Source organism: Erythrolamprus reginae, chromosome 8 (assembly GCF_031021105.1).
Source record: "Erythrolamprus reginae isolate rEryReg1 chromosome 8, rEryReg1.hap1, whole genome shotgun sequence".
Lineage (NCBI taxonomy): Eukaryota > Metazoa > Chordata > Lepidosauria > Squamata > Dipsadidae > Erythrolamprus > Erythrolamprus reginae.
This window is the reverse complement of record NC_091957.1, coordinates 3255835-3486192: the sequence shown is the minus strand read 5'-3', so window position 1 is coordinate 3486192 and position 230358 is coordinate 3255835. Positions and strand designations below refer to the sequence as shown.

Here is a 230358-nt window from a genome sequence, read left to right as displayed (position 1 = left end):
GGGGCAGTTCTAATCTCCGGGGGGAGTTGATTCCAGAGGGCCGGGGCTGCCGCAGAGAAGGCTCTTCCCCTGGGGCCCGCCAAACGACATTGTTTAGTCGACGGGACCCAGAGAAGGCCAATTCTGTGGGACCTTATCGGTCGCTGGGATTCGTGCGGTAGCAGGCAGTTCTGGAGGTACTCTGGTCCAATGCCATGCAGGGCTTTAAAGGTCATAACCAACAATTGTGACCTGGTTTCAGTAGTGGTCATTGGAATGCATACACCTCTATCCAAGGTTTGACATGCCAAAGTAAAGCATCTTCGAATTCAAAGATTTTTATGTCTTGTCAATCAGCACAAATATGTTTTGTTATGCATTGGGCTCTGATTAGGCAGAATTTAATTTAATTGCATTTGACTTCCATGCTGCCTAATCCCAACAGGACTCAAAAAAATGTACTATTGTAGCAAAAAATCAAAGGCAGGGCTTGGAATCAGCCCACCTCTGCCTTAGTTTGGAAAATAATCTCTTTTTCAGCCCCATCACGCATGATCCAAAATGGGTGAAATGCATAACTTTTGGGCATATTTCTAGCCATGCCAAATGTGCTCGGTGCAAGGGATGGGGAGGGGGGAAGACAGCGCATGGGAAGATGGATGGCCAATAAATTTAATTAATCTGTTTATCCCTGCCCTGATTCTTGACAAATGTATCTTTTTCTTTTATGTATATTGCACCAAAGACAAATTCCTTGTGTGTCCAATTACACTTGGCCAATAAAGAATTCTATTCTCTATTCCAGTGTTTCCCAACCTTGGCAACTTGAAGATATTTGGACTTCAACTCCCAGAATTCCCCAGCCAGCGAATGCTGGCTGGGGAATTCTGGGAGTTGAAGTCCAGATATCTTCAAGTTGCCAAGGTTGGGAAACACTGCTCTATTCTATTGTCTAATTCTATTCTATTCTCTATTTTATTTTATTGTCTAATTCTATTCTATTCTAATTGATCCCCTACCCCAATAAAACGACCTAAATGGGAGTACAATAGCATCTCCGCGCTCTTTCCCATCTCCCCTAGCAATCGCGGGGGTTTCCAGGGCAACGGCTTTCCAGAGGACCAGGAAGTCGGCTCGCGATTGCCGTGGGTTGTCGCGAGACGAAAGGCCTCACTTTCGCCCCGGCGCCTGGGGTTACCTTAGAAACCAAAGACGCGTGTCGAGGCGACCATGTGGATGGCAGGCGGGTTCTGACCGAGCCGTGAGGGGGCGACGGTTGTTGAAGAGAGAAAATATTCCCTATTTCATAACCGCCGTTTTGCTCCTTTTCGTTGTTTCTTCAGCTCACCCGGGAGGCGGCCAGCCATGTGCAAATCCAGCAAGAGTTCCCACGTGCTGCCCATGACCACCATCGTGGGGGTGGCCCGGGTCCTGCCCAGCGGGAAGGTCTACCGGCAGATCTTCGACGACGAGGTGCAAAGAGAGCCGGCAGGGGAGGAATGGAAGGGGGCCCTTGGTCAAATAGGACACCAATAATAATAATAATAATAATAGTAATAGTAATAATAATAGGATTTGTATGCCGCCCCTCTCCGAGGACTCTAATAATAACTATATATATTATAATCATAATAGTTATTATTATTATTATTATTATTATTATTAATAGCAGTAGCAGTAGTAGTAGTAGTAATGGAATCCAGAGCATGATACCATGGTCATTCCAGACTGGACAATGCCAATGCAAAAAGTAGTAGCAATAGTAGTAATAATAGTACAGTAGTAGTAGTGGAATCCAGAGCATACCATGGTCTTTCCAGACTGAAGGATGCGAATGCAAAAAGTAGTAGTAGTAGTAGTAGTAATAACAGTAATAGTAACAATAATAATAGTAACAGCAGCAACAACAATAATAATGATGTCATTTAGAAGGATGGAAGAGGCTTGTGATTTTTTTAAAAAATTGAACATTTTACATTTTTTAAAATGGAATTGTTCCCCACCCCGCCTCAAAAAAGGAATTCGGACAACGGGGTTTGGAAGACAGTTGTTTACCCCACTTTTAAGGGGGGCAGTTGAACGGCACATTTTAGCTGGAATTCCTTCCTTCCTTCCTTCCTTCCTTCCTCCCTCCCTCCCTCCCTCCCTCCCTCCCTCCCTCCCTCCCTCCCTTCCTTTTAGAATTAAATTTCAAAAATAGACGGTTAAAATACAAAATTATGAGAAAACAATAGAAAATGGAAAAGGGGCAACAGGGAAAGTTTAAATAGTGATATACACACACAAAAGGACATTAAAAATTGCTTCCGACTCCCTTCAATACAGTTACAATCATAGAATAAAAGAATCTCTTTTATGCAAAGATGCAAACATATAAAAAATTGTTCATAGCTAAGGATCAACTAATAACATCAATACATTGTATTCTAATCTCTTACTCTAAATAAAACATGTAACTCATAAATGCATAATTAGCATTCTACAAACGCACGTAACAGTACTAGATACTTCTATAATCAAATATCTGTAATCATGTGTTTTTGAAGATAAGCAAATAAAGACATAAGCATATTAAACTCATCTTTATCAAGCAAGGTGCTCTATATCTAGAAAGAAAAATAGTCACATTTTTTATCTTTAATGAAATTGGTCAGTTTTGACATTTTACTAATCCCAATCTATTTTCCTTGCTTTCTTTTTTTTTGTTTTCTTTTTTTCTTTTTAATTTTCTTTTTACTTTTTTTTGGCTCATGGTTGGGAGCCACCTAGTATCCCCATGGCAAGATGGCTGGTAAATAAATGTAGTAGCAGCAGCAGCAGCAGCAACAACAACAACAATAATAATCTCAGCCACTTCTCTTTTTCTTCAAGATCAACCTGGTGCATGCTCTGGGGCAAGCTAGGAGCAAGATCACCCAGCACAAAGTCTTTCCAGGAAAGATCCCATTGGTGAGAGATTTGGAAAGAAGGGCCAGCTATGGATTCTTGTCCGAACGCCAGCAAACATGGATCGAGGCAATGCCCAACGATCAGCTCACGGAAAATCCAGTGAAATACAAGTAAGGAAGGTCAATATGAGCAGAATGGAGACCAGGATTTCTGCTGCGAAGCAAGGCTTAGCATATTTTCCCGACTATAAGACGCACCTTAATTTTTGGGGAGGGAGAAAAATAAGAAAAAAGCTGATGGGAGGGGGATACCTTTCCTAAATACGCTCAATCATCTGTTTCCAGAGGTGAACTTTAGCAACAGGTCCGTTGGTTGTGAGCTCTGTGCCTTGCTTTATATAAACAGTGTTATTTCTTTGTATACTACCAATACTTACTTGGCATAAATAAAAAAAATAAAATAGCGTTCCCTTTCCTGTTGCAGGGAGGCTGTGACTCTGGCCCATGCGAAGGCTAAAGAAAGCGAGAGCGTAATTGCCGCAAGGGAAGTCAGAGGCCTTGCTGATGACATCAGTAAGTATTAACACTTTTAATTGTCCACGTTGCTCCTTGTGCTGAACTGAAACCTCTGGGTTGTTTGTTTGTTTGTTTGTTTGTTTTTAAATCATTTAGTTCTATCACTGCAAAGCTCCTTTTAGGATGCTTGCCTTTCACAAACTTCTTAAAACCCACCTCTGCCGTCAGGCATGGGGAAATTGAGACATCTCCCCCAGGCTTATATAGTGTTATGTATGGCATGCTTGTGTTGTATGTTTTTTAAAATAATGGGTTTTTAGATATTTTTTAAAATATTAGATTTGTTTATTGTATACTGTTTTATTGTTGTTGTGAGCTGCCCCGAGTCTGCGGAGAGGGGCGGCATACAAATCTAATGAATGAATGAATGAATGAGTGAGTGAGTGAGTGAGTGAGTGAGTGAGTGAGTGAATGAATGAATGAATGAATGAATGAATGAATGAATGAATGCTGGAAGAAGAATCGTAGGGGTTTTTTAAAGATGTATTTTTACCCTGCCTTTATTATTTTTATAAATAACTACAGACAAGGAAAGTATCCAATTATCTTCCTCCCTCCTATTTTCCCTATTCTAGCCTAGCCTAGCCTATTTCATTCCAATATTCTATTCTATTCTATTTTACATTTCATTATTCTATTCTATTCTATTCTATTCTATTCTATTCTACTGTTCTATTTATTTTATCAAGCAAGTTTTGGTAGTATAGATAACACAATGTTTATATACATGTTACTAGTAAGAGAGAAACATTAGGACAGGGGACCTATAAAGCCCTTCATGGCATCGGACCAGAATATCTCTGGGACCGCCTTCTGCCGCACGAATCCCAGCGACCGGTTAGGACCCACAGAGTTGGCCTTCTCCGGGACCCATTGACTAAGCAATGCCGTTTGGTGGGACCCAGGAGAAGAGCCTTCTCTGTGGCAGCCCCAATCCTCTGGAACCAGCTCCCCCCAGATATCAGAGTTGCCCCCACCCTCCTTGCCCTTCGTAAGCTGCTTAAAACCCACCTCTGCCGTCAGGCATGGGGGAATTGAGATCCTCTTTCCCCCTAGGCCTTTACAATTCTATGCATGGTATGTCTGTATGTATGTTTGGTTTTTATATTAATGCCTTTCGCAAGCTCCTTAAAACCCACTGTCGTCAGGCATGGGGGAATTGAAATTTCACTTCCCCCTAGGCTTATAGAATTTATACATGGTATGCTTGTATGTATGAGTGGTTCTTTAAATTGGGGTTTTTTAGATTATTTTTTAATATTAGATTTGATTTCATTGTCTTTTCATTGTTGTTAGCCACCCCGAGTCTTCGGAGAGGGGCGGCATACAAATCTAATAAATAAATAAATAAATAAGTAGGCACCCTGGTGCATTTATGCACGCCCCTTACTGACCTCTTAGGAATCAGGTGAGGTTCTATTCTATTCTATTCTATTCTATTCTACTCTACTCTACTCTACTTTACTCTACTTTATTCCTCCATTCCCCATTCCATTCCATTCGCACAAAGGTTTTCCGGCCTAAGGCTTGAACTCACCATCTCCTGGTTTCTAGCCCGGTGCCTTGACCACTAGACCAGACTACCTCTTTTTCCTATTTTTATCCCTGTTAAGAAGTTCAGGAAACAGCCATTCCTGAAATCCAGCCTCTTTAATACCCAACAATTAAACCAGGGCTTAGCAGGACCCCGATCCCGGTCTGAAATCCATCCTTTCAGTTTCAGAGAAAACAACCAGCAATATTGTGGCGCGTATCTACAAGAACAAAAAGTTGAGTTACGAAGAAATTGTGGCCCAATTCAGGCAGGAACTAGCATCCACTGGAAAGGTGAGGCAGCTGTTTTAAGCACGAGCTAGATTTTTCCTTCTTACAGGTAAGTTCTTAACTGATGATCAGTCGTTTAAAGGTGGGAGGAAAAAAATCACATTCTGATGAGTCGGCTTGGATTTATGACGCGCGAGATTCACATCACAACTGCCATCAAAAATAGTTTATTTATTTATTATTTATTTATTGGATTAGTATGCCGCCCCTCTCCGAGGACTCGGGGCGGCTCACAACATATCAGAACAACATATATACTTATCTAAAAATCCAATTAATATGGCTAAAAAGACTTAAAAACTCTAATACAGTGTTCCCTCGATTTTCGCGGGGGATGCGTTCCGAGACCGCCCGCGGATGTCGAATTTCCGCGAAGTAGAGATGCGGAAGTAAATATACTATTTTAAACTATGAACAGTATCATAAGCCTTCCCTTAACACTTTAAGCCCCTAAATTGCAATTTCCCATTCCCTTAGCAACCCTTTAGATTATTACTCACCATGTTTATTTATTAAAGTTTATTTTAAAAAATATTTATTAAAGGCAGACGAAAGTTTGACGATGACATATGATGTCATCAGGCGGGAAAAACCGTGGTATAGGGAAAAAACCCGCGAAGTATTTTTTAATTAATATATTTGAAAAACCGTGGTATAGACTTTTCGCGAAGTTCGAACCCGCGAAAATCGAGGGAACACTGTATAATTTTAAAATACATTCATCACCATTCCCTCAACCAAACATACTAAACATTCATTAATCAGGGGACTAAGATCTAATGGCCCCAAGCCTGGTGGCATAAATGGGTCTTTAAACTTTTATGGAAGGCAAGGAGGGTGGCGGCAGTGTGAATCTCCAGGGGGGAGCTGATTCCAGAGGGTCGGGGCCCCCACAGAGAAGGCTCTTCCCCTAGGCCTCACCAAACGACATTGTCTGGTTGATGGGACCCTGAGAAGGCCGACTCTGTGGGACCTGACCGGGCGCTGGCATTCATGCAGCAGAAGGCAGTCTCGAAGGTAATGTGGCCCAATGCCATGTTGGGCTTTGTAGGTCATAACCAGCACTTTGAATTGTGTCTGGAAACTAATCGGCAACCAATGCAGTCTGCGGAGTGATGGTGAAATATGGATGTGCCTTGGAAGGCCCATAACTGCTCATGCAGCTGCATTTTGGACAATTTGAAATTTCCAAACACTCTTCAAAGGTGCCTTTGATTGCTCAAAGGTAGTTTGAGCAATCAGGCCCTTGACTCAACTTAGGACTGGAATTTTCGATTCCAATTTGAAGTCGTAAAATTGAGGAACGACCTGTAATCAGGTCAGAATCCAAGCTGGTCCTTATTCATCTGTCATGAAAAAAAAATCCAACCATCTTTGTTTTCAGGAAATGGAAGAATGTTACGTGAAGCCTGGGAAGTTATTGTTGACCCAATTACGAGAATCAGACCAAGCTTTGGAATCCTATTTTCGTGCCTCTGAAAATGACGTCACTTTAATCTCCTACACCATAGAGGTCAGTGAGTGCTTCCTTTTCCAAAAATCTCGGTTGCCTCTACTTACAAACTTTTCTAGATAAGAACTGGGTGTTTAAGATTTTTTTGCCTCTTCTCAAGAACCATTTTCCATTTACAAACCAAAGCCTCTGAAACTGTAGCCGGAAAAGGCGGGGAGGAGCCTCCGTGGGGCCTCTCTAGGAACCTCCTGGGAGGAAACAGGCCCGGAATAGGGGGGGAGAAGCCTCTGTGGGGCCTCTCTACGAATCTCCTAGGAGGAAACATGGCCGGAAGAGGGGGGGGAGAAGCCTCTGTGGGGCCTTTCTAGGAATCTCCTTGGAGGAAACTGGGCCGGAATAGGGGGGGAGAAGCCTCTGTGGGGCCTCTCTATGAATCTCCTGGGAGGAAACAGGGCCGGAAGAGGGGGGGGGAGAAACCTCTGTGGGGCCTCTCTATGAATCTCCTGGGAGGAAACAGGGCCGGAAGAGGGGGGGGAGAAACCTCTGTGGGGCCTCTCTATGAATCTCCTGGGAGGAAACAGGGCCGGAAGAGGGGGGGGGGAGAAGCCTCTGTGGGGCCTCTCTATGAATCTCCTGGGAGGAAACAGGGCCGGAAGAGGGGGGGGGGAGAAACCTCTGTGGGGCCTCTCTATGAATCTCCTGGAAGGAAACAGGGCCGGAAGAGGGGGGGAGAAACCTCTGTGGGGCCTCTCTAGGAATCTCCTGGGAGGAAACAGGGCCTTCCCCCTCCCTGTGGTTTCCCCAATCACATGCATTATTTGCTTTTATATTGATTCCTATGGGGAAAATGGCTTCTTAAGAACCTGCAACGTAGAGGTACCACTGTATGTGATTGAAGCCTCCTTCGCAAAAGAATTTGTGTCCTTATGGCGCTTGGTTACTAGACTTCCCTTGCGAATGCAGTGGTGTCACGGCCCATCCCTTCTTTCCAGGACTTCGAGAGAACTTGGACCCTTCTCTTCCAAGAGACCCAGCAAAGAAGGCAGTGGATTCGAGAACTGGACGAAGCTTTACGTCACGCCGAGGTGGACCGAGCAGAACGGGTGAGTCCCACTGGAAGTGGAGGGCTAAATTTAAAAAGAGAAGACAAAGAAGAGGAGGGAGTCAACCTCTTCTCCAAAGCACCTGAAAGACAGACAAGAAGCAATGCATGGAAACCTATCAAGGAGACGAACAACCTAGAAATAAGGACAAAATCCTAACAGACAGAACAATGAATCGTGGAACAACTTGCCTCCAGAAGTTGTGGATGCTCCATTACTGGAAGTTTTTAGATAAGACTGGATGGCCATAGCACTTAGCGTATAAAACGCATATTATAGGTGGAAATATTAGTGCATCTTGTACACTGCTGCCATTTTGGGGCCTGCAAATCCTTGCCCCCACATCCGATTTTTGCGAAGAATGGGCCCTTTTTTTCCAAAACAAGGCGTGCAGAGGGTTTGGGAAGCACCTTATAGGTGGAAATATAAGTGCTTGTACACTGAATACTGCCATTTTTTGGGCCTCCGAATCTTTGCCCCCACAACCGATTTTTGCAAAAAATGGGCCCTTTTTTTCAAAAACAGGGTGCTCAGAGGGTTTGGGGCCTAGAGGAAGGCGAAAACACCCCCCGTTTTTGCAAAAGCAGGCGAAAAATGGGCCTATGACTTATGGACTTCAACTCCCAGAATTCCTGAGCCGATCATGCTAGCTCAGGAATTCTGGGAGTGGAAGTCCCCATGTCATAGAAGAGCCAACTTTGCCTATCCCTTGGTATAGGGCATTCTGCTTGAGCAGGGGGTTGGACTAGAAGACCTCTGAGGCCCCTTCTCAACCCCGCTCTCTCCTTACCACCTTTTCCATTGCTTGCATTTCCAGATCACAGCAGTATTGAGCAAATACACCAAGATGCTTGAGGACCTTGCCTATCTGGTATCCTCGGATGTCCACAGATTCATTCACAAGGAAGCTATGGTAATAATCCTTCTCTTTTTGAAATCTCTCTCTGTGTGTGTCTACAGTAAAAATCCATTGAAACATCATAGAGGTAATCCTTGGCTTACGAGCCTTCCTTTAGTGACCTTTCCAAGTTAGGATGGCATTCTAAAAAGTGACATATGACAGGTTTTCCAAATTACGACCGTTGTGGTAACCCGTGGTAAGGTGACCAGATTCGGATGCTTGCATGAAAGCAACACTTGCATTTATAATGGTTGCAGCGTCCCTAAAACATACCAGATATTCTTCTACTTACAAGCATAATTGAGCCGAAAATCTTTGTGGCTCCTTTGTGAAGCGGGTTCTACGACCCATTTTATGACCTTTTTAGGTCCCACAGAGTTGGCCTTCTCCGGGTCCCATCAACCAAACAATGTTGTTTGGTGGGCCCCAGGGGAAGAGCCTTCTCTGTGGCGGCCCCGGCCCTCTGGAATCAACTCCCCCCGGAGATTAGAACGGCCTCCACCCTCCTTGTCTTTCGCAAGTTACTCAAGACCCACCTATATCGCCAGGCATGGGGGAACTAAGACATCTCCCCCAGGCTTATTATATTTCACGTTTGGTGTGTATGTGCTGTATGGTTTTTAATTGTTGGGGTTTTTTTATATTTTATTATTAGATTTGTCCCATTGTTATACTGTTTTTATTGCTGTTGTGAGCCGCCCCGAGTCTTCGGAGAGAGGCGGCATACAAATCTAATAAATTATTATTATTATTATTATTATTTGTTGTTGTTGTTGTTGTTGTTGTTTATATTTATCTGCCGCCCATTCCAACAGGACTCAGGCCGGCATGCAAACAAACAAACAAACAAACAAACAAACAAATAATTGCAAGTACCAAAACAATAAGAAATATAACAACAATAAAACAACAATGATATAAAATATACACTGCTTGAAAAAATAAAAGGAACACTCAAAGAACACATCCTAGATCTGAACGAATGAAATATTCTCACTGAATACTGTACAAAGTTGAATGTGCACAACAGCAGGTGAAATCGACTGTCAATCAGTGTTGTTTCCTAAGTGGACAGTTTGATTTCACAGAAGTTTGATTTACTCGGAGTTATATTGTGTTTGTTTAAATGTTTGAAGAGAGTCAGCTGTATATGATCTTACACATAACCACAGCAGTGAGAGTAGTTTTTGCGCAATTTTGGAAAAACGAAAATATACTTACAGAAGAGGGGGTCATTGAAAAAATAACATCGTGCACTAAAATGGACAAATTAACATTTGAATTAAAAAATAAAGATGACTCTGATTACTACAAATGCTGGGACAGGTTCTACTGCTGGCTGGAAAAAAAAGGAAAATCCTAAGATATACAGTCCAAAAAAACCAGAGAAAAGACTTGAAAAAAAGGAAAAAGAAAGATTAAGAGTTAAAAGTTCAGAAAGAAAAAGAGTTACTCGAGTAAGAACAATGTATAGAAAGAAACTATGAATGTTTTGTAAATATTAGTACAGTATATAACAATGAATAAGCATTGTGCTTATTCAGATCGTGCAGAATGCAGCTGCGAGAGCAGTCATGGGCTTTCCCAAAAATGCCCATGTTACACCAACACTCCGCAGTCTGCACTGGTTGCCAATCAGTTTCCGGTCACAATTCAAAGTGTTGGTCATCACCCTTCATGGCATCGGACCAGAATATCTCCGAGACCTCCTTCTGCCGCACGAATCCCAGCGACCGGTTAGGCCTCCTCCGGGTCCCGTCAACAAAACAATGTTTTGCGGGGCCCAGGGGAAAAGCCTTCTCTGTGGCGGCCCCGGCCCTCTGGAACCAACTCCCCCCAGAGATTAGAATTGCCCCCACCCTCCTTGCCTTTTGTAAGCTCCACCTCTGCCGTCAGGCATGGGGGAACTGAGATATTCTTTCCCCCTAGGCCTTTACAATTTATGCATGGTATATTTGTATGTATGGATGTTTGGTTTTACAATAAGGGTTTTTTAGTTGTTTTAGTATTGGATTTACATGCTGTTTTTTGTTACTGTTGTTAGCCACCCCAAGTCTACGGAGAGGGGCGGCATACAAATCCAATAAATAAATAAATAAATTATGAGAAATGTAACACAAATCTATCATACAGCATCCACTGTTTCTAAACATTTTTCTTATGTTGTTATGTGTGTTTATAAATAAATAAATTTTCTATTTTTAAAAAATTAAAAAAGAAAAGAAAATAAACTGTCTGTCTATCTACTCCAAGATGATCAACCAAGCTCTCCTGGCCAATCGGAGGGCGATCTCTAAGTTGTTCCTTAACCTGATGGAGGCCGATCTGGAGAGGGATTCCTTTTATCGCTATCAGATGGAAGAGAGGAAGGAGATCTGGAAAGCCGAGCAGAAGAAACACATCGTTTTCAGTTTCGAGTGAGCAATGCGACGAAGGGAGAGGGCAGGGGGCTCTCCTGTTAGGAGGCAACCTTGCCGAAGGTCTTGTGAGCCCCAGGAATGGCAGGGGGTCCAGGATGGGGGGTGATGATCTAGCGCAGGGGTCTCGCTCGGTTTCATGGAGGGCTGCAGCAGGGTTGGGTTTGAGCTCGAGAGGGAACGGGGTGGGCATGGCCCCCGAGCTCTGCTGCCTCTCTGTCTTGGCTTCCTCTAAGGGGGACCGCGGGGATAGTGGGTGGGGACTCCCTGAGCCTCTTCTTCCTTCCTGGGCCACGTGGGTTCTGCGTCTCCAGAGGCGCCCCCACCAAGGAGAGAGAGCAGCTGTCGGGTGGGGAGAAATGGCCCCTGGTTCCTGCACAGCGTTGGAAAGCGCCGCGTGGCAGATCGTTGCTGGCTGCGCGGCCGCGCAGCTGCGCACCTTAGAAGGAACAGTGCTTGCCGGGGCCTTCTCGGTGGGGGCCCTGGCCCTCTGGAATCAGCTCCCCCCAGAGATTCATACTGTCCCCACCCTCCTCGCCTTCCGCAAGAATCTGAAAACCTATTTATGCCGTCAGGCTAGGGGGCCACTATGTTTGTCGTCTGAATCTGAAAGAATGATTTTTAATGTTTGAAGGTTTTTAGAATGATTTTTAGATCAGTTATTTATATTAATTGGATTCCAGATGCTTCATTGTATATTGTTTTGTGATAGGTCCTCAGAGAGGGGCAGCATACAAATCAAACAAACAAACAAACAAACAAACAAGCAGACTTTAAAAAACGTTGACCTATTAAATAAGACTACAGTCAGCATCCCTTTTGGGGGTCTTTCGAAAGCCTTTCCTTTTTCTTTTTGAAAGAAAACCAAACCTTCCCCTGTTTATTTATTTATTTATTGGATTTGTATGCTGCCCCTCTCCGGAGACTCGGGGCGGCTAACAGCAACAATAAAACAGTGTGCAATAGTAATCTGATGTTAAAAACGATTAAAAACCCATTAATATAAAAACCAAACATACAGACAGACATACTATGCATAGAATTGTAAAGGCCTAGGGGGAAAGAGGATCTCAATTCCCCCATGCCTGACGGCAGAGGTGGGTTTTAAGCAGCTTACGAAAGGCAAGGAGGGTGGGGGCGATTTTAATCTCTGGGGGGAGTTGGTTCCAGAGGGCCGGGGCCACCACAGAGAAGGCTCTTCCCCTGGGTCCCGCCAAGCGGCATTGTTTAGTTGACGGGACCCGGAGAAGACCCACTCTGTGGGACCTAACTGGTCGCTGGGATTCGTGCGGCAGAAGGCGGTCCCTGAGATAATCTGGTCCGGTGCCATGAAGGGCTTTATAGGTCATAACCAACACTTTGAATTGTGACTGGAAACTGATCGGCAACCAATGCAGACTGCGGAGTATTGGTGTAACATGGGCATATCTTGGGGAAGCCCACGATTGCTCTCGCAGCTGCATTCTGCACGACCTGAAGTTTCCTGTTCCTCACCTGGCGCTTGCTTCTCACCTTACAGAGAGTTTATGGAAAGTGACAGAATACAGAACCCAAGTTCTGTGAAAATGGAACTGGAGAGGATGCTAGAAGAACAGCGGTCTCTGGCCCAAAAAAGAAATGAACATTTATTCTCCCTGGGGTAGGTGAACGTGAACAAATATAAATATTAAACGTATAAATATTTTAAAAATATATAAATATTAAATATACACTGCTCAAAAAATAAATCAAGGGAACACTCAACGAACGCAATCTAGATCAGAATGAATGAAATGTTCTCATGGAATACTTTGTTCTGTACAATGTTGAATGTGCACAACAGCATGTGGAATTGATTGTCAATCAGTGTTGCTTCCCAAGTGGACAGTTTGAATGTACAGAAGTTTGATTTGCTTGGAGTTGTATTGTGTTGTTTAAATGTTCCCTTTATTTTTTTTTAAGCAGTGTATATTTCTTACAAGAAAGCCTGAGACAATGCGAATGTCATAAATGCAAGTCAGTTGCCAAAAGTGTCTTGAGTTTTGATCACATGATTGCAACCATTGTTAATTGTGAACGGTGGTGGTCAGTTCCAATTTTAGGGCCTTTGTGATTTTGAACGAATGCTTGCAAGTCTTTATTAGAAAGATACTACCTGTATATTTCTGTTTTTAACATGAAATGTTGAAAAGGCAACCAGTTTAGCTTAGCTTAGTCTAGTTTAGTCTAGTTTAGTTTAGTCTAGTTTAGTTTAGTCTAGTCTAGTTTAGTCTAGTCTAGTCTAGTCTAGTTTAGTCTAGTTTAGTCTAGTTTAGTTTAGTTTGGTCTAGTCTAGTCTAATTTGGTTTCGTTTAGTCTAATTTAGTCTAGTCTAGTCTAGTCTGGTCTGGTCTGGTCTGGTCTGGTCTGACGTCATTTATGACCGGCCCTTCACTAGATCGCAAGTTACAGGGAAATGTCAGGGAAATATCAGGGAATTTCAAAATGCTTTCCCTCTGGACACTCTGAATTTAATTTAATTTAATTTGTTTGACTTATACACCGCCCAATCCCATGGAACTTTCTTTTGGCAGAAATCCTTGCCACCTGCCTACCCCCGTTCTACCATTTTTTGCAGAGTCTTCCTCCCTTACCCTTTCAAGCTCAAACCTTGGGGGTTCCCACCTAAATGAAGCCCTCGTTCTCTTCCGTGTGTTTTTTCACATCCTTTTTTTCCCCCTTTCTTTTTTTCCATAGCTCTCTGTTGCCTGTGGAGCATACCAAGGCCGAAATCAACGAATGGTACGAGTCGCTGGTGGAATTAAATAAACGGATCGGTAAGGGATCTGGCTGAGTTCTTTGGGGATCACGAGGGTAATGACAGGGACGGACGGAGGGGTGGTTTATATCCCACATTCCCTGATTCCTTCCCTAAAACAACAGCCTTGTGGGGTAGGCTGGGCAGAGAGAGGAAGTCGGTTGACTAGGTCAAAATAACCCAGTTGAGCTGAGACTTGAGTTTCCATTCTCATAAATCAACACCACTAGCGGCATATTACACTGCCTGCCAGTAGCCTAGATTTTAAAAAGGTATTCCTTCCCAAAGTCACTCGTTCGTTCTTGTTTCCTTTCTTCTCTCTATATATATATATCTCCCTCCTTTCTTTCCTTCTCCCTCCTTTCCTCCCTCTCTCCCTTCTCCCATTCTTATTCTCCTTCTTTTCTCCCTTCCTCTCATTCTTCCTCCCTCCCTTTCTTCCCTCCTCCCTCCTCCTTCTCACCTTCCTCCCCCTTCCTTCTTTCTCCTCTTCCCACCTCCTTCCTTCCTTCCTTCCTTCCTTCCTTCCTTTCTCACCTCAAGACACCCACAACGTCCAGTCCATGATGAGAATTCGCCTCCAGTACGAGAAGGTCTGTCAGGAATGTTTGGAACAACTCCAGGAATGCAAGGTGAGTTTTAAAAGGGACGTGGGGCATAAAGTCTTTCCTAAGCTTTGTTGATCAGTGCAGTCAGGCGGTAGGGAAAGCAAGTAGGATGCTTGGCTGCATAGCTAGAGGTATAACAAGCAGGAAGAGGGAGATTATGATCCCGCTATATAGAGTGCTGGTGAGACCACATTTGGAATACTGTGTTTAGTTCTGGAGACCTCACCTAAAAAGGCTGCTTCCAGACATGCCCGCAGGCAGAGTGGAAGGGAATGAAACATAGAAACATAGAAGATTGACGGCAGGAAAAGACCTCATGGTCCATCTAGTCTGCCCTTATACTATTTCCTGTATTTTATCTTACAATGGATCTATGTTTATCTCAGGCATGTTTCAATTCAGTTCCCGTGGATTTACCAACCACGTCTGCTGGAAGTTTGTTCCAAGCCTCTACGACTCTTTCAGTCAAATAATATTTTCTCATGTTGCTTCTGATCATTCCCTCAACTAACCTCAGATGGTGCCCCCTGGTTCTTGGGTTCACTTTCCTGTTAAAAACACTTCCCTCCTGAACCTTATTTAACCTTTTAACTTATTTAAATGTTTCGATCATGTCCCCCCTTTTCCCTTCTGTCCTGCAGACTATACAGATTGAGTTCATGAAGTCTTTCTTGATAAGTTTTATGCTTAAAGCCTTCCACCATTTTTGTAGCCCGTCTTTGGACCCCTTTTATCATGAAAAAGAACAAATCCTCGGACGGGCTGTCGGCAAAGGGTCAAAGTGCTTTTGAGCCCATTTGGCGAAACGGCCAGGGATAAAAGGCAGCGCCTAAAAGGCTGGGGACGAAACCTGTGCGGCGAAGTGGAGGAGACCAACAGTCCTAGACTCTGATTAGGAAAGCCTTGGGTGTTTAGAAATTGCAGGCCAACAACTCAATTCTTTATTCTCTCTCTCTCCTCTCCTTCCCTCTTTAGCAAAAACTGATAGACCTGAAGATTTGTACCCCCAAAGAGGCTGAGAAGATTGTAAACCCCAATTTCTATCAGTTAATCGGGAAGCTACAGGTCCAGTTTGAAGCCAGGATCGAGAAAATGGACGTAAGTTAGCCCTCTCTCTCTCCGATCAAAGGGGAAAAAAGAGAAGTTCATTAAAAGACAGAATGTCAAGTATTAAGAATTAGAGAAAATAATAATAAGGAATATGTATCTTTGCATGAAAATATACGTATAGTTTTACTCTAGAAACTTCTGATAAGAGCAGGGCGGCAAAAGCCCCATATATGTTTTATATCTCTTGGTGTTATGTCCTGTCTTATAATAATAATAATTTTTTTAAAGGCAGGAGAAATGACGAGGGGAAATAGGACAATCCCATTAAAAGAAATGGGAAAGGGGCAGTTTTGTCTAGTGGTTAAGGTACAAGGCTAGAAACTTGGAGACAGTTCTAATCCTGCCTTGGGCATGAAAGCCAGCTGGGTAACTATAGTCCATTGAGTTCTAGTCCTGCCTTAGGCATGAAAGCCAGCTGGTTGATTTTGGAGCCAGGCTGTTCTGTCGAGCTCTCTGGTAGAATCCTCCCAAAAATGCACAGATACAATTTCAGACACACACACGTTTGAAAATTCAAAACAATGTTCTTTATACCGAAAAATGCAAATAAACGAAGCCCTCTTTTGGTATAGCAAAGAGCACTCGTCTCCAAACAAACTGGTAATTTGTACAAGTCCCTGATCAGTTCTGGGATACTTAGCTTGCAGCTGTGAGGCCATTCACGGCCCTTCTTCTTTCACAAAGTGAAACACACTTTGCTCTGGTTTAGTTTCAAAGCGGGGAAAAATCAGCACACAAAAGGTCAAAGTCAGTAAAGCAGGCACGAAACACAAGGATCAGATAATCCTCCACAATGGCCAAACCCACAGGCTGCTCTTTATAGCAGCCTCACTAATGACCACAGCCCCACCCAACCACAGGTGGCCTCATTTTCTTTGATAATAATCTCTCAGTTGTTGCTGCCTATGCATCGCTCTCCGCATGCGTGGCTGTATCATTAACTCTTGTTCTGAATCCAAGGAGGAGCTAGAGAATTGATCTCCTTCTGAGCTGTCTGCCCCACTCTCCTCCTTTCACTCATGTCTTCTTGGTCAGAGGAGCCTTCATCAGCAGATTCCACCGGGGGGGGGGGCAAAACAGGCCTGCAGCATGTGGATGTCTCCCCCACATCCACAGTCCTTGGGGCAGGAGCTGGGCCAGAGCTAACCACAACACAGGCTAAGTCAGGACTAGAACTCCCCAAGAGACGACGAGTTCTAGTCCTGACTTAGCCCTCAAAATCAGCTGGGTAACTATGGTCCAGTTACCAGAATCCAGCTTTAGACACAAAAGCTAATCAGGTGACTTTGGGCCACTCCTCTTCTCTTAGCCCAGATCACCTAACAGGATTATTTTTCTAGCAATAAGAGGAGGGGAAAAGCACATTACATACATTCACAGCCTTTATAAAAAATAAATAAAGGCAGGATTGAAATCAGATTTAAAAAATCTAGGAGAAAAATCTCCCTGGGCAGCCTTTTTTTCCTTTGTTAGATTCAATTTTATTCCTCCTGGCCTTCCCCAGTCAGGTCTGTCTCCTTTCCCATCCTCTCCGCGGATCCTAATCTTGTTCTTCCTGATGCTTGGCTGCATAGCTAGAGGTATAACAAGCAGGAAGAGGGAGGTTGTGATCCCACTGTATAGAGCGCTGGTGAGACCACATTTGGAATAATGCTGTGTCCAGTTCTGGAGACCTCACCTACAAAAAGATATGGATAAGATTGAACAGGTCCAAAGATGGGCTAGAAAAATGGTGGAAGGTCTTAAGCATAAAACTTATCAGGAAAGACTTCATGAACTCAATCTGTATAGTCTGGAGGACAGAAGGAAAAGGGGGGGGGGACATGATTGAAACATTTAAATATGTTAAGGGGTTAAATAAGTTTCAGGAGGGAAGTGTTTTTAATAGGAAAGTGAACCCAAGGATAAGGGGGCACAATCTGAGGTTAGTTGGAGGAAAGATCAGAAGCAATGTGAGAAAATATTATTTGACTGAGAGGCTTGGAACAAACTTCCAGCAGACGTGGTTGGTAAATCCACAGGAACTAAATTTAAATGCCTGGGATAAACATATATCCCTCCTAAGATAAAATACGGGAAATAGTATAAGGGCAGACTAGATTTATTTACTTAATTTATTTATTTATTTGTCAAACAAGTATAGTATTATAGTACATATTAACACAACATAAGTAGAACGTAGTAATAGAAAGGATAATAAGACAGTAGAAGAGGGACATTAGGCACAAAAGTGCACTTATGCGCGCCCTTTACAGACCTCTTAGAAAAGGGGAGAGGTCAGTCGTAAGGTTGAAGATTTTGGGGTTGGGGGAAGCCACAACAAAGTCAGGTAATGAGTTCCAGGCGGTGACCACTCTATTACTGAAATCGTATTTTCTGCAGTCAAGTTTGGAGCGATTTACATTCAGTTTATATCTATTTTGTGCTCTTGTGTTGTTGTTAAAGGTGAAGTAGTCACTGACGGAGTACATTACGATGAATGATTTTATGAGCAACAGTTAAATCAATTTGGAAAGGACGTAGTTGTAAATTTTCTAGATTTAGTATTTGAAGTCTGGAGGAGTAGGGTAATTTGTTACGTGAGGAGGAGTGAAGGACTCTGCTGTCAATCTTCTATGTTTCTGTGATGGTTCCAGGCGGACTTTGAACACCTGGTTAAAAACAGCGAAATCAACTGCAGGCACCTCTATCAGTACTTCCAAGACGTCCTGGCTATCTTCGACGTCCACCAGCAGAGACTCATCCATCAAGAAAATGATCTTCAGAAAGCATTAAACGACTGTCGTTGCAAGCACGAAAACATGAACAAGGTCAGAGCGCTGGTCCCAGTTTGGGGATATTGGGGCTCATATGGGAGGAGACGCTACAGAGTTTAAGCCTAGAGAGCATCAGGCACCCTGGAGTTCAACCCTGAGCAACAAACCTTCCCTTCTGGGTACCATTATTCCTGGCCTTTCCCCCAGTGCCAAAGCGGCTTAGAAGAACATTTTGTTTGCAGGCTGATTCTTACAGTGACCTTCCACCATGTATTTAGCTAAAAAAAATCATTCTAATACGCAACTGTTTTTTTTATCTATCTATCTATCTATCTATCTATCTATCTATCTATCTATCTATCTATATATATATATATATATATATATATATCATCTATCTATATCTATCTATCATCTATCTATATCTATCTATCATCTATCTATATCTATCTATCTATCATCTATCTATCTATCTATCATCTATCTATATCTATCTATCATATATCTACCTACCTACCTACCTACCTATGTTTCTATCTACCATCCGTTTCCCTCTCTCTCTCTGTCTCTCTATCTACCATCTCTGTCTGTCTACCTACCTATCTATCCATGTTTCTATCTACCATCCATCTGTTTCTCTCTCTGTGTCTCTATCTACCATCTCTGTCTGTCTACCTACCTATCTATCCATGTTTCTATCTACCATCCATCTGTTTCTCTCTCTGTGTCTCTATCTACCATCTCTGTCTGTCTGTCTGTCTGTCTGTCTACCTACCTATCTCTACCTACCTAGCTATCATCCATCTATGTCTCTCTCTCTGTGTGTGTGTGTGTGTATCTGTCTGTCCGTCTGTCCATCCATCTATTCAAAATGTCTCTTTGTTTTCTGCATGCAATTAGCTCAGGGAAATGAATCTGGACATAGCCGTGGACAAGCTCAGGATGCAAAGCACCAATGAAAAACTCAAAACCTCTCTCGAGAAGGTTTACGTTGCCTTGGACATCATCCGCAATGGGTGCGTGAAGGACTGCCCATGTTGTTTCGGGGGGTTTGGGCCCAGCTCTAGAAGAAATCCCATCCTCTGCATTTGTGGGGAGGTGTGGGGAAGGGCAGTGCTCATTCTCTCCCAAGTGCTTTAGGACCAGAGTACTTATGGGACCGTCTCCTGCCGCATGTATCCCAGCAGCTGATCAGGGCCCACAGTGTCGGCCTTCTCCAGGTCCCGTCAGCCAAGCAATGTTGTCTGGCGGGGGCCCAAGGGAAGGGCCTTCTCTGTGGTGGCTCCAAGCTCTCTGGAACCAACTCCCCCTCGCCTGGCCTTCCGGAAGGCCTTAAAAACTCACCTTTGCTGGCAGGGCTGGGGCCATTGCCCCCTAATACTCTGCTGCGGCCAATTGTATGCCTGTAATGAGTGTGTTTTATATGATTTTATGATTTGGGTTTTTTAAAATTATTGATTGATTGATTGATTGGAATTGTATGCCGCCCCTCTCCGCAGACAGTTTTATAATTGGACTGAATTGTTTTTGCATTCTTTTTATATGTTGCGAGCTGCCCTGAGTCTTCAGAGAAAGGCAGCATCTAAGTCCAATTAAATAAATAAAATAAAATAAATAATGCTATTGCTGCAGTTTGGAGGAGGGAGGATGAGAAGGTTCAGATTCCGCTGTTTTTTGTTTTGCAAAGGTACACCCTCTTCTATCAAGACCTCTTGTCTAAATTGATGGTTTACCCACGCCATGTTCGGCATGAGCTTCTTTTCTACAGCGCGGCCATCAGTCGGTATTTTTACATCCAGGGCAGCTACAAAGGGGTAAGCAGATAAACCGAATTGCTTAATACAACGTGTATGAATACAGCTGCGGCGAGGGGGGCGTTTGCCCAGGTTCGCCTGGTGCACCAGTTGCGGCCCTACCTGGACCGGGAGTCACTGCTCACAGTCACTCATGCCCTCATCACCTCGAGGCTCGACTACTGTAACGCTCTCTACTTGGGGCTACCTTTGAAAAGTGTTTGGAAACTTCAGATCGTGCAGAATGCAGCTGCGAGAGCAATCATGGGCTTCCCTGAATAAGCCCATGTTACACCAACACTCCGCAGTCTGCATTGGTTGCCGATCAGTTTCTGGTCACAATTCAAAGTGTTGGTTATGACCTATAAAGCCCTTCATGGCACCGGACCAGATTATCTCCGGGACCGCCTTCTGCTGCACGAATCCCAGCGACCAGTTAGGTCCCACAGAGTTGGCCTTCTCCAGGTCCCGTCAACCAAACAATGTTGTTTGGCGGGACCCAGGGGAAGAACCTTCTCTGTGGCGGCCCCGGCCCTCTGGAACCAACTCCCCCCAGAGATCAGAATAGCCCCCACCCTCCTTGCCATTCGTAAGCTCCTTAAAACCCACCTCTGCCGTCAGGCTTGGGGGAATTAAGATATTCTTTCCCCCTAGGCTGCTACAATTTATGAATGGTATGTTTGTATGTATGATTGGTTTTATAATAAGGGTTTTTAGCTGTTTTAGTATTGGATTGTCACATGTTGTTTTTACCACTGTTGTTAGCTGTCCCGAATCTACGGAGAGGGGTGGCATACAAATCCAATAAGTAGATAGGTAGGTAGGTAGGTAGGTAGGTAGGTAGGTAGGTAGATAGATAGATAGATAGATAGATAGATAGATAGATAGATAGATAGATAGATAGATAGATAGATAAACAACAATAACAACAACAACAGAGTTGGAAGGGACCTTGGAGGTCCTCTAGTCCAACCCCCTGCTTAGGCAGGAAACCCTACCCCATTTCAGACAAATGGTTCTCCAACATCTTAAAAACCACAACTTCTGGAGGCAAGCTGTTCATGGCTTAAGACAGGGGTCAGCAATCTTAACACGCAAAGAGCCACGTGGGCCCATTTCCCACAGAAAAGAAAACACCGGGAGCCACAAAATCCTTTTGAACATCTAAATTGAAGCTAACATTGCTTATATCATTTTTTTACCTTTATGCTATGTATAAAAAAAATTATAGTGTGTTGCATTAGGAAATCAATGATCTGCTACAGAGAAAACACATTTTTATTTCTGCATGCAACAAAAAGTTTTTGAAGTCATTGCAGCGTTCGCTTCTTATCCTGGTTAGATTGCTTCTTAATACAGTGGATTCGATCAGTCTACAGCGTTGCCTTGTGGGTTCGTGGGCATCTCATTTAAAGCCACGATGGACCTTGGGTTGATTGTCGCTTTGCTGATGTTGTGGAAAACAGTTGTGTGAGGTGTTGTTTTTGTTTTCAAACAGGTAACTTCCTTTCTCTCTCACCCCTATTTTTTCTCTATTTTGTTTAGAAAACCTTAAAGAAATTGGGAAGTTCGGCGGAAAGAAGAGGAGAAGAAGGAGGTAAGGACTACGAAGTCCTTTTTTGAAATACAGCTAGTCCCCAATTTCTATCACGGACCAAGTTAGATAAAGATAGAATTCTTTATTGGCCTGTAAATACTTTAGACTAGACTAGAATAGAATAGAATAGAAAAGAATAGAATAGAATAGAATTCTTTATTGGCCCAGTGTGATTGGACACACGAGGAATTTGTCTTTGGTGCAGATGCTCTCAGTGTCCATAAAAGAAAAGATACATTTGCCAAGAATCATGACACTTAATTATTGTCATGGGCACCAAATAAGCAATGAGGAAACAATATTAATAGAAATCTTAAGGATACAAGCGACAAGTTACAGCAAGGGGTCTTCAAAGTTGGCAACTTTAAGACTTGTGGACTTCAACTCCCAGAATTCTCTGCTGGCTGGAGAATTCTGGGAGTTGAAGTCCACAAGTCTTAAAGTTGCCAACTTTGAAGACCCCTGAGTTACAGTCATAAGTCATTTGTGGGAGGAAATGGGTGATAGGAACGATGGGGGGGAAAACTAGTAGTAATGTAGCTGCTTCCTTAATTTCTCTGAATGCACCCACATCCCTCCTCATTACTAATACAGTGAACCCTCGAGTTTCGCGTCCTCGAGCATCGCGAAAGGGCTATATCGCTAGTTTTCAACCCGGAAGTAAACTCCACCATCTGCGCATGCGTGCCCTTCCACGCATGCGTAGATGGTGGAGCTTCCCCGCCGGGCAGAGGCTTCCCTGGGTCTTCCCCCTCTTGCTCCGGTAAGACCCCAGCGGTGGCGCGAGCAACGGCGTGGGCTGGCGGGCGGCACGCGCGCAGAAACCCCAGCTCCGCTTCCCAGCTGGGAAGCGGAGCCGGCAACAGCGTGGGCGGGCGGGCGGCGCGCGCGAGCCTGGGGACACCCCACCTCCGCCTCCCAGCTGGGAAGCGGAGCTAGGGTGTCCCCACGCGCGCGCGCATTGCTGGGGAAAGCGCGCGCGCCTGGGGACACCCCACCTCCGCCTCCCAGCTGGGAAGCGGAGCTGGGGTGTCCCCAAGCGCGCGCGCACCCCAGGCGCGAGCAACGGGGTGGGCGGGCGAAGGGCGGGCGGCAGTGGAAGCAAAAACACCATCTGCGCAGGCGCAGATGGTGTTTTCACCTCCGCACCGCTACTTCGCTAAAAATCGATCATCGCGTGGGGTCCTGGAACGGAACCCTCGCGATAATCGAGGTTTCACTGTACTGCCATCTCCTTTGCAATCACCCATTTTATATTTAACATCCTGTTGGTCTCATCCTGAACCTCTTTCCAAAATTTCTGCACTACCAAGTAGCAGTAGTTGAATCTCGGGGTGATAAGGGGGTGAGCGACTTATGAACAACTGGGGCAAGAAAGCTTGTAAAATTGGGTGGACCACCCCACAACTGGACATACATTTGGGGCTCAAGTGTGGCCATAGGTCGAGGTCTACCTCTAATGGGGCGGCCACTGCTGAAGGGTGCTGCTGGGAGTTGTAGTTTAGGATCAGCTGGAGGGCCACGGCTTCCCCAACCTTCCCTGAGGCTTTCCGAAGGCGACAGCCTTGGAATATTTTGTTGCATGTCTTGACCAGAAATGACGGAGGAGACCAAAGAGGTGGAAGAAGAGTCCGAGGAGATCCTCTTGGAGCGAGAGAGCAGGGAAGGGCCGCCCCTGGAGGAAGGGGATACCGAAGGAAGCGATCATATCGATGCTGAGCAGGAGGAAGACGAGGAAGGGGAAGAAACGGAGACCTCGGGTCGCCAGAGTTCGAGGGAAGGCACCGCCTCGGGGCCCAAGACTCCGCGTGGCACCAAGCCAGATCTGGTGAGCTGAGACCCTCCTTGAGGATCGGTAGTCATCCTCGCTTAATGGATTACAAGAAGTTTTCCTATCCCGTTTACTTATTTATTTATTTATTTATTTATTTATTCATTTATTTATTCATTTGTCCAATACACAAATACATAGGAGGAAAAATAGACATGTGATAATATAAAAGAGAGTGAGAGTGAACTTAGAGGAGAGGATATATGAAAGGAAGAGAATATATAAGATAGATGAAAGAAAGGAAAGACAATTGGACAGGGGACGAAAGGCACACCAGTGCACTTATGTATCCCCTTTACTGGCGTCTTAGGAACCTGGAGAGGTCAATCGTGGAGAGTCTAAGGGAGAAGTGTTGGAGGTTGGGGGTTGACACAATTGAGTCCGGTAATGAGTTCCACGCTTTGATAACTCGATTGTTGAAATCATATTTTTTACAGTCAAGTTTGGAGCGGTTCTTATTAAGTTTGAATCTGTTGCGTGCTCTTGTGTTGTTGCGGTTGAAGCTTTTTTTTAATGCCACCCTTCCCTTAGACTCAGGGAGGCTTATAACATGTTAGCAATAGCACTTTTTAACAGAGCCAGCATATTGCCCCCACAATCCGGGTCCTCATTTTACCCACCTTGGAAGGATGTAGGGCTGAGTCAACCTTGAGCCGGTGATGAGATTTGAACCGCTGACCTGCAGATCTAGCAGTCACCTTTAGTGGCCTGCAGCACTGCATTCTACCCACTGCGCCACCTTGGCTCATTTTTTTTCCATCCTGCCTTGGTTTTCTTCACAAATGACTCCATCCAACACAACATCTGCCTTCTGTTTTTCCCTACAATAACCACAGCCCTGTGAGGTGTGTTGGGAAGAGAGAGGGAGAGAGAGAGATAGGGAGACTGGCCATTGGCTTTCATGGCTAAGGTGGGACTAGAACTCCCAATCTCCTGGTGATTGGCTCAAAGACACCCAATTATCTTTCATGGCTAGGGTGGGACTAGAACTCACCGTCCCCTAGTGATTGGCCCAAAGTCACCCAATTATCTTTCATGGCTAGGGTGGAACTAGAACTCACCGTCCCCTGGTGATTGGCCCAAAGCCACCCAATTATCTTTCATGCCTAAGGTGGGACTAGAACTCCCAATCTCCTGGTGATTGGCCCAAAGACACCCAATTATCTTTCATGGCTAGGGTGGGACTAGAACTCACCGTCTCCTGGTGATTGGCCCAAAGTCACCGAGTTGACTTTCATGGCAAAGGCGGAACTAGAACTCACCATCTCCTTGTGACCCAAAGGCACCCAACCGGCTTTCATGCCTAAGACGGAACTAGAACTCCCTGTCTCCATGTTTCTGGGCTTTCGTCACTGCATCCAACAGGCTTTCTAAGGGGATGAAAACATGAATGGGAACCACCTAAAGAAAAGGAAGAGAACTGACCAGAACTTAGTCAGTGGCCGTTCTCATGTTTTGAGCCACGTTTCAAGAATAGCCGCTCAGTCTCGTCCCTTCTCTTTTATCCTTCTGCCAGACCAAGGATTCAGCCAAGGGATCCAAGAAAAAGGATGTGATTCTAGAATTCTTCACCACGTCCAATGGAAACACCTACAAAGTGGTGGAATACTTGAAGAAGTCCAAGCTCCGGAGACCAGAGAAATATTACCAGGGGAAACTGAAAAGCAGTTCTTTGCCCTCTTACCTGGAGCAGGTGTATTTGTCAGAGGCTTTCTTTAGAGATGTCAGAAGACAGTGAGTACAAACCTCTCTCTTTCTTTCTGTTTCTTTTTTCTGTCTCTTTTCTTTCGTCTGTTTGTTTCTACCTCTCTCTCTCTCTCTCCTTTCTTTTTGTCTCTTTCTCACTCTCCCTTCCTTCCTTCCTCCTTTCTTTCTTTCTTTCTTTCTTTCTTTCTTCTTTCCTCCCTCCCTCCTTTTCTCTCAAAGAATTGGACATTTTTCTCCAGTTAAGAAAATACACTGCTCAAAAAAATAAAGGGAACACTTAAAAACAGAATATAACTTCAAGTAAATCAAAACTTATGTGAAATCAAATTGTCCTCTTAAGAAGCCACACTGTTGACAGTCAATTTCACATTTATTTATTTATTTATTCCTTCATTCATTCATTCCTTCATTCCTTCATTCATTCATTTATTTATTCCTTCATTCATTTATTCCTTCATTCCTTCATTCATTCATTTATTTGATTTTTATGCCTCCCTTTTCCTTAGACTCAGGGTGGCTTACAACATGTTAGCAACAGCACTTTTTAACAGAGCCAGCCTATTGCCCCCATAATCCGGGTCCTCATTTTACCCACCTCGGAAGGACAGAAGGCGGAGTCAACCTTGAGCCGGTGATGAGATTTGAACCGCTGACCTAAAGATCTAGCAGTCAGCTTCAGTGGCCTGCAGTACAGCACTCTACCTGCTGCGCCCCCCCGGCTCTATGCTGTTGTGCAAATGAAATATTCAATGAGAATATTTCATTCATTCAGATCTAGGATGTGTTCTTTGAGTGTTCCCTTTATTTATTTTTTGAGTAGAATAGAATAGAATAGAACAGAACAAGGAATAGAATAGTATAGAACAGTATAGTATAGTTTAGAATAGAACAGTATAGAAGAGCATAGTATAGTATAGAATAGTATAGAATAGAACAGAACAGAATAGAATAGAATTTTTTATGGCCAAGTGTGATTGGACACACAAGGAATTTGTATTTTGTGCAGATACTCACAGACTTTTGGGCATTCCCACCACATGTGGTAATAGATCCCTGGCATTGTTTTACATTTCACATCCCTGGCATTCTGGGAAAGGTTCGGGCCCATTTTAGCTAATCTGGTGGACTCCCCGCCTCCCCTTTGGTGGTCTTTGAGATGGGACCAGCGACCCGTTTTATCCTCAAGCCCGCCTCTTTCCCGCCGCCCCCTCTGCTCTCCTCTGGCAGTATCCGACTCCAGTTCCTCGAACATCTGGAGAAGTGGTTTGATGACACCTTATCCAGCACCTCGGTCATCGTGGTGACCAAGAAAGAAGAGCTCAACTCCGAGCTCCAGCTGCGCCTCCATCTTCACGAACCCCGGAGGGAACGCATCGAGAAGGACATTTACAACATCAGGATGGGTAATTATTTTGGTTCCCCTCCACGCCAGATCCACTCTCCATCCTTGCAACACAAGTCCTTGAATTGAAGACGGGGTGTGTGTGCTTATTTTGAGACGGAGGACGCATTTATAGACCGTCCTGGATTAAACGGACAGAGCTGAGCCCAGTTGCTAAGACGAGACTGTAGATTGTATTGGCAGTTCTGGGTTAGCAAAAACTTCAGGAGAGAAGGATTTAGTGGTAAAGGTTTCCGACAGTCTCAAAATGGGTGAACAGTGCGGTCAGGCGGTAGGGAAAGCGAGTAGAATGCTTGGCTGTATATCTAGAGGTATAACAAGCAAGAAGAGGGAGATTGTGATCCCGCTGTCAGACCACATTTGGAATACGGTGTCCAGTTCTGGAGACCTCACCTACAAAAAGATATGGATCAAATTGAACGGGTCCAAAGACGGGCTACAAAAATGGTGGAAGGTCTTAAGCATAAAATTTATCAGGAAAGACTTAATGAACTCCATCTCTATAGTCTGGAGGACAGAAGGGAAAGGGGGGACACGATCGAAACATTTAAATACATTAAAGGGTTAAATAAAGTTCAGGAGGGAAGTGTTTTTAATTGGAAAGTGGACACAAGAACAAGGGGGCACAATCTGAGGTTAGTTGGGGGAAAGATCAGAAGCAACGGGAGGAAATATTATTTCACTGAAAGAGTTGTAGATGCTTGGAACAAACTTCCAGCAGACGTGGTTGGTAAATCCACAGTAACTGAATTGAAACATGCCTGAGATAAACATAGACCCATCCTAAGATAAAATACAGGAAATAGTATAAGGGCAGACTAGATGGACCATGGGTTTCTATGTTTCTATGTTTGTGGGGGGGAGGAGCTTATCTTCTCACCAGCTTCTATGTAAACTTTGGGAACTTCTTCCAGCACGATCCTTTCTTATCCTCCCCTCCTTTTAAAACGTGGGAATTTTCATCCTTCCTCCCCAGCGGAGCTACGGATTCACAGTGACCGCCTGAAGCGTCACTGTGCCGGCTTGATCGAGGCGCTGAACAAGGAGAGGGCTGCTTTCATCAAGATCCGAGAAGACCACAACGGCATCAGCAGATCCTTCCGCAACCGAATCCAAGACATGGAGAAAGTCTTCCAGATGGAAAGCCGGGCAGAGAAGTCAGTTTGACGTTGGGAAAAAGGGGGTGTATCACCCACCTTCCCACAATAGCGATGGGCTCTCAGTGCTTTGGATATGGTGACCATCAGACTGTAGAACGTTATTTAAGCCCAGGGGAAATTAACCTTCAAACAGGGAAATCAGAATTATCAGGTTTGGGAAATATCAGGGAATTATCAGGGAATTCATGAAAAAAAAATTGGAATAAATCAGGGGGGGAAAACCAAACTGTATTAAAATGTTTAAAAGTCAGGGGAAAAATCATGTAAAAAAACCACCAAACACGGATCACGCTGCCTGGCAGAGTCAAGCAAAAATGAGCATTTGTTTTTATTTATTTATTTATTTATTTACTTTGTCCAATACACAATACATATAGAAGAGAATAGACATGAAGTAATATATATATAAATAAAAATATAAAATAGAGGAGAAGATATATGAAAGGAAGAAAATATATATGATATATGAGATAAAGGAAAGACAATTGGACAGGGGACGAAAGGCACACTAGTGCACTTATGTACGCCCCTTACTGGCCTCTTAGGAACCTGGAGAGGTCAATCGTGGATAGTCTAAGGGAGAAATGTTGGGGGTTATGAGTTGACACTATTGAGTCTGGTAATGAGTTCCACGCTTCGACAACTCGATTGTTAAAGTCATATTTTGTAGCGGTTAATATTAAGTTTGAATCTGTTGCGTGCTCTTGTGTTGTTGCGGTTGAAGCTGAAGTAGTCATTGACCGGTAGGACGTTGGAGCATAACTGTGGCAACAACTCGCTTCCTCGGCTACTGATATTTCTCCACGGCTTAGCCGTTGGGTATGACGTCCTCTACGACCGCGCCTTTTCTAGATCGCAAGCTTTTGGGAAATGTCAGGGAAATATCAGGGAATTTCAAAATGCTTTCCCCCCCTGCGCACCCTGTTCAAAGGATATTTCCAAGTGACCGCTTTCTGTCCGTTCTCTCTTCTGTTTAGGGTGATGGCCCTCAGCCGTAACCTCCACATGGAGTTGCTGAACCACGTGGAGGTGCTCCAGGTCTCCATGAGGAGTTACAGACAGTATCTGGAGGAAGCCTTGGGGAAGCTGCGAGATTCGAACACGGATTTCCTGAAAGCCTGCAGGTAACCAGGATAGCGCAGGATGGCAAGGTCGTAAAGAGCTCTCGGATGTCTTCCAGTCCAGGGGTCCCCAATCAGGGACCACTCGATTCATAATTTTAAATCCCACAGACCACTAATATGATCTGTCCAGTGCAGTTTTTCCCAACCTTGGCCACTTGAAGATATCTGGACTTCAACTCCCAGAATTCCCCAGCCAGAAGTCCAAATACCTTCAATAGAATAGAATAGAATAGAATTTTATTGGCCAAGTGTGATTGGACACACAAGGAATTTGTCTTGGTGCAGATGCTCTCAGCGTACATAAATAAAATATACATTTGTCAAGAATCATGTGGTACGACATTTAATGATTGTCATAGGGGTCAAATAAGCAATGAAGAAGCAATATTAATAAAAATCTTAGGATACAAGCAACAAGTTACAGTCATACAGTCAACATGGGAGGAAATGGGTGAAAGGAATGATGAGAAAAACTAGTAGAATAGAAGTGCAGATTTAGTAGAAAGTCTGACAGTGTTGAGGGAATTATTTGTTTAGGAGAGTGATGGCGTTCGGGAAAAAAAACTGTCCTTGTCTCTAGTTGTCTTGGTGTGCAGTGCTCTGTAGCGATGTTTTGAGGGTAGGAGTTGAAACAGTTTGTGTCCAGGGTGTGAGGGGTCAGTCAATATTCTCCCCACCCTCTTTTTGACTCGTGCAGTCTACAGGTCCTCAATGGAAGGCAGATTGGCAGCAAGTTGCCAAGGTTGGGAAACACTGGTCTGGCTGGGTGGGCGTGGCTAGGTGGGCGTGTGACTTGGTGGGCGTGGCCAACTCGATGCCACTCACTTCGAGGGGTGCATCGTCCGCCTCTACTTACCCCTCCCCTCCCAGCCACTGCTCCCCTCCCCGCCTGGGCTCCTTAGGGCCCCAACAGGAAGCCGTTGTTGGAACTAAGCAGCCCCCAGGAGAAACACTTGGCAAAACGGCTCAGTTCCAATTGGATCTTGTAAAGAAGGAGGCTCAGCAGAACACCCTCACTGAGGACTAGGACCGGGACTCAATGCTCACTCATCACCTCGAGGCTCGACTACTGTAATGCTCTCTACATGGGGCTACCTTTGAAAAGTGTTCGGAAACTTCAGATCGTGCAGAATGCAGCTGCGAGAGCAGTCATGGGCTTCCCTAAATATGCCCATGTCACACCAACACTCCACAGTCTGCATTGGTTGCCGATCAGTTTCTGGTCACGATTCAAAGTGTTGGTCATCACCTATAAAGCCCTTCATGGCACCGGACCAGGGTATCTACGAGACTGCTTTCTGCCGCATGAATCCCAGCGACTGATCAGGTCCCACAGAGTGGGCCTTCTCCGGGTCCCGTCAACTAAACAATGTCGGTTGGCGGGCCCCAGGGGAAGAGCCTTCTTTGTGGCGGCCCCGACTCTCTGGAACCAGCTCCCCCCAGAGATTAGAACTGCCCCTACTCTCCTTGCCTTTCGTAAGCTCCTTAAAACCCACCTTTGCCGTCAGGCATGGGGGAACTGAGACATCTCCCCCGGGCATATACAATTTATGCATGGTATGTTTGTATGTATGTTTGTTTTAGTAATGGTTTTTTAAAAATATTTTAAATTATAATTTAGATTTGTCATGAATTGTTTTATTTTGCTGTGAGCCGCCTCAAGTCTGCGGAGAGGGGCGGCATACAAATCTAAATAATAAATAAATAAATAGGCTTTCCAAGCAGAGGGAAGACCTGCGGGAGGGCCAGGCCAGGTCCGGGCGTCTGGAAGGTCAGCGGGCTGAGATGGACAGCCAGTTCCAAGCCATTGATGCAGTCCCACTGGAACGGGGCCCTCTGTCTCTTCGCCACCAGCCTTCGCCCAAAGCCCCCCCCAACCAGGAGGCCAAAGTCAGAACTTCTGCCCCTTTCCAACCTGTCCAAAAAGACCCCAAAAAGTGAAGACTCTCTGCAGGTTCTCTCTTTAATCACTTCCCAGCCAACACCGACTCCTCGTCCTCCTCCTCCTCGTTTTTATTTTTATTTTTTTTTAAATATAATTTTTATTGATTTTTTTAAAATTTAACAAAAAGCAAAAACATAAAACATAGAAGTGTACCATCACCAAACAAAAAAATTAAAAATCCCCTTCACCGGGGAAGCTTCAATTCTGTATCGTTCATTTGCTTTATCTCTGGATTACATTGTTCGTTCTTTATAAAGTGATTGAATTTTATTTTTTACATTTGCATCGCTTGCTGATACTGTCAATATATAATTCTTAACCTTCTCCCACCGCCTCATTGTTGCTGCTAATTTCTCTTCATTATAATTATGTAGTCTAATTTCCATAATTTCATAGTGAATGTGGTCCACCATGTACCTGCACCAATTTTTTGTGGTCCATTATCATCTTTCCACCCAAGCACTATGGTTGCCTGGGCACTTGCTCTCGCTGCAATTTTGATTTCTTCGTATTCTTTGACCTCACTATTTTTAATCAATAATGCTGCTTCCTTGGTTATATATTTCCTTGTAGGAGACCTCACCTACAAAAAGATATTGACAAAATTGAACGGGTCCAAAGACAGGCTACAAGAATGGTGGAAGGTCTTAAGCATAAAATGTATCAGGAAAGACTTCATGGACTCAATCTGTATAGTCTGGAGGACGGAAGGAAAAGGGGGGACATGATTGAAACATTTAAATATGTCAAAGGGTTAAATAAGGTTCAGGAGGGAAGTGTTTTTAATAGGAAAGTGAACACAAGAACAAGTGGGCACAATCTGAGGTTAGTTGGGGGAAAGATCAAAAGCAACATGAGAAAATATTATTTTACTGAAAGAGTAGTAGATCCTTGGAACAAACTTCCAGCAGACGTGGTTGGTAAATCCACAGTAACTGAATTTAAACATGCCTGGGATAAACATATATCCATTGTAAGATAAAATACAGGAAATAGTATAAGGGCAGACTAGATGGACCAGGAGGTCCTTTTCTGCCATCAGTCTTCTATGTTTCTATGTTTCCAGTTGCCATTCGTGATTTTATTCACCTCCGTTTGTATTTGCTTCCAAAATTTTTGAACTTTATTACATTCCCAAAACAGATGCATAAATACTCCTTTTTCCTTACCCTCCTCCTCGTTTTTAGACTCTTTGCAGACGGTGGGAACTTTGCGCCCGAGGAGCTCGAGGGCTTCATGAAGAGGCTGCAGAAGGAGAACTCGCGCATAGAATTTGTCGAAGGCCTGATCATGATCGATATGGAGAAAGCCGAGACGGGCTACTTGGAGCAGGTCAGCCAGCGAGAGACTCTCCCAAACAACCAGGGTTGGGTGCATTAACGTGCGTGGGAAGAATACCTCCGGAACCGCCTTCTCCTGCACGAATCCCAGCGGCCGATAAGGTCCCAGAGAGTTGGCCTTCTCCAGGTCCCATCGACCAAACAATGTCGTTTGGCGGGCCCCAGGGGAAGAGCCTTCTCTGTGGCGGCCCCGGCCCTCTGGAATCAACTCCCCCCGGAGATTAGAACGGCCCCCACCCTCCTTGTCTTTCGCAAGTTACTCAAGACCCACCTATATCGCCAGGCATGGGGGAGTTGAGACACCTTTCCCCCAGGCTTTTTTATATTTTATGTTTGGTATGTATGTGTTGTATGGTTTTTAAATTGTTGGGGTTTTTTAATGTAATTTTATTATTAGATTTGTTCCATTATTATACTGTTTCCATTGTTGTTGTGAGCCGCCCCGAGTCTTCAGAGAGGGGCGGCATACAAATCTAATAAATTGAATTGAATTGAAGAATGTGGGTGCTTCTATGCAGCTGGTCCTCAACTTAACGGCCACGACCAAGCCCAACATTTCTGTCGGTTAAGCTAGGACAGTCCTTAAGCGGGCTTTGTTCCACTTTATGACCTTCCTTGCCGCAGCTGCCTGCCGTCGTTAAATCACTGTCAGGAAATTTCTCCTTATTTTCAGGTTGAATTTCTCTCCTTGATCAGTTTCCACCCATTAGATGGGCTGTTGTAAGTTGAGGACTGCCTGTATACATGGCATAGGTCAAGGTTAACTTGGGATTAGCCTACCCCATCCATCACTGGCTGAAGTGTCATGTATTGCAGATGCCCTCAGCCAAGTAATTTGGGCCGGTGGGATCCAGAAGAAGAGCCTTTTCTGCTGTGGCTCCCACCCTCTGAAAACACCTCCCCCTGACACACACACACATCCCGAGGTCAGATATGCCTCCCACCTTTTTAGTTTTCTTGAAAACCCTCCTGGGTCCCTAACCGAGGTATGTGGGAGGAACTCATTATTATTGTATTGTTGGTCTAAGGGTTTTTAAAGTTGTTATAATTGATTGACTAGTTTAAATGGGGTTTTATTGCTTAATATTTGACCTTTTTATTGTATTTTTTTATTTTGTGAGCCGTCCTGAGTCCCAAGGGATTGGATGGTATATAACTTAGATAGATAGATACTAGATACTAGATACTAGATACTAGATACTAGATACTAGATAGATAGATAGATAGATAGGTAGATAGGTAGATAGGTAGATAGGTAGATAGGTAGATAGGATAAAGAAGATAGATAGATAGATAGATAGATAGATAGATAGATAGATGATAGATAGATAGATTGATTGATTGATTGATTGATTGATTGATAGATGATAGATAGATAGATAGATAGATAGATAGATAGATAGATAGGATAAAGAAGATAGATAGATAGATAGATAGATAGATAGATAGATAGATAGATAGATAGATAGATAGATAGATAGGATAAAGAAGATAGATAGATAGATAGATAGATAGATAGATAATAGATAGATAGATAGATAGATAGATAGATAGATAGATAGATTGATAGATAGATAGATAGATAGATAGATAGATAGGATAAAGAAGATAGATAGATTGATAGATAGATAGATAGATAGATAGATAGATAGATAGATAGATAGATAGATAGATGATAGATGATAGGTAGATAGATAGATAGATAGATAGATAGATAGATAGATAGATAGATAGATAGATAGATGGATAGATAATAAAATAAAATAAATAAATCCCCCACTTTCTCCCTCTCCCTCTATGTGCTTCGTTCCCTCCATCCTGCTCAGTTTTATTTCGATTGAATATTAAATTTAAGACCTTTGTTGTCTGATGCCTGTCAGCCTTTGGCGAGACGGGCAGCCCACAAGCTTGATCGAGAAAACAAAAATAAATACGATTTGTAAACAACCGGCTTCCATCGGGGGGATAAATCATATCACCCTTCTTGGTGACAGACGTGGTCCCATTCTCTCCCCTTCTCCAACCAGGCTTCGGAAACTATCAGCAAGTTTGAGAGCAGGTTTCGTTACCTGGCTATGGATCGCGTCTTCTTGGAGAAAATCCAACGGTTTCTCACCAATATTCAAGTGAAAATCAAGACAGAGGTACCGAGAGAGAAAAAAAAGTCCACCACTCTCCTTCCTTTTCTCCTCTCTCCTCTCTCCCTTTTCTCTATCGCACCTTCCATTTCTCATTTCTCCTCTCCCTTTTCTCTATCACCTTCCTCTCCTTTCCCGCAGACTCGGGGTGGCTAACAACAATAATAAACACAACATGTACAACCCAATTTAATAAAACAACTAAAAACCCCTATTATAAAACCAAACATACACACAAACATACCATGCATAACTTGTAATGGCCTAGGGGGAAGGGCTATCTCAACTCCCCCATGCCTGGCGGTATAAATGAGTCTTGAGTAGTTTACGAAAGACAGGGAGGGTGGGGGCAGTTCTAATCTCCAGTTGGTTCCAGAGGGCTGGGGCCACCACAGAGAAGGCTCTTCCCCTGGGCCCCGCCAAACGACATTGTTTAGTCGACGGGACACGGAGAAGGCCAACTCTGTGGGACCTTATCGGTCGCTGGGATTCGTGCGGTAGCAGGCGGTTCCGGAGGTAATCTGGTCCATTGCCATGTAGGGCTTTAAAGGTCATGACCAACACTTTGAATTGTGACCGGAAACTGATCGGCAGCCAATGCAAGCCACGGAGTGTTGAAGAAACGTGGGCGAATCTTGGAAGCCCCACGATGGCTCTCGCGGCTGCATTCTGCACGATCTGAAGTTTCTGAACACTTTTCAGAGGTAGCCCCATGTAGCGTTGCAGTAGTCGAACCTCGAGGTGATGAGGGCATGAGTGACTGTGAGCAATGACTCCCTGTCCAAATAGGGCCGCAACTGGTGCAGCAGGCGAATAAACTATTGAATAAACTATTCAACGACTGGCTCTGACTATTTGCACCTGACCGAAAGCCGGCTAGAGAAAAGCCATGAGGGTCATCTCACTGAGGGAGGGGAGTTTCCTTTTCACTCTCCAGGTGGCCAAATCCAACTGGCAGACCCAAACGTTGAACAACTACTTGGAGAAGCTGGTCCAGAGGATCGATGCCTGCACCCGCCCTAACGTGGACAAGGAAGTAGGTTCTAAGGGGTGGGTGAGTGTTTGACTCCAAAAACTTAAAGCATTTAGGGGTAGTGATTTCTGACAGTCTCCAAATGGGTGATAGGGAAAGCAAGTAGAAGACCTGGCTGCATAGCTAGAGGTATAACAAGCAGGAAGAGGGAGATTGTGATCCCGCTGTATAGAGCACTGATGGTGAGACCCCATTTGGAATAATACTGTGTCCGGTTCTGGAGACCTCACATACAAAAAGAGATTTATAAAATTGAACGGGTCCAAAGACGGGCGACAAAAATGGTGGCAGGTCTTCAGCATAAAACTGATCAGGAAAGACTTCCTGAACTCATTCGATTCTTTTTTTAATTCTCTTCTGTTCCTTCCCTCAAGAGCATGACTCCCGACACACTTTACGAGTTTACCAAGTTCGTCATGGAAGAACTGAAGAAGAGATGTAAATATCTCAACTGTCAGCTCCGGATTCAGGTAATCCTATTTCTGCTGGAAATGTCGTAGATGCTTGGAACAAACCTCCAGCAGACACGATTGGTCAATCCATAGGAACTGAATTTAAACCTGCCTGGGATAAACATAGATCCATCCTAAGATAAAATGCAGGAAATAGTATAAGGGCAGACTAGATGGACCAGGAGGTCTGTTTCTGCCGTCAATCTTCTACGTTTCTATGTTTCTCCTACCTTCTCCTCTCTTAGGATCCGGAGACGGCTTCCATGCCGGTCCTCTTTGCTCGAGAGTCCACCATCAGCTCCACCCCATCGGAGATGTCCCTCCCAGACGTCAAGGTGACTGTGATGGGCATGGACTACACACCTGTCCTGAACCCGAGCAGGATGGGGAAGCCGGCTTTCGATGACGCCTCCTTTTATCTGATCCGAAGTCTCACCGGGTGAGCCTCTAAGGAAGGCCTCGGGGTGAAAAACCCTAGGGACTAGATGCCTTGTCACGGGGTTCTTGGAAGTCCCCTGTTCCTCGACTTAACAGCACATGTGATTGAATGGGTTGATTGATTTTAATATACTGGGTTTTTAGCTTTGTAGTTTTTTAACTAATTAGATTTGTTTAATATGCACTGTTTTACATTGTATTCTATGAGCCGCCCCGAGTCTTCAGAGAGGGGTGGCATATAAATCTAATAAATAAACAAGTAAGTAAGTAAGTAAGTAAGTAAGTAAGTAAGTAAGTAAGTAAGTAAGTAAGTAAGTAAGTAAGTAAGTAATAATAATTATGATATTATTATTATAATTATTAATAATAATATAAATCCAATAAATGAATAAATAAAATGGAAAGATACCCTAACCCAGTGATGGCGAACCTATGGAATGGGTGCCACAGGTGGCACACAGAGCCATATCTGCTGGCACACCTTAGCTCAGCTCCAGTGTGCATGTGTGTGCCGGCCAGCTGATTTTTGGCTCTGGGAGGGCGTTTTTGGCTTCCAGGGACCTCCGGGGGGGGGGGGGGGGATGATAGAGGGCGTTTTTACCTTCCCGCAGCTCCAGGGAAGCCTTCGGAGACTGGGGAAGGTGAAACACGAGCCTACTGGGCCCACCAGAAGTTGGGAAACAGGTCATTTCCAGCTTCCAGAGGGCCTCCGGGTGTTGGGGGAAGCTGTTTTCTCCCTCCCCGGTCATTGAATTATGGGTGTGGGCACTCGCCTAGGCACGATAGCACGTGCATCCGCTCTTTCAGCACCCGGGGGGGGGAAAGGTTGGCCATCACTGCCCTAACCTACGTGGGACAATTTGTCCCTCTGCCTCATTCAACTACTTCTGGGGGTCTGATTTTGGAAATGATGACATTTTTCTCCGTTCTCTCCCCTCCAGGTATGTGCGTGGAAAAAAGGTGGTAGATGCTCAGCACGAAAGGGAGATGGCAGGACTGCCGGGAAGGGACCGAAGTGGTGGTGAGGAACAGCGCTTCGGTGCAGGCTAAGGGCGTGGCAGCTTAGCCGTTAAGGTGCTAGGTTTGTTGACCAGAAGGTTGGCGGTTGGAGAGCCCAACGTCGTGTGATAGTGGGAGTGCCCATTCCTACTCTATTAAAGCAGTGATGGCCAACCTTTTTTTTCTTCAGGTGCCGAAAGCACGTGCGCGAGTCCCCACACCCATAATTCACTGGCTGCCGATCAGTTTCCGGTCACAATTCAAAGTGAGGTTGGTTATGACCAATAAAGCCCTACAGGGCATCGGACCAGAATACCTTCTGCCGCACGAATCCCAGCGACCGATTAGGTACCACTGAGTCAGCCTTCTCCGGGTTCCGTCGACAAAGCAATGTCGTTTGGCGGGGCCCAGGGGAAGAGCCTTCTCTGTGGCGGCCCCAGCCCTCTGGAATCAGCTTCCCCCAGAGATTAGGACTGCCCCCACCGTCCTTGACTTCTGCTTTTTCTGGCAGCTGCTGCACACGGCTGGCTCCTATTTAAATGGTTGTCCACTAGGACTCCAAGACCCCTTTCACAGTTACTACTGTTGAACAATGTACCACATATGCTGTATCTGTGTGTTTTGTTTTTCTTGCCTAAATGTAGAACCTTGCTTTTTTCACCATTAAATTTCATTTTTTTTAGATAGCGCCCATTGTTCGTGTTTGTCAAGATCCTAAGTAGATAAATAAATTTTAGAGACGTCCATCAAGGAGAGGATCCTTCCACTGGTCGATTCCTTGCTTAAGCTCCATCTTTTCCTCTCTCTTATTTCAGAATTGCCCAACCAAGCTTTACAACCTTTGCTTACTGCGGGCAACCGCCGTGAAAGCAATACATTGGGAGCAACCTATCTCCTAGCTAAGAAATCCAGTTCCGTTACCAAAGTCTCAGGAAGGTAAGAATCCTTGCTTGGATGAAATAAAACTACCAGGAGGTGTGTTCAACCTAGCGAAGAGGATTGGGTAGGTTGGGGACGGTACCTGAGGGGCTGTCACAGGGAAAAGAGGGTGGACCCATTCTCTGGGGCACCGGAGGGCAGGACAAGAAGCAAGGGATGGACGCTTGCCAAAGAGATCCAGCCGAGAATCAAGGAGAAGGATGGGCAGCCATTTGACTGGGATAATATAAGGTCTGCCTTGAGCAGGAAGTTGGAGTAGAAGACCTCTGAAGACCCTTACAGCCCTCTGACTCTGTTGCCTGACCATCCGTCCATTCATCTATACCTGCCCATTATCTATCTTATCTATCTATCCATCTCTGCCTGCCTGTCTATCTACCCATTCATCCATCCATCCATCTCTGCCCATTCTCTATATCTATTTATCTCTTTATTGCTATCCTATCTAGCTCTATCATCTGTCTGTCTGTCTATCTATCTATCTATCTATCTATCTATCCATCTATATCTATCTTCTATCTATCTATCTATCTATCTATCTATCTATCTATCTATATCTATCTTCTATCTATCTATCTATCCATCTATATCTATCTTCTATCTATCTATCTATCCATCTATCTATCTATCCATCTATATCTATCTTCTATCTACCTACCTACCTATCTATCTATCTATCTATCTATCTATCTTCTATCTGTCCAAATCTATATCTATCTATCTATCTATCTATCTATCTATCTATCTATCTATCTATCTATCTATCTATCTATCTATCTATCTATCTCTTTCTCTGTCCATCTATATCTGTCTTTCTCTATATATCTCTATTTATCTTTTTATCGTTATTTTATCTCTGTCTGCCTGCCTACCTACCTATCTATTTCCAAGCAAGGCTTGGGCATTTGTCCGAGATGGTATAAAGATATGTACCTGGAGCAGGGCATCAGATTAGAAAACCTTTCAGCCTCAGGATTTCATGTTCTGTGTGAAAAGCATCTCCCATTCCTATTTGTTTGTTTGTTTGTTTGTTTGTTTGTTTGTTTGTTTGTTCGTTCGTTCGTTCGTTCGTTCGTTCGTTCATTCATTCATTCATTCATTCATTCATTCAATTTTTATGCCGCCCTTTTCCTTAGACTCAGGGTGGCGGCTTACAACATGTTAGCAATAGCACTTTTTAACAGAGCCAGCCTATTGCCCCCACAATCCGGGTCCTCATTTGACCCACCTCGGAAGGATGGAAGGCTGAGTCAACCTTGAGCCGGTGATGAGACTTGAACTGCTGACCTACAGATCTACAGTCAGCCTCAGTGGCCTGCAGTACAGCACTCTTTCTGCTGTGCCGCCCTGGCTCTATTCTTACCTCTCTCTCAGCTTCGTTGCCATTTCCCCCACTTCTGAAAATTGAGCAGGCTTCCATTTTTGCTGAAATGTGTCATTTAATGTCCCATTTCCTCCCATGTGGATTGTATGACTGTAACTTGTTGCTTATATCCTAAGATTTTTATTAATATTGCTTCTTCATTGCTTATTTGACCCCTATGACAATCATTAAGTGTTGTACCACATGATTCTTGACAAATGTATATTTTATTTTATGTACGCTGAGAGCATATGCACCAAGACAAATTCCTTGTGTGTCCAATAAACACTTGGCCAATAAAAATTCTATTCTATTCTATTCTATTCTATTCTATTAAAGCAGATAACAATTCCCTTTTGGTGATTTCAGTGGGGCTTGTGGCATCCCTTTATTCTCCCGGAAGCTGGCCGAAAGTGTTATTTAAATTTCCCAAATTCCATCCATCCCAGAGCCTTCGATAAAATGAACGCGCTCCTTGGATTAAAGGGGTTGCTCTGCTGACAAGTGGGGAAAACCATTGTTAAGTTGTCTTCTTCCCAACGCAGCCTGAACTCCATCCAAAAATACACCAGAGTTACCAAAGCCGACAGGAAGATGCTGATTTTCGGAGGACAACCAAGAGAGACAGAGTGAGTCCGGATAATATTAATTACTTTCCAGGCTCTACAGACTGTGGAGTTTATCTGAGATGATTGCCTTTTTTAAATGTTCCACTTTATTGCCTGCATTTACATATCCTAATGCAGTTTCTATAAGTAGTGTTGGGCAAACCCATCAAAGTTCGGGTTCGGCGGGTTCAGCCGAACTTGGTGGCGGAGTTCGGGTAAGTTACCCGAACCCGAACCCCAACACTTATTTATTTTATAACAATCTGAAGTTAGTTGGGGGAAAGATCAAAGGCAACATGAGAAAATATTATTTTACTGAAAGAGTAGTAGATCCTTGGAACAAACTTCCAGCAGACGGGGTTGGTAAATCCACAGTAACTGAATTTAAACATGCCTGGGATAAACATATATCCATTGTAAGATAAAATACAGGAAATAGTATAAGGGCAGACTAGATGGACCATGAGGTCTTTTTCTGCCGTCAGTCTTCTATGTTTCTATGTTTATTTTTTATTTATTCATTTGTCCAATACACAAATACATAGGAAGAAAATAGACATGTGATAATATAAATGAGGGTGAAAGTGAACTTAGAGGAGAGGATATATGAAAGGAAGAGAATATATATGATAAGTGAGAGAAAGGAAAGACAATTGGACAGGGGACGAAAGGCACACCAGTGCACTTATGTACGCCCCTTACTGGCCTCTTAGGAACCTGGAGAGGTCAATCGTGGAGAGTCTAAGGGAGAAGTGTTGGGGGTTAGGGGTTGACACAATTGAGTCCGGCAATGAGTTCCACGCTTCGACAACTCGATTGTTGAAATCATATTTTTTACAGTCAAGTTTGGAGCGGTTCGTATTAAGTTTGAATCTGTTGCGTGCTCTTGTGTTATTGCGGTTGAAGCTGAAGTAGTCATTGACCGGTAGGACATTGCAGCATATGATCTTGTGGGCAATACTCAAATCCTGTTTTAGGCGCCGTAGTTCTAGGCTTTCTGGCCCCGCCCTTCCGTCTTCCCCCAAAGCAGCCAGCAGCCGCCTGTCTCCTTTTATTTCTAACGGAAAAGGTTCGGACACCGCAGCTGTGCATTTTCTGTAAGAAATAAAAGGAGACAGGCGGCCGCGGGCTGCCCTGGGCAATGGTCGCAACAGTGGGGGAGATCCGCACCGCCTCCGAGCCCAAAATTTCCCTGTCTCAGGAATGGCGCTGCAATGGGGCTTTGACGTCATGGAGACTCCTTCCTGGTTGGGGCCGAAACAGGGGAGTTGAGGAGATAAAGCCATGGGCCAGAAAGAAGTCTCCGTGAGGTCAAAATCGTGCCGGGTGTTCCGGCTAGAGCCCACCCCTTCCATTGTTGTACATAACAAATTCCTGCTGCAGTGATTAAATGTATAATCTAATTATTTGTTTGTTTGTTTGTTTGTTTGTTTGTTTGTTTTATTTATTCATTCATTCATTCATTCATTCATTCATTCATTTATTAGATTTGTATGCCGCCCCTCTCCGAAGAGTCGGGGCGGCTAACAACAATAAAAAAGACAATGTAACAAATCTAATATTAAAAAGTAATCTAAAAAACCCCAATTTAAGAGACCAATCATACATACAAGCATACCATGTATAAATTCTATAAGCCTAGGGGTAAGGAAAAAATTTCAGTTCCCCCATGCCTGACGACAGAGGTGGGTTTTAAGGAGCTTGCGAAAGGCAAGGAGGGTGGGGGCAACTCTGATATCTGAGGGGAGCTGGTTCCAGAGGGTCGGGGCCACCACAGAGAAGGCTCTTCTCCTGGGTCCCGCCAAATGACATTGTTTAGTCGACGGAGAAGGCCAACTCTGTGGGACCTAACCGGTCGCTGGGATTCATGCGGTAGAAGGCGGTCCCGGAGATATTCTGGTCCGGTGCCATGAAGGGCTTTATAGGTCATAACCAACACTATGAATTGTGACCGGAAACTGATCGGCAACCAATGCAGACTGCGGAGTGTTGGTGTGACATGGGCATATTTGGGAAAGCCCATGATTGCTCTCGCAGCTGCATTCTGCACGATCTGAAGTTTCCGAACACTCTTCAAAGGTAGCCCCATGTAGAGAGCGTTACAGTAGTCGAGCCTCGAGGTGATGAGGGCATGAGTGACTGTGAGCAGTGAGTCCCGGTCCAGATAGGGCCGCAACTGGCGCACCAGGCGAACCTATTATCTATTATCTTTATTTATCCTCTAGTCAATCATTCTTAATAAGAATATTTCAGGTCTCAATTCTAAGTCAATTTGTGTCTCCAAATTTTGATGATGCAATGGTCATAAGTATGAAAAATGGCCATGTCACTTTTTTCACCGCTTTTAAATTTTAAACGGTCACTAAGCAAGCAGTTGTAAATCGAGGACCGCCTGTGATTGGAATAATATCCCAGCATGTGAGTTTCCAAGCTCAGCCCCACATGAATAATCAAAACGCCCCTCTTCTAATCCCATCAAGCTACTTAGCCATGAATTTTTTTATTTTAAAGACAGCAGAGAATAATTTTGCATTTCATGAGCTTGTCATTTATCTTTTAAAAAAAATTAAAATCTACTCTTTTAAGTTTTCTTATTTTAGCTCTTTCTTTTTTAAAAAAAGTGATAATAAGAATCGTTGAAGTAATAGGAAGGGAAAGGGGGGACATGATCGAAGCATTTAAATATGTTAAAAGGGTTAAATAAGGTCCAGGAGGGAAGTGTTTTTAATAGGAAAGTGAACACAAGAACAAGGAGGCACAATCTGAAGTTAGTTGGGGGAAAGATCAAAAGCAACGTGAGAAAATATTATTTGACTGAAAGAGTAGTAGATGCTTGGAACAAGCTTCCAGCAGACATGGTTGGTGAATCCACAGGAACTGAATTTAAACATGCCTGGGATAAACATAGATCCATCCTAAGATAAAATACAGGAAATGGTCTAAGGGCAGACGAGATGGACCTTGAGGTCTTTTTCTGCCGTCAATCTTCTATGTTTCTAATACCTCCTTTTAAATTGTTTGTTCTAGTTCGGACTACTTTACCGGAATCATCTTCAGTATCCTGTGGGACAATTTTGATAACATCATGAGCGCTGCTGAGGTAGGAGCTTAAATTTCTTTACTTTTTTACTTATGGTTTTTAGCCCCTCCGGTTTTCTAGGCAAGCTTGTTTGGGGGGAAGTGATTGGCCATTGACTTGTTTCTTGCGCTGAGAGGCAGGGGCTGGCCCACCGAAAAGCCGCCTTTTTCTAAGCTGATGCGCTCGCTGGGGTTTCTCCCTGCTGTTCTGTCTGGGTCACTCCGGAAGCTATGGCCAACCCAAAAAGATAAGCCAGACACACCGGTTGAATCCAAACACAGTTTCATAATGATAAAGAGAAAAGAAGTCAACAGAAATTGTCCTTACAGATCAGGAAAACACTGGAGCTCCAAATAGATACACGAAGGCAATTGTCCATACAGAAACACAGGATTCTTAATGCCAGACGAGGCTGTTGAGCTAACAAACACACACACCTCCCACCAGTCTTCAAGGCTGCTGGGCCACGAGCCAGGAACAAAAACGCTAAGAGAAAAGGCAGATAACAGCAACTCCACTTTGATAACACTCCACACTGCCGAAAGGGTTTGCCTGCCTCATAAACCCTTCCCTGCTAATGAGGACCACACCCAACCCCTGTTGTTCCTCATTCAACGCTGATAATGTCTATTCAGTTGATTTCTCCTTTGATCTATGTGTCTCTGTCGCATACTAATGATAGCTTGTGCTTCGTCATCCAATGACTCCAGGGACTCCAGAGAATCCAAGCTACTTGCTTGAGATAGCCCTCCCCCAGGGCTCCCAGGCCTTTCTTCCTCGTCACTTTCCTGACTGCTATCTCCCCTGTCTGGCTGCCAAGAACTCTCCTCTCCGCTCTCAGCCTCCCCCGGGCATGGAGCCAGCAGAGACGCAGCTGGTCTTTGATCTGGCTCAGGCTGAACCACAACACCTACTTCCCACTTCTTTTTTTCTGAAGGAATTCTACAAAAAGGACAAGCATCAGATTACGAAACCGGACTGTCTCCAAGAAACCTACGACCTGTGCATTGATGCTATGGGTCAGAAGATGCTGGCCTATCTTTTCCAATGCGACGAGTACCACATTGCTTGCATCTCTGGTAAGGCTGCATCTTCAACAAAGGGGGGTTTAGCTGCCCAGAGTCGGACCAGAATATCTCCGGGACCATCTTCTGCCGCACGAATCCCAGCGACCAGTTAGGTCCCACAGAGTTGACCTTCTCCGGGTCCCGTCGACTAAACAATGTCGCTTGGCAGGACCCAATGTCGCTTGGCGGCCCCGACCCTCTGGAACCAACTCCCCCCAGAGATCAGAGTTGCCTCCACCCTCCTTGCCTTTCATAAGCTTCTTAAAACCCACCTCTGTCATCAGGCATGGGGGAATTGAGATATTCCCTTCCCCCTAGGCTTATAAAATTTATGCATGGTATGTTTGTATGTATGATTGGTTTCTTAAATTGGGGTTTTTTACATTACTTTTAATATTAGATTTGTTCATATTGTCTTTTTACTGTTGTTAGCCGCCCCAAGTCTACGGAGAGGGGCGGCATACAAATCTAATTAATAAATATAAATAAATAAATAAACTTTATCATGAGATAGACGGAACATAAATCTGGTGGAGAGAGAGAGAGAGAGAGAGAGATGATAGATATAGATGATAGATAGATGATAAAGTGTTCATTATGACCTATAAAGTCCTACATGACATTTATTTATTTATTTATTATTTATTTATTATTTGGATTTGTATGCCGCCCCTCTCCGAAAACTCGGGGCGGCTCACAACAAGTGAAAAGACAATCCAATACATAATCCAATTTAATTAAAATATTATAAATTTAAGAAAAACCCCTATACTAACATACACACACACAAGCATACCATATATAAATTCAACGTGCCCAGGGGAAGATGTTTAGTTTCCCCATGCCTGACGGCAAAGGTGGGTTTTGAGGAGTTTACGGAAGGCAGGAAGAGTAGGGGCAGTTCTGATCTCCGGGGGGAGTTGGTTCCAGAGAGTCGGTGCCGCCACAGAGAAGGCTCTCCACCTGGGGCCCGCCAACCGACATTGTTTAGTTGACGGGACCCGGAGGAGGCCCACTCTGTGGGACCTAATCGGTCGCTGGGATTCGTGCGGCAGCAGGCGGTCTCGGAGATATTCTGGTCCAGTGCCATGAAGGGCTTTAAAGGTCATAACCAACATTTTGAATTGTGACCGGAAACTGATCGGCAGTCAATGCAGACTGCGGAGTGATGGTGAAACATGGGCATACCTGGGTAGGCCCATGACTGCTCTCGCAGCTGCATTCTGCACGATCTGAAGTTTCCGAACACTTTTCAAAGGTAGCCCCATGTAGAGAGCTTTACAGTAGTCGAACCTCGAGGTGATGAGGGCATGAGTGACTGTGAGCAATGAGTCCCGGTCCAGATAGGGCCGCAACTGGTGCACCAGGCGGACCTGGGCAAACGCCCCCCTCGCCACAGCTGAAAGATGGTTCTCTAATGTGAGCTGTGGATCGAGGAGGACGCCCAAGTTGCGGACCCTCTCTGAGGGGGTCAGTAATTTCCCCCCCAGGGTAATGGACGGACAGATGGGATTGTCCTTGGGAGGCAAAACCCACAGCCACTCCGTCTTATCCGGGTTGAGCTTGAGTCTGTTGACACCCATCCAGGCCCCAACAGCCTCCAGGCACCGGCACATCACTTCCACCGCTTCGTTGACTGGGCATGGGGTGGAGATGTAAAGCTGGGTATCATCGGCATATTGATGATACCTCACCCCATGTCCTTGGATGATCTCACCCAGCGGTTTCATGTAGATGTTAAATAGCAAGGGGGAGAGGACCGACCCCTGAGGTACTCCACAAGGGAGAGACCTCGGAGTCGACCTCTGACCCCCCACTAACACCAACTGCGACCGGCCAGAGAGGTAGGAGGAGAACCACTGAAGCACAGTGCCTCCCACCCCCAACCCCTCCAACCGGTGCAGAAGGATACCATGGTCGATGGTATCGAAAGCCGCTGAGAGATCGAGGAGCACCAGGACAGAGGATAAACCCCTGTCCCGGGCCCGCCAGAGATCATCCATCAACGCGACCAAAGCGGTTTCCGTGCTGTAACCGGGCCTGAAGCCCGACTGCTGGGGACATAGGATCAGACTATCTCCGAGACCGCCTTCTGCCGCACGAATCCCAGCGACCAGTAATGTCCCACAGAGTTGGTCTCCTCAGGGTCCCGTTGACCAAACAATGATGGCTGGCGGGACCTAGGGGAAGAGCCTTCTCTGTGGACTCTCTGGAATCAGCTCCCCCCGGAGATTCACACTGCCCCCACCCTCCTTGCCTTTCAATGAGCTTAAAAACTCATCTTTGTCGCCAGCGCCTGGGGTGACTAGATCTTCCCCCCGACCAATGAATGTTTTTAGTATGATTTTATTGAATGAATGCTAATGAAAGTGTTTTAAGTTAGAATTTTTAAAGATTATTTTAATGGATATTAATTGGGTTGCTATGCTATTGTGTTTTTGTATATGTTGTGAGCTGCCCCAAGTCCTCGGAGATTGGCAGCATACAAATCCAATTAAATAAATAAATAGATAGATAGATAGATAGATAGATAGATAGATAGATAGATAGATAGATAGATAGATAGATAGATAGATAGATAGATAGATACATAGATACATAGATAGATACATAGATAAATACATAGATACATAGATACATAGAGAGAGAGAGAGATAGACAGATGATAGATAGATAAATAGATAGATAGACAGACAGACAGACAGACAGACAGACAGGGACAGGAGGTGGCACAGTGGGTAGAGTGCAGTACTGCAAGTCACTAAAGCTGACTGCTAGATCTGAAGGTCAGCGGTTCAAATCTCATCACCGGCTCAAGGTTGACTCAGCCTTCCATCCTTCCGAGGTGGGTCAAATGAGGATCCGGATTGTGGGGGCAATATGCTGGCTCTGTTAAAAACTGCTATTGCTAACATGTTGTAATCCGCCCTGAGTCTAAGGAGAAGGGCGGCATTTAAAAAAAAGAATAAATAAATAATAGGTAGGTAGGAAGGTAGGTAGGTAGGTAGGTAGATAGATGGATAGATGGATAGATGGATAGATTGTTAGATGGATAGATAGATCGTAGGTAGGTAGGTAAGTAGGTAGATTATAGATAAAGATAGATACATATAGGGAGAGATGGAGACAGACAGACAGACAGACAGACAGACAGACAGACAGACAGACAGACAGACAGATAGATAGATAGATAGATAGATGATATGTAGGTAGGTAGATTATAGAGATAGATAGAAAGATGGATGAGTGGACAGATGGATGGACAGACAGACAGACAGATAATATTCCTCCTCTGGAGTTGGAAGGGAATGGGGATTTTGCAGTTTCCTTCCCCTAGAGTGGAAGTCCACATGGTGCCATGCTTGGGGACCCCTGCTCCATTCCTTGAAATTTTCCAGAGTTCCGGGTCCAGCTGAAGACTTTTGAGGAAGAGCTCCCCCACGTCGTCTGTCTGGCCATCGGCAAAATCCTAAAGGATCACGAACAGTTGCTTGCCGAATCGACAGAGCAGATCCGGGGTCACCTGCAGGACCAGCTAAAAACATGGACCGCTGTAAAAGTGAGTCGTTTTAAAGCCACTGAAATATTTTAGCCTCTTTCTTTCCTCCTGATTTTTTTTTTAGGTCCCTTGCCCACCATCTATCCCACTACTGGCCACAAGGAGCCAGATTGGCCTAGTCCAGTGATGGCGAACCCCAGGCTTTTATAGTTTTGTGTATGGTATGCGTGTGTTGCGTGGTTTTTAAATGATGGGTTTTTTAGACGCTTTTTAAATATTAGATTTGTTTACATTGTCACACTGTTTTATTATTGTTGTGAGCCGCCCCGAGTCTTCGGAGAGGGGTGGCATACAAATCTAATAAATTATTATTAAATTAAATTAAATGTTAAATTAAATATTAAACTAAATTAAAATAAATTAAATTTATTTATTTATTTTATTTATTTTATCTATCTATTTATTTATTTATTTTATTTATTGACTGACTGACTGACTGACTTACTTACTTATTGGATTTGTATGCCGCCCTTCTCCGCAGACTCGGGGCGGCTAACAACAATGATAAAAAACCAACATATAACAATCCAATTTAATAAAACAACTAAAAACCCTTATTATAAAAACCAAACATACACACAAACATACCATACACAACTTGTAATGGCCTAGGGGGAAGGAATATCCTAACTCCCCCATGCCTGGCGACAAAGGTGGGTCTTCAGTAATTTGCGGAAGACAAGGAGGGTGGGGGCCGTTCTAATCTCTGGGGGGGGGGAGTTGATTCCAGAGGGCCGGGGCCGCCACAGAGAAGGCTCTTCCCCTGGGGCCCGCCAAACGACATAAATTAGTAGTGAAGGTATAGGCTAGAAACCAAGACATGGTGAGTTCTAGTCTCACCTTAAGCAAGAAAGCTGGTTGGGTGATTCGGGGCCAAATCACCAGTGTGAATTCTAGTCCCGCCTTAGGTATGAAAGCTGGTTGGGTGACTTTGAGCCAATCAGCAGAAAACGGTGAATTCTAGTCCCGCCTTAGGTATGAAGTCTAGCTGGAGGACTTTGGGCCAGTCTCTCCGCCTGTCAGCCCAGTCCACCTCACAGGGTTGTTGTTGTCGTGGTGGGGGAAAATGTGTCCCGTGGGCTGTCAAAGCCAAGCTTTGCCCTTTCAATTCCAGGACAAAAACATGGCCAAATTGCACACCAGTTTGGGACACCCGGACAATATCCCAGTGCTGGAAGCCTTGTGCCGAGAAGAAGAGAAAAGGCAAGAAGAACAAGTGGAGAGCATCCTGATATGCACCAAGAGGCTGGAGGTACCTCAGGGCCTTTGGGGTGGTAGCCCCACATTTCTATCAAGGCTTGGTAGGAAGAAAGAGAGCCCTGGGGGTGTTATCAACCAGCTCATGGAGCGCCTGCGAGGAAGCAACCAAGCTCAAGAGAACTGGTCATGCTCCTCCTCCTCCTCTCCTTCCCCTTCCTCCTCCACGCACACACCCCACTCCTTTTGAGCACTGATGTCATTACCCAGTTGGGTAAAGAAACGTCTGCAAGGAAGACAGTTGGACTCAAGAGAGCAGAGAAGACTCCACAGTATCTATCTGTCCATTTGTCCATCCATCCCTCTACGTCTGTCTGTCTCCCCATCCACCCACCCACCCATCCATCAATCTATCTAATCGTTTCTATATTTTTATTTTCTCTTGTCTGTCTGTATCTCTGTCTGTATATATCTAATCTCTATATTTTTACTTTCTCTATTTCTATATCTATATCATTTGTCTGTCTGTCTGCCTCCCTGCCTGGCCACCCATCCATACCTTCTATCTTCTATCTTCTTTATCCTATGTATTGTCTGTCTGTCTGTCTGTCTGTCTGTCTGTCTGTCTGTCTATCTATCTATCTATCTATCTAATCTTCTCTATATTTTTACTTTCTCTATCTCTACACCTATATCATCCATTCATCCATCCCTCTCTCTCTCTGTCTGTCTGTCTATCTATCTATCTATCTATCTTATCTATCTATCTTATCGATCGATCTAATCTATCCATCGATTGATCGATCAATCTAATCTATCTTATCTATCTATCTTATCTATCTATTTGTCTATCTATCTATCTATCTTATCTATCTATTTATCTATCTATCTATCTTATCTATCTATCTATCTCTATCTCTCTATCTCTCTATCTATCTATCTTATCTATCTTATCTATCTATCTATCTATCCTATCTATCTATCTATCTCTCTATCTATCGATTGATCTAATCTATCTATCGATCGATCGATCTAATCTATCTATCTTTATCTATTTATCTATCTATCTTATCTATCTATATCTATCTATCTATCTATCTATCTATCTATCTAATCTTCTCTATATTTTTACTTCCTTTATTTCAATACCTATATCATCCATCCATCTATCAGCTGATGATGTTACCTAATTTGGGTAATGGGGCACATGCAAGGAAACAACCAAGCTCAGAGCGCATGAGGGACATCGACATAAAAGGGTGGATTTCTAGGAAAGGCTCAACCCAGTCAAATTTGAACTGAAATTCTCTCTCCTCCACCACCACCCCTGCTCCCCAAGTCCATCACAGACCCACGGGTGAGAAAGGATTCTTCCCTGAGTCCCTCGTAGAGGCCTCCTAGGAACCTGCTATCTTCACTTTCCTGATGGTAAACATACACCCCTTCCCCCAGGTGTGCGTCACCGAGTGCGCCCAAAAGTTTGTGTCTACCTTGGCGGCTTACACCGAGACCATCCTGATGGAGCTGGACAACAGCCTCACCATTGACGACGTCCAAGTAGGAAGTAAGTCACCCCCAGTTGGCCAGCTCAATTCCTGACGCAGGCCACGTTTTCCTTGGAGAAGCAAAGCAGGTCTCCAACACCCCTTGTTCCTTTAGCATCGTTATTCCTGGTGGTTACTGCCTGCAGAAGGGAGTGGGGGGAGCGATAATTTCTACAGACAGTCCCAGGGGTCAAATCCCTACAATAACTTACTGGGTTGTGTGAATGGATCACAACGGCAAGGGGATAATACCAAATGCCTCTTCCTCGCACCCCATCTGTGTTTTTTGCCAGAAGCGGAAAAGGCCCGAGAGAAAACCATCACCCTGATCCGTCGTAAGAAAGCCGGCCTCTCCTTAGAAGTAGAAGAAGAAAAACTGGTGGCCGAACGGGGCAGCAGGTGACGTATCTCTGCCAGCTTTACAGGGTGCGGATTTACGGGGTGGCGCAGCAGGTAGAGTGCAATACTGCAGTCCACTGAAGCTTGACTGTAGATCTATACATCAGCGGTTCAAATCTCATCACCGGCTCAAGGTTGGGAAAGGCCATTTCACCTTCTGGAAGCTCCAGAGTGTGAAAAACAGCATAACGGGTGTTCTGTTGGGCTCTCTGGTAGACTCCTCCCAAAAATTCACAGGTACAAATTTCAGACACACACACACACGTTTGAAAATTCAAAACAATGTTCTTTATAATGAAAATTCACTTAAACCAAGCCCTCTTTTGGTGTAGCAAAGGTCTCCAAACAAACTGGTAATTTGTACAAGTCCCTTATCAGTTCTGTGATACTTAGCTTGCAGCTGTGAGGCAATTCACAGTCCTTCTTCTTTCACAAAGTGAAACACACTTTGCTCTGGTTTAGTTTCCAAGCGGGGAAAAATCAGCACACAAAAAGTCAAAGTCAGCAAAGCAGTCACGAAACACAAGGATCAGATAATCCTCCACAATGGCCAAACCCACAGGCTGCTCTTTATAGCAGCCTCACTAATGACCACAGCCCCACCCAACCACAGGTGGCCCCATTTTCTTTTATAATAATCTCTCAGTTGTTGCTGCCTATGCATCGCTCTCCGCATGTGTGGCTGTATCATTAACTCTTGTTCCGAATCCAAGGAGGAGCTAGATAATTGATCTCCTTCTGAGCTGTCTGCCACACTCTCCTCCTCCCTGTCACTCATGTCTTCTTGGTCAGAGGAGCCTTCATCAGCAGATTCCACCAGGGGCAAAACAGGCCTGCAGCATGTGGATGTCTCCCCCACATCCACAGTCCTTGGGGCAGGAGCTGGGCCAGCGCTAACCACAACAACAGGCAAACCAGAAGTTAGGAAAAATGGACTTCTGGTTTGTCCATTGGGCTGTTTTTCACACTCCGGGGCTTCAGGAAGCTTTGGAGTGCTTTACAGCTCTCTCTAGGCAGTTTATGGAGTCAGCATATTTCCCTCAACAACCTGGCTCCTCATTTTACCCACCTCGGAAGGATGGAAGGCTGAGTTAACCATGAGCCCCGGTGAGATTCGAACTGTTGGCAGTGGGCAGAGTCAACCTGCCATACTGCATTCTAACCCCTGTCCTTTATAGCCACCTCCGCTTGGGGCAGGCCCAGCCTGAGACCAAGATCTTAGCTAACAAAAGGGATGCTTACTACACAGGCAGTCCTCAGCCTACCGGCCAAAATCGAGCCCTAAATTCCCGTTGCTGAGCGACAGAGTCACAAAGTGAGTTTGGTCCCAGCCTTTCTCGCCCCAGTGGTGAGAAGCGAATTGTTGCAGTTTGTGAGACGGTTGTTAAGTGAATCTGACTTCCCCACTTACTTTGCTTTTCATAAGATCACAAAAAGGGGAATCACGTCTCACATACAGTTGTCAAGTCTTCAAACTTTGATCCTGGTCGTAAGTGTGAAAAATGGTCCTAAGGTCACTTGTTTTCAGTGCTGTTGTAACTTTGAGTGCTGAGCACTAAATGGCAACAGCAATAGAATTTAGACTTATCTACCGCTTCACAGTGTTGTGACAGCCCTCTCTAAGCGGTTTGATAGAATTGGCATAGATTGCCCCCAACAATCTGGATCCTCATTTTAGGATGGAAGGCTGAGTCAACCTTTATTATTTATTGGATTTGTAAGCCGCCCCTCTCCGCAGACTCGGGGCGGCTAACAACAATGATAAAAACAGCATGTAACAATCCAATTAATAAAACAACTAAAAACCCTTATTATAAAACCAAACATACACACAAACATACCATGCATAACTTGTAATGGCCTAGGGGGAAGGAATATCTTAACTCCCCCATGCCTGGCGGCATAAGTGAGTCTTGAGTGGTTTACGAAAGACAGGGAGGGTGGGGGCAGTTCTAATCTCCGGGGGGGAGTTGGTTCCACCTTGAGCCAGTGGTGAGATTTGAACTGCTGAAATTGCAGCTAGCAGCTGGCTGAAGAAGCCTGAAGGTCTGCACTCTAACTACTGTGCTACCCCGGCTCTTAAATAAACCAAGAGAGAGATTAAACATGTATCAGGCTTGCTAAAAACCTTTTTAAAAGGGCAGTGGTTTTATTTATTCCTTCGGGAATATCCCACCCCCCCTTCTCTTTGGGGGAGAGGGGCTGTTGTGTTTGCCTTTTGCAGGACCTGGCCTGGCATCCCACAAACCACCATCCCAAGTCTCCCAGATCAGATTATCTTTCAAGAAACGGCGCCCGTCACCACAGCCAAAACCACGCTGGGCCATGTCGCTGCAGTGGAAGAGAGAGATGCCGTTTACACGGTAAGAATAGAATATAATAGAAAATAGAGAATATAGAATAGAACAGAATAGAGAGAATAGAGAACAGAATAGAATAGAATAGGAGAGAATAGAGAACAGAATAGAACAGAATATAGAGAATAGAATAGAATAAAAAAGAAAAGAATAGAATATAGAGAATAGAGAACAGAATAGAATAGAACATAATATAGAGAATAGAGAATAGAATAGAATATAGAGAATAGAGAACAGAATAGAATAGAATAGGAGAGAATAGAGAACAGAGAATAGAATAGAATAGGAGAGAATAGAGAATAGAATAGAATAGAATATAGAGAATAGAATAGAATATAGAGAATAGAGAATAGAGTAGAATAGAATAGAGAGAATAGAATAGAATATAGGGAATAGAGAGTAGAATAGAATAGAGAATAGAATAGAAAAGAATAGAATACAGAGAATAGAATAGAACAGAATTCTTTATTGGCCAAGTGTGATTGGACACACAAGGAATTTGTCTTTGGGGCATATGCCCTCAGTGTACATAAAAGAAAAAGATACATTTGTCAAGAATCATGAGTACTTAATGATTGTCATAGGGGTCAAATAAGCAATCAGAAAACAATATTAATACAAAACTTAAGGATATAAGCAACAAGTTACAGTCCTACAGTCCTACAGTCCTAAGTGGGAAGAGATGGGTGATAGGAATGATGAGAAAAAACTACTACTAGTAGTAGTGCAGTCTTAATAAATAGTTTGACAGTGTTGAGGGAATTGTTTGTTTAGCAGAGTGATGGCTTTCGGGGGGGAAAACTGTCCTTGTGTCTAGATGTCTTGGTGTGCAGTGCTCTGTAGTGACGTTTTGAGGTTAGGAGTTGAAACAGTTTATGTCCAGGATGTGAGGGGTCATTAAATACCAAATACAACTGGATATTAATTTTCTACTTGCACAGAAATTCAAGGAAACGCTCCAGATGGAATTTGCCAGGATCAAGGAGGAAAACTCTGCTCACCTCATCAAAACCCACCACTGGGCCGACTGGTGGAAGAAGTCGGTGCAAAAAATCAAACAGCTCTATTTGTGAAGCAGTTGTGATCTCCCTCAATTCCACATCTCCTCCCTTTATTCCCTCTCCTATGTCCCGAATGCGATATAGATGTATAATTTACAGCTGTAGGAAAAGGAAAAAGTTAAGTCTGAAAAATAAAAAAAACGTTGCTATTTTTGCGTATCTTGGCACCTTCCGAAAGAATGAATGATTATGGTTTCTCAAACTTGTCCTTTTTAAGGCCTGTGGGCTTCAACTCCCAGAATTCCCTTACCGGCATCTATTTAAAGGTAAAGGTTCCCCTCACACACCTGTGCTAGCCGTTCCCGACTCTAGGGGGCAGTGCCCATCTCCGTTTCAAAGCCAAAGAGTCAATGCTGTCCGAAGACTTCTCCATGAATAAACGCCGGCATGAATAAACGCCGAAGGTGCATGGAATACTGTTACCTTCAACCACGTTTTGACGAGGTCCCACTCGTCATCTTCAGGTTTCTTCCCGTGTAGGTTTCAGAGATTTCTGGAGATGTTTCAACGAGGTCCCACTCGTCATCTTCAGGTTTCTTCCCGTGTAGGTTTCAGAGATTTCTGGCGACGTTTTGACAAGGTCCCACTCGTCGTCTTCGGGTTTCTTCCCGTGTAGGTTTCAGAGATTTCTGGCAACGTTTCGACGAGGTCCCACTCGTCATCTTCAGGTTTCTTCCCGTGTAGGTTTCAGAGATTTCTGGCAACGTTTCGACGAGGTCCCACTCATCATCTTCGGGTTTCTTCCCGTGTAGGTTTCAGAGATTTCTGGCGTCGTTTTGACGAGGTCCCACTCGTCATCTTCAGGTTTCTTCCCGTGTAGGTTTCAGAGATTTCTGGCGTCGTTTCGATGAGGTCCCACTCGTCATCTTCGGGTTTCTTCCCGTGTAGGTTTCAGAGATTTCTGGCGTCGTTTCGACGAGGTCCCACTCGTCATCTTCGGGTTTCTTCCCGTGTAGGTTTCAGAGATTTCTGGCGTCGTTTCGATGAGGTCCCACTCGTCATCTTCGGGTTTCTTCCCGTGTAGGTTTCAGAGATTTCTGGCGTCGTTTCGATGAGGTCCCACTCGTCATCTTCGGGTTTCTTCCCGTGTAGGTTTCAGAGATTTCTGGCAACGTTTTGACGAGGTCCCACTCGTCATCTTCAGGCTGAGGCTTTTGTCCCTGTGCTAGGGTGAACACAGCGAGACCTGAGCTGCCTTCCCTCGATCAACAGTGGTGGTTGGGTGTGGAGTGCTGGTTCAGCAGCTGCAAGCTGTGTTGAAACTTCCTGGTGAGTCAGTGGGGTAACACCTGGGGTCATTGATGTAATTGATGTATAGTGTTCCCTCGATTTTCGCAGGGGATGCATTCCGAGACCACCCGCTAAAATCGAATTTCCGCGAAGTAGAGATGCGGAAGCAAATACAGTACACTAGTTTTGGCTATCAACAGTATCACTATCCTTTCCTTAAACCCCTAAATTTCAATTTCCCATTTCCTTAGCAACCGTTTAGATTATTACTCACCATGTTTACATATTAAAGTTTATTTTAAAAAAATATTTGTTAAAGGCGGAACGAAAGTTTGGTTTACCGTGGTATAGGGGGGAAAACAGCAAAGTATTTTTTAATTAATATTTTTGAAAATCCGTGGTATAGGCTTTTCGCGAAGTTCGAACCCACGAAAATTGAGGGAACGCTGTATCCTGATTAGTTGATGTTTGTGGATTTGGGGTGATGACCTGAGTAGTTGGAGCTTGCAGACTACTTAGCTGTTTTGTAATGTCTTCGGAGAGGGGCGGCATACAAATCTAAATAATAAATAAATAAATAAATAAAATGTGTGTCTGGGGTGTAACAATAATAACTTAATAACTTATCTTTATCAGACCAGCTACACTTCCAGATGTCGTAAGTGTGAAAAATGGTCATTAAGTCGCTTTTTTACAGTGTCGTCAATTCAAGCAGTCCCCTAAATAGGTTGTTTAAGGCAAGGAACTCCTGTACTTAGCAATACCTAATTACTGCCAATTTGTCATTTTCCAAGTATCATTTTTCCCGTCTACATGCTGTGTTTCATGCCTTTTTCTAGGGGTTTTCCCCTCCCACCAGATCTCTACTAAATATGGAAGTGATTCTTTCCACCGAGAGAGGAAGAGAGAGAGAAAGCAAAACAAAAGATTTAAGCTTCTCTCTGAGCCCCAGTGCGAAGATTAAAGCTAAATTGTTGAGGTTTCATCACTTCGCCTGGGAGGTTTAAACACTTCTACGTTAGCTCTGCCAAACTTTAAAACTGACGGGATTTTAATGATCTCTTTTCATTAGACCGACTGCACGGATTAATTTCAAGATTTCTATATCCTTCCCAGCTGAAAATTTGCCACCCGGAGATTCGTACCGAATATTAAAATGTAAAACTGCACGTTTTTCAAAAGAAGGTCCAGGGTAACTTAAAGACAATTTGGGGAACTCCTCCCTTCGCTGTTAGCCATTTGCCGTAAGGACTGGATTTACGTGCCAGGGTTGTTAAGTGGATCAATGCAATTAAGTAATTGCACAACTCTCCCTTATTCCTTTGATTGAAACCTGTCACAAATGGCGATCAGCCCTTTTTTCTTTGCAACTTTCAGTAGTTGTTAACAAATAGTCATAAGCTTTTTCTCACTCGCACGCGTGCATATATTCTTTTTATATTTCCAAATTTTATTTGGAAAATTTATTTATTTATTAACCTGATCCTACGCAGCTTCTGCTCAGGCAATCTCACACTACTCACAAGAGCCTACAAAACTTTTGCCAGACCCATCCTAGACTACTGCTCATCTGTCTGGAACCCATACCACATCTCGGACATCAACACCCTTGAAAACGTCCAAAGATATTTCGCCAGAAGAGCCCTTCACTCCTCCACTCGAAACAGAATACAGTATCCTACAAAAATAGACTAACAATCCTGGGCCTAGAAAGCCTAGAACTACATCGCCTAAAACACGATTTGAGTATTGCCCACAAGATCATATGCTGCAACGTCCTACCGGTCAATGACTACTTCAGCTTCAACCGCAATAACACAAGAGCACGCAACAGATTCAAACTTAATACGAACCGCTCCAAACTTGACTGTAAAAAATATGATTTCAACAATCGAGTTATTGAAGCGTGGAACTCATTGCCGGACTCAATTGTGTCAACCCCTAACCCCCAACATTTCTCCCTTAGACTCTCCACGATTGACGTCTCCAGGTTCCTAAGAGGCCAGTAAGGGGCGTACATAAGTGCACTGGTGTGCCTTTCGTCCCCTGTCCAATTGTCTTTCCTTTCTTTCACCTATCATATATATTCTCTTCCTTTCATATATCCTCTCCTCTAAGTTCACTTTTACCCTTACATATATTACCACATGTCTATTTTTCTTCCTATGTATTTGTGTGTTGGACAAATGAATGAATAAATAAATAAAATAAAAATAAATTATTATTAATTCAACTTATATGCCGCCCACTCCTGAAGGACTCCAGGCGGCTTACAACAGTACAAAATTACAAAAACAATAAAAAGTCAAATCTAAAATCTAAACTAATATCATTAATTAAAAACCGTAATAACTAACCTGTCAACATGCATACAAATATTTAAACAATATGGACATGATATTTATTGAATTCATGGACCCCAGGCCTGCCGGCAAAGCCAGGTCTTAGTGGCCTTACGGAAATGCAATAGAGTGGGGGCAATATGGACCTTCGGGAAGGGGAGTTGATAGAGCCGGGGCAGCAACAGAGAAGGCCCCGCCAATTTGCATTGCTTAGTCAACGAGCTGGAGGAGGTCAACTCTGTGTTCTTATAGGTCTCTCGGAGATATGTGGCAAGAGATGGTCCCGTAGATAGTCTGGCCCTGAGCCATGTAGGGTTTTATAGGTAATAACCAACACCTTGAATTGTGCAGCTCATGGAGCGTAGATGTTATATGGGTATACCGAGGCACACCCACGACAGCTCACAAGGCCGCATTCTGGACCATTGGGAGTCTCCGAACACTCTCCAAGGGTAGCCCCATGTAGAGTGCATTGCAATAATCAAGACGGGAGGAAAAACCAAACAGGAGGAAAAATGCCAGAAGAAAACATTTTTTTTTTACAAAGACAAAAACCAGGCATGAAGTTTTTTAAAAAAGTGTTATATTAAAAAAGAAAAAAATAACTGCGTTGCATAGAACAGTGATGGCGAACCTTTTTTTCTTCAGGTGCCGAAAGAGTGCGCGCGCGTTATCGCACATGCCCGAGTGCCCACACCCATAATTCAATGCCTGAGGAGGGCAAAAACAGCTTCCCCTGCCCCCAGAGGCTGGAAACGGCCTGTTTCCCAACTTCTGGTGGGCCCAGTAGGCTCATGTTTCGCCCTCCCCAGGCTTCAAAGGCTTCCTTGGAGCCAAGGGAGGGTAAAAACGCTCTCCCCATCCCTCAGGAGGCTCTCTGGAAGCCAAAAACGCCCTCCCAGAGCCTCTGTGCAAGCCAAAAATCAGCTGGCCGGCACACACATGCACGTTGGAGCTGAGCTAGGGCAGAGGCTCATGTGCCAGCAGATATGGCTCTGCGTTCCACCTGTGGCACCCATGCCAGAGGTTCGCCGTCACTGGCATAGAGCATTGCCTATAAATCATTGCACAGAGCAGGTGATAACTAAAGTCACGTTTTTGAACCCAGGGCACTTCACAGGATGGTATCTGCGCACTTGTGGTCCATGGCCAGCTGCATCCTTGCCCACCGTATTATAAGAATATTGATTTAGCTACCTTTGCTTGACCACGTACGGCAGCGCATGTGACCAGCAGGTTTTTACGCCCCAAAGCACACGGATAAAGACAATCCTGTAAATGCGCCAACAAACCCTCTGGGCAGTGCAAACATTATGCTCAAAGCAAACTCTCCGAGGCTTCCAGTACTTTAAGCGGCGACGTTGACCTGTGGACGTGGAATTGCAAAAGTCACAAAACCTCTTCAACATGGACCAGTTGCAGGCAGTGATTTCTGTGGCTCAGCGAGAAAAATGAATGTCACTCCGTTTGGTGACTTTTCTTGCCCATGGTAGCAGGAGTGAAAGTCACTTATCTTCCCTACCGGTTTGCAGAGAAGCACTCTGCGCATGGACAGGTGCTAGAAATCGTGGCAAGAAAGGGACGTACTGAGGCACGTTTTTGGTGGGTGATGGGGCTTTGTGCAGTCAGCCCTACCGGTTGCATTTCATCCCTGGATGGTGGCTAAGTGAATCGCTGGACCGGATAAGTTGGTAACCCTGTGGCTAAGCGAATCTGAATCCCCATTGACTTCGCTTGTCACAAGGTTGCCAAAGGAGGACCACGTGACTCCAGGACGCTACAACATACACATGAGTCAGTTGCCATCTGGATCATGCTGCAAAGGGTGTAAATTTGAAGCATCCTTCTTTCCTTCCTTCCTTCCTTCCATCCATCCATCCATCCATCCATTCATCCGAGCTTTGCTGCTTGCTTGCAGATACAATATTTATATTTAACCAACTAGATAGTATCATCAGTGATCCTTCCTTCCTTCCTTCCTTCCTTCCTTCCTTCCTTCCTTCCCTCCCTCCCTCCCTCCCTCCCTCCATCCATCCATCCATCCATCCATCCGAGCTTGGCTGTTTGTTTGCAGATATTTATGTTTAACCAACCAGATAGTATCATCGGATTTCACCACTAGGTCGTAAGTGTGAAAAACAGCCACCAGTCACTTTTTCCCACTTTAACTCAGTGAGCAGCTAAATGAAAACCCTCTGAAGATTATTTTTCTGCTCCTCCACCAAGTTTTTCTGACTCAACCCTCAGTCAAAAATAGCTACGATCACAACACACACAGACACACCACTCGAAATTCATCTGTTCCATCTTCTCTGGTGTGTAGCGTCTCATAGCGAAGAACTGCCGTTCTTTGGCACTACTAGTGCGCCCCCCCTGAGGCTGTCGTGGGCACGCATGTGCCTGTCGGTGCAAGATTTCACCTCTGCGCATGCACAACAAGCCAAATCTCATGTGAGGACGTGCGCGAGGGCGTGATTTCAATTCAATTAAATTCAATTTATTAGATTTGCATGCCGCCCCTCTCCGAAGACTCCGGGCAGCTCACAACAACAATAAAAACAGTATAACAATGGAACAAATCTAATAATAAAATTACATTAAAAAACCCCCGACAATTTAAAAACCATACAACACATACATACCAAACATAAAATATAAGAAAGCCTGGGGGAGATGTCTTAATTCCCCCATGCCTGGCGATATAGGTGGGTCTTGAGTAACTTGCGAAAGACAAGGAGGGTGGGGGTCGTTCTAATCTCCGGGGGGAGTTGATTACAGAGGGCCGGGGCCGCCACAGAGAAGGCTCTTCCCCTGGGGCCCGCGAAACGACATTGTTTGGTCGACGGGACCCGGAGAAGGCCAACTCTGTGGGACCTTATTGGCCGCTGGGATTCGTGTGGTAGAAGGCGGTTCCGGAGGTATTCTGGTCCAATGCCATGAAGGGCTTTAAAGGTCATTACCAACACTTTGAATTGTGACCGGAAACCGATCGGCAATTTTCACCGATATTTTAGTTTCCGTGCATGCGCCAAAGCAAAAAAAATCAGTGAAAATTGCCAAAATCTCGCATGAGCATCTTCACATGAGATTTCGCTTGCTGCGCATGAGCAGAAGCAAAATCTTGCACTGATGGGCATGTGCGTATATGTGCGTGTCAGGAACACACAGCTGCATGTGCCTGCCGAAAATCGCCACTGGAATGTAACTGGATGGCCTTGAAGATTAGCCATTTTTTCTACATGTAGTCCTCAACTTACAACAATTCACTTAGTGCGTCTTTTGAACGCTTCCTTCCTCTCTCACTTCGTCTTTCCTCCTTCTTTCCCTCCCTCCTGATTTCAATTACTTTCCCCTGTTCTTCCCCTTTTCTTTTTCTTTCCTTTCTTTTCCTTCCTTTTATTATTATTATTATTATTATTATATTATTATTATTATTATTATTATTATTATTATTATTATTATTATTATGTCAGTACAACACAGCAAACGAGATCACTATGCTGGATTTCGTATTTCATCACCAGTCGGGCGCTTCCCAAGCACCTAGGACTGCGTGATGTAGCGGCGAATTATGTTTGCCGATCCCAGGAAAGCGGCCTTTTGCAATTGACAGATGGAGATGTTGTCAATTCTGATGGTTTTCAAATGTCCAATGAGATCCTTTGGCCCTGCGCCCAGCGTGCCAAGTACCACTGGGGCCACTTTCACGGGCTTATGCCAGAGTCGTTGCAGCTCGATTTTTAGATCTTCGTATTTCACTAATTTCTCTAGTTGCTTCTCCTCAATTCTGCTGTCTCCTGGGATTGCGATGTCGATGATCCATACTTTCTTTTTCTCCACGATCACAATGTCTGGTGTGTTATGCTTCAGAATTCGGTCAGTCTGAAGTCAGACATCCCACAGTAGTTTTGCTTGCTCATTTTCAACCACTTTTTCGGGCTTATGATCCCACCAGTTCTTTGCCACTGGTATTATTATTATTATTATTATTATTATTATTATTATTATTATTATTATTATTTAGATTTGTATGCCGCCCCTCTCCGCAGACTCAGGGCGGCATACAACATAGATTTGTTCCTTCCTTCCTTCCTTCCTTCCTTCCTTCCTTCCTTCCTTCCTTCCTTCCTTCCTTCCTTCCTGTAATGTGAATATTGCCACGAAAAAGAACATTGGGGAGAGATTTGGTAATGGTGAAAAAAAAAAACCAAGGAAATTGGCATTCAAATTTGTTTTCTTGGGGAGTTTCCAAATATACAGTGCTTTCTTAATGTCTAAAATTACGTTTTCACTTTGTCATTACGGGGGTTTTGAAGGCAGATTAATGAGAACAAGAAAAAATATGAATCATCAACTCTCGAATCGGGCTGCAGCATAACAACATTGACAAATGGGGGTCTGAATACTTTCTGAATGCACTGTGTATTTGTGTATTAAAAGTATTTGTACAGTCACCTATCTCAACCAATTGACTTTAACCAAAATTCAACCACCAAAAAAGGAAAGAATACAAAACCACAATATTTACTCTACTATTCTATTTTTTCATCCCATCCTATCCCATCCTTCTATTTTCTATTCTATTCTGAATTCTATTCTATTGGTATTCTATTTTGTATTGTTCTATTCTCTAATTCTCTATTCTATTCTTTAAATGCCTCTTTTTCTTTTATGTACGCTGAGAGCATCTGCACCAAGACAAATCCCTTATGTGTCCAATCACACTTGGCCATATGTGTCCAACCACACTTGGGGGGCGTTTGCCCAGGTTCGCCTGGTGCACCAGTTGCGGCCCTATCTGGACCGGGACTCGCTGCTCACAGTCACTCATGCCCTCATCACCTCGAGGCTCGACTACTGCAATGCTCTCTACATGGGGCTACCTTTGAAAAGTGTTCGGAAACTTCAGATCGTGCAGAATGCAGCTGCGAGAGCAGTCATGGGCTTTCCCAAATTTGCCCATGTCACACCAACACTCCGCAGTCTGCACTGGTTGCCGATCAATTTCCGGTCACAATTCAAAGTGTTGGTTATGACCTTTAAAGCCCTTCATGGCACTGGACCAGAATATCTCCGAGACCGCCTGCTGCCGCACGAATCCCAGCGACCGATTAGGTCCCACAGAGTGGGCCTTCTCCGGGTCCCGTCAACTAAACAATGTCGGTTGGCGGGCCCCAGGGGAAGAGCCTTCTCTGTGGCAGCCCCGACCCTCTGGAACCAACTCCCCCCGGAGATTAGAACTGCCCCTACTCTTCTTGCCTTTCGTAAGCTCCTTAAGACCCACCTGTGTCGTCAGGCATGGGGGAACTGAGACATCTCCCCCGGGCATATACAATTTATGAATGGTATGTGTGTATGTATGTGTGTTTAGAAATGGGGGTTTTTAAAATGTTTTTTAGTAGAAATTTAGATTTGTTGTGAATTGTCTTTTGCACTTTGTTGTGAGCCGCCCCGAGTCTGCGGAGAGAGGCGGCATACAAATCTAAATAAACTTGAAACTTGAAACTTGAAAGAAATCTATTCTATTCTAATTTCTATTCTTTTCTATTCTCAATTCTTTTCTATTTTCCATTCTATTCTGATTTCTGTTCAGTTCTTTTGTAGGTTTAGGCATCCTCTGTATATTTTATTTTACTGTTTGACTGACTGCAGAAGGAAATCGCCTCTTTCCAACCCACAGGAGGAAAATTTGAGGGAAGTTTGTGGGTTTTTTTCCATCGCCCTCCTTTGCTCCAACAACTCTCGAGGATGTCAGCCAGGATTAACTCTGCTGCTCGTCTGCTGTGGAAATGCAGGCTGGGGTTGTTGTTTCTTTTAAGCAGCAAAGTGAATTAATCCAGCTCTATCTTTAAACCCGTGTCTACTTGCCAAATGCGATCAACATTCCCTACAGGTGAGATAATAGGACGCCGAAACGAGCGAACAGAATTGGCATATTTCCACCTCTCTCTGACACTCATCATAGAAACATAGAAGACTGATGGCAGAAAAAGACCTCCTGGTCCATCTAGTCTGCCCTTATACTATTTTCTGTATTTTATCTTAGGATGGGTCTATGTTTATCCCAGGCATGTTTAAATTCAGTTACTGTGGATTTATCTACCATGTCTGCTGGAAGTTTGTTCCAAGGATCTACTACTCTTTCAGTCAAATATTATTTTCTCATGTTGCTTTTGATCTTTCCCCCAACTAACTTCAGATTGTGTCCCCTTGTTCTTGTGTTCTCTTTCCTATTAAAAACACTTCCCTCCTGGACCTTATTTAACCCTTTAATATATTCAAATGTTTCGATCATGTCCCCCCTTTTCCTTCTGTCCTCCAGACTATACAGATTGAGTTCATTAAGTCTTTCCTGATACGTTTTGTGCTTAAGACCTTCCACCATTCTTGTAGCCCATCTTTGGACCCGTTCAATTTTGTCAATATCTTTTTGTAGGTGAGGTCTCCAGAACTGAACACAGTATTCCAAATGTGGTCTCACCAGCATTCTATATAGCGGGATCATAATCTCCCTCTTCCTGCTTGTTATACCTCTAGCTATCAGACAAACTTAACTAGGATTATTAGCATTGAGGGCGAATCTGGGCTTATTTGGCAGCTCGACTGCAAATACAGTGGTACCTCTACCTAAGAACACCTCTACTTATGAACTTTTCTAGATAAGAACCGGGTGTTCAAGATTTTTTTTGCCTCTTCTCAAGAACCATTTTCCACTTACAAACCCGAGCCTCCAAAAGTGTAACCGGAAAAGGGGGGGGGGGGAGAAGCCTCCATGGGGCCTCTCTAGGAACCTCCTGGGAGGAAACAGGGCCAGAAAAGGTTGGGAGAAGCCTCCATGGGGCCTCTCTAGGAATCTTCTGGGAGGAAACAGCTGGAAAAGGCAGGGAGAAACCTCCATGGGGCCTCTCTAGGAATCTCCTAGGAGAAAACAGGGCCTCCACCCTCCCCGTGGTTTCCACAATCGCACACGTTATTTGCTTTTCCATTGAAAAATTGCTTCTTCTTATAAACATTTCTATTTAAGAACCTGGTCACGGAACGAATGAAGTTCGTAAGTAGAGGGACCACTATACACCTGTTGTAAATGTGGGATATTTTGTTCTTGCTTCCGTTTAAGTAACCCAAGCATCTGTTTTGCAGCTCTATCGCTTTGATGGGTACCCATTTGGACTCTCAAAAAACGGGCTGGGGGAACCAGAATAAGTATAAACCAGACGATGAGGAGAGAGAGAGATAAAAAAAAGAGGACAGCTGAGTTATTTTATTTTATTAGTAGCATTTATATGACAACTTGAATGACGTCAAGTAGGTAGATAGATAGATAGATAGATAGATAGATAGATAGATAGATAGATAGATAGATAGAGATACGTAATAAATGTAGATGTATAGATGTAGGGAGATATAAAATAGAGTCTTCTTGTTTCCATAGCAACTTCCACCAGCCCCTTTTTCTATTGCCCAAAGCACCAGTGATCAAAATCAAATTTACATTTTACCACCACCACCACCACCACAAAAATATTGAAATGAAAACGGCACAAAAAAGCCAGAGGTTTGCAATGCCTTCCCGCCTCCTCCTCCTAGAGATGAAGTTGTGGGATGAGGGGGTGGGGGGCACGGCTTTGGTCACGTGAGGGAGGGGGTGTGAAGGTGCTTTGAGATCAGCATCCTTCTTGTTTTGGGGCGAGATTTTTGCCTGCGGGTTGCAATGTGGAAATGGACCAAAGCATCCTGTGGCATCTTAAGGATGGATAATTGGATTGGGTTTTTTGCTTTGCAGTGGGCAATTGGTTCCCATCCGGTGTGTGTGTTTGTGTGTGTGTCACACAGTGTGAAAGCCCTGGCTGTGTCCCCTCGGGGTTTTGTCCAGCCAAAATGAAAATACACTCCAAGTGAGATTTATTTTATTTTTATTTTTATTTTTGCAAACGTGGGTGGCCTACAAACCTCAGTGGTGGCCAAGAGAATTAAATTTCCTCTCCAAGATAGAATAATAACTATATGAATAACTCCTTCCTTCCTCTCTTCCTTCCTCCTCTCCTTTCCTCCTCCCTTCCTCCTTTCCTTCCTCCCTCCTTTCCTTCCTTTTCCTTCCCTCCCTCCCTTTTTTCCTCCCTTCCTCTCTTCCTTCCTCCTTCCCTCCCTCCCTTTTTCCTCCCTTCCTCTCTTCCTTCCTCCTTTCCTCCCTCCCTCCCTTCTTTCCTTCCTTCCTCTCTTCCTTCCTCCTTTCCTCCCACCCTCCCTACTTTCCTTCCTTCTTTCCTTCCTACCTCCCTCCCTTCCTTCTTTCCTTCCTCCCTTTCCTCTCCCTCCCCCCCTCTCTCTGTCTTGATTGATGGAACGGTTGCAAGGCAAAGGGGCAGCTTAAACCTCCTCGGGCTGCCTAGCTGGCTTTCTGCACGAGCTCAGGAGCCCCGGCCAAGGCGCCTTCATCTTTCCCACCGCTTTTGCGCGCGCTTCTTCTTCTTGTGGGCGGTGTAGTTTAACACACGCGCAGGCGCGCGCACGGGAAACGGGGAGGGGAGGCTGTTTTACCTGCTCGCCGGCGGCGGAGTCGCGTTACCTCTCCGCCTCTTTCCCCGCCGCGCCTTCCCTCCCCGTGGGCGCTTCCCTTCGGCTTCCTCCGCCTCCTGGCTCCCCCCGCGCGATCCTAAGGCCAAGCCGGCGCTGCCATCCGCTTCTCCTCCTCTTCGGGGTGAGAGGGAGGCGGGGCGGGGGGTGGGGGTGGAGGGGGTGGGAGGCTAGGGTCTCCACGGGCGGGGGCGTCCCCGGAGCAAATTGCACCGGGTTCCGGCTTGCAATTGACCAGCCCTGTGGCTTGCAAGCCATCAGATCGGGTAGGGGGGGGCTACAATTGACCAGCCCCTGCCGGCTTATAATTGACGCGCCCTGTGGCTTGCAAGCCATCGGATCGGGGTTGGCTGCAATTGACCAGCTCTGCCGGCTTGTAATTGACCATCCCTGTGTCTTGCAAGCCATCACATCTGGGGGAAGAGAGGCTGCAACTGACCAGCGCTGCCGGCTGGCTATTGACGCGCCCTGTGGCTTGCAAGCCATCAGATTGGGTAGGGGGGCTGCAATTGACCAGGCTCTGCCGGCTTGCAAGCCATCATATGGGAGGGGGAGATTGTAATTGACCAGCCCTTGTCGGCTTGCAATTGACCAGCCCTGTGGCTTGCAAGCCATCAGATCGGGGAGAGAGGGGGTTTGCAATTGACCAGTTGTGACGGCTTGCAATTGACGCGCCCTGTGTCTTGCAAAGCCACCGGATCGGCCAGCCGCGGTCTGCCGAGCTCCCGGCGCCGGGCGCGAAGTGGATGGAGACGCCGCTCGGGGATGGCCCCAGCTCCGCCTGGAGAAGGCGAGCAGGAAGCCGGGATTATTATGGGCTTGGCCAGCTGCTGAACAGCGCCGCTTGGCCAGCCCTGCGCTCCTCCACCTGCCGCCGCCGCTCCTTCCTCCTCCTCCTCTTCCTCCTCTCCTAGCGGGTCCCCGAGCCCCCCCCCCACCGCCACCATTCCCGGGCCTGGATCTAGCCCTCCCTCCCCGCCTGCTTTCTCCTCGCCCGGCTTCTTAGGAACGATGAGCGGCGAACCATGATGTTGGAGAGCCAGGTGAGTTAAAGGCGCAACGGTTGGAGGGGATGGGAAGGGGATGCGTCCTCACGACCCTCGCCTTGTTTGGAGGGTGCGGGGGAGGGACACGTTCTGGAGGTCGGTCTCGGTGACTTTAGTCTCCCCCCCCCCCGTGGGAAGAAGCTCCTCCCCCTCCCGCCTTGCCCCCTAACCTAGGCTTGGCACGTGTGAATGCAGCTGTTGGGGTTTGGAGAGCTCCGCGGAAGCCCCGAACGCGCGTCTTTCAAAGGGCGCTGAGCGTGTGGGTGTGTGTTTGTGGGTGTGTGCAGATGTGGAAGACTGGAAAAGTCCCGTCCTCCCCGACAGGGGAATTGAAAAAGGAGAACTGAGGCACGGCTTAGCTACAGGGCTCCTGTTCCTAAGGATTCATCCGAATAAGCTTTCATGGGGGTGGGGTGTTGGATCTTACCGTGAAATAAAGGACTTTTGAGTCGGTGGGTTGGGGCACGGAACAGTGGGGGGTGGGTTTAAAAGCACACCCCCCCCCCGCAGTGGTTATGGCATTGGAGATGCTGGGGGGTTGAACTAGATGACCCTTAAAGGCCCTCTGTGCTATTTATTTTTCTGTCGAAACACCTTCCCATGGTTCTTCATTTTCAAACCCCAGGGATTCAGCCTCACAGCTGGGCCCTTGGGCGCCCCAAAGTGACCCCTCACTGGAAGGGTCAATAACGATTACTGTATTATTAATCTAGTTTTTTAACTCTATTGGATTTGTATTCTATGTATTGTATTGTTGTTGTTGTTGTGAGCTGCCCCGAGTCTTTGGAGAGGGGCGGCATACAAATCTACTAAATATTATTATTATTATTATTATTATTATTATTATTATTATTATCATCATCATCATCATCATCATTATCATTATTAATTAGACTTGTATGCCACCCTTCTCCGAAGACTCGAGGTGGCTCACAGGGTACAATATAAAACAATGGGTTCACAAATTAATTAATTAAAACTATAGGCTAAGACCCCACTATATTAAGAAAACAATCACAACCACACATCACATAGTCAGGGGGGGCTTGATCTAATTGCCCCAGGCCTGGCGACATAAATGAGTCTTCAGACTCTTGTGAAAGGCAAGGAGGGTGGGAGCAGTGCGAATCTCTGAAGGGAGCTGATTCCAGAGGACCGGGGCCGCCACAGAGAAGGCTCTTCTCCTAGGTCCCGCCAGACAACATTGTCTGGTCGACGGGAACTGGAGAAGGCCGACTCTGTGGGACATAACCGGCCGCTGGGATTTATGCGGCAGAAGGCGGTCCTGTAAGTAATATGCCTCTGAATTGTTAAAAATTACAGGTCGTCCTCAGCTTATGGTCGCCACTGAGCCAGCGTTTTATGTTGCTAAGCGAGACATTTGTTCAGGGCTGAGTTTTATGAGCTTTCTTGCCACGGCGGTTGAGCACATGGTTGAGATGCTACAAGGGTCGTTAAGCGTGGGGGATAAAAAACCCGCCCTTTTTTTCTCAGGGCTGTCATAACTTGGAACGGTCACTAAATGGATTGCCTGTACTGGTAGGTCGGAGTGGATGATGGGCAATGTCAGCTGAAGCTTTTAGGGGGTTGGGCCCAGGGGTTTCGAGCTGGGGCTAAGGGGATATTGGTGCTCCCAAATCGATCCCACAAAGCTGTGGGAACCGCCATGTGCTTAAATCCCAGAGTTTAAGATTGTGCCGTTTCTCCCCGGTTTTGCCACCAAGAATTACCTTGGAAACAGTTGAAAGTGCGTTGGCTGGTTTGCTAAATCTTGAATTTGGCTTCCAGATGGATAGGAGACGCCTGAAAGCCGTCGGATCGGGGATGGTGAAGCTGCGGCACACATGTTTCAGGCGCAGAGTCGTATCTCAGGGCACGTGAAGAATTGACCCATGTCCACTCCAGCGCACAGGCGTTTCCGAATTCCCGGTTGGCCCGTTTTCGTCGTCCCCAGGGCTTCAAGAGGATTTCCTGAACTCTGGGGACGGCGAAATGATCCAACGGGCCTACCGGAAGTCCAGAGGCTTCAGTGAGGCCTATGCATATGCGCAAAGTGGTTTGTGTTTATGCACGGGGGTTGTGTGCATGCACATGGAGGCAACGCAAAGGTTGTGTGCATGTATTTGGGGAAAGGGATTTCTTTATGGGTGTGGGCACACTTTAGTCACCCAAACCAAAAAAAGTTCGCCAATACTGCCCTAGATGATGATGATGATATTATTATTGTTGTTGTTGTTGTTATTATTATTATTATTATTATTATTACCACTACTATTACTATTAACGGGTCCAAAGACGGGCTGCAAGAATGGTGGAAGGTCTGAAGCATAAAACATATCAGGAAAGACTTCATGAACTCAATCTGTATAGTCTGGAGGACAGAAGGAAAAGGGGGGACATGATCGAAACATTTAATATATTAAAGGGTTAAATAAGGTCCAGGAGGGAAGTGTTTTTAATAGGAAAGTGAACACAAGAACAAGGGGACACAATCTGAAGTTAGTTGGGGGAAAGATCAAAAGCAACATGAGAAAATATTATTTTACTGAAAGAGTAGTAGATCCTTGGAACAAACTTCCAGCAGACGTGGTTGATAAATCCACAGTAACTGAATTTAAACATGCCTGGGATAAACATATATCCATCCTAAGATAAAATACAGGAAATAGTGTAAGGGCAGGCTAGATGGACCAGGAGTTCTTTTTCTGTCGTCAGTCTTCTATGTTTCTATGTTTCTACTACTACTATTATTATTACTATTACCATTACTTCTACTATTACTATTACTATTATTTTATTCACAAAAAAACAGTAATACACAGCAAACGTGATTGACATGCTGGATTTCGTATCACAAATATCACAAGTCGAACACTTCCCAAGCGTCTAGGATCGTGTGATGTATTTTCATATGATGAGCGCAGATCCAAGTATGGAGGCCTTTTGCAACTGACAGATCGTGATTTAGTCAATGTTTATTGTTTTTAAATTGGACAGTAGTTTCCTGCCTAAGTAGGGGGTTGGACTAGAAGACCTCCAAGTTCTCTTCCAACTCTTCTTCTTCTTCTTCTTCTTCTTCTTCTTCTTCTTCTTCTTCTTCTTCTTCTTCTTCTTCTTCTTCTTCTTCTTCTCCTTCTCCTTCTCCTTCTCCTTCTCCTTCTCCATCATCATCATCATCTTCTCCTTCTCCTTCATCATCATCATCATCTTCTCCTCCTCCTCCCCCTTCATCTTCTTCTTCTCCTCCTCCTCCTTCATCATCTTCTTCTTCTTTTTCTTCTCCTTCTCCTTCTCCTTCTCCTTCTTCTTCTTCTTCTTCTTCTTCGTCTAAGGTTCAGGAGGGAAGTGTTTTTAATAGGAAAGTGAACACAAGAACAAGGGGACACAATCTGAGGTTAGTTGGGGGAAAGATCAGAAGCAACGTGAGAAAATATTATTTCACTGAAAGAGTAGTAGATCCTTGGAACAAACTTCCAGCAGACGTGGTTGGTAAATCCACAGTAACTGAATTTAAACATGCCTGGGATAAACATATATCCATTGTAAGATAAAATACAGGAAATAGTATAAGGGCAGACTAGATGGACCATGAGGTCTTTTTCTGCCGTCAGTCTTCTATGTTTCTTCTTCTTCTTCTTCTTCTTCTTCTTCTTCTTCTTATTATTATTATTATTATTATTATTATTATTATTATTATTATTATTTTATTCACAAAAAACAGTAGTGTACAGCAAATGTGATTGATATGCTGGATTTCATATCACAAATACCACAAGTCGAACACTTCCCAAGCATCTAGGACTTTGCGATATATTTTCGTATGAGATCCAAGTATGGAGGCCTTTTGCGACGGACAGATTGTGGATTTTGTCAATGTCTATTGTTTCCAAATGCCGGCTGAGGTCTTTTCGCACCGCACCCAGTGTGTTGATTACTACTGGATCCACCTGTGCTGGTTTATGCCAAAGTTGTCGTAGTTCGATTTTAAGATCCTGATATCGGCTATGTTTTTCTTATTGTTTTTCATCAATTCGGCTGTCACCTGGTATGGTTGACATCAATGATGCACACTTTTTTCTTTTCCACAATCATGAGGTCCGGTGTATTGTGTTTCAAAACCTTGTCAGTTTGAATCCAAAGTCCCAAAGTGTTTCGGCGTGTTTGTTTTCAACTACTTTCTCAGGTTTATGACCCCACCAGTTCGTTACCACTGGTAGGTGGCAGTTGTGGCACAGGTGTGTCCAAGGGAGCATCCGGGCCACGTGTTTGTAGTTTATGGCAGTTTTTATTATCGCTGTGCTGGGTTTCGTACTGTGATAAATGGGAATTCAGCTGCGTTTTTTGGGGGCCTAGTCAAATAAGCACCTTGGCTGCTGACTTCAGCTGGAGCCAACAGGGCCTGTGTCAACCTGCCTTGTGTTGTGCTGTTGAGGCAAAACGGCACCACCCGGGTTTTAATTTCGGCTGGGAAAACAGTCTGGGATCTACGTCTGGGAAGAAAGGATTTGTCGACGGCGTCAGAGGAAAAACATTTCCTTAGAGCAGCGATGGCGAAGGTTTTTTTCCTTGGGTGCCGAAAGAGTGAGCGTACACAGAGTCAGCCTTCTCCGGGTCCCCTCGGCTAAACAATGCCGTCTGGTGGGCCCCAGGGGAAGAGCCTTCTCTGTGGCGGCCCCAGCCTTCTGGAATCAACTCCCCCTGGAGATTAGGACTGCCCCCACCCTCCTTGCCTTTCGTAAACTCCTTAAAACCCACCTCTGCCATCAGGCATGGGGGAATTGAGACATCTCCCCCGGGCCTATACAGTTTATGCATGGTATGTTTGTGTGTATGTTTTTGCTTTTTAATAAGGGGTTTTAAATTATTAGATTTGTTATACATTGTTTTATTGTTGTTGTGAGCTGCCCCAAGTCTACGGAGAGGGGCGGCATACAACTCTAATAAATAATAATAATAATAATAATAATAATAATAATAATAATAATAATTGCACCTACTTGCGAAACTAAATTGGAGGACCTGTTCTGGAGCAGGAAATTTCCGCTACTGGTTTGTTTGTTTGTTTGTTTGTTTATTGATTTGATTTGATTTTATTTGATTTGATTTGTATGCCACCCCTCTCCGAAGACTCGGGGCGGCTAACAACAATATAAAAAGACAATGTAAACAAATCTAATATTAAAAACAATCTAAAAAACCCCAATTTAAAGAACCACTCATACATACAAGCATACCATGCATAAATTCTATAAGCCTAGGGGGAAGGGAAATTTCAGTTCCCCCATGCCTGACGACAGAGGTGGGTTTTAAGGAGCATGAGAAAGGCAAGGAGGGTGGGGGCAACTCTGATATCTGGGGGGAGCTGGTTCCAGAGGGTCGGGGCCGCCACAGAGAAGGCTCTTCCCCTGGGTCCCGCCAAACGACACTGTTTAGTCGACGGGACCCGGAGAAGGCCAACTCTGTGGGACCTAACTGGTCGCTGGGATTCGTGCGGCAGAAGGTGGTCTCGGAGATATTCTGGTCCAGTGCCATGAAGGGCTTTATGGGTCATAACCAACACTTTGACTTGTGACCGGAAATTGATCGGCAACCAATGCAAACTGCGGAGTGTTGGTGTAACATGGGCATACATGGGGAAGCCCATGATTGCTCTCGCAGCTGCATTCTGCATGATCTGAAGTGGTTCTGTAGAACTGGTCCGAATTGGCAGCAACCCACCAGTGGACAGAATACAGAGTGACAGAGTTGGAAGGGGTCTCGGAAGGTCTTTTAGTCCAACCCCCCCTACGCAGGATTCAGGATTACTAATGGTTCTTCCTGATGGAGCCAGGAGGTGGCGCCAGCTGATTTGGTGTCGGATGCAAAAGAATCTCCTAAAAGAACAATTTGTTCTGACATTTTATAATGACTAGATGCTTAATGGGAGACAAGGGCTTCCCCCGTGAATCACCATTTTTTATTGCGGGCTACTTTGTTGTCGCTGAAACTCTGTTTTGCATTCCAGATCGTGCCTTTTTCTGGTTCCAACTCAGCCCTGAAACTGGGATTATTATTATTTTTTTGGCAAAGCTTGATTGACACAAGGCAGCATCACTCATTGTAGTGGATCTGAGCTGGCAAGGATGGGCTGAATTATACATGACTTCCTGACTTACAACCACAGCTGGACCCATTATTGATAAATGAGACGTTTGTAAAATGTGCTCAGTTCTGGAGGCCTCACCTGCAAAAAGATATTGATCAAATTTATTTATTTATTTATTTATTTATTTATTTATTTATTTATTTATTTATTTATTTATCTATTTATCTATTTATTTATCTATCTATCTATCTATCGGATTTGTATCCCGCCCCTCTCCGTAGACTCGGGGCGGCTAACAACAGTGATAAAAAACAGCATGTAACAATCCAATACTAAAACAACTAAAAAACCCTTATTATAAAACCAAACATACACACAAACATACCAGGCATAAATTGTAAAGGCCTAGGGGGAAAGCGTATCTCAATTCCCCCATGCCTGATGGCAGAGGTGGGTTTTAAGAAGCTTACGAAAGGCAAGGAGGGTGGGGGCGATTCTAATCTCTGGGGGGAGCTGGTTCCAGAGGGTCGGGGCCGCCACAGAGAAGGCTCTTCCCCTGGGCCCCGCCAAACGACATTGTTTAGTTGACGGGACCCGGAGAAGGCCAACTCTGTGGGACCTAACTGGTCGCTGGGATTCGTGCAGCAGAAGACAGTCCCTGAGATATTCTGGTCCGGTGCCATGAAGGGCTTTATAGGTCATAACCAACACTTTGAATTGTGACCGGAAACTGATCGGCAACCAATGCAGACTGCGGAGTGTTGGTGTAACATGGGCATATTTGGGGAAGCCCATGATTGCTCTCGTAGCTGCATCCTAATTGAATGGGTGAACAGTGCGGTCAGGCAGTAGGGACAGCAAGTAGAACATTTGGAATACTGTGTCCAGTTCTGGAGACCTCACTTACAAAAAGATATGGATAAAATTGAACGGGTCCAAAGACGGGTTACAAAAATGGTGGAAGGTCTGAAGCATAAAACCTATCAGGAAAGACTTAATGAACTCAACCTGTAGAATCTGGAGGACAGAAGGGAAAGGGGGGACACGATCGAAACATTTAAATATGTCAAAGGGTTAAATAAGGTTCAGGAGCAAAGTGTTTTTAATAGGAAAGTGAACCCAAGAACAAGGGAACACAATCTGAGGTTAGTTGGGGGAAAGATCAGAAGCAACGTGAGAAAATATTATTTTACTGAAAGAGTCGTAGATGCTTGGAACCAACTTCCAGCAGACGTGGTTGGTCAATCTACAGTCACTGAATTGAAACATGCCTGGGATAAACATAGATCCATCCTAAGATAAAATGCAGGAAATAGTATAAGGGCAGACTAGATGGACCGGGAGGTCTTTCTCTGCCATCAATCTTTTATGTTTCTATGAATTCATTCATTCATTCATTCATCATTCGTTCGTTCGTTCGTTCATTCGTTCGTTCATTCAATTCTGTCCCATTTCATGAGCTTTCTCGCCACATCGGCTAAGTGAATCCATGCCATTGTTAACAGGGGTTATTAAATGTAACTGATTTTCCCATTGACTATGCTTAGCAATAGCAATAGCATTTAGACTTATAGACCGCTTCATAGTGCTTTCGTAACCCTCTCTAAGTGGTTTACAGAATCAGCCTCTTGCCCCCAACAATCTGGGGCCTCATTTGACCCACCTGGGAAAGATGGAAGGCTGAGTCAACCTTGAGCCGGTGGTGAGATTTGAACTGCTGAACTACAGGTGTTTTCATCAGTTTGCCACAAAGAAGAGGTAGTGAGGATGTTGTGGGAGCTTCATTAATGGAAGCTTTCAAGTAGAGTTTGGACTGCCGTCGCTCAGAAATGGTGGAGGGTCTTCTGATTGGGTGGCGGGTTGGACTAGATGACCTCCAAGGTCCCTTCCAACTCTGTTAACCTGATCTATTCTCCAAAGCACCCGCGGGTAGAACAAGAAGCAATGGGTGGAAACTAATCAAGGAGAGAAGCAACTTAGAACTAAGGAGGAATTTCCTGACAGTGAGAACAATTAATCAGGGGAACTGCTTGCCACCAGAAGTTGTGAATGCTCCAACGGTGGAAGCTTTCAAGAAGAGATTGGAGAACCATTTGTCTGAAGCAGTGTAGGTTTTCCTGCCCGAGCAGGGGGTTGGACTAGATGACCTCCAGTTCTGTCCATTGCTTCTCGTCCTGCCCTTCAGGTGCCTTGGAGAATTAAAATCAAGCCGCCCCATAAACAAAAGCCGACCCATGGCAACGGTCAAGTTTTCCCCTGGCTTTAAAGGAAGGGCATAATAAAAATAGTCCGCCACCTTCCTGTTTTTTGTTTTCAACTTCCCCGTCTACGCTCAAGGTTGGGGATTTCCTGGTGTTTCCCTGATTGAAGTTTCGGAATTCGGTTTTGCATTCAACAAGTTGTATTTGTAGTCTCCTTGGCTGCTTCATTTTCTCAGATCAGGCAACAGTGGGATTCTACTGCCATCTGCTGTCCATCTAAAGTAGCTGAACATTCAATGAAGAAGGAAGAGGGGGGGAGGGTAGTAATACTGAATTAATAATAACGATAATAATAATAATAATAATAATAATGATAATGATAATAATGATAATAATGATAACAACAACAACCACAACCACCACCACTACAAGAACAACTATAATAATAATAATAATAATAATAATAATAATAATAATAATAATAATAATAATAGCAGCTTTGTAGTGCACGGATGTAAAAAGTCACCACGATGCAAAAAGGATGTTGAGACTCTAGAAAAAGTGCAGAGAAGAGCGACAAAGAGGATTAGGGGACTGGAGGCTAAAACATAGGAGGAACGGTTGCAGGAACTGGGCATGGCTAGTTTAATGAAAAGAAGGACCAGGGGAGACAGGATAGCAGTGTTCCAGTATCTCAGGGGTTGCCCCAAAGAAGAGGGAGTAAAGCTATTCTCCAAAGCACATGAGGGTAGAACAAGAAGCAATGGGTGGAAACTAAACAAGGAGAGAAGCGACTTAGAACTAAGGAGAAATTCCCTGACAGTGAGAACAATCCGTGGAAAAACTTGCCTCCAGAAGTTGTGAATGCTTCAACACTGGAAGTTTTCAAGAAGATGTTGGATAACCATCTGTCTGAAGTAGTGTAGGGTTTCCAAGCAGGGGGTTGGACTAGAAGACCTCCAAAGTCCCTTCCAACTGTGTTATTACTATGTCTCCCCTGGTCCTTCTTTTCATTAAACTAGCCATTTACCCAGTTCCTGCAATCGTTCTTCATATGTTCTCGTCTCTTCTCTTCTCTTCTTCTAATTCTATTCTATTCCATTCCATTCTATTCCAGCCCTTATTCTATTCTATTCTATTCTATTCTATTCTAACCATTTACCACTTGAGAAGCCAGATGTGACTATTGCTGCAAAAAAGGCAGTAATGAAAGAACGAAAGAGAAAGAAAAAAGAGAAAGAAAAAAAATAAAGGAAAGAAAAAAGAAAGAAAAAGAAAGAAAGAAAGAGTAGAAAGAAAGTAGGAAGAAAAAGAAAAGAAAGAGAAGGAAGGAAGAAAGAAAGAAAGAAAGAAAGAAAGAAAGAAGCGTGGTTTCTCCAAATGATGAGTTTATTTGGAGGTCACTTGCAGCTCTCCCAAACCCTGAACACACATTCGTTATTTTTCTTTTCAATTGCCCTGTTTTGGCCCACCTACAAAGTGCCAGGATCCTGCTGATTTTACTCCTCGGCCGAAGATTTATTGCCTGGCTTTCTTCCCCAGTTCTGAGCTTGGTTTGGCCCTCGGTCAAAGAAAATATTTTCCGGGAGGCAGAGTTGACGTCAAGAGCTCCGAGGTGACTGCCTGGCCAAACTCGAAGGCCGTGTTTTGATTTCTCCCAAGAGGCCAATGAACAGGAGGAATTAATCTAGATATAAAATGACAAAAGTGAGTGGACTGGCAGCTCCTTCCAGTGTGTTTACAACTGACAAAACAATTGCCTGCATTTGCACAAGGACCCTGGCATTTTTCTCCCTGAATTCTTAAGACTCCCTGGATATACAGAATTATTTCAGGCTGCAGATTGGGAATGGGCTAAACCTCTGAAAATGGAAATAAGTCCCGTGTGTAGAAAATAAAAAGTGTCCGGAGCATGGTGGTCATTTTCCTGACAACTAGTTTTCTGTATGCAAGGGTTTTTTTTAAATGTAAAGATAAGTATAATTATGATGTGCAAAAGGAGGAAGGGAGCAAAAGAGGAAGATAAAAGGGGGAGGAAGGAATTAAGGAAGGAAGGAGGGAGGGAAGGAGGGAGGGAGAAAGATAAAAGTGGAATGAAGAAAGGAAAGAAAGGAGGAAGGAAGAAAGATTAAAGTGGAATGAAGAAAGGAAGGAAGGAAAGAAGGAATTAAGAAAGAAGGAAGGAAGGAAGGAAGGAAGGAGGAAGGAAGATTAAAGTGGAATGAAGAAAGGGAGGAAGATAATGGGGAAGGAAGGAATTAAGGAAGGAAGATAAAAGTGGAAGGAAGGAAGACAAAAAGGGAAGGAAGGAAGAAGGAAGGAAAGAAGGAAGGAAAGAAGATAAAAGTGGAAGGAAGAAAGGAAGGAAGACAAAAAGTGAAGGAAGGAAGGAAAGAAGGAAGGAAGATAAAAGTGGAGTGAAGAAAAGAAGGGAGATAAAAGAAGAAGGAATGGAGGAAGGAAGGAGGAAGGAAGAAAGATAAAAGGGGAAGGAAGGAAGTCTGAAAGTGAATGGGGGAAGGAAAAAGGGAGAAAAAAATTAATTTATTTTTATTTTCTTTGTTTTGTAAAGTACATATTGGTGGTATACAGAGATATAATAATGATGGTCTTCACATATTCGGGTTTCTTCCCGTGTAGGATTTGGAAATTTCTGGTGACGTTTCGACGAGGTCCCACTCGTCATCTTCAGGCTGGTGTTTCTGTCCTTGTTCGTGTTCGCCCTAGAACAAGGACAGAAACACCAGCCTGAAGATGACGAGTGGGACCTCGTCGAAACGTCACCAGAAATCTCCAAATCCTACATGGGAAGAAACCTGAATATGCGAAGACCATCATACCTGTACCCGTGAAAATCTACGAAAACAGATATAATAATATTTACATACCTGATACTAGTAAAAGAGAAACCTTTAGTTTTTCAAAATGCTTTTTAAATACGCATGAAAGGAGTGGGATCCTGAAATGACCCTTTTTTCTGACAGCGTTTGCTCAGGGCTGAGCCCCAAAAGATTGTGTCGATATACCTGCCAGGATCTGCCTTGGCTTGCTTGAAGGTGTGGCCTACTCCATCCCAATAAAACCCAACTTTCAACTTTTGCAACTACTGTTTATAGTTTTGCCCTTCTGACAGCTGATTTATGACCCCCATAAAACCTTGGATTTGATTTGACCTTCTGTGCTGCCTTTCGGTTCACTTGCGTTAAGGTGCTTCAACGCACCCATTCAACAGCCCTGGTTGGCACATTTTCCCAGGTTCTCCCACTTAGTTAGTCTCCTTGAACACAGCTCATCGGTCTGGAACCCACATCGCACTTAGGACATCAACACTCTAGAAAACATCCAGAGATACTTCCAGTACTTGATGGGAGAAGGAGGAGGAGGAGGAAGGGGAGGGGACAGGGAGGGGACAGGGAGGGAGAGAAAGAGACAGATAAAGAATAGGAGGAGGAGGATTGGAGACTTCTTGGTACTCACTCACTCTCTTTTTCTTTCTCTCTCTTTTCTCTCTCATTTTCTCTTTCTTTCTCTTTCACTTTCTTTCTCTCTCTCTTTCTCTTTCTCTCTCTCTTCTCTTCTCTTTTCTCTCTCTCTTTCTTTCTCTCTGTCTCTTTCTTCCTCTCTCTCTTCCTCTCTCTTTCTCTTTCTCTCTCTTTCTTTCTCTTTCCTCCTTTCACTCTTCCTCTTTCTCTTTCTCTTCTCCCTCTTCTCTCTCTTCTCTCTCTTTTTCTCTCTGTCTCTTTCTCTTTCACTTTCTTTCTCTCTCTTTCTCTTTCTATCTCTCTTCTCTCTTTTCTCTCTCTCTTTCTCTCTCTCTCTTTCACTTTCTTTCTCTCCCTCTCTTTCTCTCCCCCTTTATTTTTCTTTCTCTTTTTCTCTCTCTTCTCTCTCTCTCTTTAACTCACTCTTTCTCTCTTTTTCTCTCTCTCTCACTCACACTCTCTTTCTCTCTTTCTTTCATTCATTCTTTCTCTTTTCTCTCTTCTCTCTTTCTTTCTCTTTCCTCCTTTTCCTCTCTCTCTTTCTCATCATCCTGCCCCCTCTCCCTCCCTCCCTCCTTCCGTCTGTCTGTGTGTGTGTGTGTGTGTGAAAGAGAGAGAGACAGACAGACAGATGGAGGGAGGGAGAGAGAGAGAGGAGGATGCATTTTATGGCTTATTAACCAGGTCAATTGAAGGCTCATTCATGCCGTGCCAAGCTTGATTAATGTTCCTCGTTGGTGAGATTCACCCAACGAGGCCATTGTTAAATTCTAGGTCACCGTCTTCTGTAAACCCAGAGAAACAATGCAAAATCCGTAACCAGGTTAATGTCCTGAATGTGTGAACGGTCCCTTCTAGGGTTTTTTTTTAAAGGCTACTTGAAAACCTGGGGAAACCGTTGCTTTCTCGCCCATCGCTTTGAGTTTTGAGCTGTTTCAACTAATACCACCTCAATTTAATCTCTGAGTCTTTGGAGAAGGGGTGTCATACACATCTAAACTAATAATAATAATAATAATAATAATAATAATAATAATAATAATAATAGAACACCGCACCATCTCTGACCTGTTATACGGAGAGCCCCATAGGCCAGGAGAGATTATGGCTGTAGCGGCATCAACCAAATTTTGGAGGCTTCGTGTTTTTGATGTTACTAAAGGCCGTGAGCACTCTGGGTTTGCACCACGTACTGCTACCACCACCAAGCAGTTTCTCCCCCCCTCGCACGCAACGGAGGGTCGTCCCAGGCCCCATCGTACGCTTTGTAAGCATGGCAACATTGCGTGTGGCGGTCTCCATGACAACCGTGTGTGGTACCCAGCACGAAAGATGGAGAAGGACGGGGAAAACCCTTCGTTGAATTGTGTGGGGGTTTCCTCCTCCCCCACCTCCATTTTTTTTTTTTTTTTTACAACCTAATTGTTGTGTTTGTTTTAAAATATTCGCAGAAAATCTGCGATTGGTTAAGACGCGGCTATTCAGAAGAAAAGCCGCGAAAGTTAAATGTGTGTCAGTTGGAAAAAGCCCGCGTTAAAAAGAGTATAAAAGGGCAACGGGTTAGCCGTTGCCCTCATTCCGGCGATTCTACCGTTCCAGTGTTTGTATTCTCTCTTGTCATGAATAAAACAGTTTGATTTAAGACTACCGGAGTCCAGACTTTTCAGTGGCGACGAGGAGGTCGAACTCCCGCTGACGCAGCCATGAACTCGGCCATGGCTCCACCGCCGCCCGTATTCAACTCCGAGACGGAAGCTTGGACCTCGTATATGTCCAAATTTACATTTTTCTTGAAAGCGAGCAATCTACATGACGCCGATGACGAGAGGAAGAAAGCTATATTCCTCGCTTATTGCGGCACAGAAGTCTACAGCCTAGCCTCTACACTCGTTGACCCAGACACCCTGGAAACCGTCGCATGGTCAACTCTACAAGCAAAACTTGCCGCCCATTATCAGCCGACGACTCCTGTCCGCGTATACCGCCATCAATTCGCTCAGATGAGGCAAGCGGACGGAGAATCCACCAACGATTTTATCACTCGCCTACGCGCACTCCTCCCGAAGTGCAAATACAAGGATCCAGAGGAACAGCTCATGGACCGCCTCATTTTCGGTCTAACCAATATCACGCTCCAGAAGAAATATTTAGTTGATGAGGATGCCTCTCTCCAAGACATTCTTAAGGCAGCAAAAGCCTCCGAGGTATCTGAAACATCTGTTGCCGAAATTAAACGCGCAACCTCAACCGTTCATCACATTCCTGATGAATCACCTTGGCACGCCTGCCCTTCTGATGAAAAACACTCAGAATCCGCTACTCCAGACGACACCTGTCTCCAAATCCGAAGAGCCTCCGACCACGACGCCAAAGAAGCCTCCCGTGCAGACAGATGTGCCGGCTGCAACGGAAACCACCCTCGTTTTCGCTGCCATTTCAAAGACGCCTACTGCCGCCGTTGCCAGCGCCGCGGCCACATCGCCGAAGTCTGCCGCGCCGCCAACCCAACTCCAGCAACTCAACAAAACCAACGACCCTATTTTGCACCAAGGAATCGACGACCACCGTTTTCGCGCAACGTTTCCCGCCCGGCTGACAACTCGCCCTCTTCTAACCAACGAGGTAAATCCCCTTCTTCCGTAAACTGCAATTTTCCCGCTGCGGAAAACAAGCTATTTGTTTCTCTTTTCCTCAACGGCCACCCCTGCCAAATGGAATTAGACACCGGGTCCAGACATTCCATAATGCCTTGGGAAAAACTTAAATTATATTTACCTCGTGTTAAACAAACTGACTTGCAACCGTGGGAACCGGGTTTGAGTGACTTTCAGGGCCATTCAATTCCAGTGTTAGGATGCTTAAATGTTCCTATTGCGTTTAAAAAATTTCAAGGGTTTTTACCTCTGTTAGTAGTTGACGGTCCTAAACACTCATTACTGGGACTTCGTTGGTTACAACCTTTAGGTATTGAAATTTCAGGGGTTAACAATATATGTGACTCTTTTGACCCAAATGATTTATTGAAAGAATTTCCCGAAGTTTTCTCTAGCACTCTGGGTAAATATACAGGCAGCCCCATTTCGTTTAATTTGGACCCAAATATTTCGCCCATCCGATTAAAGCCCCGCAGAATCCCCATTCCACTTTTGCCTAAAGTGGATGAACAATTGGACAAATTAATAGCTCAGGGCATTTTAGTTCCCACTGACCACGCTAAATGGGAAACTCCTATTGTAACACCCGTTAAGCCGGATGGCTCTATTAGAATTTGCGCAGATTATAAAGCCACGATTAATAAAGCGCTACAGCATAATGCCTATCCAATCCCAGTAGTGCAACAACTCTTGCACACCTTAGGAAATGGGTCCATCTTCGCGAAGTTGGACCTGGCACAGGCATATCAACAGCTCACCGTAGATCAAGACACCTCTGAAGCCCAGACAATCGTAACTCATAGGGGTGCCTTTAAATGCACCCGGCTCCAGTTTGGAGTCTCTACCGCCCCAGGTATCTTTCAGGGTTTGATGGAACGCATTTTAAATAATATTCCTGGGGTCGTTCCATATTTCGACGACGTATTAATATCTGCCACATCCAAATCTGAGTTATGGGACAGAATCAGGCGCGTTTTGACCAAATTTAAAGAAACAGGACTCCATTTGAAAGCAGACAAATGTTCTTGGGCTGTGCCCAAAGTTGAATTCTTGGGGTTTACAATAGATCGTTTTGGGATTCACCCCACAAATGACAAAGTTGATGCCATAAGAAATGCCCCCACCCCTTCAGATAAGACAGAATTACAAGCATTCCTAGGACTCCTTAACTTTTATTCCGTCTTTCTTAAACAGAAAGCGACGGTGGCAGAACCGCTTCATAACCTCCTAAAGAAAGACTCTGCCTGGACGTGGGGACCAAAAGAACAAGCCGCTTTCCAAGCAGTAAAAAATTTACTTTCCTCCAATAGTGTCCTAGTGCAATATAATGTAGCTATGCCCTTATCCCTAACCTGCGACGCTTCACCGTTCGGCATAGGAGCCGTCCTCAGCCATAATTTTCCGGACGGCACAGAAGCCCCAATAGCCTATTATTCTAAAACTCTTTCGGCAGCTGAAAGGAATTACTCCCAGCTCGACAAGGAGGCGTTAGCCCTTGTCGCTGGAGTTAAACGTTTTCATTATTACCTTTGCGGTCGGCCCTTTACGTTAATCACCGACCATAAACCGCTTTTAGGCATTTTGGCGGGAAACAAACAAACTCCCGCCTTTCTTTCTCCTCGCATGACTCGCTGGACTATTTTTCTAGCCGCTTACAATTATACATTAATCCACAGGGGGGGGAAAGACATAGGAAATGCTGATGCATTAAGCAGGTGCCCCCAAACAGAATTAGTCAATGATCCAGCCCCTGCCTCAAGCGTTTTATTAATTGAATCTAGTAAACAAACGTTATTAACAGCAACAGAAATAGCCAATCAGACACAAGCAGATCCAATTTTGAAATTTATTAAACAATGGATATTAAAGGGATGGCCAATTGAACAACAACCAAACCAATTTCAACCTTTTAAGAATAGACAGCTTGAATTAAATGTGTTAAAAGATTGTATATTGTGGGGAGACAGGGTTGTTATTCCAAAAGCCTTACAGAAGCAAGCATTGCAGTTATTGCATATAGGTCACCCAGGAATAGTCAAAATGAAAACTATTGCCAGAAGTCATTTATGGTGGCCAGGGTTGGACAAGGACATAGAGTCATGGGTGGGTGGTTGTATACCCTGCCAGAGAACAAGACCCAACCCACCAAAAGTTACACCATCAGAGTGGCCAACACCAAGAGGGCCCTGGTCTAGAATACATATTGACTTTGCAGGACCAATCAGGGGCCAATCCTTTTTACTGGTTGTGGATGCATACTCCAAGTGGCTGGAAATTGAACTCATGGCATCCACAACTACTAGTGCAACTATAAAGGCATTAAGGAAAATGTTTGCCACACATGGTATTCCAGATACTTTAGTATCTGACAACGGGCCTCAGTTAACAGCCCGTCAAATGGAACTATTTCTTGCAGACCAGGGCATAAAACATGTGCTCACTCCACCTCATTTTGCCCAAGCTAATGGGCAAGCAGAACGAATGGTTAGAACCACAAAGGAAGCATTAAACAAAGCACCACTAGGAGATTGGCAACAACAAATTGATGAATTTTTAACCATTCAGCATATTACGCCGTCAGCGTCAACAAACAAAAGCCCGGCAGAACTTTTAATGGGCAGGAACCTTCGTTCTAAATTAGACAGAATTCACCCAAATTACCAGAATGACCAAAAAGAAATAAAAATACAAAGTGAGAGACATTTTAACATCGGGGATTTAATTTATGCCAAAGACTATGATTCAAACGATAAATGGAAAGATGGCACAGTATTGGATAAAACAGGTTTAAAAACATACGTTGTAATATTAACAGATGGGCGCAGTTGGCATCGGCATGTCGACCAACTACGCAAAAGATTGAAGACTAACCCAGACATTTTACCTACTGTAGACAAACCAATAGAGGACTTACCAGAACCACCTCGAGACTCCAGCGATGGCTGCTTGTTGCCCCTGGCGGCCGGCGAGGATCAAAATGCATCATCGCAACCAGGCCCGTCAGAGACTAGCCTTAGCGGAGCAACAGAGCCAGCCGTCCAGGCAAGCAGCTCCCAGCAAAATGAACTGCGCAGGTCCCAGAGATCTGTGAAACCACCAATCCGCTTACGGGACTATGTGACGTGGATTAACGCGTAATCATGGTCTCAGCCGGAGAGGGAGGGGTGTTGTGTTTGTTTTAAAATATTCGCAGAAAATCTGCGATTGGTTAAGACGCGGCTATTCAGAAGAAAAGCCGCGAAAGTTAAATGTGTGTCAGTTGGAAAAAGCCCGCGTTAAAAAGAGTATAAAAGGGCAACGGGTTAGCCGTTGCCCTCATTCCGGCGATTCTACCGTTCCAGTGTTTGTATTCTCTCTTGTCATGAATAAAACAGTTTGATTTAAGACTACCGGAGTCCAGACTTTTCACTAATCTGACAACGTCCCCTTTTCGTTCGGCAATATTCGGTCGGGAAAAATGCCCAAAGTTGCAAATCGATTTTTGGACCAGGTAATTCATGATCTTCCTGCCTTCTTTTTCAATTAGGCTGGTGTGTGTGTGTGAATAATTCACACACACACACACATTTTGAACACCTACAAATCTGCAAATTGCCGTTGCCTTGCCATTAAAAAAATGATAAATAATAATAACGCAACTTGACAGCTGGTCAAACCCAATGTATACCTCTGACTGACTGTGCAATGAACCATAAGAATTATACCCATCAATTGCAAAAAAGAAAAAAAAGGCAGATTCACTCAGAACAGCTGACAATCCTGCATGGAATATCTGGAACTCCATCAAACAATTACGTCTGCCCATTCCAGGTCCCTGGGAAGGTTTTGATGGGCGAACCAAAAAACACTAGATCGAGTCTAAATATCTGGCTGCCATGAACCATAAATAATATACAATGCAAATTACACCCTTTGCATTACAGGAGGAGGAGGAGAAGGAACAAGAAGAAGAGGAGGAGGAGGAGGAGGAAGAAAGAAGGAGAAGAAGGAGATAAAAGAGGAGATGATGAAGATGAAGATGAATGAGATGATGAAGGAGAAGGAGGAGAAGACGAACAGGAAGAGAAGGAAGAGGAAGAAGGAGGAGAAGTAGAAGTAGAAGAAGATGATGGTGCTGGTGAAGATGAAGGAGAAGAAGAAGAAGAAGAAGAAGAAGAAGAAGAAGAGGAGGAGGATTGGAACTTGGAACTTGGAGGTCTACTAGTCCAACCCCCTACTTAGGCAGGAAACTAATATCCAATTTGAAAACAATAAACATTGACAACATCACAATCTGTCACTTGCAAAAGGCCACCGTATTTGGATCTGCACGCATCATGCGAAAATACATCACACGGTCCTAGACGCTTGGGAAGTGTTTGACTTGTGATATTGTGATACGAAATCCAGCATGTCAATCATGGTTACTGTGTATTACTGGTTTTTTTGTGAATAAAATAATAGTAATAGTAATAGAAGAAGTGGTAGTGAAGGAGAAGGCGAAAGAAGAAGAGGAGGAGGAGGAGGAAGAAGTAGAGGGGGAGGAGAAAGAACAAGAAGAAGAAGAGGAAGAAGAAGAAGAGATTTGAGGAGGAGGAGGAGGAGGAAGAAGAGGAAGAAAGGAGGAAGAGGAAGAACAAGAGAAAGAATAAGAAGAGGTGGAGGAGGAAGAGAAGAGGTGGAGGAGGAGGAGGAAGAAGAAGTAGAGAGGGAGGAGGAGGAGGAGGAAGAACAAGAAGAAGAAGAGGAAGAAGAAGAGATTTGAGGAGGAGGAGGAAGAAGAGGAAAAAAGGAGGAAGAGGAAGAACAAGAGGAAGAATAAGAAGAGGTGGAGGAGGAGGAAGAAGTAGAGAGGGAGGAGGAAGAGGAAGAAGAAGAAGAGGAAGAAGAAGAGATTTGAGGAGGAGGAAGAAGAAGAGGAAAAAAGGAGGAAGAGGAAGAAGAAGAGGAAGAATAAGAAGAGGTGGAGGAGGAAGAAGTAGAGAGGGAGGAGGTAGAGGAAGAAGAAGAAGAGGAAGAAGAAGAGATTTGAGGAGGAGGAAGAAGAAGAGGAAAAAAGGAGGAAGAGGAAGAACAAGAGGAAGAAGAAGAAGAGGTGGAGGAGGAGGAGGAGGAGGAGAGGTGGAGGAAGAAGAAGAAGAGGAGGAAGAATTTTAAAACAATTTTAAAAACTGCTGAGGACTAGAAACCCAGAAATAGCTGTATGTATACAGTAGTTGCTTTCCCCCCACCCACCCAACCCAATGCAGTTATCTGTTTGAAAGGCTGTTTCAATCATCTATGATTTTAATTCCTGACTTTGCAAACTCTAATGTGTGTGTGTGTGTGTGTGTGTGTGTGGGTGTGCTCTTTGGACCTGTACCCAAATCCCAAACCCTGATGGCACCGTTTGGAATTTGAAGGGCTCCTCTTGGGAACCCTCTTCAATGCAAGATTGGAGAGAGAAGGAAAGAGAGAAGGTGGGGGGATCCAGATAATGTCCCACACGTGAGCTGTTTTGGAGTAATTGAAGAGCAGGTGAATTTGTAGCCAGGGACTCCCTGGCCAATCTGCTTTTTCTCACAGTCTTCAAAAGAAGAAAGATATTATTTAGGTTAATGGAAAGAAGGACCAGGGGAGACATGATAGCAGCCTTCCAATATCTCAGGGGTTGCCCCCAAAGAAGAGGGAGTCAAGCTCTTCTCCAAAGCACCTGAGGGTAGGACAAAAAGCAATGGGTAGAAACTGAACAAGGAGAGAAGCAACTTAGAACTAAGGAGGGTTTTTTTCCACTGTGAGAACAATTAATCTGTGGAACTCCTTGCCTCCAGAAGTTGTGAATGCTTCAACCCTAGACGTTTTTAAGCAGATGTTGGATAACCATCTGTCTGAAGTAGTGTAGGGTTTCCTGCCTAAGCAGGGGGTTGGACTAGAAGACCTCCAAGGTCCCTTCCAGCTCTGCTGCTGTTGTTGTTAGATTCACAAAAATCAGTAATATGCAGCAAATGAGATTTATACACTCGATTTTGTATCACAATATCAGAAGTCAAACACTTCCCAAGCGTCTAGCAGTGTGTGATGTATTTTTGTATGATGCACGCAGATCCAAAGTATGGTGGCCTTTTGCAAATGACAGATTGTGATGTTGTCAATGTTTATTGTTTTCAAATTGGACAGTAGTTTCCTGCCTAAGTAGGGGGTTGGACTAGAAGACCTGCAAGTTCTTTTCCAACTCTTCTTCTTCTTCTTCTTCTTCTTCTTCTTCTTCTTCTTCTTCTTCTTCTTCTTCTTCTTCTTCTCCTTCTCCTTCTCCTTCTCCTTCTCCTTCTCCTTCTCCTTCTCCTTCTCATTCTTCATCATCATCTTCTTCTTCTCCTTCTCCTTCATCATCATCATCATCTTCTCCTCCTCCTCCTCCTCCTCCTTCATCTTCTTCTTCTCCTCCTCCTCCTTCTCCTTCATCATCATCTTCTTCTTCTTCTTCTTCTTCTTCTTCTCCTTCTCCTTCATCATCATCATCATCTTCTTCTTCTCCTTCATCATCATCATCATCTTCTCCTCCTCCTCCTTCATCTTCTTCTTCTCCTCCTCCTCCTCCTTCTCCTTCATCATCTTCTTCTTCTTTTTCTTCTCCTTCTCCTTCTTCTTATTATTTTCACAAACAACAGTAATACACAGCAAATGAGATTTATACGGTGGATTTCATATCACAATATCAGAAGTCGAACACTTCCCAAAGCGTCTAGGACCGTGTGATGCGCCCAGATCCAAGTACAGTGGCCTTTTGCAATGGACAGATCGTGGTTTATTGTTTTCAAGGACCATCTGAGGTCTTTTGACACAGCACCCAATGTCAGAGTCGTCATAGTTCGATTTGAAGATCCTGATATTGGCTACATTTTTCTTGTTGTTTTTCATCAATTCAGCTGTCACCTGGTATGGTGTCATCAATGATCTAGAGCAGTGTTTCCCAACCTTGGCAACTTGAAGACATTTGGACTTCAACTCCCAGAATTCCCCAGCCAGCTGGGAAACACTGGTCTGGAGGACAGAAGGGAAAGAGGGGGGGGGACATGATCGAAACATTTAAATACAGTATATTAAAGGTCCAGGAGGGAAGTGTTTTTAATAGGAAAGTGAACCCAAGAAACAAGGGGCCACAATCTGAGGTTAGTTGGGGGAAAGATCAGAAGCCACGTGAGAAAATATTATTTGACTGAAAGAGTAGTAGATGCTTGGAACAAACTTCCAGCAGACGTGGTTGTTAAATCCACAGTCACTGAATTTAAACATGCCTGGGATAAAATAAGAAATCCTTCCTAAGATAAAATACAGGAAATAGTATAAGGGCAGACTAGATGGACCATAAGGTCTTTTTCTGCTGTCAATCTTCTATGTTTCTATGCTTCTATTATTTCCCCCCTCTTGGTTATCATCTTTTTGCAATTAATTCCTAGCGAGGGGGCTTGATGGTCCTTAATGTGACTCCTTGGCCATTCCAGGTTGTTCTCGTGTCTTGGATGCTTCAATTTCCTTTAGGAATTAACGGATGTTTAGGGCGGTAACATCCTGCAAACTCTACTCCCTATTGGTTTCGAGGGGTGGGGGAGCTTCTTTGTCATGTCCCCCCCTGTTCTCTTGCTGGCTTTAACCTGGGTTAAAGGTGACTCGTAGACTCGGGGCAACTCACAACAACAATAAAACAATGTATAACAAATCAAATAATTTAAAACCCTTTATTAAAAAGCAAAAACATACACACAAACATGCCATGCATAAAGTGTATATGCCTGGGGGAGATGTCTCAATTCCCCCATGCCTGATGGCAGAGGTGGGTTTTAAGGAGTTTACGAAAGGCGAGGAGGGTAGGGGCAATTCTAATCTCCAGGGGGAACTGGTTCCAGAGGGTCGGGGCCACCACAGAGAAGGCTCTTCCCCTGGGTCCCGCCAGACGACGTCGTTTAGTCGACGGGACACAGAGAAGGCCAACTCTGTGGGACCTAACTGGTCGCTGGGATTCGTGCGGCAGAAGGCGGTCCCGGAGATATTCTGGTCCGATGCCACGAAGGGCTTTATAGGTCAAAACCAACACTTTGAATTGTGACCGGAAACTGATTGGCAACCAATGCAGATTGCATTATGTTGTGTTGTGTTACATCCTTGGGCTCTTTGGTGTTTTCTGAGCTTGGTTGTTTTCTTAGCAATAGCACTTAGACTTATATACCGCTTCACAGTGCTTTGCAGCCCTCTTTAAGCGGTTTACAGAGTCAGAATTTCGCCCCCCCCCCAACAATCTGGGTCCTCATTTGACCCACCTTGAAAGGATGGAAAGCTGAGTCAACCTTGAGCCAGTGGTGAGATTTGAACTGGTGAACTGCAGCCAGCAATTGGCAGAAGCAGCTTGCAGTGTTGCACTATAAAATTTAGCAAACGTTTCATTACCCAACTAGGTAACAGCATCAGGCAAGAAAGGAGTGAGGTTAGGCGAGTCGAGGCAGGAGAAAATGGAGGAGGAGGAGGAGAAGGAGGAGGAGAAAGAGAAGGAGGAGGAGAAGGAGGAAGAGGAGGAGGAGAAGGAGGAGGAGGAGAAGGAGGAAGAGGAGGAGAAGGAGGAAGAGGAGAAGGAGGAGGAGGAGGAAGAGGAGGAGAAGGAGGAGGAGGAGAAGGAGGAGGAGGAGGAGAAGGAGGAAGAGGAGGAGAAGGAGGAGGAGGAAGAGGAGGAGGAGGAGAAGGAGGTTGAGGAAGAGGAGGAGAAGGAGGAGGAAGAGGAGGAGGAAGAGGAGGAAGAGGAGGAGGAGGAGGAAGAGGAGGAGAAGGAGGAGGAGAAAGAGAAGGAGGAGGAGAAGGAGGAGGAGGAGGAGGAGGAAGAGGACTGTGAGGTCTTTGGTGCTCTCTCAGCCTGCTTCTTTTCTTGCAGACGTTTCATCCCCCAAACTAGGTAACATCATCAGTTCTGGAAGGGGAAAAGATTCCCTTCTCACCCTGATGATGCTACTTAGCTAGGTCGTGAAACGTCTCCCCCAAAAAACAAGCAAGTTTAGAGACCACCAAAGGACCCCTTCAACATTTCAACCCGGAGCTACAAATATTCCCCTTGATTGGTGTAAAATGTGAGGTTTTTCTGCCAACTCAGGAAGATCTGCTATGGTGGTTCTCAACCTTGGGGTCGGGACCCCTTTGGGGGTTGAATGACCATTTTTTGTTAGAAACAAAAGGGGGTCAATGTGACCTCAGGACACACAGCAACGGTCATAAATATGAAAGTTTTGATCCTGTGATCATCGGGCTGCTGCAAAGATCCTAAGTGTGAAAAAGGGGCATAAGTCACTTTGAACGGTCAGTAAATGAACCGTTGTAAGTGTGGACAACCTGCCTTCCCCCCTAGATGTTTTCTGTAGAGCTTCAAAGTGGACTCCTGATCTGCTGATCTGCTTCTAAAAGAGGGCACTGGTCAGACAGATAATCCTCGACTTCTGTTCTGACCCCAATGGAGGTCCACATTTCTTTCTCCGGGACCGCCTTCTGCTGCACGAATCCCAGTGACCGGTTAGGTCCCACAGAGTTGGCCTTCTCTGGGTCCCGTCGACAAAACAATGTCGTCTGGTGGGACCCAGGGGAAGAGCCTTCTCTGTGGTGGCCCCGACCCTCTGTAATCAACTCCCCCTGGAAATTAGGATTACCCTCCCCCTCCTTGCCTTTTGCAAACTCCTCAAAACCCACCTCTGCCATCAGGCATAGGGAAATTGATTCCCCTATGATGATGATGATGATTATTATTATTATTATTATTAATTATTAATTATTATTATTATTAATTAGATTTGTATGCCCCCCCTCTCCGCAGACTTCGCGCGGCTCACAACAATAAAACAATATGCGACAAATCTAATAATTTAAAAGTCACTAAAACCCCGTATTAAAAAGCAAAAACATATATGATTGTTTTTTATATTAAGGGTTTTAAATTGTTTTAACCATTGGATTTGTATTGTTTTGTTGTTGTGAGCCGCTCCGAGTCTCCGGAGCGGGGCGGCATACAAATCTAATTATTATTATTATTAATAATAATAATAATAATAATAACAACAACAACAACAACAACAACAACAACAACAACAGCACGTGCTGGCAAGGGGATGGGGAGCGCGCACGAGCGCGAGCGGCCGCAACATTCAAAAAAAAAAAAAAAGCCCCCCTCCTCCGCCCCCCCCCCCTTTGGCCGGTCTCGGCCCGCGACTCCAACGGCCACCGCTGTTCCGCGCGGGGGTGAGAGTTCTTTTTGTGGGTGTGGCTTGAAGCCCGTTGCTTAATAGTTGCGGTGAGAAGTCAGCGGTGTAGCATCGTCCTTCTCTGTGTCCGTTAGCAGCTATGGGGAATATTTTATCTAACCCACTTAATTGCTTTCGCTCGGCGAAAACAACTGTTCCCCAGGTTGTATCTCTTTCAATGACTATTATCATTCATAGGAATTTTATTGATCCCATTTTTTAAGCCATTTCTACTGCCCCCCTTTAAAAAAAAACCCCCAGGGAAGATTTGGTTTTACTACTATGCCTCCCACTCGAGAGAGAAATCTGTCTCTCTCTCTCTTCTCTCTTTTCTTTCTTTCTTTCTTTCTTTCTTTCTTTCTTTCTTTCTTTCTCTTTCTTTCCTTCCTTCCTTCCTTCCTTTCTTTCTTTCTTTCTTTCTTAGTTTCTTCCTATTTCTCTCCCTCTCTCCATCTATTTCTCTCCCTTCCTCTCTCTCTCTCTCTTTTCCTCTCCCCCTCTCCCCCCCCCCTTCTCTCGGTTTGGCAGAGGGGGGATGGCCACGTCACGGGAGCTTCCCGCAGAAATCGCAAAGCCAGGGCGATGGGAATCCAGGTTTCCCCACCCCCGGGCCGGTGTGAGCGCCCGTGTCGGTGACGGGCGGAGGGCGTTCCCCATTCCAGCAAGGAGGGGTGAGGCGGGGGATGAGCTGGAGAGAGGAGGGGGGGCAAAGGAGGAGAAGGAGAGAACGTGGCTGCGTCAGTCTCCCCCTCCTCCTCCCCCCTCCTCCTGGTCCCCTTCTTGTGCGTTCTATGCCATGGGTGGCCGCAGACTCCCAGCCTCGGAGTAAGGAAAGGAGGGACCTGTTGGGTCTCGGTGGAAGCGATGCAGGGACTCAGCCCGAGCAGCCTCCGGCCCTTGCAAGAAAAGGCGCTGCGGAGGGCGGCAGGGACTCGGAGGGAAGCCCAGCCGAGGGGAAGCAGGTGGAGACCCCAAGGAGGCGCCTTGGGCAACGGGATCCCCGATGGTTCACTGCCCGGCCACGGCCGCTGACGGAAACGGCTCGCGGATGCCGCCTTTGCCATCGCCCCGGGGAGCGTTGCCGGCGCTGGCCATGGTAGCGGACGCCAACCTGTTTCAGTGGCGCTAAGGCCAGAGGAGTGGGTAGAGGGAGGCGGGGGGTCGCAGGCGGCTTGCCTAGCAGCCCCCCCCCGCCCGAGGATGGAGGCCGAGCCTTCATCCAGCATGCAGAAGGCGTTGGCGCAACCTTTCCAGATGTGCATGCTGGATATCCCTTTGAGCTTGCAAGACGACGAGGTGAGTAGCCAGCCAGCCAGCCAGCGGGAGGCGGGAGGGAGGATTTGTACAAGGTGTGTTTGTGCGTGGCAGGGAGAAGGTTTGGGGGCGGGAAAAAGAGGCAGCGGGCAAATCTTTCACACCGCAGAAGTTTCTGCAGCAGTTGCCTTTGTTCGCAAAAGGGGCGCTGCAACCGACCAGCGTTTATTTCAACTCGGTGGGCTGTCATTGAATTTAAGGAAATTGACCAAAAGCACTTTGGAATTGCAGGGGGGGGAGATAATGAGGATGGTGGGGGCAATAGGCTGGCTCTGTTACAAAGGGCTATTGCTAACATGTTGTAAGCCGCCCTGAGTCTAAGGAGAAGGGCGGCATAAAAATCGAACAAACAAACAAATTAAATAAAGAAAGAAAGAAGAAAAAAGAGAAAGAAAGAAAGAGAAAGAAAGAAAGAAAGAAATCTGAATTCTACAAAATAGGGGGAAATTGGCTCAAGCAGAAAAAAATACATTAAAAAATCTAAAGGCAAAGCAAAACTAGACACTCTTTCCTTGTGTACCTAAAGACCCTTGTATGTGCAATCACACTTATTATTATTATTATTATTATTATTATTATTATGAAGAAGAAGAAGAAGAAGAAGAAGAAGAGGAAGAAGAAGAAGAAGAGGAAGAAGAAGAAGAAGAGGAAGAAGAGGAAGAAAAAGAAGAGGAAGAAGAAGAAGAGGAAGAAGAAGAAGAAGAGGAAGAGGAGGAAGAAGAGGAAGAAGAAGAAGAAAAAGAAGAGGAAGAAGAAGAGGAAGAAGAAGAAGAAGAAGAGGAGGAGGAAGAAGAAGAAGAAGAAGAGGAAGAAGAAGAGGAAGAAGAAGAAGAAAAGGAAGAGGAAGAAGAAGAGGAAGAAGAAGAAAAAGAAGAGGAAGAAGAAGAAGAGGAAGAAGAAGAGGAAGAAGAGGAAGAGGAAGAAGAGGAGGAAGAGGAGGAGGAAGAAGAAGAAGAAGAAGAAGAAGAAGAAGAAGAAGAAGAAGAAGAAGAAGAAGAAGAAGATTTGTATGCTGCCCCTCTCTGAAGACTCGGGGCGGCTCACAACAGCAAAACAGTACAAATCCAATAGTTAAACAATTTAAAACACAATATAAAAAACAATCATACATCTCAGACAAACCATACATAAAACGGAACTGCCCAGGGGACTCAATTCCCCCATGCCTGATGGCAGAGGTGGGATTTAAGGAGTTTACAAAAGGCAAGGAGGGTGGGGACAATCCTAATCTCTGGGGGAGTTTGATTTTTAAGAATTTTTAATATACACACAACATTCCAAATCTAGGATTGTGAGCCTATTTGCATAGGATATTCCATTGCAAGTGGAGGAGTAGAGGGCTCTTCTAGTAAAGTATCTCTGGACATTTTCTAGAGGGTTCATGTCCAAAATGCGATGTGGGTTCCAGACAGATGCGCTGCATTCAAGGATTGGTCTGGTGAAAGTTTGGTATGCTCTGGTTAGTAGTGTGAGATTACCAGAGCAGAAGCTAAGGGTGCCCTGCCTCGCCCCAGAGGCTCCAAAATTGCCAGGGAGCCCCAAGACGAGAGGATCAGTATTGGGTGAGGCACAAGAGACCTTTCTATTCGTAGGCGCAGCGCCTGGGAAAGACCAGGGTTTGGCCTCGTGTTGATTTATTTTATCTATAAATTTTACAAGGCTGCCAGTCGTACCTGGGATTTAACTCTGCCAAAGCTGCCTCGGTGGCTACTCCCAGTCTGGTTCCAGGAATTTAATTCTGCTTATTAATAAATTGCCTTCCAGGTGCCAACAAACAGCGATTAAAGTTCTCTGGAGAAGAGGGAGGGAATCCAGATTGTGACACCTGAAATGGGATGTTTTCGCCACTCATGGCTGGAAAAAAAATCCCTCGACTGGGAATTTCCCCAAATTTTCATATTCATATTTCAAATATTCAGAAAATATTATTTGACTCAAAGAGTCATAGATGCTTGGAACTAACTTCCAGCAGATGTGGTTGGTCAATCCACAGGAAGTGAATTTAAAAATCCATCGACTGGGAATTTTCCCAAATTTTCGTTGCTCCCTTAGCCACAGAATTCGGGATTCCCGGGGCCTGCCTTGGTTCACCCAGGGCCTTTTCAAACCTGCCCCCCCCCCATTAAATATGCTAAAGGGTTTGGAGCCTCTTTCCCAGAGCAGTAGATGCTTGGAACAAACTTCCAGCAGATGCGGTTGGTCAATCCACAGGAACTGAATTTAAAAATCCCTCGACTGGGAATTTTCCCAAATTTTCGTTCCTCCCTTGGCCACTGAATTCAGGATTCCCAGGGCCTGCCAAGGTTTGGAGCCTCTTTCCCAGAGTAGTAGATGCTTGGAACAAACTTCCAGGAGATGTGGTAGGTCAATCCACAGGAACTGAATTTAAAAATCCCTCGACTGGGAATTTTCCCAAATTTTCGTTGCTGCCTTGGCCACTGAATTCGGGATTCCCGGGGCCTGCCTTGGTTCACACAGGGCCTTTTCAAACCTGCCCCCCCCATTAAATATGTTAAAGGGTTTGGAGCCTCTTTCAGAGAGTAGTAGATGCTTGGAACAAACTTCCAGCAGATGTGGTTGGTCAATCCACAGGAACTGAATTTAAAAATCCCTCGACTGGGAATTTTCCCAAATTTTCGTTGCCCCCTTGGCCACTAAATACGGGATTCCCTGGGCCTGCCATGGTTCACCCTGGCTCTTTTCAAACCTGCCCCCCCATTAAATATGTTAAAGGGTTTGGAGCCTCTTTCCCAGAGTAGTAGATGCTTGGAACAAACTTCCAGCTGATGTGGTGGGTAAACCCACAGGAACTGAATTTGAAAATCCCTCGACTGGGAATTTTCCCAAATTTTCATTGCTCCCTTGGCCACTGAATTCGGGATTCCCTGGGCCTGCCAAGGTTCACCCAGGCTCTTTTCAAACCTGCCCCCCCATTAAATATGTTAAAGGGTTTGGAGCCTCTTTCCCAGAGCAGTAGATGCTTGGAACAAACTCCCAGCAGATGTGGTTGGTCAATCCACAGGAACTGAATTTAAAAATCCCTCGACTGGGAATTTTTCCAAATTTTCGTTGCCCCCTTGGCCACTGAATACAGGATTCCCGGGGCCTGCCAAGGTTTGGAGCCTCTTTCCCAGAGTAGTAGATGCTTGGAACAAACTTCCAGGAGATGTGGTAGGTCAATCCACAGGAACTGAATTTAAAAATCCCTCGACTGGGAATTTCCCCAAATTTTCCTTGCTCCCTTGGCCACTGAATACGGGGATTCCCGGGGCCTGCCAAGGTTCACCCTGGCCCTTTTCAAACCTGCCCCCCCATTAAATATGTTAAAGGGTTTGGAGCCTCTTTCAGAGAGTAGTAGATGCTTGGAACAAACTTCCAGCAGATGTGGTTGGTCAATCCACAGGAACTGAATTTAAAAATCCCTCGACTGGGAATTTTCCCAAATTTTCGTTGCCCCCTTGGCCACTAAATACGGGATTCCCGGGGCCTGCCATGGTTCACCCTGGCTCTTTTCAAACCTGCCCCCCCCATTAAATATGTTAAAGGGTTTGGAGCCTCTTTCCCAGAGTAGTAGATGCTTGGAACAAACTTCCAGCCGATGTGGTGGGTAAACCCACAGGAACTGAATTTGAAAATCCCTCGACTGGGAATTTTCCCAAATTTTCGTTGCTCCCTTGGCCACTGAATTCAGGATTCCCGGGGCTTGCCAAGGTTCACCCAGGCCCTTTTCAAAGGGTTTGGAGCCTCTTTCCCAGAGTAGTAGATGCTTGGAACAAACTTCCAGCAGATGTGATTGGTAAATCCACAGGAACTGAATCAAATGAGAGAAGGGCGGCATACAAATCTAATAAATAATAATAAAAATAAAATATTATTATATCTTTGTAAATCACCCAAACAAGCAAATAAAATAAAATAAATAAATAAAATAAACCAACCAATTAAAAAAAACCCCGTCGCCTCTCAGCCTGCAGAGGGCGCCTCGTGGTCTCTTTTCCCTCCCGACGCGCAAAGCTCGCCTCTCTGTCCAACCCACCCCGCACCGCCCCACCCAGGCGTTTGAATGACATCAGGGCTTGCTGGAAGGGGGCGGGACCTCTTCCCGGGGGTGGGAGGCGCTCCCGACGAGCTAGCCGCCCCTCCGGGTGTCTGAAGAAGAAGCGCGCATGGGGGGACCCCCTCCTCCTGTTCCCACCGCCGCCACCGGGTCTCCAAAAAGCGCATGGCCGAGCTCGCCACCCGCGCAGCTCAATGGTGGTCTTCATGTGGTCGGAGTTGCCGCCGGACGAGCGCTCGCCCAGGGCTCTCCGGGGCGGCGGGGGCAGCGGCAGCCCCGAGCGCCTTTTCGAAGGCTGCCGCCGGCTCCGCAACGTCTGGGACGCGGTCCGGTTGGAGGTGGCCGCAGAGGAAGCCAGCCCGGTGGTTTTGCACAGTTTCACTCAGCTGGATCCGGATCTGACCCCTTTGGAGGTAAAAGGAACCCGGGCAAAAAACAGGCTTGGCTTGGGTGGGTGGGTGGGTGGGTTCGCATGACCTGCCAAAAAATCCACCGGACCCAAAAATAAAACCCCGGAGAGGAGCGCAAAGTCAGCCCAGGCGCTGGGAATCGGCGCGCCTTTACGCGCTGCGCTCTAGGGCGCAGGCGATGCTGACCTCTCCTGTTTATATGGATGCTGGTTGGCGTGAATCCAGCCTCGGTGGGTTGGTTGGCTGCCTTTTCGGGCTGTCTCTTTCCTTCCCAGGTTTTGGGCTTGCTTGTTTTGCTGCTGATGGAGAGGTCCTTGGAATAATGGAGCTCTCCAGCTTGGCTGGGGGTGGGTGGCGATGGTGGTGGTGGGAAAGGGTTCCTATTGCCTGGAACAAAGAAAAAAGCTTCCTTGGATAAATTGGGATTGAGTGGCACACCGTTTCTGTAAACAACCCTGCGTGGTGCTTAGCTTTCTTTGGCTTGAGGGGGTTTGGGGTTGGTTTTTGTTTTTGTTTTGGGTGCAAACCATGGTTAGAAGCATCCCAGACTTTGACCCTACTGTGACTTATTCCTTAACATCGCAGTTAAGTCACTGGTAAATCCTGGGTTCACCGGAGATAGAAAGAGTGATATTTTAAAATATGGGACTAATTGTACAAAAATAGGATAAGATAAACTAAATACATTTGCATAGGGGTGATATATGGGAAATATATAGTGATAGGAAGATCTAATAGAGATTGAAGAGTGGGTAGATACAAAAGATTAAAACTATGGATGAGCTAATTTCTAAAGATGAACTATATCAATGATAGCATAAACTATTTGAAATTAAGAATTGCTATTAAGATGATAAAAACGCAATACTGTACGCCAAAAATGCAGGATCCTATATGGATAACTGCATAAAATATAGTAAGATATTAGCAGGAATAAGATAGTGAAGAGAGAATTAGGATAGCTCTCTTGTTTTTAACTGTTTTTTTTCCTTTTGAAATGATTATATATATATATATATATATATATTTGTAACGATATTGTTTACTTTTGTTTACTTCTTTTTTAAAGAATAAACTTTTTTAAAAAGAAAGAAGCAGTGACAGATGAAGCCATGGGGGAAGGTCAGGGTTAACGTCGCGTGCCCTCAGGTAAACTGGGTTTAAATGGCCTCCGTTGGGTGTTTAATCCGAACCGCGAACTGCCCCCCTCTTTAATAAATCCTCGCTGCAGATTAAATCACGCCGTGCCAGGCTTGTCGGAGGCACACACTCAGTAAATAGGCTTAGCCCGACTGGTTTACACAGGAGGACCCCCAAAAGCGAAGCCACGAAACACAGCTGCCTTTTAACCAAATTCTAGCCTAAATTACAAGGCCTGCTGAATTTGGAGAATTGATTTTTTTTTTTGAAGTTGAGCTGCCAGTTTGGTGAAGCTTGAAGGGTCTTTAAGGATGGGGGTGTTCTAAAGCAAAAAAAATATATGTGTTTGATGGATATTTGCATTGAGAGCTTATTTATTTATTTGAGTTGGAAGGGGCTTTGTAGGTCATCTAGTCCAACCCCCTGTTCAAGCAGGAGTCCCTACCAGAAGAAGAAAGGAAGAAGAAGAAAGGAAGGAGGAAGGGGAGAAGAAGGAGCAGGAGGAGGAGGAAGGAGAAAAAGGAGGAGGAGGAGGAGGAGGAGGAGAAGAAGAAGAAGGGAAGGAGAAGAAGAAAAGAAGGACAAGGAGGAAGAGGAAAAAAGGAGGAAGGGGAGAAGAAGGAGCAGGAGAAGGAGGAAGGAAAAAAAGGAGGAGGAGGAGGAGGAGGAGGAGAAGAAGAAGGAGAAGAAGAAGAAGAAGAAAGGAAGGAGAAGAAGAAAAGAAGGACAAGGAGGAGGAGGATGAGGAAAAAAGAATGAGGAAGGGGAGAAGAAGGAGCAGGAGGAAGAGGAAGGAGAAAAAGGAGGAGGAGGAGGAGGAAGAAAAGAAGAAGAAGGAGGAAGAGGAGGAGAAGAAGAAGAGGGAGAAGGAGAAGAAGCAAAGTCAATAAGGAAGCCAGATCCACTTAACAACTATAGTGAGAAAAGTGATAACATGGGGCAAAACTCCCTTTAAAAAATGTCTCATTTGGGGCTCAATTGGAGTGGCAAATTGGAGGATACCTGTACTTTGAAAGCTATGATTTCCCCTGGGTTGGGAGGAGCGTGGTGGTGCAGATGGCAAGTACAATCTCTCTCCTTGAAAGTCTCAAGTTTTTATTCTTTTGGTATTTATATTGTTGTAGGCCACCCTGAGTCCTTCGGGATTGGGTGGCAAAGAAGTTGAATTAAGTAAGTAAGTAAGTAAGTAAGTAAGTAAGTAAGTAAGTAAGTAAGTAAATAAATAAGTAAATAAATAAGTAAATAAATAAGTAAATAAATAAGTAAATGAATCTCTGCGGGCAAGCTGTTACCACTGGTTGAATGCTCTCACCATCCAAAAGTTCCTGTTTATTTCCAGGTTGAGCCTTTGGCCTATTCTATTCTAAAAGGACTCTGAAGCGGGATATAAGTCTAAGTGCTATTGCTGTTGCTAGGGGGGTGGGACTATAGAAATGTTATAAAAATAATGATATTAGAAGAGACACCGTTTTAAAAATATATGGATTATTAATTGATTGGTTGATTGGATTTATATGCCGCTCATTCCAAAACAGCTGACAGCAGTTAGTTTAGTTTATTAGATTTGTATGCCGCCCCTCTCCGAAGACTCGGGGCGGCTAACAATAAAAAATTAGATCCATTTATAAGACATTAATAACATAATGAAACCCCTAACTATGCAGTCACACACATTCAACCCAATCTATCATGCAGTAAGGCCAAAAATATAATAAAAAGGAGGGAAGATGGTAATTATCCCCAGTCCTGGCGACAAAAGTGGGTCTTGAGCATTTTATGGGTGGGGGCTATTCGAATCTCTGGAGGGAGTTGATTCCAGAGGGCCGGGGCTGCCACAGAGAAGGCTCTTCCTCTGGGTCCCACCAGCCGACATTATAAATACAACAATATTTTTTTTTAAAAACCCATTACAATCACTCTGGTTCTAATTCTAATATGCTACCAGTCTGATAAATACAAGATGGATTAGGATAAGAATCACCCAGGGAAAGGCAAAGTAGGGGGGGGGGGAAGAGAAGGAGTGAAAAAAGTGGGATGAGAAGGAGAAAGGAGGTAGAAGGAGGAGATGGAGGGAGGGGAGTGTAAAGAAAGGAGGAAAAACAGACGGATAAATAGCAGTATAAAAGAATCACAGCATAGTTCACTACCTTCCTTATTTGCTTGAGTGTGTAATCTGTGTTGAACTCTGGTTCACCCTGCTTGATTATTTTATTTTGTTTTTTTTAAAATTTATGCATGCATTGAACCAGGAGGTGGAACTTGCTCAATGACCTCCCACGCAAAACATTCTCCGATCTGGAATGAATGAAATTCATGCAAGGATTATTGCATTCCTTAAGATTCTAGTCCCTATGAATGAAAACAAAGCAAACCCTGATTTTTAACCGGAAGTCGAGCTTTGTGCGGCTTAGAATCTGGGGAGCTTTTCATTCTAAAACATCCAATTTCCCCCCCCCCTCCAAATAAAAGTCAGGAAAGTTTAAGAGTTCCTTAGGGATGAGTCTGTTTGTGTTTTTATCGAGGTAACACAGAAGCCTGTAACTTGCTGGGCTCCGTGGATATATTAAGGCACATTAATTAGTACTCTGGAATTTCAAGGCAGCTGTCTGGTTATACACAACCGAAAGAATAATTCTTGCCATTTGCACAAAGATTGTGTGTTCTCTTCACTTGTAAAGGGGGCTATGAAGTTTATGAGTCATTTAATTCGCTCGATGGCAGAGATGAATGCTGCATATTTTTCTATGCAGCTAAAATATTTTTACTCGCTGGAGGAACAGTTGGCGTTAGAGCCCATCGTAGAATCTAAAATCAAGATTCCTTCGTGCTTGGGAGTCCTTGGGGAGTTTATGGACTCAAAACACGTAGTTTTATTGGCAAAATTGTTTTTTTTTTAAATCACTTCTGATTTTTTTTCCTGCCTTGATTTTTTCCCTTCCAAATACAATGTTACAAACCTCCGTGACCAGGTTCTTAAGTAGAAAAGTTTGTAAGAAGGAGCAATTTTTATTTATTATTTTATTTATTTATTAGATTTGTATGCCGCCCCTCTCCGCAGACTCGGGGCGGCTAACAACAACAATAAAACAACATCAAACAAATCTAATATTAAATATTAATATCTAATATTTCCCATAGGAATCAATGTAAAAGCAAATAATGCGTGTGATTGGGGAAACCACAGGGAGGGTAGAGGCCCTGTTTCCTCCCAAGAGATTCCTAGAGAGGCCCCACGGAGGCTTCTCCCCGCCATTTCCAGCCCTGTTTCCTCCCAGGAGATTCCTAGAGAGGCCCCACGGAGGTTTCTCCCAGCCATTTCCAGCCCTGTTTCCTCCCAAGAGATTCCTAGAGAGGCCCCACGGAGGCTTCTCCCCGCCATTTCCAGCCCTGTTTCCTCCCAGGAGATTCCTAGAGAGGCCCCACGGAGGCTTCTCCCCACCTTTTCCGGCCCTCTTTCCTCCCAGGAGATTCCTAGAGAGGCTCCACAGAGGCTTCTCCCCTCCTTTTCTGGTTATCGTTTCGGAGGGTCGAGTTTATAAGTGGAAAATGGTTCTTAAGAAGAGGCAAAAAAAAAATCTTGAACACCCGGTTCTTATCTAGAACGGTTCTTAAGTAGAGGTGTTCTTAAGTAGATGTACCACTGTTTTAATATTGTGTTGAATTGAAAGGAGGGATTAATACATGGGCTGGCAGCATAGTAGGGATTAAGACCTTGGCTTTGTAGCCTTGACCCTTTTGTGTTAAAACAATAGGGGAAAGGTCGCCTGTTCATAAAAATCATGAATTTTCTAGCATCATCATGGAAACCCCTTCTTTCTGGAAAGACTCACCCCAAAGCAAAAAGACCACGGAATGGAAACTAACCAAGGCAGGAAATCAACTTTCTAAATCGGTTTGTTAAAAAACATTGGTAGAGGTGACTGCAGACTCAAGATTAAGTTTAACAGGGGGCGATTGTTGAAATGATAGAACCTTCCTAGTCAGGGCAGTCTACCTTTTAATTATCAAAAAGCTGAAGATAAGCTGTTGGGAACTGGATGGTAAACCAAGCTGCCTGCTCTCAAAGCCAGCATGGTTTTTATTCGCTGGTCCATTTTTCTTTGGACTGACCAAGAGCGTTTTGGTAGCGCACCTAGATAATGAGAAAGGTTCCCACGAATCTAGAGCTCTTTGCTCCTCTGTTTCTCGTCCGAGGAGGGCGAGCGTTGTCCAAAGACATTTTCTGTGGTCATGCCGTCCCCTTTCCCCCAAAGTGGTACCTATTTATCTACTCGCATTGTCTACTGAGAGGGGCGGCATACAAATCTAATAAATAATAATAATAATAATAATAATAATAATAATAATAATAATAAAATGCAAAACCCAGGCAGAGTTTTCGATTCTGTCTTCCTTTCTCTCTACCAAGCAGCAGGGAGAAAGAAAGAACTCTCGAATCCTTACCTGGGTCCCAGAAGGAGGCCCTTTTGACTAAATCTCTGGTTATTTCTCTCCTTCCCCATTGATCTGAGTTAGCCTTGCCTTCGTTTGTTTCCCTAATGATTAATTGACCCTTTTCGGATTTCCGGTTTGGCCTGGAAAGAACTTGAACCTGCCCATTCTTCTCCCAACCCGGGTGATCCCTTCGGCATTTATGGCTCTCCCTGAAATCTCTAATCCTCCCCCCTCTTGGATTTGGCCTCTGATGTGGAGAGGAGGGATGGGTGTGTGTGTGTGTGTGTGTTTTCCTGCTTCTTGTGGGTGGGCTGGGTCCCTCTCCCCTTTCTAGGGGGGTGTTGAATAAAGCCAAACCCACCATCATCTGCTTCCCATTAAATCCTCTTTCTCCAACCTCAGAGTTGGCCAGAAAAGGAGAGCCTTAGTTGCAGACATTTCAGTGTGAGTGTGTGTATTGTGTTGTGTTGTTTGGGTGTATTAATGCTTGGTTTCAGAGAGGAGAAAAAGATATTTTCTTTGCCTTGGTATTTTTACAGCTGTTGCTAAAAGGGTTATTTCATGCCTTTCCTTCCTTCCTTCCTTCCTTCCTTCCTTCCTTCCTCCCTCCCTCCCTCCCTCCCTCCCTCCCTCCCTCCCTCCCTCCCTCGCCAAACACCAAATTTAAGCATCTCCTCTTTAAGCTTTTGGTAGCTTTTTTTTTTTTTGAGCTGGGGGGAAAGCTAGAATTATCTAGAGTTTGAACAAGTAAAAAGGCCTCCTATTTGTTTTAATTTTGCTTATCTGCCGAAATTAATTCTGCCTTGTTGGGGTTTTGACCAGAACATCACGTTAAAAAATTCTCACTTTCCATTATGTGTCAACATCATCAATACTAAAGAGAGTGGTGGTATTTCCCCTTTATTTTCCCGGTCACTTCCCCGATTGAATAACTCGGGTTTGCTGAAAAATTCACTGTGGTGCAATTCTAAAAAGTTGGTCATTTCTTTGTGGTCACCTTGCATTTTTGCACTAATCCACTGTCTTCCAAATACTGTGTCCAGTTCTGGAGACCTCACCTACAAAAAGATATGGATCAAATTGAATGGGTCCAAAGACGGGCTTCAAAAATGGTGGAAGCTCTTAAGCACAAAACTTATTAGGAAAGACTTCGTGAACCCCATCTATCTAGTCTGGAGGACAGAAGGGAAAAGGGGGACACGATCAAAACATTTAAATATGTTAAAGGGTTAAATAAGGTCCAAGAGGGAAGTGTTTTTAATAGGAAAGTGAACCCAAGAGCAAGGGGGCACAATCTGAGGTTAGTTGGGGGAAAGATCAGAAGCAACGTGAGAAAATATTATTTGACCGAAAGAGTAGTAGAGGCTTGGAACAAACTTCCAGCAGACGTGGTTGGAAAATCCACAGTCACCGAATTTAAACATGCCTGGGATAAACATAGATCCATCCTAGGATAAAATACAGGAAATAGTATCAGGGCAGACTAGATGGACCAGGAGGTATTTTTCTGCCGTCAATCTTCTATGTTTTTATGAAAATCAGCACCAGAGTTTATGAGAATAGAATAGAATTATCACTACCCCTAAATCCTTCTCTTCTGAAGTTTTTGCTTGTCCAATGAATAATTCTATTCTCATAAACTCTGGTGCTGATTTTCCTGGGTTTTTTTCTGATCTGAAAGTTGGAAATGGACATTTAAATCCCACCCGAGTTGACCCAATTAGACACCCCCACCCACCCACCCCAAAAAACCTCCCTCTCCTATTTTTCTGGCTCTTTTCAGCAAGGGAAGCTTTGCACGAGTCTGCGTGCCGGCTCCCAAGAGTACACCAGACAAGGGATGCTTCAGTCCGGCATCACAAAAGGAGTGTTGTCTTGGGGGGGGGGGTGTTGTGTGTATCTTTGTATGTGTGTCCTTGCGAGCTCAGCTCCGAGGAGAGCCGGAGGAAGGAAAGAGAGGGACATGGACGTATTCAGTAGCCGTTCTCCTGGGCCAATCCATTTTGGCTCCGAGGCCTGGGCAGGGAATTGGTTTGGATTCGAACTGGCTTGCTTGGGGGGAGCTATTGGAGAGCAAAGGGGGGGGGGAAGGGGGGGCTTGTTATTTTTCCGAGTGGTACATCTTGGAAAAGCCCCCTTCCGTTTTCCTGTTTCCTTGTTCGCCTGGCAGGGTTTTGTATTTCCGTTCCTGTTTTTTTTAATTTTGCTTTTGGCTTGGGTTGTGGTGTTTTTTTTGGTACGGTTCAGCAACCACAGCCTCTGGGAACGGAGGGAGGAAGAAAAATGAACTGGAGGGAAGGAAGGAAGGAAGGAAAATAAAAGGGAGGGAAGGAAGGAAAATGACAGATGGGAGGAAGAAAAAGATGGGGAGGGAGGAAGGGAGAGAGGAAGGAAGGAAGGAGAGATAAGGATAGATGGAAGGGAGGGAGGGGGGAAGGAAGGAAGGGAAGAGAAAGATGGATGGGAGGGAGGAAGGAAGGAAATAAAGAGATAAAGAGAGATGGGAGGGAGGGGGGAAGGAAGGAAGGAAGGAAGAAAAAAGGATGGATGGGAGAGAGGAAGGAAATAAAGGACAGTCAGAATGGTTGACCAATGGAACTGCCTGCCTCCAGAAGTTGTGAATGCCCCAATACTGGAAGTTTTTAAGCAGATATTAGATAACCATCTGTCTGAAGTAGTGTAGGGTTTCCTGCCTAAGCAGGGGGTTGGACTAGAAGACCTCCAAGGTCCCTTCCAACTCTGTTATTATTATGTCTCTTTACCCAGTTCCTGCAACCGTTCTTCATATGTTTTAGCCTCCAGTCTCTTAATCAAGTTGGTTGTTCTTCTCTTTCTTTTGCATTGTGCCAACTAAGACTGGATGCGATATTCTACGCTCGGTCTCCTTGGTTTGGGCTAGAAGACCCTCCAAGGTCCCTTTTCCAGTCCTGGGCTTCTACGATTCTTTCTTTCTGAGTAACACCTGTGTTGAAGGAGCCATCGGCTGGTTACTGGGTGTAACCAGCTATTTGTTCCCATAACTACAAGGATGGTGTTTCCTTCTTAAATTACAAGGCTTCTGTCTCCAGGTAAACCTTTACTGCTCTTGCCTGGAGGTATTGTAAGAGGAGACTGTTAAGGAGTGTGTAGAGTGATCTCTGAGTTGTCAAAGATCCACATACACAAAGGAAACGTGGAGTTGTAGCACATATCCAGCTGATAGCCCAGAGATACAAGTAACAGTTCAGTAATACAATCCAGATACACTATCTAAAATATTATTTGCTTTGGCAAATATCTTAAGTCAAGAACAATCCTAATCATATAGTTAAATCAGTCAATACATATACAATACTATAAGATTAGATTAGATTAGATTAGATTAGATTTATTGGATTTATATGCCGCCCCTCTCCGCAGACTCGGGGCGGCTCACAACAATGGCAAAAAAACAATACATAGTGAGAAATCTAATATTTACCAATCTAATTACAGTTTTAAGTTAAAAAAATTCATAAAAGCAATCCCAATATATATAAAAAATAAGCACACAATCAATCAAACACCAAAACAACATGGGCAAGGGGGAGATGTTTCAATTCCCCCATGCCTGACGGCAGAGATGGGTTTTAAGGAGTTTACGAAAGGCAAGGAGGGTGGGGGCAATCCTAATCTCCAGGGGGAGCTGGTTCCAGAGGGTCGGAGCCACCACAGAGAAGGCTCTTCCCCTGGGTCCCGCCAGATGACATTGTTTAGTCGACGGGACCCGAAGAAGGCCCACTCTGTGGGACCTAACCGGTCGCTGGGATTCGTGCGGCATAAGTCTTACTTGTTCAGCTTACAAACACATGAGCCAGCATTTAACTAGCTGTAGTTCAGCAGTTCAAATCCCACCACGGGCTCAAGGTTGACTCTGCCTTCCGCCCTTCCGAGGTGGGTCAAATGAGGACCCAGAATGTTTGGGGTGATATGCTGATTCTGTAAACCGCTTAGAGAAGGCTGTAAAAGCACTCTGAAGTGGTGTAGAAGTCTAAATGCTATTGCTAAAATCAGTGTTCAAGCCAGACTCACCGTCTTACATCCTTTAAAACTGCAGCAATTTCCTTAATCGAGATCAGAAAAAAAGTGGGGGAAATTCCACTTAACAAGTGTCTCCCCTATCAACGGGAATTGCATAGGGCAGTGGTGGCGAACCTATGGCACGGCTGTTGCTGTAGCTCAGCTCTAGCATGCCTGTGTGTGCCGGCCAGCTGATCTGTGGCTCATATCGTATTCGGAAGATTGGATAGGGCCACAATAGACTTCTGTTTTTCTGACTCACCCCGAGGCGGAGGGGCACTCCGAAAGCCAGCCCTGTAGCCAGAGAGCTGGTTGGCGCAGGTGCCAAGTTCGAAGCTGGTGTGTTTGTGTGTGTGTAAAACACCACGAGAGCGCTCCGTTTGGGGGGCGCCAAGGGCTGGTGTCCAAGTAAACAGCGCAGCCATTATTTAAAATATTCCTTACAGGGCATTGCTTTAGGGCATTGTGGAAAATTAAGTTGGCAGTGCCAGGCATTGTGGGGAGGGGGGATTTTTGAGGGGAGGGGAGGGGTGGTAATTTTTTTTAAAATTTTCTCCATATAAACTTCTTCAATACATTTTGGAGTACAGTGGTACTTCTACTTAAGAACTTAATTCGTTCTGTGGCCAGGTTCTTAAGTAGAAAAGTTTGTAAGTAGAAGTGATGGGCAGCCTTTTGCAAGTCTGTATTTCAAGGCTCTAGTCCTTGAGGGGTGCAGGAAATTAAGTCCCCGGACCGTCTTTGCATGCAAATATTTGGGCATTCCTCCTCTGACTGTGCATTTCAGGAAATTCTCAAGTTTTTAATCCTTGCTTGCAATGACTAGGTTCCACTAACTGTCGGTCATCAAGGTTCTAATCCTCAGTTTTTACACTTAATAAGTTCCACGAGTAAAATATCACCAGGTTTCTAATCCTTAGTTATTGCACTTACTCAATTCCTAAAATGTCTTCATCAAGGTTCTAGCCCTTAGTTAATGCAATTACTAGCTTCCACACGCCACATGTCATCAAGGCTCTAGTCCATAGTTTGCACAATTGCTAGGTTCTTCGGGCAACGTGTCATCTTTTTTTCATATTCTTAGTGCTCACAATTAGCAGGTGGCTGTACGTTTCGAGCACTGTGTGTACTTGTGGTGGTTGTTCCTTTTTAAAGCCAGAAAGAACCATCCTAGAATTTTGTGAATTGGACGCAGAGAGGGAGTTGTTTTTTCTCTCTCCAATTCTGCTTTGTTGACTCATGGACTTTTTAGCTGATGTAGCAGAGCCGCAGATGTTCGTAGGACGTTTCCCTTCCTTTGCAAGGAGAAACCAAGAGATATTGGAGGGATTGAATTCAGTGTGTGCCCGAACGGTGCCAGACTTAACGCCTCTTTATGTCCGTCCAGGACTGCTGGCAATTTGGGTTTTTTTTAAACACCCGAGATGCTAAAGTAAAAGATTGTCACTGGTTATTTGCACGGGGCAGCTGGGAAAAGATAGTTGCTTTTGTTTTTATTTTGTTCCAGGCTGCTTCTTTCTTCTTTTCTTCCAGGCCTTTCCCAGAAGTAAATGCAAAAAATTGAAATTGTCTGAAAGGCCACTGAGGAGGAGGAGTAGTAGTAGTAGTAGTAGTAGTAGTAGTAGTAGTAGTAGTGCACCAGTGTGCCTTCCGTCCCCTGTCCAATTGTCTCTCCTTATCTCATTTATCTTTTCTTCCTTTCAAATATGTTCACCTATACTTTTATATCTTTTCTTCTATTCTTTTCTTTACTTATATTATTACATTTCTTTCTCTTCAATGTGTATTATGTAATGGACAAAATAAATAAATTAAATAAATAGTAGTAAGTAGTAGTACAGTAGTAGTAGTAGTAGTAGTAGTAGTAGTAGTAGAAGAAGAAGAATAGAATAAAGAATAGAATAGAATAGAATTCTTTACTGGCCAAGTGTGATTGGACACACAAGGAATTTGTCTTTGGTGCATGTAGTAGTGTAGTAGTAGTAGTAATAACAACAACAACAATTATATGTATATTTATATGTATATTTCAAAATGAGTAATTACGGTGGTGATAAAGTTTGAATAAGGGTGATGATATGCAGATATGGAATGCTTGATATAACAATGCAGAAATACTGAGATAAAAAACGCTAGACCCAGCCAACCATAATAATAGTAATAATAATAACAATAATTTAAAATATAAAGTTATTATTATTATTTGCAATTAGGGAATCACGAGGCGGGTGAAAACAACAGGTGGGATGTGATGGTTTGTGACTTGTGAGAATGCTCTTTTTCATGCAATTAGACATGGGTATGACCCTGTTGCTGGGTGGATTTTCTTTTTATAAAAAAACCAAGCTTCTAGCCCTCAAGGCTGAAGATCTTAATGTTCGAAATCACCGACCCACCGGGGTAGGGGGTGGGAATAAAACAGCTACAGAAGCTTAAAAACCAGCCCCTTTGCACAGTTTCCGCTTGGCGATGGGTTTGTGTGCCCTGAGCGTTGCCTAAAAATATCGGAGCAACACCAAACAAAAGATGCAATTATATAACAGGAACGGAAGGTGGTTGAATAATAGGAAGTTGTGATTCATTTGAAGACTTCTCTTGAGGCCAATCGATCCCCCCCATCCCCTCCGCTCTCTTTCTTCTGAAAGACTGGAGACAAGTTCTGTTTGTGTTTTCAGGGTGTGTTAAGCAGGTTGTGCGATCTTATTGCAAAGCTCCGAATTTGAAAACCGGAGGAGAATAAGTCTTTGATGTACACCGTTCCAAAGTTTGAATGGCATTTGGGGGGCGGAGGGGACTTTCCACTGGTCTTCATATTTATGACCGTTGCAATGTCCCTTGGGGGGGGGTGTCATACAATCACCCTTTGGGACCCTCAGAAACAATGGGAAAGACTGATTCGTTTAACGACGCCGATTTTGGGCATACGTTGAGGATGTCAGGATGTAATATTCAAGGAAGGAAGGAAGGAAGGGAAGGAAGGGAAGGAAGGAAGGAAAGGAAGGAAGGAAAGGAAGGAAGGAAGGGAAGGGAAGGGAAGGAAGGAAAGGAAGGAAGGAAGGAAGGAAGGAAGGAAGGAAGGAAGGAAGGAAAAGGAAGGAAGGAAGGATCCAATACGATCACTTAAATAAGCCCATCTGCGCCGCAGCCCCATCTCCAAATGTGGCCTTTACGGGACATTCTCCCTGATCATTCCATGCTAACGACAACCCTGCCAAGTAGGCTAACGCATAAACATTGCCCAGAATCGTTTCAACCAACTTGGAGGGCTGGGTGAGAAAGCCTCCTAGCTCTCATGCGGCAATGCGCAGCCCAACAGCCCCTGGCGATCCAGCGCACCCATCAGGGAATTTTTGGCTGTGGATCTCGGCAATCCGAAAACGATCCTGCCAACATTTTGACTCAAGCAGATAGATTTAGAAAGCCAGCAGGTTTTAAGTAACCTCTGGGCAGCATCGTGGGTACCTCAATCCATTAAGTGTGGGTCATCGTGGCCCTTAGTCCTCAAAAGCGCATTATGAAAGATTTGATGGCTCTCAGGTCCAAAGAGGCACTTAAGAAAAAGTCTCTTTATATATATATATATATACACGGTGTTTTGTCTTGCAAGGCAGCTGGCCAGTAATTGCTGTATTTTTTGGAGTATAAGATGCAGCTTAATTTTTGGGGAGGAAAATAGTGTCCTTAGTCCAGTCAGTTTCACCAGCATCTGTGGTTTCGTCCCCACCCCAACCCACTCCCACTCCATCCCATTCGCCAGGCCCAATTTTTGTCCTCTGGTTTCGGAGAAACGCAGCGAAAGGGAACCGACTCAGCAAAAACGGGGCACAGCGTGATCTACGAGCCCCCCCACCAACCACGTGCCCCTGAATCTACGGCAGGTTTTCCCCGAATTCCTCCTTCACCCCGGGGCGCCTGGGCCGAGAGTTCTCTCTCCCCACCAATGACCCTTCGCGGTGAAACTGAATCAGCTTTCTGAATTTAAAAAAAGGGGAAGGAAATTGAAAGGAGGCGCACTCAGCAAAATGGGGCATTCCTCCTTCCGGCCGCATCACAACCCCGTGAGCTGCCCACCGAATCTGCTACGTCAGGTTTCCATCCCTTGATTCATCCTTTCTTGACAAGCCTTGCTGCCGTCCTCTTCCAATCACAGAGACACAAACCGTCATTGTTTTCTTCTCAGCTGTGTGCAAAAGTCTGGGACTCTATTTTTTCCAGGAGATGGCACTTTTGTTTCTGATAATATGCACTATTTCAGACGTTGGTGTCTTTGGACCCAACTGTTTCCAGGAACAGGGTGAAAGATTCGGGAGAACTGGGGGGGAGAGGCAGGAGGCAAGAAACGTAGAAACCGAAACGATGACATTGTTTTACTGGCACCGGGGTAATTCCTGGATTAGTCCTGAGTTGGCTGGAATTGTGATCGACGTGAGGATGGGTGGAAAGTGCCCTGAAGGGATGGCGAGTAAGTTTTTTCTCTGGAAAGGCTTGGCGTACAATTACACCACATTCTAGGGAATGGAAGGGACCTTGGAGGTCTTCTAGTCCAACCCCCTGCTTAGGCAGGAAACCCTACACTACTTCAGACAGGTGGTTATCCAACATTTGCTTAAAAACCTCCAGTGTTGGAGCATTCGCAACTTCTTGTGGCAAGCTGTTCCACTGGTTAATTGTTCTCACTGTCAGGAAATACCTCCTTAGTTCTTAGTTGCTTCTCTCCCCATTTAGTTTCCCACCTGTTGCTTCTTGTTCTACCCTTTGGAGAATAGCTTGACTCCTTTTTCTTTGTGGCAACCCCTGAGATATTGGAAGACTGCTATCCTGTCTCCCCTGGTCCTTCTTTTCATCAAACAGGACATTTACCCAGTTCCTGCAACCGTTGTTCATATGTTTTAGCCTTCAGTCCCCTAATCATCTTTGTTGCTCTTCTCTGCATCTTTGTTTTGCATTGTGGTGACCAAAACTGAATGCAATGAGTGTGGTCTTACCAAGGCCTTATAAAGTACAAACTTTATAATGTTTTGGTAAGGCCACAAACAAAGTCAATGGGGGAAATTGGATTTGCTTAACAACAGCAGTGATTCGCTTAAGGAACATGGCAGCCAAGCGGTCAAATTGGGCATGATTGCGCTCAGGAAGAAAGGAAAGAAGGGTGGAGGGAGAAAGGGAAGAAAGGAAGGCGGAAGGGAGGATGGAAGGAGGGAGAGGGAAGGAGAAGGAAAGAGGAAGGAAGGGAGGGTAGAAGGAGGGAGGGTGAGGGAGGATGGAAGGAAGGGGAGAGGGAAGGGGGAAGGGAGGAGAAGAGGAAGGAAGGAAGGAAGGGGGATAGAAGGAGAGAGGGAGAGGGAGGGAGGAAGGAGGAAAGAAAAGATGATAAAAGGAGGCAGGGAGAGGGAAGGGGAAAGGAAGGAGAGAGGGAGATGAAGGAAGGAGGAAGGAAGGGAGGATAGAAAGAGGGAGGAAGAAGGAAGGAGGGAAAGAAAGAAGGAAGGAAGGATGTTGCAGCTGTTATAACTTGGGGTTGTTGGAATGCAATCTCTGCGGGAACATTTAATTCAAGCGGTTTAGAAAACAGGATTTGTTCTGCAACGCAGCACCAGGCCTTTAATCACCGGGAAGGAATTCCGGCCGCTTTCAGAGAGGAATTAGTATGTCAAGCCCGTCCCTTGGTCGGTTCCAACTGTACTTTTACGCAGGACTTTGCAGCCAGCGTTATCTGGAGGCAGCGGGGGACAGTGGGAGGGAAAGTAATATGAGATCTTGGCTTGCGATTGGGATGCCAAGAATGCGGGTGGCTTTCGGGTGGACTCTGCGCCTCTGAAAAAAACTCGGGCAGATTGCGCTCAGGGACACGAAAAGCTCTTCAAAGTTTATCAGGCCATAAAGCAAAAAGGAGGGGGTGGTTTCCCCCTGCCCCAAATTCCATACTGAAAAAAGAAGGGAAGGGAAGTGGGAGGGAAGGAGAAAGGAAGGGAAGGGAAGGGAAGGCAGAGAATGAAAGGAAAGAGTGGGAGGGAAGGAGAAAGGAAGGGAAGGGAAGGGAAGGCAGAGAATGAAAGGAAAGAGAAAGAAGGGAAGGAAAGAGAAAGAAGGAAAGGAAAGAAAAAAAGGAAAGGGAAAGAAGGAAAGGAAAGAGAAAGAAGGAAAGGAAGTTTCCAGGCCATAAAGCAAAAGAGAGGGGGGGTTTTTCCCCATGCCCCAAATTCCATATTGAAAAAAGAAAGGAAGGGAAGGAGAAAGGAAGGGGGGAGAGGGAAAGGAAAGGGAGAGAAGGAAAGGAAAGAAGGAAATGAAAGAAAAAAGGAAAGGAAAGGAAAGGGAAGGGAAGGAAAGGAAAGAGAAAGAAGGAAAGGAAAGAGAAAGGGAAGGGAAGAAAAAAGGAAAGGAAGTTTCCAGGCCATAAAGCAAAAGACAGGGGCTTTTTCCCCCATGCCCCAAATTCCATGCTGAAAAAAGAAGGGAAGGGAAGAGGAAGGAGAGGAAAGGGAGAGAAGGAAAGAGGAGGGGAAGAAAAGAAAAAAGGAAAGAAAAGAGAAAGGGACGGGAGGGAAGGAAAGATAAAAGGAAAGGAATGGAGAAGAAAGGAAAGGAAGAGAGAGGAAAGGAAAGGGAGAGAAGGAAAAGAAAGAAGGAAAGAAAACAGGAAAGGGAAGGGGGGAAAGGGAGAGAAGGAAAAGAAAAGGGAAAAGAAAAGGGAGAGAGAAGAAAGGGAGGGAAGAGGAGAGGAAAGGAGAGGAGGAGAGAAGAAAGGAAAAGGAAAGGAAGAGAGAAGAAGGGGAAGGAAAACAGGAAAGGAAAGGAAAGAAGGAAGTAGGGAGGGAAGAAGAAAGGAAGGAAGGTAGTTTTCAAATTCACAATCTTTGCAGTATGATCCAAATTGGGACGTTTGGCAACTGACTCAAATTTATGACAGTCGCAGCAGTAATCTGGGGGATCACGTGATCCCCCTTTGTGACCTTCCGAGTCCATGGGGGGGGGAGGAGGAGGCAGATTCACTTAACAACCAGTTTACTCGTTTCTCATCCTCTGCGCCGGTTGACTTAACCACAGTGGCAAGGAAAGCTGCTTTAAAACGGGGCCAAGTTCACTCACCCGCCTTCCCATCGGTCTGGCTTAGCCACAGAAACGTCCCCCTCCGTTGCGGTCGCAGGTCGAGGACTTTGGCGGTTTTGAAAAATAATGTGTTTTTTTTTCTTTCCCCTCCCTGTCTTTTTCAGTTTCAGACTACGACTGATATTGAGGATGTGTTTGAAGAGAATGTGATTTACAGTATTTCTCTCCGGAAAATTCTTGTCAATCGCCCTGTTTACAAAGGCGTTCGAAGGGTGAGCGGGAGTTTGTTTATATTTTACCCTCTCCGGGGTTGGAAAACGCCTTCACTTACGAAGTTTTCTAGATAAGAACCGGGTGTCTAAGATTTTTTTTTTTGCACTTCACAGACACGAGCCTCCGAAACTGTAACCGGAAAAGGCAGGGAGAAGCCTCCGTGAGGCCTCTCTAGGAATCTCCCAAGAGGAAACCGGGCGGGAAAAGGCGGGGAGAAGCCTCCGTGAGGCCTCTCCAGGAATCTCCTGGGAGGAAACAGGGCCGGAAAAGGCAGGGAGAAGCCTCCGTGGGGCCTCTCTAGCAATCTCCCGGGAGGAAACCGGGCGGGAAAAGGTGGGGAGAAGCCTCCGTGGGGCCTCTCTAGGAATCTCCCAAGAGGAAACCGGGCGGGAAAAGGCGGGGAGAAGCCTCCGTGAGGCCTCTCCAGGAATCTCCCGGGAGGAAACCGGGCGGGAAAAGGCGGGGAGAAGCCTCCATGGGGCCTCTCTAGGAATCTCCCGGGAGGAAACCGGGCGGGAAAAGGTGGGGAGAAGCCTCTGTGGGGCCTCTCCAGGAATCTCCCGGGAGGAAACAGGGCCGGAAAAGGCAGGGAGAAGCCTCCGTGGGGCCTCTCTAGGAATCTCCCGGGAGGAAACCGGGCGGGAAAAGGCGGGGAGAAGCCTCCGTGGGGCCTCTCTAGGAATCTCCAGGGAGGAAACAGGGCCGGAAAAGGCAGGGAGAAGCCTCCGTGAGGCCTCTCCAGGAATCTCCCGGGAGGAAACAGGGCCGGAAAAGGCAGGGAGAAGCCTCCGTGGGGCCTCTCTAGCAATCTCCCGGGAGGAAACCGGGCGGGAAAAGGTGGGGAGAAGCCTCCGTGGGGCCTCTATAGGAATCTCCCAAGAGGAAACCGGGCGGGAAAAGGCGGGAAGAAGCCTCCGTGAGGCCTCTCCAGGAATCTCCCGGGAGGAAACCGGGCGGGAAAAGGCGGGGAGAAGCCTCCATGGGGCCTCTCTAGGAATCTCCCGGGAGGAAACCGGGCGGGAAAAGGTGGGGAGAAGCCTCTGTGGGGCCTCTCCAGGAATCTCCCGGGAGGAAACAGGGCCGGAAAAGGCAGGGAGAAGCCTCCGTGGGGCCTCTCTAGGAATCTCCCGGGAGGAAACCGGGCGGGAAAAGGCGGGCAGAAGCCTCGGTGAGGCCTCTCCAGAAATCTCCCGGGAGGAAACAGGGCCGGAAAAGGCAGGGAGAAGCCTCCGTGGGGCCTCTCTAGGAATCTCCCGGGAGGAAACCGGGCGGGAAAAGGCGGGGAGAAGCCTCCCTGGGGCCTCAGATTCAAAATGTTTCAGCTGCTCAGAAGAAATGTTTTTTTCTGAGAGATTTGTAATCCCTTTAGGCCAGTGTTTCCCAACCTGGGCAACTTGAAGATATTTGAACTTCAACTCCCAGAATTCCCTAGCTAGCGAATGCTGGCTGGGGAATTCTGGGAGTTGAAGTCCAGATATCTTGAAGTTGCCAAGGTTGGGAAACACTGCTCTAGGCTCTACGCCACATTGGGTTTTGTAGCTCGTCGTTAGTATCTTGAATCACACCTAGCTCATCTAGAAGAGGCATCATGTGGCCTTGTCAAAGCTGTCCCTCTCCTGCTCAGACGGTTGTGTCTGGACTAGTGGAGACTTTTGAGTGGATCCCTGCAGATAGAAACACACACACACACACCCTCCCCGACACAAAACACAATACTAACAAGTGTGGGTCCTCACTCACCTCGCTGTTGGTTTGCTTCCTCCCGTGCCGTGTGGGACCCTAAACCGAAAGGAGGGCAAGTCCTTTGTGCAATCGAACCCCGTAGTGTCCTTGGTTAAGGCAGCCTTTGGAACTCCCCGCCTCATGATTTTCTCCAATCTCCCGCAGGGCAAGAATGAGTCAGGCATAAACATCTACGAGACATGCAAAATGCGGACCATCAAAGCTGGCACCCTGGAAAAGTTGGTAGAATACCTCCTCTTGGGGTTCAAGGCCAAAGACACCAGCTACCTCTCCATATTCCTATGTACCTACAGGTCATTTGCCACCACCAAGCAGGTCTTGGATCTCCTGTTTAGCTGGTAATCCTTTTTCCTCCCTCCTGCTTTCCAGACCTGAGCCGTAGCCTCTCTTGTGGGCTGCAGGTGACCTACCCAAAAGGGTTGGCGTTCCTTTGGGGCTGCCTTTGACCTTTGGCACCTGATGGGGGGCGGCTGTCGGATCTTGGAAGGGTTTGAGTTTGGGAAACAGGTAGAAAGCAAGCAAAGCAGTCGGTCCATCCCATCCTGGGTCCTTCTTTCCTTCCTTTTATTCTCATCTGTTTTCTTCCTTCCTCTCATCTTCCTTCCTTCCTTCCTTCCTTCCTTCTTGCAATGAAGGATGGATTCCAAAGGTGAACGATAAAAAGGGAAGGGAGGAAAGGAAGGAAGAGAGAGACTCTTGAAGCATTCTTTCTTTCTCTCTCTCTTCCTTCCTTTCTTTTCCTTCCTTCTTTCATTTCTTCCCTCTTCCTTCTTTTCTTTTCCTTCCATCCTTCCTTCCTCCCCTCTTTCTTATTTCCTTCCTTCCTGCCTTCCTCCCCCTTCCCTCTCTCCCTCCCTCTTTTCTTTCTTTCTTTCTCTCTCTCTCTTTCTTTCCCTCCTTCTTCCCCTCTCCCGCCACCTTTACCAATCTGCCCATCTACCCTTTCATGAAACATACCTACACCTCATGTTATGATTTGTTCCGTGGAATAAACTGCTTCCTCTTTTCCTCCAAAGCAGATTATCCTCAAACTGGTCTGACAGGTTACTGTGTTAGCTCCAGCACCGCCCCCCCAACCCCAACCCCAACCCCAAATGTTTGCTTACTTGTAGTGTGGGATCTTAATCCTTTCTCGATTTGGCTCGGTGACCATCTCTCAATCCAGGTTTATCACCCAGGGTGTGTGTGTGTGTGTGTGTAATTATATATAAATATATATTTATTTATAAATAAATAAATATAAATATATAAATACATAAGACACACAGAGAGATAGAGAGATGATGGCTAGATAGCTAGATAGACAGTCAGACAGACAGACAGACAGACAGACAGACAGACAGATGTGGGTTTTGGTGTGTTTGGTTTTTCCCCCGTGTAATATTGAGAGTGTTTTTGGGATGTTTTGCCGAGATGACACCTGTCATCTTCAGGCTGATATTTTGGGCTCCGTGCTTCTGCGAATAAAGTGACTGCATTCGCAGCAGCACAAAGCCCAAAACATCAGCCTGGAGATGACGGGTGTGATCTCATCGAAACGTCGCAAAAACACTCTGGATCTTACATGGGGAAAAGCCCGAACAAACAGCTGTTGAAGACAGACAAAGTAAGTTTTGCATAAACATCCTTTTCACCTTTTTTCTATGTAGGTATGAGAAGATCGGCAACAAACACAATGGAAATCTGGAAGAGCGGACAATGTTGAGAAAGTAAGCGCCAGTGCGTTATTGTCTCTCTTTTCAAGTTTCTAGACATCAAGGTGTTTTCTCCGGGGAAGGGAGGGGGAAAACTGCACCACCACGCTCCTCCCAACCCAGGGGAAATCTTAGCTTTCAAAGGACAGGTATCCTTCAATTTGCCATTCCAATTGAGCCCCCAATGGGACATTTTTTAAAGGGAGTTTTGCCCCATGTTATCACTTTTCTCACTATAGTTGTTAAGTGGATCTGGCTTCCTTATTGACATTGCTTCTTCTCCTTCTCCCTTTTCTTCTTCTCCTCCTCCTTCTTTTCTTCCTCCTCCTCCTCCTCCTCCTTTTTTCCTCTTCCTCCTCCTCCTTGTCCTTCTTTTTTTCTTCTCCTTCCTTTCTTCTTCTTCCTTTCTTCTTCTTCATCTTCTTCTTCTTCTCCCTCCTCCTGCTCCTTCTTCTCCCCTTCCTCCTTCTTTTTCCCTCTTCCTCCTCCTCCTTGTCCTTCTTTTCTTCTTCTCCTTTCTTTCTTCTTGTTCCTTTCTTCTTCTTCATCATCTTCTTCTTCTTCTCCCTCCTCCTCCTCCTGCTCCTTCTTCTTCTCCCCTTCCTCCTTCTTTTTCCCTCTTCCTCCTCCTCCTTGTCCTTCTTTTCTTCTTCTTCTCCTTCCTTTCTTCTCCTTCCTTTCTTCTTCTTCCTTTCTTCTTCTTCTCCTTCTCCTTCTCCTCCTCCTCCTCCTCCTTTTTCTCCTTCCTCCTCCTCCTGCTCCTTCTTCTCCCCCTGCTCCTTCTTTTTTCCTCTTCCTCTTCCTCCTCCTCCTCTCCGCATATCCTCCTAGCGCTGATGATGTTATCGAGTTGGGCCATGAAACACCTGCAAGAAAACCATCAAGCTCAGGGAACCCCAGGGACCCCCTATTTCGACCCCCGAGCAACCAAATTATCCTCTCTTCCATAAATAAAGCTGTCCAAAGTTCTCAGCCTCCTTCTCCCTCTTAATTCCCCCAGGACCATGTCATCCATCCTGGGAGCCTGGATTGATCTTTACCCCGAAGACTTTCAACACCCACCGGATTACTCCTGCCTTAAGCAGATGATCAGCTACATCGGTCGCTTCATCCCTGGCTCGGATTTGGAGTCTCGGGCGCGAGTCCTCTATTCCAAGTTATGGGAGAAAAAGTGCACCCAGCCTGTAAATGATGGTGAGCGGCTGAGTAACGACTTCCCCAAATCTGGAGTTAGTTCCCCTACGGCAGGGATGGTGAACCTTTTTTCCCTCGGGTGCCGAAAGAGCGCGGGTGCATGCTATCGCACGCGCCCGAGTGCCCAGACTCATCACTCAATGCCTGGGGAGGGCGAAAACAGCTCCCCCTGCCCCCTGCTGGGCCCAGTAGACTAGAATAATAATAATACTATATAAAAAAGACAAATCGAGAGAACAAGCCAATTTCAAACTTTTCTCACCTCCCACTTGATATATAGTCTATTTGTTTACTGCCAAATCTTTTATAGTTATAGTTTATAGTTTATTAGATTTGTATGCCGTCCCTCTCCGAAGACTCGGGGCGGCTCACAACAATAGTAAAAACAATGCATAGTAACAAATCCAATGCCCATCAATCCAATTACAATTTTAAGTTAAGTTAAAAACATAACTGTTCATCTGTTGCTTGATGCCTTTTTTTTTAATTTTTTTTTTTTGCTGCAGATTGGCCAATGCCCAGATGCCTACAGGGAGTGGGGGACGAGATTTGCTTGCCGGACGTCAAGTTCGAATTCCACTCTTTTTCTGTATATATGATTGCTGAGCAATTGACCCGGATGGATGCTGTAAGTCCAGCTACAACTGAAACCAGAGATATTCATTTTTTTTTAAAAAAAAAATTAAAAATAGACTTTACTTAAACACACAACATGCAAACAACAAAACGCACACACACACAAAAAACATTGAAATAAAACTTGGACAATTTGTGGTATGCCTATAGTACAATTCTCATGGTGCTTATTTACTATTACAGATTGTATACTGCTCAAGAAAACAAAGGGGACCCTCAAAATAACCCACCCTAGATCTGAATGAATGAAATATTCTCATTGAATACTTTATTTATTTATTTATTTATTTATTGGATTTGTATGCCGCCCCTCTCTGTAGACTCGGGGCGGCTAACAACAATAGTACAAAACATCGTGTAAATCCAATACTAAAACTAATACTAAAACAACTAAAAAACCCTTATTTATAAAACCAAACATCCCTACAAACAAACATACCATGCATAAATTGTAAAGGCCTAGGGGGAAAGAATATCTCAGTTCCCCCACGCCTGACGGCAGAGGTGGGTTTTAAGGAGCTTACGAAAGGGGAGGAGGGTGGGGGCAATTCTCATCTCCGGGGGGAGTTGGTTCCAGAGGGCCGGGGCCGCCACAGAGAAGGCTCTTCCCCTGGGGGCCCGCCAAACGACATTGTTTTGTTGATGGGACCCGGAGAAGGCCCACTTTGTTCTGTAGAAAGTTGAATGTGCACAAAACAGCAGGTGAAATTGATTGTCAGTCCGTGTGGACAGTTTGATATATACTAGAATAAGATAGAAACATAGAAGTCTGTTGATGTCCGAGATGTGCTGTGGGTTCCAGACAGATGAGCTGTATTCGAGAATGGGTCTGGCATAAGTTTTGTAGGCTCTAGTCAGTAGTGTGAGATTGCCTTCATCGGGTAGCCACACCCTTTTCCTGGGATTTGAACCTGGATCTGAATATTTATATATAAGTCCCGGTGGTCCTTGCATCCGTGCCTCCTTCCTTTGAAGTGATCCCTAACCTTTTTCTTCTCCCCCCCCCGCCCCGCCGGACGCAGGACCTCTTTATGAAAGTGGTGCCTTATCACTGCCTGGGCTCCATCTGGTCCCAGCGGGACAAGAAAGGGAAGGAGCATTTGGCCCCCACCATCCGGGCCACCATCGCCCAGTTCAACACCGTCACCAATTGCGTCATCGTCACCTGCCTGAAGGACAACTCGCTGAAGCCCCAGCAGAGAGCCAAAGTGGTAGAGCGCTGGATTGAAATCGCCCAGGTACGTTAGAGGAGCCAACCGGCTTCCCTCTCTCTCTTTGCCCCACTTTGCGTCTCCTGCTCAGCGCTGCGGGCTGTTGTTCGGTGCAAAAAACAACAACAACAACCCTTCTCCCTGCGGCAAAAAACCCACCACCACCCACCTTCCCTCAGGGTCACGCGCCCCTCTCGCTCCGCGCCACGCCAGAGAGACCCACTATTGGAGAAGCACCGCTGTAGGCGTAAGACAGCGATCGGAGCAGCTGATTGACACCTGTCATTTCTTCCAACCCCCCCCCTCTCTGCAGTTATGCCGAATTCTGAAGAACTTCTCCTCCCTCCATGCCATCATTTCCGCCCTCCAGAGCTACGCCATTCATAGGCTGAAGAAAACTTGGGAGGAAGTATCACGGTGAGTCAAGAGAAGAGGAAAAGGCCCTGCAGATGAGCGCCTGTTATCCCCTTACCGGTTTCATGCCAACGTTTCCCAAATTCATTTACTTATTTACGATTTACTTATTTATTTATTATTTACTTACTTATTTATTTTATTTATTTATTAGATTTGTATGCCGCCCCTCTCCGAAGCCTCTGTGGGGCCTCCCCTAGGAATCTCCTAGGAGGAAAAAGGGCTGGAAAAGTCAGGGGGAAGCCTCCGTGGGGCCTCTCTAGGAATCTCCTGGGAGGAAACAGGGCCTCCACCCTCCCTGTGGTTTCCCCAATCGCACGCATTATTTGCCTTGACATTGATTCCTTTGGGGAAAAATTGCTTCTTCTTACAAACGTTTCTACTTAAGAACCTGATCACGGAACGAATTACGTTCGTAAGTAGAGGCGCCACTGCATAGACAAATGAAACACACCAAATTCCATGTAACATCAACGTATACACACAACCTGACCAAAACATCAACCGTTAATATGAATTGTTAATATAATTAATTGTAATATTAATTCTTCCTTCCTTTCGCAGGGATAGCTGCCGCGTATTCCACGAATTATCTGAAATCTTTTCGGACGATAACAATTATTCTTTGAGCAGGGAGCTGCTCATTAAGGTAAGGATCCCTCGGTTGGAATTGGTGTCTTCTCCGGAAAGTAGGGAAAAGAACGGCTTGGCCGGACCCTCAGAGGGTCGGGACCGCCACAGAGAAGGCTCTTACCCTGGGTTCCCGCCAGACGACATTGTTTTGTCGACGGAACCCGGAGAAGGCCAACTCTGTGGGACCTGACCGGTCACTGGGGTTCGTGCGGCAGAAGGCGGTCCTGGAGGTATTAATGGGTTTTGCCTTCGATTTCTGGTCCAGCGCTGGTTCCATTCACCTTGACTTCTTTTTCAAACTCAACTTTCAGGAAGGGACTTCCAAATTTGCCACCCTGGAGATCCACTCCAAAACTGATCTGAAGCGCCTGCAGCGTCAAGAAGAAATGGTGAGGACGCCGCAAAATCCCAGTTGGACGGCATATAAATTTTATAAAACAAAATAATAAAATAAAATAAAGTAAAATAAAATGAAAGCAGGGCTTTTCCCAAGGGCAGGAATGGAAACGGTTTTCGCCCAGGATGGGGAAGCATTCTGCAGCTATTGCCTCTGAACTTCCTTCTTTTTTTCCTAGGCGTGAGATCGGTCCGCTCTGGAAGGCCAAGCACAGGAATCTAATTTAATTTATTTTAATTTATTTCACTTCTAAGCCGCCCAATTCCTAGTGGACTCTGGAGGGCGTGCAGTCGTAGGCAATAACAAAAGAGTAAAATACACTGCTCAAAAAAAATAAAGGGGACACTTAAACAACACAACATAACTCCAAGCAAATGAAACTTCTGTCTGGAACTGGGGAAGCATCTCGTGGGAGAAGGGAAACGTCTTTCAAGGCGGAACAAAAATGCAGCTGCCTTTTGCGAAAGCACCGTTGGGACAGCCGTGGTTTGGATTGACCGAGGATGTCCCTTTTTTTGCTGTTTCTCCTGCCTCCATTCCTCTTCCTAATTTTTCCTTTTTCCATTCCAGGGTGTAATTCAAGGCACCATTCCTTACCTGGGCACCTTCTTGACCGACCTGGTGATGCTGGACACCTTCATGAAGGATAAATTAGAGGTAGGTTCTCCTCCTAGCCTTGGGCGGCTTATAAATCAAATAATTAAATTAAATTAAATGAATTAAGATCGTTCTGGTTGCCCGTCAGATTCCTCATCGTTGAAACATATTTTACTTGACTTGAACGCCTTAAAAAAAAAAAAATCTAGCCTTTGGGTGCCAATAAACACATCGCGATCCTTGCTATCTTTGCTGAGTCTGCTTTGCATCCAAATCTAATAAACTACTACTACTACTACTATTATTATTATTATTATTATTATTATTATTATTATTATTATTATTAAGAACATGGAATGTTAAGGATCTGGGTTCTTTCTTTCTTTTTTAGGGAAATCTAATCAACTTCGAGAAAAGAAGAAAGGTCAGTCATTTGCAATTATTCCCGGATTTACAACCACAATCGAGCACTCAAAATTCCTGCTGCTAAACGAGACACTTGAGTGCTTTTTAAAAAAAAAACCCTTTGTACAATCTTTCTTACCACGGGCGTTAAGCGAATCCCAGATAGTAACAACGTTGTAAAGTAAAACCTGTCTGCCCCATTGATTTTGCTTGTCATCCGGGCCACTAAATGAATCGTCATTAGCCAAAGAACCCCCTGTATTATGATTAATAATTTAATAATAATTTATTGGATTTGTATGCCGCCCCTCTCCGCAGACTCGGGGCGGCGAACAGCAATAATAAACACAACATGTACAATCCAATAATAAAAAAACAACTAAAAACCCCTATTATAAAACCAAACATACACACAAACAAACATACCATGCATAACTTGTAATGGCCTAGGGGGAAGAGCTATTTCAACTCCCCCATGCCTGGCGGTATAAATGAGTCTTGAGTAGTTTACGAAAGACAGGGAGGGTGGGGGCAGTTCTAATCTCCGTGGGGAGTTGGTTCCAGAGGGCCGGGGCCGCCACAGAGAAGACTCTTCCCCTGGGGCCCGCCAAACGACATTGTGGGACCTTATCGGTCGCTGGGATTCGTGCGGTTATCTCGAGAAAAAGAGGAAGGCAGCAGTTCAAAGTTAGAAATTTGGAATGACCTCTTTGCCAAAGTGATGCTGGCTTTGATTGGCGGGCGGCAATTTTCAGTAGTTTGGAGAACCGTTAGTGGAAATTTTAAGTAGTTCGGACAACGTAAATACCACTTTTGGCCGGCCCTGCCCTCCTCTATTCTCTGCCTCCCGATTCCCAGCTGATTGGGAGGAAATGGGGAGTTTGTAGCATCCGTTCCCTGCTAGGCCCACAGCATCGGCAGTTAAAAAATTTGAAACCCACCGCTGTTTCCCCCCCCTTTAAACGCAAACACGCCCAAACATCTTGGTTGCTTCCTGCAGGAGTTTGAAGTCATTGCCCAGATCAAGCTGCTCCAGTCGGCTTGTAATAGTTACAACTTCATTGAGGACAATCTTTTCAAGACTTGGTTTCAGGAATTGGAACAGCTAAGTGAAGCCGAAAGGTAAGAAGAGGGCTCCGTTCTTCTCCCGGGCTGCAAATAGAGCGGTTCTATTATTTTTTAAATTGTTTTATATATCTGAATGGATAGATGTGTGTGTGTGAGTTAAGGCTTTTTGTTTTTATTGCTAGTATTTTTATTGCTAGCATTGCTGTCAGCCATTCAGAGTCCATTTTGGACATGGGCAATAAACAAGTCACAAAAGAAAGAAAGAAAAAAGAAAGAAAGAAGAAAAGGGAGGGAGGAAGAAGGGGAAAGGAAGGGAGGGAGGGAGGAAGAAGAAAAAGAAGAAGGGAAAGGAAGGAGAAGGAAGTAAGAAAGAAAGAAGGGAAAAGGAAAGAAAGAAAGAAGGAAAGAAAGAAAGGAAAGAAAGAAGGAAAGAAAGAAAGAGAAAGAAAGAAGGAAAGAAAGAAAGAAAGGAAAGAAAGAAGGAAAGAAAGAAGGAAGGAAGGAAAGAAAGGAAAGAAAGGAAAGAAAGAAAGGAAAGAAAGAAAGAAAGAAGAAGGAAGGAAAGAAAGAAAGAAAGAAGGAAAGAAGGAAAGAAAGAAGGCAGGAAAGAAGGAAAGAAAGAAAGAAGGAAAGAAGGAAGGAAAGAAAGAAAGAAGGAAAGAAAGAAGGAAAAAAAGAAAGAAAGGAAAGAAAGAAAGAAGGAAAGAAAGAAAAAAAGAAAGAAAGGAAAGAAAGAAAGAAAAAAAATAAATAAATTTAGGACTTCTTGTCAAGCCAAGAAATATTTTTCTTTCTTTGTATCCTGCCTGATTATTTTTGCAAATTAAGGCTGCGAACAGACCCAACACACCTTCCGCCTCTTATTTGCCCCACAACAGCACGTTGAGTTGGGTTGAACTGAAGGAGAGGGATTGACCCAAAATCAACAGGGCTGGCTTGCATTCATAAGGCAGGGCTAGAACTCCCTATCTCCTGGTGATTGGTCCAAACTCGCCCGGTTGGCTTTCCTGCCTAAGGCAGAACTCAACACCTCCTGGTGATTAGTTTTCTTTCATGCCTAAGGCAGGACTTGAACTTCCCGTCTTCAGCTTTCTAGCCTGATGCCTTCCGCACTAGACCAAGTCTCCTAGAAGTGGCCCCGGTGCTCATCGTCCTCTCTTGCTTTTTTGTTTTCAGTTACAGCCTCTCGTGCGGTATCGAACCCTTGTCAGAAATGGCCAACAACACGGTGAAAGCCTTTAAGACCACGAGCTCCGTTAAGCCGTTGAGCGAGTAAGTGGGAAGGGAGGAGGGTCTTCAACGCAGGAGGGCAGGTGCCCCACCTGGTACTGCTGGAAACACGGGACCTGTGGAAAGGAGGCTTCTTCCTTCCTTCCTTCCTTCCTTCCTTCCTTCTTTCCTTCCTTCCAATTCTCATCTCCTTCCTTCTCATTCCCATCTCCTTCCTTCCTTCCTTCCAATTCTCATCTCCTTCCTTCTCATTCCCATCTCCTTCCTTCCTTCCTTCCTTCCTTCCTTCCTTCTTTCTAATTCTCATCTCCTTCCTTCTCATTCCCATCTTCCTTCCTTCCTTCCTTCCTTCCTTCCTTCCTTCCTTCCTTCCCTCCCTCCCTGCAATCTATTACAGGAACACGCTCCCCACTCAAGGTGGGAGCCAGCCCCATCCAATCCCCCCCTGCCCTTCTCCCAACTTTTATTTATTCTTTTTTTTTTTTTAAAGTTCAATTTGTATGCTCCCTAGGGATTCTAGGTGGCTCCCAACCAGAAATAAAACATGCAAATAATATTAAAACCCCCTAAAACATTTTTTTTAAAAAAACCAGTCAAATCCCAACAGTTAAAAACCACGCCCGTCATTTATGGCTGGACTTCTTTTCTCCCCGCAGCCGACCATCCCCCAATGGCGACGCCTGTGCCAGCAGCAGCTCTCACTTCAAGTTCCTAGGCCATCTGAAGCCCAGCAATTGGGCCAATTCTGCCGGCAACACCGCAGCCTGTTCCAGCAACTCTGCCCTGGAAGAGATGAAGCCCATCGATGAGTCCGAGTTGCCCGATTGGGTCCAGGAGAAAAAGGTACAGGACCCTGGCTCACTGAGGGGATGCAAGGGGGTCCCATTTCAAGGGGGTGAGCATAGGAGGGCTTTGATGCGCGGGGGGTGGTTTAGAGCAACCAGGGAAGTGAGAACGCGGAGATGATGGTCTTCTTGGTGCTTTGAGAAGATACGATGGGCCAGAAGTCGCACGGGGCAGAAGATAATAGAAGATGTTTGACAATAGCATTTTAGACTTATATACCGCTTCACGGTGCTTTACAGCCCTCTCTAAACAGTTTTTACAGAGGGTCAGCATAATTGCCCCCAACAATCTGGGTCCTCATTTGACCCCCTTAGAAGGATGGAAGGCTGAGTCAACCTTGAGCCTGGTGAGGATTGAACTGCTGGCAGTGGGAAGGAAGGGAGGGAAGGGAAGGGAAGGGAAGGGAGGGAAGGGAAGGGGGGGAAGGGAAGGGAAGGAAGGAAGGAAGGAAGGAAGGGCAATAGCACTGAGATTTATAGACCCTAGTGCTCTTACAACCCTCTCTAAGTGGTTTAGAGAACCAGCCTCTTGCCCCCAACAATCCGGGTCCTCATTTGACCCACCTCGGAAGGACGGAAGGCTGAGTCAACTTTGAGCCTACTGAGATTCGATCTGCCAAACGGCTGGCAGCCAGTGATCAGCAGAAGTAGCTTGCAGTACTGCACTTGCCACTGAGGTGTAACATTTAGAGACCGTTTTGAGAGTCCATCTCCAAAACTATCTGATTTGGCCTGTCAGTCACCAGCCCCTCCAGCAGCCAAATCAGAGGAGGAGGTGTGACAGTCAGGTCAGCATCGGGGCAACCTGAGAGCTCCAAGGAGTGAGAGGGAATGGAGCTGGCACAGGGAGGGGGGGGGCAGGGGGGGAGATGAAGAGAGAGGGGGAGAGGGGGATAGAAGGAGAGAAGGAGAGAGAGGGAGTGGACAGAGAGATGAAAAGAGTGGGAGAGAGGGAGAGGGGGATAGAAAGAGAGGAGGGAGAGATGGAGAGGTGGGATAGAGAGATAGAGAGAGGGGGGAAGAGAGAGGAAGAGAAAGAGGGAGGGGAGAGATATGAAGAGAGAGAGGGAGAGAGAGATGAAGAGAGTGTGGGAGAGGGGGATAGAAGGAGAGAGAAGGAGGGAGAGAGTGAGATTAAGAGAGAGATGAAGAGAGAGAGAGAGGGAGGGGGGAGAGAGAGAAGTAGGGAGAGGGAGGGAGGGAGGGGCAAAGCCTGGGCTGTCCATCAGCTCTCAGACGGACAACAGCCCCCAGTTCTGGAAATGGCCAATGAGCAAGAGGAACAGCTGGGTCCTGTGCCTGATACACAGAAAGCAGAAGAGAGGAGAGGAGAGCAGTGGAAATCTATGAGCTGGTCCTTGGGACAGAAAAGCCACCGCTGCTAGCGAAATCCCTACCGTAGCCCTGGGGATAAAAGGCAGCAGTGATTAAATGTAGCAGATAACTATTCATCTTCCTACCGGACAGATTTGTTAGAATGCAGAGAGAGAAACATTTTTTGCCGGGGCTGCCGGCGGTCCTAATTAAAAGAATCTGAGTTCAGGGGGGTCGGCCATGTTTGGGGAACTACGTCAGAAGGCTACCTTCTCAACGTCTTCCTTTGGACCACGGTGGGGTCCCTGTTGCAAGCACCCCAAAGATGTCTCCCAGCGAGGACAAAGGATAAGATAGGCAGATCTCAACCTCAACGTCGTCTTTCCGTTTCTCTAGGCTGGGGGATCTCCCGCATCCTGCTCCGTGGATACATCGGGTCTCGGCAGAAGTTCCAGCAATGAATCCTCCTCCCAGCCGGCGACGTTAGCCGTTTCAGAAGAAACATTCGTCTCGACCATTGCTGGCAAAAACTTCTCATTGCCTTCATTCAAGCAGCAGTCCAAGGATTGTTCCATCATCCGAGTGAAATTGGCGACTGATAATAGAAACATGTATAAAAGCATTTTGGTAGGTCTTCGGTCATGCGCCGTAGCCAGCCGGTAACTAGCCCCGAATTAAAACTCAAACACAAAGGTTCCAAAAGGAACAAGTGTCTATTTAGGAAGACGTTTGTTCAAACGGCACAAACGTGAACCCAAACAAAACAAAGGATTTAGGGGGGGTATTGATTTCTGACAGTCTCCAAATGGGTGAACCGTGCAGTCAGGTGGTAGGGAAAGCGAGTAGAAGACTTGGCTGCATAGCTAGAGGTAAAACAAGCAGGAAGAGGGAGATTGTGATCCCGCTGTTTAGAGCGCTGCTGAGGCCCCATTTGGAATAATACTGTGTCCAGTTCTGGAGACCTCACCTACAAAAAGATATGGATCAAATTGAACGGGTCCAAAGACGGGCTACAAGAATGGTGGAAGGTCTTAAGCATAAAACATATCAGGAAAGACTTCATGAACTCAATCTGTAGAGTCTGGAGGACAGAAGGAAAAGGGGGGACATGATCGAAACATTTAAATATGTGAAAGGGTTAAATAAGGTCCAGGAGGGAAGTGTTTTTAATAGGAAAGTGAACACAAGAACAAGGGGGCACAATCTGAGGTGAGTTGGGGGAAAGATCAGAAGCAACGTGAGGAAATATTATTTTACCGAAAGAGCCATAGATGCTTGGAACAAATTTCTAGCAGACGTGGTTGGTAAATCCACAGTAACTGAATTGAAACATGCCTGGGAAAAACATAGATCCATCCTAAAATAAAATACAGGAAATAGTATAAGGGCAGACTAGATGGACCATGAGGTCTTTTTCTGCTGTCAATCTTCTATGTTTCTATGTTTCTAATGTCTTTTCCCCTGCCAAAATCCAGGCGTGAGGCCAAGTTGATAAGATAAAGTCCCACACGGTTGCTTCTCAGCCAAAAGTCTACTCACCATATTATTAACTCTATGAATGTCCAGTACTGTACTCCAGGTTTGTCAGGCAAAAACACTCTTCGTAGGCTCTTCTCCGGAGGCACGAACATTGGCTTCTTGCAAAGAGCACCTTCCAACTCCCTCCCCCTTATATACTGTCTGGGAGTGCAGACTCTGCACAGCTGTGCTCACTTCCTCTTTCTGAGCCTCCTTAACTGCTCCTGCCTCCCCTGCAACCTTCTTACCTGTACATTCAAAATCGGATCCCTTATCTCCTCTGCCTCCTTTTCAGACCCTGGCAAAGCCTCAGTTGGGGGCTGCAAATCCCCAGTTGGGGATTCTCTAGCCTCTGTAGGCTCCTCACCCCCCCAGACTCTCTCTCCCTCCTCCTCCTCCTCTGGCTCGCTGTCTGCCTCCTCTGACAGCCACACAGGCCGACCATGCCCAGATGACCCCAGTTTATCAGGCTCAAGTCTGTTGCCAGAGGGCCTGGCTGCAAGCCAACCACAACATTAGGTGCCCCAAAGCTTTGCTGGAGGCAAGAAGGTTGGAATAATAATCTCGTCTCTGTCTGTAGATGAGACTTGAACCTAATGAGCATCGGTGTGGAACCCCACCTAGTGAGAATCATGTCTTTTTTGCACAACCACAAAGACACGGCCTTTTGCTGTTCTCAAGATAATATTTGTGCTCGGAGTTAAACTGTGGGGGCCTTTCATGACCCAACTAGGTAACTTCATCAGTGTTAGAAGGGAATGGGACTTTGTTAAGATTCACAGAAGCTCTGAGCTTACTGGTTCTCTTCCAGATGTTTCATGACCCAACTAGGGAACAACATCCAGTGCTAGAGGGAGTGAGATTGGGAGGAGGAGGAGGAGGACTGGGGGGTCCTTGGTGCTCTCTGAGCTTGGTGGTTTCCTTGCAGACATTTTGCGACCCAACTGGGTAACATCATCAGCGCAACAACTAGAGAGCATAGCAACTGCCTTAACGGTGGAATGAAGGGAACTTTGCTTCACTCTGAGCCTCTTTTAAATACCTCTCTTCCAGGTGACCAACCAGGAAAAAGCCCCAGCGGTGATCCGCAAAGCGATGGACAAACATAACCTGGACGATGATAAGCCAGAAAATTATGAGCTCTCCCAGATAATCTCAAAGGAGAAAGGTACTGAAAGTTGCGTATTGGATTCTCCGATTTTATTTTAGCCGCTATTTATTTACTGTGTAGATTAATTGTGGGTCCAGTTTGGAGGTCTTACCTACAAAAAGATACGGATCAAATTGAACGGGTCCAAAGACGGGCTACAAAAATGGTGGGAAGATCTTAAGCATAAAACGTATCAGGAAAGACTTCATGAACTCCATCTGTATAGTCTGGAGGACAGAAGGGAAAGGGGGAACATGATCGAAACATTTAAATATATTAAAGGGTTAAATAAAGTTCAGGAGGGAAGTGTTTTTAATAGGAAAGTGAACACAAGAACAAGGGGGCACAATCTGAAGTTAGTTGGGGGAAAGATCAAAAGCAACATGAGAAAATATTATTTTACTGAAAGAGTAGTAGATCATTGGAACAAACTTCCAACTCCCCCCAGATATCAGAGTTGCCCCCACCCTCCTTGCCTTTCATAAGCTCCTTAAAACCCACCTCTGTTGTCAGGCATGGGGGAATTGAGACTTTCCCTCCCCCTAGGCTTATAAAATTTATGCATGGTATGTCAGTATGTATGATTGGTTTCTAAATTGGGGTTTTAAATTAACTTAAATATTAGATTTGTTTACATTGTATTATTGCTGCTGTTAGCCGCCCCGAGTCTGCGGAGAGGGGCGGCATACAAATCTGATTAATAAATAATAAATAATAAAATAACTAAGCAGACGTGGTTGGTAAATCCACAGTCACTGAATTGAAACATGCCTGGGATAAACATAGATCCATCCTAAGATGGATCTTAATGAACTCAATCTGTATAGTTTGGAGGACAGAAAGGGGGACAGGATCGAAACATTTAAATATATTAAAGGGTTAAATAAGGTCCAGGAGGGAAGTGTTTTTAATAGGAAAGTGAACACAAGAACAAGGGGACCCAATCTGAAGTTAGTTGGGGGAAAGATCAAAAGCAACATGAGACAATATTATTTTACTGAAAGAGTAGTAGATCCTTGGAACAAAGTTCCAGCAGACGTGGTAGATAAATCCACAGTTGCTGAATTGAAACCTGCCTGGGATAAACATAGATCCATCCTAAGATAAAATACAGAAAATAGTATAAGGGCAGACTAGATGGACCATGAGGTCTTTTTCTGCCGTCAGACTTCTATGTTTCTATGTTTCTAAGATAAAATACAGGAAGTCGTATCAGGGCAGACTAGATGGACCAGGAGGGTCTTTGCCTGCCGTCAATCTTCTAGGTTTCTATAAATGCTAATGCTATTGCTGCTGGGGCTAGGGTTAGCGATGTGGAGTAGGGAATCATTTCTTTTTTCTTTCTCCCTCTTCCCCCTAGTGTTCGTCATCCCCAACAATGCCAACGTGTTCTATGCCATCAACCCAAAAGGCACTTACAACTTTATCCTCAGGAAGCGCGTCCCCGGCCGGGTGACCGCTATGAAGCAAGACTCCAGCTTCACGCTTCCCAGGATGAAGAAGAGGGGCTGGAAGATCACCAAAGGCATCTTCTAATCCCCCTCCCCCTGACGCCAGGTTGCGCACACGCTGTTGACCCATTAGGGTTTTCAAAAAAAACAAAACAAAAAAAAAAAACACCCCTTAGCTTTTGTAGAGATGTATGTAAGTAAAATTTGTGTGTTGTGGGAAGAACCGACAGCGGGAGGAAGAAACAACCAACAGCATTTTAAAGTCTGAGGCTGCCCCTCTCCACCATGGACACCTGCCAGTTTTTTTAGTGTAGGCGACAAAGACCTCAGCCTGACTAAATTATTATTATCACCTTTTACATTTTCTTTGAGCAAGGATGTAACAGCACTGGGTAGTGGGTTTGGTTTTGTTTAGTCTCTCTTCCCTTCCCCTCGCTTCGCTTCCCCTCGCTTCGCTTTGGTTTTGGTTGTTTTGTTTGGTTTTGTTTGGTTTGGTTTGGTTTGGTTTGGTTTTGTTTGGTTTTGTTTGGTTTTGTTTTGTTTTGTTTGGTTTTTTTGTTTTGTTTTTTGACCAGTTGTCAAACCCTCTGTTGACTCTTCAGGATTTAAAAAAAAAACAAAAAAACCCAAAAAACCAAAAAAATCTTATGTACATATGTATGTAAATAGTTTTTTTTCCAAAAAAACAAAAAAACCCAAAAAAAACAAAAAAAAAACAAAAAAAACAAAAAAAAACTTCTTTTGTATATATGTACATATGTATGTATGTATGTATGTAAATATGTATGTATGTATGTATGTAAATATGTATGTATGTAAATATGTATGTATGTAAATATGTATGTATGTAAATATGTGTGTATGTATGTAAATATGTATGTATGTAAATATAATTTACAAAAAAAAAACAAAAAAAAAATCCTTAGCTCTTGCACAGATGTGGGTCAACAAAATTTGTGCATTGTGCGAAGAGTCGACAGTGGGAGGAGGAAACAACCGCCACAATTGACACCTGCCACTTTTTTAGTGTTGGCCTCCAGATTGTTAAGCACTGGTTAGCGGTGTTTCGTTTCGTTTTGTTTTGTTTTGTTTTGTTTTGTTTTGCTTCGCTTTCCTTCGCTTTCCTTCGCTTTCCTTCGCTTTCCTTCGCTTTCCTTCGCTTCGCTTTGCTTTGCTTTGCTTTGCTTTGTTTCGTTTTGTTTTGTTTTTTGTTTGTTTGTTTGTTTGTTTGTTTTTTGTGTTTTGTTTTGTTCTTTGCTTTCCTTTGCTTTGCTTTCCTTTCCTTTGCCTAAACAAAAAACCCCCACAAAACCCCCTTAGCTTTTGTACAGACATACGTACATCAAATTTGTGCAGTGTTCGAATAACTGACAGTGGGAGGAAGAAACGAGCATTTTAACGTGTGAAGCTGCCCCTCGCCACCATGGACACCTGCCCCTTTTTTAGTGTTGCCGACAAAAACTTCAGTCTGACAATTTCTGTGACTGATGTGCTCCATTGTTATTTTTATTCTGGTTTTGTTTTGTTACCAAAAAAAAGCCTCATCCAGAATTGACCCACAACACAATTTCTCTGAATTTACTAATTCCCTCGATATTTATTGTTTGTAAATAGCCCGGTTGGCTTTATACGTTTTATTAAACTTCAATAAAATGTTTCTCTAACGTTCCCTTTCGTTTTCTGTTTTTGAAAGGGTTTTCGGGCATGCGGCGTGGACTTGGGGGGAAGTTTAGGTGTGAAAGGGAGGGAGGATGTAGAAACCGTGTTTTTAACCCGTCCTTCCTCTGAGATTTTCTTGGTTTGAGCACAGGCTTTTCTCGAGGGGCAAGTGTTCTGTCTAGGTCACTCCGGAAGCTATGACCAACCCAAAAAGATAAGCCAGACACACCGGTTGAATCCAAACATAGTTTTATAATGGTAAAGAGAAAAGAAGCCAACAGAAAATGTCCTTACAGATCAGGAAAACTCCAAAAGAAACACGGAAGCAATTGTTCATACAGAAACACAGGATCCTTAATGCCAGACGAGGCTGTTGAACTAACAGACACAAACCTCCCACCAGTCTTCAAGGCTGCTGGGCCACGAGCCAGGAACAAAAACGCTGAGAGAAAACGCAGATAACACCAACTCCACTTTGATAACACTCCACGCTGCCGAAAGGGTTTGCATGCCTTATAAACCTTTCCCTGCTCATGAGGACCGCACCCAACCCCCAGGTGCTCCTCATTCAGCGCTGATAATATCTACGCAGTTGAGTTCTCCTTTGATCTATGCGTCTCTGTCACATAGTAATGATTAGATTAGATTTATTGGATTTATATGCCGCCCCTCTCTGCAAACTCGGGGCGGCTCACAACAATAATAAAAACAGTACATAGTAACAAATCCAATGCCCACCAATCTAATTACAATTTAAAATTTAAAAAATCATAAAACAATCCCAATATATATAAAAAACAGGCACACAGTCAATCAATCAATCAAACGGCAAAACAACATGGGCAAGGGGGAGATGTTTTAGTTCCCCCATGCTTGATGACAGAGGTGGGTTTTAAGGAGTTTACGAAAGGCAGGGAGGGTGGGGGCAATCCTAATCTCTGGGGGGAGCTGGTTCCAGAGGGTCGGAGCCCCCACAGAGAAGGCTCTTCCCCTGGGTCCCGCCAGATGACATTGTTTAGTCGACGGGACCCGAAGAAGGCCGACTCTGTGGGACCTAACCGATCGCTGGGATTCATGCGGCAGGAGGCGGTCCAGAAGATATTCTGGTCCGGTGCCATGAAGGGCTTGATAGCTTGTGCTTCATCATCCAGGGACTCCAGGGAATCCAGAGAATCCAAGCTACTTGCTTGAGATAGCCCTTCCCCAGGGCTCCCAGGTCTTGCTTCATCGTCACTTTCTTGACTGCTGTCTCCACTGTCTGGCTGCAAAGAACTCTCCCCTCCGCTCTCAGACTCCCCCCGGGCATGGAGCCAGCAGAGACGCAGCTGGTCTTTGATCTGGCTCAGGCTGAACCACAACAGCAAGGCATTTAGCTATTGTGTAGCGGGAAGCCAGCGGAAGAGAACAAGCAGCGCCAGTGGTTGGTAGAAGGTTAGAGAGGCGAAGGGCAGGAACACTGCTGCCATGCGTCGTGAAATCATTTTAGTTTATGGAGAGGATATAACGTCAAGGCAGCATCTTCACGATTAGAAGATACATTAAGGGAGGGTAGTACTTTGGGAAGGTCCCATGTGGGGAAGCGGGGGATGATAGGCGGGTGAGTGTTGGAGACGCCCTTGAGGAATCTGGACACTAGGGGAACGTGCGCCAGGGATGGACAGGTGCCACAGACAATGATGGTTGAAAGAGCTGACAGTCCCCTATCTAGGCCCTGCTTGGACCTTGGAAAGAGGGATATTGATAGGCGACAGGTCTTGTTCCTTGCACCAGGCACAGAACGTTCGCCAGGTAGAGGAACAGATGCGCTCCAGTGACGGTTTTCGGGCCCTGGGTATCTAGTCAATGATGACATTGTCAAAGTCCTGGCTTCTTAAGACGCTCAAAAGCCAGGCGGTCAAGCGGAACCAGCCCGGGTCTGGGTGGCGTCTTCCCCACCCGTCGCCCGTGGCCGGCAGGACTTCCTGCTCACGATTTTGCCCGGCAGGAGACAAAGCACTGGGGTGGGGGGTGTCAGTCTGTCCCTCCTGCCTCCCCACCCAGCCAAAAACCTAAAGCCCTGTAGCAGCCGCCGCAGGCCCTTTACAGAAATCCCTGTTGTTGTCTTGCTTGTGTCAATGATGCAAATCGCATCCGAGAAATAAATCAAGGTTCTCTTTCGTCCAAGTTCCAATTTCTTAACAGGGCCATGTTAGCGCAACCAGAGAGACACAAAGGAGTCTTACGATTCTTACAAAAGGCGAGGAGGGTGGGGGAAATACAAATCTCTGGAGTGAGCCGATTCCAGAGGTCCGGGCCCCCCACAGAGAAGGCTCTTCCCCTAGGTCCCGCCAAGCGACATTGGTTGACGGGATCTGGAGAAGGTCGACTCTATGGGACATAGACGGCCGCTGAGATCCATGCAGAAGGAGGCAGTCCCGCAATCTGGCCAATACAGAAAGTCCATTCTGTTCTACTCTAAAGTTACAAGGGTATCTCCGCCCGGGTTTGGAGTTCATTTCCTCCCACCATCATGTGAACCAGACAACTCCTGCCAGCGAAATTGGTGACCGGCTGAGTTGGACGTGGACCAATTCGCAACAGATAATGCCTTCAGTGGAACAAGGTTTAAATTCTGTTCATCGGAGCTGCGCGACGCTTCTTGAAAGCAGCTGCCTCTTTCCACCCCACCCCACCACGATAAAGACACGGGTGTTTTCAAGAGTTGTCAAGAATCGGCCCAGGAATACACAGCCTGCTGCAAAACTCAGTTTTCCTTCTTTTCAGACCCAAACGGCTGGAGAGAGCCCATTCTTTTCAAAATTAATGGACAAGATTTAACTCTCTCCCTCTCTCTTTTTCCTCTCTCTCTTCCTCTCTCTCTCTTTCCTCTCTTTTTCCTCCTCTTTCTTCCTCTCTCTCTTTCTCTTTCCTCCTCTCTTCCTCTCTCTCTTTCCTCTCTCTCTTTCCTCCTCTCTCTCTTCCTCTCTCTCTTCCTCTCTCTCTTCCTCTCTCTTTCTCTTTCCTCCTCTCTTCCTCTCTCTCTCTTTCCTCTCTCTTTCTCTTTCTTCCTCTCTCTCTCTTCCTCTCTCTTTCTTTTTCCTCCTCTCTCTCTTCCTCTCTCTCTCTCTTTACTCTCTCTTTCTCTTTCCTCCTCTCTCTCTTCCTCTCTCTCTCTCTTTACTCTCTCTCTTTCTCTTTCCTACTCTCTCTCTTCCTCTCTCTTCCTCTCTCTCTCTTCCTCTGTCTCTCTCTCTTTCCTCCTCTCTCTTTCTCTTTCCTCTCTCTCTTTCCTCTCTCTTTCTCTTTCCTCCTCTCTCTCTTCCTCTCTCTCTCTTTCCTCTCCCTCTTCCTCTCTCTCTCTTTCTCTTTCCTCCTCTCTCTCTTCCTCTCTCTCTCTCTCTCTGTTTGTTTTAAAATCCACCAACAGAGATGGTGGAATTTGGGACTTTTCGCAGGCAGAACAAAACAGGGAAGATATTTCAATCGAGTGAGATCTGTTTATTGGATTCTCATTTCACGTTACAAACTTCAAGAGATGTGGCTTGGTCTTGGTTGGGTGGTGTTTTTTTAAATTGTTATTATTCCCGCTTTGCTGCAGTTCGGACATCAGGCAGATTGCGGTAAACCACGTTCCAGAAGTTGACGTAAGGCACCCGCAGGCCTTGTTTCACCGAGTCGTAGTTGATGTCGTGGTTGATGTCGAGGTAGAAGGCGCTGTCGTTATTGTTGTAAGGCACCCAGGCGATGGGGACTTCGGACTCCCCTTGGTTGGGGTCGCTGGAGGGGAGAGGGAGGGAAACAGAAACCACACCGGCTGATTAGTTCCCAGAGACGACACACCAAAGGAAACTAGAGCCTCCTTCAGACAGAGGCTTCCGATCTCAGGGTTTCTAGATTGAGGATACGAAAACTGTTGGCTTTTTAGAGTTATTTAGGGTACCTTCTGTCAAATGGGCCCCGAAAAAAACCTTCCATGGGGGACAATGAGAACTTTCGAGGGCACCCATTCTGGTTGTCTGTCCATCCATCCATCCAACTTTGCTTTACTTTCTCTATTATCTTTTCTATCTTTATCTGTTTGTCTGTATCTCTCTATCATCTATCTATCCATCCATCCATCCATCTATCATCTATCTATCTGTATCTAATCTCTATGTTTTTATTTTCTCTGTCTATTTCTATATATCTATCATCAATCTATATCTAACTGTGTCTGTCTATCTGTCTGTCTATCTATCATCTATCTATATGTGTATCTATCTAATCTCTATTTTTATTTTCTGTCTGTCTATATCTATCTGTATATCTATCATCTATCATCTATTTATATATGTATCTATCTAATCTCTATTTTCATTTTCTGTCTGTCTATATCTATCTGTATATCTATCATCTATCATCTATTTATATGTGTATCTATCTAATCTCTATTTTTATTTTCTGTCTGTCTATATCTATCTGTATATCTATCATCTATCATCTATCTATATGTGTATCTATCTAATCTCTATTTTTATTTTCTGTCTGTCTATATCTATCTGTATATCTATCATCTATCATCTATTTATATGTGTATCTAATTTCTATATTTTTATTTTCTGTCTATTTCTATAGCTATCTATCTCTATCTATCTTTATTTATTTATTTATTTATTTCTATCTATCTATCTTTCTATCTATCTATCATCTATCTTTCTATCTATCTATCTGTCTGTCTGTCTGTCTATCTGTCTATCTATCTATCTTTCTATCTTTCTATCTATCTATCTATCTCTATTATCTATCTATCTCTCTGTTTCTGTCTCTCTATCCATCTATCCATCAAATCCATTAAATCGATCATCTATTGATCTATCAATCTATCATCTACTTTATGTGTCATCTGTCTATTATATTTATGAACTCCCTGTCTCCCTCACAGAGGGTCTCTGGTCCAGTTAACAATAAAGCATTAAAAGTATAAAAACCTTTTATGTAACATTCAAAAGGTGAAAAACGCTCTTCAGAGCCCCCAACCAGCCCCTATGGCTGCGTGCTCCACTCTGCCCCACCCTTCACGGTTCTCACCCAGTTCTGGCGAAGTTGGTCCAATAAGCAATCATGGCTTTGGAGAGTTTCCTATGCCGGGGCTTGTAACCCAACGGGGTGGCAAACGGCTTGCCGAAAACATATTGGATGTCATCGGCGTGATCTGCCCCTACCCAGGCGGGGTAGATGAAGGGCATTCGCGAGGGCTCGGAGAAGACATAGCTGTAGGTCTTGCCGCTTCTGGAATAAGCAAAGCAGAAAAGTTTTGAATGGTGAGAGAGGAATCGGCACGCGCAGAGGCCTCACTGAAGCCCCGGAGTGCAAAAAAACCAGCCCAACAGGCAAACCAGAAGTTCAGGAAAACTGACTTCCGTTTTGCCTGTTGTAGAAACAGAAACATAGAAGATTGACAGAAGAAAAAAAGACCTCCGAGTCCATCTAGTCTGCCCTTATACTATTTCTTGTATTTTACCTTAGGATGGATCTATGTTTATCCCAGGCAGGTTTAAATTCGGTTCCTGTGGATTGACCAACCGCGTCTGCTGGAAGTTTGTTCCAAGCATCTACTCCTCTTTCAGTAAAATAATATTTTCTCACGTTGCTTCTGATCTTTCCCCCAACTAACTTCAGATTGTGTCACCTTGTTCTTTGGTTCCCTTTCCTATTAAAAACACTTCCCTTCTGAACCTTATTTAACCCTTTAACATATTTAAATGTTTCGATCGTGTCCCCCCTTTTCCTTCTGTCCTCCAGACTAGACAGATTTAGTTCATTAAGTGAACATAAAAGATTGACAGCAGAAAAAAGACCTCCGAGTCCATCTAGTCTACCATTATATTATTTCTTGTATTTTACCTTAGGATGGATCTATGTTTATCCCAGGCATGTTTAAATTCAATTCCTGTGGATTCACCAACCACATCTGCTGGAAGTTTATTCCAAGCATCTGCCAGTCTTTCAGTCAAATAATATTTTCTCCCGTGGCTTCTGATCTTTCCCCCAACTAACCTCAGATTGTGCCCCCCTTGCCCTTGGGTTCACTTTCCTATTAAAAACACTTCCCTCCTGAACCTTATTTAACCCTTTAACATATTTAAATATTTCGATCGTGTCCCCCCCCTTTCCCTTCTGTCCTCCAGACTATACAGATTGAGTTCATGAAGTCTTTCCTGATACGTTTTATGCTTAAGACCTTCCACCATTTTTGTAGCCCATCTTTGGACCCGTTCAATTTGATCCATATCTTTTTGTAGGTGAGGTCTCCAGAACTGGACACAGTATTATTCCAAATGGGGTCTCACCAGCGCTCTATACAGCGGGATCACAATCTCCCTCTTCCTGCTTGTTTTACCTCTAGCTATGCAGCCAAGCATCCTACTTCGCCATCACGGGACTAGAAGATCTCCAAGGTCCCTTCTGGACCCATGATTCTATGGGAGGCCCATCCAACATGCATGACATGCCCCACCTCCAGCAACGAGGAGGACCCCCTCCTCCAAATCCATCAGTCGCTCACTTGGCGTTTGCTTGGTGCAGCTGAAGCGCTTGCTGGGTGGCAACCAGGAAGATGTAATCGGTCTCCAGGTCCACCACTGTCCTCTTCATGACCTCTTGGTCCTCCGTGTTGCTCCACACCTGGGTGTACAAGGCATAGGCTGCGTCTGCTCCCGGAGTGCCCTTCTCCACCGTCAGTCCCTGAATTAACCGGTAGACGTTTTGCCTAACAAAGCAAGAACGAAAGGATCCAGTGTGAGATTTCCATCCAGTTTTAGGAACAATTGTTCTCCCGGTCAGGAAATTTCTCCTTGGCTCTAAGTTGCTCCTCTCCTTAGTTAGTTTCCACCCGTTGTTTCTTGTCCTACCCTCAGGGGCTTTGGAGAATAGGTTGACTCCCTCTTCTTTGTGGCAACCCCTGAGATATTGGAAGGCTGCTAGGATATTGTTCCCTGCTTCTCTTCTCTAATAGTTTCCTAGGAAGCATCTTCCTTCCTTCCTTCCTTCCTTCCTTCCATCCTTCCACTCATCTTTCCTTCTTCCCTGGCCCTTCCTTCCTTCCATCCATCCATCCATCCATTTTGTAAACAACTTAGAGAGGGCTGTAAAAGCACTACGGTATATAAATCTGTTGCTATCTTCCTTCCTTCCTTCCTTCCTTCCTCCCTCCCTTCCTTCCTCCCTTCCTCCCTCCCTCCCTCCCTCCCTTCCTTCCTTCCTTCCTTCCTTCCTACTTTCCTTCCTTCCTACCTTCGTTCCTTCCTTCCTTCCTTCCGGTTGACTCAACCTTTCATCCTTCCCAGGTGGGTCAAATTAACACCCAGATTGTTGGGGGCAAGAGGCGGATTCTGTAAACCACTTAGAGAGGGCTGCAAAAGCACTGAGAAGCTGTATATAAATCTGTTGCTATCTTCCTTCCTTCCTTCCTTCCTTCCTACCTACCCTCCTTCCTTCCTTCCTTCCTTCCTTGAAACATAGAAACATAGAAGACTGACGGCAGAAAAAGACCTCATGGTCCATCTAGTCTGCCCTTATACTATTTTCTGTATTTTATCTTACAATGGATCTATGTTTATCCCAGGCACGTTTAAATTCAGTTACTGTGGATTTACCAACCACGTCTGCTGGAAGTTTGTTCCAAGGATCTACTACTTTTTCAGTAAAATAATATTTTCTCATGTTGCTTTTGATCTTTCCCCCAACTAACTTCAGATTGTGTCCCCTTGTTCTTTTGTTCACTTTCCTATTAAAAACACTTCCCTCCTGGACCTTATTTAATCCTTTAACACATTTAAATGTTTCAGTCATGTCCCCCCTTTTCCTTCCTTCCTTCCTTCCTTCCTTCCTTCCTTCCTTCCTTCCTTCCGGTTAACTCAGCCTTCCATCCTTCTGAGGTGGGTCAAATGAGGACCCAGATTGTTGGGGGCAAGAGGCTGGTTGTGTAAGCTGCTTAGAGAGGGCTGTAAAAGCACTATGAAGTGGTATATAAGTCTAAATGCAATCTTCCTTCCTTCCCTCCCTCCCTCCCTCCCTCCCTCCTTCCTTCCTTCCTTCCTTCCAGTTGACTCAACCTTTCATCCTTCCAAGGTGGGTCAAATTAACACCCAGATTGTTGGGGGCAAGAGGCGGATTCTGTAAACCACTTAGAGAGGGCTGCAAAAGCACTGAGAAGCTGTATATAAATCTGTTGCTATCTTCCTTCCTTCCTTCCTTCCTTCCTTCCTTCCTTCCTTCCTTCCTTCCTTCCTAAAGGTTGACTCAACCTTTCATCCTTCCCAGGGGGGTCAAATGGGGACCCAGATTGTTGGGGGTGATATGCTGATTCTGTAAACCCCTTAGAGAGGGATGTAAGAGCACCGTGAAACAGTATATAAGTCTAAGGGCTATTGCTATCGCAAGAAAGGAAGGGAGCAGGGGGTGGCGCACTGGTTAAAGCACTGCAGGCTCCTTCAGCTAACTGCTAGCTGTAGGTCAGCAGTTCAAATCTCACCACCGGCTCAAGGTTGACTCAGCCTTCCGTCCTTCCGAGGTGGGTCAAATGAGGACCCAGATTGTTGGGGGCAAGAGGCCGATTCTATAAACCGCTTAGAGAGGGCTGTCAAAGCACCATGAAGTGGCATATACGTAGCTTCTGCTCCGGCAATCTCACACTACTCACAAGAGCCTACAAAACTTTTGCCAGACCCATCCTTGAATACAGCTCATCTGTCTGGAACCCATACCACATCTCGGACATCAACACCCTCGAAAACGTCCAAAGATACTTCACCAGAAGAGCCTTTCACTCCTCCTCTCGAAACAGAATACCCTACTAAAATAGACTAAAAGTCCTGGGTCTTGAAAGCTTAGAACTGCAGCGCCTAAAACACAATTTAAGTATTGCCCACAAGATCATATGCTGCAACGTCCTTCTGGTCAACGACTACTTCAGCTTCAAGCGCAACAACACAAGAGCATGCAACAGATTCAAACTTAATATTAACCGCTCTAAACTCGACTGTAAAAAATATGACTTTAACAATCGAGTTGTCGAAGCATGGAACTCATTACCGGACTTAATAATGTCAACCCCTAACCCCCAAGATCTCTCCCTTAGACTATCCACAATTGACCTCTCCAAGAGGTCAGTAAGGGGCATGCATAAGTGCACTAGTGTGCCTTTCATCCCCTGTCCAATTGTCTTTCCTTTATCTCATATATCATATATATTTTCTTCCTTTCATATATCTTCTCTATTTTTACATATTATCTTTATATATATTACTTCATGTCTATCCTCTTCCATATGTATTGTGTATTGGACAAATGAATAAATAAAAAAATAAAATAAAAATATAAGTCTAAATGCTATAATGCTATTGCTAAAAGGCAGCAGGTCAGCCCAGCTCAACATCTCCAGATGTTCCACCAGCCCTCCTCCCCTCCCCGGTGTCGCCTGCTCTCCTTACGGGGTGATGCTGGCCAGGGGACGGTTGATAGACGGCATGTCAATCCCTGCAAAGAAATGGCCGTCCATATCGTTGACTCCAAGGACATAGTCCACATCTGCCGCGTTGGCGAAGAGGTTCTTTGGGTCATCAGGGATGAAGTCTCCATCCACCACTGGGGCGAAGCCCAGATAATGGATCAAGGGGTCTGCAGGGTGAGAAGACGGCCAACAAATTTTTAAATTTTCCCCACTCACAAACTCTCCCCCACCCACAAACTGTCCCCCACCCACAAACTCTTCCCCACTCCTTCTTACAGCGCAAGTTGGTGACTTCCAGGTGATAAGCGAGGGTCAGGGTCTTCGGATCGGTAACTCGGAGGCAGTTGGCCAGGACGGTGGTGTTGTCTGTTGGACAGCCCACTTTATGCGCGACCTGAAAATGGTGGAAATCTATTTTTATTTGGGCTGCTGGACAGACCGATCCTCGCATTCAGTCCTCGACTTACAACGTGCTCATTTAGTGACCGAAGTTACAATGTCGCCGGGGTAAAAAAAGGGAACTTGGGACCGTGCAGTCAGGTGCTCTGCCCCAGTAGGAAATAATTAATATTAATAATAATAATAATAACAACAATAATAACAATAACAACAACACAATAAAACAACAACAATAACAACACTAATACTAATACTAATACTAATACTAATTATAATACTAATACTAATACTAATTATAATACTAATACTAATACTAATACTAATTATAATACTAATTATAATACTAATTATAATAATAATAATAATAATAATAATAATAATAATAATAATAATGTATTAGATTTGTATGCCGCCCCTCTCCGAAGACTCGGAGAGGCTCATAACAATAGTGAACAATGTAAACAAATCCAATACTTTAAAACTATCTAAAAAGCCTTATCCTTAAAATAACCACACAACTCAATCATACCATACATAAGCCATATTAGCAAGTTACCCCATGCCTGGTGACATAGGTGGGTTTTCAGCAACTTACGAAAAGCGAGGAGGGCGGGGGCGGTTCTAATCTCCGGGGGGAGCTTCAAGGCAGGATTAGACAGATTCATGAAGGCCAAGTGTATCATAGGTGGGTATTGAAACCAGTGTCCAAGTGCCGCCTCTATGTTGGTTGAGGCAGGCAGGGTTCCCTTGGGTCCCATTTGTTGGGGGTCAAGGGAAAGGGAGGGTCTTGCTTTCTCTTTCTGCTCAGGATCCCCATGGACAATTGGTGGCCCACTGGGTGAAACAGAATGATGGACTTGATGGGCTTTGGCCCGATTCAGCAGGGTTCTTCTTAGGCTCTTAGGTTCTTATCTGTAATGGGCCAACTATGGTTTCTAGGACCAGTCTTTGAAGATCACACAGAAGAGAGCCTTCTAGCTTCTCCAATCCACTTTTACAAAGGGAACGCGGACAGAATCTTAGGCAAACCCCATGGAACCTCCGCCAGTATCTCAGGTAGGTTCAAGGCCAGGCCTGGACGCCACATAGAAGGAGGGAATCCCCATAAATGCAACACATAGGTTCTGCTTTACCTTGATGGCCCAGAAAAGGGGGTCTTTTTGGATGGCCCAAGGACAGAGACCGACTCCACTCTGGCTGATGGCCCGTTTGATCAGACCTTTGTTGTACGGTGACAGGGTCTGCAGACAAGAAACAAGAGGAAGCTTTTTGGAACGATTTCAATTTTAGAAAAGCTGGCAGTTCTGTGTTAGCAAAAACTTCGGATAGAAGGATTTAGGGGTAGTGATTTCTGACAGTCTCAAAATGGGTGAACAGTGTGGTCGGGCAGTAGGAAAAGCAAGTAGGATGCTTGACTGCATAGCTAGAGGTATAACAAGCAGGAAGAGGGAGATTGTGATCCCCTTATATAGAGCGCTGGTGAGACCACATTTGGAACAATACTGTGTTCAGTTCTGGAGACCTCACCTACAAAAAGATATTGACAAAATTGAACGGGTCCAAATACGGGCTACAAGAATGGTGGAAGGTCTTAAGCATAAAACGTATCAGGAAAGACTTCATGAACTCCATCTGTATAGTCTGGAGGACAGAAGGAAAAGGGGGGACATGATCGAAACATTTAAATATGTTAAAGGGTGGGTATTTCAATTCCCCCATGCCTGGCGACATAGGTGGGTCTTAAGCAATTTACGAAAGACAAGGAAGGAGGGGGCATTATCTAATCTAATGATAATGATAATAATGACAACAACAACAGAGTCGGAAGTTGACTTTGGAGGTGTTCTAGTCCAACCCCCTGCTTAGGCAGGAAACCCTACACTACTTCAGACAGATGGTGATCCAACATCTGCTTAAAAACTTCCAGTGCTGGAGCATTCACAACTTCTGGAGGCAAGCAGTTCCACCGATCAACTGCTCTGACTGTCAGGAAATTTCTCCTTAGTTCTAAGTTGGTGGTGGGGTTTTATTGGTGTTAGGCATGGTTTCTTTTAAGTATTTTTTTTGTTGTTGTAATAAAATTCTAAGTTGCTTCTCTCCTTGTTTAGTTTCCACCCATTGCTTCTTGTTCTACCTTCAGGTGCTTTGGAGAATAGCTTGACTCCCTCTTCTTTGTGGCAACCTCTGAGATATTGGAAGGCTGCTATCCTGTCTCCCCTGGTCCTCCTTTTCATTCAACTAGATATTTACCCAGTTCTTGCAACGGCTCTTCGTATGTTTTAGCCTCCAAGCCCCTAATCGTCTTGATTGCTCTTCTATAAATCTAACTATTCCTTTCAGAAAGCAGGACCTGATTCCCAACAGACAAAGCAAGATGCATTCGCACAGAATCCCAGAACTGAATTCAACACAGACTTTGGAATTAGCCATGCCCACCCAACTTTTGAACTTCACCCCTTCCAACGCCCCCACCTGTAAGGAGACGCTGGCACCGCCGGCAGATTCCCCGAAGAGTGTGATGTTGTTGGGATCTCCTCCGAAATTTTTGATGTTTCTCTTGACCCAAGCGATAGCCATGTGTTGATCTTTGAGGCCATAGTTGCCTTGAAGAAGAAGAAGATGAGAACATGAAGCAACCAGTGTTTTCTCTCTCTTTGAGAGAGGGCAGACTTCAGAGGATATCGAGACAGAGAAAGAAGGAAAAACTGAAGGCAAAGGACAAGAAGCAGAAGGAATAAGCAGAATGCTTGGCTGCATAGCTAGAGGTATAACAAGCAGCAAGAGGGAGATTATGATCCCGCTGTATAGAGCACTGGTGAGACCCCATTTGGAATAATGTGTCCAGTTCTGAAGACCACACCTACAAAAAGATATTGATAAAATTGAACGGGTCCAAAGACGGGCTACAAAATGGTGGAAGGTCTTAAATATGAAATTTGTCAGGAAAGACTTCATGAACTCCATCTGTCTAGTCTGGAGGACAGAAGGAAAAGGGGGGACATGATCAAAACATTTCAATATGTTAAAGGGTTAAATAAGGTTCAGGAAGGAAGTGTTTTTAATAGGAAAGTGAACACAAGAACAAAGGGGCACAATCTGAGGTTAGTTGGGGGAAAGATTAGAAGTAATGTAAGAAAATATTATTTGACTGAAAGAGTTGTAGATGCTTGGAACAAACTTCCAGCAGACGTGGTTGGTCAATCCACAGGAACTGAATGTAAACCTGCCTGGGATAAACATAGATCCATCCTAAGATAAAATACAGAAAATAGTATAAGGGCAGACTAGATGGACCAGGAGGTCTTTTTCTGCTGTCAGTCTTCTATGTTTCTATGCCGCCCCTCTCCGGAGACTCGGAGAAGCTAATAATGCTCCTAATAATGACCGGAAATTGTCATTTTTTTCTTAAATTACATCAAAAAATACTTGAAATAGGCTCCGAGAATATATGTTTAGTGGGAGAATTTAACGGCATACACTTGATAATGATAAAAGATGATAAAACCTCATTTATTTGAAAACTAAAACAATAACCTGCAACTGTTGTAAGATCTCAAGTCTTTCAATGCAGAAGAGCAAAATTCTCCCAAGAGCTGAACTTACCTGGAAGAGCTCCGTCTCCGGTACTTAGGAAACCCAGCGGGCCGAGCCGGTAATTGAACGTCACCACGATCACCTTTCCGCGGTTGGCGATTTCCTCCCCGTCATATAGATAATTGTTCAGGAAGTTGGCACCCTGTCCGCCTCCCCAGATGAAGGCCCCTCCGTAAATCCAGACCATCACCGGCAAGTTGGTGGAGACTGAAACACGCAAGGAGAGATTGGCAAAGCGTAGAGACACGGGACGCGGAGGAGAAACAAGTTTTGGCCTCGGATGCGAATCGCCAGATCAAGCAATCGGAATAGAGCTGGGAAGGGACCTTGGAAGGTCAATTAGTCCAGCCCCTCTGCTCAAGCAAGGGACCCCAGGCAAGGATGTGTTCATAAGAAGCTAAGAAGAGCCATGCTGAATCGGGCCAAATCCCATTGAGTCCAACATTCTGTGTCCCACAGTGGCCCATCAATTGTCCATGGGGAGCTTGAGCAGAAAGAGAAGGCAAGACCCTCCCTTTCCATGGACCCCCCAACAAATGGGACCCAAGGGAACCCTGCCTGCCTCAACCAACAGAGAGGCGGCTCTTGGACATCCGTTTCAATAACCACCAATAGAGAGATGACAGACAGACAGTCATACAGATGATAGACAGACAGACAGACAGACAGACAATAGATAGATTGAAATATGGATGGATAGAATAGAGAGAGAGACAGAGATGGATGGATGGATGGATGGAGTTAGATAGATGGATAGATATAGATAGACAGACAGACAAACAGATGGTTTTCAACAACAGAGTTTGACCCTTGGTAACTCAGTCCCTGGAAAGGCAGCAGAGCAAAATTAAAAATTATGGGCGAATTCTACGTTCTGGCATAACCTTACCCTGTCTCTTTCCTTGAGGGACCCAGATGTTTAGATAAAGGCAGTCTTCGGAGCCACGTATGTCTGTCTGGGTGAGAGTGGATTGCATGCAACGTGGTTTGTATTCCTTAGTCTGGAGGGTACCTGAGAGACAAAAAGACACCACCATATTGATTGTGTATCCCATTAAGGCGAAATAGGCTTTGTGGGCTATCTTTCTCCTTAGTTGCAAGTTGCTTCTCTCTTTGATTAGTTTCCACTCATTGCTTCTCGTTCTACTCGGAGGCGTCTGTAATATGGTAAATGATTTAGCTTTACTAGATAAATGGTCAAAGCAATGGAAACTGCAGTTTAATATTTCCAAATGTAACACAATGCACTTGGGGAAAAGGAATCCTCAATCTGAGTATTGTACAGTATTAGCAAAAACTTCAGAAGAGACGGATTTAGGGGTCGTGATTTCTGACAGTCTCAAAATGGGTGAACAGTGCAGTCAGGCGGTAGGGAAAGCAAGTAGGATGCTTGGCTGCATAGCTAGAGGAATAACAAGCAGGAAGAGGGAGATTGTGATTCCGCTATATAGAGCGCTGGTGAGACCACATTTGGAATAATACTGTGTTCAGTTCTGGAGACCTCGTCTATAAAAATATATTGACAAAATTGAACGGTTCCAAAGACGGGCTACAAGAATGGTGGAAGATCTTAAGCATAAAACCTATCAGGAAAGACTTCATGAACTCCATCTGTAGAGTCTGGAGGACAGAAGGAAAAGTGGGGACATGATCGAAACATTTAAATATGTTAAAGGGTTCAATAAGGTTCAGGAGGGAAGTGTTTTTAATAGGAAAGTGAACACAATAACAAGGGGACACAGTCTGAAGTTAGTTGGGGGAAAGATCAAAGGCAACTTGAGAAAATATTATTTTACTGAAAGAGTCGTAGATGCTTGGAACAAACATCCAGCAGACGTGGTTGATAAATCCACAGTAACTGAATTTAAACATGCCTGGGATAAACATATATCCATCCTAAGATAAAGTACAGAAAGCTGGATGAAGGATGCTAAAAACCACCCAGCCAAATGTAGGTTTGTACATCATTTATGAAAAGAAAGGCCAGGGGAGACATGATAGCAATGTTCCAATATCTTAGGACTCGCCACAAAAAATAAAGCACCTGAGGGCAGAACAAGAAGCAATGGGTGGAAACTAAACAAGGAGGGAAGCAACTTGGAACTAAGGAGCAAGATAGCCCACAAAGCCTATTTCGCCTTAGAACATGTTAGAAATCGAAACTTAAATCTAATCTAAAACCCCCAATTATTAAAACAATTCACCCGCGTTCGTTCTTCAATGCTGACATCCATCAAAATGGAAGAAGACGCCTAGATCGTTTAGGTCAAAGTCATTTCAGCCTTTTTATTGAAGATGCCTGAGTGACTTCCTTTAGTACAATTATTATCGGTTAAAAACAGAAGTTAAATTTAATTTAAAGTTTCTTTTCTATCTTACCTGGCCAGCCCGGGTGAGGCTGGGGGTCTTCTAAGGTTTTGGTGGGGGCAGCAAAAGGGATTCCTTTGAAGGTATCCATATAATCTCCAAAAAGACCCAGTCTTTTGTTGACGCCTTCCACAAACCCACCTTCAGTGGAGACGATGCCCAGCTATGCACATGCCACAAAAGGGAAGAAGCGTGTGAGTTAGTCCTTGCGTCAAGAAAGACGAGACCGCCTTCTGCCGCACGAATCTACGAGACCACCTTCTACGAGACTACCTTCTGCCGCACGAATCCAAGTGCCTGCTTAGGTCCCACAGAGTGGGCCTTCTCCGGGTCCCGTCAACAAAACAATGTCGTTTGGCGGGGCCCAGGGGAAGAGCCTTCCCTGTGGTGGCCCCGACCCTCTGGAACCAACTCCCCCCGGAGATTAGAATTGCCCCCACCCTCCTCGCCTTTCGTAAGCTCCTAAAAACCCACCTCTGCCGTCAGGCCTGGGGGAACTGAGATATTCTTTCCCCCTAGGCCTTTACAATTTATGCATGGTATGTTTGTTTGTATGTATGTTTGGTTTTAGAAATAAGGTTTTTTTTAGCTGTTTTAATATTGGATTTACATGCTGTTTTTATTGCTGTTGTTAGCCGCCCCGAGTCTGCGGAGAGGGGCGGCATACAAACCCAATAAATAAATAAATAACAATAAATAAATAAGAACAGACTAACAAGACTTGGAAGGGACCTTGGAGGTCATCTGTTCTGTCTGGGTCACTCCGGAAGCTATGACCAACCCAAAAAAGATAAGCCAGACACACCGGTTGAATCCAAACACAGATAGAACAGAATGGAATAGAATGAAAGAATAGAATAAAATAGAATAGAACAGAACAGAACAGGAGAGGATAATAGACTAGCCTAGAGTAGGATAATAGAGCTGAAAGGGACCTTGGAGGTCTTCTAGTCCAACCCCCTGCTTAGGCTGGGAACCCTACAACACCTCGGACAAATGGGTATCCAATCTCTTGTTAAAACCTTCCAGTGTTTGGTGAACTGTTGGTGGAAATGAACTGTTGTAAGTCAAGGACTCTCTCTACCTCCCTTAGTTGGCTAAAAAGTTACCTTAGCAGCTCCGGCTGCCTCCAGGCAGAAGAGGACAGCAAAGCCCAGAACGGCCCAGCGGTCCATGGCGAAGTCTGAATGGGCCGTTCCAATTCCAGGCGGATGGATTTATAGCTTAGGTTCAGCCCAATCTCAGTGGCAGCCCAAGGACACCAGTGCCGCAGCCCCAGCTGGGAACCTGATGGACTGAGTCCCTTCCAAGTTGCACAGGGAAATATCCGAGATAAATCCAATAAGTGGGGGAAAAGTTATCTTACTCTTCGAGGTGTGTCTATCCACCAGCTGGTGCCCTCACACGGTGCGGCCCCCAGCCCTGACCAATAGCAAATAAAGTTTCCACTTGGAGACAGAGGATAAGATTAGAAGAACTAGGGAATAATTGCAAAAAATAAAATAAACAATCAGCCTTCCACACACCCCTTGCCTTTCGTAAACTTCTCAAAGCCCACCTCTGCCGTCAGGCATGGGGGAATTGAAATATCTTCCCCAGGCCTCTATAATTTATGCATGGTGTGTTGTGTGCATGTTTTTTAAATTATGGGTTTTTAACTTCGTATTATTAGATTTGTATTGTACATTGTTTCTATCACTGCTGTCAGCCGCCCCAAGTCTACGGAGAGGGGCGTATATATATACTCCCCCCAGATATCAGAGTTGCCCCCACCCTCCTAGCCTTTCGTAAGCTCCTTAAAACCCACCTCTGTCGTCAGGCATGGGGGAATTGACATGTTCCTTCCCCCTAGGCTTATAAAATTTTTGTATGGTATGCTAGTGTGTATGATTGGTTTTTAACTTGTGGTGTTCTTAAAATTAATTTAATATTGGATTTGTCTTGTATTGCTGTTGCTGTGAGCCGCCCCGAGTCTGCGGAGAGGGGCGGCATACAAATCTGATTAAACTATAAACTAAACTATAAACTATATGATGGTCTTGGTATATTCGGGTTTCTTCCCGTGTAGGATTTGGAAATTTCTGGCGACGTTTCGACGAGGTCCCACTCGTCATCTTCAGGCTGGTGTTTCTGTCCTTGTTCTAGGGCGAACACAGCGAGAGCTGAGCTGCCTTCCTTCTATAAATACTGGTGGCTGGGTGTGGCTTGATGGCTCAGCAATTGCCTGCTGTGTAGAAACTTCCTGGTGAGTCAGTGGGGTAATGCCTGGGGTCGTTGATGTAGCTGAGGTATGCTGATTAGTTAATGGTTGTAGATTAGGCGTGATATCCTGAGTAGTTGGAGCTTGCAGGCTACTTGATTGTTTTGCAATGTGTGTTCTGAGTCTGGTTTCTATGGCTGGGATACGTTTGAGGGCTGGTTTCCAGATGTCTGGTAAGCGAGAGGTATCATCCCGCTTGTTCATATTTTGGGGATGTTTTTCTATCTCGATGGCTTCCATGATTATTCGAGATAGAAAAACATCCCCAAAATATGAACAAGTCCCTTAGACTCTCCACGATTGACCTCTCCAGGTTCCTAAGAGGCCAGTAAGGGGCGTGCATAAGTGCACTGGTGTGCCTTTCGTCCCCTGTCCAATTGTCTTTCCTCTCTTTCACCTATCATATATATTTTCTTTCTTTCATATATCCTCTCCTCTAAGTTCACTTTCACCCTTATATATATTACCACATGTCTATTTTCTTCCTATGTATTTGTGTATTGGACAAATGAATAAAAAAATAAAAAAATAAACACTTATTAACTTGGCATCAAAAGCTCAGGCCAGTACAATTCTTACCCAGATCCTGACCTCAGCAGGGAATTGGGGCTATTCTCCCAGTCTCAAACAAATGTTTTCCACAACATCAGCAAAGCAACAATCAACCCAAGGTCCATTGTGGCTTTAAATGAGCTGCCCACGAACCCACAAGGCAGCGCTGTAGACTGATCAAATCCACTATATTAAGAAGCAATCTAACCAGGATAAGAAGCGAAAGCTGCAACAAAAGAGGCTGGAATGGTCTGTTTAAAAGCCGGGTTTAACTGGTAATTTTTGCATTGTGGTTAAAATGCATTTGTTAGCATTCGTCCTGCCGGACAGAGCAGATCTGGAAATTTAGTTCTTTGGAGATGGCTAAAGATCCAGAGGAAAAAAGACAAAGCATTTTTTTTAAAGGTCCAGAAGAAGATAAAATTTGGAAGCAGCTCAAATTTAGGCCCCCCTCCTAATTCACAGGAGTATAAGAAGTGGAGGGGAGCCTCGGTGGTGCAGTGGTTAGATTATAGTCCTGCAAGCGACTTCTGCTGATCCCCAGCTGCCAGCAGTTTGGCAGATCGAATCTGAGTAGGCTCCAGGTTGACTTAGTCTTCCATCCTTCCAAGGTCTGTAAAATGAGGACCCAGATTGTTGGGGGCAACAACAACCGCTTAGAGAGGGCTGTAAATGCTATTCTCAAAAGCAGCTAGTTCCAAATTGGATTTTAATATAAAGCCTCTCTTGAGTTTCTTTTAAATATCCTATAAACAAACCTCACTTCAAACTATTTTGAAGGCACAAATCTCTTTATTTGTGCTCGAGCTGAAAAAGAAATCTCTTATCGCTTGTACAGGTAGGTGAAACATTTCTTACACACTTTGTGCGATGTCCCACAAAACTCCAAACAATTGAATCACTTTTTTTTTTCCCCTCAAGGCACCACGAAAGAAATTCCAAACCACTTTTATTTGAAAACAACAGGAACAACTGACTCCTTAGTAGGAATGAAATTATAATTTTGCCTGCCGGTGTTGAAGGTCCGAGATAACCGTCTGGCCTTGGTTGCAATTTCAACAGTGGTCAATCCAGAAGACGTCTCCAGGAAACAAAATTACTGGACGTAGATTGGTTGCAAATAAAAATATGCTAAAATGCCGAAGAAATTCCCCAAAAGTAGAGTTTCCAATCTACATTTGATTACAACGATGGAAGGAAGGCTGCATCGAGGAAACGACAAAAATACCAACTATCACTGAGCTCTTTAAGAAAAAAACAATGCATCAGCAGTCAGATGCAATTTACAAGTGACACTTTTGCACAAATCCAGTCAAGTCAAAGATACGATGCAGCCAACAGTTTGGGTTGGTTGTGGGTTCGCCAATTAATCTGGATTGTTGGGCTCATTGGGTTGGCGCCTTGGTTGAGTTGGTTAAGTTGATGGGTTCATTGACTGGTTGGTTGGGTTGATGGGTTTCTTCCTTTCTCCTGTAATTTCCCCCCAAAAAACCAGGGAAAATCAAATTCCTCCCCACCCCAGTCCACCAACCCCATCATGTTAGACGTAGTCGAGTATTTCAGTCTCCATTTCATTTTCGCTCCCGTCCGAAGGCTTGAAAACCTCCTCTTCCTCCTCTTCTTCCTCTTCCTCTTCTCCAGATTCAAAGGTCAGTTGCTCTTTGCCTTCTGTGTTACCGGAAGGGTTTCGGAACAGAGCTGAAATGGCCCAGAGAAAAAGGGAATTACAAATAATAATAATAATAATAATAATAATAATAATAATAATAATAATAAATAATTTATTGGATTTGTATACCACCCCTCTCCGTAGACTCGGGGCGGCTAAAAACAATGATAAAAACAACATGTAACAATCCAATAATAAAAACAACTAAAAACCCTTATTATAAAAACCAAACATACACACAAACAAACATACCATGCATAACTTGTAATGGCCTAGGGGGAAGGAATATCTCAACTCCCCCATGCCTGGCGATATGAGTCTTGAGTAGTTTACGAAAGACAGGGAGGGTGGGGGCAGTTCTAATCTCCGGGGGGGGGGGGAGTTGGTTCCAGAGGGCCAGGGCCACCACAGAGAAGGCTCTTCCCCTGGGGCCCGCCAAACGACATTGTTTAGTCGAAGGGACCCGGAGAAGGCCAACTCTGTGGGACCTTATCGGTCGCTGGGATTCGTGCGGTAGCAGGCGGTTCCGGAGGTAATCTGGTCCAATGCCATGTAGGGCTTTAAAGGTCATGAGAAGTAGAAGATCCGTCTGTAATAATCCAGCACGAATTAACACGTGACTCTGGCACTTTGGAACATCTCATGGCCAGCAATTATATTTAATTAATTATATGTTTTAAGCTGCCCCGAGTCCTCGGAGAGGGGCGGCATAAAAGTCCAATCAATCAATCAATCAATCCAAGAATCCAGAACTAAGTAACACAAATGTCAGGACTTGCCAGGCCCATTTGTGCGGTCAGGCGGTAGGGAAAGCAAGTAGGATGCTTGGCTGCATAGCAAGAGGTATAACAAGCAGGAAGAGGGAGATTGGGATCCCGCTGTATAGAGCGCTAGTGAGACTCTATTTGGAATAATACTGTGTCCAATTCTGGAGACCCCACCTACAAAAAGATATTGACAAAATTGAACGGGTCCAAAGACGGGCTACAAGAATGGTGGAAGGTCTTAAGCATAAAACGTATCAGGAAAGACTTCATGAACTCAATCTGTATAGTCTGGAGGACAGAAGGGAAAGGGGGGACATGATCGAAACATTTAAATATCTTAAAGGGTTAAATAAGGTTCAGGAGGGAAGTGTTTTTAATAGGAAAGTGAACACAAGAACAAGGGGACACAATCTGAAGTTAGTTGGGGGAAAGATCAAAAGCAACGTGAGAAAATATTATTTTGCTAAAAGAGTAGTAGATCCTTGGAACAAACTTCCAGCAGACGTGGTTGGTAAATCCACAGTGACTGAATTTAAACATGCCTGGGATAAACATAGATCCATTGTAAGATAAAATACAGGAAATAGTATAAGGGCAGACTAGATGGACCATGAGGTCTTTTTCTGCCGTCAGTCTTCTAAGTTTCTATGTTTCTAAGATCCAGCTGGAATAATCCAGCATGAATTTTATTTTATTTTATTTTATTTTATTTTATTTTATTTATTCATTCATTCATTCATTCATTCATTCATTCATTCATCATTCATTCATTCATTCATTCATTCATTCATTTGTCCAATGCACAGATACATTGGAAGAAAAATAGACATGTAGTAATTAATATATATAAGGGTAAAAGTGAACTTAGAGGAGAAGATATATGAAAGATAGAAATTATATATGATAAGTGAGAGAAAGGAAAGACAATTGGACAGGGGACGAAAGGCACACCAGTGCACTTATGGCCTCTTAGGAACCTGGAGAGGTCAATCATGGAGAGTCTAAGGGAGAAATGTTGAGGGTTAGGGGTTGACACAATTGAGTCCGGTAATGATTAATATGGAACTCTCGTGGCCAGCAAAGACAAGAATCCAGAATTATTGGGGGGGGGGGGATGACTTGCCAGCCCCCTTTCCCCCTCACCTGGCCTTTGGGATCGGATTATCTGCCTTATCATCAGCGACATGGTGTCCCTCAATTCATCGTTGGTCTTCGGAAGACACCAGCCGTCCCGCTCCGTACAAGCTGCCTCCAGGTTATCGTTTCGACGGATGATCTTCTGCAAGCTGAACAGAAACCCATGTCAGAGTGGGTCTTCTCAGCGCAGAGAAGCGGACAACCAAATTGTGAAGCCGGGGATAGTCCCTGTTGTGACCACCAAGATCAGGAGAAACTTGCCTCCTGGATGGACCGAGCCACGGCTGTCGTTAGCAGTTTCTTGGAAAGTGACAGCTAACAAAGATGACATAACTGTTGCTAGGGTACAACTTGTGACAAGAGGATTGGTTGGATACCTAGAAACATCTGTGTCAATTGACTTTCTAAAGTCAAGATGCACTTATGACTTGAGATGTTTGGTTGGGTGCCCTCAAACATCTGGGCAAAGCAACGGTTGACTTTCTAGAGTCAGGATACACTTGAGGTTCTTGGTTGGGTGCCCTCAAATATCTAGGCAAAAAAACAGTTGACTTTCTAGAGTCAGGATACCCTTGAGATGTTTCGTTGGGTGACCTCAAACATCTGGGCAAAGCAACGGTTGACTTTCTAGAGTCAGGATACACTTGAGATGCTTGGCTGGGTGCCCTCAAACATCTGGGCAAAGCAACAATTGACTTTCTAGAGTCAGGATACACTTGAGGTTCTTGGTTGGATGCCCTCAAACATCTGGGCAAAGCAACAGTTGACTTTCTAGAGTCAGGATACACTTGAGGTGCTGGCTTGGATGCCCTCAAACATCTGGGCAAAGCAACAGTTGACTTTCTAGAGTCAGGATACACTTGAGATGCTTGGTTGGATGCCCTCAAACATCTGGGCAAAGCAACGGTTGACTTTCTAGAGTCAGGATACACTTGAGATGCTTGGTTAGGTGCCTAGAAACATCTGGGCAAAGCATCAATTGACTTTCTAGAGTTGCAAAGCAAAGGACTAAGCTTATACACAGATTGTGTTTCAACCACGGAAGAGCTGCAAAAACCAAACAAGATTTTTGACTAAAATGCAAATTTCTTAACAACTTAAAATTAAACAGGTCAATGCAAGTACCGTACCTTTCCACTTTCAAATCACACAGCTGGTAGAACATCTGTCGATAAGGGGGCAGAGACCCTTCCTCAAAGGTGTAAATGGAATCCTAGGAGGAGGAGGAGGCAAAGAATGAGAGGCAGGGTTGGACTATCTGTGGAAGATCTCCACAACAGTGGAAGAACAACTTAGTACAGCGTTCCCTCGATTTTCGCGGGTTCGAACTTCGCGAAAAGTCTACACCACAGTTTTTCAAAAATATTAATTAAAAAATACCTTGTGGGTTTTTTCCCTATACCACAGTTTCCCCCGCCTGATGACGTCATATGTCATCGCCAAACTTTCGTCTACTTTTAATAAATATTTTTTTTAATAAACTTTAATAAATAAACACGGTGAGTAATAATCTAAAGGGTTGCTAAAGGAATGGGAAATTGCAATTTAGGGGTTTAATGTGTTAAGGGAAGGCTTGTGATACTGTTCATAGCTAAAAATAGTGTATTTACTTCCGCATCTCTACTTCGCGGAAATTCGACTTTCGCGGGTGGTCTCGGAACGCATCCCCCGCGAAAATTGAGGGAACACTGTAATAGCAAAAGCACTTAGACTTATATACCACTTCATGGTTTACAGCTCTTTCTAAGCAGTTTTACAGAGTCAGCCTCTTGCCCCCAACAATCTAGGTCCTCGTTTTACTGACCTCGGAAGGATGGAAGGATGAATCAACCTCAAGCTGGTCAAGATCGTACTGCTACGATGACGCAGTGGCTAGAATTCAGTATTGCAGGCTACCTCTGTCCACTGTCAGGTGTTTCATCCTGACCGGCTTGAGGTTGACTCAGCCTTCCATCCTTCTGAGGTGGGTAAAATGGTCATGATCGAACTGTTGACAGTCAGCAGAGTTAGCCTACAATCCCGCTGTATAGAGCGCTGGTGAGACCACATTTGGAATAATGTGTCCAGTTCTGGAGACCTCACTTACAAAAAGATATTGACAAAATTGAACAGGTCCAAAGACGGGCTACAAAAATGGTGGAAGGTCTTAAGTATAAAACCTATCAGGAAAGACTTCATGAACTCAATCTGTACAGTCTGGAGGACAGAAGGAAAAGGGGGGACATGATCGAAACATTTAAATATGTTCAAGGGTTAAATAAGGTTCAGGAGGGAAGTGTTTTTAATGGGAAAGTGAACACAAGAACAAGGGGGCACAATCTGAGGTTAGTTGAGGGAATGATCAGAAGCAACATGAGAAAATATTATTTAACTGAAATAGTAATAGATGCTTGGAACAAACTTCCAGCAGACGTGGTTGGTCAATCCACAGGAACTGAATTGAAACATGCCTGGGATAAACATAGATCCATCCTAAGATAAAATACAGGAATTTAGTATAAGGGCAGACTAGATGGACCAGAGGGTCTTTTAATGCCGTCAGTCTTCTATGTTCTTTACTGCATTCTAACCACTTTGCCACCATGGCTCTTTTCTTACTAAGGGGATGTTTTTCTTACCAAGAGGGTGTCTTATTTTAGAGCAGCGTTTCCCAACCGGTGTGCCGCGGCACACTAGTGTGCCGCGAGACACCGTCAGGTGTGCCGTGGCGCTCCTAGGAAGCTCCAGCTGGGCGGGGCGCTGCCGGTGCCGGACCGCCGTATCCGGCGTTCTCCTGCTGGGCCCCAAAGAAGGAAGGCGGGAAAAAGGAGGCAGGGGCAGGGAGGTGCGGCAGTAGGAGTAAAGGGAGCCGCAGCTGCCCCTGCCTGCCCACGGTGCCTCTGGCCAAACGCGCCCCTGGCTTCTCCGCCCTGCTCCATTGCCCGCCCGATCCGCCCACTCTCCTCCTCCTCCTCCGCCGCCTCCTGCTTTGGGGCGAGCAATCCGGGAGTCCGGGACTGTGTGGCTTTGCGCCATGAAGAGAAAACGGCCGACTTTTCCCTGCTGCCGTTTTCTCTTCATGGCGCAAAGCCACACAGTCCCGGACTCCCGGATCGCTCGCTTCTCCGGCCAGCGCGGCGCTTTCCTGGGTAGATGGCTTTGCTGACCGGAGAAGCGAGCGGCGGCGGCGGAGGAGGAGAGTGGGCGGATCAGGCGGGCAATGGAGCAGGGCGGAGAAGCCAGGGGCGCGTTTGGCCGGAGAAGCGAGCGATCCGGGAGTCCGGGACTGTGTGGCTTTGCGCCATGAAGAGAAAACGGCAGCAAGGAAAAGTCGGCCGGGCTAACTGGAGGTGGCGCGAGGCCGGGCGCTGGGGACGTCTGGGAGGGCGAGGAGGCTGATGGCTGCTGCGCACTCCACTCTCTCTCCGGCTCTCTCTCGCTCTTTCTTTTTCTCTCTGTTGCTGGCGTGGTGAACGAGAGAGAAAGAGAGAGAGAGAAAAAGGAGGGGAGAGAGAATGAGAGAGAAAGAAAGCAAGAGAAAGAGAGGGAAAGAAAGCAAGAGAGAGAGAGAAAGAAAGGGGGAAAGGTGGGAGAGGGAAAGACATAGAGGGAGGGAAGGAGGAAGAGAGAAAGTGAGCAAAAAAGAGAGGAAGAAAGAAAGAAAGAGGGATGGAGAGAAAGAAGGGAAGGAAGGAAGAGAGAGAAAGAGGGAGGGAGAAATAGAGTGAAATGGAGGAAGAGATATTATTTTTGTCCAAACTTTTCTTTAGGCCCCCCCCCCCCCCCCCCCCCCGTTCAGTGTTCCCCAGAATTTTGAAAACATGAATAATGTGCCGCGGCTCAAAAAAGGTTGGGAAACACTGTTTTAGAGGAAACGGGGACCCTGTAGCTTCCCCTTCACCTTATTTTGGAATCTTCAGTGAATCTAGATCTTCCAAAAAGGTACAAGGTGTTTGAAGGTAAGAAGTTCCTGGTATTGCCGGGAGAAGGAGAAGGAGGACTTACCTTAAGTTTGTATCTGCTCATAACTGGCGATGTTCCAGATGTGCTGAGCCCCTGTTTTAAGTCTTGGATGCCGAGGCCGTGGTTTCCTGAAACATAGAAACATAGAGGATTGACGGCAGAAAAAGACCTCATGGTCCATCTAGTCTGCCCTTACACTATTTTGAAAATATCCAGCTAATAACCCAGGGATATGAGTAATATTACATATAACCAAATGAGATAGTTTGAGTACATAAATATTATTGACTTTTATCAAATATCGTAGCCAGTGACAATCTTAGTCATTCACAAATACATCAATCAATTTTATCAATACAGAAGAGGTCGTGACAGCTCTCAGCCTGGATAACTTCAAGGCAGGATTAGACAGATGCATGGATGCCAAGTGTATCAGTGGTTATTGAAACGGATGTCCATGTGCTGCCTCTATGTTGGTTGAGGCAGGCAGGGTTCCCTCGGGTCCCATTTGTTGGGGGTCAGGGGAAAGGGAGGGTCTTGCCTTCTCTTTCTGCTCAAGATCCCCATGGACAATTGGTGGGCCATTGTGGGACACAGAATGCTGGACTCGATGGGCTTTGGCCTGATTCAGCAGGGCCCTTCTTAGGTTCTTATACATAAACATATAGAAACATAGAAACATAGAAGACTGACGGCAGAAAAAGACCTCATGGTCCATCTAGTCTGCCCTTATACTATGTCCTGTATTTTTTCTTACAATGGATATATGTTTATCCCAGGCATGTTTAAATTCAGTCACTGTGGATTTACCAACCACGTCTGCTGGAAGTTTGTTCCAAGGATCTACTACTCTTTCAGTAAAATAATATTTTCTCATGTTGCTTTTGATCTTTCCCCCAACTAACTTCAGATTGTGTCCCCTTGTTCTTGTGTTCACTTTCCTATTAAAAACACTTCCCTCCTGAACCTTATTTAACCCTTTAACATATTTAAATGCTTCGATCATGTCCCCCCTTTTCCTTCTGTCCTCCAGACTATACAGATTGAGTTCATGAAGTCTTTCCTGATACGTTTTATGCTTCAGACCTTCCACCATTCTTGTAGCCCGTCTTTGGACCCGTTCAATTTTGTCAATATCGTTTTGTAGGTGAGGTCTCCAGAACTGAACACAATATTACAAATGTGGTCTCATCAGCGCTCTATATAAGGGGATCACAATCTCCCTCTTCCTGCTTGTTATACCTCTAGCTATGCAGCCAAGCATCCTACTTGCTTTTCCTACCGCCCGACCACACTGCTCACCCATTTTGAGACTGTCAGAAATCACCACCCCTAAATCTTTCTCTTCTGAAGTTTTTGCTAACACAAAACTGCCAACTTATACATATACAATCATGAGAACCCATAGTTCGTACTACACATAGTAGTTCTTACAACAATTCTCCCTCAAGAGAGATGCTGCTGGCTCCCTCTTGTGGCTTACTGCATCACCAACACTTAAACTACAATGTACTAAACCCTTTAAACATACATTGCTGGTTTGCTTTACATATCGTACCACCCAACTAGTTATGCATACAGCATTCACAGGGGTGGTGCAGCCTTTGAGCTTTTCAAGAAGGGGGGTTGGAATAGAAGACCTCCAAGGTCCCTTCCGACTCTAGTTTTATTATTCTGTCTCCCATAAACAAAGTACCTTCCCAATAGACATCCTGACTTACAACGGCAAGTGTTTTGCAACCGATTCCTTGTGACTCGTCTCAAATATTCCTATCAGAAACAGAAGCAATTTCATTCCTGTTTCTTAAGAGTGCCAAGGATTGTCCCATCGTACGACCTACCTGGCTTCTTTAAAGTAATAGGCAGACTGTAGTTGTAGGTGCTGCGTTTGGCTTTCACTGGCATGTCATTTGGGTTGTATCCTAAAAGAGACAGAAACACAATCTTTAAAGTACACGTAGCTTTTACCTTAAGAAATAGCACAGTCCAAATAAACAGTCCAAGTCATACTCATTCAAATCAGTCAATCTCTAGAACTACAGCGGTACCTCTACCTACAAACGCCTCTACTTACGAACTTTTCTAGATAAGAACCGTGTGTTCAAGGGTTTTTTTTGCTTCTTCTCAAGAACCATTTTCCGCTTACAAACCCGAGGCGGGGAGAATCCTCCGTGGGGCCTTTCTAGGAATTTCCTGGGAGGAAACAGGACCGGAAAAGGCAGGGAGAAGCCTGCGTGGGGCCTCTCTAGGAATCTCCTGGGAGGAAACAGGGCCTCCACCCTCCATGTGGTTTCCCCAATCACACGCATTATTTGCTTTTACATCGATTCCTATGGGAATATTGCTTCTTCTTACAAACTTTTCCACTTAAAAACCTGGTCACGGAACGAATCAAGTTTGTAAGTAGAGGTACCACTATGCAATTATCTTCTTACTGGAAAAGGCAGGGAGAAGCCTCTTTGGGGCCTATACATTTAACAAAGACATTACAGCTTACAAACACACCATAATACCAGAGAAAATAACAGAGCATAACAGATAGATCATTATCAAGTTAAAGAGTCAATCAGAAACAACAGAGAGAATAAACCATGATCTCTAGCTCCCTCTTATGGCAACTCGCAATACTACAGCCAATCAGAAAAATAGCTTACATTTTAAAGCTACATTACATCAATCCATACAACCATACATTATTGGGCCCCCAAAAGAATCCAGAGAGGTTGATAATCGGACTGAAATCTGGCTGCCATTTCATATTTTTACCGTATTTCATGCCACAGCGGATCCTGAAATCCAGAACCTGGTAGATCTTTGCTTCGGGGTGCCTCCTAGGATCGTAGCCGAAACGAACCCACAGGCTTCTCCAGGGTCCCGTGAGCTGAAAGGATCGTGAGAAAAATAAAAGGATCACTAACAGACTGCTGAAAAGCTAAGCGTTATGGCGGGGGAAGGGGGAAATGGCTGAGATTATAGTACAGACCTCTCCTACTTTTTCACTCAACTAGTGTGATTTTATTTTTGTTGTGGTTAGCTCTGGCCCAGCTCCTGCCCCAAGGACTGTGGATGTGGGGGAGACATCCACATGCTGCAGGCCTGTTTTGCCCCCGGTGGAATCTGCTGATGAAGACTCCTCTGACCAAGAAGTCATGAGTGACAGGGAGGAGGAGAGTGTGGCAGACAGCTCAGAAGGACATCAATTATCTAGCTCCTCCTTGGATTTGGAACAAGAGTTAATGATACAGCCACGCATGCGGAGAGCGATGCATAGGCAACAACAACTGAGAGATTATTATCAAAGAAAATGAGGCCACCTGTGGTTGGGTGGGGCTGTGGTCATTAGTGAGGCTGCTATAAAGAGCAGCCTGTGGGTTTGGCCATTGTGGAGGATTATCTGATCGTTGTGTTTCATGACTGCTTTACTGACTTTGACCTTTTGTGTGCTGATTTTTCCCCGCTTGGAAACTAAACCAGAGCAAAGTGTGTTTCACTTTGTGAAAGAAGAAGGACTGTGAATTGCCTCACAGCTGCAAGATAAGTATCACAGAACTCATAAGGGACTTGTACAAATTACCAGTTTGTTTGGAGACCAGGGCTCTTTGCTATACCAAAAGAGGGCTTGGTTTAAGGGAATTTTCATTATAAAGAACATTGTTTTGACTTTTCAAACATGTGTGTGTCTGAAATTTGTACCTGTGAATTTTTGGGAGGATTCTACCCGAGAGCCCGACAGAACAAACAGTAGTCTTTTTTAATTTTCTGATCTATTATGACTAGAAGAAAAATTCCTGGGTTTAGTATAAGTTTTATTTTAGTCATTTCGTCTCTCACGCCTAAAGGCGGACTCCAAGACCAGCACTTTAACCGCTAGATCAAACTGGATCACAAATAGGGGCATCAAAACAAAATGCATGTTTATCTACATTATATTCTTTGGAGAGGTTTTTTTGGTAAGAAGGTATCATAATGTTGATAAAAAAAGGACTCACCATGTAATAAGCCAAATAGGGTAGCAACAGCTTTAGTTTGTCTGGGTGAACGCTGATGTTAGCTTTCACTGCATTACGAGACCACACAGGACGGTGTTCGAAAAGCTTGAAAGAATTCATGCAACATGAGAAAATATTATTTCACTGAAAGAGTAGTAGATCCTTGGAACAAACTTCCAGCAGACGTGGTTGGTAAATCCACAGTAACTGAATTTAAACATGCCTGGGATAAACATAGATCCACCCTAAGATAAAATACAGGAAATAGTATAAGGGCAGACTAGATGGACCATGAGGTCTTTTTCTGCCGTCAGTCTTCTAGGTTTCTATGTTTCTACATAAAACAGCAAGCAAAAAAGGTGAAATCCTGCAAGATTTACCTCTCTTTTTCTTTTTACCGCGTGCAATCAATTTCAAGGAAAAAGCTTCCACGATCGGCTTGATGCTCTCTAATGTCACCAAAAGGATCTCTGTCCGCATTGGGTTGATTAAAGCAGTGTTTCCCAACCTTGGCAATTTGAAGGTATCTGGACTTCAACTCCCAGAATTCCCAGGCCAGCATTCGCATCAAGCCGATCATGGAAGCTTTTTCCTTGAAATTGATAGGAAGGAAGGAAGGAAGGAAGGAAGGAAGGAAGGAGGGAGGGAGGGAGGGAGGGAGGGAGGGAGGGAGGGAGGGAGGGAGTCTCATCAGCGCTCTATATAGCATGATCACAATCTCCCCCTTCCTGCTTGTTATACCTCTAGCTATGTAGCCAATCATTCTACTTGCTTTCCCTACCGCCTGTTCCCTAACCGCACTGCTCACCCATTTTGAGATTGTCAGAAATCACTGCCCCTAAATCCTTCTCTTCTGAAGTTTTTGCTAACACAGAACTGCCAATACAATACTGAGATTGAGGATTCCTTTTCCCCCGAGTGCATTATTTTACATTTGGAAACATTAAACTGCAGTTTCCATTGCTTTGACCACTTATCTAGTAAAGCTAAATCATTTGCCATGTTACAGACGCCTCCAGGAATACCCACCCTATTGCACACTTTAGAGTCATTGGCAAATAGGCAAACCTTTCCTACCAAACCTTTTCCTGTGTCAGTAACATATGCCTTGGATCCTTTTTTTAAAAAAGGGAGGTTTCTAGTCCACATTCTATTCCATTCCATTCCATTCCATTCCACATTCTGTTCTATTCCACATTCTATTCTATTCCATTCCATTCCACATTCTGTTCTATTCCACATTCTATTCTATTCATTCCATTCCACATTCTATTCTATTCTAATCTATTCTATTCTAGCTTAGGCAAACCTACTTTCTTCAGCTCCGCTTCAGATCGGTGATCCACCTGGTTGCTACAGACTTTTTTCCATGCCTGCATGGCTGCTTCCAACGGCTTCGAGGGGACCTCTTGGTCTTCAAAGCTGACAAAGATAGCGTTGTGGGGCCGTCGCGCCCTGCTGAGGCCAATCAGATTCTCGCTAGACAGGGGAGGGTTGCGATAGCCTTCCCTGGAGAACAATACAACACCAACAAAGGAAATTCCAACTCGAGCTCAACAGAAAGCTTTGATTTGTTGCGGGTAGGTAGTCGTTGACTTAACAACGGTTCATTTAGCAATAAAAGTTCAAGGTTACGGTGCCACGGAAAAAAAGGGACTTACTTACTTACTTACTTATTTATTAATTAGATTTGTATGCCGCCCCTCTCCGAAGACTTACGAATGTTTGTCGCAAGGAGAGGTGCAGTGGCCTAGAGGTGGTGCTTTCATCTCACAATCAGGAGTTCAATCATAGCTACAGGCAGATAAAGTGGAACCTTTACTTACAAACTTAACTCGTTCTGTAATCAGGTCCTTAAGTAGAAACGTTTGTAAGAAGAAGCCATTTTTCCCGTAGGTATCAATGTAAAAGCTAATAATGGGTGCAATTGGGGAAACCACGGGGAGGGTGGAGGCCCTGTTTCCTCCCAGGAGATTCCTAGAGAGGCCCCACGGAGGCTTAGAATAAAACAGAGTATAGAATCGAACTGAATATAGAGTAGAGTAGAATAGAATATTGGAATGAATAGAGTAGAGTACAATAGGGTAGGGTAGGGTAGGGTAGGGCAGGGCAGGGCAGGGTAGAGTAGAGCAGAGCAGAATAGAATAGAATTTTATTGGCCAAGTGTGACTGGACACACAAGGAATTTGTCTTGGTGCACATACTCTCTCTATAAATTTATATATATATAAATTTATGCCTGCCTGCCTGCCTATCTATCTTCTTCATCCTATGTATCATCTATCTATCTATCTATCTATCTATCTATCTATCTATCTATCTATCTATCTATCTATCTATCCATCCATCCTTCTTTGACCTTGCTAACTTTGGCTTCTTTTTGCACTTTACATTATAAATCTCAATGAAACGTTGTTGTATTTTTTTTAAAAAAAGAACAGCAACCTTCACATTCAGAGCTGAAGAATAAGATTATCTCATTCAGCCTCTAAGATGAACAAAAAAACCCCATTCTGAATGGAAAACTACAACATCGACATTATTTTACAAGCCTTTGTAGGAGTGGGGACAACCCCAGGTGTTAGCATGGGAAGCCATCCAGGTGTTACACTGAAGAATGGAAAAGGAGCTGAGGACAGGGGCATTTGTGATCAATACCAGACATCTTGGCACTGGGTTGATAAAAACAGCGTTGCCGATACGAGCAAGATTTTGCAACTGGTTTGCAATTTGACCCTCTCTCATTACCTTCTTCTGCCCTGCTATCTGGACCGGGAGTCACTGCTCACAGTCACTCATGCCCTCATCACCTCGAGGCTCGACTACTGTAATGCTCTCTACATGGGGCTACCTTTGAAGAGTGTTCGGAAACTTCAGGTCGTGCAGAATGCAGCTGCGAGAGCAATCATGGGCTTCCCTAAATATGCCCATGTCACACCAACACTCCGCAGTCTGCATTGGTTGCCGATCAGTTTCCGGTCACAATTCAAAGTGTTGGTTATGACCTATAAAGCCCTTCATGGCATCGGACCAGAATATCTCCGGGACCGCCTTCTGCTGCATGAATCCCAGCAACCAGTTAGGTCCCACAGAGTGGGCCTTCTCCGGGTCCCGTCAACTAAACAATGTCGTCTGGCGGGACCCAGGGGAAGAGCCTCCTCTGTGGCGGCCCCAACTCACTGGAACCAGCTCCCCCCGGAGATTAGAACTGCCCCCACCCTCCTTGCATTCTGTAAACTCCTTAAAAGTCACCTCTGCTGTCAGGCATAGGGGAATTGAGGCATTCCCCCTCCCTCCCCCGGGCCTATATAATTTATGTATGGTGTGTCTGTGTGTATGTCTGGTTTAATAATGGGGTTTTTTAATGTTTTTAAAATTTATTAGATTTGTTATGAATTGTCTTATTGTATGCTGTGAGCCGCCCCAAGTTGCCGAGTCCACAAGGTAGGGCCTTCTCTGTGGTGGCTCCTGCTCTTTGGAACCAATTACCTCTGGAGATCTGTATCTCCTCCACCCTACTAGCCTTCTCCAGAAAGCCTTAAAGACCTGGCTCTGCTGGTTGACCAATGCCACATCTTTAGATCCGCCCTCCCAAAAGATATGTATGATTGTTAAGGGTTTTTATCTGTTTTAAATTGCCTTTTAAATTTTGTTGTTGTTGTTGGAAGCCACCCATAGTCCTTCGGGAGTTGGGAAGCATACAAATCAAAACAAACAACAAACATACAAACAAACAAAGGAAAGCAAGCCAGGATGTAGAGTAGCTTGAAACAGAGGTACATCTGCCTGTTGCAACTATCAAAACTAGTATCTGAGTCTAAGGAGAAGGGCGGCATAAAAATGGAATAAATAAATAAATAAAACTGGTATCTGTTATTTAACTGGAACCAAGAGATTTCTGAAGATGTCAAAGCAACTTAAGAGTATGGGACCCCCTTGGATCAACTGAAGATGTAAAACCCATAGTATGATGGAATGTAATAAAGAAGTATTACAATCTTTCTTGCCAAAGTTGTTAAGGGAATCCCTGTAGTTGTTTCAGTAAGACAGCTGTTAATTAAATCTGGCTTTCTCATTGACTTGTCAGAAAAGGGGATTATTCCTATCATTGAAAAATGTCTCATTTTTTGCCAGAATGACCACACACTCCTACTGCCTCTGGTCACTTATTTACAGCCATTATAACCTACTTTACTAAAAGCTGGATCCTTACTACATCCGTCCACATCTCCAGAGATAGGACATTCTGGTAAATATCTACTCCGTTATATCGCAAGAAAGGCACTCACCTGTGATGTGTGTCTGGCCGATAATAATAATCGATAGGAGTGTCCAAGCGTGAGAAAATGGGTGGAGGAATATAAAGGGGCAGCTCACTCATAAAAAAATCTTCTTTTTCTGGCTTGAGCATCAAGACTTTGTTATACATTGATGTTTGTTTACCATCTGGCTCTGAGTGCATCACCAAGAATTGGAAATCAGACATACCTAGAGTGACATTAAAGTGCATAGAGTAAGTTCATTCAGCAACTGACTTTTTTCTCCTTGCTCTACAAAACAGATAACAAAATAGATAAATGGGTCATTCTTTGTCAAATGGACCAGGTTTCCAGTTGACTGATTTTTACAGCCTTATTTGAAAAGAAACCATCACAAAAACAACATATATGATAGAAATAAATGTGCTCTTTCTAATGAAATAAAAATGAAGGTGATTGAAGGTGAGAAAACAGAGAGCTGTTTCATCACCTTCAACATCTTCATTAGAAAGAGCAAGTTTTTTACTATCTGTTCTGTCGGGCTCTCTGGCAGACTCCTCCCAAAAATTCACAGGTACAAATTTCAGACACACACACGTTTGAAAATTCAAAACAATGTTCTTTATAATGAAAATTCACTTAAACCAAGCCCTCTTTTGGTATAGCAAAGAGCACTCGTCTCCAAACAAACTGGTAATTTGTACAAGTCCCTGATCAGTTCTGAGATACTTAGCTTGCAGCTGTGAGGCAATTCACAGTCCTTCTTCTTTCACAAAGTGAAACACACTTTGCTCTGGGTTAGTTTCAAAGCAGGGAAAAATCAGCACACAAAAAGTCAAAGTCAGTAAAGCAGTCATGAAACACAATCAGATAATCCTCCACAATGGCCAAACCCACAGGCTGCTCTTTATAGCAGCCTCACTAATGACCACAGCCCCACCCAACCACCGGTGGCCTCGTTTTCTTTGATAATAATCTCTCAGTTGTTGTTGCCTATGCATCGCTCTCCGCATGCGTGGCTGTATCATTAACTCTTGTTCTGAATCCAAGGAGGAGCTAGATAATTGATCTTCTTCTGAGCGGTCTGCCCCACTCTCCTCCTCCCTGTCACTCATGTCTTCTTGGTCAGAGGAGCCTTCAACAGCAGATTCCACCAGGGGCAAAACAGGCCTGCAGCATGTGGATGTCTCCCCCACATCCACAGTCCTTGGGGCAGGAGCTGGGCCAGAGCTGACCACAACACTATCACTCTGTTTTCTCACTGTCAATCATCTTCATTTTTATTTCATTAGACAGAGCATGTTTTTTTCTATCATGTATGTTGGTTTTGTGATGGTTTCTTTTCAAATAAGGCTTCAATTTCACCTGGTCCACTTGACAAAGAACGACCAAAATATAAACAGTAATCTATTTTGAAATTCTTAGAAACACATATGTAACTAATAATTAACTATGGATCATGTATTAGGAGTGTGCATAGAAACATACTAAGGAAATAGGCAAATTGGAAAGTTATCAAATTAGCTAGCTAGAGTGAACAACAACAGAAATAAAAGTTTTTGTACATAAGATAAGTCACTGATGATGCATTATTTTTGTTCACTGTCTAAGTTTAAGGGCGGAGTAAGCTAGAATAAACGGAAAAGAATAACACTAAAAAGTTGCGAGGGTACAAAATTATTCATCTGAACACAACTGTGTGGTGAAGGGCTACCAAATTTTTTACTACCACACTGCGGGTGTGGCTTATGCAGGACGTCCTGCATTTTCTTTCAACATCTTTCAGTGCAAATTGGGTGCTCTGGGGTGGAGCTCCAGTTTTGCTACCCCACTGCGTGTCGTCCCCCCCCCCCCGGTTCGGGCAGCAGCCCACCCCTGCAACTGTGTAATTTGAATCCACACTGCTGTGTGATACTATTCTTTGATTCATAAACTATCATGGCTGCAGATTGTAAGAGAAATAAAATACATAAAATTATACATTGTGCAGCAAGCAGATGTAAGGGCTTATACACAAACTCCTCCAACTGTTTCAGAATAAATTACCTTGAAATTTATAAACGGTGGAAATGACACCAAATATCTCCACTTCAAACTTTATTTCTTCTTCCAGACTTCCTTCCTCTGTCCGTTTTCTCCTTGTTTTCTTTTTCACTTTGAGCAGCATTGAAGAGCTAGGGAAGCGATTGGCACACACTGGGTGGCAGTAGGGGTCTTTGGGACGGAAATACAGTTCAAGTCTTTTGCTGGGATCGGCATAAATCTAATAAGGAGGCAACAGCCGATAGGTCAAGTTCCACTCCCAATGACTACAGGAAAGGAGACCAAATTATTTCATCTGAAATTAGAACTTTACTCTCAAACTCCAAATTGTAGTCCTTGGAATCCAAATGCCACCCAAACAAGAAGGATGTCTTAGAAACCTTCAATAAGCTTTTTGCTGCTATTTTTTTGTTTTAAATGGATTGATGAATGGATGGATAGATAGATGGATGGATGGATGGATGGTGGGTAGGTGGGTAGGTAGGTAGGTAGGTAGGTAGGTAGGTAGGTATGGATGGATAGATTATTATTATTATTATTATTATTATTTATTAGATTTGTATGCCGCCCCTCTCTGAAGACTCGGGGCGGCTCACAACAATAATAAAAACAATATTCCAGGGAAAACAAATCTAATATTAAAAAGCACATAAAACCCTATCATATTTTAAAAAGCAAACAACATATACATACCCAAATATAGATAGATAGATAGATAGATAGATAGATAGATAGATAGATAGATAGATAGATAGATAGATAGATAGATAGATGATAGAGAGACAAACAGACGAATCCTTACCCGGGAGACCCCCTCTTCTCCCCCCAGGGTCATCAAGGTCTTGCTGACGTCCTGCACCACGCCGGGGAACTCCACGCACACCAGCCGCTTCTCTCGCTGCAGCTCCGTAAGCACGGGGCCGCTGCCGCTCGCCCCGCCGCTGGGCTCCTGTTGGAGGTCACCCTCCGTGGAGGAGGCGGCCATGGTTGGGATTTTGAGCCGACGCGAAAGAGAACAGCTCGGTCCGTCCCTTAAAAGCGTCCCTCCCCTCCTGGGAAGCGCATCGCGCGGCTCAAGCAATTAAGGTTCCGGAGAAGGAGAGTTCCTACCTCGCTCGAAGCAGGAGGGCGGGTTCCTGGGCCCTGCCTGTCTCTTTCTTTCTTTCTTTCTTTCTTTCTTTCTTTCTTTCTTTCTTTCTTTCCTTCTTTCTTTTTTTTCTTTCTTTCCTTCCTTCCTTCCCTCCTTCTTTCTCCTACCCTCATGATCCTGTTTCTCTTACTATCTTTCATGGCTGTCGCTCTTTCTTTTCCTCCCTCCCTTCTTCCTCCTTTATTTCTCTCTCTTTCCTTCCTTCCCTCCCTCCCTTTCCTTCTTTCGTTCTCTCTCCTCCCTTCCTCCTTCCTTCATTCCTTCCTTTCCTTCTTTCTTTCTCTCCCTCCTTCCTTCTTTCCCTAACCTTCTTTCCTTCTTTGTTGCTTTCCTTCCTTCCCTTCCTTCTTTCTCTCTCCTCCCTTTCTCCTCCTTCCCCTGTCCTTCCTTCCTTCCTTCTTTCTTTCTTTCCTTCCTCCCTTGTTTCCTTCCCTTCCTATACATTCAAATGAAACTGATATTTTTCTGTCATTTGGGACAGAAAACTATATGAACTAAGGAGAAATTCCCTGACGGTTAGAACAATTAATCAGTGGGACAGCTTGCCTCCAGAAGTTGTGAATGCCCCAACACTGGAAGTTTTTAAGCAGATGTTGGATAATCATCTGCCTTAAGTAGTATAGGGTTTCCTGCCTAAACAGGGGGTTGGACTAGGAGATCTCCAAGATCCCTTCCAACTCTGTTGTTGCTGTTGTTGTTATTTGTGTGTATATATGGTATATGCATAATGCAATGAAATTTCATTTTAATGTATGCTGATTAGTGTACTGTACATTTAAAGTGGCAATAAAGGTTCTGTTCTTTTCTTTTCCGTTCCATTATGTCCCATTCCATTCCACTCCGTTCCCATTCAGTGACCCAGTCTCCCTGTTGCAATATATTCTCTTGGTCACCTGCCATTATGATTTGCTTCTTTGCCAGCTTGTTTTTCTGCCCCAGGGTGATTTTGCTGAATCACCCAGAGGCGGAGAAAGCGAAGGACAATGGCAGCAGGCGGTGAGAAGTGATAAAACAGTGGTTGCGAGTCAGAACCCTGTCGAATTATCCAACCAAACGCACATTTGTACCAAGTCAATCTTCTAGTCCCTTGCAGGTCTTTGGATCAAAATTCATTTAACACCTTGAATACTATGATGTGTTAAAACCACTCTTCAATTTCTTGAACACAAAGGATTTTTCAGTGGTCTCGAGTGGGTGATTGACAAGTGGAACCCACAGGATGTTTGGGGATACAATCATCTGAAGGACAGCTTTATTCAGCTGTGGGTTTTTCGGCGGTTTTCTTGCTATTTTTTAAAACTTCCTGCTCTTGAAAGATAGTTTGCTTTGGGCATAAAGGAAGGAAGCATGCTGGGTTTTTTTTAAAGCAGTAGCCAAAAATGAAATGAAAGCCACAAATTTGGGACAGGAGATAAGTGAGCTCGCTTGGAAATGATCTGGAAAAAAACCCAAAAACTTTCTTGTAAGCTGTTTGTACATCATGTCTAGGGCCCCCACATATAATGACACACACACACACACACACACACACACACACACCGGTATCGTTGAAGCCCACTCTGTGAGCTTGGCTAAACCCATCATCCATTACTCTTCCACCTAATCCCTGCCTCTTCCCCATTTCAGTCCAGCAAGCAGCAAATATGGAATTGTAAGGGTAGCACAGCCAGTAAGGCAGTTGTCATTACATAAATTATCTTTTTAAATTGTGATATCTTATATTGGATTATTAGCCTCTTGGACTATTCCAGAGGGAAGAAAAATATATTGTAAATAAAAAATTAAGAATTTTTTGTTTCCTTTCCTTGTTTACTTTCCTCTTCTTTCCTTTCCTTTCTCCTCTCCTCCCCTTCTCTTCCCTTTCTCTTTTCTTCCTTTCCTTTCTCTTTCCTTCCCTTCTTTTCCCTTCCCTTTTTCCCTTCCCCTTTCTTTTTCCTTTCCTTCCCATTATCTTTTTTCTTTTTCTTTCCCTTTCCTTCTTTTCCTTTCCTTCCCTTCCCCTTTCATCTGCCCTTTCCTTTTTCCTTCTTTCCCTTTCATCTGTCCTTTCCTTTCTCCTTCCTTTCATTTCCTTTCTCCTTCCTTTTATTTCCTCATCCTTTCCTTCCCATCTTCTCTCCCCTTTCTCCTTTCTCTCTTCTCTTCTATTAGATTTTACTATTATGATCAAAATTCTTCATTAAAACGACAGGCCAGGGGATGGGATGGGGAGGAAAGAGCAAAGCATTTTGGAGAGATTTGTCATTTGTCTTTCACTCTCACCACGGCTGTCAATCTGCCTGCTCGGAGGGGAAGAAGGAGACTCATCTCATTCAGACTGTGGTTGATAAGACTGAGGCTGACCTATCTTGCCCTGGGAGCTGGTCCCTCTCCTCCCAAACAGGCGTTCTGACCGTTGACAGCCGGCAAGGCCCGATAAACTTATCACTCCAAACACAGGTCATCAACCCAACCCCTCGATGGCTTCAGATTTGCAAGCTGCACTTTCCCACATCAATCCTCTTTGCTTTGCCGGCTTTTTTCAACAGGGATATGTGTATATATATATAAAAGGCAAAATGAAGCTTATGTTGTAAACTTAGAATGAGAGTTTAATGTAAATAGATACTAATATCCATGGTAAAAGAAAATCAAAAATCATTTGACTTCTCCTTTCTTTCTTTCTTTCTTTCTCTCTTTTCTTTTCTTTTTTTCTTCCCCTTCCTCTTTCTTCTATCTATCTATCTATCTATCTATCTATCTATCTATCTATCTATCTATCTATCTATCATCTATCTCTTGTCTGTCTGTCTCTTTCTCTCTCTCTTTCTTTCTCTTTTCTTTCCTTCCTTCCTTTCCCCCTTCCCCTTTCTTCTATCAATTGATTGATTGATTTCTCTTTCTCTCTCTTTCTTTCTCATCTTCCTTTCCCTTTTTTCTTCTTCTTTCCATCATTCCCTTTCTTTCTCTTTACTTTTTTCTCCCTCTTTCCCTTCCTCTTCCTTCTGTCCTTCCTTCCTTTCCTTTTTTCTTTCTTTTTCCTTTCTCTCTCTTTCTCTTACCCTTCTTCCCTTCCAAGCTTCCTTCCTTCCTCACTCAGCTTCTTTCCCATTCCTCAGTTTTTTCTCTTCTCTTCTTTCTTAATTTTAACTTCTTCTTCTTGGTTTCCATTACTTTAAAATCTATTAAAGTTATTTTAAAGGTGGGGGGGAGGATAACACACGCCATATTTCAGGACCCCTGGTTCTGCTCCACTTTCAAAATCTTCCACGGGACCAAAAGTTCACGCGTGGGAACCTGTGCCCTTCTCCTTTCTCAGAAGAAAGCATGCAAATTCGAATCCCACCTCCAACAACACTTCTTTTGTCGTTCGCCCCCCTTAACGATCCCACAACTTTTGACAGTTAACCAAGACAAGACCTAAACCGATGCCAAAATCTCATCCGCAGAGAAACCAGTTCTCCGAACTCTGCTTCTCCTGCGCAAAACACCTCCTCCCCGCCTCTGACAGCGATCTTTGGATGGCCTGCTTTGGTTAGCAAATCAGGGCCATGCAAAGTGATGGCCAGAGGGCCCTTCCAGGAAAAACAATGCGTGTGTCTTTGTGTATTTACTGTTACTCCTTTCCGCTACCTTCCCCTAACAAGCTGTCGATGGATTACCGACAGGCGACAGTTCACTCAATGCCTGTTCAAAGTTACAATGCCACTGGGAAAAGGGACCCATCATCCACATCTGTTGGAAATGGAATAAATAGAATAGAATAGAAAAGAAAAGAATTTTATTGGCCAAGTGTGATTGGACCCACAAGGAATTTGTCTTCGGTGCAGATGCTCTCAGTGTACATAAAAGAAAAAGAGACATTTGTCAAGTATCATGTGGTACAACACTTAATGATTGTCATAGGGGTCAAATAAGCAATGAAGAAACAATCAGTATTCATAAAAATCTTAGGATGCAAGCAACAAGTTACAGTCATACAGCCCCAAGTGGGAGGAAAAGGATGATAGGAATGATGAAAAAAAGTAGTAGAATAGAAGTGCAGATTTAGTAAAAAGTCTGACAGTGTTGAGGGAATTATTTGTTTAGTAGAGTGATGGCGTTCGGGAAAAAACTGTCCTTGTGTCTAGTTGTCTTGCCGTGCAGTGCTCTGTAGCGACGTTTTGAGGGTAGGAGTTGAAACAGTTTATGTCCAGGATGCGAGGGGTCAGTCAATATTTTTCCCACCCTCTTTTTGACTCATACAGTATACAGGTCCTCAATGGAAGGCAGGTTGGCAGCAATTGTTTTTTCTGCAGTTCTGATTCTCCTCTGAAGTCTGTGTCAGATAGATGGATGGATGGATGGATGGATAGATAGATAGATGATAGATAGATAGATAGATAGATAGATAGATGATAGATAGATAGATGATAGATAGATGATAGATAGATGATGGATAGATAGATGATAGATAGATAGATAGATAGATAGATAAATAGATGATAAATAGACAGACAGAGAGACAGACAGATGATAGACAGACAGACAGAAAGACAGCAGATGGTTTTATGGGCTATGCTTAGGTCATGTTTAAGGTGACGACGTAGTTCTAAGCTTTCTAAACCCAGGATTTATTGGAGGAAATACTGGAGGAAAATTAAAAATTGGGTCAAGGAAATAACAGGGCAAAAGATTGAAATGAGGCCAGAATTATTTCTTTGGGGAATAATAAAAGAAAATGTCAGAAATTTACTATAGTACACAACATATAAACAGCAGCGAGAATCACATTTGCGCAAAATTGTAAGAAAGAAACGAACCCCTCGAACGCAACGATTATTTTAAAAAAGGTGCCAGAACGCGCAATTTTCATAGCTCAAATTGTTTATTAACAGCAATTTATTTATTTATTTATTCGGTTTTTATGCCGCCCTTCTCCTTAGGCTCAGGGCGGCTTACAACATGTTAGCAATAGCAATTTGTTGACTTCATTTCCCCCCCCAGGAAACAGAGATTCAAACAGAGGCAAAATCTTGATATCTTTCTGCAATGGATCATGTAAATCATGGATAGTGATGGAAATACCCACGAACACCAGATCCTTTGTCTTCCACCAAGGAAACCTGGTGTCTGATTTGGTTTTTATGGGTAGCTTTGCAGATTTGCCTTTCCTATTCAACCCAGGGATATCTCCTAAACATTTCCCCTTAACTTAGTCTTCGAACATTGTTGTATTACAAAGCTCAAAGAAACACAATCAATCCAGATTCTTTCTTTCTTTCTTTCTTTCTTTCTTTCTTTCTTTTTCTTTCTTTCTTTCCTTTCTTTCTGTCTTTCTTCCTTCCTTCTCCTTTCTCTCTTTTTTCTTTCTTTCTCTCTCTCCTTTTCCTTTTTTCTCTTTTCTTTTTCTCTCTCTCCTTCCTTTCTTCTTTCTCACTCTCTTTTTTCCTTCCTTCCTTCTTTCCTTCCTTCCTTCTTTCTTTCTTTCTTTTTTTCTATCTTTCTTTCTTTTTCTTTCTCTTTTTGTCTCTTTTCTTTTTCTCTGTCTCTCTCTTCCTTCCTTCCTTCCTTCCTCTCTTTCCTCTTTTTTCTCTCTCTCTCCTTCCTTCCTTCCATTCTCTCTCTCTCTTGCCCTCTCTCTCTGACTTTGCAAACCAATTCGAATCTTTGCTCCTTTGTGCTCCACATATCTGCTTGGTGAAAGAAAAGGAAAAAAAATAATCTTTCTTAAAGGCGTTATCATCATCATCATTAATATTATTATTATTTCTCTACCATTCTTAACCCAACGGGGCTTTTTATGGGCTAAAGGCTTCCACGGTGGTCAATTCAATCGGAGATCTACCCCCCAGTGGGTGGCGCCAAGGCCCAAAGAAGGTGGGGTCAGAAGCAAAATGGGCGGAGCTAGAGCCAAAATGGGTGGGATTTGCCATCTGGGCCAAAGGACTGTCTGTAGCGCTTGGGCTGCACAGTTTCTGACCATCCGCTGCAGCTCGTTCCGCAATAGGGGATTCTTCTCCTCACTTAAGACTGTGCTGGCTTTCTCGGTGACGCCGCAAATCCACCTTACGTTGGAAACCTCTCCCGCACAATTCACAGGTGAACGGTTTGAAGCCGGTGTGCTTGCGGCTGTGGGTGATGAGGTTGGAGCTTTGGCTGAAGGCTTTGCCACACACCTGGCACTTGTGTGGTTTTTCCCCTGGGCGAGAAGAGAGAGGACGGAAACGTTCAGGATGGAATGTCCCTAAACCTAACCCTATCCCATTCATACGTGTGCATTCATATTACACATAGGCACAGAAAAATATACATTATCTACTATATAAAATGTATGTGTACTGTATATAGAAACATAGAAACATAGAGGTCTGATGGCAGAATAAGACCTCCTGGTCCATCTAGTCTGCCCTTATACTGTTTCCTGGATTTTATCTTACGATGGATATATGTTTATCCCAGGCATGTTTAAATTCAGTTACTGTGGATTTATCTACCACATCTGCTGGAAGTTTGTTCCAAGGATCTACTACTCTTTCAGTAAAATAATATTTTCTCATGTTGCTTTTGATCTTTCCCCCAACTAACTTCAGATTGTGTCCCCTTGTTCTTGTGTTCACTTTCCTATTAAAAACACTTCCCTCCTGGACCTTATTTAACCCTTTAACATATTTAAATGTTTCGATCATGTCCCCCCTTTTCCTTCTGTCCTCCAGACTATACAGATGGAGTTCATGAAGTCTTTCCTGATAGGTTTTATGCTTAAGACCTTCCACCATTCTTGTAGCCCGTCTTTGGACCCGTTCAATTTTGTCAATATCTTTTTGTAGGTGAGGTCTCCAGAACTGAACACAGTATTCCAAATGGGGTCTCACCAGCGCTCTATACAGCGGGATCACAATCTCCCTCTTCCTGCTTGTTATACCTCTAGCTATGCAGCCAAGCATCCTACTTGCTTTCCCTACCGCCTGACTGCACTGTTCACCCATTTTGAGACTGTCAGAAATCACGACCCCTAAATCCTTCTCTTCTGAAGTTTTTGCTAACACAGTTTTTGCTAACACATATGTACACACACACATGCACGCACAGCTTTTCTAAAATTATACACATTCAACCTCATTTACTGCGATAGGAAAAACAGACCCAGAGTCCAGAAGGGGGAAAAAAGAAAAAAAAATCAAACGTTTTCTACCGGTTCTGCCTACCTGACCAAAGTTTTTTTCTACCGGTTCCGTGTACCGTAATTGATTAATTTTTAGCCCATCCTTTGCCGTGGTCCCGTCCTGACTGTGGTTGCAAAAGTCGAGGACCAGGCGCAAAGCATTCGTTCTCCTGAAGCGAGGCTTTCTGCGATGCCGAGGGGCATCGGAGCCCCTTCCTCGAAGGCTTTTGCACTGCCCCCCCCTGGAAAAGCCCCCCCCTCTCACCTGTGTGAATGTAGGTGTGTTTCTTCATGTCGGACTTCTGATGGAAACGTTTCCCGCAGTATTGGCAAGGATACGGACGGGTGTCGGAGTGGATCAGCAAGTGAGTGGACAAGGTGGACGACCGTTTGAATGTCTTTCCGCACATTTTGCACTCGAAGGTTTTCTCCTGGGAATCGGGACAGCGTGGGAGGAGCGGGGTGGTAGAGGTTATTTGAGGAAGGGGATATTATAGCAGGAGGAGGCCTGAGAATGTTACCTAGCTGGGTCATGAAACGTCTACAAAAAACCACCAAGATCAGAGACCACCAAGGACCCCACAGTCCTCCCTCTCCTCTTCTATTGTACAGACCCCCACTCACTCCTAGCACTGATGATGTTACCTAGCTGGATCATGAAACGTCTACAAAAAAACCACCATGAGAGCACCACGATAATGTAATGTAATGTAATGTAATGTAATGTAATGTAATGTAATGTAATGTAATGTAATTTAATTTAATTTAATTTAATTTAATTTATTAGATTTGTATGCCGCCCCTCTCCGAAGACTCGGGGCGGCTCACAACAACAGAAACAGTACGAATCCAAAATTAAAACAATTTAAAACCCATTAATATAAAAACAACCATGCATCTCATACAAACCATACATAAACCGGAAACGGCCCAGGGGAATCAATTTCCCCAGGCCTGACGACAGAGGTGGGTTTTAAGGAGCTTGTGAAAGGCAAGGAGGGTGGGGGCAGTCCTAATCTCCGGGGGGAGTTGATTCCAGAGGGTTGGGGCCGCCACAGAGAAGGCTCTTCCCCTGGGTCCCGCCAGACGACATTGTTTCTTAGATTTATAAGCCACCCTTCTCCCAAAGGACTCAGGACGACTTCATTTCAACCCTGAGCTACAAATAGTCTCCTTTATTGGCCAGCCTTCTAAGGCCAATTATAGGGAGGTATTTTAATGGCTGTATTTATTCGACAAGGCAGGCGAGCGGCATTCTGGGCACCGTCTTCTTCCGCGAAAGTTTCGTTTCCCCCCCCCCTCCACTCTCCAACTTCCCGACTGACCTGAGAATGGATGTTGGTGTGTTGCTCCAAACTGACAGCGTGGCCAAAGGTTTTCCCGCAAACGCTGCAGGCAAAGGGACGGGTGCCGCTGTGGGACCTTCGAACGTGGACTTCCAACCCGTGTGGGGTAGAGAATATCTAGAAAAACAAAGGTTGTACAGGCAATAAAACTCACATTGATGAAGTTTACGGGTCTACGGAGAGGGGCGGCATGCAAATTTAATACATAAAATAAAAATAAAAATAAAATTTGCAGCATCCCCAGGGTGCTTAACCACGGTGGCAAAAAACCCAACCGTAAGACGGGACAAAAGTCAGTTAACAAATGTTTCGTTTAGCAACATTAACTTCAGGCTCCATCGCTGTCATAGGCTGAGGACTACCTGCGCACTCCTATGTTTATTTACCCGTCTTGTAGGGCTACAGTATTATTATTATTTTATTCACAAAAAACAGTAATACACAGCAAACGAGATTGATATGCTGGGTTTCGTATCACAATGTCATAAGCCGAACATATCACCATCATTATTATTATTATCTTTCTTATTGGTACCCTTATTATAAATAATTATTATTATTATTATTATTATTATTATTATTATTATTATTATTATTATTATTATTCTGTTGCTTTGCAGGTAGAGTGAGAACTTTCATCCCAGAGACAAACCCCTTGTGTACACTGAGAGCTTTCGTACTGGAGACAAACTCCTTGTGTACACCAAGAGTTTTTGCTTCACATATGCACTGAGAGCTTTCATACCAGAGAAAAAGTCCTTGTGTACACTGAGAGCTTTTGTACCAGAGACAAACTCCTTGTGTATACTGAGAGCTTTTGTACCGGAGACAAACTCCTTGTGTACACTGAGAGCTTTCGTACCGGAGACAAACTCCTTGTGTACACTGAGAACTTTCGTACCGGAGACAAACTCCTTGTGTACACTAAGAGCTTTCATACCAGAGATAAACTCCTTGTGTAAACTGAGAGCTTTCATGCCAGAGACAAACTCCTTGTGTACACTGAGAGCTTTCTTACCAGAGACAAACTCCTTGTATACACTAAGAGCTTTCATACCAGAGATAAACTCCTTGTGTACACTGAGAGCTTTCATGCCAGAGACAAACTCCTTGTGTACACCCAGAGCTTTCGTACCGGAGACAAACTCCTTGTGTACACTGAGAACTTTCGTACCGGAGACAAACTCCTTGTGTACACTAAGAGCTTTCATACCAGAGATAAACTCCTTGTGTACACTGAGAGCTTTCGTACCGGAGACAAACTCCTTGTGTACACTGAGAGCTTTCTTACCAGAGACAAACTCCTTGTGTACACTGAGAACTTTTGTACCGGAGACAAACTCCTTGTGTACACTAAGAGCTTTCATACCAGAGATAAACTCCTTGTGTATACTGAGAGCTTTCATGCCAGAGACAAACTCCTTGTGTACACTAAGAGCTTTCGTACCAGAGACAAACTCCTTGTGTACACCCAGAGCTTTCGTACCGGAGACAAACTCCTTGTGTACACTGAGAACTTTCGTACCGGAGACAAACTCCTTGTGTACACTAAGAGCTTTCATACCAGAGATAAACTCCTTGTGTATACTGAGAGCTTTCATGCCAGAGACAAACTCCTTGTGTACACCCAGAGCTTTCGTACCGGAGACAAACTCCTTGTGTACACTGAGAACTTTCGTACCGGAGACAAACTCCTTGTGTACACTAAGAGCTTTCGTACCAGAGACAAACTCCTTGTGTACACCCAGAGCTTTCGTACCGGAGACAAACTCCTTGTGTACACTGAGAACTTTCGTACCGGAGACAAACTCCTTGTGTACACTAAGAGCTTTCGTACCAGAGACAAACTCCTTGTGTACACTGAGAGCTTTCGTACCGGAGACAAACTCCTTGTGTACACTGAGAGCTTTCATACCAGAGATAAACTCCTTGTGTACACTAAGAGCTTTCGTACCAGAGACAAACTCCTTGTGTACACCCAGAGCTTTCGTACCGGAGACAAACTCCTTGTGTACACTGAGAACTTTCGTACCGGAGACAAACTCCTTGTGTACACTAAGAGCTTTCTTACCAGAGACAAACTCCTTGTGTACACCCAGAGCTTTCGTACCAGAGACAAACTCCTTGTGTACACTGAGAGCTTTCGTACCGGAGACAAACTCCTTGTGTACACTGAGAGCTTTCTTACCAGAGACAAACTCCTTGTGTACACTAAGAGCTTTCTTACCAGAGACAAACTCCTTGTGTACACCCAGAGCTTTCGTACCAGAGACAAACTCCTTGTGTACACTGAGAGCTTTCGTACCGGAGACAAACTCCTTGTGTACACTGAGAACTTTCTTACCAGAGACAAACTCCTTGTGTACACTGAGAGCTTTCGTACCAGAGACAAACTCCTTGTGCATCTAATCACACTTGGCCGAATAAGATAATCAATTCCAGTGGTTCTCAAACTTTTTGCTTCATCACGGACCCTTTTAAATTCCTTTTGAGGCCACGGTCCATGGTTGCAACACGCACCCCCAAGACGTAACTCAAGATTTAAATCATAATGTTTCTTCTAATCGTTGTGGAGCCCGTCTGACAAACTCAAACTTCTGTCCCAACCTCTGAACAACTCACTTTGTTACATATGACACAGTGGTAGGTCTCCAGTTCAGGTGAGAACGGCATACTGTAATCGAGAGGCAGGTCGGAAGCCGGAAGCATGGGGCTGCCGTATAGATGAATGGAGTGCTCCAGCATGGTGGAAGTCATTGATCGGTAGCTGAACGGCGGGCGGAAGGCCCTCCAGGCAAAACTGGGGCTGTAAAACGCGGGAGCCTTCGCCTCTTGAGGTTTTAAAGCCGGGATGGACACCTCTAAAACAACAGGGGAAAAAACCATCAGAGAACAATCTCACACTACTTACCAGAGCTTACAAAACTTTTGCCAGACCCATCCTCGAATACAGCTCATCTGTTTGGAACCCATATCGCACCTCAGACATTAACACCCTTGAAAATGTCCAGAGATACTTCACCAGAAGAGCCCTTTACTCCTCCACTCGAAATAGAATACCCTACGAGGCTAGACTTTCAATCCTGGGCCTAGAAAGTTTAGAACTAGGATGCCTAAGTATTGCCCACAAGATCATATGCTGCAACGTCCTGCCTGTCGGCGACTACTTCAACTTCAACCACAACAACACAAGAGCACACAACAGATTTAAACTTAATATTAACCGCTCCAAACTTGACTGTACAAAATATGACTTCAGTAACCGAGTTGTCGAAGCGTGGAACTCATTACCAGACTCCGTAGTGTCATCCCCAAACCCCCAACACTTTACCCTTAGATTATCCACGGTTGACCTTTCCAGATTCCTAAGAGGTCAGTAAGGGGCGAGTACAAGTGCACTAGAGTGCCTTCCGTCCCCTGTCCTATTGCTCTCCTTATACCTTTCTTCTATTCCTATATCTCTTCTTCTATTCTTTCATTGATATGTTCTATTCCTATATCTTCTCTTCTATTCTTTCTTAGATATATTTTACTATGAGTATCTCCTCTATAACCTTCATCATGTATTTTACTATGTGTATATAGATATATACCCACTAAAACCCTCATTGTGTATTGGACAAAATAAATAAAATAGGCTATTGGTATAGGCTATTCGCGAAGTTCGAACCCGCGAAAATCGAGGGAACATTGTATATCGCATGATTCTCTGTGGCGGCCGCGGCCCTCTGGAACCAACTCCCCCCAGAGAGTAGAATAGCCCCCACCCTTCTTGCCTTTCGTAAGCTTCTTAAAACCCACCTCTGTCATCAGGCATGGGGGAATTAAGATATTCTTTCCCCCTAGGCTTCCACAATTTATGCATGGTACGTTTGTATGTATGATTAGTTTTAAAATAAGGGTTTTTAGCTACTTTAGTATTGGATTGTCGCATGTTGTTTTTACCATTGTTGTTAGCCGCCCCGGGTCTATGGAGAGGGGCGGCATACAAATCCAATAAAATGAAATGAAATTAATGAAATGAAATTCTTGACGAATGTATCTTTTCTTTTATGTATACTGCGAGCATATGCGCCATGACAAATTCCTTGTGTGTCCAATCACACTTGGCCAATACAGAATTCTATTCTATTCTGTTCTGTTCTAATCTAATCTATTCCGTTCTATTCTATTCTATTGATAACCTTTTCCTTATTGCTTCCATGGTCTGTGCTACAAGGAATATTGTTGGTGTGCATTGTAATGAAGGTTGTTCCATTGGGTGTCCACCACAGATATTCCTTTATGGGGTGTGAGGGGCTGCATGAAAACCCCAGCCAAAGATTGCTCACCTGGATTTGGGGGCTCTGGTGCTGCCGGTGTTATACCCCGACCAGAAAAATGTGGTTCTTTGTCCTTCGGGTGATCCCGTTCTCCTTCTGGAGAACAGAGTGGTGGACTATCTACCTGGAACGGCTTGTTATCTTCCAGGATGCTGTCATCAGAAATAACTGTAATGTCAAAAATGATTTATTTTTATTTTTATTTATTTATTTAGTCCAATACACAATGAGGGTTTTAGTGGATATATATCTATATACACATAGTAAAATACATGATGAAGGTTATAGAGGAGATACTCATAGTAAAATATATCTAAGAAAGAATAGAAAAGAAGATATAGGAATAGAACATATCAATGAAAGAATAGAAGAAGAGATATAGGAATAGAAGAAAGGAATAGGAGATATAGGAGAGCAATAGGACAGGGGACGGAAGGCACTCTAGTGCACTTGTACTCGCCCCTTACTGACCTCTTAGGAATCTGGATAGGTCAACCGTAGATAATCTAAGGGTAAAGTGTTGGGGGTTTGGGGATGACACTACGGAGTCTGGTAATGAGTTCCACGCTTCGACAACTCGGTTACTGAAGTCATATTTTGTACAGTCAAGTTTGGAGCGGTTAATATTAAGTTTAAATCTGTTGTGTGCTCTTGTGTTGTTGTGGTTGAAGCTGAAGTAGTCGCCGACAGGCAGGACGTTGCAGCATATGATCTTGTGGGCAATACTTACGGTAGATCTTGTTTAAGGCGTCTTAGTTCTAAGCTTTCTAGGCCCAGGATTGAAAGTCTATTTTCGTAGGGGATTCTGTTTCGAGTGGAGGAGTAAAGGGCTCTTCTGGTGAAGGATCTTTGGACATTTTCAAGGGTGTTAATGTCTGAGATGCGATATGATCGACAGGTGAAGCGTTCAATATCAAGACAGGTCCAGATAATCCTCAGGGAGAGATTTGGGCAGGACAAACACCCTTGTCGCTAAAACTAGACAGTCAACCCTGCCAGATAAATTAGACCAGGGGTAGGCAAAGTTGGCTCTTTTGTGACTTGTGGACTTCAACTCCAAGAATTCCTGAGCCAGTCATGCTACCTCAGGAATGCAATGTCCTTAAATTGTACTAAAATATCCCTAAGGAACAATTGTGGCGATAAATGCATTTCTCCGAAAAGCTGAGTTCCGTGGTTTAGTGGTGGCTTAAGAAAAGTGACATCCCAAAAGAATATTTTGGGACTGACTTTCCTTTGCATTTGTTGAGACAGAGAGAGAGAGAGAAAGACAGAGAGGCAGAGAGAGAGACAGAGAGACAGAGATAGAGAGAGACAGAGAGACAGAGAGAGACACAGAGAGAGACAGAGAGACAGAGAGAGAGAGAGAGATTTGCACAAAAACAGAAGAGGTTTTCTTCTATAAGTAAATCCAGCACACTTTCCAGATTTTCTGGGCGGTGAAATGCTCCGACTTACCGTCAGAGTAAGATGGCGAGGTTCCTGTATCCCACCTTGGCACCAGGATGCTGTCATCCACTGCACGATGGTGGGATGAATGAACCTTCCTATTTTTCACTAAGAATGAGCGTGGCATCTCCCGTTCACCTCGAGATCCGAAAAAGGTGAGCTGTAAAAAAGAGAGGAGGAATGGAGAATTATCAACTTGTCTTCCATCTCTCTTTCTCTCTCTCTCCCTCCCCCCTCCCTCCCCCTTTCTCTCTCTCTCTTTCTCCCTTTCTTTCTCTTTCTCTCTCCCGCTCTCTTCCTCTCTCTCTCCCTCCCTCTCTTTCTCCCTCCCTCTTTCTCTCTCTCTCCCCTCTCTTTCTCTCTCTCCCTCCCTCTCTCTTTCTTTCTTCCTCTCTCTCTCTCTTTCTCTCTCCCTCCCTCCCTCTCTCTCACCAACCCGCCTCTAAATCTTTGCAGGCTCATCTAAACAAGCCATTTATTATCAACTTCTCTTCCATCTCTCTCTCTCTCTTTCCCTCCCTCTTTCTCTCCTCCTTCCCTCTTTCTCTCTCCCTCCCTCTCTCTTTCTCTCTCTTTCCTTGTCCCTCCCTCTCTCTTTCTCTCCCCTCCCTCTCTCTTTCTCTCTCCTCCTCCCTCTTTCTCTCTCCCTCCTCTCGCTTTCTTTGTTTCCCCATCCCTCCCTTCCTCTCTCTTTCTCTCCCTCCCTCTCTCCCTATTTCTATCTCTTTCTTCCTCCCTCCCTCTCTCTCTCTCCCTCTTTCTCTGTCCCTCCCTCTCACTCTTTCTCTCTCTCTCCCACCTCTTTCTTCCTCTCTCCCTCCCTCCCTCTCTTTCTCTCTCCCTTCTCTTTCTCCCTCCCTCCCTCTCTCTCTTTCTCTCTGTTTCTCCCTCCCTCTCTGTTTCTCCCTCTCTCCCTCTCTCTCACCAACCCACCTCTAAATCTTTGCAGGCTCATCTACACAGGCCATTAATATCTTCGCAGGGAGTCCTTGTTTAGCAACCGGTATTGCAACAGCACAGAATATACTGATGTGATCAGAATTTGGGGCACTGACTGATATTTAGGGCGGTTGCAACTTCACAGCCGTGTCCTTAACTTAAAACAACTGCAGGGATCCACTTAACAACCGTGGCAAGACAGGGCGTAAAGCGGAACAAGACTTCCTTAATAGCTGTCTTGCTTACCAATGGAAACGTTGGCTCAGTTGTGGCTCTTATTTCCTCCGAACGTTTCGCCCAATCTATGCAAAACTATAATAAACTGGAAAGTAATAAACCATTTCCTTATTTGCATGAATGTTTGTGTTTTCTCTTATGGTGACACCATGCAAAAATGACACAGATACAATTCTAGTGTTGGTTACCGGGGGGGGGGGGGGAATACAGCCTCAATTTTAGCTTTTGGGGATATTATTTTTTTATTCCCAGATTGGTTAAAGCAGTGTTTCCCAACCTTGGCAACTTGAAGATATCTGGACTTCAACTCCCAGAATTCCCCAGCCAGCATTCGCTGGCTGGGGAATTCTGGGAGTTGAAGTCCAGATATCTTCAAGTTGCCAAGGTTGGGAAACACTGGGTTAAAGGACAATGGCTATGAGGGTTCATACAAGGTTCACTTTCACCCTCTTTTATATTATCACATGTCTATTTTTCTTCTTATGTATTTGTGTATTGGACAAATGAATAAATAAATAAAATAAATAAATAAATAAAAGCTCAACTACTGTAACACTCTCTACATGGGGCTGGCTACCTTTGAAAAGTGTTTGGAAACTTCAGATCGTGCAGAATGCAGCTGCGAGAGCTATCATGGGCTTTCCCAAATATGCCCATATTACACCAACACTCCGCAGTCTGCATTGGTTGCCGATCAGTTTTCGGTCACAATTCAAAGTGTTGGTTATGACCTATAAAGCCCTTCATGGCACCGGACCAGAATATCTCCGAGACCGCCTTCTGCCGCACGAATCCCAGCGACCAGTTAGATCCCACAGAGTGGGTCTTCTCCGGGTCCCGTCAACTAAACATGTTACTTGGCGGGACCCAGGGGAAGAGCCTTCTCTGTGGTGGCCCTGGCCCTCTGGAACCAACTCCCCCCCAGAGATTAGAATTGCCCCCACCCTCCTTGCCTTTCGTAAGCTACTTAAAACCCACCTCTGCCGCCAGGTATGGGGGAACTGAGATACGCTTTCCCCCTAGGCCTTTACAATTTTATCCATGGTATGTCTGTACGTATGTTTGGTTTTTATAATACAGTAATGGGTTTTTAACTGTTTTAGTATTGGATTATTGTTATTATATGCTGTTTTATTGCTGTTATTAGCCGCCCTGAGTCTGCGGAGAGAGGCGGCATACAAATCCAATAAATAATAAATAAAATAAAATAAAAACCTAGCTTGTATGCCTTATCATGCTGGGTAAAGAACCAGCCACTGGTTAAGCTTGCAAACTCCGTGGCTAGTTTATTTATTTATTTATTCGATTTGTATGCCGTTTCTCTCCAAGGACTGGGAGCGGCTTCCAACAACAGTACAATTTACAAATCCAATATTAAAAACCAGAACATATTAATAAGCCCTTATTAAAAACAATCACACAATTCAGCAAACCATACATGGCACCGAACCAGGTTATCTGCGAGACCGCCTGCTGCCGCACAAATCCCAGCGTCCGGTTAGGTCCCACAGAGTTGGTCTTCTCCGGGTCTCGTCGATTAAACAATGTCGTCTGGCGGGACCCAGGGAAAGAGCCTTCTCTGTGGCGGCTCCGACCCTCTGGAATCAGCTCCCCCCAGAGATTAGGATTGCCCCCACCCTCCTTGCCTTTCGTAAACTTAAAACCCACCTCTGCTGCCAGGCATGGGGGAACTGAGACATCTCCCCTTGCCTATTAGTTTGTGTATGATATGACTGTGTGTATGTTTTTATATATTGGGGTCTTTTGCTTTTTAGACTTTTTAATGTAAAACTGTTATTTTAGATTTTAATTATTAGATTTGTTATCATGTATTATTTTTTTCACTGTTGTGAGCCACCCCGAGTCTGTGGAGAGGGGCAGCATACAAATCTAAATAATAATAATAATAATAATAATAATAATAATAATAATAATAATAATAATAACAACAACACATAACTCGGAACAGCTGGGGGAATCAATTTCCCGATGCCTGGCGGCATAGGGGGGATTTCAAGAGTTTGCGGAAGGCAAGGAGGGTGTGGGGGCAGTCCTAATCTCTGGGGGGAGCTGATTTCACAGGGCCGGGGCCACCACAGAGAAGGCTCTTCCCCTCCATCCCGCCAAGCGACACTGTTTTGTCGACGGAACCCGGAGAAGCCCGACTCTGTGGGACCTAATCGGTCGCTGGGATTCGTGCGGCAGAAGTTACAGCCAGTGAAGGGCTACTACCACACTGTGGTTGTGGCTTATGCAGTGGGCTGTAACCAGGGGTGGGGTGCATTTTCTTTCAACTTCTTTCAGTGCAAATTGGATACTATGGGGTGGAGCTCCATTTTCGCTACCCCACTGCGTCCCCGTCCCCCAGCCCTCGCAGAGTTGAATGACTGAACTGTAGCTCTCCTTTGAACAAACCCTGGCTTGTCCAAGAAACCATGATTCAAAGACGCAAATCCCCGCCAGATCGGAAAGCAAGAAGCAGCGTGGGAAGAATATGCCCTCACCAAATTTTGATAAGTAAAAATTTATCATTGACAAGTGGTCAGCCGCTGTCTGATAAGCAATGAAATTAATTGAATTCACACCCACACCCACACTGCAATAAGGACAAAGGTCCCTTGCAGAGTTGAAGAAATGTGATCCAAATTTGGAGCATTTGAACAGCGCCTTGGGCAGGCTCAGGTTCGAATCATGCGATGATGTGAACTGCTTCAACTGATCTATGCAATATTTATTTTATTTATTGATTGATTGATTTTGTCCAATACACAATGAGGGTTTTAGTGGGTATATACATAGTAAAATACATGATGAAGGTTATAAAGGAGATTGGTTATCACCTATAAAGCCCTTCATGGCACCGGACCAGGGTATCTACGAGACCGCCTTCTGCTGCACGAATCCCAGCGACTGGTTAGGTCCCACAGAGTCGGCCTACTCTGAGTCCTGTCAACTTAACAATGTCATTTGGCGAGGTCCAGGGGAAGAGCCTTCTCTGTGGCAGCCCCAGCCCTCTGGAACCAACTCCCCCCGGAGATTAGAATTGCCCCCACCCTCCTTGCCTTTCGTAAACTCCTTAAAACCCACCTCTCTCGTCAAGCGTGGGGGAACTGAGACATCTCCCCCTGCCTATGTAGTTCAAGTGCATGATATGACTGTATGTATGTTTTTTTTATATTGGGGTTCTTTGCCTTTAGATTTTTAAATGTGTAATTGTTATCTTAGATTTTAATTATTAGATTTGTCAATATATATTGTTTTTGTCACTGTTGTGAGCCGCCCCGAGTCTGCGGAGAGGGGCGGCATACAAATCTAATAAATAATAATAAAATAATAATAAAAATAATAATATCTAAGAAAGAATAGAAGAGAAGATATAGGAATAGAACATATCAATGAAAGAATAGAAGAAGAAATATAGGAATGGAAGAAAGGTATAGGAGATATAGGAGAGCAATAGGACAGGGGACGGAAGGCACTCTAGTGCACTTGTACTCGCCCCTTACTGACCTCTTAGGAATCTGGATAGGTCAACCGTGGATAATCTAAGGGTAGAGTGTTGGGGGTTTGGGGATGACACTATGGAGTCCAGTAATGAGTTTCACGCTTCGACAACTCGGTTACTGAAGTCGTATTTTTTACAGTCAAGTTTGGCGTTTAAATCTGTTGTGAGCTCTCGTGCCTTGGTAGGTTTTTATCAAGCAGGCAAACATTCAGCAAATGGAAAGAGAAAACTTTTCCTGTTGAATTTGGACCTGCCGTGTCATTTTGTGGGATATGCTATTTGCAGTTTTCCAATTCCAGCCTCTACTACTCAAAAATACTTAACTCTTCCAACCCGAGTCCCCTATTGGAAACAAGCTCCAACCTCTGTGTCCTCAAGACACAGAGAAATTTTTTTTAATCTCTCCTTCTCCATATGCTTATCTCTGCTTTTCCTTCCTTTCGCCCACCGCAACCAACTTTTAAAATTCAGTCAGATCTTGCATGCTTTTTAATTTTGGAGAAAGCTGCTTATTGGCTAATGTTGAAATATACCGGCTGGTTTTGCCAGCGAGTAAACGGAGGAAAGTAAGCTAGGAAAATGTGCTCTCTCGAAATTGGGGGTGTTCTTGCAAATGTTTCATTACCAAACTAGGTAACCTCATTACCTTCGGAACCGCCTGCTACCGCACGAATCCCAGCGACCGATAAGGTCCCACAGAGTTGGCCTTCTCCAGGTCCCGTCGACTAAACAATGTCGTTCGGCGGGCCCCAGGGGAAGAGCCTTCTCTGTGGCGGCCCCGGCCCTCTGGAACCAACTCCCCCCGGAGATTAGAACTGCCCCCACCCTCCCTGTCTTTCGTAAACTACTCAAGACTCATTTATACCGCCAGGCATGGGGGAGTTGAGATAGCTCTTCCCCCTAGGCCATTACAAGTTATGCATGGTATGTTTGTGTGTATGTTTGGCTTTATAATAGGGGTTTTTAGTTGTTTTTATTATTGGATTGTACATGTTGTGTTTATTGTTGTTGTTAGCCGCCCCGAGTCTGCGGAGAGGGGCGGCATACAAATCCAATAAATTATTATTATTATTATTATTATTATTATTATTATTATTATCAGTGCATTTGATAATGAACCATTTGCAAGAAAGCCACCAAGCTCAGAAAGCGCCAAGGACCCCACGGTCATCTTCCTTCACTCCACAAACCCCACTCTCTTCCAGCACTGAGCATGTTACATAGTTTGGTAATGAAACGTCAGCTGGTGAAACTGCATTCTTATTAAGATTGACTTAGTAGTAACAACCATTTGGTCCAAATACAATTTCGCATTTTAAAATTGGAAGACATAAAAGTTATTCCTTGCTTTGTGTGCATGCAGTAAAGCTACACAAGTTTAAACCATGTTTAACTTAGTTAAACAGTTAAGCAAACTGTTTGCCATCAGCATAACATGGTAGCCTTAAATCAAACACACTCATTCTTGGTTTAAGGAGACGGTCTACTCTAACTCCTCTAAAAGAAGGAAGGCTAGAGATTTTTCTTGGAACTGAATTTAGGAAAATTCAAGAAGTTGCATGGCAGAAATGGAAGACCAGTTTGTAAGGATAGAAATTCTGTGCAATTAAATCCACAGCTTGAATTTCTGCAAACCTGCCTTCACGCAAAACCAAGATATTACCAAATTGCATATAAACCCAACATTTGTATAGTTTAGTACAAGTTTGGTGCAAATAAGCAATCTGTTGCTAGTTCTTCAAATTTCATTTTTATTCAATTGGGGGTAAATAATTTTGTTTCCATAACATTGAATGTTGATTGTTCTTCTCTTTAACTCTTCCTTCCTTCCTTCCTTTCCTTCCTGCCTTCTTTTCTTTTTCTTTCCGTTTTCCTCTCTTTCTTATTTATCAATCATATGGCCTTAACTCTTATACCAAATATTATAATTTGTTAAATTGTTCTTCTCCTTAACTCTTCTTTCTTTCTTTCTTTCTTTCCTTTCTTTCTTTCCTTCTTTTCTTTTTCTTTCCCTTTTCCTCTCTTTCTTATTTATCAATCATATGGCCTTAACTCTTATACCAAATATTATAATTTGTTAAAAACCCTCCCTCTTTCTTCGCTCTTCATTCATTTGTTCTATTTTATTAGGCTGACTTGGTGTTTGCAATCATTTTGACTTTTACTTCTTGGTTCCTTGCGGTATCGATGCCCTAACATTTAATTTTAATTTTTACATTACCCAAGTTTATTCCTAATGAATGGTTTAAGAATTTTGCAACCCCCTTGGCTGTGCAAAATGCAAATAATACTAGAAACCAGTAATAAGGAGATGCAAAAAACTACACTTAACCCCACCCAAAGTGGCAACATTTATCAGATTTCAACTGCCTTGCACGAACACACTTTAAAAGCAGCTTTCACAAACCGTTCTGTTATATATATTTAGGAAAAATACAGGTAGACATCTGAATTTTCTTATTAAATTTGTTTCTCTGTATTGTACCTGTTAATGAACCAAATGGCCCAGAGTTCCACATTTCATGCTAAATCATTAAAGCAAACCAAGAATCAAGAATAAAATTAATTAAAGTTAAATCTAGGTTCTAGGATTAATCCTAGAACCTAGGTTTAAGTTACACGCAAGGGTTGGATATAGCAAAATTAATTGCAAAACTGGCTCAGTGCAATGGTTAGGTAGAGCAAATGTAACTGTAAGCCAATTGACAATAGTAAATGCTTTTAAAAACAAACACACCACAAATGTAAATAAACTATAGATGTAAATCATAATAAATAAACTCATAAAAGATTTGTCTCTCTGTTAGAAAAATGTAAACCACAAATAATAGTAAGTAAAGCTATCAGATTTTGAGCTGCAAAAATCCGAGTATGCTATGGAAAACTCTTTAGTTATCTTTTAATAATTGCAATTTTTCGCAGTAGCAGATTTAAGGCTTTTTTTAAAAAATCCAACATTGATTTACAAGCTATTTTTCTTTGCTTCAGATGCTTACGACTCCTTTGTCCAAATCAGTCTTTCTAGCAATCAAGCCAATGTTAGCCAAGCTATCAATGGTACAATATCCCTTCCTTCATTTGTTTTTTCCAAGCATTTTCCCATCTTCTGTTCCCAAAGGCTCCCAAAGCGTTTTACAAAATAAGGAAGATTAATTTGCTTCCCATCTCCACCCAAACCGGGGGACATGAATTTATTACGGAAGCGTCCAAAGATATCATACCTAGGACACAGCTACCTTCTTAATTATTGAGCGGGTGACTTTTACTTTTAACACAATTTTCTTGCAACTTCTTAAAAACTTTTTTTAAAAAATTGGAGGGAGAGAAAGAAAGAGACAGACACAGAGAGAGAGAGAGTGTGAGAAAGGGAAAAACTTTTACTTTTAATGCAATTTTCTTGCAACTTCTTAAAAGCTTTTTTTTAAAAATTGGAAGGAGAGAAAGAAAGAGACAGACACAGAGAGAGAGAGAGAGAGTTTGTGAGAAAGAGAGAATGTGTGAGAAAGAAATTGAGAGGGAAAGTGAGAGAAATGAGAGGGAGAAGTAGAGAAAGACAGAGACAGAGAGAGAAAGAGAGAGGGATTAAGATTGAGATTAAACTATCCAGGAAAAATATATTTAAAAAACCCCATTGCCTAATTGCACCAATTGTTCCTGTATTCTTAGTTCCTAATTGATCAGAGGAAAATTTAATTTTTTAAAAAAAACTTTGGGGAAGGAAAATCACCTGTTTGGAGGATGGTAGAGAAGTTTAGCCTTGAAAGTTGTCTTCCAAAAAGAGGAGGAGTGTGATGGTTCAGGTTTCTCTTAAGTGGCTTGTGTCTCTCTCTAGGTTTTCAACTTACACCCTCCCGTTATCTACCAAGGGTTGATCCCTTCCTCCGTCTACTTCACCCTTGGCTGTTCTCCCTCTCCCTACTGGGCCCTTGCATTCCCCTCCCTGATTTTTCAATCAGATTATTCGTGTCAAAATCTGGCCCCAGCCAATAAGGGAGCCAAACCCTGAAGAGCATTTGCTTATCAAAACAAGCCAGACTTCGAACATTTTTGCATTGCTCAATTTGCAGAAACCCAGAAGTTAGTTCTCGTCTTTGCGCCTTCCGCAGATTATTCGGTGCTTGGCTGTTTTGGTGGAGTGTTCTTTTGAGATTAGTGATTTTTTTTTTCTGGAAAAGAAGAAGAAAAAGGAAAAAAACAGTGAAATAATCATATCCACAACCTGCAAATAGGTTAGGAAAAAAGCTGACATTGGTGGTGGCTTGCAAAGCGATCCTTCATTTTTTTGATCTAACTATAAGATGCATCAAGGAATAAAACAATTGTATTCATTATTTATATTTAGAACATCAGAACAACAGTCAGAACGGTTGATCAGTGGAACAGCTTGCCTCCAGAAGTTGTGAATGCCCCAACACTGGAAGTTTTTAAGCAGATGTTGGATAACCATCTGTCTGAAGTAGTGCCTAAGCAGGGGGTTGGACTAGAAGACCTCCGAGGTCCCTTCCAACTCGTTGTTGTCATTATTATTATTATAACTTCAACCGTCATTAATCATTGCCAGTCAAATACTCTAGGTAATTTCTTTAGATAGGCCACTACAAATTGTGTGAACCCCGTTAATGGAGGTTTAGAATTTAGCCCTGGACAGATTACAAATACTGTACGTGCTTGACAAATAATAAAATAAAATAAGATATGAGGATTGCAAAACCCCTAAATCAGTGTTTGTCACTCCTGACAACTTTGCAGATGGGTGCGTACTGTCTAGGGGAATTCTGGGAATTCAAAACAATCTAGCAGTGCTTCAAATGACCTCTAGGGGGCAGCAAAGGCAAGAAATATATGAAGCTCTGTTGCCCTCTTGTGGCTAATCAGATATTTGCAACCTAGATCTGTTTAGTTGCAAGGGTAGGCAAAGTTGGTTCTTCTATCACATGTGGACTTCAACTCCCAGAATTCCTAACATGATTGGCTCAGGAACTCTGGGAGTTGAAGCCCACAAGTCATAGTTTGCCTATCCCTGATTTAAAGGGAGGAGGAAGAGAATTCTGATATGGTGCTGAATTTGAACCCAGAACCAGGGATAATGCTTTTAACACAGGAAGGGGGTGGAAAGAGCAATCCTTTATGGAAAAGACAAGGGTCGTGTGGGTCCTTTTTCCTTGCATTCTTCCATTGAAAAATTTAAAAAAAATGTTTTTTTTAAGCATAGTTTTAGTGTTTGTACTTAGATATTGTTTTTTTCATTCTATGTTGGAGAAAAATAAAATTTGTATTTGGGGGAAAAAAAATCATTCTAGCAGCAAGCTCGGGCCCGGTTGCCAGGAGCAACTGGAGTGGGCGTGGCTCGGAATCCTTCGGCCCCGCCCCGCTCTTGTTTACCATCCCGCAAGCGCTTCTCCGTCGCGTCACGTGACTCTCCTCTCTGCCGGGACTTCTTCTCTTCCTCCCCCTCAGCATCACGAGAGGGAGACTTTTTTCCTCCTCTCTCCTCTCCTGATCCTTCCGCGCGCTTCTGAGGTGGGGGAAGTCCTTCCGAAGCTTGTTCCCCGGGCGCCGGGACGGTGAGCAGCCCCCACTTTCCCCGGGTAGCGTGTGTGTGTGTGGGTTGGAGATTCGAGGCGAGAGGCGTTCATCCGACCCGGGACTATTTTCTTTTTGAGAGGGGCGGGGCGGGGGCGGAGGGATCCGCGCGCGGCGCCCAAGGGGTGGCAGGGCCAAGATGGCGGCGCCCTGTGGGTCAGAAGAGGCTTGAGCGGTAAACAGCTGAGGGGCGGAGGAGAAAGAAGGGGAAGCGGTGAGCCCCTGCGTCCGGGGAAGGGCCGCCGCGCGGCGGAGAAAGCCGGGCGGAGGGCCCGGGAGGAGGCGGGGCCGCTCGCCTGGGGGAGCTGTGGGGCGGGGCGCCTGCGCGGAGGGGGGGCTGCTCCCTGAGGGGGGCTGAGGGACCCCCGGCCTGGGCAGCTTTGAGGGGGGGGTGCTTTGAGGTGAGCCGGGCATTCTCCTCAGGGCCGTGGGGTGGAAGGGGCTCCGTTGCAGGAAAGGCCTCGCTGGGTTTTTTTTATGGGGGCGGCATGGGTGTGTATTAATTAAAAAGGAATTTTTATCTATCTATGTCTATCTATCTCTATCTGTCTCTCTCTCTGTCTATCTATATCTATCTTATATCTATCTGTCTATCTCTGTCTGTCTGTCTCTCTGTCTGTCTATCTATCTCTCTATCTATGTATCTATCTCTATCTCTATCTATCTATTTATATATAATCTATCTTATCTATCTATCTTATCTATCTATCTATCTATCTATCTATCTATCTATCTATCTATCTATCTATCTATCTATCTATCTATCTATCTATCCCGCCCTATCACGAAGGACTCAGGGCGTCTTACAAAATAATAATACAAATATAAAAAGATACAAAGCAATAAGAGAAGTTGAATATGATATCTAAAACTAAACCCTGTAATAAAACCCATTTTAATACCCTAATTGAAAATATGTTAAATTAATATCTGCTTTATGGATGTCATTGAGCCGTCTAGGCCTCTCCCTCCCCCTCTCAGCATAGAATTCTTCTATGAAGGTAACAAAACAAGTGAGCTTGGAGAATAGGGCTCATTACCTATATCGTGTCAGTGTAGATATGCAAGGATATAAATGCATGTTGGTTAGGATCTATGTTATCTAGGGTCACTCCTTTCCTTTCTATGTGGAATTGATGAAAAGGGGTAAGTGAGTTATGTATTCTATATTATGACAAGATACGTTACAATATACTGTACCGTTATATTATGATAAATATGCTCTGTAAGGTCACTTGTTGCAGTAAAAGAATTATATGCAATAGGGATGGGGTGGGATACACCCCCCCCCCCCCCACACACAGTTCTATCCTAGTCTCCCTTAATTTTCAAATTCAGCAAAAAACGTCACACACACACATACACACGCTGCTCAAAAAATAAAGGGAACGCTTAAAAAACAGAATATAACTCCAAGTAAATCAAACTTTTGTGAAATCAAACTGTCCACTTAGGAAGCAACACTGATTGACAATCAATTTCACCTGCTGTTGTGCACATTCAACTTTGTACAGAACAAAGTATTCAATGAGAACATTTCATTCATTCAGATCTAGGATGTGTTCTTTGAGTGGGCCCTTTATTTTTTTGAGCAGTATATTATCTAGGGTCGCTCCTTTCCTTCATGGAATTCTATGCGGAGTTGATGAATATTCTATATTATGGGAAGATATGTTACATATTTGTACATTATGATAAATATGCTCTCTAAAGTCACTCATTATTATTATTATTATTTTATTATTATTATTAATTAGATTTGTATGCTGTCTGGGATGGAGGGGCAAAGGAGGAGGCTGGGAGGGAATGCAGGACCTGGGGAAGAAAAGCACCCCCCCCCCCCCATGAATGGCAGAACAATTCTCCTTTGAAGGGTATTTCTAGAGCACCTCTTAACTTGAAGTGGGAGGAGTGGTATGCAATCAAGGATGGGCAGGAAAGAGGGGGGGGGGAGAAGGTGTTTCTATTGGGTTTTATTGCATATAAAATATTCCTTTTAAGGCAGTACATTCAAAATGGACCTTTGTGGGTTTGTCTTTGTGAAGCTCTGGGCTTCAGCCTTTTTTGGTTTTCTCTCGCTGGTGTCCTCCAGCTATTGCAGAATAAGTATTGGTAGATAAAATGATTTGGGTGATGGTTTTTTTTTGCAGAATGCAGTAGGTGAACTAAAGAGATATGCCTGTCATTAAAAAGCCAAAGCTAAATACAAACAGCCCCACCCCCTTGTTTCTTTCAGCTTTGTTTCAGTAATTGGCAGTAGGGAATGTGTGTGAATAGGAGGAACGAAGAAAGACTTAAAGAGGAATTCTTTAACCCTAAAACAAGACAGGGCCAGCCATGCTTCATAAATTAATTCCACTCCTTTGATGATATACTACTTTTTTCCCTCCTGGAAACTGGCTATTAAAATGTTTTCTTGAGAGGAGTTAATCTTTAAGCCACTGAAAAATCCAATAATACGGTTTTTCCACCTTTCTTCTTCCAAGCTATGGATGGATATCTATCAGGGTTGCTTTAATTTGGTGGCCCTGTTGGACCTTCCCAGCTCTTGACTTCTCCCTGCCCTGTTTGTCTGGTACTTATTGAAAAAGAAAGACAGGTTCTTTTGCCTAAATAGAACTTCAATTGATTAATATAGAACCCTTTTTAAAAACACATACCCTTTCTTCAGGAAAATAATGATGTTGTTGGATCCAGCTTCATTGATGCTTTTTTTTTAAAGGAACATTTTAATTTTCATTTGAATTCTTTCTTTAGCGCATGCTGCTGCTTCTCTGGTCTAGTTATTTACAGTTTGTATGCATGTCAGATTTAGATGTGAGAGGAAAATTCGTCTAGGCTAAAGCCTTGTACTTCCAAAGCTCTCTAAATTCTTAAGCTCCTAAAGAGTACTGACTTGTGGTTTTTTAAAAAAAATTATCCTAATTCCATCAAAATTGTTCTTTTGAAATGGAATAATTTCCATTTATGTTATTGATTTGTCTTATATCTGAACCAACCCAATCCTACCACTGGTCAGCCCCAGGAAAAATATCTTTTTAAGTGATGGACAATACTAATTTTAAAAGCCTTGACCTGTTTTTAGAATGTTTGCCATGTGATCAAGTTGGCAGGAATATATTCTCTCTCTCTCTCTTTCTCTCTCCCTCACACACACACAAACCCCTAACCAAGATTAGCATCCTCTTCCAGTTCTTTGTGTGTATGTGAGTTCAGCTGCTGGGTCCTTATGTGGTTTGTTGAACAGTATTTTCCTGTTGTCTATAAACTTTACAAAGAAAGATACTTTTGCTGGCTTCGTCTTTAGCAACAGTAGCAAGTGACTGCATCTAAACTGTGTTTGCAAATTGGGAGAAGAAAAAAACAAACAGACCTGGAAATAAGATATCTTCAAATTGTGTAATCCAGCCAAAGGAACTTTTTTATTTGGAGTTCCTTTCCCGACTGTCAGTCTGTTCAAAAGTTGCATTCTTTTTACTCTTTTTTTTTAAAGAAACCAGCATAGCAAACCACCACCTTTTCCCCAAACAAACAAATTACAGAACTTTTACTAACTTCTAAAAAGCTGAAGATTTCCAAATGTAAAATAATGCACTTGGGGAACAGGAATCCTCAATCGGAGTACTGTATTGCATTGGCAGTTCTGTGTTAGCAAAAACTTCAGAAGGATTTAGGGGTAGTGATTTCTGACAGTCTCAAAATGGGTGAGCAGTGTGGTCAGGCAGTAGGAAAAGCAAGTAGGATGCTTGGCTGCATAGCTAGAGGTATAACAAGCAGGAAGAGGGAGATTGTGATCCCCTTATAAAGTGCGCTGGTGAGACCACATTTGGAATACTGGGTTCAGTTCTGGAGACCTCACCTGCAAAAAGATATTGACAAAATTGAACGGGTCCAAAGATGGGCTACAAGAATGGTGGAAGGTCTTAAGCATAAAACGTATCAGGAAAGACTTCATGAACTCAATCTGTACAGTCTGGAGGACAGAAGGAAAAGGGAGGACATGATCGAAACATTTAAATATGCCAAAGTGTTAAATAAGGTCCAGGAGGGAAGTGTTTTTAATAGGAAAGTGAACACAAGAACAAGGGGACACAATCTGAAGTTAGTTGGGGGAAAGATCAAAAGCAACGTGAGGAAATATTATTTCACCGAAAGAGTAGTAGATCCTTGGAACAAACTTCCAGCAGACATGGTTGATAAATCCACAGTAACTGAATTTAAACATGCCTGGGATAAACATATATCCATCCTAAGATAAAACACAGGAAATAGTATAAGGGCAGACTAGATGGACCATGAGGTCTTTTTCTGCCGTCAGTCTTCTATGTTTCTAAGATTGCACAGAGGGAAGGAAGCAGGCAAGCTAGGAACCCCTCTCACATGTTCATTCAAAATCATGTTTATTAGTTGGATGTTGGCTTCCAAGCTTTTCTTGGAAATGCTGCAGAAGGAGAGATTTAAGGGCTTAAGTGCATATCTACAATATATAGCAGAGGCTCCCAAACTTGTGAACTTCAACTTCAACTCCCAGAATTCTCCAGCCAGCATAGTTGGCTGGAGAATTCTGGGAGTTGAAGTCCACAAGTCTTAAAATTCCCAAGTTTGGAGACCCCTGATATATAGAATAGAATAGGATAGAGTTTTATTGGCCAAGTGTGATTGGACACAGAAGGAATTTGTCTTGGTGCATATACAACTTAGCTCAGTGATGGCATACCCATGGCACAGCTCAGCTCCAATGTGCATATATGTGCCAGCCAGCTGATTTTTGGCTTGCAAGAGGCTCTGGGAGGGCGTTTTTGGGTTCCAGAGAGCCTGGGGTAGATGGGGGAAGTCGTTTTTACCCTGCCCTGGCTCCAGGGAAACCTTTGGAGCCCAGGGTAGGTGAAATACGAGCCTACAGGGCCACCAGAAGTTGGGAAATAGGCCATTTCCAGCCTCTGGGGGGTGAGGGAAGGTTCTAAATTTAGGCAAGAAAAACAATGCATAGGTAGGGTTGTGGCACCTTGCGCAACAGTAGTAACTGTGAGAGGGATCTTGGAGTCCTAGTGGAAAACCATTTAAATAGGAATCAGCTGTGTGCAGCAGCTGCCAAAAAAAGTGAACACAGTTCTAGGCTGCATTAACAGGGATAGAATCAAAATCATGTGAAGTGTTAATACCACTTTACAAGGCCTTGGTAAGGCCACACTTGGAATTCTGCATTCAGTTTTGGTCGCCACGATGCAAAAAGGATGTTGAGACTCTAGAAAAAGTGCAGAGAAGAGCAAAAAAGAGGATTAGGGGACTGGAAGCTAAAACATATGAAGAACGGTCGCAGGAATTGGGTATGTTTAGTTTAATAAAACGGAATAAGAGAGACATGATAGCAGCTTTTCAATATCTCAGGGGTTGCCACAAAGAAGAGGGAGTCAAACTATTCTCCAAAGCCCCTGAGGGTAGAAAAAGAAGCAATGAGTGGAAATTAACCAAGGAGAGAAAGCAACTTAGAACTAAGGAGAAATTTCCTGACAGAACAATTAATCAGTGGAACAGCTTTTGCCTCCACAAGTTGTGAATGCTCCAATACTGAGACTTTTAAGCGGTGTAGGGTTTCCTGCCTAAGAAGGGGGTTGGGCTAGAAGACCTCCAAGGTCCCTTCCAACTCTGTTATTCTAAATCAAATTCTAGATCCCAGTTTATGATAACGCTTTGTGAGCATAGTTCCCTCTAAGCTGAGCAGTGAGCAATCGCTCACTTAAAAATCATCATCAACTCAGAGTTTTCCAAACCTGCCCAGAAGCCGAGAGGGAAAGAGTGAGAGGGAAGGAGAGAGAGAGGAAGAGAGGAAGAGAGAGAAACAGATAGAAAAAAGAGAGGAAGGAAAAGAGAAAGAAAAAGAATGGGAGTAAGGAAGAGAGAAAGAAAATCAAAATCTAGTTTGAAACTAGCTCAACTATTTAAGTGGCATTTTGATATTGATAGAGTTGCCCTATTATGAGCTCACTGTTATAGACACACAGTACAGTATTTTATTTTGAAATTCTCTGAGGCAAAACAGGGTGGGTTTTTTGTTTGTTTGTTTGTTAGTTCGTTCATTTATTTATTTATTTATTTATTTATTTATTTATTATTTCTGTGCCGCCCAGTCCCGAAGGGACTGCCGCTCAGACACTATACTTTTCCGCCCCCCCCCCCAAAAAATTAAAAGGAACGCTGTTTGTGAGTATCTTTCTTTTTCTCTTTAAACGCTCGGTTCTGTGGATTTTGTCTCCCCCTGCCCCTCCCAGCCTTTCAAAGTTCTGAATTGTTGCTGCCTCTCATTTTGTCCTGAGAAAACTTCTGAGGTCCGAAATTAAAAAGGGAAGAAAGGAATCAGGAAACTATCAATATTTATATAAATCGTAAGGATATAAGCAATATGTTACAATCGTACAGTCCTGCATAACTGTAATTTATTGTAGGAAATGGGTGATAGGAATGACGAGAAGACTAATAGTAATAGCAATGCAGCCTTAGTGAATACTTTGACATTGTTGAGGGAATTATTTGTTTAGCAGAGGGATGGCATTCAGGAAGAAACTGTTCTTGTATCTAGTTGTTTTGGTGCGGGAGGCTCTATAGCATTGTTTTGGGGGTAGGAGTTGAAACAATTTATGTCCAGGATGTGAGGAGTCAGTAAATATTTTCCCTGCCCTCTTTTTGACTCGTGCAGTATACAGGTCCTCAATGGAAGGCAGGTTGCCAGCAATTGTTTTTTCGGCAGTTCTGAACGGCCACTAATTGAACTCTTGTAAGTCAAGGACCTACAGGCATAATTGTATGTCAGGAGGATTTTGTTGTGTAATTCAGAAGTGCAATAGCGGTAGCACCTCACGTTTTATGTGTTTCTCCTGGGGCAGACATCGGAGAATTGTCCCAGGAAAGACCTGGGGATTCCTAATGACTTACGAACAATATTTTAAAATCCAAACATGCCCATTGAACAATCAACTACAGGGTTTCTTTTGCCTTTCCTCTTTCGAGAGATTCACTGGGTTTTTCTCTTCTTCTTTTTACAGGTCTGTGATCATGGAAAAAACCAGATTGTATAGAGGTGGAAATGAAGAAACCACTTAGCAGCCAAGCAGGTACATTTCTAACCTCTGTACTATATTGCATCAACTGAGGTTTTTCTGTCCGGATTTGTAGATGGAAAACAGGTAAGGTTTGGACTGTACAGGTAGTCCTCGACTTACAACCGTTTGTTTAGTGACCGTTCGGAATTGTACAGCACTAAAAAAAAGTGTAAGTCGAGCACTATCCTGTTTTCCCCAAAATAAGACATCCCCTGATAGTAAAGCCCAATCAGGCTTTGGAGTGCATGGCAATAAGGCCAAATACTTATTTCAGGGTTAAGAAAAATATAAGACAGGGTCTTATTTTGGGGAAAACACAGTATCTATCTATCTATCTACCTACCTACCTACCTACCTACCTACCTATCTGTCCATGTCTGTCTGCCTGTCTGTTTCTCTCTCTCACCATCCATCCATCCATCATCTATTTGTCTGTCTATGTGTATGTATATATGTCACTGTCTCTCTCCATCCATCCATCCATCCACCCATCCACTCAGTTTCCCCCAAAATGTTATTTGGTGGGACCCAGGGGAAGAGCCTTCTCTGTGGCGGCCCTGACCCTTTGGAGAGGGGCGGCATACAAATCCAATAAATAAATAAACCAACTCCCCCCAGATATCAGAGTTGCCCCCACCCTCCTTGCCTTTCGTAAGCTCCTTAAAACCCACCTCTGTCATCAGGCATGGGGGAACTGATACTTTTCCCTCCCCCTAGGCTTATAAAATTTATGCATGGTATGTTAGTATGTATGATTGGTTTTTAAATTGGGGTTTTTAAATTAACTTAAATATTAGATTTGTTTACATTGTACTATTATTGCTGTGAGCCGCCCCGAGTCTGCGGAGAGGGGCGGCATACAAATCTCATTAATAAATAAATAAATAAAATAAGACCTCCCCTGATAATAAGCCCAATCAGGCATTTTAATGCACAGCAATAAGGCCAGGTATTTATTTCAGGGTTCAAAACAATATAAGACGGGGTCTTATTTTCGGGGAAGCAAGGTACTTTTATCGGGTGGGTTGCCTGGAATTGAGGATCCGTGGGTGATTGGAAAGCCAAAGGGACATTTTCCAAAATCTGTATTTTCTCTTCACCTAGTTTGACAGGAGCACCCATGTAGAACTGGAAGCAACTGTGCCTTGCGTGAACACACTGTCACGCACGTTAGCGCCTAGCGTGAAGCAGGATGTCTCAACAAACAAATATTGGGGATCTTCTTCCCATGTTGGATTCTCCAGTCCTGGCTGTCTTGGAAGATATCATGGCTGTGTTTAGAGACAACCTTGCTTCAGGTGGGTTTTGATTCTGGAGCTCTCTTGCCTTTTGTTCTGGGGAGCCTAAATCAGAAGCAGAAAATGGGAGTTCTAGTCCCGCCTTAGGCATGAAAGTTGGCTGGGTGACTTTGGGCCAATCCCCAGGAGACAGTGAGTTCTAGTCCCGCCTTAGGCATGAAAGTTGGCTGGGTGATTTTGGGCCAATCCCCAGGAGACGGTAAGTTCTAGTCCCGCCTTAGGCATGAAAGTTGGCTGGGTGACTTTGGGCCAATCCCCAGGAGACGGTGAATTCTAGTCCCGCCTTAGGCATGAAAGTTGGCTGGGTGACTTTGGGCCAATCCCCAGGAGACAGTGAGTTCTAGTCCCGCCTTAGGCATGAAAGTTGGCTGGGTGACTTTGGGCCAATCACCAGGAGACAGTGAGTTCTAGTCCCACCTTAGGCATGAAAGTTGGCTGGGTGACTTTGGGCCAATCACCAGGAGACAGTGAGTTCTAGTCCCACCTTAGGCATGAAAGTTGGCTGGGTGACTTTGGGCCAATCACCAGGAGACAGTGAGTTCTAGTCCCGCCTTAGGCATGAAAGTTGGCTGGGTGACTTTGGGCCAATCCCCAGGAGACAGTGAGTTCTAGTCCCGCCTTAGGCATGAAAGTTGGCTGGGTGACTTTGGGCCAATCCCCAGGAGACAGTGAGTTCTAGTCCCACCTTAGGCATGAAAGTTGGCTGGGTGACTTTGGGCCAATCACCAGGAGACAGTGAGTTCTAGTCCCACCTTAGGCATGAAAGTTGGCTGGGTGACTTTGGGCCAATCACCAGGAGACAGTGAGTTCTAGTCCCGCCTTAGGCATGAAAGTTGGCTGGGTGACTTTGGGCCAATCCCCAGGAGACAGTGAGTTCTAGTCCCGCCTTAGGCATGAAAGTTGGCTGGGTGACTTTGGGCCAATCCCCAGGAGACAGTGAGTTCTAGTCCCACCTTAGGCATGAAAGTTGGCTGGGTGACTTTGGGCCAATCACCAGGAGACAGTGAGTTCTAGTCCCGCCTTAGGCATGAAAGTTGGCTGGGTGACTTTGGGCCAATCACCAGGAGACAGTGAGTTCTAGTCCCACCTTAGGCATGAAAGTTGGCTGGGTGACTTTGGGCCAATCACCAGGAGACAGTGAGTTCTAGTCCCGCCTTAGGCATGAAAGTTGGCTGGGTGACTTTGGGCCAATCCCCAGGAGACAGTGAGTTCTAGTCCCGCCTTAGGCATGAAAGTTGGCTGGGTGACTTTGGGCCAATCCCCAGGAGACAGTGAGTTCTAGTCCCACCTTAGGCATGAAAGTTGGCTGGGTGACTTTGGGCCAATCCCCAGGAGACAGTGAGTTCTAGTCCCGCCTTAGGCATGAAAGTTGGCTGGGTGACTTTGGGCCAATCACCAGGAGACAGTGAGTTCTAGTCCCACCTTAGGCATGAAAGTTGGCTGGGTGACTTTGGGCCAATCACCAGGAGACAGTGAGTTCTAGTCCCGCCTTAGGCATGAAAGTTGGCTGGGTGACTTTGGGCCAATCCCCAGGAGACGGTGAGTTTTAGTCCCGCCTTAGGCATGAAAGTTGGCTGGGTGACTTTGGGCCAATCCCCAGGAGACGGTGAGTTCTAGTCCCGCCTTAGGCATGAAAGTTGGCTGGGTGACTTTGGGCCAATCCCCAGGAGACGGTGAGTTCTAGTCCCGCCTTAGACGTGAAAGATGGCTGGGTGACTTTGGGCCAATCCCCAGGAGACAGTGAGTTCTAGTCCCGCCTTAGGCATGAAAGTTGGCTGGGTGACTTTGGGCCAATCATTCTTGTCTCAGCAATGCCCACCTCACAGGGTTGTTGTTGGGAAAATAGGCAGAGGAAGTTGTGTTTGATATGTTTTCTGCCTTAATAAATAAAAGTATGACAAGATGTCTGCGCGGCTGTTGAAAGAACCCAGCCATTGTGTGCAAGTTGATTGGTGGGCTGTTTATTTTTGTTGTTGTCGTCCTGTCGGCGGATCGACGCAGATCGTGGGCCCATGCTGGTGAATTCTTTGGTGGATTACTACTTGGAAACCAGCTCCCAACAAGCTTTGCACATCCTGACCACGCTTCATGAGCCCCATGACAAGGTAAAACCAGAAGAACGATTTGCCTCCAGGCGATGGAAGCGCTAGTTCCCAGCCACAGTTGGCAAGGAATAAGCCATTTGGGGTTCAGTTCGCATCCACAACAGCCCCAAATCATTTCCTCTTTCGGGATGATCCCATCTTCTACCACCACCCCGTTTCTGTCTGTGGTCGACGCTTTTAATTGCTTCCCTTTAAAAAAAAAAAAAAAAAAAAAATCTTTCCCCAGCACCTTCTCGATAAAATCAACGAATACATGAGCAAGCCCGCTACCCGCCTCGCCACCCTTTCGCTACTTGGCCACGTGATTCGATGTCAGCCCTCTTGGAAACATAAGCTCCCTCAAGCCCCCGTTCTCCTTTCTCTCCTCAAGTGTCTCAAGGTAAGAGCTCGATGCGGTTATAAATCTTCTTTGTTTATTTGATTTCTGTACCGCCCTTCTCGAGGCGACTCAGGGCAGCGCACAACATCACAAAGGCAACAATATACACTGCTCAAAACAATAAAGGGAACCCTCAAAGAACCCATCCTAGATCTGAATGAATGCAATATTCTCATTGAATACTTTGTTCTGTACAAAGTTGAATGCGCACAACAGCAGGTGAAATTGATTGTCAATCCGTATTGCTTCCTAAGTGGACAGTTTGATTTCACAGAAGTTTCATTTACTTGGAGTTATATTGTGTTGTTTAAGTGTTCCCTTTATTTTTTGTGCAGTGTATATAAAGAAATCTACATTACTTTTAAAAGAAGTGTACAAAATTACTAAAAGTGTTAGAAAAACCCCATATACAGTCATACACATTCATCCAATTCAATCATTCATAATATCGGCTAGAGACAATCTCAACACTCAGGGCCCCCATGCCTGCTGGCAGAGGTGGGTCTTCAGAGCTTTACGAAAGACCAGGAGGGAAGGGGCGGTACGTATCTCCGGAGGAAGTTCGTTCCAGAGGGCTGGGGCCGCCACAGAGAAGGCTCTTCCCCTAGGCCCCGCCAGCTAACATTGTCTGGCTCACGTGACCCGGAGACCTAACCGGCCGCTAGGATGCATGAGGCAGAAGACGGTCCCATAGGTAGTCTGGTCCTGAACCATGTAGAGCTTTGCAGGTCATAACCAGCACTTTGAATTGCTCCTGGAAGCCAATTGGCAGCCAGTGCACCTCATGGAGTGATGATGAAATGTCGGCAGATCTTGGTAGCCCCACTATAGTTCGCGCTGCTGCGAACAGTCTTCAAAGGCAGCCCCATACAGAGAGCATTATTATTATTAAGTTTGGCTGATGGAGAACAGAGGGAAGTTCTGACATTCATCTGGTTTCCAACGCTAAAAGAATCTTGTGTGCAAGTTTTTGTAATTAGGGGCTTGATTTATTGATCACCAAGTCAATGTTGACTGGCTGTTTGTTGTTTGCTACAAGGAGGTAAGCCAATAACTATAAACACCTGTAGAATGTTCAAATATTAGACTTATTTTTTAAGGATTGCTTTATTATTGTTGTAAACAACTCACGAGAAATAAGGTATTTGACTGTGCAGAGATGGACATGATTTGGAACACTAGACGGTACGGGATGGTTGATATGAATGGATAGACAATAGAAATAGGAACTATAAATGTGCATAGAGTTAGATTGATTGTAACTAGAAGGTGATTAATGTACTGATGATTGACTTCAATTGGATGTATAATGTCGCAGACTTGTTAATTATGTGATAGAGCTGTGTAAAGAAAAATTGTGTAATTAAAAAAACACCCAAATCCCTTGTTTTCCCTTTTATGGCAGACTGACACCGATGTTGTGGTCCTCACAACAGGGGTGCTAGTGTTAATCACGTTGCTACCCATGATCCCTCAGTCGGGGAAGCAGTACCTTCACGACTTTTTTGGTATCTTCGGCCGCCTTTCATCTTGGTACTTGAAGAATCCAGGTGAGATATTTCGGATGTTAAAACAGAATACAGTTACAGAGTTTTCACTGTCTCGCTTCTCACCAGAAATTTTGGGCTCTGTTGTTAAGGGCTCCTTGCATTTTTAGCCTCAGTTTGCCTTAAAACGTGGTCTGGGTTAACGGAGAGGTTCTGTTGAGTCCCATCACTGGACTTTTTCCTACAATCCCAATGTCCATGTAGAGCCATACTTTGAGGTCATGGCTGTGTATGTACTTTGGGATTGTAGCTTTCCTTCTGTTCCATTGGTTGAGGTTCTGCTCCATGGGAGAAAGCTGAACTTGCAACTTCTCTGTGGTCATCATCTCTTACCGTATTTTTCAGAATATAAGATGCACTGCCCCCCCCCCCCCCCCCAAAAAGAGGCCAAAAATGTGGGTGTATCTTATACTCCGAATGCAGCTTTTCTTAAAGCTTTTTGTTTTTCAGCCCTAATGAGGCCGGCTTGTAGGATTTTTTCATTGCTACTCCGAAACAGTTTTTTTCTTTGCAGACTTTTTTTTCATTGCTACTTGCTCAGAATATTTTTTTCCAGCCCTAACAAGGTGCTAACAATGTTCCCCACTTGCATGGTGTTTATTGCTACTCTCTCCGAAAGTTTTTTCCAGCCCTAAATCTTTGCAGGCTTTTTTTTTCATTGCTAATCACTCCAAGTTTTCCAGCCCTAACCAGGGGATAATATAATGTGCTGAAGCTGATCAGACTAAGGATGCTAGCCAGATGAACACCTGGTGGGCAGAATCCCCCCCCCTATTTCCTCCCCAAAGGCTAAGGTGCGTCTTATACTCAGGTGCATCTTATACAGTACTCCGAAAAATACAGTAACTTGCTGTAGAGAGGAGGAAGTTGAAGGAGAACCCATCAAGAGATCTATGGAAGCCCTCAAATTTCATTTTGAGCAAAGGGAGGTCTTACGTTGCTTTCAGCATTGAAGAGGGTGATGGCGAAAGAGAATTCAGGGGAGCCCGGTGTATAGAGTTGTGCAAGAGGTGATGGGAATGTTTTATGTTGGCTTTCTCCGCAGGCCACGTGGCCGAGATTTACCTGGTCCACTTCCACGCTAGCGTGTACGCCCTCTTTCACCGCCTTTATGGAATGTACCCGTGCAATTTCGTCTCCTTTCTGCGCTCCCACTACAGTATGAAGGAAAACCTGGAGACCTTTGAAGAGGTGGTCAAGGTAATCCAGCAGGACCATGCAGGCTGATGGTCTCACTGTTCAAAGCTTCTCTAAGAGGAGTTCTCAACCTGAGGGTTGTTCTGTCGGGCTCTCTGGTACACTCCTCCCAAAAATTCACAGGTACAAATTTCAGACACACACATGTTTGAAAATTCAAAACAATGTTCTTTATAATGAAAATTCACTTAAACCAAGCCCTCTTTTGGTATAGCAAAGAGCACCGGTCTCCAAACAAACTGGTAATTTGTACAAGTCCCTGATCAGTTCTGTGATACTTAGCTTGCAGCTGTGAGGCAATTCACAGTCCTTCTTCTTTCACAAAGTGAAACACACTTTGCTCTGGTTTAGTTTCAAAGCGGGGAAAAATCAGCACACAAAAAGTCAAAGTCAGTAAAGCAGTCACGAAACACAACGATCAGATAATCCTCCACAATGGCCAAACCCACAGTCTGCTCTTTATAGCAGCCTCACTAATGACCACAGCCTCACCCAACCACAGGTGGCCTCATTTTCTTTGATAATAATCTCTCAGTTGTTTTTGCCTATGCATCGCTCTCCGCATGCGTGGCTGTATCATTAACTCTTGTTCCGAATCCAAGGAGGAGCTAGAGAATTGATCTCCTTCTGAGCTGTCTGCCCCACTCTCCTCCTCCCTGTCACTCATGACTTCTTGGTCAGAGGAGCCTTCATCATCAGATTCCACCGGGGGCAAAACAGGCCTGCAGCATGTGGATGTCTCCCCCACATCCACAGTCCTTGGGGCAGGAGCTGGGCCAGAGCTAACCACAACAGTGTTAGGAACTAAAGCTTCTATTCTGGCACCTTGTAACCTATTTTTACAATCTGACCAATCAGGCATTTACAGTGGGGTGGGGGGGTGTCCCTCCGAACTTCCTGCCAATCAGCTTAAAGCTCTGTTGAGAGAATTGGAGCTAGACTTATGTTTGGAGGTCACCACAACATGAGGAACTGTATTAAGGGATCGCGGCATTAGAAAGGTTGAGAACCACTGTCTCAGAGCTTTGGTGGAGATGGTTTGAAGCCACCTAGCTAGCTTAAGATGTGAAACTTTCTTAAAAGTGGTTAGGGGAGAAGGGAGCGGAGGTCTACCCCGTCCATTGGATTAAATTTATATTAACATTGAGATGTTTCCACAAAAGATCTAAAACTCTGCAAGTGGAACAGGGAAGGACTCCTCTTTCAGAATCGATTGATACTAATCTAGAGTGAAATGGGCCAGTTTTGGATCTTATGATTTTCTTGCCTGGATTTGATTTGATTTGATTTGATTTATTGGATTTGTATGCCGCCCCTCAAGTCTCTAGAAATCAGATCGCTTCTTAAATATTGGGGAGGAGCTTAATCCTTGCGTTGGATTGTCCAGTCGGGAATGAAAATGTTATATCAAACCAAAACGTTGGCCTTCTCCTTGTGACGTGGTGCCTTCATCCACACAATAAACCAAGTAATAATACTTATCAGGAAAGGCTTCATGAACTCAATCTGTATGGTCTGGACTCTGGAGGACAGAAGGGAAAGGAGGGGACACGATTGAAACATTTAAATATGTTAAAACGGTTAAATAAGGTTCAGGTGGGGTGTTTTTAATAGGAAAGTGAACCCAAGAACAAGAGGGCACAATCTGAGGTTAGTTGGGGGAAAGATCAGAAGCCACGTGAGAAAATATTACTTGAATGAAAGAGCAGTAGAGGCTTGGAACAAACTTCCAGCAGACGTGGTTGGTCAATCCGCGGTAACTGAATTGAAACCTGCCTGGGATAAACATAGATCCATCCTAAGATAAAATACAGGAAATAGTACAAAGGCAGACTAGATGGACCAGGAGGTCTTTTTCTGCCGTCAATCTTCTAGGTTTCTATGAATGAAGAAGGAAAGAAAGAAAGAGAAGGAAGGAAGGAAGGAAGGAAGGAAGGAAGGAAGAATCCATAGGATAAACACAGATCCATCCTAAGATAAAATACAGGAAATAGTCTAAGGGCGGACTAGATGGACCAGGAGGTCTTTTTCTGCCATCAATCTTCTATGTTTCGTCCCCCTTATGAGACCCCTTTGCTTCCTTTTCAGCCAATGATGGGCCACGTCCGTATCCATCCGGAGCTGGTGACCGGTTCCAAGGATCACGAGCTGGACCCTCGGAGGTGCGTACGCTCCTCTCTCCGATAACGGAATCAATGTCCTTATCGTTTGGGTTACAGGAACGGGTTCTTTTCCCCCTTCAAAATCTAAAGCGTCAAGCCTTCGGGCAGGTGGAAACGGACAGGTGCTTGTGCCTCCCAACAGGTGGAAGAGGCTGGAAACACAGGACGTGGTGATTGAATGTGCCAAAATCTCCCTGGATCCGGCAGAGGCATCCTACGAAGACGGCTACTGCCCAACCGCCTTACAAGCCTGCGCGCACCTATCGCTTCGCCCCGCAGATCCCGACGCCAGCCCTTATCTGATTTCCCACAGTAGTCTGGGTGAGATGCTTTTATTTTCCCAAATGTATAAACTGCTATAGTTTTGCCGTGGGAGGAGAAGGAGAAGGACCATGGGTCGTTGGTGCTCTCTGAGCTTCATGGTTTTCTTGGGGACCTTTCATGACCCAGCTAGGTAACATCCTCAGGGCTAGAGGTATAACAAGCAGGAAGAGGGAGATTGTGATCCCCTTATATAGAGCGCTGGTGAGACCACATTTGGAATAATACTGTGTTCAGTTCTGGAGACCTCACCTACAAAAAGATATTGACAAAATTGAACAGGTCCAAAGACGGGCTACAAGAATGGTGGAAGGTCTTAAGCATAAAACGTATCAGGAAAGACTTCATGAACTCCATCTGTATAGTCTGGAGGACAGAAGGAAAAGGGGGGACATGATTGAAACATTTAATAGGTTAAAAGGGTTAAATAAGGTTCAGGCGGGAAGTGTTTTTAATAGGAAAGTGAACACAAGAACAAGGGAACACAATCTGAAGTTAGTTGGGGGAAAGATCAAAAGCAACGTGAGAAAATATTATTTCACTGAAAGAGTAGTAGATCCTTGGAACAAACTTCCAGCAGACGTGGTTGGTAAATCCACAGTCACTGAATTTAAACATGCCTGGGATAAACATATATCCATCCTAAGATAAAACACAGGAAATAGTATAAGGGCAGACTAGATGGACCATGAGGTCTTTTTCTGCCGTCAGTCTTCTATGTTTCTATGTTTCTAGAAGGGAGTATAGTGTGTGAAGGAGGGGAAGGAAGACTGTGGGGTCTTTGGTGGTTTTCCTGCAGATGTTTTATGACCCAGCTAGGTATAGAGTGTTCAGCAAACCTAGAAAACAGGGAAATCAGGGAATTATCAGGGAAATCGGCGGTTCGGGAAATATCAGGGAATTACAGGGAATTTGTGAAAAAGCGGAATAAATCAATAAATCAAAACAAACTGTATTGAAATGTTTAAACATCAGGGAAAAATCATGGATCACGCTGCCTGGCAGAGTCAAGCAAAAATGGGCATAACTGTGGCAACAACTTGCTTCGTCAGCTACCGATATTTCTCCATGGCGTAGACGTTTGGTATGACGTCCTCTACAACCGCGCCTTAACTAGATCGCAAGTGGCAGGGAAATATCAGGGAATTTCAAAATGCTTTCGCCCTGGACACCCTGTAATAGATCTATAAGACACTTGGCCACGCCTTGCCAGTATATAAGGGACTTTCTAAGCAGAGGTGGGCGTGGCAGACAATGTTCCTCATCGTGGCTGCCGGATATGTCAGGGAATTTAAAAATGCTTTCCCCCTGGACACCCTGTAGGTAACATCATCAGAGTTAGAAGGGAGTGGGGTGTGAGGAGGAGGAAGAAGATTGGGGAGTCTTTGGGTGCTCTCTGAAGTAGGTGATTTTCTTGCAGATGTTTTATGACCCAACTAGGTAACATCATCAGTGCTAGCGAGTGTGAGGTTTGCTTCCTGTTAGGTGAGGGTAGATGTGTGATTTTCCTCTTTGCAGTTCCTTGCTTGGGGTGTTGTTTTCTGCCTGATGATTTCTCTGGTGCCAATCCCTGCTTATCTTCATATATACAAAGCGAGCAAACCCCACGCTGATGATGTTCCCTAGCTGGGTTAATGAAACGTCGGCAAGGAAACCACCAAGCTCAGAGAGGGCCAAGGACCTCCACAGTCCATCCCTGAGCTCCAAATATTCTCATCCGTTGAATATTTTTTGCATTAGGCCAACTACTCTCTCTTTTTATAGTTTTTTTCCTCCACCTTAAGATAAAACATGTAAATAGCAAAACACACTACCAATATCCAACCGTACACATATGCCAAATTTCCATATCTTAATGTGCTTTAAGGAGTTTCTTTAGTTTCTACCTTCCCCCTCCCCTCTCAGAACTCCATCTCTCCGACATTACAGTATAAGGAGTACTAAACTTTAAAAACAAAAACAAAGAAAGAAAAAGAAACAACCCCCCCCCAAATATATCCTCAATATATAACATTCTATAAATCCCATATTAATCATTATTTATGGAGAAAGGGAAAGAGAAAAGAAAAAGAAAGAAAAAAATCCCCCTCACTCCAACATTTAGCTGATTCCCTAATGAAAATAGTTTTCCCATGTAAAATAATGTGAAAACATGAACTATCTTAAATTTGTTTTACATTAGCAACTTAGTGCTGCCACCATTTCTTTCTTTTTTCATCTGCTATTTTTTCAATCTGTTACTTTTTTTGGAAAAAAATTATTCATATACTTTAGATATTGTTAACTTCATCCATTCATAAAATTTCCCCGAAATTCTATAATATTCTGAATCTTCTGTCTCTTTAAGTCTTAAAGTAAGTCTATTCATTTCGGCATAATCCAACTACTCTCTCAATGATGCTGGTAAAAATTATTTGGCAACCAGTCCTTGCACTTTAGAACTGTTAACTCCTGCGGTCCCTGATTTACAACCCTTCCTGGGGACTTCTGACCATCAATGTCGATTAACTTAACGTTTGAGCTTTTCCTTCCTGTCTTTTTAACTGCAGGAGCCGCGGCGACGTCTACCCCTTACTCTGCTACTCGGCTAGTCCTCTCCCAGATACCAGGGCAGCTACCTCACATCCTGAACCCCCAGTCCTCAAGCTTGTCCATTGAGCCTCAGCAGGTAACAGCGTGGGGGTTTATAGTCTCGGTTGACAAAGTTAACATTTTTCCCTTTGGGCGGATCCCACGCAGGTTGTTTGAGGGGACTAGTTTGCAAAGTGGGCTCTTTGGACTGTCGAATTTTTCTGAGTATAAGATGCACCTTAGTTTTGGGGCAGGAAAATAAAGGGGGGAGGGAGGAATCTACCTGCCAGGTATTCAATCTGGCTGGCGTCCTTAGTCTGGTCAGCTTCAGCACATTATTTTATCCCCTGGTTAGGGCTTGAAAAAAAAGTCTTTGGAGGGAGTAGCAATGAAAAAAAGCCTGCAAAGACTTAGGGCTGGAAAAAAACTTCCTCGGAGGGAGTAGCAATGAAACAAGCCTGCAAAGTCTTAGGGCTGGAAGAAATCTTCCTCAGAGGGAGTAGCAAGGAAAAGAAGCCTGCAAAGACTTAGGGCTGGAAAAAATCTTCTTTGGAGGGAGTAGCAATGAAAACAAGCCTGCAAAGACTTAGGGCTGGAAAAAAACTTTGGAGGGAGTAGCAATGAAAAGAAGCCTGCAAAGACTTAGGGCTGGAAAAAACCTTCTTTGGAGGGAGTAGCAATGAAAAGAAGCCTGCAAAGACTTAGGGCTGGAAAAAAACTTCCTCGGAGGGAGTAGCAGTGAAAACAAGCCTGCAAAGTCTTAGGGCTGGAAAAAATCTTCTTTGGAGGGAGTAGCAATGAAAAGAAGCCTACAAAGACTTAGGGCTGGAAAAAAACTTTTTCGGAGGGAGTAGCAATGAAAAGAAGCCTGCAAAGACTTAGGGCTGGAAAAAAACTTTGGAGGGAGTAGCAATGAAAAGAAGCCTGCAAAGACTTAGGGCTGGAAAAAAACTTTGGAGGGAGTAGCAATGAAAACAAGCCTGCAAAGACTTAGGGCTGGAAAAAAATTATTTGAGACTACATTTGGGGTAAAAGATGCACCCAAATTTTCAGCTTCTTTAAGGGGGGGATAGGTGCATCTTATACTCTAAAAATACAATACTTTAAAACCTGCCTTCTTTTGCGTGGCAGTTTTAAAAAGAAACTGACCATCCATTTGTCCGAAGTGATCTAAGGTCTCCTGCTTAAACGCAGGGGGTTGGACTAGAAGACCTCCCACGTACCTTTCCAAATCCTTTATTCTGTGAAGTAACCCTGTGCAGATGCCAGTGTTGAAATTTCCATGTCGTAAGTGAGTCGGACACAATTGAATGGGTAACATCATCAATGACATGGATGGCTCTCCAGCGTTGGCATTTCCACAGGATTACACAAGTCGTAGGTGGGTTAATAACGTGGATTAATAGCGTGGGGATTGCTCCAGAAAGCCATTCTCCCCACTCGTCCCCATCCTGTGGAGTAACTCATTTTATTTTTCAGGCCTCTTTCTGGAGTCCCTCGGCTGTTTGTGGCATGACCACCCCTCCAACATCTCCTGGCCTTGTGCTAGAACCTTCGCAGACTTCTTCCCAGCCTCCCACCAAGTTCTTTGGCGCAGCTGGTACGACCTATTTCTCCCCCTTCCCTCAAAATTTCTTCCCCTTGCCCCAGATATGAAATCTTGGATTTGTCAGCTAGTATGTTACCCCTCTGGTATACTGGGACGTTTATCCTGGGAAGGGTGTGGGCAGATCTTGGTAGCCCCACTATAGTTCGTGCGGCTGCATTTTGCACAATTTGTAGTCTCCGAACAATCCTCAAAGGCAGCCCCATGTAGAGAGCATTATTATTATTAAGTTTGGCTGATGGAGAACAGAGGGAAGTTCTGACGTTCGTCTCGTTTCCAACGCTAAAAGAATCTCGTGTGCAAGTTTTTGTAATTAGGGGCTTGATTTATTGATTACCAAGTCAATGTTGACTGGCTGTTTGTTGTTTGCTACAAGGAGGTAAGCCAATAACTATAAACACCTGTAGAATGTTCAAATTGTTGGACTTATTTTTTAAGGATTTTTTAAGGGTGTGAGACAGGGAAGAACAAAGCAGAACAGAATATAAAATAGAATGAAGGGATGAGATGAGAGAATGGAATGGAATAGAAGAATGGAATGGAAAATAGAATGATGGGATGAGATGAGAGAATTGAATAGAATGGAATAGAATAGAATAGAATATAAAATAGAATGAAGGGATGGGATGGGATGAGAGAATGGAATGGAATAGAAGAATGGAATGGAAAATAGAATGATGGGATGAGATGAGAGAATTGAATAGAATGGAATAGAATAGAATAGAATATAAAATAGAATGAAGGGATGGGATGAGATGAGAGAATTGAATGGAATAGAAGAATGGAATGAAAAATAGAATGATGGGATGAGATGAGAGAATGGAATACAATAGAATATAAAATAGAATGATGGGATGGGATGAGAGAATGGAATACAATAGAATAGAATGGAAAATAGAATGATGGGATGGAATGGGAGAATAGAATGGAATAGAATAGAATATAAAATAGAATGAAGGGATGAGATGAGAGAATGGAATGGAATAGAAGAATGGAATGGAAAATAGAATGATGGGATGAGATGAGAGAATTGAATAGAATGGAATAGAATAGAATAGAATATAAAATAGAATGAAGGGATGGGATGGGATGGGATGAGAGAATGGAATGGAATAGAAGAATGGAATGGAAAATAGAATGATGGGATGAGATGAGAGAATGGAATACAATAGAATATAAAATAGAATGATGGGATGGGATGAGAGAATGGAATACAATAGAATAGAATGGAAAATAGAATGATGGGATGGAATGGGAGAATAGAATGGAATAGAATAGAATATAAAATAGAATGATGGGATGGAATGGGAGAATAGAATAGAGAATTTAATTTAAATTTAATTTAATTAACTTTTAAGCCACCCAACTCCATGCAGACTCTGGGTGGCGTACAACAGTAAATAATATGATGTAATACAAGATAAGCAATAATAAACAACATAATAAAATAGTAGTAATATAAAACAGTTAGAAAGAGAAGAGAATATTGGAATGAATAGAACAGAACAGAACATTGGATTGGAATGGAATTTTTTTAATTGGCCAAGTGTGATTGGACACGCAAGGAATTTGTCTTTGGTGCAGATGCTCTCAGTGAACATAAAAGAAAAGCTAATGTTTGTCGAGAATCAGGAGGTACAACACTTAGTGATAGTCTGGGCACCAATAAGCAATCAGGGAACAATCAATATTAATATAAATAGTAAGGATGCAAGCAACAAGTTTGGGCTTAAGAAGCCGAAGCTGAGCACAGTGTCCAGTTACATTTAGTGACCGTTGGCTCCGTAGACAATTTTCATTTTTAAAGAAAAAATAGTAGTAATCAGAGACCCACGAAGCCAAAGGGCAAACTTTTGCTAAAGTTTGCTAAACTTTGTTGGAAATCCCCCGTTGAGCAGCTGGGAAACGAACCTCCCAGCCGTGGCCGCCATGTGTCTCCTGTTCTGCATTTCAGACGATTTCGTTCCAAGTTCAGTTCCTGCGACGACTTCTCCGCCTTCAAGGAAGGTAAAGGTTACCCATTTTTAGCATGGGCTCTGTCTTGGACATGCCGGTAGAATTAAATTTGAATTAAATCCTCTTTTTTCCCCACCTCGCCCAGGAGGAGAAAGCAGATCCTTCGAGGCCTTTTCTGTCCCGACAGCCAAATATCATCAACAGAACTTTAAGTGAGTTTTCGCGCTAAATCATTGCCCTTTTCTCATGTTTTCATTTATTCTTGACCAAATTTACACCGTTAAACGTCTTGCGAACCGGACAGTTCCTTTGGGCCTTTCCCTCTCAAGTGGAGAGATGTGAAAACCTTCGATGAATCTTGATGTACGGACTCTTTGATTCACTCCCTTCCTCACAAGCCCGGGTTAAGTGAATCTACAGGTGGTCCTCGACTTAAAACAATTTGTTTTAAAGCTTTGAAAAAAGCTACATTCAGAGTATAAGGCGGACCTTATACTCTGAAAAATACGGTACTTTTGATAGCAGTTGGAGCAGGTCTGGAGCAATAGGGGTAACGGTCTGATGGAACATATTTGGATTAGGAAGGTAAAACGTTAAATTTCCTTTTATGTTTCCTCATTATTATTATTTTTTCCCTTTCTTTTTTGACATTGGTTATGCAGACTCCCAAGGCAGTAAAAATTCTGTAACTCTAAATGACCTGCCCAACATCTTAGGCGACCTGGAGGCCTCTTGCGAAGACAGCGGAGAGAAAGACCGAGAGGAAGGTGAATATATTTATTTATTTATTGGATTTGTATGCCGCCCCTCTCCATAGACTCTAACAACAATAATAAAAACAGCATATAACAAATCTAATATTTAAAATAACTAGAAACCCTTATTAAAAACCAAACATACACACAAACATACCATGTATAAAATTGTAAAGGCCTAGGGGGAAAGGGATATCTCAATTCCCCCATGCCTGACGACAGAGGTGGGTTTTAAGGAGCTTACGAAAGGCGAGGAGGGTGGGGGCAATTCTAATCTCCGGGGGGAGTTGGGTCCAGAGGGCCGGGGCTGCCACAGAGAAGGCTCTTCCTCTGGGTCCCGCCAAATGACATTGTTTTGTTGACGAGGACCCGGAGATGGCCCACTCTGTGGGACCTAACCGGTCGCTGGGATTCGTGTGGCAGAAGGTGGTCTCGTAGATACCCTGGTCCGGTGCCATGAAGGGCTTTATAGGTTATGACCAACACTTTGAATTGTGACCGGAAACTGATCGGCAACCAATGCAGACTGCGGAGTGTTGGCGTTACATGGGCATTTTGGGGAAAGCCCATGATTGCTCTCGCAGCTGCATTCTGCACGATCTGAAGTTTCCGAACACTTTTCAAAGGTAGCCCCATGTAGAGAGCGTTACAGTAGTCGAACCTCGAGGTGATGAGGGCATGAGTGAATATATATGTGTTGTGAGTGGTCCACATCCAGCTCAGCTGGTCACGGATTTTGAAGACGGAGGAGTACTGGCATCGCAGGCCAGTGTTCTTGCCATCTGAGTCTGATAGTAAGAGTGAAGGGGAAGTGGAGACTGAGGAACCACCGGAGACTGTAGCACCCCCAGTTATGGGATTGAGTGAGTCAAGGATGATGGGGAATCCAAGGAGGAGGCCCCCCCTGTTAGATGCAAGAGTCAGGAAAATGTGGCCTAGGCAGGAATATCCGAAAAGAAGGGGTCCTTGGCGTTAATAGATCTATGAGACACTTGGCCAAGCCTTGCCAGCATATAAGGGACTTTGTAAGGGGAGGTGGGCGTGGCAGACAACGTTCCTCATCATAGCTGCCGGATAATCAAAGCTGAGAGGACTTTCAGAGTTCAAATCCTTTTGCCTTCCTGCTGGTGATGTGCTTTGAACAGTTTCAATGAACTGTGAGTCGGTTCAAGCTGCCAGAGACACTTTCAAGAATGAAGATTTATAGCCCTCTGGCTCCCAGCCTGGGTTTTCTTATCTACAGCTCATTAGAGAGAAAGGGACCAGCATGAAATTCCTTAGCATAAACCAGTGGATTGTATGATTTGCTTTACCAGTAGATTTTCCTTATGATCAAACCTTGAATCAGCATGTGTGGCTCTTTATTTACGATCAACACCAGGCCCAGACAGAAGAACATGTGGTTGGTTGGTTTGTTTAATTCGATTTCTATGCCGCCCAATCCCAAAGCGTGGCTTACAATAACAATATAAATACAGAAACAATAAAAAGAAGTCGAATATAATATCTAAAACTATAAAACCCTCATTAAAAAACCCCATAATTGAACAATCGTGATTCATTCATATTTTTATTTATTCAATTTTTATGCCGCCCTTCTCCTTAGACTCAGGGCGGCTTACAACATGTTAGCAATAGCACTTTTTAAACAGAGCCAGCCTATTGCCCCCACAATCCGGGTCCTCATTTTACCCACCTCGGAAGGATGGAAGGCTGAGTCAACCTTGAGCCGGTGATGAGATTTGAACCGCTGACCTACAGATCTACAGTCAGCTTCAGTGGCCTGCAGTACAGCACTCTACCTGCTGCGCCATCTTGGCTCATTTATCTATCTATCTATCTTACAATAACAATACAAATACAGAAACAATAAAAAGAAGTCGAATATAATATTTAAAACTATAAAACCCTCGTTAAAAAACCCCATAATTGAACAATCATGATTCATTCATATGATTTGGCCATGTCAGTTGTTAGTTCATAGCCCTCCCCCCCCCCAGGTCTTCGTGGCCTTACGGAAGGCCAGTAGGTTGGGAGCAGTATGGACATCGGGGGGGGGGGGGGTTTGATTCCATAGAGCTGGGGCGGCCACAGAGAAGGCCCTCCCCTGCGGCCCTGCCAACCTGCATTGCTTAGTTGACGGGATCTGGAGGAGGCCGACGCTGTGTGCTCTTATTGGTCTCTGGGAGGTATGCGGCAAGGGGTGGTCCCGTAAATAGTCTGGCCCTGAGCCATGTAGGGCTTTATAGATCATAATCAGCCCTTCCAAATTAGACAAGATCAGACCTCAATAAATGGAACATTTCTGCCTGCCTCCCTCCCTCCTTTTTTCCCCTCTCCCCAGAAGCCATCTCGAACGAAATCTCCGAGATTACCGCCACGGAGGCCGAGCCTGTCGTGCCTCGCGGAGGATTCGATTCCCCATTCTACCAATCCAGCGAGAATCTCTCCGGCTCTCGGAAATCTCAGTCGCTCGCTTCAACCACCGCGGGGCAGTTTCCGAACGCCGAGCCTTTGACGTCTTTCCTGGACCAATCGGGGCCCGAAGGCCCGCGGGATACTCCGAAGGAAGCCTTCACGCCCATCGACCGGCCTTGCCGGGATGCCAGTGATGTTCCGGTGGGAATCCAGGAACTCTGGGCCTCGTCCGATCCGGCCATTTTGACTCCCAGCCCTTGCAAAATCCCCACTCGTCAGAGGCCTGGCATTGGGAGCCTGCAACAGCTCCCTGGATACGAGCACCTGTTTGAGGTGGCGTTGCCTAAAACTGCTTACCTGTTTGTCAGCCGGAAGACCGAAGAGCTGCTGAAAAAGTACAAGGGGGGGCTGGAGGATGAAGGCTTTCCTCTTGCTTCCCCTCTGCGTATCTTAGACAGGCTGCTCCAACACGGGGCGGAGGCCCACAGCAGAGAACTCAACAAGTAAGTGGCTTGTGTCTTCGGTGGACTCTGTATTATTTGTATTTGTATTTATTAGATTTGTATGCCGCCCCTCTCCGAAGACTCGAGGCGGCTAACAACAATATAAAAAGACAATGTAAACAAATCTAGTATTAAAACAATCTAAAAAATCTGACGGTAAGACGTTAGACATTCTACTCCCTCTCTCCACCTGAAAAGAACTCTGTTCCAACTGCCAGTAGGTGTGGCCAGCGCGTGACTCATCCGGCCTGCGAGCTGGGAGTTTAGACATTGTACTCCACGCTGAATTGAGTTCAGTTTTGTAGCAAAGCACTTGTATCCAGCTATTTGTGTGTGTGTGTGTGTGTGTGTTTATTTATTTATTTCTCATTTCCAGGTTATCGTTGCCCAGCAGATCCGCCGATTGGACCCACTTTGGAGGTGAGCGAATTTTTCCACTCAAGAATCTCGACAATTGATGGGTCTTTTTTCGTATGGAGCTGTCAGGATGGCTCCCTTCAATATTTAAGAAAAGTAAAACCATTTTGAACTTCAAAGGTCAACTTTCCTAGATCAGAAGTGAATGCATCAGAAGCAAAGCAAAAAAAGCATCCCACTTGCCCCCCCTTGGGAAACAACCAATCCCCGTTGTCCATCTTCGTCAATGGACCTTCTTATCACCTCTTCTCAAGGAGAAACGCCTTCGGCAGAAGAAACAAAACTTATCAGGACCCCTCTAGAAAACTTCCCCCCCATCCCAAAACACCTCCCCCCCCCTTACTTATGACAGCTGAAGCATAGTCAAAGGATGAAACATAGCAAGACTGACAGGTGCCTTCAGATTGCTTTGCCTCCTTCTGGGTTAAACTCATAGAAACATAGAAGTCTGACAGCAGAGAAAGACCTCCTGGTCCATCTAGTCGGTCCTTATACTATTTCCTGTATTTTATCTTAGGGTGGATCTATGTTTATCCCAGGCAGGTTTAAATTCAGTTACTGTGGATTTACCAACCACGTCTGCTGGAAGTTTGTTCCAAGGATCTACTACTCTTTCAGTCAAATAATATTTCCTCATGATGCTTTTGATCTTTCATAATTTTCTAATTTTGTAATTTGAACCCAGGCGACAAACATGCTGGGGTTATTTTGGGGATGGAAACCGCTCACCTCTCGAAGTGGCCAAGGTTGAGATACATTTCAATGACTTAGTGGAGGGGCGTGGAGATGAGTAGAGGAGCGGATTTTAGAATTGACCCGGAAGGACCAAGCGCCCGGTGTTTTTCAGTGCTATTTTTTCCTGGTCCTTCTCCTCCCTTCCAGGTTCTCCTCCGTCTGACGAGATCCACACCCTGCAGAACCAGCTGCGCCTGCTGCATAACCAGCTGTTGTACGAGCGCTTCAAAAGGCAGCAGCACGCCCTCCGGAACCGGCGCCTGCTGCGGAAAGTCATCAAAGCTGCTGCCCTGGAGGAACACAACATGGCCATGGTGAGCCAGCTGGGCGTCTGACCTCCTGACCCAGCAGATGTGCAACCTGGATGCACTTCCCTGGGTGACCCCTGGGGTCAAGACATTCCCCCCGCGCAATTCCTGGCAGTGAAAAGATTTAGGTCTAATGCATCCATGTCCTTCATCTATCCTTCTCTTCTATCTCCATCCATCCATCCATCCATCCATCCATATTCTTCATCTATCCTATCTCCCTCTCCTGTCTATTTCATTTATCCTATCATCTATCTATCTTTTTCATGTATCCTACCCTCATCCTCTCCTCTATCTTATCATCTTAGCTTGAGGTGGCAATAGATAAATCAATCTATCTATCTACCTACCTACCTACCTACCTACCTATCATCTATCTACTTACCTACCTACCTATCATCTACCTAGCTACCTACCTATCTATCTATCTATCTATCTATCTATCTATCTATCTATCTACCTGTCTACCTGTCTACCTGTCTACCTGTCTACCTGTCTACCTGTCTACCTGTCTACCTACCTACCTACCTACCTACCCACCCACCTACCTACCTACCTACCTACCTACCTACCTACCTACCTATCTATCTATCTATCTATCTATCTATCTATCTATCTATTACATTTGTATGCCGCCCCTCTCCGTAGACTCGGGGCGGCTAACAACAGTAAAAAGACAATATGAACAAATCTAATATTAAAAGTAATGTAAAAACCCCAATTTAAGAAACCAATCATACATACAGACATACCATGCATAAATTCTATAAGCCTAGGGGGAAGGGAATATCTCAATTCCCCCATGCCTGACGACAGCTACGAAAGGCAAGGAGGGTGGGGGCAACTCTGATATCTGGGGGGAGTTGGTTCCAGAGGGTCGGGGCTGCCACAGAGAAGGCTCTTCCCCTGGGTCCCGCCAAACAACATTGTTTAGTCGATGGGACCCGGAGAAGGCCAACTCTGTGGGACCTAACTGGTCGCTGGGATTCGTGCGGCAGAAGGCGGTCCCGGAGATATTCTGGTCCGATGCCATGAAGGGCTTTATAGGTCATAACCAACAGTTTGAATTGTGACCGGAAACTGATTGGCAACCAATGCAGACTGCGGAGTATTGGTGTGACATGGGCATATTTGGGAAGGCCCATGATTGCTCTCGCAGCTGCAATCTGCACGATCTGAAGTTTCCAAACACTTTTCAAAGGTAGCCCCATGTAGATAAACAACTAGGGTCTTGCGGAGTTCTGCTCCAAATAGCCAAATAAATTATTTCCATTGGAATTATAGCGTTTAGCAATAGCATTTATACTTACATACCCGCTTCGCAGGGCTTCCCAGCCCTCTCTAAGCAGTTTACAGATAATCAGCAGTATTGCCCCCAACAACCTGGGTCCTCATTTGACCCACCTCGGAAGGATGGAAGGCTGAGTCCACCTTGAGCCTACTGAGATTCGATCTGCCAAACTGTTGGCAACCACTGATCAGCAGAAGTAGCTGGCAGTACTGCACTCAAACCACCGCACCACCGAGGCTCTAGCACAGGAGTAGTTTCAAGGCAGGGCACGACCTTTGACTTCTGACCTCTCCCTCCGGACAGAAAGACCAGCTGCGCCTCCAGGAGAAGGACATCCAGGCCTTCAAGCTGAGCCTTGAGAAGGAGCAGGCCAAACACCGCCTCTTCCAGGAGGAATATGACGGCATGGTAGCGCAGCTCCACAGCCAGATCCGACAGCTTCAGCAGGAACGGGAGGAGTACTACAGCCAAAGTCAGGAGTTGAAGGTAGCGCTCCTAGCTGGGACCTTCTTCACGGGGTGGGGTTTCCCGGAGGTTTCCCCCTGCCCTTTATCCCCTGCCCAAAAAGACCCCTCCCACAAATTCACCCCATTACATTCGCCCAAAGAAGGGCCGCAAAATTTTTAACTACCACACTGTGGGAGTGGCTTATTTTGTGGGCGTTGCTTGCCGGCCATGTGACCAGGTGGGAGTGGCTTGACAGTCATGTGACCAGGGGATGGCTTAAAGGTCATGCGACTGGCTTAAAGGTGGCCTACTTGATGTCAAGGGTTAGGGCTAGGGTGCCTGGCCTCGCCTCAAAGAGATACAATTCCCCTATCTATTTACTCTTACTGAACATCCAAAATATACTCTTTAATTTTATGTAAATATGCCATATGTGTACATACATATTACACACAGGCACACAAAATACACATAAATATATACACTTATATAAAGTGTATGTACAGACACACACCACCACGCACGCATAGCTCTTCTAAAATTATACACATTCAACCTCATTTACTGCGATAGGAAAAACATATTTATTTATTTATTCATTTATTGGATTTGTATGCCTCCCCTCTCCGTAGACTCGGGGCGGCTAACAACAGTGGTAAAAACAACATGCGACAATCCAATACTGAAACAGCTAAAAACCCATAATATAAAAACCAATCATACATACAAACATACCATCCATAAATTGTAGAAGCCTAGGGGGAAAGAATATCTCAGTTCCCCTATGTCTGACGACAGAGGTGGGTTTTAAGGAGCTTACGAAAGGCAAGAAGGGTGGGGGCTATTCTAATCTCTGGGGGGAGTTGGTTCCAGAGGGGCCGGGGCCGCCACAGAGAAGGCTCTTCCCCTGGGTCCTGCCAAGTACCAGTGCCCAGAAGGGGGGGGGGAAAGAAAGAGTATAGTTTGCATTTTCCTCCTGGAACTTTATTCTAAAAATAATGAAGGCTGGATATAAGCAATTAAATTCGGATTGGGGGGGGGGGGGTTTCCTTGCCTCAACGAGGACAAATGGATGTTTTTATTGGCTTGACTAGACCAAACTGGAAGATTGCTCCAATGTCATACGAGATTTGCGGTCCGAGCTGAAAAAATCCAACAACAAGGTGTGCCACACAGGCCTGTTGCTGAGCCAAGTTTCGCAAAAGGTAAAAGAGATCCGGCTACTTCCTAGTTTCCTGCTTTTCCGCTCAGGGACTCAAAAGCAGTGTAGTTTCTACAGGGGGTGTGTGTGGCAGAGAAGAGAAGAGTGCAAGGTTAATTGCTTTTTGCACACCCTTGAAAACACACCAACAAAGAGGAACTCACGCACCAGGTTTTATGCCGTGGTAAGGCCACACTTGGAATATTACATCCACGTTTGGCCGCCCACATGTAAAAGACATGGCGAGACTCTAGAAAGAGGGCAGAGAAGAGCCACAAATATGACTAGCGGGTAGGCTGGAGGCTAAAACCTGTTCTGTCGGGCTCTCTGGTACACTCCTCCCAAAAATTCACAGGTACAAATTTCAGACACACACACGTTTGAAAATACAAAACAATGTTCTTTATAATGAAAATTCACTTAACCTAAGCCCTCTTTTGGTATAGCAAAGAGCCCTCGTCTCCAAAGAAACTGGTAATTTATACAAGTCCCTTATCAGTTCTGAGATACTTAGCTTGCAGCTGTGAGGCAATTCACAGTCCTTCTTTCACAAAGTGAAACACACTTTGCCCTGGTTTAGTTTCAAAGCAGGGAAAAATCAGCACACGAAAGGTCAAAGTCAGCAAAGCAGTCACGAAACACAACGATCAGATAATCCTCCACAATGGCCAAACCCACAGGCTGCTCTTTATAGCAGCCTCACTAATGACCACAGCCCCACCCAACCACAGGTGGCCTCATTTTCTTTGATAATAATCTCTCAGTTGTTGCTGCCTATGCATTGCTCTCCGCATGCGTGGCTGTATCATTAACTCTTGTTCTGAATCCAAGGAGGAGCTAGAGAATTGATCTCCTTCTGAGCTGTCTGCCCCACTCTCCTCCTCCCTGTCACTCATGTCTTCTTGGTCAGAGGAGCCTTCATCAGCAGATTCCACCGGGGGAAAAACAGGCCTGCAGCATGTGGATGTCTCCCCCACATCCACAGTCCTTGGGGCAGGAGCTGGGCCAGAGCTAACCACAACTAAACCTATGGAGAACGATTGCTGGAATTGAATATGTCCAGTCTAGCGAAGAGAAGGACTAGATGGAGGGGGGAGGGCACACACGATAGCAACGTTCCAGTGTCCGAAGGGCTGCTACGAAGAGCAAGGAGCCAAGTTATTTCCTAAGGCACCTGAGCGTAGAACAAGAAGCAATGGGTGGAAACTAATCAAGGAGAGAAGCAACTGAGAACTAAGGAGAAATTTCCTAACAAAACAATTAATGGTCATCGAAGGGACCTTGGAGTCCTAATGGACATATGAGTCAGCCATGCTTAGCAGCTGCCGAAAAAGCCAACACAGTTCCAGGCATCATTAACAGAGGGACAGAATCAAGATCATGCGAAGTGTTAGTACCACTTTATAAGGCCTTGCTAAGACCACACTTAGAATAATAGTTAGTTTATTAGATTTGTATGCCGCCCCTCTCCGAAGACTCTATGCATCCAGTTTTGGTCGCCACGATGCAAAAAGAATGTGGAGACTCTAGAAAGAGTGCAGAGAAGAGCAACAAAGAGGATCAGGGGACTCAAGGGTTAAAACATAGGAAGAACAGTTGCAGGAACTGGGTATTTATTTATTTATCTCTGTGGGCCCTTATTGACTGCTGGGAGGTGTGTGGTAGAAGGTGGTCCTGTAAGTAGCCTGGTCCTAAGCCATGTAGGAGTTTAAAGGTAATAACCAACATCTTGAAGGACCTGGAGAGACATGATATCAGTGTCCCAATATCCCAGGGGTTGCCCCAAAGAAGGAGTCAAGCTATTCTCCAAAGCACCTGAGGGCAGAACAAGAAGCAATGGGTGGAAACTAAACAAGGAGAGAAGCAACTTAGAACTCAGTTGGAACGGCTTCAAACAAGAGGCCTTAAATATATTTTCTCCTCCCTCCAGCTTTCCAACAGTGAGTCCGTCCAGCAGCAGATGGAGTTCTTGAACAGGCAACTGCTGGTGCTCGGGGAGGTGAATGAACTCTACCTGGAACAACTTCAAAACAAGCATGCCGACACCAGCAAGGTGACTTTCTCTGACGCCAATTCACGTTGGGTTACCGAGCTGCCGTGCGCCTGGCTTGCATTTCTCTTGGCGCCTGCTGTAAAATCCAGCTATTTTCACAAATATAATAATAATTTAATTCAATTAAATTCAATTTATTAGATCTATCTATCTATCTATCTATCGTATCTATCTAATCTATCTATCTAATCTGTCTGTCTGTCTGTCTGTCTTGTCTATCTATCTATCTATCTATCTATCTAATCTATCTCTCTATCTCTCTCTCTCTATCTATCTATCTAATCTATCTAATCTATCATCTATCTATCTAATCTATCTATATCTATCTATCTATCTATCTATCTATCTATCTATCTATCTATCTATCTATCTATCTATCTATCTATCTATCTATCTAGTCTGTCTGTCTATCTATCCTATCTAATCTATCTATCTATCTATCTATCTATCCTATCTGTCTATCTATCTATCTATTGGATTTGTATGCCACCCCTCTCCGAAGACTCGGGGCGGCTCACAACAATGATAAAAAAAATATTATAATGGCACAAATCTAATATTAAAAATAACTAAAACCCTATCATAATTAAAACCAGACAATACAATACAGTATAATAATAATACAACAGTACTATAATAAAAAGAAGTCGGACATGAACAGTAGATTGAAACCCCATTATAACCCTAATGAACCTATTACAAAAACCAATCTAACAAACATACATACCAGCCAAACATAATTCGGGCACGTCTGATGTTAAGAGTTCACGGCCCCCAGGCCTGTCGATAAAGCAGCTTTTCAAAAAGCCGGTAGAATGGGAGCAGCGCGAACATCGGGGGGAGAGTTACTTCCATAGAGCCGGGGCAGCTACAGAAAAGGCCCTTCCCTGGGGCCCCACCAACCTACATTGTTTAGTCCAGTGTTTCCCAACCTTGGCAACTTGAAGATATTTGGACTTCAACTTCCAGAATTCCCCAGCCAGCATTTGCTGGCTGGGGAATTCTGGGGGTTGAAGTCCAAATATCTTCAAGTTGCCAAGGTTGGGAAACACTGGTTTAGTCGATGGGACCTGGATGAGGCCGATTCTGTGTGAGACGATCCCTTAAATAGTCAAATAAGGAAATATTATTAATACAAAGCATTATTATACCATTGAGAAAATGAAATAAATTGGATACATTAACAGGAAAACTAATAGGATGTATATATATGTAATATCTACTAAAAGGAAATAATTCCTTTTTTACTGTGTATGAGCTGCAAACCAATTATGCCACCATTTAAGTGGTATTGATACTAAGATATGATACCAAATATTCCATGTATAAAGCAGGATGCTTTATTCTTTTTTTTTTTTGCTGTTGTACGTTATATGTATATATTGCTGTTTTGTTGTCTTTTTGTTCTATTTCTGTTTTAATGTACATATTTAATAAAGTATTTTTTTTTTTAAAAAATAGTCAAATAAGTGTGAACCCAGCTACTGTTTGTCTTCCCTTGGGAGCAGTGTTCCCTCTAATTTTTTGGGGGGGGTGGGCGGAAAAGTATAGTGTCTGAGCGGCAGTCCCTTTGGGACTGGGCGGCACAGAAATAATAAACAAACAAACAAACAAACAAACACAAACAAACAAAAAACCCACCCTGTTTTGCC

At 44.4% G+C, this 230358-nt stretch overlaps 6 protein-coding genes across 11 annotated transcripts in view; 3 read left to right on the top strand and 3 right to left on the bottom strand.

The window, feature by feature from the left end:
• Positions 1 to 1097: 1097 nt before the first annotated feature.
• Positions 1098 to 54682, top strand: CCDC180 (coiled-coil domain containing 180). The gene is made up of 37 exons (XM_070758497.1): positions 1098 to 1452; positions 2851 to 3038; positions 3352 to 3440; positions 5161 to 5270; positions 6652 to 6780; positions 7713 to 7823; positions 8641 to 8736; positions 10978 to 11141; positions 12661 to 12780; positions 13857 to 13936; positions 14461 to 14549; positions 15501 to 15623; positions 18272 to 18445; positions 19292 to 19407; positions 20079 to 20205; positions 21730 to 21781; positions 23377 to 23609; positions 25129 to 25346; positions 26547 to 26722; positions 27698 to 27878; positions 28859 to 29005; positions 32138 to 32282; positions 34318 to 34434; positions 35366 to 35464; positions 35836 to 35931; positions 36159 to 36352; positions 37293 to 37372; positions 38166 to 38286; positions 40198 to 40281; positions 43288 to 43360; positions 44277 to 44418; positions 47805 to 47965; positions 49080 to 49217; positions 50615 to 50726; positions 51000 to 51105; positions 53330 to 53468; positions 54404 to 54682. Exons 1-37 carry the CDS (start codon positions 1345 to 1347, stop codon positions 54533 to 54535), a joined length of 4770 nt encoding a protein of 1589 aa, XP_070614598.1. The 5' UTR covers positions 1098 to 1344; the 3' UTR covers positions 54536 to 54682.
• A 12536-nt stretch (positions 54683 to 67218) lies between these two features.
• Positions 67219 to 134246, top strand: RALGDS (ral guanine nucleotide dissociation stimulator). Of its 3 annotated transcripts, none has more exons than XM_070758496.1 (18): positions 67219 to 67712; positions 114971 to 115078; positions 116967 to 117160; positions 118472 to 118531; positions 119517 to 119710; positions 120217 to 120338; positions 121369 to 121584; positions 121871 to 121974; positions 122536 to 122620; positions 122916 to 122993; positions 123572 to 123658; positions 123990 to 124022; positions 125004 to 125125; positions 126248 to 126343; positions 126958 to 127144; positions 128857 to 129087; positions 131032 to 131146; positions 132489 to 134246. In XM_070758496.1, exons 1-18 carry the CDS (start codon positions 67695 to 67697, stop codon positions 132662 to 132664), a joined length of 2226 nt encoding a protein of 741 aa, XP_070614597.1. In that variant the 5' UTR covers positions 67219 to 67694; the 3' UTR covers positions 132665 to 134246. The 3 variants fall into 3 exon arrangements, with proteins under 3 accessions (XP_070614597.1, XP_070614596.1, XP_070614595.1); XM_070758495.1 differs by lacking the exon at positions 67219 to 67712 and adding an exon at positions 93032 to 93659; XM_070758494.1 differs by lacking the exon at positions 67219 to 67712 and adding an exon at positions 97788 to 98147.
• A 3549-nt stretch (positions 134247 to 137795) lies between these two features.
• Positions 137796 to 151242, bottom strand: CEL (carboxyl ester lipase). The gene is made up of 11 exons (XM_070758183.1): positions 151177 to 151242; positions 150080 to 150230; positions 148590 to 148712; positions 147710 to 147907; positions 146579 to 146709; positions 145240 to 145347; positions 143984 to 144101; positions 143688 to 143874; positions 140762 to 140965; positions 139285 to 139485; positions 137796 to 137994 (listed from the first exon to the last, which is right to left on the bottom strand). The coding sequence occupies exons 1-11, from the start codon at positions 151240 to 151242 to the stop codon at positions 137796 to 137798; spliced, it is 1686 nt and encodes a 561-aa protein (XP_070614284.1).
• Positions 151243 to 153651: 2409 nt separating this feature from the next.
• GTF3C5 (general transcription factor IIIC subunit 5) lies at positions 153652 to 171734 on the bottom strand. Its single transcript, XM_070758493.1, has 11 exons — positions 171488 to 171734; positions 170689 to 170905; positions 168673 to 168871; positions 165697 to 165892; positions 164384 to 164488; positions 163161 to 163275; positions 162236 to 162316; positions 160437 to 160522; positions 157583 to 157665; positions 156459 to 156601; positions 153652 to 154577 (listed from the first exon to the last, which is right to left on the bottom strand). The coding sequence occupies exons 1-11, from the start codon at positions 171668 to 171670 to the stop codon at positions 154420 to 154422; spliced, it is 1566 nt and encodes a 521-aa protein (XP_070614594.1). The 5' UTR covers positions 171671 to 171734; the 3' UTR covers positions 153652 to 154419.
• A 5538-nt stretch (positions 171735 to 177272) lies between these two features.
• GFI1B (growth factor independent 1B transcriptional repressor) lies at positions 177273 to 194693 on the bottom strand. 2 transcript variants are annotated; one of them, XM_070758491.1, is made up of 7 exons: positions 194484 to 194693; positions 186085 to 186235; positions 184636 to 184794; positions 182927 to 183165; positions 180284 to 180421; positions 179224 to 179389; positions 177273 to 177995 (listed from the first exon to the last, which is right to left on the bottom strand). In XM_070758491.1, exons 2-7 carry the CDS (start codon positions 186200 to 186202, stop codon positions 177817 to 177819), a joined length of 999 nt encoding a protein of 332 aa, XP_070614592.1. In that variant the 5' UTR covers positions 186203 to 186235; positions 194484 to 194693; the 3' UTR covers positions 177273 to 177816. The 2 variants fall into 2 exon arrangements, with proteins under 2 accessions (XP_070614592.1, XP_070614593.1); XM_070758492.1 differs by lacking the exon at positions 184636 to 184794 and having other exon boundaries at positions 194484 to 194676.
• Positions 194694 to 196238: 1545 nt separating this feature from the next.
• TSC1 (TSC complex subunit 1) overlaps positions 196239 to 230358 on the top strand; it is a 40666-nt gene continuing 6546 nt past the window's right edge. Inside the window, exons 1-20 of one of the 3 annotated variants that reach the window (XM_070758674.1) lie at positions 196239 to 196320; positions 203380 to 203448; positions 204541 to 204734; positions 206736 to 206839; positions 207066 to 207218; positions 208624 to 208768; positions 209811 to 209965; positions 212051 to 212124; positions 212267 to 212445; positions 214995 to 215113; positions 216496 to 216616; positions 218577 to 218629; positions 218724 to 218790; positions 219241 to 219345; positions 221678 to 222254; positions 222631 to 222674; positions 223554 to 223720; positions 225309 to 225491; positions 226547 to 226657; positions 228584 to 228706. In XM_070758674.1, coding sequence (XP_070614775.1) covers positions 204629 to 204734; positions 206736 to 206839; positions 207066 to 207218; positions 208624 to 208768; positions 209811 to 209965; positions 212051 to 212124; positions 212267 to 212445; positions 214995 to 215113; positions 216496 to 216616; positions 218577 to 218629; positions 218724 to 218790; positions 219241 to 219345; positions 221678 to 222254; positions 222631 to 222674; positions 223554 to 223720; positions 225309 to 225491; positions 226547 to 226657; positions 228584 to 228706 — 2586 coding nt within the window. In that variant the 5' untranslated portion in view covers positions 196239 to 196320; positions 203380 to 203448; positions 204541 to 204628. Of the gene's footprint in view, positions 196321 to 196452; positions 196554 to 203379; positions 203449 to 204540; positions 204735 to 206735; positions 206840 to 207065; positions 207219 to 208623; positions 208769 to 209810; positions 209966 to 212050; positions 212125 to 212266; positions 212446 to 214994; positions 215114 to 216495; positions 216617 to 218576; positions 218630 to 218723; positions 218791 to 219240; positions 219346 to 221677; positions 222255 to 222630; positions 222675 to 223553; positions 223721 to 225308; positions 225492 to 226546; positions 226658 to 228583; positions 228707 to 230358 lie in introns of those variants that run through there. The other 2 variants (XM_070758673.1, XM_070758675.1) reach the window with 2 other exon arrangements.

Bases quoted from the DNA above. Each gene is read 5' to 3' on its own strand.
- CCDC180 (XM_070758497.1), top strand. From the start codon at position 1,345: ATGTGCAAATCCAGCAAGAGTTCCCACGTGCTGCCCATGACCACCATC. The intron at 19,408-20,078 runs GTGCGTGAAGGA...TGTTTTGCAAAG, and splicing joins TTGGACATCATCCGCAATGG to GTACACCCTCTTCTATCAAG. The intron at 53,469-54,403 runs GTAAGAATAGAA...CTACTTGCACAG, and splicing joins AGAGAGATGCCGTTTACACG to AAATTCAAGGAAACGCTCCA.
- RALGDS (XM_070758494.1), top strand. From the start codon at position 97,929: ATGGTGGTCTTCATGTGGTCGGAGTTGCCGCCGGACGAGCGCTCGCCC. The intron at 98,148-114,970 runs GTAAAAGGAACC...TGTCTTTTTCAG, and splicing joins CGGATCTGACCCCTTTGGAG to TTTCAGACTACGACTGATAT. The intron at 122,621-122,915 runs GTAAGGATCCCT...CTCAACTTTCAG, and splicing joins GCAGGGAGCTGCTCATTAAG to GAAGGGACTTCCAAATTTGC.
- CEL (XM_070758183.1), bottom strand. From the start codon at position 151,242: ATGGACCGCTGGGCCGTTCTGGGCTTTGCTGTCCTCTTCTGCCTGGAG. The intron at 150,231-151,176 runs GTAACTTTTTAG...GCATGTGCATAG, and splicing joins AGGCAGCCGGAGCTGCTAAG to CTGGGCATCGTCTCCACTGA. The intron at 137,995-139,284 runs GTGAGAACCGTG...TCTCCCCTCCAG, and splicing joins ACCAACTTCGCCAGAACTGG to CGACCCCAACCAAGGGGAGT.
- GTF3C5 (XM_070758493.1), bottom strand. From the start codon at position 171,670: ATGGCCGCCTCCTCCACGGAGGGTGACCTCCAACAGGAGCCCAGCGGC. The intron at 164,489-165,696 runs GTAGGTTTGCCT...AATTCTTTCAAG, and splicing joins CTGAAGCGGAGCTGAAGAAA to CTTTTCGAACACCGTCCTGT. The intron at 160,523-162,235 runs GTAGGTCGTACG...TCTATGTTTCAG, and splicing joins TATTACTTTAAAGAAGCCAG to GAAACCACGGCCTCGGCATC.
- GFI1B (XM_070758491.1), bottom strand. From the start codon at position 186,202: ATGCCACGCTCATTCTTAGTGAAAAATAGGAAGGTTCATTCATCCCAC. The intron at 183,166-184,635 runs GTGAGCAATCTT...CTGTTGTTTTAG, and splicing joins ACCAGAGCCCCCAAATCCAG to AGGTGTCCATCCCGGCTTTA. The intron at 177,996-179,223 runs GTGAGAGGGGGG...CTTCTCGCCCAG, and splicing joins ACACACCTACATTCACACAG to GGGAAAAACCACACAAGTGC.